Consider the following 262718-nt stretch of genomic DNA (forward strand, 5'->3'; position numbering starts at 1 on the left):
TTCATCCAGACTTCCTGCCAGGAACAGGATCCTCTTTGCAAGCAAGAACTGGCAGCAATCTTCTCCAGTTTATGATTCTTGAATCCTGGAAACATCCTATAAACAATATAGCATTCTCTTTTGTACTGCAGAAACATACTTGAGTGAAAGTTGAGGAAAATTTTAACCACCTCTGCCTGTCTATGCATACAGACTTTAGCAAATACAGTGGTACCTCAGGTTAAGAACTTCATTCGTTCTGAATGTCCGTTCTTAACCTGAAACTGCTCTTAACCTGAGGTACCACTTTAGCCTCCCGCTGCCATCACGCCGCCACCGCACAATTTCTTTTCTCATCCTGAAGCAAAGTTCTTAACCCAAGGTACTATTTCTGGGTTAGTGGAGTCTGTAACCTGAAGCTTCTGTAGGCTAACCCAAGGTACCACTGTATTGGCTGTTGGTCTAGGAAGCGTGATGTTTATGAAATCTGTGCTTAAGTTTGTTCTGACTATCCTTTTTACTTTCTGTAACCATTTTGGTAGCTTGACCCCGCAAAGCCATTTTATTCTCTATCATCATGTTGGTGCTTTGTAATACTAAAACAGAATTCTGTTTCACCCAAATTGGGAATCTGTGATCCTTTGCTAATTCCCCCTGCTATTCAGTGCAACATTACCACAACTGGTGCACCACGACTCTGGGCCTGAGATCTTGAAATATCACACTTTCACAGTGACATGTGGCATGTAGGCTAACATAAAATGTATAATAATAATAATAATAATAATAATAATAATAATAATATATTATTTATACCCCACCCATCTGGCTGGATTTCCCCAGCCACTCTGGGTGGCTTTCAACCGAATATTAAAAACAGTACAGCATCAAACATTAAAAACTTCCCTAAACAGGGCCGCCTTCAGTTGTCTAGGAAGAGGTGTGAGCTTGGAAACATTATGCCACAGTAGCAGTTCTTCCACAATATACAATTTGCGAATTGTTGGTCTACACTTTTAAAAAGAGATACTGACTTCCTCTTTGATCAAACTTCCAAACACATTTGATGTGTGGACAGAAAAACGCAGTTGAATAATGTTAGGGATTAGGCGAGGCAGAGTATGTCGCTGCGAGTACAAGTTCAAGGTTCTATCAAGGCTTGATCTGAAATCTCTTTAAGTCAGATGAATTATTGAGTAAGCCTTTAATAGTAAAGGAAGTTGCTGTTTTATAAGCGACTTAAATAAACTATTTCTTCAAAGCACGCAGTGTTTCTTAAGCAACCGAAGCAAGTGGGGCAGCATGTGTTATTACTTACCTACTCTTTGCACAAACATCACTCTGGTGGTTTATAATGGCTCCAGTAGCTGCCACTGTGTTTATACGTTAATAATGTACTTGGGGCAGGGAGAGGCACAGTCATTCTGTTTCAGCCATTGCACAATGCTGTGGATTGTGGGATCATGTAAAATTTTTTTTTATTAGCTTCTGCTTCAAATGGCAATACAGTATTGTAAGAAGTGGAGTTATTGGGGATCCATGTCATGATAGAGAGGCATGCACAAATTTAGCCAGATTTTATTCCTCACCCCGACGCCCTTGGCAGCATACATACACAGCAACACCCACACAAACAATTCCTGCACACAGTGCTAGTCTAGATGCAGAAGAGGCAGACTATCCTGGATTTGGTATTATGGTCCTTATTTTATTGGTCTTCAACTGGTGGGTCACACCCAAACTAATAACGGGTTGCCATTCCTTTTCTTCAGTGTTTGCTTTCATTCTTGGCTACCACTACTGCTGAGCTATGGGCAGGGAGGGAGGGAGGTTAATCCATGCACATTCAAGCTACTACTACCTAGATCATTAGTGGTGGGTGGGTGGGTGAATGGATGGATGGACAGCAGTTTTGATCCATGTGGTGTTAATTGCAAGGACAAAATAGGTACAGTATATAGAAAAGAGACTTCCTGGATGCCAAGATCCAAGTTTGGTGCAAGTGTTCTTTGGTGAGAGAACCCCAGCAGAGGATTTAATCACAAAAAATATCACAAAATATGCAGCAAAGTAAAACATGGAAATATAGGCTGCTGAACCTTTAAAATATGCCTTTCTAACTTCCTTCTAAAGTTCCCCTCTTCTCCTAGCTTAGAAAAAGACCATAAATTTGGCAAGCTAAAAATTGTTCACTTACAAACTTTCCAAAGGTCAGATTCACATGCTTTTCCATACAGCATTCAGAAAAAGTTGCACAGGCAGCAAAACATCACTCAGCTACAGAAGTGAAAGTTCTTAACTTATTGATATAGGAATTAAAGAGTGGCTTGTGAAAGTCATGTGGCTAATCTGGAACAAGCGTCTTAGGTGGAGTCTAGACACATATTAAAAGTGTTGTGAAAATGCTTTTTTTAAAAAAGGCTTAGTGGTTTTCTCCCTTTGACTGACTCACTAACTATACATACTGTGATTAATCCACCTGCCATGAATGAGACTAGCTGTGAAACTAGTACCATCAGTGCCTACACATTCCCTGAAGGCCTGCGAAATGTCTGCTGGTATACCTTCTCTTGTTTTATGTGAGTGATTTTGCTAGTCAGTACACCTAATCCCTCAGTTCAAATAAAGGTACCCAAATAGATTACTTGTAGATGAGGAAACTGAAATTCCTTCTGAGGGTTTTCTCTTCAGTTGTAAATAACAATATTTATTTCATGGATGCTTTAAATATTTTTACCTTGCCAACATGGTCCAGAAGAGCCTTCAAGGCATCTTAGAATATATAAACACATTTTAAAACAACAGTGTCAATAATAATAATAATAATAATAATAATAATAATAATAATAATAATGTATTATTTATACCCCATCCATCTGGCTGGGTTTCCACAGCCACTCTGGCCAGGCGGCTTCCAACAGAATATTAAAATACAATAATCTATTAAACATTACAAGCTTCCCTAAACAGGGCTGCCTTCAGATGTCTTCTAAAAGTTTGGTAGTTGTTTTTCTCTTTGACATCTAGTGAGAGGGCGTTACACCGGGCGGGTGCCACTACAGAGAAGGCCCTCTGCTTGGTTCCCTATAACTTGGCTTCTCGCAGCGAGGGAACCGCCAGAAGGCCCTCGGCACTGGACCTCAGTGCCAGGGCAGAATGATGAGGGTGGAGATGCTCCTGAGGGCATTTAAGGCATTAAAAGTCAGCACCAACACTTTGAATTGTGCTCAGAAACGTAATGGGAGCCAATGTTCCTTTTTCAAGACCGGTGTTACGTGGTCTCGGCGGCCGCTCCCAATCATCAGTCTAGCTGCCTCATTCTGGATTAGTTGTGGTTTCCGGGTCACCTTCAAAGGTAGCCCCACATAGAGCGCATTGCAGTAGTCCAAGCAGGAGATAACTAGAGCATGCACCACTTTGGCGAGACAGTCTGCGGGCAAGTAGGGTCTCAGCCTGCGTACCAGATGGAGCTGATAAACAGCTGCCCTGGACACAGAATTGATTTGTGCCTCCATGGACAGCTGTGAGTCCAAAACGACTCCCAGGCTGCGCACCTGGTCCTTCAGGGGCACAGTTACCCCATTCAGGACCAGGGAGTCCTACACACCTGCCCGCCTCCTGTCCCCCAAAACAGCAACCTGTTAGCTGCCATCCATCCTCCAACTGCCTCCAGACACTCACACAGGACCTTCACCGCCTTCACTGGTTCTGATTTAAAAGAGAGGTAGAGCTGGGTATCATCCGCATACTGATGAACTCCCAGCTGAAACCCCTGATGATCTCTCTCAGCGGCCGCATGTAGATGTTAAAAAGCATGGGGGGGGGGAGAGGACAGAACCCTGAGGCACCCCACAAGTGAGAGCCCAGGGGTCTGAACACTCATCCCCCACCAACACTTTCTGAACACGGCCCAGGAGGAAGGAGTGGAATCACTGTATAACAGTGCCCCCAGCTCCCAGCCCCTTTAGACGGTCCAGAAGGATGTTATAGATAAAACAGATAAAATTGTATTAGGCCTCAGGTGATAATACAGCATAACAAAAAATAGCTGGAACAGAGAGATCTCACAGTAACATCCATAGCATGATTAAAAACCCACTAACCAAATCCACTTGCTAGCTGAATCAGTACACATCCTGCACACCTGCTTGGGGAAAGAGTTCCTTCTTGCGGTGAAGGGCAGGAAAGAAATCTAATTATAGATTTATTTTATTTATTTAGGAGCATTTATACCCCACCAAGTTCTTAAAGTGGCTTACAGTATATATTCAAATAACAAGCAAAAAAGTTGGCAATATAATAGTCACTACAGCAGACTAACAATGGATGAAAGTCTCCACCCCTCTTCTTTTACAGTTTCCGAACAAATTCCTTTCTGCAGCTGAATCTCCTGGCTGTTGAAGGAGCCAAGCATCAGTCCCACACAGGCCAGGATGTCCTCACTGGGTGGCTGCTACTGATCATACTAATCACTGTATCAGTAATAATGGTGTCACACTGCTAAAGGCCCTGCTCTTTGAACGAACGAATGAACCAACCTAACAGCTGCCCATAGCTGGGAGCCCACACCAGGACTATGAGAGGAAAAGTATTTCAGGGGTTCGTACAAATCTGAAATACAGGAAGCTGTGACTGGGGGAAAGGAAGCATCAAATGTGGAGAACAGTATTGGTAGGAGCTTTTGGAGAATGAGAGCCATGTGTGTTTTTCAAATGTGTTCGTCTTTATTGCCTTCTGCATCGTTAGAATGAATGTGCACAGATTTCCTGACCATGTGCATCACTAGGACTCAAGCAGTAGCATTACTGAATGTACTCCATGTTGTAGTTGCAGAGAAACCAATTTCAGTTCCCTGGCTATTCAAATATGTTGGTGAAAATGCCATGTAAACCTTCATAACTGCATGTGCCTTTATGGAAAGAGGGCAGTTCTGCTTGTGATTGTTTTTTTATTAGCAACCAACAGTTTGTTATGATGCTCTGTGTGTCTCTGGCTAGAAGAGATTTTATTACTCATTATGGAGGGGGCTGAAATATTTACGGCACTCAAGGCTGCTAAATATAATCTTGCTAAATTTAGTGATTTTTATCTTCCTTTATTTGGAATATTTGCCGCAGCTACTTGTGTCCTGTCTCAATCTGAACATGAGCATTATTTGGGACTTTACTAATCTGAGCACCATATTTCAAACATTAGTAATTTGGGGGGGGGGGTGCATTTGTGGAATAATACTGGAATCTGCCCTTTTCATTTCAGACATTTTTTTGTATAAGACATCACCATTATTTCCAGGAAGCTGGTTCATTGCAGTTCCTTATTAAATGGTTACCCACACAAAGTTTTATTAAAGTATTGCCACATCTGTAAGTGACCTTGTGGCTGAGATAAAGATAAATGCGTTGCACAGGCATTCAACTCTATCCTCAAAGGGTCATCCACACGAAAAATAAAATAAAATGATATTGTATGAAGGTAAAAAAAAAACCCACACCCAGCATTCAGAGATATGTTGGATTGGCATCACATTGAGTTAGAATTCCTTGGCAAACTATTTGAAATCACCCAGATATCTATCAGCAGCTCTCCAGAGCTACCTTCTGCCCACTCCTTCTCCAAAGTGCTGACTGATGGAGTTGGCCCTTAAAGCTGAAGCAACCTACATTAAGCTCTCTGAATATTTTCCTCCTTCCTGCATTCTCTCTCTCTCTGTACCCCTCCATGCCTGGCTTTGAGCCTGCACGCTGAACAAAAAGGTGCATTGTTGAATGGTTTAATTACAATGTGATTAGCTCACATACCTACCCAAATCCTTATTTTCTAACACAGTTAAAAAAAGCTAACGTTTGTATAGCTCTTTCAATTATTCCACCTTGTTTATTATTAGGGCTTTTAACAAAGAAGTAAAAGGCGAACCTCCCTACTTTTTGTTTCCAGAGTGAGACCCGGGGCACTTACACTTTGGCATTTACCCAAATCCAATAAAAGAGAACATTTAAAGTAAAAAAAAATGCCTTGTGCTACTTGGTTTATGGTCACTGTTTGTCCAATATCTGCGTGATAATGTTATTGGAGTGTTTGCGATTGCAAAAGATTTCTCCTTCCACAGAAGACTCACAAAGGGACAGTTATAAGACTTCGTTTTTGCAAGAGGACTCCGGGGTGGAATGGCACCTGCAATGCAGTCTTTTTTCTTTCTTGGAGGAGAGCCTATCCCAATGGCATTTGCTATGCATACACTGAAGGCCAGGAAGAAATTACTCTTCTCTACTGTGCTGTTCACTGCCTCTCAACATCCCCCTGTGTACATGAATAGAATCAGTGGCATGCAGGCAGTATTTGAGCCAGATTCCATTGACTATATGAGGATGACCCAAATGCAAAAGAGGTGAGAGCTCCTAAGCCTCTGATGGCTGTGTAGGAAGCAGTAGTGCTTGGAAAGTGTGTTTTGTAATGAAGAGATGATGAAATCTCCAGACCTGCTGAAATGTTCTCTTCTGTGCAATTATTAAAGATGCAGGAGCTCAAGACTTCCATTGCATCTAGCCACCCTACTGACTATGTGAATATAAGATCTGCAGTCTGAAGAGGAACGAGAACATGATCACTTCACGTGGTCAATGCATAAATAATGCCAAGCTCCTGTTTGGTGCTATGGGAAGGAATCTTCTGCTCACACCCACCTTCTGATGTAATACCTTTAGCATCAAGCAATCCTTTGCGATTGCATCTGGCGCAGCAGACTATGCACACCAGGATCAAACACTGATTTGCAATTTTGGCTTGCAAAATGTATTATTTACATTATTTATTAAATTTATATATCCCACCCTTACTTACAAGGGAGCTGAGGACACAAACTGTAACTTGTTGGTTCAGATGTAACAGCAAACCATGGTTTTCTACAACTATGGAAGTAACTGATTAAGTGTGAGCAAGTGCAGATTTACATAGTGGAAACTTGGTGGTTTAATATGAAGCTAAGCTAGATTTGACCTAGCTGATAATATTTATGATTTCTCTTTCTTCATATTATTGTTGGTATTTGTTTTACATTATGGTTTGTAATTTGACAAATTATAATGAGACTGCCATGGCCTTTGGATAGTACAATAAAGTTACTGATTGATAGTGTCAAATCATGGTTTGCCATTAAATCTGAACAAGTGATCCCACAGTCAAGGCAGTATTGCTCTTTTTATTGAGTCTGTGGCCATATAATAAAAGTTGTTGTTGTTGTATTTCTGTTTCTTTCATTGCACACCTATGAGTATAGTAGGATTCTGAAAAGTGTTAGCGAAGCAGAAAGTTGTCATGGGTGGTATGAAGAAAAAGGCAATCGAAGGGGTTGTTGCCGCACCAGAGTGGGAGTCATTGCTCCTTAATAATATCTTGCTGCCTTGAAGCTGTTAAAGTAACAAGCGTTGTCTCCTTGAGTCAGGGGCTGGCAAGCTTAGTGATACAGTCATAAGTCGTAGGCAGTGTTTAATTTTAAAAATGACAGGTCCCTGTCTGGGAGCCATTCCTTCCAACATGGAAATTCTTCCCCTTTGTACTAAATGTGTGTGTGGCGGAGTGGGGTGGGAGGCAACTTGTGGTTACTCAGTGGTCAGAAAAAATGTAGTCTGCTCATGCTTGTCCTACATTTATTACTTCATATTTTGCACAGCTGATACTGAAAGTAGAGCTGTGTTCACACTCCCGTTTGCTGCGTTTCCAGTGCTAGGTTCTTAATCCATGTTCACAGAGCATTATCCAGAACAAGCAATGGGGAAACAGAGGCAGATGTGAGAAAATCAGTGTGCACTTAAGTACAGCTTACACATACTTAAAACTTGGTTTCAGTGGAGACTGAGGGGATTAAAACAAAGGCTACGCGGAAGAAGGTAGGTTCTGAGGAGTGAGTGATTGAGAGCTGCTATTGTGGGTAAAAGGTCAGTCCATTTATGCTCCAGGGTGCACGTTTATCAGTCTGTCAGCACCATCTAGACAATACTGACTGCAATTTGGAATCCACTTAGCTGTTGTTGGCTAATAAGTGACTTCAGGAGGAATGTGGTCACTTTGATCTATCAAACAGTTTTTGGCTTAGAGAACAGGATTTTGTAGTTCTCGTGAATTTGTCCCATTCTTCAGCAGCCTGCCTGATCGCCTGCCTCTTGGCCCTCCTTCTCTTCAGCCTCCTCTTCTGCCTCTGATTCTGGACTGCTCTCTGCCACAGACACTTCCTGCTCAGTAAACCCTGTTACCTCTTCAGCTTCTGATACATATACCTCCCAGTCTGGCACCTGGGAAGGCTGCAGAATGCAGATCATCAGAAAGATTATTTGTACAGTGGTACCTCGGGTTACAGAGGCTTCAGGTTACAGACTCCGCTAACCCAGAAATAGTACCTCGGGTTAAGAACTTTGCTTCAGGATGAGAACAGAAATCGTGCAGTGACGGCGCAGCGGCAGTGGGAGACCCCATTAGCTAAAGTGGTACCTCAGGTTAAGAACAGTTTCAGGTTAAGAACGGACCTCCAGAATGAATTAAGTTCTTAACCCGGGGTACCACTGTATAATGGAAGAAAGGACAGGCACAAATGCCTCTCCCCCCCCCCCCTTGAAAGTAATGTAAGCTAAAAAGAAAAACCCCTAAGATCTCACCAAAAACCCATCTCTGCTTTGATAACTTTTAAATGCAACCTCTTTTCGGCAATAGGGGCAGAGAGCATATAAACTTAAGGCATTTGGCGATGATGTGGTGATATCGGTAGAGGAACCCATGGTCAGAGTACCAAGGGTTTTAGAACAAATTTCTGAATTTGTAGAGGTAGCAGGTTTTAAACTTTTTTTTTTTAAAAAAGACAAAAATTATGGTGGAAAATATGAATGACCAGATAAAAATGATCTACAATTATCAACAGGGTTAATGATTGAAAATAAAATTAAATATTGAGGAGTATGGTTAACTCCAAGGAATATAAACATTTAAAAAGACAATTATATGAAAGCTTGGAGAGGGCTTAAGAAGATCCTAGAAATTTGGGGAAGGATGAACTTGTCACTTATGGGGAGGATATATGTGATAAAAACGAATGTGCTAGCAAAAAATGTTATTTCTGTTTCAAACAATACCAGCGATCAGCAATACAATATGCTTTAAAGAATGGCAGAAAGATATCCCTAGAGTTATTTGGCAGAGAAAGAAACTAATAATAAAGTATAAGTTATTGAAATATCCCAAAGAAAGAGGTGGATTTTCCTCACCAGATTTGACATTATATTTTGAGGCGTCTTGTCTTTGCTGGTTAAAGGAATGGATATCGTTGGAAAATAGTTCCATATTAGATCTTGAAGGACATGATAACAGATTTGGTCAGCACGCCTATTTGTAGTATGGCAAGGTTGAAGTTCATAAAGTTTATTTAAATCATGTTATAAGAAAATCGGTGTATGAAGAATGGGGGAAGTTCATAATCTATTTGAAAAACTATTGTAAACAATTACACACATCGGTAGGATTGGCAGAAAACTTGTAGTAAAAATTTGAACTATGGAATGATAAAGGATTTATGAGTTATGAAAGAGACACAGAGGGGAAAATCATTATATTAAGATCCACAATGGGGTGGACTGGGGAAGTCAAAGGGGTTTAAATGTTTATGTTTTTATTTCGCTTGTATATATATAAAATAGAAAATGCAAAAAAAGAAAAAGGACAAAAAAAATCACAGATTTTTTTCCCAGTACAGTACTGCATTATATCCTGCCTTTCTGCCATGTTGTGATTCAAGGCAGTATACTAAGGATTGCCAAGCAGTCTCCCAGGCATTGCTCAAACTCAGACCTGCACGGCTTCACTGTATCATGAGCCTTCAGACCATGCCCTGAGGCTAAACAAATGTAGCTGATTGCTTCCCATCTAGTTTAGCTTTAGGCTTTATAATTCCAGTGCTAAACCCAAGCCTATGCCTCCAGCAACCATATTCTAGATTACAGCCTCCCCCCCCAATTAATCTGGTTACAATCTGGTTACAGGCTTTTTATATGTTGGTTTATTTATACAGTATGTCTATATGTTTATTCAATAGATTTTTCTTTTGGAAAATCTGCTCCCAGACCCTAGAACTGCCTCCGTTGAGAAACTAGACTAGTCCCACTCCTCGTTGTCCTTCTGCTGCCAGATGAAAACCTTGTTGCAACAGGCTTTGGGGAATTGACTGCTTTTAATGAAAGGGCTGGTGTCATGCTGTTTTATTGCAGTTATTTGTATGTTTTAAACAGATTTTATAAGTGCATAAAGTTTTGTTTCTGTTAATGCTTAATTGTTTTTTAATTATTGTTTCTTCTGTGTCTTTAGCTACTTTTGCTTTTATCTGTAAGCAACGTTGAGTCCCATCAGGGGAAACTGCGGGGTACTAATACTGTATAATGATGATACTGATAATAATAATTTGTGCTTAGAATTTTCTTTAGTAAGCTGTCCAGTAGTGAGACCTTGCCCCAAAAGAGCTAGGTAAGGAAAGGATAAACTTCCTTCATGGTGGACTGACACTGGGGGATCCTGAGGCTAAAATGAAGTGGGGGGGAAAGAAGACTTAGCTGTACATCACACATTGGGTGTAATGCCTTATTTGACCCTTAGAGGGCACACCAGTCAGGAAATGAGTTCGGAAAAGACCAGTAACTGGAAATGCCTGACTCCAATCAAATCCATCTAAGTCCAGTGCCACCTAATGGCTAAACCGCTTAGTGACACTACAGAGTGTCTGAGCTGAAGGGTGGAGGTTATGTCCCAAATTGAAACCCATTTGCTCCATGTTTATTTATTGTTTATGCTAAAGTGTGATGAAGCATTGAGCACCGTCTTACTGAACTAAAAAGCCTCAGAATATTCATGCTAAGGAGGCTGTCGTGATATGGCTGTTACCTTGGTATGCATGATGCCAAGGTAAATCTGATCATGAGAGCCAAGTTTAACTTGTAGCATGTGAATTGATTTGAAGGTATGGCTCATAGTTTTGAAGTCAGAGTTCAAGTCTTCCCCCCCCCCCCCTAGCTCAAATGAAAGTCCTCAGTGTATAGTTGAGTGCAACAATCCTTGAGTGTTCTATGAGGGAAATATATTGGAAATATAAATAGATAGAATCTGATCTAAATGCTGCATTACTAAAATACTCTCTGCTGAGCAGGCTCTTAGTCTGCAAACTGCAAACGATTATAGCATTTATGCCCTGCTCCTTCCTGCTTATGGAACAGAAATTGCATACCTGAATAGAAAGCTACAGAAGATAATATTTCGCATAATCCCTTTCACTTCATAATCTGCATCTGATTATGGAGGAAGGTACTTCTGAGGCAAGATGCAGAACTGACAGTCAAATTAGAATTGGACTTCAGAAGGTTTGAAATATATTCATAGTTAAGCCAGAATGAATACTTTTGTGAACCATCTATTTTCTCCTTACTGATTGGATCTGTTTTTTGACTAGTTTCTGCACATGTTTTGGGACTGAAACAGCTCTGCTCGCTGTTGTGGACAGGGGAAGGGCATCTCAGTGGCCTTTAACACAACAGTAATGTGACAGAAAGGCATTCTGAAGTGCCTTTCTGTCACATCCAGTCATGATCTGTGCCTGTGGTGGAATCTTCCCATGATTGTTTGCTGTGAGCAAAGTGCAAACTAGGCCAATAAAAACAAGAACGCCATCACATGCTCACCTCCTGTGTGGAATTCTACAATTCATAACCACAATACATGTTGTTTACACAGAGGAATTAGTTCAAAAAGAAAAAAATTGTGCTTAAAAGTTGGACTGTGTAGATTAATTGCAAAAACCTTTTGATGTTACAAAGGGAACCTATGGAAGCATGAGAGAGAGAGAGAGAGAGAGATGATATTAGTTTAGTTTAGTTTAGATATAGTAGGGAAAAATTAATGGAAACTGGAGTGGGGAACATTTTGGCATCATAGTGGGAGACCCACAGGAGCAGGAAAATGTTGTGGTTTTTGTATTTTTTAAAAGATGGGGTTGGGGGCCTGGGAGGTTTAAAAGATGGGGTGTGGGAGCGGCCGCCGAGACCACATAACACCGGTCTTGAAAGATCTACATTGGCTCCCAGTACGTTTCCGAGCACAGTTCAAAGTTTTGGTGCTGACCTTTAAAGCCCTAAATGGCCTCGGTCCAGTATACCTGAAGGAGCGTCTCCACCCCCATCGTTTTGCCCAGACACTGAGGCCCAGCACCGAGGGCCTTCTGGTGGTTCCCTCGTTGCTAGAAGCCAAGTTGCAGGGAACTAGGCAGAGGGCCTTCTCGGTGGTGGCCTGTGGAACGCCCTCCCAACAGATGTCAAAGAGGAAAACAACTACCAGACCAGGCATCCCCAAACTTCGGCCCTCCAGATGTTTTGGACTACAATTCCCATCTTCCCCAACCACTGGTCCTGTTAGCTATGGATCATGGGAATTGTAGGCCAAAACATCTGGAGGGCCACAGTTTGGGGATGCCTGTACCAGACTTTTAGAAGACATCTGAAGGCAGTCCTGTTTAGGGAGGATTTTAATGTTTAATCCATTATTGTATTTTATTTTTCTGTTGGAAGCCGCCCAGAGTGGCTGGGGAAACCCAGCCAGATGGGCGGGGTATAAATAATAATAATAATAATAATAATAATAATAATAATAATATATTATTATTATTATTATTATTCAGTTTGCAGGTTAGCCAACCTTGAACTAGAACAATCTATGGGAACTTCAACAAACACAAGTAGAAACCAGTCTGAGTTCCACGTTTCCTTGTGGGTCCAGAGGCAAACATGGTTGGGGCAACTGGCGTGACCCCTCCCTTTGTAAAGTAGGCTACCTTCCAATCATGTAAAAGCCAGAGGTTAACACTCTGCATCCTCCATCCAGAAAGGCCAGCAAGAGGTAGGACCAAAGTTGAAGGACACATTCCAGCCAGGCTAAAAGAAGAAGGCACTAAGCAAGTGCAAGTGAGGACTCTAACCTGGGGGTGGGGGCCTTGTTTGAGGAGATCACTGAGGGCAAGATAGAGATGACTTGATGGGGGTGGATACAGTCAGTTCCTTGGCGTGAGATTCCCCAGCCCTGCTGTACTGTGTGTATACTGTTTTAAACTGGTTTCCAGATCTGTAGAAGGAAGCATGTTTTCCTTGTTCTGCTACAGCCCCACCCTTTCAGTTTGAAACTTAACTTCTCTAATTGCCTACTACTACCGTACGCAGAGGCCTGTGGGACAAAGCCATTTATGTGGCCAATCATCTGAGTCCAATTAGCTTGGGATCCTTCTTGTCACAGAGATCAGGAAGTGACTGGTTATACTGCCTGAGACACTTTCTGGTGACTAGTGGTCTGTCTGAACAGGAAACATATTGCAAGAAGCTTAAGGCTTTGGGACTATAAATAGTGCATGTTTTGATAATGGTTTTCTTTCGGGACAACACATTTTACAGCCTATTGGCAAGAACTCTTGCAAAAAAAAAAAATAGGTCATGACTGGGAAAGAGAGACCAGAATTTCTCTGAGAAGAAAATAGAAGGAAGCTTTCCTTTCAGCTCATTAAGATAGCCATATTAACTTCCAGAAACACAGTAATAAATGCTTGATTTAAGAGCAATTTATTTTGGCAGCTATCTCTTCCCCTGCCCCCTGAGCTTCTGTTAAAGAATTCCAGGAAGATATTTTTGAAGCCCATCCTTTTTTGGGTTACCCAAGATCTTCTTGAAGTAATATGCAATGTATTATAAATTGGCTCACAGATGCTAATTTTTGTTTACCATGTACATGGGCAGCATCACTCCTACCAGGACCCTTCAGAATTGTAATATTATCTGGTGCCACTTAATTCAATTATATATTATAAGCAATCCTCCTGCTGACCATTGCTAGGGTGAGACAATTGTACAAAGGAAGACAATTGTACAAAGGAAGACAAGGACAGAAAGAGTTTCAGCACATTCAGAGCAACGAGGAAAGCTGCACTTGTCAAAGTCCTCTCTTCTAGAAAATGATTTAAGGTACATGAGCTCTGTCCTTCATTGCTACTGATCACGCAACCAACTGGTCCAGGTAAGGTAATGGCAACAGGTTGACAGGCATGCCTTGGCCTTTGTAGATTATGAATATCTGCCAATGTCCTTTGTTCCCTGCAAGTGACACAATCCTATGGAGCTGTGAGAAAATGCCTTTTGAACTATTGTTGAGTTGATTGATGTGTCTGGCCACAACTTAATTTAAAAAACAACCATCATACAATGAACTAAAAACAACAAAATAAATAACACAACTGGTAACCAGCAGAAAAGAAAATTCTATTTATATTTCTTCAAAAACAACAGGGGGGAAAAACTAGCCTGTGGCAAACATTTGACTCAACTTCTGTAAATGTGAATCTGTAATAAAATGTAATCAGAAAACTTTGGATGGGACTGGCAATAGACCTAAATAAATAAATAAGACGGGATGAGATTTTTTTTGGTAACTCAATCTGTAACCTTGTTTAAGTATGCCCCCCCCCCATAACAATATTGGAGTAGACAGCATACTCCACCCAAAAAGGTATGCCAAAAAAAAATAATCGTATTTTCCTTCCAAAGCACACAAAGACTTTACAGATTTCCATGGTGATATAACATCACTTTCTGAGTACAGCTTGGATGGCCAGATATCCCATATTTGGAAATATCTTTTGTCTTGTTTCCTCACACCACCTCTGTACAAAATGCAAGTCACAATTGGAAAGGCACCACAATTTCCCAGCCCATGTTGTCCCTAATTTAATCTGGCAGCCTGAGGCATTAATACACATGGATTTAAAAGAGTGCTTCAAATCTAAATGGGTATTTTTGTAACACTTATAAAAACAATTTTTAGCTTTGAAACTCACGATTCTCAAAACTCAAGATTTTTTTTATTCATTGGAGCTTGAAAGGATTAGTTCCTTTGATGATAATTTGTTGAATGTTGGGGAATTTATCTATATACCGTAGATAAATCCAGTACCATCCCGTTTGCAATTCAAGCACAAGGGTTAGATGAGGCTGGCTACTCCATTAGGACTCATGCCAAGCCATAGTCTGTCTCGGTGTTACGTATAAATCAGGCCATTTTGTTTAGATAAATATCGTTGTAAGATGCCAGGTGCTTACCCAGAGTTCAGTTTCCTACAACCTGAGCCTACAATGGAGGGGCTCACAGCATCAACACATCCAACCCTGGCCTTTGTCCTTCTAACTAACAGCTAGTTGAGAGATCAAGGGCCCACCCATTTGCCATCTGACATGGAACCATTTCCTTTGTTACCTTCACTACCCATACTTTAGGGGAGCACTAGCTCACCAAGGAGCTGGCCTAACTATTTCAGCAATTGAATCCTAGCTGGATGCAGCAATTAGAAAAGGATTTAGGCATACAGCCTAATCCCCCTCCCCCCGCACGCGCAAAAAAACCCCTTCACAATATGCTGATTGTTGTGGCTATCAAATAAACAGAAATATCCTTTCCAAATGGCTGGGTTTCTGCATCTACTTAAACATTATCTGTTTAGGTTCACAATGAAACGTACATGTTGGCTCATGTTATTACTATAAACTGGATGAATTCCAACTCTTTTAGTATCTAGTAGCTCTAGAAATCATGAAGCAGACGCTCACCCTTGTTTAAGAATGGATTAAATAAGGAAATTCAAAGGAAAAGGGGAAAAAATTGTAAGATAAAACAACCGTGGTTAGAAATACTGAAAGGGGTTGATTAAAAGTTCTCCCTTGCAATCCTATACATGTCACTCACAAGCAAGTCCCACTGAGTTCACTGTGGGGCTTACTTTTTTGCAGAGACCCTGAGTCCGCCTTCACATGCACACCTTGCAACATGATCAGTGTGCTGTAGGCTTGTAGGGTATATGTTTGATATAGCCATGACCACATGCAAAACAGTTTCTGCCCTAGCTCTCTACCCATAGGGCACTCAGCAAAAGCTTCACAGTATAAGAAACACAATACAAATCAAAAAAGTAAGAGAACACATATCAAACTACCAGAAAAACACTAAGAAGCAGCAATCTAAAATACAAACACTGGCAGCAGTTACACTTAAAACATTAAAAGAAGGGGTTTTCTCTCTCTTTCAGATCTTTGGTAACACTCCATAAACAAATGCCCTGTATATTGAGGTCATTTGCTTAACAGCTCAAAAGCTCACACAACAGCAGAGTTTATCATAAGGAGTTTTTCTCATAGACTCTGTATCCCACTGGAAAGAAGGTTTTGGATCTGATTACCTGGGAAAAGAACACCTAACTGTCCCAGGTATCCTGTTTACTGCTGTGACATGGGATTGGGCTATGCTGAAGTGGCCCCCACCTTGATAAGGCATGAGTGTGGATGAATTTTCATCTTTTTGTGATTCCCAACCCAATCTTTCTGTGACTCACTGGCAGTCTCAGTGATTAATCTAAGATTATCCATGTAGCTCAATCTCAATGATTAATCTAATCTTATTCATGTAGCTGCAAGTTGGGGGGGGGGGAAGTGGCACAGTTGATGCAGGCAGCATACCTAATTTACAACTCGGCTGCTATTTATTAGCCGAGGAAGAAAGTCCATGGAAGGAATTTAGCATACTGCTATGGCAATCGTTATGTCAGCACAAGCATTTTGGCTTGCTAGATGGGACAGTCTCCCCTCTCTCCTCCCCCTGTGGGACTGTTCTGGAGGTTCTCCTGACTCTCCCCAGAGCCAATTCAGGGGGAGGGGGGAGGGGGAGGAGAGGGGTGAAACCCTGTTATGCTAGCAAAGCAGGACTTTCTTTGAGCGGGACTTGTTGGCTGAATCCTGCCTCATCCCTTGATGGCAGGGGCAGGGAAACTCAGGCCCAGCCTGTCAGGCCTCTGTATCTGACCCTCAGAACTGTCCTCAGGCCACACCCCTCACTGTCTGTGCTTCCCACCCTGAGTGTTTTTGCCTGGCTGGAATGTGTCCTTTATGTTATTTTCACTAATATATGCATAATGTGATTGGAAAACTACACTGTAAAATTCAGCAAAGTGCAACTTTTGAAGGACGGTTGTGTTTCAGTTTGTATATTTTATTTTATTTTAGGAACGTGTGAATTAAATGCAAACTGCTTTCAGTTTCTCTCCCATCCCTAGCAGTCAGCATCTGTAATCACTTTGAGGCACGTACCTTTGAATGATACAGAATTGGAGACTGAGGAGGATGGATCCACCTGCTTTCCACATAATGCTGTGCCCTTTTCAACCCCAAAAAAGGCTAACTGCCCAATCCTAATGGTATTTACTTGGATTGATTTCAATGAGACTCACTTCCAAGTTTTCAAGAACTTTCAAGAACGCTTTAAAGAACTTCAGACTGAAAACATGGTTTGAGCAATGTTCTGTCCACGGACAGCTTGCAACTGTTTCAGCTATAATATTGTCATAATAGACTAAAATATTATCCTAAGTATGGGATAAGCTACACATGAGGTAAGGAGTTAAGTTCAGGTCATTAAGAGTATGAAGTTTAACAGGTCAGGCTTCGAGCTAAGTTTGAAATAACCCTGAAGGGCATTTTTAATAGATTCCAGGAGTGTAAATAATACAGTGATAATTCAGCCAACTAATATACTAAGTTCCTACTCTAGGGTTTCATCTGGGAATGCAGCAGTTGCCTGACAGCTTAATTTTCAGCTGTTGCAAAAATAAACCCAAATCCAAACTCACTTGTTGCACTTTTGGGTTTTCCACATAGCCCACTGTTACGGCCATTCTGGCAAGCTCAGAGTACCGGTATATTGGTTCCCCTTTTGCTGGACAACTCTTATGGAATGGGATCCTAGTTCATTGGTTACTGAAATCTGAGACAGTAAGCATAAGAGTTATAGAGAGATGTGAGGCACTTTGTTGACAAATTTTCAGAGTCTTGCAATGCAGCTTGACTCTGCAAAGACCAGTGTTCAGCTATCTTAGCCTATTAACAGCTACATATGATATACTTAACATTCTTTCCGCTGTTCTCACAAAACAATCAGATAATCATGAGCTCAACTATTACAAACTGTGAAAGATCTCAGGCAGAACATAGGGCAGTTTTTAAAATGTTTGTTCCTGCAAGCAACAGCCTGTATTTCAACTTCTTTTATAGCCCTGACAGGTAAGAAAGAGAAGGATTACTTTAGGATGCTAAATTGATGTTACTTACTTGTCATTTCCTCTCAGAGAATATGCAGCCAGGGGAACCTGGTCACATGGAAAGTTTTTACCACTCATCAACAATTGATATCGCCCAGGACTATAAGTCACCTGCTGTTAGCTGATTTTCTGAGCCCATATACTTTGAAATTTTATGTAAATTGTTATATTCACCTTACTTTTGCCAGGCGGGTGAGAAATTCCAGGACTACAGCAGAACCCAAGGCAGCACCCCTGAGGGCACCCTGCCCACCCTACTGCCTGTGCTTCTGGCAGAGAAACAGTCCTGGCATTGGTGCCAGTTTCTGGTGAGATCGAGATACTTTCCCATTTTGCCTCAAGTGGTGAAAAAGAACGTGCTGGCCCTGTCAAGAGCCAAGTCCACTGCCCCCACACCAGAACTCCTTGTAGATGTTCAGTGCCTTAAGATGCTTACAGAACCCACTCTTAGTGCTCTCACTCTCACCTGTCTTTGATGCAAAATGGCAGTTTTCCCCTTTGTTTCTTTCACAGACACCTAGGTAACAGCACCCCTGGTGGTGGGAGGAGGCATACCCTTTAGCCAAAATGGCTCTCACTTTCCAGAAGAATGTCCAGCTATTTCCTGGTTGATGTGGAAAACTATGGTATTAGCTATCACTTCTCTAATAGAGGCTTAACCAGGCCATTAAAGAAGTACTTCAGGCTCCGTAAGCTCTTTCTTGTCTTGCTGCTCCCTCCCCTATTTTGTATCTTTGTGGGTAGGTGTTGGAGGAGGCTCTCAAGAGTCTCGTTGAAAGTCATTGTTTTTAGACAGGCTACTTATCTAGCTGGGACAGTTCACAGTCCAAACTCTTTATGTTCTTTTGGAGCTGGGACAGAAGTTTATAGAGAAGTCAGCAGAAACTTCCCATGGACCCGAATCCTGATAAATAAGACTTGTTCACGAAATTTATTATTTTTGGTTTAAATCTTTATTTCCTTTTCTGTATCTCTTGAAGAAATACCCATCATGTTGTCTACCAGGGCTGAGTTCAAGTTAATAATCTGATATGAAACAGAAGCCTACTGTAACATACGGGGGTCAGAGTTGAAGGACAGAATTGAAGTCAGAACCCAAAAGCAAATCAGGAGGTAGGATAACAGAGCATATCAGAACCAAAAGCTACAGCAGAGGCTACCAACAGAGGCAACCTGGCCAGTATGGACAATGGGAGGGATGGTGGGAGTTGCACTCCAACATCTGGAGAGCAGCACATTGGCTATCCCTAGCTATAGGAACACACACAAACTTGGGAAGACCATGTCTATCAGCCAAAGTGTAACAGCAACTGGAAGGCCTCAATAGCAAGATTGGGTGGGTAGAAGAACTGCACATAGATCCAAATACTACCAGTAAACTGGGACAACAAGATTCTGAAATGTGCTGTTTACTTACATTGCCTTGATTTACCATACTCTTTCCTAACTCCTCTGCTGAGTCCTGACTGCCATCAGTCTGGTGTTCCACTGAAACTGCCCTTACTAAATTGCTTCTTGATCTCACTTCATTCTCATCCACCTTTCTGGTACCTTTCTTACAGTTGCCCTCTCCTCCTTGATCCCATCTATCCCTTAGGCTTCTAGGGCTCTTATCTCAACACACTGTCTTGTTATTTAGCAGCTTAGTCATTCAAATACTGTACAGGAAACCACACACACCAACCTCCCCAGACTTCTCCCTCCCAGTTGGTTCAGTTCAAGTTCTCCTCTGGACCCTGTGCAATTCTCACTGTATATGCTGTCATGGGTGACCTCATCAACTCCTGTGGCTTTCAGATGATATCAAGCTGTTCCATTCCATTCTTTCTGTTCCAGCAGCTCAGTCATACTCAAACATGGCAAAGGCTGAACTGCTACGGTATTCCCTGCAAAGTCATTCTCTTCCCAATCACTCATTCTCTTCCCAATCACTCATATCCACTGACAGGGTCACCATCCACCCAACCCTGTTGACCAGGCACAATGTGTTGGCTCTATGCTTTTATTTAGCCTTATTCTTTGCCCCTCATTTTCATCCTGCTACCAAGTCATTTCACTTTTCCCTGTATAAGATTTCTAAACTGTGCCGCCTTCTCTCCAGTTCCTTGGCTAAAGCAACAGTAGAGTTCTGGATGCCTTGGTTTCTGCAACTATCTTCTGCTTCCCCTTCCCTCAAGCCTCTCACCTCTGTCCCAAACTCTGTTGTTAACAATAATTCATCTATTGCCAATTGGACCATGTGACACAATACCACTTCTCAAATGGCCACATCCCTCTTTTCTGTCCAGCTTATTTCCCCTGCCCAGCTTTGAAGGATTCAATGGCCTTGCCCCACCTTATCTCTCTGCTATTATTTCTCATCATGCTCCTACCTTGGACCTTTGTGTCTCCAGTTCTCTTTCTTGTAGCCATCCCTAAGTCTCTTGCCATCCTTCCTTGCTGCCACCCCCAAAACAACTTCCTTCTTTCCACTCCTTCCTCAGAATGCAACATTTAAAATCAACAGCATGCTAAGAGTGATATAAACTAATAAAGTTATATTGGTTTGATTTTCTAGTTTGCAGGGAAGTTTTTGGAATCAACATTTTAATATTTCAGAAAAAAATGAATATAAGAGACTGTGATTTGTTAAATACAACTTATCTTGCAAAAGTGACCTTGATTCCTGTGCTCACAATGGGTTACAGTATTTCTGTCTGAAAGCGATATTGAATACGAATGCTTCTAATCTATTTCTAGGAAGAGATAATATGAAACATTCCACAAATAGCTGGATAATTTTATCACCTGTTTCTCAGCACTGTCCACAATGAAAGCAAGATATGGATGATCACAGTAAACAACTTTGTTTCAGAGACTAGTTAACATTACTAAGTGGAAACAATGTCCTTAAATTTCATGCAACTTACAAAAAGGAAGAACTCCAAATCAAGAACATAGAGATTGGAGATGTCATTGTAACTAGTGCAGGGTACACCTAATAAATACATTTCACTGCAACACGAGAACAGCACTATTTCTGAACAAAGGTTTGTTGTGACCCTTGTTTTCTCAGTATGATTATATAAGTTGGATTGATTTCTGTCACAAAGTTTTTTGGGCTATTCAAGTTATGCTATTTCAAATTCAAATAGACCCCCCCTTCATTTCAATTCTACTATCCATGTCTCAGCAAAGCTAATGTTGGTGGAAGTTAGTTATGATGGATTGCACTTATGATTGTTTGCCATGTGGCAAGCAAGCTAGCTTCGCCTTAATGTTTTTCAAGTTGCAATTGTAAATACACAAATATTTAAATGAATTTATATATGAGTGATAGACCTTCTACTTCCTAAGTACCCTTTTAGACTTTGATGGAACATCTGTGGAATTAGACTCACACCATAAGTGTGTACATGCCTCCTTAGAATCCCCACAGTTCCTGTTGGGGCTTACTTTGTGAGTTACTTTCTGCGAAAGCCCATCTTCCAGAAGGTCTATTTAATAATGGCATACAGTGGGACATGTATACAATCTTTGATCCAGACCTAAAGTGCTAGTGCCCAGATATGATTACAGATAAATGATTCCCATTTAAGGCTATGGGCTTATGCACACCTCCTTGGGAGCAAACCCACTGCATTCAGTGAGGCTTCCTCCAGAATAAAAATGCATCGAGTTAGGCTGCACAATTGCAGCTCCTAACCACATTTATTAGAGACCAGGGCTCTATACACTCCTTAAATTTAAAGCACATCACTTCCCCACAAGAATCCTGGGTACTGTGGTTTACTCCTCAAAGGGTACACTACAATTCTCAGCATCCTTAACAAAGTCATATGCTTTCAATATGCTTTTAAATGCATGGTGTGGATGCAGCTGAGCCAGTTTATACATTTAGCAGAATCAAGTAACAAAGCTTTTCCTGGACTGAACCACTTCAGGCTACAGGTGGGAGATTATATGTCTAAACCATAAGAGCCAACTCCTAGGGGCTGTGGGGTTTATGGCCCCCCACAATAAAATATTTGAAGGGGCCAGGCCTCCACAAAGTTGATAGGCATTTCTATTCAAATAGTGTTTGTACACTGTGTCATGTGATCAATTATGCAGGGCAAGGCTTATCTGGGCCCCCACAATATTTTATTCAAGATGGCATGCCTGGTCTGAACCTTGAGGTGGGTATGTATAGAAAACTGGCTTGTCAGGAGTTCAACCCCTGATATGTTGATTTACTAGGTTGAAGAAGCTTTTTATGGAGAAGCTGAAAAATTCAATCACTGGCTGAAGTGCTACAATCCATTAAAACTTTTTCTGATGCATAAAGTGGCTCCAGTACACTCAATGCTTAAGAGAGGGACCACATAGTTCAGTGGCACAGCATATACAGTATCTTGCATGCAGAATAACTCAAGTACCATCCATGGCATCTCCAGGTTCTCCTGGGAAAGATCCCTGCCTGGAAGATCCCTGGTTCCCAAAGTGGGCAGTAGCGCCCCCTGGAGGGCAGTAAGAGGCAAGTAAGTAAGTAAGTAAATTTTTATTTATACCCTGCCCTCCCCGGCCAAGACCGGGCTCAGGGCGGCAAACATCAAATATCAAATACAGTCATACCTTGGGTTACAGCTGCTTCATGTTGTGGCTTTTCGGGTTGTGCTCCACGCCAAAGCCGGAAGTACCGGAATGGGTTACTTCTGGGTTTTGGCGCGTGCATGCGCAGAGGCGCTAAATCGCACTTTGCGCATGTGCAGAAGCACCGAATTGTGACCCGCGTGTGTGCAGACGCGGGTTGCAAACGCTGCGGGTTGCGAACATGCCTCCCGCACGGATCATGTTCGCAACCTGAGCATCCACTGTACATTAAAACACAATCAAACAATTGATTAAAATACAGTTTAAAAATTAGAATCAGGATAAAATTAAATGACTGCCCACGAATTACAACCATAGGGGTCGGGAACCTCAAGTATTCATCAGGGCCAGCTATCCATGTTGGTCCCACATGAGCTGATAAAAGGGCCAGAGAGGTAACTTACAGGGTCCCATAGAGGGGGGTCAAACTGGGCCCGGGGTGAAGGCCAGGCGGAACAACTCCATCTTGCAGGTCCTGCTGAAAGATGTTAAGTCCCGCAGTCCCGGGGGAGGCAGCAGGGTGGGTGTAAATGAATACCATACCAGACTTTGAAAGGCTGGTATCACTGGATCATCAGTTGAATTTTTACTACCTGCGCAAGTAAAGGAATTTACTGCGTTGTTATCTTCCTTAGTGGGGTGTGCAAACTGCTGTTCTAAACGATGCTTTGGATCGAGTGCGGCAGAGTACTGGGTTTGAGTTCATGGAACCGAGAGGGCGGCGCTGGCCCGAAAAAGTTACATGGGCCAGATGGACCAATGGCCTAACTCGGTGTAAGGGAGCCTCTTCTATTTTCTGCCTTTCACAGGCTTAGGGTTGCGCTCTTCCACCAGTCCAGCCCCTCCTTCCGGCGAAGCCCTTCTCTCAAGCCCTCCGAGAGAGAGAGAGAGAGAGCGCAATAAAAAAGGAAGCTGCCTCAGCTCTCCCTGCTTTGCTCCCACGTGCGAGCTCGCGCTGACAGGACTCCCTCAGGCCGCCTTCGGATTGGCCGAGAGAGAGAGCTCGCTCGCCTGGAGCCACGCCCAGCCCCAGCGCTCTGGGCTCAGGCGAGCGAGGCAGTCCCGGCAGCCAGTGCCTCGCGCAAAGTCGCGCGCGCGCGCAAGTAGGGCTAGGCATGTGCGTGGCTCCCAGTGGAGCCCCCCGGAAAAGAAGCCGGATTGCCGACGGCTTCTCCTGCCTCTGAGGGAACATGCTGAGCGGGGGCTCTCGGTAAGTCACCGGAGGGCGCGCGCGTTTGGCGCTTCGGTTCTTGCGTAAGGAGGTCCGGGCGCGCTTCCCGACCGGAGGCGTCCCGGTTCCCGCGGCTGCGCCCTGCCCGGAGCCGCCGGCTCAGCCCTGGCTTCCCTGGGCAATTCTATCTCGCCTGCCCTTGGCCGCGGCGGAGCAGGTGGCGTTTGGTTCAGGAGGCGCCCGGGAGCAGCGCTAAATAATTCACCCGGAGTGCGGATCTGATCTCAACCCCGTTGCCTCGAGGAACCCCGGGAAGCCTCCAGCTGGGGAGAAAGGGACCTGTTTGTATTTGTTTCTTTAAAAAGAAAGGGCGGGAGAGAGGGGGAAGACAGAGAACCGCTCGTCAAACAGATAAAAATGTGGCGCGTTGAAAGAAAGGAAGAAACAGGACGTGGTATCGGCAACCCCAAAGCCACATCCCTGGCAGAGGCGGAAATAAACGAAAATCCTGCTTGTGTGGGTGTTCGTTCTTTCTCGCTGTGTTACTCAGATGTGAACTATTTTGCACTCCGGTACTTAGGGTCTCTTTGAATTCAGGTCATCGGGCTGTTCTTAAGAACAGGTGGCTTTCGAGACACACGCGCTGCTATAGCCTGCGCTGCTTGGACTTGCTTTTAAAACTAGGGGGAGATTCCGAGGTTTTTTGATATAAAAACTTATCTTTTTAATATATAAGTTGAACAGAGCATTTAATTGTAGAGTTTTTCTTCCTTTCAGTTACTGATGAGGCTGGTTAGAGTTTAAAGACAGCAGGCAGTGTTGCAAAACAGATGGTTCCTCATATTTGTATTAGAGGTTTGGGTGGGTTGGGAGAGCCTATGTACATTATGTTTTCTCAGAAGTAAACCCTATTGAGCTCAGTAGTACTTACTCCCAGGTAACTGGGTATAGCATTGCAACCCACCAGATCTGTTATGGCATAAGTTTTGGAAGACTGCAGGCCACTGTGTCAGGTGGTGGAAGTGTTTCGGTTGGCGGGTGTGTGTGTGTTTATGTGAAGCATATGTACTGTGTGGAGAAAAAAAATGCTAGGGTCATGTGGCAATTGTGTTATGCAAGTCCCAAATCCTTATGTGACTGAAGACGTCCTGAAGTGTTGGTGGCACATTTCTTAGTGTCCTAAAAGTGACAGGTCATCCGAAGAGAGGTTTTAGAACCTAAAGGGAAAAATGAGGTGCGGTAGATGAGGAATGTAGATAGAAGCCGGCTGGGTGTGGACGGGAAGTCTGAGATTGTTTACAGACAGTTGCAAGCATGCTGTTCCCTGTTATGGGTGAAGAAGGAGAGCTTTAATAGTATACTAAGCCACAGAAGTGGGGCATCCCTATAATAAAAATGTAAGCAAAACATGGCAAGGTGTTATGGGCAGCGTAACTCTTCTGCTGCTCCAAGGAGAATGGCTTGTGTTATACATGCTGCAAAGTCCATATAATCATCATCAATTAATAATACATTGAAGATGGAACAGTGGCTTGCAAGCTTTGAGAAACTGAACTTTAAAGGAATGTGCCAGAATGTGATGGCGCTTGTTGATGCATTTGTGTGTTAGTCTTCCTATCAGCATGCTACTTGACCATGTGTGTGCCCTGCATAGTGTGAAATAGTGTGTCTATTTAAGGAGGTGTGTGCATATGCAGTCGAGGGTAGGGGCGCGTGTAGATTGATTCTTCAAGTCCATCTGAATTCCTCTTGGATTTGACTTCACTGCACTACAAGTGTGGGGATTTGTGAATGTCTTTCTGCCCCTTTAAGAGGTATACATTCTCCAGCCACATATTGTTTTTGTTTTTTGGTAAAGATAGATTAATTACCTTTCATCATAGCTGTCAAGTTTTCCCTTTTTAAGGGAACTTCCCTTATTCCGAATAGGATTCCTCGCTAGAAAAGGGAAAACTTGACAGCTATGCCTGTCATCTGGTCTGTCGCATTCACAACTTACCCACAATTCATTTGTTTCTACATTAATCTTTTTTTAAAAAAAAAACAAAAACCTCAAGTAGTATTTTAAAACATGTATTTAAATTCCTATTTTCCTTAACATTAAGTTGCCAATAAACCACCACAATGTTCGAGTAAGTACAAAAGTTGGTGGACAGTTAAGTTCTGGTCTGCACCTTCCATCTATGCAGTGTGGATCAGGTAATTTCTTACAGGAGCTCACACAGGTTGAGTTGCTTAAGAATTTGCACTTTGGACTCTACTTCTGTTCTCCTGACTTCAGAGTTTGTGTAGATATCTCCATTGCAAATATACATTTGAATGACTCCTTTGGTGGATAGTGGAAGGCTGAGCAGAAATTGTGTTAACAATTACTTTTTACTTTTTGAAATATGGCAACCCTAGATTGTTTCAGTACTGCATCATTTAAAACATAAGTATTTGTGTCATGTTAATACTATCAGACTATACCTACCAATATTATTCATTCCATATACTGTGAAGAAAGCACAGATTAAGGTCCTTAACAAAATCTGCAGCAGGTGGTATTTCCTTGATGCCTGCCAGTTACTTAAATAAGATCTGCTGACAGCCTTTTCCCCTACTGAATAAGGTTAACAACAGCTGCTTGAGTAGGTGACTTTTTAAATAGGCAAACCCACCTCCTATGCACACGAAAGCTCATACCAAAATAAAAACTTAGTTGGTCTTTAAGGTGCTACTGAAGGAATTTTTTTATTTTACTTCGATCCAGACCAACACGGCTACCTACCTGTAACCACCTCCTTCTATCGCTCCTTGAAAGATTCATAGTAAAGTGGAGTTAATTCTAAAGAGAGGCCTTTTTATGTTTGTTTGAATGATGACATTGGATGGTATTTTGTACCAATCTTTCCTCTTGGCAGTGATGGTAGGAAGGTTTGCTCAATAAGCTGCAGCGGTAATAATTCTGTCACAATGCTTGCTCAACATCAGGCTTGTAAATATTTTGCAAGAATGTGATGCTATCACTCAAACTTGTGAAATTCAGTGCGAATGGGTCTCTCTGAATTCATTGGCTCTTCAATTTGTTCTCTCATGTTGGGGTTAATTAGATATGCTACCCCATTGCTATCTACCCTGACTTTGAAGTGCCAGTGTTTGAAGTGTTCTTTCTTATATTGTTATATGTATTGTGCTGCGTGTATTTAAACAGAGATGGTTTTGATGGTAGGATGGAATCTTATCTTTAGATTCCAACTTAAATTTACCATTGGGAATTAAGTCTGATCCACCACTCAGTTAATTTAGGTTACACTTGTACAAGACTACATTTCCCAGGATTCACTCGTGTGTGTGTGAGTGTGTGTGTGTGAGAGAGAGAGAGAGAGAGAGAGAGAGAGAGAAAGAGAGAGAGAGACTGATAAAATGGTTTTAAGTTCTAACTTTAACCCTATTTAGGTGCTTGGTACTAGCAGAAACACGGGCCATAGCCGTCGGTGTGCTCAAGAGCCACATACGGAATACTTGCATTGCATGCTAGTGCAGCAAAGTACGTAAACTATCTTTACAATTGGCATCCAGGCCAATAATCACAGCCAAGAAGCAATTTGAGAGTGGAATTTGAATGACGTTCTCACCATTAGAGATGGCCACTTCAGGTCAGAGTTAAGAGAGAGTCATGGGAGCAGAAAACGTCTTGTTCCAATTATGAGTACTTGTTGGCTATTTATTCCAGGGTTTCATATACAGTATTAAGGAATTGGTGTGGTAAGAAATAACACAGTGGAGGGAAAAGGTGTCTTTCTCTTCTCTCTCCCTGCCCTCCTCCCTCCTTGTTTTCTACCAGCTTACTATGGGCAAGCTTCTTAACCTGTTTGATCTGATTCCTGTATTTTTATATATGAAAATAAGACTTGCAAGGCTTGCTGGCCTGGGATGCTAAGCCCTAATTAACGATGCAAAGTATTGTTCTCTCGATGAGAGAGGCTATGTAAGTGTCCTATTGCCCTTACAGGCTGAGTCACTTGGTAATTGCACTGGAAAAGTGTCTTGTATGAAGAAACAAATTATAAACAATACTTATTCAAATTTATAAAAGCATAGCTATAGGCATTCATTGCAAAGCCCAGACGTACAGGTCTTCTTTCTTGCATTTGTTTTTGAATAGTAACTTTATTGAAGTAATGTTCCAGCCATGGCAAATACTGAGTTAGAAATACTAAGAAATCTTTAACTTATGCAATTGCAGGATGCATATATTTCACCATGAAGGAAGTACATGAGAAGGCATCAATAAATTGGGGCCTATCTTCTTCCTTCCTTGGAGTATGCATGCTGGATGCACTTCCTGGTGCACTCCATGCCTCCCTATCCAGCACTTCCTTTTCAATCCAGGGCTGCAACTGGGAATGCGCTTGAGTTTGAGGAGGGAAAAGAAGGCCCTTTGGGGTTCCACTGCAGTCTCTCTGTGTGCATGCAGCTGGGATCACAACAAGAAACATAGGGTCTACAGTGGGCAGCATCCAACTCAATCATACTCTGCGCAGATCTGCTGAAATCAACATATTGAAGTGCACCGATTTCAGTGGGTCGACTAAGATTGGATTAGTGTTGAAATGTCAACATAGTTTCAGTTACTACAGTGGTACCTCGGTTTATGAACACAATTGGTTCCGGAAGTCTGTTCATAAACTGAAGCGTTCATAAACTGAAGCGAACTTTCCCATTGAAAGTAATGGAAAGTGGATTAATCTGTTCCAGCCGGTCCGCGGAGTACTTAAATTTAAGCGTTCATAAACTGAAGTGAACTTTCCCATTGAAAGTAATGGAAAGTGGATTAATCCGTTCCAGATGGGTCCGCGGAGTACTCAACCTGAAGTGTACTTAACCCGAAGCATGGGTGTAATTGGTTCCGGAAGTCTGTTCATAAACTGAAGCGTTCATAAACTGAAGCGAACTTTCCCATTGAAAGTAATGGAAAGTGAATTAATCCATTCCAGATGGGTCCGCGGTGTTCCTAAACCAAAAATTCATAAACCGAGGTGTTCATAAACCGAGGTTCCACTGTATTTAGAGAACATACCATACTTTTCTGTATATAACACTCCCCCTTGTACAAGATGCCCACAGTTGTTGAGCTTTTTAAATCACTAAACCCACGGTTGCAATAGATTGCGCCGCTCGCATACGATCACTCCTGTCTGGTACAAGCATCTACCCGAGCGCCAACAATGGAAGTACATAGCAACCCCAATTGTCGCCGCCGCAGCCAATCCTCAGCAGCCCTTGCCGCAGCCACCAATCACATTACAAATCGCCAATGACAATCTGCAGCTCGCGGCTGCAACCAATCACCAGTCACCCCTACCCACTACCCATGTATAAGATGGTAAAAAATAAATAAATCCTTGTCTTATACAGTGGTGCCTCGCTAGACGAATTTAATTCGTTCCGACGGTCAATTCGTCCAACGAAAAATTCGTCCTGCGAGGCACCGTTTCCCATAGGAACGCATTAAAAGTGGGGGAGGGAAAAACAGAGGACAGATCCGATCCTCCACTTCTCTCTCCCCCCACCCGACGGAGCCAAATGCCGGATCTGTCGGGCGGGGGGAGGGAGGAACGGAGGACCGATCCGATCCTCCGCTTCTCTCTCCCCCCGCCCGACGGAGCCAAATGCCGGATCTGTCAGGCGGGGGGAGGGAGAAGCGGAGGACCGATCCGATCCTCCGCTTCTCTCTCCCCCCGCCCGACGGAGCCAAATGCCGGATCTGTCCGGCCAGGGGGGAGGGAGGAACGGAGGACGGAGGGACGGAGCCGAAGTGCGGCAGTGTGGGGGCTGCTTTCCCCCAGCCGCCTGGCACACAGCTGCTTGCCTTCGCAGCCCCCGCACCGCCGCACTTCGGCTCTGAACCCTGGAGCCGAAGTGCGGCGGTGTGGGGGTGTTTTGCTGCCTGCCTTCCCCAAGCCAAGGGGAAGGCAGGCGGCAAAAAGCCCTGGCAATTTTTTGCTGCTCGCTGGACTTTGCAGTCGGAGGTTTGTTTTTCTATGGCCACGCTTTGCAAGACGAAGCGGCGGCCATAGAAAACCTCGTTGTCTTGCAAGGCAACCTCCGATCACAAAATCCATTCGTCTAGCGAAAAATTCGTCTTACAGGGCATTTGTTAAGCGAGGCACCACTCTACATGGAAAAGTGTGGTACATTAGCAAAACTTAATTCACTGATAATTGTGTAAATGGTTAGTATCTGGATTCTCACAGAAGCTATGAAACAAATAGAAGTAAAGAAAGCTGTGATGGAGATGGAGTGTGCTGTTGCTTGCTTCTGTATGCTTGCTTCTGTCTGTCATTGCAAGCCTCATGTTGTTAAATAGTTATAACAAACAAACATTCGAGGAGACATATTTGTTGGGATGCCTTGATAAACAATGCAGAAACACTGTTTTCTTTAAACATAGCACATGTTCTTTAAATTATCATTTGCAGATAAAACACCATCCAGGATTGGTGGACACAAGCTGCATGTATCTAAAGTCAGCTTTAACTGATAGTGGTTTTTGAAAATGAATGTTTTTTGTGTGAGTAAAGTTTATGACAAATAAAACATGTGCCGTTCTTGGTGGTGGTGGTGCAGAAACCACCTTTAGGCAGCAACCCTATAGATATAGAACATGGGGTTTGTGCCGGGGGTTGCAGTTTGTGCCAGAGGCCAAAACAGACAGAGCAACAGATATGGCTTTTGCTTTTCTGCAGCAGGTTGCATTTTAGCAATGTAAAAGCCAGGGAAAGGCGGAACGATAAGGAAGGCCACATTACGGCCCCTGCCTCCTATATATAACCAGTAGATTTCATGGAATGTAATGGAAGCAGGTCCGACGTTCTGCTGCAAGTACTGTACTGATTCAGGCTGCAATCAGATAGCTGTGTGTTCTGGCAAATAGGATTACACCCCCTCCAACACCATTTCTAGTGTAATCTTATCAAAGCGAAGTTTCCTGTAAGAAACAAATGAGGGAGTTAAAGCCAGATACATGGGGCATGGCCTTTTCAACTATCGGAGTAAATCTGTTTATAATAAAATTGTTCTCTTAATCTGCAACCACTTTATCTAATGGAGTAAAGCTGAAAGCTTAATTTAAGCAGCCTGTTTGCTTGATCTTCTGCCCCCTGGTTCCTTATCTCTCCACTCGCCTTCGGTGTTGCCATTCTTAAGCAGAGAGAATGGTGTTGCTTCGGGACGGTATCCCTGACTCTAGTCTAGCTGTAGGCATGGGGAGATGAATAACGTAACAGGTTTTACTGCCATAGTGTCCTTCTGATGCACATTAGGACTTCTGTTTGGTGGTCTTTTTTATCTATCCTTTCTATTTGTGAGAACTGAAATTGGTGCATCACCACTCTGAAGAAAGGTGGCAACATTTGGGGATTTTTAACTTAAAGTAATGTGTGAGGGACAGGGGATATCGCGAAGTCCCTCCCCTCCTGAGTTCAAGCCCATCCCCGAGCACAGGGGAAAGCAGAGGGAGCTCCGATTCCAGTGAGGAAGCAGGAAGTCGTGTCCGAGGCTCAGGCAAGGTAGCGGAGCCAGGGTCCCAGGTGGGACAGGAAGGGGCAAATAAGGGGGGGAGACCCATCCCCCCAACTCCGGAATTACGGAGAAAGAGGAGGGGAAAGAGGATGGGTCTGCCAAGGCTTTTGTGTTGGGGAAAGACGCGCCAAAAGCCATTCGGAGGTTCTGCAACGTAATGACCCCATCGTTCCGTGTAAATAGCAATGACTTCAGCACTGTAAATACGCAGCACCAATAAAAGAATAAAATGCAGAGCTGCGTAGCGTCGTTACTCTGAAGTAGCCTGCTCCGGCCACTGTGACATAATGGGTGTGTATAGGATTGTTTATGTTCGGAGAAAGTGGATAGGGAGAATAGATTGTTGGAAGCTGAATGTTGGAAGATTCAGAACAGGCAAAATAAACCACTACTTCATACAGAAGCAGATAATTTGAGGGGGAGGTAGCAGCGGCGGCAGCACTCATCTGACCCCCTGGTTATCAGGAAGTGGGGGGGGGAGTCAACGGTGAGATCAGTGGAAGTGCACCAGTGGGAGTGATGGATTGACTCTGTTGGTGCATTTGTGTGGTGTACCAGCCACGCTGCTATCTCACCCTTCTTCCTCTACTGCCCAGTAAGTAGCAGCAACATGACCAAGCAGAGGTCAAGTGATGCCCCACCCCACCCCCCAACCAGGGCGTTCTTTCAACCAGAACCATATGATTCTGAGTACAAGCTGCTGGGATTGCAAGTGGTGAGAGCTCTATGGCACTCGGGTTCTGCTTGTGGGCTTCCAATAGGCATTTGATTGACCCCTGTAAGAACGAGATTTTGGACTAGGCGGGCCTTTGGGTCTGAACCAGCAGGGCTTGCCTTACCTTATTTTCTGATCATGCTGCATTCTTTCATAAATGGTATGTTCACAAAGGACACTGTTAAAATATAATGTACCGGTTAGGGTTAGACAAAACCTATTTCTACCGACTGAGGCAAAATGCTGATATAAATATCAATGACAAGGCAAAATCACTTGATGATGTTCCTTTCTTTCCATTGTGTACAGGATTAGCAGTAGAATATGCCACATTTATCAGCATGGTTGATAACTGCAGTTTCTGGCTCATGCTCAAGGGATTGCATTGCACCAATCCAACCTTGAATAATAAATCTCTTTGTAGGGGGAAATGCAAAAAAGAGAAGTCTATACCATGTCAATTTTGTCATATGTATATATTTTTCACAAATAATGGCGAACATGGGTTCACTTAAAACAGGGGTGTCAAACTCAAATTCATCGGGGGCCGCATCAGCAGTTTGGTCACCCTCAAAGGGCCGGTAGTATCTGTAGGACTGTGTGTCCACTCTTTATTATCATAAATTATTGTCACTGCATTCAATTATTACTGTTTTTTGTAATAATGTAAGTAATAACTAACATAGTCAGAATAATGGCAAGTAGATATTCAAATGTACAATTATTGTACAATTTATTGAAAAATGATTTTTGGTAACTGCACTGGGTGGTGGAGGCTCGCTAGGGTTTCATGCAGGACCTTTGCAGAGCTACTAGTACCTGGAGATGCTGGGGTCCTTCTGCATGCAGGACAGATGTTCTGCCAGTGAGCCACCACCCTTCACCAAAGGGACTGGCTGAGGTTGACTCACTGGAGCTGTTCTCCTGGTTCCAGGGTTTAAGGGCCAGAAGTATAAAGCAGCATCCTACCGTGTTTTCCCTTTTTTAAGACACCGTCTTATAACTTTTTTTCCTCAAAAAAAAAAAACCCACAGGGTGGCTTATTTTCGGTGGGTGTCTTTTTATTATTATTACTGCAAGTGGTTCCAGCAGCACGCGCAGAGGTTCATCTGGACCTGAGTCTTTTTTTCTTCTTTTTGGTACCAGGTGAAAACGTTGTATTACCCCAGACTTTTTAGATGTGGTTTTATGACCATGTTACTGCTGATATTTTTTTTAAAAAAATGTGTTCTCCTTTAAAGTTGGTTTGAATGAGGCTCGGGGTGATCTGTGTGCGCTGCTGGGTGTCGACCCAAGCCCCTGGGAGCCGGCAGGAGGAGGAGGAGGCTTGCTGGGTCGTCACCCAGCAGCGCGCGCAGAGCACCCCTAGCCTCCGGCAGCCAGCAGCAGCAACGCTCCCAGAGACTTGGGGCGCTCCGCGCGCGCTACTGGATGACGACCCGGCAAGCCTCCTCCTCCTCCTGCCGGCTCCCAGAGGCTTGGGTCGGCACCCAGCAGCGTGCGCAGAGTGCCCCGATTCTCTGGGAGCGTTGCTGCTCCTCCAAGCGGCGCTGCTGGGTGCTTTGTCTGTGCTTCAGCAGCAGCAGCCGTTTCCAGGCGCCGAGCCGTGGCAGGAGGAGGAGGATTCAAAGTGCTACAGAGCACTGCTGCGTCGCTGAGGCTCGGGACTCTCCGTGCGGCGCTGCTGGGCGCTGACCTGGCAAGCTGCCTCCTCCTTCTCCTGCTGTGGCTCGGGGTGCTCCACGCAGCACTGCTCCAGCCGCCTTTCTACCCCCCCCCCCAGCTGTTTGTCGGCGCTTTGTCGGTGCGGCGCTTCAGCAGCAAGGTCCCGCTGCTGGGTCCTGCTGGCTGGGGCACTCGGCGGGCCACATGACGAGGTCTGGCGGGCCGGATTTGGCCCCCGGGCCTTGTGTTTGACACCCGTGACTTAAAACAACAACAATAACACAGAAGTGTTATCTGTGTAGGAACTGCCTTGAGTGAAGTAGTTCAGGCCAGCCCTGATGCTAGTTTTTGCACATACCTGTTGATATGCTGCTTTCTCTTAAATGTTTTTCTTCACAAATAACGCTAATTTTGTGCAGCTTCAGGAACATACATGACTAAGTTACAAAGTATTAAAGAACATGAAGGAAACTTTATAGTTAGCTTGAGAAATAGCTGAATTATGGGACTGAAGTCAACTTGGAAACAAGAGATTGAAATAGCCTGATTCTGCAGAGATATAAGTGTGTATGTGTGTGTGAAACAAGCAAAATCTTTGGATTTGTTAATTGAAGATAAACCCTACTCAGACTTCTTAAACCTGCAGATTATTGCTTGGCTGTGCTGGTATAACATTTAAAGGAGCTTTTCTAGTTGTCTCTCAGCATTCATTTAGCACACTTTCAGTATGTTTGTCTATCTGATAATATTGAAACATGTTGAATTCATTTTGAAATTTAATGTTGGTTCATAACTGTCAATTGATAATTTAAGCTTTCATTTTCTTAACTGATTAAAGCATATCATAAGGCATTTGTGGGTCATTGCATGCATTGTATGCTTTGAAAATTTAACAACTTGTACATATACAGTTTTGTGTCACTAAATCCCTTTAGCAAGCAGATTGAATTTAACATAGCCTTTTGAAATAAGACCTTGTAATTGTTAGTTTGGAATAGTATTGTACAGAATAGTACAGTAAAAGGATCCTGTAAGCTTTTCTTTGTGGGGCAAAGGTAACTTGCAGAAAATGTATCTGGAGGTAAAGGGTTAAATCAGCATCATTCATAGATCCAGTATTCTGCCACCATTGTAATTTAGTGCTTACTAAATTACCTGGTGCCTGGCGTGCTATGTGCCTGGCGTGCTATGGTCCATGGGGTCACGAAGAGTCGGACACGACTAAACGACTAAACAAGCAAAGAAGTGAAAAGCATTTTCTTAAGCTTTTGAAGATGTCCAGGTAGAGTGGTTGAAAATCTTCATTTACATATAACTAGCAGGAAGATTATGATAATCCTGATTAATGACTGGGTGAGTCCATCTGTTAAAGAGAATTATTCCCTCCCTTCCCCGTGCCATGATCTCAGTCTGCACACAAAGAGGATAGGACAACAGATGTGTTAGGAAGAATAGAGATAAAAAGTTGCAGAGTATGCATAAAATACAACAGTGCCAATTGATTAAATAGTTTTGATGGGCTGCTGAGGCTCCCTCGCTCAGCTTTACCCTCACTGTGCTGGGCCACCAGTGACTCTGTCATGGATTTGTTAACCCAACTGCTACGGTACTTGCAAGTACTTTCTGCTGAAGTTCATTACAGAGGAATAAAGCTTGAATGCCACAGGTGTGTCTTCAGTAGCACCTTAAAGACCAACTAAGTTTTTATTTTGGTATGAGCTTTCATGTGCATGCACACTTCATCAGATACAGGTGTGTGTGTGTAAGAGTCATGTAGGGACAAAGTACAGTGAGGACTGGGACCAGTTTTAAAAAAGGAACATTGCTTTGTTTTCTCTGGCCAATAAGAGCTGTATGCAGGGGAACAAGCACATAAACCAGTACAGTGGCTGATATCAGGTATGAGTATAATTAGGTCTCTAAGCTAGGTTTACATGCCTGTTGTCCTTGTCCATCGTCATTGTCTGATTTCTTGCATCTAGAGTTGATAATCCCTATTGTGACTGAGGGTGGAAAGGGGGAGTGGGGAAGGGACTCCAAAATGTTTGATGGCTTGTAAAATACCATTCTTAAACTTAAAACAATCTGTCAAGAGGCCAAAGAGTTTATTCTTTTACAAGTTAGGTGGGAACACACTATCTGCAGTGCAATCCTACACATGTCCACTCAGAAGAAATCCCATTGACTTCAATGGTGCCTGCTACCAAGTAAGTAGGAGCCTGAGCTGAATAAATGCCAGAAATATACTGTTCCTTGCCACCCCAATCTCTGAGCGGTGCAAGATTCCAGGGGTTCCAGGAGTTTACACAGGGTTCATGTTTCCTTTTGGAACGAGGCAGAGCAGAAACATTAACACTCCAAAAGTGTGTTGCCTCTCCCATAGCTGCAGCCTTGGATTCAAACAGAAATCAACCATTGCTCTGAGGCCTCTTCAGCCTGCAGCTTTCCCCTCAGCTTCTGGCTCACGTAACTCAACTCTAAACTCAGGCTTTCCCTCCTCTATCCTTGACCTGAAGCCCACCCATTTGTCATCTGACACAAAGCCCCCTTTCCTTCGTTCTCTTTATGGCCCATCACCCCTGGTGATTACCTCAGCAGGAAGCTAACCTGGCTTGTATTTCAACACTTGCTGGACCCAGGAGTTCGGGAAGCTAGCCTGGCTTGATTAGCTTCTAGTGCTTGTTGGATCCAGTGATTTGAAAGGTCTGGCACCCACAAAGTCATAACAATGCTAAACATTATTTTTGGAACGCTTGAGTAAGTGCCTACAGTCTTCCATCCTGTGTAGGATGCTCAGAAACCTGAATGTGCTATTTTCCTGTATCCACCCAGCCTGTGTGTGCTACAGAGGCTTAAGCACCATTCATATTTCATTGGGTGTGCTTTGAAACAGCATTTTAAGTACCTGACTGTCCATCTAAGAGCGTTCTTTATTAATGGGTGGTTCAAAAGGTACTGAAGGTGTGAATCCTCTCTACTGAAAGTGCATACCCAAAGTAAGTGAGGTTCAATTAATGTTAAAGTTCTGTAATATTAAGGGTGGGTGCTCTGGAAGAAGGGAGGAGGTTTATTTTGTTATTATCAAGTTTAAATATTGTATATGGGTGGAGCGGCTACACAAGGTCCAGGTTTTAGGATAGATAGAAAGGGATAGGATAGGAGATGGGTTTGCAGCTCAGCTTTCTTACAGTGGGGCACATGATGCAGTTGTATGTGTGGAGCAAGAATGAGCTACTACTTCATACTGTAATTTCGAAATTGAATTGGCATCTCTTCATCCCACGGACACCGAGTCCAGTGGAGCCTGGATTTTGTAGCAAGATTTGCCACCCTGCTCTTGCCTTCCATGGCTGCTTTCTGGAATGCTTAAGACTTCAATAATGGATAATGGTTGTAGTAGAAATAAGATGAGAGTGCAAGCGATTTCTATATAATGGGGGAAGTGGCTGTTCTCTTAGATCCTTGAAGCAGGAAAACCCTTATACCATATGGGCACAATGTGGGCTTATGTATGTACCATTCCAACCAAGTGAAAGGTACTTGTCAGCAATACGGTAATCCTACCATGCTGCCCATCCCCCACCCCACCATAATTCTTAAGTGTTGGCATGTGATGTGATAAGGGTTAATTCCAGTCCATGTGCTCTTATTAAACATGTTAATAATTTCAGCTTGATCTCCAATGTCTTTGGTGTCTGAATTTGTATTGTTAATGTGAAACCACCTCCTTAACTTGAACAACAGGAATTGCTTAGCTATTTCATCTGTTTACTCAGAGTGCATTATCATTTCAAAGCTAGGATCAAGGTGTATCTTGAATTGAGCCGACATAACTCACATGGGTCCTGCCCTCAGTTTGACAGGATATTTTTCTAGCACCTCTTTGTAATAGAGTAATTTATATGCACATTTAAAATAAAACTGAAGATTCTGTAAAGCAGTCAATAGGTTGCTGTCTGCTATTTTGCGTTTTTCATGTAGCACTGTATTCAGGTTCCTGCTTAAAAAAAGAAAAATCAATTGGTAGGGCCATGATGGGAATCACCATACAAATGTCTTAATCTTTGCTTGGAAAACAACTTTATTCTTGCTTTCCCAAGACAAACCTCCTATCCAAAGTTGTTCATGTAATCTGTAGAAGACTGACCATAGACAGACTTCAGATTTCTATGCACTGCATAACATATATGAAATTCAAAAACATAAAATTTTCTGGACAGCCAGAAGTAGATAATCAGTTGCTAATGAGTACAGAATGCTAATTCTGGGGTTGCTGAGAAAGCATAGATATCGCCAGGGAGTGTGTTTCCCTGCCTCCCTTTTTGTCTGTCCATCAGACAGTAGCAGAGATGGGAAGCATAGGCATTCCTAAGAGACCAGCTGCCTTGCTCTTACTCAGCTGTCACCAAGCAGCAGCTATTCCATCTGGCTGCTGCTGATAAAACAACCCCTGGTCGACGTGTTGCCTCCTTTTCTCAGCATTCCATCTGGCTGCAGCAGTGGAAAGATGGGAAGCAGGGTCCATGCCATCAGTTCTGCTGAGACGTCAGCTCCTTTTGGCTCCTCCTCGTCTCTGAACTGTATACACCAGGGGTCAGCAAATTTTTCCAGCAGGGGGTCCACTGTCCCTCAGACCTTAGGGGGAGGGACTATATTTTTTTGGGGGGGATGAATGAGTTCCTATGCCCCACAGATAACCCAGAGATGCATTTTAAATAAAAGCACACATTCTACTCATGTAAAAACATGCTGATTCCCGGACCGTCCACGGGCTGGATTGAGAAGGTGATTGGGCCGGAAACGGCCCCTGGGTCTTAGTTTGCCTACCCATGGTTTACACCAGGGGTCTGCAAGGTTTACCTCACCTGGGCTGGTTCACTCCAGCGGAGATCCCTCTGTGGGCCGAATCACGTGTGTGCGTGAGCACATGCAGTCGCGATTTCCAGCGTCTGCGTAGGCACGATTTCCGGCGCCTGAGCATGTGCAGATGCAATTTCCGGCACCGCTTTAGCGCAGTGTGCGGGGACTCCCCGAGCAGGTGGCTGAGTTCAGGGGTGGCTCGTGGGCCGCTTGTGGCCCACGGGCCTTAGGTTGCCTACCCATGGTTTACACCCTTGCAGGTCCTTTTAAGGATGTTGTGTGAGCTTGCTCCCCCTCCATCCCATTTACCTTTTGTGTTCTGAGGGCAGGGAAGATATTTTTTATTCATCTGTAAGCCACTTTGTGTGCCTGAAGAGCAGAATAAAAATGGTTTCTAAAACTGGGTTCAGTGTGTGTCTCCAAGCTCATTTTTAGTCAGTGTGGGTAATGGTTTTATTTTTATCATGAGTTAAATCCTGGTGAAGATAGAAGGGGAGCTTATCCAAGTGGATAGGGAGAACATGCATTCTTGTAGCATTTTCCTTGTGTAAACTCCTGTTGATTGCACTTCCTTATTAGCCCTTGTCTCGAACAGCATTGTTCGTACAGGCCAGATCTAGGTCACTGCTTTCTGAAGTAGAAGAGCTGGATAAAATCATTGAAGTGGGTACTGGTGCTTTCAAGGTCACAGATTTCAGGAAGTGACCTCTGTAGTACTTTATCAGCCACCAGTGCTCAGATGACTGACAGTCTGTAAAGTCCCCTCTCCTCCTGTGGCATAATCTGCATTGCCTTATCTGGCTACTAACTTTATTATCAAATGCAATGAAGGTAAAATCCACAGCTCTGTCCAAGCCACCAAATTTTAATATAGACATTAATTCTGATGTAGTCATACTATAGATAATAGCCTGGATGTTTAGAGATACAGTTAATTGTTGCAGATATATTTATAGAGTCACATAGTACAAGTTTGACGTTGGGTATACATGCTAAGAGGTTGGGAGGGGGGAAGGCAAACTACGTAATACTCTTCCTCACCTGTTAAGACTGATAATAAATGCAAGATATATAGTGTGCCATTATTAAAGTAACTGTGGATACTATTTGATAGTATTGAAATGTCTTTTTTTATACAAAAGTTATTTATATATATTTTTCTCTTTTCTAATCAGGGAGATTATTTCATTCCTTTGGTGTCTTAATCAAATTTCAGGAAAACCTTATGGGATTATGTAGCAATATAGCCTTTTAGTCAGAATATTTCAGCATACTTAATGGAGCTGATTTGTTCAAATAACTTCCAGAAGAGGGAGCCTCCCTTTATTTAGGCATATACCGTAATTGCAGAAGCTCATAAACCTTGCTCCTACTGTAATTTTTTTTAAAAAGAAAGCAGTACTTCAGCAACATAATGTAAATCTACAAATACCTGTTATCTCACAAGAAAATATTCATTTACCCTTTTTATTTAATAAAATTTATATACAAGAAGGTGGTGGAGGCATAACAGGTTGTAGGCTTTTCACCAATTTCTGATAGGCTTAATACTATCTTACTTCAGTTTAGTATACAACATCCCCTTTTAGGCTATTCAATTCATCTTAAAAGCTTTTCTAACTTCAGGGATGCGTGGGGTTTATTTTTTGAGTGATACGAAATGTAAGAACATAGAAAGTTGCCTTATACCAACTTGGACAATTGGTCTATCTAGCTCAGTGTTGTCAACACTGGCTGGCAGCCTCTGTCCAGGATTTTCAGACAACGTTCTCTCCCAGCCCTCCCTGGAGATGCTGTGGATTGAACTTGGGACCACCTGCAAGTTTGGCAGATGCTTTCCTACTGAGCTATGGCCCTTCCCTATGTTGTTAAGATGATTTTGGGCTAAATACATGGAAGTTGGAGAATCAGGAGCCAGGAGCTGCAAGGTGGGCTGGTCGTTGGGAACAAATGAGCAAATCAGGACTGAAGGGGGAAAACTAGAGGCAGGTTCAAGGAATGCATAAGTATTCAGAAATAGACAAGAGCTCAGGAAGGCTTTGTTTTATTTTAATTTAATTTATTGCTTGATAAAGGCCTTTCTACTTTTCCTGCACAGTAAGATCCAGCAGTCTTTCCATGCATAAAAATACGACTTCCCTTCTGTGGTTTTCATATATGCTCTTTCCAGCTGACACAGTCTGTCATGATCCTATTAAGACACTCAAAGCAGTGGATTAGCTTCCGAGAGTGAGAATATCAGCCCTGTGTGATGATGAGCAGCAGTGCTCATGGGCACTATTCAGAGAATTTGGGGTGAGGGGTAACTGGAGTTGGAGAGAGTGTCCTGTGAGAGTGAAACTGCTATCCTGTCGCAAGGCAATGAATGATTAACAATAAGAATTCAAGACTTACATTTGGGAAATGTAAACATGATCTGTCAGTTATGCTTGCTTGGCATTTTGCCCTCTTATGCTTGCTCCATGTGTACAGCAGATCATCAGATTTTGCCCAACAGAACATGTGATCGCACCAATCTGCTCTATTTCCAAGGGCTGAAAATGTTGACACACTGAACTTCTTTGGCTTGTCAAAACAACTCTTGAAAAAAAAAAGAGAGGCTTAACCAAAGTCCTAATTAGATGATGACCTGTTTTGGATACCTGCCTTGCCTTGCAGGCGTGCTCAGATCCAACCTTTTAACCTGCAGATGACTAATATCCAGCATGCAGCAGTGAGACTGTACACATGGACAAAGGTGAACAGCACTGGGAATTCCATAGGAATTAGCCAGTGCACCTCATACTTCTGATAAGATTTATTCATCACATCTACTCTCAAAAGGATCGTGCTCAGTTACTGTGAAGGCATCTTGCAGTTATCCTCTGCTCTCCTGCTGTAAAACAGAAGTAGATATTCTCTACATGACACACTGAAAGAATTTCTCCTGCTTTTGAAACTTTTTGTGGTTTTTAAAGTTCTCTTAAGAGAAAGAAATGCCTTCAGCCATGGTAGCTTCCCTTTCTGCAGATTCACACTGATGCTGTTTTAACTCTGATAGATCATGATGATTCTTTTTTGTGTGTGCATGAAGCTGGTTTGATTTTTTATTTTTTTTGTGCTTGGCTTCCACGTTGCCAGAATGGCCTATCAGTGGCTCTGCTGCCTCATTTGGGTGTGTAGATGAACTTTGCTGGTGTTACCAGCTTTGACATTTTCTTTAGGTTTTGTTTGTTTGTTTGCTTGCTTTTATGATTCCACTCAATGACAATGACTCAATGACATGTCTAAGCAGGTTAAAGGTTTGATATGATGATTTATGTGAATGTGACTAACCTCTGAGAGCACACACACACACACACACACACACACAAACACTCCTCCAAAAATAGGGCCAGTTTTGTAAGCTGGGAGTGAGCAGTATGCTTTAATAAACTGACTAAATGACTGAACTGGCCCTGTGTTGAGAAAACGTTATTGCCCTATTCTACAGCTATGCATAGGGAAATAATGTTTCCCCAGGAGCACAGCAACCCACCTAGGGTTATAAAAGTAATCTGAATTGTCCCATGCATTTGAAACTAAATTTTATTTCGTCTGTTGCTGACTTGTACCTTTTATATTTTATATGCTCATGGCTGCCACAACTGATGGCTTGACACTAATTCTGTACTGGGCAACAAATGAAGTGATTGTGGTAGGGCATCATGTGACTGTGGCTTATGGTCCGATTTCTCTCACCACACTCTTATTCCAAGCTTTATTGCTAATACTTGGCATCTTTTGCTGCAGCAGAAAACAGTGAACTCATTGTAAACTGCAGTTAATTGTAGAAAAGCAGAAACAATTTGATCTGACCGTAGTCTTGGTACTAGTACTTGTACCTGGCAAATGGAACAATGCTCTGCATCATCCTGTTGTGGAAAACCACTTCCGGGGCATTTGTCCTGGCAGCCCCCTTCAAGGCCAGGTGAGGGTACAAGCCAAATAATAGACCAGGATATGTATGTGGGTGAAAATTGGCCACAGATTTATTGACTAACAGAAATAGGTAGCCCTGGCCTGGCATTAGGACAGACTCTGTTGACCAAGGAACGTCTTGATCCCCATAGCACTGCTGGGGTATTTTATGGGGAGTTATTAAGGACCCAGCATGGCACAAAACAGGCTAATAGCTTTAGATAGCTACTGACCAGCTTGGCTGCTAGGACCTGGGTTGTTCACCCTTCAGGCCCCTTAAGGACCTCCCTTTTTACATATTCTCTCTACTCAATGCCGCTTCTGCCCAAATTCTGACAATGAAGACAAGATGCCTAACAAACATGAGCTCTTCACTGGGAGAAAGGCAAATTCTCCCAACCTAGAGCCAGTTGCAGTTGAGAATAAAATTCCTTTCTGACCTTGTAAACCAGTGACCACTGGAAGTCTTAGAGGGAGCCTTTAAACTGAAGGAGGGAGGACTGAGAAAGTTTGCCCTACTTATGGTGAGGAGGAAGAAGGCTGGGCAGAATGGTAGCCAGTCCTTTTAGATGAAGGGCCACCAGTCTACCCTTCCCCGAGATCTCACTGGGCTGTGCAGGGGGCCCAAGATCTCGTTGGAGGATTACTCTTTCCCTCTAGCTATACCGGTAGTAGCTGCTGTGCCACTCCACAAATCAGCTGATGGCTCCAACATTCTTGCCAGGCCACAATATGTAGAGCAAGACATGCAGTTGTTCAGTCTATAACTTAGGCACAGAAAATAGGTATTAACTTTTTCTCTTGAGTAGCGTTCAGGAGCTAAGAGGTGTGCCTCCCCCCAGGACAATATTGTAATATGTTTAAAGAGGGAACAATTTGCATGGTCTGAAGACGCATGACCTGAAGCTAAGCAGGTCTGGATCTGACCAGTGTCTGAATGGGAGACTGCCAGGGAGCCACATGTACACTGCCTTGGAATGAATTGTGGAATAGAAATGTAAAAATGTAAAACAACTCCCTATTTAAAATGAATCTTTGCAGGGTTTTCTTTTTAGACTCTTCTTTTTTTCCTTTAGAAATTTGAGATCCAAGATTGGTGCTAGCACATTGAATAATTGTTGCAAAATAACTTGGCTTGTCTGTAGCAAATTTGTCATTTGCCCTTAACTTCTGATCATTATCGTCATATTAAGCAGGAATGTTCACAGTACCTGCAGGTGCAAGAGCCTCACGTGCTTTAAAGGTGGAATATGGCAGTGGATGTTGAAACAGACAACTTGTGATTTGTAGTAGGTGTTTGAATGCTTGCTGAGATGCTTTAGACATTACAAGAAACAGGAAGTGGGAGTGAGTTGTGCTTCCTCCTTCGCCCATAATGTATTAGGAAGGGGAGAAGGAGAGTCACTGGCTGTTCTCATATCTGGAAGGCGGGTGCATCCTGGGATGGGGTGGGGAATTCATGACCTTGCCCCAATCTTGCATGCTACAGTGGAAACATATCATGGAGAAGCACATGATTCTTTCAGCACCTCTTAACATGCATGAAGTGCCCTGACTTTGTCGCCAGTTTTTGTTATGTTATTTCTTACGTATAAATTCGCTATTACAGGACATATTTGTTGAAACAGCAGAGCAGCATAAGAGTTTGTATGTTGGAAGGAAAAAACCTATATAAATGGAAATGAAGTGGTGTAAAATATTTACAGCAGCAAGAAACAAAGACAAAGTGTGCATAATATATGACAACAACCTAGAAAAATAGAGCACAGACAAGAAAACGGGTATCCATGGAGCCTTCTGAAGTCAAAACTTCATGATGCTTAAGACCTAGTGCCTCCATACACAAGTCTTTGTGAAAGTGATATTATGTACTGAAAGACGTTTTTATGTGTGTGCACGCGCACACATTCAAAAGTAGTATTGCTTTTTAAATGCTCTCCCTGCTCTATCAAAATGCCTCGAGCTAGGTTATGTATCATGTGTGGGAAAATATTACTCACTTTACAAAAACAAAACACAAAATCCACAGTCATTCCTTCAACAGCAATGTGATAGTAGGCTGGGCTGAGACTTTTCTTAGACTAGCATTTGATGCTGTGACTTGATGACCATGGTGGTTTGAGAGTGGGAGGTCCAAATTAAAATCTCCACTCTGCTCAGCTCATTGGGTGGGCCTTTGATAGGATACTATTGCTTTGGTGGTTTGGATTCCTGCTTGTGCACTACCCACGCATCTATGGGATGCAGTATGATAAACGTATGTCCAAGGTTGCCCCCTGATTTTGATACAGCTTTGTTAAATACATGCTTGCACATAATAGTAAGCTATAACCACAAAACAAATTATGCTTTACTGCCGAGTGAGCAGTGTGAAAGTGCACACTGCTCAAATCGTGCCCAATCCCCACTGCCCTTTGCCAGCTGGGGAGAAAGCAGATTACAGTGCTGGCTTAATGTTACATTACAAACCTTGGCTTCCTTTTGTGAGTTGTTTGGAGGGAAACAAACCATGGGTGCTGGTTTGCAGATAATGATTAGTTAGCACTGTGTTTTGTTTTTTTCCTGGTTGGCAAAAGGGAGAGTGGGGGAATGAGAGATTTGAACAAAATGCATTAGCATGATTCGTGTTCAGTGTAAGCCATAGTTTGCATCTAGGACTTACCGCGATGCCCAAACCAGGCCTTAATAGTTCAGCATACAGAGCCAATAAGCAGAATCTTTTGTACTTTATTCAGTCACTATAAAACTTTATTTTAATTGGCTTTCTGACTACTGTTCTTGGCGTTCTTGCATTAAAGACCATATATTTAAAACTGTTGGCTTTCAACCAAGATATGTTTTCCTTTTATTTTTTGTTTTTAAAAAATAAGGTTGAATTTGATGGGAGTTGAAATACAGCTTCCTACATGATAGAATCATAGACTTGTAGAGTTGGAACGGACTAAAAGGGCCATCTAGTCCAACTCCTTGCAATACAGCTATCTCATCATGAGGTCCTCCATCCCATTTGAAATCATACCAGACCTTGATTAGCTTTGCAAACGTGTTAGCAATGTTATTGCAATGAGCCTTTGTTATTCACATATGGTAAGAGCATAACTAGAGCCAAGCTTGTTACTTTTCTTTAATTAAATATCACTATGAAGTATTGGTCAAATTAGAAGCTCTCTTGGAATCTGGAAAGGGGAACAAAACTAGATAAAGTGCCCCTGCATACTGTTGACACTGACTTGGATTTCTGAGTTTAGTTTGTTCTCTGACCTTGTTTTGCTATCATGCATGCCATGTGCTCATTAAGTGACGGAGAATTCTGGGAAAGTCTGAAGAGGAATTTAAGGGTTGTTGTCACCTGCTTCCTAAATTAATCCGACTTTTAACCACAAATTACACACTCCCATCACAGTGTTTACACCTATGGTCATAGCTTACTCTTCAGTCATACAGCATCTATGTGCAGTGGTGTAGACTAAGTTCGTTCAGTTTTTGGCCAACTAGTAAGCAAATGGGGCTCAATGAGATAAGCAGCTTAGAAGGTCCGCAGATTCTTGGGAAACTAAACACCAGACCTCCTGCCATAAACTGGAAATCTTTTGTCCCTCATCCATATTTCTAATTGCTGCTCCTTACTTCCTTGGCTTTGTTCTCACCGGTATTTGCAGAAATATTGGGAAGGGAACTAGATGGGATCTATGGACAGGGTTTGCTCCTTTCATGTTATTTAGAAGCAACATGAATGTAATTGGCTCCTGTTGAACCTTCCTGAATGTTGAGGATTTTTCACCCCAGTTGATCTTCTCTGCCTCTGGGTGGATGTTGGGAAACCTAGAGAAACAAGTTTTGCTTGTAGATGAAACAAATAGCTGGAATGGCTGGCAAGTTTGGGCCTGTCATCCCTGTGCTTAAGCCAAACTTGTTTCTGGCAATTGTTTAGCAATACTACAGCTGATAACATCTTGATAAGGTTGGCTGGCTAACGTTAATGTTGATATTTTCAGTACACATTATAGATTGATGCTATATCAGGAGGTTGCTGCAAGGAGCTGAATTCTTTGTGTCTGTCTACACTGTGAAAGATGCATGGCGGATACCTGTGCATGTACTGATATTTTCAGGAAGGAAGTCAGGGAAGTTATTACAAATTGGTGACAAGAGGAGAAGTTGTAGACTTATTCAATGCAGATACCTTTCCAGGTTCAATTAGTACCCACCCAAGAGTTCAGAAATGTCACATCTTGATTCTATAAAAATACATAATTTGTCCCTAGGATTGGCCTCTTCACCTGATGTTTGGGTTGGTCAAATATTGTTGTTGTTGTTTAGTCGTGTCCGACTCTTCGTGACCCCATGGACCAGAGCACAGCAGGCACTTCTGTCTTGCACTGCCTCCTGCAGTTTGGTCAGACTCATGGTGGTAGCTTCGAGAACACTGTCCAACCATCTCATCCTCTGTCATCCCCTTCTCCTTGTGCCCTCCATCTTTCCCAACATCAGGGTCTTTTCCAGGGAGTCTTCTCTTCTCATGAGGTGGCCAAAGTATTGGAGCCTCAGCTTCAGGATCTGTCCTTCCAGTGAGCACTCAGGGCTGATTTCCTTAAGAATGGAGAGGTTTGATCTTCTTGCAGTCCATGGGACTCTCAAGAGTCTCCTCCAGCACCATCATTCAAAAGCATCAATTCTTTGGCGATCAGCCTTCTTTATGGTCCAGCTCTCATTTCCATACATCACTACTGGGAAAACCGTAGCGTTAACTATACGGACCTTTGTTGGCAAGGTAATATCTCTGCTTTTTAAGATGCTGTCTAGGTTTGTCATTGCTTTTCTCCCAAGAAGCAGGCGTCTTTTAATTTCGTGACTGCTGTCACCATCTGCAGTGATCATGGAACCCAAGAAAGTAAAATTTCTCACTGCCTCCATTTCTTCCCCTTCTATTTGTCAGGAGGTGATGGGATCAGTGGCCATGATCATGACTAAGATCATGGCCAAATATAACACCATTTAAAAAAGAGGGGGACAATTCAGCGGAAATCTGGGGAATTAAATTTAAAATATTGCTTGTGTTGAAAGATTGTACACTGAATATTGCAGACTTTTAAAATTAGAGCAGAACTTTACTTTTTTTTTTAAAAAAAACCCACTCAAAACCACTACAAGCATGCCTAATAATAGTAAACAGTATGTAAAGCGTATCAGTGAGAAGATTCTAATTTTCATCCTCCTCCCCCATTTTTTTTTAATTTACTGGTAGGTGATCAGAATATGCTGTGTACCTTATTAGCAGAAATTGCCAATAACAATGCACTGGAGATAATGAACTTAATCTCGAATATAGTTAATTAAAAATCTGATGAAGTGGGAGGGAGAATAATGTATAACTTGATTAAATTACTCTTGAACCTTCAAGCCATGATATTCCTGACAATGAAGGAAAAGAGTTTTGGGTGTGGACTACTTCTGGATCTTTTCCCTAGTGAACTACCAACTTGTAAGGAGGGTTGTGTCAAATTCTTAGTTTTAATGCCATTTACTGATTTGTTATAAATACATCATTGTTGATTGCTATCGCTTTGCCTTCAAGATTAGAGAGAAAGAAACTACTCCTTTGTCCTCTTCCTCTTTTCAGCAAGATCAAGATGATGATGAAAGGTACGCATCCAGATGGACTTAGTTCCTCTTTAAGGGATGTGGTTACTTGTGGCTTTTATCTCAGACTTCAATCATTGCTACTTAGTGATATGCAAAGCATTCACTTTATTACTTCAGCTTCAAGTTTTAAAGGGCCAACAAAGCTTTGGTGGTTGATTAAAATTGGCTGGCGGGTGACTAAAAGTGATGGGGCTGTTAGTTAATCACATGCATATGGGTATTGAATATTGCTGCAATATTCAATGACAAAATAACAATGAGCGGAATCCGAAATTGAGTAAACAGCTTTCAATATTTCCACTTTCCAGAAGAAGGTGATTATTGCATGGCTCTTTCTTTCCCTGGTCTGTAAAACATACATGTTATGAAAGACACGCACAGACAGACTAACCCTGTCAATGTATTACTCATGTGTAGGGCATAAGTGTATAAAGTCAGGCCGTGCTTTTAGCTCTGCCTGGGACATTGCTTCCTTCTCATTTTTTGAGAAGAGTGTGCTGTTCAGCATGTGAATACCTGCCTTTGAGTAGGGGCTCTGGAGGACCAGGGCACTTGACCATGTGGTATCCCAATTGTGTGGAGCCCCTACTTGCAAGCAGGTGCTTGTGTGCCAGGCTTGCTTCTCTCACAGCCACGCACAGTGAAAGGTTCCTTTCACTGTGTTCCTTACTCTACACACTTATGGCCTACATGTGAGTAACATGTGAGTAAGTTCGAGTGCTTAGGCATTTGAGCTTTTTCTTACTGAGCACCAGAGCAAATACTGGCAAACCTTTTTTTTAAAAAAAAAGAAAATGGTTAAAAAACAACAACCAGCACATACTCTCCTCTTCAATGCTCCAACACTGTTTGACTGCAGCAATTTACAACTATAGCTAGAAGGTTTTCAGAGTGAACTTTGCAATCAATTAACATGAATTTGCTTCACATCTTGGAAAGTGCTACCCATGAGGATCATAATATTAGGCTAATTTAGTTCAATATAAAATGGTTGTGGGTAGCTTTTCTATAAACATGGAGGCTATTTTAAAACTTTTTTTAAATTAAAGGTTGCTAGATAGCTTTAAAGCTAACTTTAGTTAGCCTTACTGTGTGTCTTGGATGAGCTTTAAAGCAAAGGCAGGAAATAAAGGCAGAGAGAATGCTTAGCCTTTGTAATAAAAAGAAATTGGAGCACCACATAGGGACTTGCTTTAGTAGTGCTGACAATATCCCAGGAATATAACATGGAAAAAACATTATGTCCAGGAATTGAGCTAAAAGTTAAGATTACTGTAAATGAAGCAGCACGGTGATAAAAAATATACAGTGACCCATAAATACTGTTTAGGAGAGAATATGTGTTAACCACTGAATTATGATGTATAAATGTCTTAGGGCAGTATTTTCCAGACTTCTTGTCCTGGGATACAGTCCCTCCCTCCACCCCACCCCCCGATTAAAATTGGAGGCTCAATCCACTGTACTCTCATAGAAAAAATGTGTATCTGCTTTCCTAGATCAATAGACAAGCATCTTCCTTAGAAATACTGTACAGGTTAGCATAATGAAGACTCAGGGTTGAGACAGGATTGCTGGGCTAGGTGGGGATTCAGCCTGTTAGTTGCAACATGAGCTGTACTGCTCCCTTAGTCATTGGCCATAGATCATAGGAGCATGCTAGATTAGGTCAGTGGTCCAGCATCCTGTTCTCACAATGGTCAACCAGATGTCTGAAGGAAACCTGGCAAGCAAGACCTGAGCTATCCACCAACCCCTATTGTCTTTCCTAGTACTTCACTGGTTCTTAACTGCAGTCTGGGCAATATACCGTAGTGGTTTAATTTTCTGAGGTACACATCATCCTCTCTTTCAGCACACAGAGTAGGGCTCAATACTTTAGGGCAGGCATCCCCAAACTTCAGCCCTCCAGATGTTTTGGACTACAATTCTCATCTTCCCCGACCACTGGTCCTGTTAGCTAGGGATCATGGGAGTTGTAGACCAAAACATCTGGAGGGCCGCAGTTTGGGGATGCCTGCTTTAGGGGATACTCAAGGTAAGGTTGGTGGATTCTATCCCAGACAAGAAGACTGGTGAAATTACCTCTCTCTGTATGTGGAGAACCATATTTGATTTACCACTGCTGATTTACCAGGTGTCTGGCGGGATTCCTGTTTTGCTCTCACTGCCAACCACTCTTGCATTTCAAAACCTCCTAACCACTGCCACCAGGCATCGAGACTGTGCTGCTTAGCAAATAGCATAACAAATTGTTATTTCTTATGCACAGTAAAGGTAAAATAATGTAAATACTATATTCAGATGGTTGCTGTTTCTTTAAGGCTTATGCAGCTAGGTAACAGCTAACTTTCAGCCGCCAACGGATACTATGAGATCACAAGCCTGACTTTCAACATTCCATAAACATTTGAAACTTGGATTTCTGTGATATTTGTAGCCCTACCTGTATTCTCTGACCTGGCTGAATAGGCAGGGTGCACTAGTAGGGTTTGCACATACAGCCCTTATATATGAAGAGATTAAATTTAATATTTACGTCCTGCTTTTCTGTTAAAATAATACGCAAAGTTGCTTATAATAGAGAACAAAACACAACGTGGCAAAATGAAGCATCAGAACACTAAAGTTGCATATATAATAGAAAAACAGTGTTGGGGATCAGAATTTATCCCGGTTGCTGTTCCTTTTGCTGTTTCCAGCAGAGCAGAGTCTCTGGGGTTCCCTCACTGCGAGAAGCAAAGCTACAGGGAACCAGCCAGAGGGCCTTCTCGGTAGTGGCACCCACCCTGTGGAACACCCTCCCATCAGAGGTCAGAGAGATAAGCAACTACCTGACATTTAGAAAATACCTAAAGGCAGCTCTGTTTAGGGAAGTTTTTAATCTGTGATATTTGATGCATTTTAATGTTTGTTGGAAGCCGCCCAGAGTGGCAGGGGAAGCCCATCCAGATGGGCGGGGTATAAATAATAATATATTATTATTATTATTATTTATTATGGGGTTCTGAAGGATCACTCCAAAGGGTTGCTTTTCCTTTGGCGGTCGCTTTCCAGGCAGCAGTTCCTCCTACTGGTGGTGTCCTACACACTATTTTGGATTCCAGTTTTTGGCTGTGGGTTAAGTCATCTTTTGTGACCTCATAATTTTAAATCATTTTAAAATAAATCATTTTAAGATTGCTGAGAATTAAAATCATTAATAGTTGGTGATTTGTGTTCCAAGAGCTGTTGTCACCATCTTCAAAAGTGCGTGGTGAGCTTCCCTAAATACACAGAAAATTATGGGAGAGCAACGGCCCATGAGACTTCTGCTTCTTTGGTTCTCTTTCAGTCAGACAGCATTGGTGGTGCAGTGGGGATGGAACTTTTCGTGCTGAGAACTAGTGGTGGAATTTAGGAAGACAAAAACATTTAGAAAGGGCCTCATGCGTCTGGTGGCCACCATCCTGAGGCTTGATAGAATGAGACATTTTTCCTTAAAGGATCTGAAGTGGCACCAGCTGAACCTAGGAGATGACTTTCCTTGAAACAGCTGAACCCACGTGACTTTCTAGCTTTAGACATTGTCAGACTGTATAGCATCAGCCTACAACTCCCAGCATCCTTAGCCATTGGCTATGCTGGTTGGGGCTGATGGGAGTTGGAATCCAACAGCATCTGGAGGGTACCATGTAGGCCACCACTGCTCCAGGTGCTCTGTATGGACTAATGAGTTGCGGCACAACTGGAGCTGTGCAGGGGAAATGGCAAATGCTTAAGATCCACTGGGAAACTGCCTTACTATGCCTGGTCAGACCATTGGTCCATCTAGCCCAGTATCTTCTGCTCTCAGGCAGCAACTCTCCAGGGTCTCTCCCCCTCCACTACCTGATCCTGTTAACTGGGAATACTGTGGATTGAACATGAATCTTTTTGCATGCAAATCAGGCACTGTCCCTCCTCAGTGTTTCCCTCCCAAGTATTCCAAGAGTTTGCCTACTAGGTTTTGTTCAACCATAACATAGACAGGTCCCTGCACCCGAAGAGTTGGCCTCAAGAATAAAAGGAAATAGATGGCCTGAAACCTGTGCTGCAATAAATGCAAGGCAAATTAGTATTGCAGAATATAAGCACTAGCTTGCAGCACATGACTCTGCAAAGTGCCGAGCAAGAGAAATGATCTTTTCAGAAGGGTTGCTGACTTGCTTGCAAAGCTTTGCTTACTGTATTATAAACACTGTGTTAAGAAGAAGAATAGCAGCTCATCATTTTGAAAGAACGAGGTGATGGAGAAAGGCCAAAGCAAACAGTTTCTACAGAGGTTCTGTCGTTGCTCCTGATAATACTAACTCAAAGCCTTAGAAAAACAGAAGTTTCAATCCAATCCTTTGGGAAGTGCCTATGCACAGAAGGCTCTCCAGCGGGCATAAACAAATCCCTGTTCCTGTTTCCCTCTTCTCCCACAGTGTGCGCATAAGAGTGGTCAATGCAGCAGGTTACTGTGAGGATAAACCTGTTTGCACCTTCCATAAGCCTCTCCAGCTTTTCTTCCTTTGGGTAGTAAAGGAGTGCTAGGGAAGTGGGCTGCACAGGAGCTCACGAGACATCGTAACGGTGTGACGTGCTGAACGCAGGTGTGTGTACCCCACAGAGCAGAGCTGGGTGGGAAGAGGGACCTGTTACGGCCACTCATAATTTGTCTGTGCAGAAGCACTGTTCTGAAATAGGACAAAATCGAGACTTATCGAAACCATGATGGTTGGATGCACGCTGATGTTCTTGTCACACTGAATGGCTTGATGGAGATGGAAAGCTTCCCATCACGTAATACATCCAGTTTGTTATGTTTTGGTAGTGAATGTGTCGTGCTTATCCCCTTCATTTTTGTAAAATATTGCAATCATATAAGACCATTTGCCTCTCCTCCTCTCAACTTCATATCCAAGCACAATATCAAGCATTTTTTGTGATTTTGAAATTAGAATCCATTATAGTAATGGGGCAGCAATCTTGTGCATTTTCTTTTGCATTGCTGAATAAAGTAAGGTTAATATTATGAGCTGGGAGAGTGACAGATTAGAATTCTCTGGTTAGTACAGATAAAATAATAGGGGGCTGCGCAGACTCTTTCCAGGAGGAGGGGAGGTTGTTTGGTGGAGCTCATGTTCTGTAGTGAATGAAGAACAATCTTGCACAAGTAAGCTGGAGGCACCAAGTTGATGTCCTCCAGGTGTTGCTGGACTTTATCTTCCATCATTCTTGGCCAGTGACCATGCTTGCTGTTGCTGATGGGAGTTGGGGGAGTCCAACAACATTTGGAAGGCGTCACATTGACTGTAGTGAGGTAAGAAATGTCTAGCAATATTACCAATGTAGGGAGAGAGATTTTATACTTTGACTGCTCTGATTCACTGCAATTATTTGGCAGTGCCTTTTATCCACTTCCTCTTACCCGGTAATTCTTTTTTTTATATTCATGAATGTACAACATAAAAAACCTGACCAAGCAGAATAAAGTACCATTCATGAGAATGTCAAGTATAGAATTACCAAATAGCGCCTTATAAACCCCTTCCACTTCATGACTTGACTTGCTAGAAGTTGCAACAGGATCTCATCCTTGTTCAGATAGGATATGATAAGCCCCCAGATAAGCTGAAATGTATCTCTTCTGATTATCACTCTCACAACATGGCTTTGATAAGCAAGTCTCTTCAATAAGGCCATGCTCTAAAAAAAAATGAAGCCAATCTTTGATAGAAAATCCACATTTTCCAATGACCAGCAACTGCAAATGAGTTGCAGTGAGGTAATGTGACCAACTCCCAGTGAATCAACTTTTGCTTCTAAGAAGATTGGATCTTTAGAAGCGCCAAGGATTGATCAGGCAGAATAATTTGTCCTGTGACAGATGAAATACTGTGTTCCAAAATAAAAGTCCTCCTTGGGCAGCATTGCTAAAAAACATTATGGTACTGTTGGACAATGTTGCTAAAAGATGAGATTAGGGGTGTAATTGAAGCAATTACAATGTGAGACATGAGTTTCTCATTGGGATGCTCAGCCACAAAAAGACATATTTTCATTAAAAAGTAATAAATAAATTGAGTAAGAAATATACATGTCACACCAGACCTTTAAAAAAGTTGTGTTAATCGTCTGAGCTTGACAGAAACAATTCCCTAAAAATACTTAAAAATACTGAGGAGCTTCACTTTTGTGATCTTTTCTGGGCAGGAATTTTATTCATGCCTTAGGCTCAGACAACTTTACAGATGTAGGCTATCAATGCAAAGGAGAATCATGTGCTAGAATAAACAGCCTGGTGCAAAGGGAACAGGAATTTATTCTATCATAGTAAAATAAAAAAATTCCTTCAGTAGCACCTTAAAGACTTATTCTATCATAGTGCAGAGTGAGCATCCTTCACAAACACTGTTGTCTAAATAAATTGTGCAAAAAAGGATGCCTCAAGAATGCATTGTGCATAATACATCAGGGTGTGGATGGGTGTTGGACGAATAATCCTATAGTAACCCAAATCCTCTAACAGCTTGGATGTTACAAATGGTTAGTGTTCTTGACCTTTGAAACACTTAACCATGAGTGTTGCGACTAGACTGTACTTTGCCCTATTAAGTTGTAACCTTACATGTACTGTACTTCTAAAACAGCACAGCCGATTCAGTACAGAATGAAATGGTGAGGGAAACCATTGCGATTGCCACCTTGTGAAGAGATCCTATAAAGATTGTTCCTCCTTTTTATGTGATGTTTCCTGAGGATGTGTATTTTGGCAACAGCATAGCTTATTTGGGAACTCAGAAGATTTTGGTTTTGTGTAAATTAATTTGGGGTGGTAATTTTGAAGACAAAAATGTTAGGAAGGGAAATGTCAAGCAGCACCTTCGCTTGTTGCCGTTCCTGCTATCTTACAAGAAACTATACAACTGATCAACAAGTATATTCTGAGCATCAGTTAATTGTTGTTAAATTAAACATATTGCTCGGATACTGCATTTGGGTGCTTGATGAAATCCTGAGAATCTCAATTATCACAGTTTGAAGGGTCAGTATGCTTACAATCCTTAAAGTAAGAAAAATACTGGGAGATCTGATAGTAACAAATGCTAAGGACATTTTGAAAACCACGCTGTAGGAGAGTGGGAAAGAAGCAATAGCTTGTCACTGAAGAAGGTAAATCTGCTGTCCTTTCTATTGCAGTTTTGCAAAAGTAGCTAGTTATAAATAAAACAGAGCAGAAGCATCTTATTTGGGAGTTCTGTTTTATATAGGATACACAATTTGTTAAAAACTACTGTGTTCATTTATTCGGAAGTGTTCGTCCTTCAAGGTCTATAGCTTCTTCCCACAATGTGCTTCGTATCCCGCAGGCTTCTTAACTTGTAGTTTGTAAGGATTTGAATCTTGTCCTAAGGTGGCACTAACTTGACCTATATCTGTCTTTTCCTAGGTGTTACATGCTTGCGAAAACCTGATAGCATATTTCAGCTGAACCCTAGCCTAAGAGCATGCCATTAGGATATTCTTCTTTTACTACTTGGAACATGGGGGAAAAGGACGACGAGAAATATAGCCAAGCTGGCCAAATATTTGAAAACTTTGTCCAAGCCTCAACATGCAAAGGTACAATCCAGGCCTTTAATATCCTCACTCGTCAACTTGAACTAGATCCTTTGGACAACAGGAACTTTTATACAAAACTTAAATCAAAGGTGACCAGTTGGAAGGCCAAAGCCTTGTGGAACAAGCTAGATAAAAGAGCAAGCCATAAGGAATATAAGCATGGAAAATCTTGTGTGAACACCAAGGTAAGATCATAGACTTTAATTCTGATGCTCTGCTTTGAAAGTTGAATCCTTGCTTCTTCTGCATGTCAATGCTGTGCTGTTCAAGTTGCAAATTGTGCCTGGTAGCCACAATTTGGAAGTGTGTAACTGTTACAGCATCTGTTAACTGCTTAATTACTTCCCCCCTGTGATGACCAGCATATAGTTCATGCTTTTTATGGTCTGTTTTTGGATCACCTCCCTCATCTTCATATGTTTTTGCAACTTTCATTGGCTTATCTCCCCTTGCACAGGTAGTCTATCAGAGGTCCCCTTGGTTCACTCCACTGCCATTCATATGCATAGTTTGCCATAACCCACAGGTTGTGTGCATTTGTCTTCCATCATCGGATATATATATTTTTATATGTATGTTTCCAATTACTTTAATCTTTACAGTGGTGAAGCAAAATGCAACCACAAGAAAGTGATGATTTAACACTTACGTTTGTGATGAATTTAAATCTAATGTGCCTGTCTATGGTTGCCTCATCTATTCCTCTTTCGAAGAGGCTTATCTGCATGTGTTACTTCATTCAAATCAAAACCAGGAGAGGAAGGAGTGTGGGAAACACATCTGGCTGATAACCCACAGCATCCCTGCAGTTTCTGCTAGTTGGCCTAACAGGAAGTTGTCAGTGAGTTTATATCACAGCCTAAAGGAAGCATCTTTCCAAAAGGCTGAGCCTCTGGGGGATTGGGTAGGCCTTTCAGTCTATTAAGCTTTGATATTTCATTCAGCATCCTTCTGTAATTTGCAGGACTTTGTTTATTATTGTATTTGTATAATATATGTCCTCGAGCTCTGAGCAGTGAATATGGGGTTGTCCCATTTCCCCCCTGAGGAATGGCTCTTCATGATACTAGGGGCCAGGGGTGGAGAATGAAAGCAGTGGACAGAATATGAATAAATGAAACAAGCACAACATTGGCTAATATATTAGCTGTATCTGTCACTTAAACTAGCCCATAAATGAGCCAGATTTGTTTTTACTGCTTATCGGTGTAAGCAGCCTGAATATATGAAAATGCTTAATCTGGGGAATGCAAATGAAAACACTGGCTATGGACTGCAGACTTACTGTTGCTATCTAGCAAGCATTCCTTGCTTATGATTCATAGTCTGCTGTGAAAATATATCTATGGCACATGAATGATAGGAAGCGCATCCAGACAAGAGCAACTCCCCAGTGATTACTTTGACGTCATGCTGTTTTCGGGAGGTTAAACGTACCAGCCTGTGAACTAGCACCTTAATAGATCCATCATGGTAAAATGACTTGCCAGCATAGCAGTAATTGCAGGGGAGTTGGTGGGCTTTGAGAAATTGGGTGGAATATATTTGCATATTGAACAGTGAATGAGTCTCACTGTGGGTTCAAGAGTCAGGGAACTGAACCCAGGCCAGTGACTCTGGTCCAGTGTGGGAAAGCCCAGTTCAAATCTTTGCAGTGCCATGAAGATCAGTGTGGTCTTGTGCAAAGTCAAGTCTCAGTCTAACCTACCTTTTGATACTTTATTATGATGCTAACCAACGTATGTTAAACATCTTCCAAGTATTAACATTAGGGCAATAAAATTATACTATAAAAATTACGCTTCAGGCTTTGTGCTAGAGAGAAGTTCCAAGGTGCATGTTTGTATCAATACAGAGGAAAAAGTAGAAATGGAAACAGAGTGCTCACTTGGATTAACTACTGAGGCTTTTTTCCTGGCATTGCAAGCCGAAGCAGCAATGATAGCTTTAAGCCTCACATCTGAAAAGTCTCTTGAAAACTGATAACTTGTGAGTCGAGGACCCGACACCCGCATAGAGATAAATAAGACACAAGGACACATGTATTTCAGGTTAATGGGCTAAATAAGGCCACAACTTTATTGGTTACAGCAAGTGAGTGGTATTGACTTAGGCTTTGAATCAAACAATCTATACATGACGCCACCCCGCTCAGCGGGGGGGGGGTCATTCGAGGGTTAACAACCAGTGGGAGGAGCTTGTTGATGCACATACAACTGGAAGCCTCCCCTGACGTTACGGGGGGTCGTGCCATGGCCCTAGCCACCAGCAGGGCATTGGACAGGATCTACAACTGCCGGATCCCTCTAACGGAATACCCAAACAAGGGGAGGGGTAGGTGATGGCCACAACCTGCCCTCCAACACACCACACATATTCCAATGCCTAACTGCCAATACCAGAAAAGTTGTGACGATTTGCTATGACGTAGGCAAAAAACCAAGAGGCTGATGCCAATTTGCCAAATGGATAAAATTCCTACCAGGCCCCCTGGGCAACCAAGGCAACCGACCAAAGTCCATAGCAAGGTCAAAAGCATAGAAATGACCTAAAGGGAGGATGGACGGGTGATCCGACGAAAACAGGAAGCAGAATGGAGCCCCAGCGCTGCTGCGGCCACTTAAATGCGGCTAAACCCCGCCCCCAAGCCAGCCCTATTGGCTAGCTGAAGGGTTTGGCACAACAGCTGGGGAAAGCTGACGCAGGGGGCCAAATATGCCCCCCTGCTGATGCGGGAACCAGCTCCCGCTCACAACTCCTCCCCTCTGGAAGGAGGAGAGGTCTTGTCAGACAAAATGTGAAGTTTTTAGCAGACTGTCTGTTCAAGCCATGTCAAAACCAGGAGGAGTTCTTAGGAACATAGAAACTTGCCTTAAACTGAGTAAAACCCCTTGGTCCTTCTTGCTCATAGAATCATGGACTTGTAGAATTAAGAGTTGGAAGGTACCCCAAGGGTCATCTAGTCCAACCCCCTGCAATGCAGAAATATGCAGGTGGCCCATTTGGTGATCAGACTTGTGACATTGTCATTATCAGCACCACACTCTAACCATCTAAGCTAACTGCTAGTATTGTCTACACTGACTTCCAGTGGTTTTCCAGGGTTTCAGACGGGGAACATTCCCAGCCCTACTTAGAATTGAAGCTGGGCTTTCTGCATTGAAGGCAAATGTTCTTTTCACTTAGCCTTACAGTTTGTGGATGGTTTAGTTGCTAGCTTCCTGAAGGCTTCATGGTTTACTAACTTGACTACAGGTCATCACATTTGTGCAGTAGACTTCCATTTGCCTAAAGAGACTTGCCCTTCCTCTCCTTTTCATGCAGCCTGCATGAGGCTGCTTAGCTTCAGCAAGCTGATGGCCTCATGTGTCTTCATATCAGACTCAAGCCCATTACATTTCTTGATTCAGGGAGACTATGTTGGGTACAGGGGAGGTAGGTACTATGTGGATGGTCCCACAGAGCACTTAAATTTTATCATGGCTTTTATGAGATGATGCTTCATTCATATCCTGGACAGCAGGAACTGAGAATTAATAATGTCCTTTCTTTCACACTGCTCTGAGGTTGTCTTCCATCTGGTAAAAAATAAGAGTGCACTGTAGGAAGAGTACAGTATGTAGATTACTTTCCAAACCAAACTAGGTGGCAGGCAGAGCTTACTCATGTCTGTCTGCTAGTACAATTAATTCTATGCTGATCTTGTAACATTTCTTCCATCCACCTGATTATTACTCAGGCCGTTTTGTCATGCTGAACAATTAGAACTGCTGTGCTAGGGGGAAAGTAAGCTGTCCTCAGTTATTTCATTGTGTTAATTTTTCTTTAACATTAATTACTTTTCAAGAAGGTTAGCTGAGGTGTATATAAAAGAAGAAGACTTTTTTTGATTATATGATTCTGGTTGGAGCTGATATTTGCTGACAAAGTCTAGGCAGGCTGTTGTCGATCCTGCCAGATGAAGAGTGGAAAGAAGTGAGGGCACTTCTTATAGTAGTGTTGTCAATTTCATTCCTTCTCCCTTTCAATAGTGGTGGGGTGAGACAAGTAACAAGCATGCTGTGCTACTGAGGTAATTCCAGATGTCTGGAGTTGGTATGCTAGTTTTAACTTCTGCTGTGCTGTCTCAGGCCATTGTGATCTGTGACTGTCTAGAGGTGACCCTTCAGTTCTGTGAAAATGACTAGGGCAAAGCTCTGGCTTAACTTCACAGGAAATGTGAAGGCGGGTGACTTTAAAAATAACAACAACATTGACGAACATGCTTTGCAGTGGAGTGGAAAAAGTCAAGTCTGTTTGTCCAGGCCGAACATCATCCAGAATGATAAAGCAAAGTAAGATGTTCTGAGAATAACAGTGACATTAGCTTGTTGCTTATATGAAAATCTGGTGCCGTTGAACTAGTCCCAGAACACAGCTGTTAGATTATTTCTTGTTCCTTTTGGCTTTCTTGCTTTGATTTGCAACTTTTAAGAATCTTTGGTTATCAATGTATAATTGGGAATTCATATAGGCATGCCTTTTTGGTATTTTTCTACCCAGGTAATATAAAAGTGTTGTCACATTTAAAATACTGGTGTGACAGCACAGCCTGTAATCTGCCTTGTGAGAGGGAAGAGAGCCAAGCGAACTAGATAAGCAAACCATTCCTACTTAACTTCACTCCTGCCACCAAGTGGATACCTTAATTTTTCCTTTGGCTGCCACCACTAAATATTCCTTTTATACTTTAGGTGCCATAACCTACTCCCTATATTGGCTAGAGTAGCATGGTGCTGTAGTGTGACGGGACTAACAAGGCTTCAATCCATATCTTCTTGATGCTTTTATTAAAGGTTTTAGTAAAGCAACAAACAGTTTTTGATAAAATTATTTTAGGAAGAAACCTATTTCATTCAGCAGAAAATCAAAGGGGGTTGGTATCTCAAGGGTGAAGTTGAAACCATCCACACTATATATATTGCTGGCAGCAAGCTATGAAGTGCTTAAAGGTAAAGGGACCCCAGACCATTAGGTCCAGTCGTGACCGACTCTGGGGTTGCGGCGCTCAAGTCGCGTTATTGAAGTGCTTAGTAAAGGAGTAAAGCAAGATGTTTAGTGAAGCAGCTCAAGCAACAGGAAGCATTGTTCAAGGGTTAATTTCAGGCAGGAGATGCCATGATGCTCAATAGGGGAGCAGAATGTAATGGCCAATAAGTAGGCTGGAAAACAGCCTATTTTAGATGGATGTGATGTGTTAGGACCCAGAGGTTTTCAACCTGTTTGAGTCCACGGCTCCCTTGACCAACTACATTCTTTCTGCAGCACCCCTGTGGGGCTCGGGAGCCCAGTTATGTCACCCCTTGCCCGCAGAGCTGACAGCCTCTCACTGTTTTTTGAACACCTTCCCTTGTGGTGTGTTCCCTTAGCATCCTCTCATTTCCCCTCTGCTTGGGAGTCCTCCAGGCATTTGCTGTTTCTGTCCTTGCCCCCCCCCGCCCCCGCCCAAAGAGAGGTGCCTCCCAGAGGCACAATTCACCTGTGGAGATTATAGCCAGGGCTGCTGCAAGAAACAGCTTTGCAAGCCGTTGGGAGGCAGAAATGTGGGAGGGCATCAGAGGAGGGAGGGAAGCAAAGAGGCACAGAGGCCAGTATTGCCTATGGCAGTGTTTCTCAACCTTTTTGGGGGCACGGCACACTTGTTCCATGAAAAAAATCACGAGGCACACCACCATTAAAAAAGTTAAAAAATTTAACTCTGTGCCGCCCTATATTATAATTATGACTGTAAGAAACACTTGCCAAATATTGCTTTCCGGCGGGTCAGTGTTGTGTATTGGCGGCCACCAGGCTCGTTTGCACTGAGCTTTGGGAAAGAGGAGGAGAAATATTGCTTTCCGGCAGGTCAGCGCTGTATATTGGCGGCCGCCAGGCACGTGACAATGCAAATCGCCCTTCTCGTCGCCGCATGTCGCGGCACACCAGCCAGCGTCTCGCGGCACACTAGTGTGCCGCGGAACAGCGGTTGAGAAACGCTGGCCTATGGCACCCCTCACCATCATTCAAGGCACCCCAGGGTGTTGCGACACACTGGTGCCACAAACCACCGTCATAGCCAACTAGAGAATGACCTGTCTCAGCAATGCTTTGAATCAAGTTTGAGACTGATTCTTACAAGGAAATGAAAATATAAATTGAAGCATTTCTGGCCTTGGTAGGATAATGTCTTGGTAACTTTTTAGGTCATGATTCAAATCTAGCAGCACACTGTTAAAAAGAGACTTGTTTGAGAGATGTTGGTATGATTGGACTTTACAGTTGGTTTATAACTGAGATCTTGGTATGACTGGTCTTTATAACTGAGATTATCTAAGCACACCTTTTGCTCTGTATCTTTATATATTTTCTTTTGTGGCGGTTGGTAGATAGAAAGGCTGTTAAGTCATTTGAACAAAAATGTTTGCAGAAAGACAAAATCACACCACGTTCATTTTTTTGTGTTTAGATTGGCTTGTGGCTTAGTTTTCATGCATTAGGGTGTTTGTTTTTTAAGGGGCTAGTTTTGAGAAGTATCAGTGATGAAAGGATACATAGGAAACTCAATTTTCTGAAAATGGAGTGATGTATTAGACTCTTGGTACATATTGTTTTAAAGCATTAAATTATGTTAAATTACATCAGGAAGAGCAGTTTTTTCTGGCATTTGATTATTGCATAATGAAACCACTGCAGATCATGCATAGTACAGATGCTTTGTAAGTACCGGTATATAATTTATATCCTTCCAACTCTGATTCTGTGAGACAGTTTAGCTAACTTTTTTTCAGGGTTTTGTTTTTTTAAGAAAATAAATGGAATAAGTGGGATTGATTTTAGAACATCAAAACACCTTCTATCAGGTGTTACATAGAAAACACATTCTTTCTAGAAGGGAGACACAGCAAGGTCAGGTGATGAATGAGAACTCAATAGTGGAGATGGGACAGCAATGAATCATGTGGGGGGAAACTTTGAGACTGGGGAGGGGGGTAAATGCAGTTTGTCTTGATTGTAATGAGTAAATGATGAGGGAAGTTTCTTGCTGGACCAATAGTTAAAACAAGGTTTAAAATTGTGGTTAGAACAAACTATAGTTCCTTGAGTCCACTGAAAATAAGTAACTGTGGTTTGTACCAATGTAAAAGCAGAAACTTTCTCTCCTAGTGCATAGAGTAGAACTCAGGCTCACTCATGATCATATATAAACCATGATTTAGATCTGAGTTGTGTTTCTTCCTATGGCAACATGTCGAAACCTCTTGTATGGTAAGTGTTTCCCTTCCAAAGAATGGGCCACATTATATTTATGGCAGAAAGTGATTTTTTTAAATAAATAAATATGCTTAGGAATCAGGTGGAGTTGTTTTGGATAGAAATAGAAAGTTAGAGAAGGGTTTCAATGAAGCAGAGCTGTTACTTCTGTAAAACGTCTACTTCTTTTTCATGTTCAAAGTATGTTCTCCATCAGTAGCATCCATGTCAAGTACTGTATGAGAATTCACAGCACTTGACCTTAGCTCAAAGGCTGAAAAGCGATTCACTAGTGAAACTATTATTGCTCTGTTTTCCTTAACCCTTTTGACAGGCTTTCCCTCTCTGTGTCCAGTCATTTTCTTGAAGGCAAAGGATGTTGTAATAACTAGTGCCAGTCTTTGATTTAAACTTTTCCGACCTGCCTCAGCATTTCTTATGCCACTTTAAGTAGTCTTGTCACAAAAAATGACTTTGCTTCTGCACACCTATGTGATGTAAGAGTTTCAGTGCTACTACATATGTTGTGTACAATGAGTTAAGCTATCTGATGACTTGGAAGCAGGAAGTGTAGAGCTTGCACAGCAGGAAGCTGAAAGTTAAGAAGCTGTGTGTGCTTGTTGGAGATGTAGTAGCTGCAGCAGCAGTGGTTGCTCAAAGGTTCTGAAGAAGGTTGGGGTCTCTCTCAGGGACCAGAGAGAGGAAAGTTTACTGAACTGCATAGAGGACTGAACCACATTGCTTGTTTGCAATGTGTTGCTTTGTTATTTTGTAACGTTTAACTTATTCTAACTAGTATTTTGGACGGTCTTGCAGTAGAGCTTTGAAAACCCATTCTTGTGGTGGAGAGAATTCACACAAGGTCCAGATCACAGATTCTGTTGAACAACTGTGACAGAAACCTATCCGTGCTAGTGTTCTTGTTACATAGATGCTGCTTCTTGCTCAGCCAAAGCTTTCCCTTAATGTTACTTTAGTTCTCTGAATTAGCCATGCTACTCTTCTATACTTCCCATTTTGAAATGCATATACTGTACAGTAGTTGCAATACTAATTCTACTGGTTGTATACTGTGTGAACACCTTTATAGCCTGGACATGTTGTTAGAGTAAATTAAAGGTAGTATTGTGGAATTCTGATCCACCCCCCCTTGGTGGCTCAGTTTATCACATTTGTTTCCTTGTGTGAGAGGATAATGTTTAAAATTCTGTGGGTGGGATTCACCTAATGAACCCTGTCAGCAGAAGCCCTTGTGGGGATTCACCCCTCTCTTTCTCCCATTCACTTGCACCTCCTTAAATTGGCTGGGGGGTGGGGTTGTCCAGGAGAACTTCCCCAGAACAGCATGCAAGGGGTGTTGCTGTTGGGCCTGGAAAACTGATACACTTGTGCAGATAGAACATTTGCGGTAGTGTGATGTTGGATTCCACCCAATGCCCATGACATACCTGTACCTGTAAATGAGAGTCATAAAGAGGTATGCTGCTAGTGATTTTGGCCTATGTCAGGGGTCTCCAAACTAAGGCCCGGAGGCTGGATGTGGCCTGCGCGAGCCAATTGTGCAGCCCCTGATGACCCCAGCCACCGCCCGCTCTTACCGGTGCACCACAGTGTGGTTGCCCATCTCCGGGTCGGCGCAGCGCCATAAATAGCTTGTGCGCACACGCACAAGCTATTTTCAGTGCTGCACCAACCCAGAAGTGCACCAGAAATGACGTCTACGCATGCTCAGAAGCCATTTCCGACGGCACCCCGCACCAGAAAAAGCAAGTCCATGCACGTATGGGAGCGCATTCCCCCGCCCTCCGGCCCACCGCGTGATTGGCGCCAGAGGAACCGGCCCGAAGCCTGTTAAGTTTGGGGGCCCCTGGCGTATGTACGGTAGTAGTTGCTTGCATTTATCTCCAAGCAACAAGGTTGCTTCCTGTCCAGGCAGGAAAGGTCTTATAAAGTATCAAACAAGTTGCAAATGTGTGAAACAGATTCATTGATTTCTTTCTTTCAATAGGGTTATGAACGTAAATGATTGTTGTCTGATACCCTAACTAGTATTCAAACACTGTTATGTGTTTATGAATCTGGTTAGGTTTGTTTTTGTTTGATTGTGTTTCAAAGAAAAATTGATGTACAGCTGGTATTAGGAATATTTAAAAGTTTTAAAAAAATAGATTCTTGAATTATCTCTCTCATTATATTAAGTAATTATATTGGATTTTAGTTCACTCATGATAATTCAGTCTGCCACCGATTGGCTTAGGTTCTAAAATAGAAGCACCAGCTGAAGGAACAGTAAGTCTTATTAATCTTTTGGAAGAGACTTTTGCCAAAAATTCTTCAATTTCTACATATAGGGTTAAAGTATGAAAAAGCTCTCTGGTAGGGCAGAGGTTAGAGACTTCTCACTGAAGCATTGCTCAACTGCCTCCTTTTTAGTTGCTGTAGCAGCTGCTGTTCATTGGAAACAAATTGGATTAATTCCATGGAAGTCTCAATTTATCCTGTGAAGTAATTGCCTTTTATTGTGATGGTGCTGTGTACTTATGCTGGAAGCCTCTCCAGAAAGCGTTTGCCCAAATTTCTGTATTCTACCATCATGCAATAAAAGTTGTATCAAATGATACAACTTTTGAGAATACAATGCCTTTGAGAATGCAATGCTTTTGCTTCCATTCTCTGAAAACTCCACTAGAGCAAAAAGCCTGCTGTGGGTGAAGGGACACAATTGTGTGGAAGCTTACAATAGGCTTGATTGTGCATGCATGCTTCATTCTGGGTAGTGGTTTCTAAATTAACAGCAAAATGCAAGGTTTTCCCCAAGGGAAATAAGGAGGTTCAGCAATGCAAATGTTAATTATAAAAATATTAATCAACATAGTTTCAAACTTACCTTTGCAGTCTATGAGGATTGGGAACCTGCATTCCAAAATAAAATATTAGATTTTCAGGATGCTTAGCTTTGTACTGTATATCAAATTATGGATTTATATGAAACTGGAATATTCAAATACCTGCAGGGGAGTAGGAGACTATCATGTCTAGACCACTATGGATAGCCATTGGGTAACAGTTTTCATTCAGACCCAGCTCTTGTTCTCTTGAGGCACAGCCTCTGACATGCTTGACATCTGTAGTTCTCTCCTATAAAGAGGGCGATTGTAGAGAAACAATGCCACCTTTCCTCTCCTCTCCTCCTCTGTACCCTCTAAATCAGCTCTGGAAGGTTGAGCAATTTATATATTTTTAAACCCCAGCAAGATGGGGAAACCTCTTTAGTTCTCTGGCACATGCAGGAGGACTTGAGGGAGGAGGATGCATGGTGATGACAGCTTTTGCAGAGCATCTCTCATCTCCCAGTGTCCCTTGGGAATCATATAATGGGTTTTGAACACCATATATGCAAAAAGCTCTATAGGAGCTAATTTGTTTGCTTATTTGGGGGGGGGGAAGCTCAACGACTTTTCACTTTGGCAACCCTAGTATCATAGGAAATTGGCAATTTGACAATTTGGGGTTTTTCATAGAGTAAGTATGGGGGCGATTATCTGAGCGATTATCCAATGAAGATTATAAGTCGGTAGAAATAGTTAGGGCTTGTGAGTACTAAGTTCAGCTGAAATCAGTGAATTCTGTTTCTTTTTGTTTTCCCTGACTTCAAATCAAAAATTAGATCCTCTGTTTTTGCCTCCCTTTTACTAACCTGCGTTAAGAAATACATTGAATTGAAATGAATTACTTATTTTATTTTGGATTATTTCTAATCTTACTCAAATAATATCTAAGTGTTGAACAATATACACTTAAAATACACAAGGAAATCATCAGTATACCATTTATAACCACATCAGAGAAAGAAACTACCAGTAAATAGCTGAATACATAGCAGTCACTACAAATGAGTAACAAATTGGATTCCGTATTGCCTCTTCAGTATTGGTGTATTACCTTTGTTGTGCTCGGCAAACATGTAGGTTGGGGAAGCAATGGGGATGAGTATGCTAACTCTTCCCTGCAATGTTATATTTTCTGTCACCTCATGGGCCAACTTGTGAAAGGTGACCTTCTGAAGCAGGAAGCCTTCTGTGCGTGTCAGATCTAAGCATTTTAGAACACTGCTTTTCCAGAATCCTGAAATGGGGGTCGGGAGTCTTCTCAAGTCTTCCCATGCCACACGGTTGTCCTCAGTGAGTTGACAGATGATGGAAACAATGATGAACATGGAGTGGAGGAGTGCAGAGCTCGGTTGTTTGCACCAACTGCCCCGTTCATGCAGTTACTGAGCCACACATGGCAACACTTGAACTGGACTTGTGTCTAGTTGTGACTAACATGTGGCTGGGCTTTGTCGACCAGAGATGGAAACCTAGCGCCCTCCAGCTGGCTTGGGTATGCCAATAGCATAAATATAACCATAATTTAAAAGCCAGCAGGTAGTTTTCAAAGCCATTCTTAAAATGCCTTTCTCTTCTCTGAATTCCAACCCAGCAAGCAGAAGTGAGTGAACTGGTGGGAGGCAAACTCTTCAGCCAGAAGCAAGCGCTGAAGCCAAAATTCATTCCCACCCCAAGCTGTTGGTCGAAGCCACTAGGAACCAGAAGGCTGCATGCACAGATCCTAGGAATGGTGCTGGAGGGGATCCTTTGTCTAGCAGCTGTTCTGCTTTTTGCGGGTTGCGTTGGCATTTTATCTCTACCCTACCACTACTTGTGAGTGGACCCAGCTGGGATTAAAAGAGGAAGTCTGGTTTTTTTAGCGTAGTCCAGAAGTTTCTAAAAAGCACAGTTCAGTGGTTACATTTATTTCCTTATGTAACCTGAGTTCTAAGTGGCTTGGCTTCTTTCCTCCTTTCCCCATTCTTGTTCTGTCCTTTTCATAATTTAATATAGGTAAAAGTCTAAACACTACTGAATTCAGTGTTGTCAAGAGCCCTGCTGCTTTGTCTCTAGAATATTTAAATATCAGTGCTACATTGCCATGTGTAAACTGTGCTTCAATAGGAGATCTTCACAAATAAATCAAAGAGCAAATACATTTGAAGCAAAGATAAATACGTTGCTAGATGGTAACCCCAGATTATGGCTTTAAAAGGTTTTCTGCCTGAAGTGCTTTGGAGCAAATAGGTGGGGCTTTTCCTCTTGTCTGGAGGGATGAAGACTTTATTCACTGGCAGGCCTATGTTTGAATGAGTCGCTTTTGGTAACTGCCATTGTTTATATACATAGATCTTTGTTTGCTTGGGGACTCAAAGTGGATGAAACCATTTATGGTATGCATTTGTTGAGTTCAACGAAATACTGTGTACCACTGTTAAGCTGCAAATGCATTAACTTGGAGTTCTCATGTTAATCAGAAAGAGTTTACTGCAACAACTTCCTAAACTCCTGCCAGCTGTCCTGCTTTTCCCAGTCTTGATGGCATCCTGGACTCAGCCTTGTTCATCCATATAACTGAGTCATTTGCTACCATCTTATAATAGAAGCTGATACCCTTGCTCTGAAAAGGAGAGCCTAGAAAGATTTCTAGAATTAAGCCAAGCCTAAGAACTGCTTTGCATTTTGGGACATTTATATCCCACATTTATTTCATCATGGAACTCAGTGGAAAGGCTGAGTCCAAGAACACAACTCGGAATTGATGGACCAATTTCTGGTTCAGTTTGTTTTGGACTGAATGTATGAGAAGATTTCTCAAAGTCATCTCCTGATTGTGGAACATCATGAAATAAAATCGTATCAAAACATGTATAAAATATTTTCACATATCTTAATATATTCAACTTCTCTGTTTCCTCCTCCAGTGTTTGATTGTTGGTGGTGGACCCTGTGGTTTGCGGACTGCCATAGAACTTGCCTTTCTAGGAGCCAAAGTTGTCGTTGTGGAGAAACGAGACACTTTCTCAAGAAACAATGTTCTTCACCTCTGGCCTTTTACTATTAATGATCTTCGAAGCCTAGGAGCAAAGAAATTCTATGGAAAGTTCTGTGGAGGATCCATTGATCACATTAGTAAGTATCATCCACTAAGAATGGACATTGCACGAAAGTTCAGTGTGAATACTTCTCCAGCTACACGGCAGGAATATTGGCTGTAGCTCATTACACAGCTGTGTGCAGACACGTTCTGTTGAATTCATTTGAGCTTGTGCAGGGTTGTAGCTCTTCTCCTGATATGGTATACCAGTATATCAAAACAGATTTAACCGATGAAGCCAGTATCCACTGTAGGAAACAGCTCATGCTGGGTATTTTTGGAAGAAGATGAAAGAAATGTTTCAGTATATAGATAATGGAACATGGCAACCCACTCCTTCTAGCAGGTGTTCCCTACCCGTATTTTTTTTTTTTAGCAAGTTTTGTATAAATTGAACGGCAACATATTTCTTCAAATTTTCAAGAAGGTTAAGTTGACAGCCCTCATCTTTCAAATTTACATTTTATTATTTATTTATTTATATTCCATCTTTCCTCTACAGCCTCAGCTCAAGGCAGCTCACAAAAACTAAAACAATGGATAAATCAGATAGCTGTGTGTGAGAGAGAGTTGGTGTGGAGTGTCCATGCTCACTTTTGCCGTGGCCACTGCTGGTTTGTGGCTGTTGGACTGAAAGAAGTTAGCTACCTTTTTTTCTGTTTCTTAAGCACACACACAGAGAGAGACAGACACCGAAATAAGCCGAGAGAGCTAGTGAGTTGTAATCAGCATGGATTAAATTTTTTTTTTAAAAAAAAAGATATAATGATTCTAGTTAAATTTCTCTTTCTCTGTGTGAGAGAGATGAAATCCGAATGTATTGCAGTTGCTTAGATTTGTATACAGTCGTGGATTCCTTGTATCCTTTTATGCTGCTGGTAAAAAGTTATCCAGGATACTTAAAAATAAATAAATGAGTTTGTAGTATGGCGTTTGCATAGATACGCAAGTTAGTTGGCCATCCGAAACCATTCCTAATTCTTGATAAAAAGAAAACCATGAATTAGCAGATCAGTTAGCTAAACTGAAAATAGCAACATTGGAGTGCTTTTGTTTCTGAAGGCCTTCATTGTATTAGGAAACAAGTATATCTGCCACTGCGATGAATCCATGTTCAAATGTTGACTAATGCATATCCTAAAATAACCATTTCGTTTCTCTTTTGCAGGCATTAGGCAGCTTCAGCTCATCCTCTTCAAGGTTGCACTTATGTTGGGAGTTGAAATCCATGTGAATTTAGAATTCGTGAAAGTTTTGGAACCGCCTGAAGATCAAGAAAATCAAAGTACGGCATGACTTTCGTTAAGAAAAGTATTGCACAGAAATAAGGCGATCAGTTTAAACCTTAAGGAATTGGGTATTCTGCTTGGTGTGAGTGAGCGCCTTTAATTTAAATATATTTGGTCTCTTTCTATTGGCATTTTGGCTATACTGTACCTTATGCCAAATAAACTTCAGTTCAGTTTCCTTGGGTGGAGTTTGAGTGTTTTCTCCAACAAGTTCAAGGATGCCTGGAGCAAAGCTTTCTGGGCAATAGGGTTGCTTGCACTGCCTTGGTTTTGCTTCCACGGTTAGAAATTCTCTTTCAAAATTAGTTGAAAGATTAATTTTATTTTAGCAACTTTTAACTTTCTTTAAAAAATGTTTAGCTTCCATGGACCACCTAACCTAGTATGCCTCACTCTGTGGAAGGGCCCCTTTCCTCAGAGCAACAGGCAGTGACAATAGGAATGTGAGCTGGGGTTTAAATATGCTGCCCTCTTGCTACCTGAGGTAATTGCCTCAGTTTACCTCATGATAGGGCTGGCCCTGCTGTACAGTCTTTACATGGACTTCTCTCAAGTGTTGCTTGGAGCTGATACATGGAGCCCAAAGGTGTTGACAATGCAGTTTGAATTACCCCACTGTTTGACCACTTGTGTGGCTGACTGACCTACTCCTTTCAGAAATAGGTTGGCGTGCTGAATTTCTCCCAATGGATCATCCTTTGTCAGAATATGAATTTGATGTCGTTATTGGTGCCGACGGCCGCAGAAACAGCTTGGAAGGTATGTTGTAAAAGTTGTAGCAAAATGCCTGCTTGTTTTCTTATTACAGGAATGGCAGTAGAATGGGATAATGACTGGTTTTAAATTACAGTGGTACCTCTATTTATGCACACCTCTGGTTACGTATCCTTTGGGATACGCATGCGGCAAACCCAGAAGTATTTTTCCAGGTTTCGCCGCGCGCGCATGTGCAGAAGCGCTCTACCGTGCCACGCACATGCACAGAACAGGCACCTCCAGTTTGAAAAACCTCAGGATCCGACTGGAGCTCCGGAACGGATCTCATCTGCAACCGGAGGTACCACTGTACTGCTTTGTTTGCTTTTTTACAGAAAGGTTACATTCTTGCTTTTAAAAGTCATTTTACTGTCATATATATTGCTTTTATTCCACTTGCCCCAAACAGAACCAGAGCAGCTAACAATGTTTATAAAATGTGGCATTAAAAACCAAGTTAAAACACAAATATAAAATACAATAACAGTAGTGTATCACATTGTGCTTGTGGATTTTTTTTTTTTTTTACATTGTGGAATAATACCTAACAAAAAGGTTTCATGCTTTTATCAGGAATGGCACCTGCACAGAAAAGTCAACAATGGCCTACATTTTGTGTTATAGGCCACGTGTATTCAAAATAATCATCACCTTCAGTGCCTGCTAGGGATCCGATGAAGATGTCTGAAGGAATAATTAGGAAGATATGATTTTAAGAACAGTCACTTAGGGCAAGGATTTGAGGAAGAAGAAACAGCCAAAGGAAAGGAATATTCTGTTGCAATAGCTGCAAAATAATAATTAGGGAAAATTCCAGCCCTCTGAGTCGGCTTCTCTCAATGAGACATTAGTTGAGCAGTTCTTGCTAGCCATATCACATGAACCAACCTAGTTAAGTATGTACTCCCATTGGACTTAATTAGGTGATTTTTTAAAATTTCGCTTTTCAAGTAATATTAGACTGCATGTTAGCAGTTAACCGAATGATTCTTCTGCTGGGAGATGGTATGCACTCAGGCACAATACAGCTACATGTGCAGCTCAACTAAGGAGGAACATTGATACTTCTACTGAGGAATAGGGTTGAGAACTGAGTGGGTCAAAAGACAAGAATCAGGAGGAACAACTTTCTGTGGCAAATACCAGTGAAACACCAAAGGCAATGGGAATAGATGCCATGGGGGGGATTATGGGACCCTGGTGCATGCCTGTTTCATTTTGAGAACGTGTGTCTCCTCTCTGCCCTTTTATACACTTTGGAAACATTGGTGCACTGAACCTGTTGAATAGTTCTAAGGGGTTCTTAAGCCCAAGTGACTCATGAGGCTTTGTTGTATGGTGTGGTCCATGTAACTTCCCTCCCCACTGATGAGAAACCAGATGGGGGGTGCATTTTGTGTGGGCAACCAGTAAGGGAGCCAGGCAACTCTGTTGAGGCGTTGTTATTCATTCCAAAAACCAAAAACACTTGGGACAGGGGTAAGAACTATGCAGGTGAACACCATGAGAAGTTTGGGTCCCCGTGTCATGGGAAACATGACTCCTTTTATTGGGGCTGATGCACATTACATTGCATATCTGGTCCACAGCATCAGTGGTTTTTAAAATTAAAGCTGAATGTGGACATTAGGACTGCAACATGGAGAAGAGATTTATTCCCTGTCTTCCCGCCTGAAAATCACTCTCCATGTGGCTCTTACTTTTAAGGGAAAAAACTCCCATCAGCACCCATGTTATATGGGGTTATGCGGAAGCAAAGGAAGATAGACAGGGCTGGTTTCAAGGCGGAGGATGGAAGAAAGAAAGAAAATGGACAGAAATGGATGCATAAAAAGTTAAGCAGGAAAGGGGAAGCTGTCGACCTGCAGATGTTGTCAGGCTCCAGTTCCCATCACTCCCAGCCACTATGACCAATGACCAGGAATGATGGGAATTGTAGTCAAGCAATGTCTTGAGGGCCACAGGATCCCCATCCTGGCTGTTAAGTGGGTTGTAAGTACAACGTTTACAAAGGCTTTGAAAGATGAAAATGTGCCTGTGGTGGAAAAGGAGAGGAATTGAGGTTTGGCAAGATGACTAACATGAGGAATCTGCCTTGGGTGATAAGGCAACTACTTTGCAGCAGGTGTGGTTTCAACTAATAAACAGGTAACAGGGAAGCAGAAAGGAGGAACTTGAAATAGTTGAAGCAGGATATTATTATACAATGAATCAGAATTTGGCTGGGATAATTGAATGAGGAAAGTGTGCACAGTAGCAACACTGTAGGAGTTGATGTTAATTTATGATCCTCAAAAACAATATTTGGGGTGGGGGGTGAGCTTTTTTCCAGACAGGTACCAGAAAGACATAATCTTGGACTGAGAACTATCAACCAATACTGCCAAAAGTTTGTATTTTTACAATTATTAGCTAACAGTTGAACAAATGGCTAATTTAAAAATTGTACTGTGAGATGCTTTACATCTTAAACTTATGAAAATACTTTGGTTAGAGCTGAGCAGCAGACGAATGATGGTTTCGTTGCTTTTCTGTACAAGGCTTTAGGAGGAAAGAATTTCGTGGAAAGCTGGCGATTGCAATCACTGCCAACTTTATAAACAGAAATACAACAGCAGAAGCTAAGGTGGAGGAGATCAGTGGTGTTGCTTTCATCTTCAATCAAAAATTCTTCCAAGATCTGAAAGAAGACACAGGTGGGTTATCTGGTCTTTTTTTCCCCTCCATGGCAAAGGAAAATAAAGAATAATAAGTGAACCAGCTCACTAGCAGCTCTGTACCAGTTACTAAACTGAGTGATGGCGATTACTTGATTTCAGACTACTGAAAGCAGATATATTTAACCTTTTCCTTCCCCAGTTGGATCTCTTACATGAAGTTTTGTAATGTTTTTTTTTCTTAAAGTGTATACAAATATTTTCAATAGCACAGATTTTTTTCCTGAGTACCTAAGGCCTGTGGTGCGCATGAAATTTAGCCAGTGTTTTATGGCTTCTTCTTGTTGTTTTTCTTGTTATATGATTAGCTATATGCTGCTGGACTTCCATGTTAACTCTGAGAGTTCAAGAAAAATGATCCACGACTGACCGGTTTTGAACTGGGTCTGGCCATCTTTCAGCCCAATGTACTTTCGCAATATCAACTTCCTGTGAAAACGAGTTTAGGAACCAAGAGGAAGTCTCTTGTTGTTGCTGTGGCTGCTGTTGTAAATATATCTCAGTTACACATACTCATTTTTGGCATCACTGTAGACATTTATCAAATGTACAATTAGGAGCATAGTAGATGTGAGCAAATTCAAACCAGTTAGAGCTAAGTAGAAGTGTAGACCATTTTTTTGATGACCTTTATAAAAGCTATTAAAATACACAACTGGAAAACCATGCTGATTAGCTGCACAGGAGCTAATTCACAGTATACAGTACTTTGAAATAAACATGAGATGGATACAATTTGGGTGTGATCCAGCTGCATTGGAGTTTTGAGGTAAACAAATCATTACAACTGTTCTGTGCTCCTAAAATAAGGGAACAGGTTTGTGCCAAATGTTGAGTAGATAAAGGAGAAATTTGCACAGCTATAAGCCTGGCTGAAATTCAGAACCTGAGAACCTGTTGTTTGGTATGCAAGTAAGATCTGTTGGATCAACAGGTGCCAGGGGCAGAACCTTTTTGGTGGTGTCCCCACATGTTTAGAACTCCCTTCCCAGGGAGGTATCTATGGCTTTGTAATTAATATTTTCTAAGAGAATGTATAAGGTGGGAGTCACCTACAAATATTGTGAGCAGAAGCAATGTGCAAGGGCTTGCACCGTGGGGCTTTTCCTCATATCTTTCTGTGCTCCTGCAAAATTTGGCTCCAAAGGGTTCAAGAGAACACCCCCCCCCCACACACACACACAGCAGAGCATGAGGAGAGGGAAGAGAATTGTTTCCTCTGGCAAACTGATATGCTTGTGCAGATTGTACATTTGTAATAGCATGACATTTGTTTGCAAGCTCTTAACCACTGCTGATTTTAATTATGGTTTTAAACAGTCATTTGTTGAATGTATTGCGTTTCTGGTACTTTGTGTGTGAAATATCTTTCTTCCCTAGGAATTGACCTGGAGAATATTGTTTACTATAAAGATAGCACCCACTATTTTGTGATGACTGCAAAAAAGCAGAGCCTTCTGGAGAAGGGCGTCATAATCGATGTAGGTATTCAAATGTGGGTTAAGGCCTTTCTATCATATGCTAGTTTGGAGGGAGCCTATAAACCACAGTTTCCTTCTTCAGATGTCACAGGCAGCTGTGGTTTAAGAAAGGTAGCTACACTTACCCCAGGGGCACAAGAGGAGAGGTGGGGAAGGAGCATGCACTTGGCTTGTATCCAACCCAATAAACCATGTAATAATCCCAATCCAATAAACCTTTAAATATATAAGTATCACTCACACTTTGTATTACCCCAGGAGTGTTGAACTTACATCCTGCAGACCAAATGTGTTCCACCAGGCTATTTTCAGGAAGCCCCACCCACCTGCCCTATACCTGCCACTATACGTGAGTGTGTAGGACTTTAAAGGAACAAGCTCAAAGCTCCCAGTTGTTCCTTGGATCCAGCATAGTGAGCTCCCACCAGTCCATCAGCTGATGGGTGGATTGCAGCACACTATCAAGTACCCTGAATTTTCTCCTTCGAATCATGGTGGTTTGAAGGAGAAGCATAGAGTAGAGATCATTCAAAAGCACACTTCCATTCTCTCATCAGCTGATGGGTGAATCGGATCTTACCTTCAATCCCTTCACCTGGATTTGGTGTGAATAAACATACATGCAGGTTTCCAGGGGGGTGATTATGACCACAGCACTCCTCCCCCAGTTCTGCTACTGCTGCTGAGCTCCACAGGGCTAAGCCATGGTTTGGCCTAGCATTACATCCAATCCAAGCCTTGTATTCTGCTTTCCCCAGACAAATCATGAGTGGTAAGCTGAGATCAAACTTTGGCTCCAAGCTCATGGTTTATTTGGCATGAGACACACAATGGGGTCAGGTTCAGACATAACTAAGCCCAACCATGTTTTATCCCCAGGTAGCATGACAGCAATTTCTGCTTAAGCAATTGTTTAATCTAGTATTGCATGAAAGCCAGATCATGACTTAAACTTGACTTAAATATACTGAGTAACATAAGATAAATACATAAGATAAATACATTGCTAAAAGAAAGAAGTCAGAATATAACCTGAATCTCATCAAAACTTCAGTTTTTCCCATGTAGAATATCATAATCTTTTTTGTGTAGCACTCGTGCGAACATCCAAAGATCTCTAATGATAAAGTTTTGTCTTTCAATGTAGGATTATATTGATACTGAAATGCTACTCTGTGGGGAAAATGTAGACCAAGACAATCTGCTGTCCTACGCAAGAGAAGCTGCTGATTTCGCAACTGATTACCAATTGCCTGCCTTGGATTTTGCAATTAATCACTACGGTCAACCAGATGTAGCCATGTTTGATTTTACTTCCATGTATGCCTCTGAAAATGCTGCATTAATACGAGAGAGACACAGACACCAGCTGTTGGTTGCTCTTGTTGGAGACAGTTTACTAGAGGTAGTGTGTCGTTGTCACCCCTTCTTTAAAAAAAAGTTTAGGCAGGTGGCTTCTTTGATACCATGGAACACCTTGGAGATTTTAGCAGTTACATGTTCAAAGCTGTGCAGCCATGAGAGCTCGAAATTTATTTTTTATTTAAAAGCTGGAGTTCCAGGATCTTATGTAAATACCATGGCTTGCACCAAATCATAGTGAGTTTGTTAATTTTAAATAATATGGAACACAAGATCTTTAACTTCATTGGGTTATATCCAATGCTTCACACACATATAGTTCTGCTGACCCAATGCGGCTTCAGTTTCCTCTCCTTATCTCCATGTGCCCCCAAATCTGCTCTGGAAGTTCCCCCAACTCTCCAGAGCTGATTGGGGGAGTGGGGAAAAGAGAGGAGAAGGAGGCTCCATCATGCACATGGAAGTTTGTTTCGCCAGCAGAGCTGCAACATTGGAGAGGCTCCATTGTTCCGAAGAGAACAGAAGTAGGATTTGAATTTTGCCTGTTCAGGCTACAACGAAAAACAATAGGTTTGATTTAGACATGTTAGCTCACATCGGTGGAATCCCTTACATTCTCCCAGCAAATGGATATAGGCCCTGTGGATTTAGAACTTTTTACTAACTCCACTGCATTCTGTGGGAATTTGTCTTTTCCACTTGGCAGGATGACATCATATGTGTCTTGTAAATGGATACTTTAACCCATGCTTGACCCCCGCCCTCCAGATGTTTTTGGCCTACAACTCCCATGATCCCTAGCTAGCAGGACCCAGTGGTCAGGGATGATGGGAATTGTAGTCTCAAAACATCTGGAGGGCCGAGGTTGAGGAAGCCTGCTTTAACCAGTCACCACATATGGGGACATATTGATTAAATGTTTTATGCCACTATGGTGGAGTTGCTGATTTGAAATATCTTAAGAACAGTTTTCTACTATTCTGAAGAACACAGTAATAGCTGTGTAGTCATTTCAGAACAATCATGATGTTAGATGTCATCTAATATGTTGATGTTATTTCACAGCCGTTCTGGCCCATGGGAACTGGTTGTGCAAGAGGGTTCCTGGCTGCGTTTGACACAGCGTGGATGGTGAAAAGTTGGGCCCAAGGAAACCATCCACTCGATATCCTTGCAGAAAGGTTGGCATCTCTTGTTTGTTCTTCCCATGTATTACAGTGAAACCAGGCAAACTTTGATTTTCCTGGGGCCTGGGTTGATCCATTTTATTTATTTATTAAAATTTATGTACTGCTTCATTGTAGAAAGACTTCAGAGTGGTTTACAAAAAAGATGAAACAGTAAAACCATCATTTAAAAAAATTGCAACCACAATTTAAAACACACAGAAAGTCAAAACCAAAATAGACCGAACTAAGGCAAATAAAAACTCTCACAAGCATCATGAACATCTGGGTAGGCATGTCTAAATAAGAATGTCTTCACCAGGCTTTGTGTTTTTCTGTTGTGAAGAGCCCTGAGGTCTTTGGATACTAAAGGGCAGAATACTAAATAAGTCAGTAAGAATCAAAGAGCCGCTGAGGATTTATTAGAGGATGGCATTTTGTGTGTTGTGTAATGAAGGCAAGAATATGGACTTAGGGAAAGGGCATATAAGGGCTGAGAAAGCATGTTTGTGGATGACAAAAAGATAGTACAATTGTACTTGGAATCTTCACTGGCTAATAATGATTGGGTGAATCTATACCCGATGCTGTTTTGTGGTTGAAGGAGTTGCTTCTTTGTGTGAAGGGGAAAATTCAAAGCCATATGATCTTGGGTGATGTAATTTATTTTTTCCTAGCTATTTTCCTGCTTGAGGAAGACATACTTAACGTCTGTCTCAGTTGTTCCCACCCCAGTCATATTTAGACAATGTGTTCAAGTATTTTGTTCGACATTCTAAATATAGGCAGGGAGCACATAAGGTAAAGAAAACACTGTAAGATAGAAAGCACACACACACACTTGCAACCTTTTGTTTTTACCTTCCAGAGAAAGCATTTATAGGCTCTTGCCTCAGACAACACCTGAAAATATCACTAAGAACTTTGACCAGTACACCATTGATCCTGCAACACGTTATCCAAATTTGAACTCAAGTTGTGTTCGGCCTCATCAGGTAAGCTGGGGTACATGAGAAATGCCTGTCTCCAGCTAAGTTCTACTCAAGAGCAGGCCAAATAAAATTAATGAACCTTTGTTACGTCTGCTAATTTCAGAGGGTTTACTCTGAATATGACTAACATTGAATACAACCCACAAGCTCTATAAAGTAGTGTGAATGCTTAGCTATGCTCTGTGAATGAATGACTTTTGTAGAAAGGTAAAGTCACTCACCTTCCAATTCCCTAGATAAAGCAATGTTTGTATAAGCGAAACATTTGAGAGATTTGGAGATATCCAATTAGGATGATCATATCAGGCTTTCTACATCATGGTGCTCCTGGTTTATATTCCGGGTTTGAGTCAGGCATTTTGATAACCTTTCATGTTACTTGATGGGAAAACATTGGTATAACAGGCCTATTTTGAGTCTGAATAATTAGCAGATTGAGACTTCAGGGTTGTTATAGCAAAGATTGTATTTTATGGGGTGTGTCTTCCCTTAGGTGAAGCATCTGTACATTACAAATGAGCTTCAGCCATTCCCTCTAGAAAGAGCAGACTCCATTAGAAGATCAATTGGGCTTTCAAGACATGGTATGAAATGCATGTTTTGTTATTGTGCTTTTTACATCCTATAAATGGTGAGGGGAGGGGAGATTTGTAGCTTTGGACAAGTGACTATACATTTTTTAAATAAAAAAATCTGCTGTTTCAGAATCTGATATAAGGCCAAACAAGCTTTTAACCTGGTGTCAGAAACAAACAGAAGGATACAGGAATGTTAGTGTCATGGACCTTACTACATCATGGAGGAGTGGCCTTGCCTTATGTGCAATTATGCATCGCTTCAGACCTGACCTCATGTAAGTTCTTATGTCTTTTATATGTGTAATGCTTGCTAATTGCAGGTTCTGCCACCTACAAAAGTATAGACTTGGGTAAAGCCAATCAAAACAGTGAGGAGAGTTTGTTTCCCTTTTTAACATCTTTTTTTGGCAACTAAGCATGTATTTGCTCGTTTTTTCCTTCATGAATGTCCTTGGCTCAGTACTAAAAAAAAATAAAAATGCAAGGTATACAGTTTCCAAGAACTACTACTTGAGATTTTAACTGTGTCATTTTTCCTTACTTTTGTCCGAGTCAGAATTGCTTTTTTTTAAAATAAAAAAAAGCAAGAAACCGCTATAATGCTTTGCAAATATACACAGGAAGATGATATTTGTGGAAAAAAGAATCCTATAGCTTAACTAGGTCTGTGCCAAAAGGGCTCACTGCAACACAAAACATTCATAATATATACACTACCAATTCTTGAATTGGTATTGGATGACCAATTTGATATGACTTGTTATGATATTGAGTATCCGAACTCTGAGGAGACACCCGACATTTGGTTCTATGGGTGTTTCTTTGCCTATTATGCACAGAGTAGTGGGCTGCACCTTTACCTTCACCAGGCCCTTCAAGAATGAGTGTTCATTCTTCTACTGATGATTTGGCCAGTTTGATTTGCCAGGGACTTGGAAGCATTGTTACAAATGTAGAACTTTGGGTTTTAAAACCCCTTTCTGGAAACTTGTCTTTATATTCCTGCCGTGACTGCATCAGCTCCAAGTGGTGCAGAAACCACGCAGTGAGTGCCATATGGGGATTTTTTTGGATAGCCTGAATAAAGGACGTTTTAGAATGTGTGTGTTAAGCCTCAAGCTCTGTTTTGTATTGTTACCCAAGCCAAAGAATGTGATCTGCCTAAGTAACCTTCTGCCCAGATTATTTAGGGGGCAGCGGAAAAGAAGACAGGGTGGCCCTACACCTTAAAGCAGTTCCTCCCCATGGAGTTGTTTTGATGTGCAGACAGTGTCACAAATATCTGGTCATGGCACTACTAGAGAAATAGTCCTTACTAGCAGATTTAAACACTGTACATTAGGCATGGCCAAACTTGGCCCTCCAGCTGTTTTGGGACTACAACTCCCATCATCCTTAGCTAACAGGACCAGTGGTCAGGGATGATGGGAATTGTAGTCCCCAAACAGCTGGAGGGCCAAGTTTGGCCATGCCTGCTGTACATGATTGGATGGAGGTGGTTTTGTTTTTGTTCCCCCCCCCCTTACTCCTATGAAAGTGCACCTTAGAGTTAAAATTGCTGTTTCAGTAAGTAGCCACAAACACCTGAGAACTAACTGGAGGAGGGCTTGTGCTCCACTGTTGTCCCCCCTCCCCCTCTTGTCTTTATTGTTGCTGTTGCAAATTGGGGCAGGAGCAGCCAGGGGCTTTTTAAATAGCTATGCTCTTGGACTTGATGGCAACACTCCTTAACTCTGAGGGCCTTCTGACAGTTCATTGAATCTCTTTCAGTTCTTGCTTTCTGATAGTGCTTAGAGAGGTCTGGCTTACCATTTCCCATGGCTTTTATCAGTGTGAGAGGGAATAGTTGGAACCAGCAAATGGTAAATGCATCTCTTTAGCAGATAAGGTATGGTGCTGCTAGTTGCCTTGAAGGGGGCAGTAGCGAAGTGGAAATGATGAAGGGGGAAGCCTCCTTTGACACTAATTGACCTGTCTGGCTGCAACCTGTTTGGGTTAAGGTGCTCAAGCATGTACCGGTAATTATTCCTGTATGGCAGAGATTACCTAGACCAGGCATCCCCAAACTGCAGCCCTCCAGATGTTTTGGCCTACAACTCCCATGATCCCTAGCTAACAGGACCAGTGGTCGGGGAAGATGGGAATTGTAGTCCAAACCATCTGGAGGGCCGAAGTTTAGGGATGCCTGACCTAGACCCATTTCAGTCATTATTTGGCATGGCTTGCGAACTGAAACTGCCTTTGTTGAGAGAGGGTGCAGTCTAGCTCTTGCTAATTGATCTGGACTTCTCATTGCCTATCCCATGGACCATGGTATACTTTTTGGGTGGTCTGTCCTGTTGAAAGTGGGAGATGCTGTGCTCAAGGACTTCCATTTCTCTTTGAGGGGTTGATTCCAGAAAGTGGGATGGGGTTTTCTTCTTCATAAATCAATTGCATTTGTTATGGTGCTCTGCAAAGGTCTGTTCTGCCCATCATACTATTTAACATCAACATTAATCTGCTAGGAGAGGTCTTCTAGAAGTTGGGGTTTAGGTAGCATGAGTAGGCTACTGTAGTCTCATTCTGCCTTTTTCATCTAATGTGGTTAAGGGTTAGATGAGGATGCCTGGCTCTGAATTATCCATAGTGAGATGGATGTGGCTTGGTATACTCAAGTTGAATCCAGATAAGAGAGGGGCACTGTTGGTTGGTGGTTTAACTAACCAGGGATGTGGAACTCATCTGCTTTTGAATAGCATTGCATCCTCTCTCAAAGATCAGGTTCACTGCTTAGGGATCTTCTTCAGTCTGGCATGGTTTATTGATTTATCAAGTTACATGTTGAATATGCTGCGCCCTGTTCCCACCTTGGTTCACCAGCTGTGTCTCCTTCCTGAAGTGAAATCATAAGTACAATGACTAAACCCTTGAAAGGTGAGAGGAATTCATCCATGTGTAATACAGCTCAGCCAATGGCATTTCCTTGTTTTCAGAGCTTAATTCTCTGGCTGTAAAAGTGGAGAAATACTTGCTGCAGTTTTTGGAGGTGAGCTGGAGAAATTGTTAAAAATCTTTAGGGGCAGAAGATTTACACTTTGATTTGACAGTAGTGGATGCCCCACCTCCGGCCGCCTTTTAAAGACTTTGCATCACTGTGGCAAACATGCACTCCTAGTGTGCTTCAGGACCATTTCTTCCATACCTGCGTGGAAAGATTTTGATAGCACCTTTCCAGGGCCTGTGCTGGTGGGAACAGGGATTTGGCATTCTTTTGAAAGGAAGAATATAGCCTTTTCCTTCCTGCCCCCCCCAAATATGACTGAAAAAGTTCACCAGATGTTTTTGGGGGGGCAGGGCATTGTGTCCAGACATGCTGTTGCCACGTTGCAAGCATCCCCTTCCCTTCAAGCATTTGCCATGTTTGCACCAGGGACAGAAATACTTGCAGGTATCCCCCACCTCAATTCCTGTGATAGGAGTTTCAACATATTATAGTTTGGCGCATGCTGTTTCATATAGGCTTTTTGAATTGTGAATTGGTTGTCGTTGTCAGCAGAGAGGTGACCCCTGTTCCGCTCACAGAGCTACAGTTTTCAGTGTTGGTTTAACAGCCAATCCCTCTTCCCAGGAGACTCTGGAAATTGTAGCGCTGTGAGGATAATCAGTTTCTCTTAGCAACTCTCAGCACCCTTTACAAGCTGTAGTTCCCAGGATTCTTTGGGAGAAGCCATGGTTGTTCAAAGTGGTATGATCCTGATTTGAATGCCTATTGTGGATGGGTAAAGGTAAAGGGACCCCTGACCATTAGGTCCAGTCGTGACCGACTCTGGGGTTGCGCGCTCATCTCGCATTATTGGCCGAGGGAGCCGGCGTATAGCTTCCAGGTCATGTGGCCAGCATGACAAAGCCACTTCTGGCGAACCAGAGCAGCACACGGAAACGCCGCTTACCTTCCCGCTGTAGCGGTTCCTATTTATCTACTTGCATTTTCACGTGCTTTCGAACTGATGGGACTAAGCCACAATTCGAGGTTGTTTCTTTTGCATATGTGGGGATTGAAGATGAGATGGCAAGCTTTCAAGGCCACCCAGTGAGTTGAAGGCTGAAGTGTGATTTGCACCAAGGGTAGCACTTGGCTGATTCCTAGACCACACATGTTCAGTTTTGCTCAAGGAGGCAACTTTTTTCAACCCAATAGAAGTATTTAGATTTGACTAAAATCGAAGTGCTTGGTCACTTTCATGTGTTGTTTGTTTGGTGGGGGTGCCAGTTTTCCTCAACAGAATTTCTCCATGGAGGATTGAGCAGACTTCTCAAATGGTTACTTATAAAATGTTTCCAAAAGAGAAGATGTTATTGAAGGGCAGGGCAGGGGAACTAAAATATCAACACTTCTGCAGACTGATGTGCCCCTCTTTTTGAATCCCCAAGTGACTTTGACTCCCTGAATGAAGAAGATGCCGTTGGAAACAACCAGCTGGCGTTCGACATTGCTGAGCGCGAGTTTGGAATTCCGCCCGTCACTACGGGGAAAGAGATGGTGTCTTCTGGAGAGCCTGATAAACTCAGTATGGTCATGTACCTCTCAAAATTCTATGAGCTATTTAGGGGAACACCTCTGAGAGCTGTGGGTAAGTCAATCTAGGTTGCTCTTAAGTCTTAAGAGAAGCCAGCCTTTCACTGTTTTACAGCTTGCCTGATTGACCCTGAAGCCGAGCCAAAGTTTGCCTTGCAGCTCCAATATAACTTGCTCTGGAATGTCCAACTGTAATAGCTGTGTTCTGTAGTTATCGCAGGCTTTAAAAGGAAATGGGGTGTGTGTGTGTGTGTAATGTCTAATGTTGTGAATGGCTTATGTTGCCTTACATATTTTATCCAGAGCTGGATGACATGGTCATCTTTACTTAGTGTGTTGCTGTAATGTTTCACACAAAGTTGTTGGCTTTGCACTCATTCACTTCATCTTAACAAGTAAAAAAATCTGACTTACCGTATGTACCAGGCACCAGGAGTGCTGGGACATGAGGTTTCTCAGTACAGTGATATCTGTCAGTACCATACCAATAAGAGAGAGACATATTCCAGTGAACCTTCCACATGGTCCACAGCCACCAGGATTAGAAAGATCTTCCTCCATTCCACCAGTTAAAGGAAGGGAAGTGGTGATGGGAGTGGCAAGGCTGGAAGACATCTTCCATGTTGATTAAAATCTGAACTAGAGAAGAACTAGGGCAACAGTATTTGATCTCTTAGATTACAAGCTGCTGAAACTTCTATTTACAGGCCAGGTACAGTAATACAAATTTCAATGATGCTTGCTAGTAAAGAAGACACAATGGGGAAAACTTAGATTGGCTTATAGGCAAATGAGTGCAATCTCAGGCACACTTGGCTTGAATAAGACCCATTGAATATAGTAATATTAAAAATTTGATAAATAGGAATAAGATTGTGCTATTTGGCTCAGAAAGTGATGTTATTTTAAAATACAATTGAGTAAAATAGAGCTTTTTGCATTTCGGGGATAAATTTCAAAACATGCTTTATTAAGAGGAGTATTTTCTTAGTCCAGTTGCTGGACAGCATACTTTATATTTATTTTATTTATTTATCCATGTTTGAACAGGTGCTACGGACAAGCGAAATGGAGAAAGAAAGGATCTTTCTTCAGCAAAATCATCCAACTTCATCTTTAATAACTACATGAATTTAACTTTTCCAAGGAAGAGAATACCTAAAGTAAGCATCCTATAGCTTCAGTAGCTCTGTCCTTTAAAAAAAAAGCAATTATAAACCAAATTAATAGAGGCTTGTGTTCATCAAAGAGCTTTTAGTTATGACAGCCAAAACAGAATTTTGTATTTGGAGACATTATGTACAGTACAGTACTTAGCTGGCCTTTGGTTTGATCCAGCAAAGCAGTTCCCAGGCTTATTTGCAGAATACTTTCCTCTAGAAATTCACTGCAGCATTGTGGATGGTGAATTGGGGGAGGGATTATGGTCAATTGGCAGGAGATTTATTTGAAATTTTAGAGATCTTACTTATTAGGGGCAGTCGTTACTGGCTATGTCTTGCTAAAAGCTTCTGTAGCAGCAGAGTTTCTCTCTGGTTTTCTGTTGGTACTTAAGCCCCACACATTGCCCCATTGGAGGCCACAGAGAGCTTCCTTATATTGAGCCAGATCATTTATTCATCTAGTTAGGTGAGATTATCTTGGTTATTTCCTGGGTCAAGTAAGATAAACTTCAGTTTGGTTTATATTCCAAATGTGAAGTTTCTTCAGCATGCAACAAAATGTTCTGATTCAGTAAATTTGTTTTCATCTTTGTGTGAGGGTATTATTTTTTATTGTATCAAATCAAATGCACACTTTCCTTTGCTTTAATTTCCACTTTTTTGGGTTAGAATTTTATTATTTTCTGTTTTCGTGGCAATCTCAGAATGCAAAACTGAGACTTAACCTTAATGCTGGAAGAGAAATGGGTAAAATGTCTCTGTTGTTTTAAGAGGGTCATGGATGAAGCAGGAAAGGGTTAGGAAATATTATTTTGCCAATCTATAAAATCCTTGTCTGCATTTAAAATTACCTCAGCTGGGTCTTCTGAAAAAAACACTAAATTGTTCTAGGAAGAATTTACTCAGAACTAAGTATAAGATCATTCTTATGTTGCCCATTCTATAAATAACATCCTCAAATCATATGAACACTTAGCTACTAAGCAGTTACCTCATGCCCTTTTTAGGAAACAGCATTTCTTCGCTCAGCCATGCAAACAGAGCTGGCACATTTACTCAACAGAAGCCTAACTGACAAAAACCAAATTTTCCAGGAGAGAAAGAATACCACACCCTCTCAAAGCAAACTTCCAGCAGATTGTTTTGCTAAAAACTTGATATGGTATTTTTCAAGGTGTCACTTAACAACTTTTTTGTTCATGGACAATTCAGTCGTTACAACACTGCACACTTGTGCCCTGTTTATATTAGTGTTGGACATTAATATTAACCTGAATTAAAAATCCATATTGAACCCATCTTCATTACCCCCCCCCACAGTTTTCTTGTTCTTAACTGGACAATAAAAATGTAAATAATATTGTATTTAATAATTCAGAGGGCCTAACAGAACTAAGTACATGCAAAAGAATAGAATTAAGCAAAATCCTTCTTAGAGCCTTACAATTTAAATTGAACTTTATCAACTAAGGGTTGTTAGATCCAGAAATCCCTTACACTTACGGTACTCGCAAAACTATCTCATTAATGGAAAGTTTGGAGGTGGGTTTTGTCAGTTTATTTTCACTCTACAGCCACTTGCACCCCCTGAAAAAATTATCTGGTGGGCTGTGTGTTGGAAATGGATGGAGCTTGTAGGGGGAAATGAGAATTGGTGAAAATCTCCCCATTCCTTCCAACAACAAGCGCTTTTGCTGGATCAGAGAGCACTTTGTATGTATCTATCAGTAATCATTTTGATCCCAACTAAATCTAATATGGTTCTAGGAAAATGAGAACCTTCACTTTTAAGGAAATCCTTTTTGGACCTCTGCAGATCTTAGGGGCATTAAGTAGAAAGACAAAACAATGGCATGGGCTGGTATCTAACTAAGACCACCTTTTGTACAATGCCTTTAAAGCACTCTGATACTGCTTTAAACAGCCATGGTTTCCCCCAAAGAATTTTGGTAGCTGTAGTTTAGGGATGCAAAGAGTTGTTAGGAGATCCCGCATCAACCTCACAGAACTACAATTCTTATAGTTACCTAGGAAGAGAGATTTATTGTTAAACCACTCCAGGAATTATAGGCCTGGGCAGGTACTAGGGGTCTCCTAACAACTCTCACAACCTTAACAAACTATAACTCCTAGAATTCGGGGGGGGGGGGAAGCCATGACTGCTAAAAGTGGTATTGTCGTGCTTTGAATGTATGGTATTAAGGGTGCCTAAGTCGTACTTAGAGTAGCAGCTTAAATCCATGGACTTGGTGCTGTAGTCTAAACCACTGAGCATCTGGGGCTTGCCGATCAGAAGGTCGGCTGTTTGCATCCCCACAACGGGATGAGCTCCCGTTGTTCTGTCCCAGCTTCTGCCAGCCTAGCAGTTTTCTATTGCATTTAGTCATGCTGGCCACGTGACCCGGAAAGCTGTCTGCAGACAAATGCTGGCTCCCTTGGCCTGAAGCAAGATGAGTGCCGCACCCCATAGTCGCCTTTGACTGGACTTAACTGTCCAGGGGTCCTTTACCTTGACTTTATTCTGAGGATGACATAGTCAAATAGCACCCATAGTCAGTAAGCTGATAAAAAGCATGACTGTAGAATACAGTGGTGCCTCGCTAGACGAATTTAATTTGTTCTGTGAGTCAATTCGTTTTGCAAAAAATTTGTCTAGCGAATCCCATAGGAATGCATTGAATTATTTTGTATTATTTTTTTGCCCATAGGAATGCATTAATTGAATTTCAATGCATTCCTAAGGGGAAACCGCAATTCGCTAGACGAATTTTTCACAAAACGAATTCATCTTGTGAGGCAACCTCCGCTTGAAAAAGTCTTACAGGGCATTCGTCTAGCGAGGCACCACTGTAGTTCGAACGAAGCATATGGTCTGGAATACTACCTAGTAGTTGTTTAATTTTGTCAATATCACCAATTTTTAATTAACCACTGTTATTGAAATGGCTATCACAAGCACCACTTGTTAAAAATAGAGACTGGCATCTGTGGGGAGAAGTTATTCAACTATAATGGTACAATGTTAACAGCATTTGTTATACATAGGGGGGAAATGTTTCTACCTGCAGCTTTTCTCTTTGTTTTTATTCATTTGTTAGCAGCAAATCTTTTCGTACTGTATAAAGATTTGAATTTTCTAATTCCTATGTCAGTCATATTCAGCAGTAAGGAGAGACAGAAATCCCTTCACCAAAGACTCCTGTTCAAGACTCCAGATAAGAAGTGTTCTATTGTCCCGTGAGAGGGAACGTACGAACTCCAGCAGAACAAATTGTGCCACCGCAGTGTTTAGTCTTGTTAGGCTGACTAATGCTTACACCGAACACGATGCTTTGTTAGTGAGAGCCGGTACTTGGAAGACGTAGTACTTAACATACTGTCATCCGTTTCTCTTTCTTTGGGATCAGCCCAAAAGTTAGGGTTGAGATCATTCTTGATTCCTTACACCATGATTTATTATAAGCAGTGGAAATGTAAAAAGGAAGCCCTTGTTTCTTTGATCTTGCTCTCTCCCTCCGCCCCTGCTAAGTGCCAACAGTGCAGATTACAAGGCTGCAGGCTGTGGTTGATCTTGACATTTGCAGGAACACAGACAGGTTACATATTTTTTCCAGCAAAAATGTTTGGTGTGTTTTAAGAAAAGAAAATTGAAACGTAATACCAGTCAAGCCAGAGCCTACAGCATGTTTGCTGGGTGTTGGTAGCATTTTGCTCACCAGTTCATATAGCAGATAATTTCTCATGTCTGTGAATTAAATCTGTAGATCCATGCAGGCCCTGAATCAGGCAGCACTGGAGTTCTGATCTTCTGAGCTCAGTTACCACAACTGAATGATGTGCTTAAAAGTTATGTGTGCTTCACTGCTACAGTACATTTTGCCACCAAAGTCCTGCCTAAAGCAACACACTCAGATGCTTTGTAGCATGAGGAGTCTAGACTTCTATAAGCGTTGGTTATTATGAAAGCATTTGTTATGTAATTCTGACTCGTTTGAAAGAACTCTTGGCTTTGGTCTGAACTAATGTGTCTGAGGCCTCTGGCATAGCCTTTAATCCACTGACGAGCCTCGAACAAAGTATTTCTCCCAGCTTTTATTTCCTCCATCTGTAAAATGGGAATTGTTATGAGAGTTATGGGAGTTTTATGGAGTCACATAATGACTGCAAACCACTGCACATTTGAGCTGCATACCTCCATTTATTTCAGTGTTATAGAAGCGCATTCAGGATTGCTATGATATCATAAGCTTCTTGAAGGCGTATCTAGCCATTGTCAGCAAACTGAATGCCATGTTCTTAGCTCATCAGTCTGGTATAGTGGCTAGTGCTGGCCTTGGGTTTTGAGAATCCATATTGAAATATTGACTTAGGTAGGAAGTTCAGTTGGTGACCTTGTCTATCCAACAAAACCATCCCTTCCAGGTGTTTGCAAGACTAAAATCTACTGAAGAATATAATGCAAATGGTTTAGTTTATGAATAAGAGATATCTTGGCATTAATTCATAATGAGGCACCAAGTATATAGGATCAGCCTATGTTAAAGTAACATGGAGGAATTGAAGGACCAGTCCAATGAATTTGTTGCAAACATGCCTAATGCTACTTGAGAAATTTCAGATTCCAGCTGTCCCTGGTGGAATGTGCTGTTGCTCAAATTTGACTTTCATGATACCCGAAAATGATAATCTAACTTTTATTGATAAAAAAAATTATGGTTGCTGTACAGGCCCTAGGTAGCCATTCTGGAAGTTGATAGCCTAAAGCTATTAATGAGGCTATTAATTAAGGAGCAAATATGTTTGGGCAAAATTGATTGTGACTGGGCATCCATGTTTATTTTAATGTCTGGCCATTCGTGTATACTAAAAGGGGCACATGGATGAAAGCATTTGCAATATCTGGCCTTCCCATGGCTTCAGGCAACTGTTCTCAGTTCAGTTTACTTTTGGTATTTAAGCCGGCTGGGGAAGAAAAGTGCCTGTGCTGACAGAATAGTTAGGCAAGGGGCGGGGAGGATTGGGATCTGACCCCATCCACCCCACTTTTTATGTGAATGGAGAGACAGGAATAAGCAACGTATAATAAGCATCGCTGCCTCATCAAGTCTAGCTTGGTCTCTCCTAGATAACATTTTGCTGAGGATAGGGAGATGCTTATGGAAATGGCAGAACAAGCCTCAGCTAATTTTTATGATGACTGAAATGGCCTGGAATGGCCTGGAATGAGTTCTGTAGACATATGTCAGTGGAAACATTTACAGGCTTATTTAGTAATTAAATTAAAGCTAGTGCCTAACCTCAATTCCTCGGTCTGATCAACCCATTCATTTTCTCACTGACCAGTGAATTTAGTTTTGTGGGATGTCTTCATTTTAGATGCCATTCTCTATTAAGTTGATAGATTCTGAGTGTGTATGCCGTTGTGAATGATATGTTTTTGCTTCCTCCAATTGTTTTTAGGCAGAAGAAAATGAAACCAGTAAAAGGCGACGTAAAAGTCTCATTAATTTTGAAGAGGTTAGTACTAATTGCCATGGTTAAATTTGTTATTGGTACTGTATATGTTTTTATACAGTTTTAGGCAAATCAAGTGCCCTTAAGTCTTTAATGTATAACAATTGTAAAAAACAAAAAGAAGGTCTTCCTTTCATATTTGTGGGCATCCATATTAATTTGACTTCTGTTTGTTTAAATGATTTTGGTAGAAGAAGCTGCAGCTGGTTTTGCAGCCTGGCTTCTGTTGAAGATGTTGACCCACAGACACAATGTATGACAGGCATTGCTTTAATTTCTCTCCACTATTCTCTAAAAATAGAATCTACATTATAGATTATAAACATGCCCAAAAAGTTCTGATCCATACACAGAAAAGGGTGTGTGTGTGAAGTTACCTTCTTCATCAAAAGTAAAAGCCAACCAACCAACCATGCTAGGCCCCACAGTTTAAAGTGGGAGATGGGACCAGATGCCATGGCCACCACCTTATTATTCCCAGTCTACCTTCTTTTGAAGCCGGACTTATGAATGTAGATAGATAGATAGATAGATAGATAGATAGATAGATAGATAGTTTATGAATAAGGCTTTATAGGCTGAACATGGGGAAAGTAAAGTAACCTTCCATTTTTCACAAGCTTTCTGCTTTCTTCCATTACTTGCATGTGTGTCTCAATGCACACCATTGATTAATTGATTGATTGAGTGAGTGATTGATTAATGGCGTTTCTATCCCACCCTTTTCTCCAAAGAGCTCAAGGTGGCATACATGGGTCTCCCTCTTCTCATTTAATCCCTACAGCAACCCTGTGAAGGTAGGTTAGGCTGAGAGGCAGCGACTGGCCCTTGGACACCCAGTGAGGGTCATGACTGAGTGAGGATTCGAACACAGCCATAGGCCCAGATTCATTTTATCTGAATTTAAAATCTATTGGGTCACCCCATTTCAAATATAATATTGAAGATCCTATTTAAATTTGGTTTAAAGTTGGTTTTACTTTTCATGCATTCAGTGACACTTCTGTGGCCTGTGTACTGGTCAAGATGCCATATTAGACTCTCCCTAACCTTCTCTCTGAAGTGGAGTATATACATTATCCTTCAATTGCTTCATTGCAGTCTTCAAGTTCTTTGAATCGAGGTACAAATTCTGGTAACCAGCTAGGGGACTTGAAAGAAGGAATGAATCAAAACAAAGTGAAGTCTATGGCAACTCAACTCCTAGCCAAGTTCGAAGAAAATGCTCCCAGTGTTTCACTACGGAGGCAGGTGAGTAAATAATAATTGTAAAATTCTTCTGAGAAAATGGGGGTGAGTTCTTTCTCATGACTAATCAGCTGTTATGAGCAACATGCCTAGAGCCCAAAGCCTGAATTACTTAAAATGAAAACTGGTAGTTGGAGCTCTTTGGATACTTCACACATGTCATATCTACACAGTTGTTAAAGAGATAATTCCTCAACATTCACAACCATTTCTAGTCAATAGTTTTGAGGAAGCTTTACCTGGGTTTGCACAAGAACAGTTCTTCAGGGCAATGGAGTTCCATTTAAGCTTCAGGGTGTCCACATGCATAGGAAATGGCTAGAATGATCATAGGCAGGGCAGACAGGGAAGACTGCCTACAGGTAGTTATGGGAATTGCAAGATGTGGGAGGGAAAGAAACATCAATTTTGCATTTCCTGTATTTGGGTGGAATGACCAAAGGGCCAAAACGAGTAGCTCTGTTGGGGTGAAATGCACATGGAATCACTTTAGACACTAGAAAGTCTGATATTATTGGTAATGTCCAAGTCACTGTCTGATAACTGGATGTTAGAGTAAATTTATTTAATAATACTGGGATATTGTAACAGATTGTTGCTTTCATGCTACCTTGAGTAGTTAACAACTTCTGTTCATTATAAGTCAATAAAAGTTCAATTGTAGGTAGTATCCAACTAACATAGAGTAAACCCTCTGAATTACATGTGGAAATGGCTTTTAAAGGTTTTTTATGTATTGCTTTCAAAGGTTTCTTACATTGCTGCACAGCGTCCTGATGTTTTGCAAGAAGGCAGTATATAAACAAAGTAAATAGATACTATGCCAACATTGCAAACAAACATAGCTTTTTATGGCAAGTTCTATAAGCAGGGGCTAGCAATTATGTAGCTTTATTTTTATTTCTGCTTAAATATATGATATAAATTAATAGGGCCCTTTTTTTGTTCATATGTATACCCAACCCTATTAAGATTTATGTATACCTCCACAGTGATGTGAAGGCCACAATCCAGATAACTGGGTATTCCACAGACCTAGATGGCTTTGATATATATTTCACTGAACTACCCATGCACTGGTTAGCAAACTGCTTTGGGACTCAAGACTTTCAAAGAGCACTGCTGGTTAAACAAAATTAGTAGCCCTAGTGAGCACTCTGAAATTTTACACCGCACCAAAATGAGCTAGCTTGAAAAACGTTTAAAATTCGACAGAAACCTATGTACACGTGTCAGGCTATTTGCTGGGGCATACCATATTTTTCCGTGTACAGTGGTACCTCTAGTTACGAACCTAATTCGTTCTGGAGGTCCGGTCTTAACCTGAAACTGTTCTTAAATAGAGGTGTGTTTCGCTAATGGGGCCTCTTGCTGCTGCTGCTGCACTGCCGGCACACAATTTCCATTCTCATCCTGGAGCAAAGTTATCAGCTTGAGGTAACTCTTTCAGGTTAGCGGAGTTTGTAACCTGAGGTGTTTGTAACTCGAGGTATCCCTGTATAACATGCCCCTGTGTATAAGACTACCCCTCCCCTATTTTGGGGGACTCAAATTAAGAAAGTGGAGATTGCCCCCGTGTATAACACTATCCCCCCTTTTAACATTATTTTTAGTAAAAACAACAACAACCTAGTCTTATACACAGAAAAGTATGGTAAATAGTTATGCTAACTTAAAAGCTGCCTCCCTTATTCTGAGCTAGAGTTGTTCTCTGTACATAGGACTTGTGGATGTTATGCTTAGGGGAAATGTTATGCTTCTAGCCTAGCAATGGGAATGGTGCTGGCTATTCCTCCACATAGACTTAGGATGGTGCTTATGGATAAAGCATTCAGGAGCTGTAACTCATTTGTAAGCTGCTTAACACTTAGATCATCTTGATCACATGGTGAGTTATGGTAGCACAATTACACTTCTTGGTCATTGACATGAAAAAAATGACAAAACCAAGTAAATTCACATGGTAGACAGTTAGCAAACTTTAAAGAACCCTCTTGTATTGGTCTCCCACTGCTCAGACTCAAGGTGATTATGCAACAGATCAGATCCTGAATCTATTTAGACCTTTGCTGGATTTCAGTGTGATAGATACAAAAGCTAGACGGAACCTTGTGGGGTATTTATTTATTTATTTATTTATTGTTCAGGTAATGTTCACACTTCAGATCTGCCTTCCTAGTAAGTCCACAGAGCATACAAGCGAAAGAACATATTTAGAAACCACCACCCACCCATATAACATAAGTAATTTGTGACACAAAGATGACTTGAAAATAATGAGATCATCTCCTATTTGCACTCATGTGTGCAACATCTACTTTGCCTGTAGCTTGCTCTTTAAATAGTCACATTAAACGGTGCATTTCACATACTGTTCCATCTGTGGGTGTCAAAAGTACAAACTGCGGTATGGTAATAAATTCCGAATGTGTCTTGCAGGAACCCTAACAAAGCACCTTTATTAGCCTTCAAATGTGCTTTCTCATTTCTTCTGCCTCATACTGTCTTTCAATCCTGTTCCCAGTCTTCATAAGATATTCCTTTATCTCCTTGAACTGTTCTGCTTTTTACATTTAAGGATCTAGTAGATAAGCCAGCTTTGCACCTTTCTTCCGACCCTCCTGTAAATCCTCGCTTTGCTAAACCCAAGGAGCCAACCTGTAACCTGCCACCTCCACCAAAAAGTCAGGTAGGAATTCACTAGGGAGTGACTGTCAGTTCTTTCTAACATGGCTGCAAAGCATGGTGGGTAACATCAGTGAGAAACATCAGGAGCATAGAGATGCTTAGCTGCCTTTTTAAGACTGCTGTGTGATAGGAGAATGTGAAGAATGAAAGGAGTTGAGATTGCATGGGGCTTTGCTGCCATCTTTAGACTTTAATGAAAGGCCTGGTTCACACAACTTCCTTAGCATGTTGGTGTATGGGTTGATACGGTTTCCACTGTTGCTGTGCTGCACTGCACTTCACACTGGATCATAGTTTACCTTGCCTTTTTAAAGTAGAAGACTTGTGGCAGTTTTGCCATTGGACAAAGGCAGGAGACGATATGCTCCGGTTGTAGCAATAGCAACAAATAATATAATAGCAAAACCCCATAGCTCCTAACAAGGCAGAGCCCAACACACGGGTAATTGTAAATGATAGCATGTGTTGGTTTCTAAAGCCTGGGCAAAGCAAAGTTTGGTGTGGCATATTTCGAAGCATGCTGTCTGTTATAATACTTAGGCAATTAAAGGTTTTGTTCCAAGGGTTGTCTTTGGTATGGTTAGTTGACTCAGAAGGCAATAAAAGATCTAGAGCACACCTTTGGGAAATGTTTAGAAATAAACACAGTTATCCTAGTTTCCCAAATCCCCTGAAAGAGAGTCTTGCGGTTACAGCTGTCTGAAGAGTTTCCCATGCATTTTGGCTTGCCTCTGAGCCTCCTGCTTTTGAATTGCATTCTGGCTTGGCATATGCCACAAACCAATATGGCCTGCTAGAGAATGCGAGCTTGATTCCCAAATTCTCCACTTCTGAGGAACACAGACAAATTCAGCTAAGACAACATGGGCATTTTGAGCTGATAATCAGTTGTGAATTTTAGATTCCTTCCACTCCCCCACCTATGGACATGTGCACTCTCTAGAGGCAGCCTTATAAACTTAAGCATGGGCAGCTGTGTTGTGAGTTACTGTTGCTGAAAGTTTTATGTTCTTATCTCTTCTCTGGTATATTCACTAAACAGAGGAGACTCTATGGCAATACTAGTATAGAAATGACCTGTTAGCAACTATCATTTTATTCTCTGTACTGGAAATTTTTGCAAGTCTTAGAACTGGAAGACAACCCCTAGCCCCCTGTCACTTCCCTCTCCCCAAATACAGAATACATTGTGGCATATAAGAGTACTTTTTCTTGTAACTCTCCAGCTGGAGATGGACTTCTGCATTTAAATAATTGGTAGTTTGCTGTCTTTTGGTTGCAGTAGAAATTAGTTGATTATACAGAGGTTTGTCTTTTCTAAAATAATATATTGAGATATCCTCCCTTGTTCACCTAGTGAACTCAAGACAGCTTTCTGACACACTCATAATAGGATAAAAATCAAAATATAATATTCAGATCGCCGTGAGACTTCACTGAGGCTTCCAATAATACTTGGTATTTATTGAGTACTGGGGATGCTTAAAGCATTTCATAAACATTTTCTCAGTGATCCTTGCAACAACTCTATGTGGATGCCAATATTATTTCCCTGATGTGGCTGAGAGAGGGGGGCCTGCTTAGGGCCACCCATTAAGTTAATGGTTGAAATGAGGTTTTAATCAGGGACTTAGGGACTCCTGGCTTATTATCTGTAATAAAAATAATAATAATGTGTAGAACTCAAAGGGCCGCTGAACTTCCAAGCTGATAAGACCTGAGTCTACTCTGCCCACTATATAAGCTACAGTCCACTGATAACTGCATGAGTTTTATGTACCACTGCTTCTTAAAAAAAGAATATTCCTATGCATGGGATGCCTGTTTGTATTGCTGCACTTTGACTATGGCACATGCATTACTGAGGCAGTTTTAATTGCATAATGTGCTTTGATGGAAGAAATATCCCTTTTTTCATTTTAAGTATTTCCTAGTTTCAGGCAGTAGCTAGGTCTGAACACATGGCCAGGGAGCCCGTACAATCTTTGCCTGGTCCTCATCCAATGGCCAGGCATTTGAGACACATAGAACGGGCAGAGCTGGAGTCCAGGCTTTCTGAATCCCTTGCGTCTTCCTGTCCTGCTGCATTTGCCCTGTCTGGGGTGCTTCAACGCCTTCAGCATGTGGAGGAAAAATATAAACAGGTGATGGCACATTCTTCCTCTCTTTTCCCTTTTCCACCCTCTCTCCCTTCCCTGTTTCCGTCCTTCTCTTTTCGCAGAACTGCTGATCATCTCCAGGACAACTTTGAGCAGTGAAAATGTGGGCAATCTTGTTTTGGTTCCTACCATATAAATCTTTCAAGCATGCCACCTACCTAGCACATTTATTTTGCCGGGTTGAAAGCCTCTTTACAGTGTTCAGTACAAAAATGCCCTTCTCATTCTAGAGTTGAGCTCTGGGGTAAGGGGAGTTTTGCGAGTGTCCAGCTAAAACTGTTGATGAAAGTCATTGGCAATTCTGTAAGTGCCGCAGTTATATTTATTTGCTCATTTTATGCATTGAATTATTTTTATATTCCACATTTTCGTCAGATGGCACTCAAGGCATCTTACAACACAAGTCCATAGAAAGTGGGAGTAGACACATAATATCACCAAGACAACTCCCTATAATCCCCAGAACAGTTTTGCAACTAAAAAACAAAAAACGTTTCCCCTGTCTTAAAATAAAAGGGGCTGGGTGGGGAAAATGGACATATAAATGAATAGGTGTGATTGCGCCACTTTGCATATTACAGATGTGTGGGCAGCCTGCCCAAGCAACTGGGGTGGAGGGGAGGGCAAAGCTTGTAGCTGACCTGGTTTTCAACCTGATGGAATGTGCAACATGTCACCAAACCAATGCATGTGGCAGGCCACACTCTGTAATTTGTTTTTTCAACTGAGTAGGAAGAAGGTGATCTGAAAGTGGGGGATATTGACATCAGTCCCTTGTCGAGGTCAGATCACTTCCTGTTGAGATTTAGGCTTTCAGCACCTTTGCCTATAGAGGTGGGGGGACCTATTATGATGGTCTACCCTGGGAGGCTGATGGGTTTTCTGGCTGATATGACTGGCACTCCTGTCAAAGCCCTGGCTGACCTCTGGAACATCTAAATTGCTCAGGCTGTTGACATGATTGCCCCTGAGTGCCCTCTCCCACTTTGTGAAACCTAAAAAAAAATCCTTCCAGTAGCACCTTAGAGACCAACTAAGTTTGTTATTGGTATGAGCTTTTGTATGCATGCACACTTCCTGCTTGTCTCCCTGGTATATCCCAGAGCTTAGGACAAGGAAACAAGTTGGGGAACACTGCTTCTGAAGATGGTTCAGCTGGTGAATTCAGTGACCTGGTTGCTCACTGGGGCAAGACAGTTTGAGAATATTTTACCAACCCTGGCCCCACTGCACTGGCTGCCAGTTAGCTTCCAGGCCCAATTTAGGTTTTGACCTAGAAAGCTTTAAATGCCCCAGGACAACAATGCCTTGAGGACCACCTCTTGCCATATGAACTGACTCAGACCTTGCAGTCATCAGCTGAGGCCCTTCTACACCTGCCTTCTCACAAAAAGTCTGGAGGCTGGCAACATGAGAACGGGCCTTTTCTGAGGTGGCTTCCCGTTTGTGAAATGCTCTCCCCAGGGAGGCTCGCCTGGCACCTTCCTTCCACATCTTTAGTCACCAGGCAAAACTGTTTCTGTATAACCAAGCCTTTGGCTGATTAACATTCTATGATATTTTTAATGTGTTTGTGGGAGGTGGGTTATTGGTTTGTTTGTTTTTGTTTTCTTACATATTTTTGTTCTCATTTGTATTTTTATATTGCGAACTTCCCTGTGTTTGTCAGATGAAGGGTAGTATACAAATTTATTTAAATCATGATAATCTTAATAATTATATACACAGTATATATAGAAACTCTGTCCCCCTTTTTTCTTCTCACTGCTAGCATTCTGTTTTCTATCCTGCCTGCCTGCCTGTTCATAAATTAGCTACTCCCCCCCCCCTGCAACTAACAATTTTTCTGATTAGCACTATTTCTTCCTTTTCTTTGTAACCAAATTCTTTCTTCTGTTTCCTTTCTCTCCCTTATGGCTGCAGAAGAGAGCTCAGTCCATAGCAAATAGAGAATTTCATAAAAAGAGCATTAAAGAAAAAGCCTCTCATCTTGCCTCAATGTTTGGCTATGTCGACATCCCAAAGGTGAATCCTTGTGTTTACTGTTGCAGGTGCAGAAAAATAGATTGTGTGTGTGTGTGTGTGTGTGTGAGAGAGAGAGAGAGAGAGAGAGAGAGAGAGAGAGAGAGAACATGTTGGTTTTCGTCCTATTTAAGGGGAAAAAGGCCCGTTCATGGCCTTATAACCATTTTGTTTTATTTCACCAAACAGAAATAGAAAACTGAGGAGCAAATGAGACATTAGTCCACATTTTAATATTGTTAGTTCTCTTTAAATCTAACTGTAGTCTCAGACTGTAGTTTTTTCTTCGGTAATTTTAGTGCATGGTGGTGGCACTGCCTTATTTTTGGCACTCATTAATTTGAAAACCATCTGGGATAACTTTCCTCTTTCTGCTCTGTACAGAATAAACTTCCTCCTACTAAAGGTCTCTCCCATTCTCAACTCCCATCTCCCTCTTGCCTTTCATCTCATGATTCAGCTGCTTCTTCTCCATCATCCACTGACTCCGCTTCCCCTGCTGTTCATTCTAAAAAGGTATTCCTTAACAGGTTTCCATGTCGGGTTCATGTTGGCACTAAAAACTACGCAAGGTTGGCTTTGACTCATGAGACCTAGCTTTGCTCAGAGGCTGTAATTCTGTCTCTCTGTGTTCATGCTGCATTTCACTTGAATATGGTCTGAGCTTTTTAATTTGCATGGTAGCAAAAATAAGTAAGTGAAAGTAATTCATGGCCTACGGGGAATTACGCCAATTCCAGTTTCACTCTTTCTTTTGAAATATCAGAACTAAGGCTGCTTCTCTTGTTCAATATGATTTTTAATTTTTAAAAAATTAAAATGGAATCTTTAAAAATGTGGAACTAGGTCCTGAACTTTAAAAAGTCCTGCATCTTAAAAAGCAGAGACATCACCTTGCCGACAAAGGTCCGTATAGTTAAAGCTATGGTTTTCCCAGTAGTGATGTGTGGAAGTGAGAGCTGGACCATAAAGAAGGCTGATCGCCGAAGAATTGATGCTTTTGAATTATGGTGCTGGAGGAGACTCTTGAGAGTCCCATGGGCTGCAAGAAGATCAAACCTATCCATTCTGAAGGAAATCAGCCCTGAGTGCTCACTGGAAGGACAGATCCTGAAGCTGAGGCTCCAGTACTTTGGCCACCTCATGAGAAGAGAAGACTCCCTGGAAAATACCCTGATGTTGGGAAAGATGGAGGGCACAAGGAGAAGGGGACAACAGAGGATGAGATGGTTGGACAGTGTTCTCGAAGCTACCAACATGAGTTTGACCAAACTGCAGGAGGCAGTGGAAGACAGGAGTGCCTGGTGTGCTCTGGTCCATGGGGTCATGAAGAGTCGGGCACGACTAAATGACTAAACAACAACAACAACAAGGGTCCTGAACTATAGGGCTGACAAGTAGTATTTGCTTCCAGCCCCTACATTCAAACAGGATCTGCTATTGGTGGCTTAATGACATGTTTTTCAAAGCCCTGCATCCTGAGTTCACATGTTTTGGCTATTACCAAGACTCCCACACAGTTTTATTTTAATTTTCTAAGCAAACCTCCAATACCGCTTCATGAAACGGGCAAGAATGGCTTAAGAACCAAGTAAGAAATTGAAGGAGCTGCTTTGTACTTTGCAGAGTGTGAGGTACTGTAGCAGTTGGTTTATCAAATGTTTGTGGGAACTAAGCTAGCTTGGAATGCCTACTTCTTACTCCAAGGTGTTTGAAGTAACTAAACTTTGCACATGCTCAGAGGTGCTGTCTCCAACTTGTCCCAGAGCCTTGCCTTTAAATCCTAGTTTAAATTGCTTATTGTGGCAAAGTACCCGAATCCTTTTGTGTATTTGCTGGTTCCTTTGGAACCGTCCTGTAAAAACCACGTATTAGTGCTAAACCAAGACTTCTCGCTTATGAGATCTTTCACTTAAACTTGGAATTTTCTGAGGTTTTATCCGAAGTAAAGCTGCAATATCCTTAGGCTTGTAGACTGAATCATTACTATGGTCTTGCCACTCTTAAGAAGGGGCCCTATTTTTTATTTTTGGTCTGTTGCTTCTGTCAAATGCAACATTTTCGTTTGCATTCAAAAGTAGGCAGGCAGAAAGAACCCATGCAATTTAGGTTTGAAATGCTGCTCATGTTGTCCTAAAACCCAAAGCATCCACAAATGAACAGAAGGATAAATTGTTCACTTTTAAAGTAATCCATCTGTCACCTTGATTAAAATGGCTTGTAGTTGCTATTACTGGAAAGGCAAGGATCTGTGTAGAGAACCTCCTCTGAGCACAAGACCTTCCACTGATAATTATAAATCCTACTCGATGTCAATCTCTGAGCAGTGAGAGGTGTCAGTTTTCCCAGCATATATATTGGGTTAAGTTTCCTTGGAATGAGGGTGACTGGAGACTTAGTGTTTCTGTGACATAACGTTTTATTTACACGTTTGTATTGGCTGAGATGGAAAGATGGAAAGTTGACAAAATTGCCCACCCAACAGAGCAAGCTCCGCATAGCTTTGGATTCTTCTAGAGAGCAAGTCAGATTTCTGTCTCCCTCTGCCTCTTTCAGAAACTGTTCCACAACTTCCAGTGTGTTATCTCTTAGACACAAGCAACCTTGATGACATTTCCTCCAGACATTCATCCTTGTAGAAGGAGCTCTAGCTATTTTGTGTCTGTGGCAACATATCACCTGTGCTTGGCCATCTTTTTACTTATGCAAAGGCTTATTCTCTCAACAAATAGAATATGTCAGTCAGTGCTTGTCCACCCTGTTTGCCCTCTTTAACAGTCTCGTTTTAAAACCAGAGTCGCAGGGATGCCCCCCAAACCCCATTTAATCTAACCCTAAACCTTTTGCCTTATTATACAAGATTAATTCTTAGCAGTTTTATGAGTAAGCAAAGTATTTCCATGCTGTTTTGGCCAGTCAAGTTTCCCTTTGGGTGGTACCTGATGTGAGAACTTTGGAGAGCCGGATGAAAAACCTTACATGATAACCAATTGCCTTTCCCTTTACTCGTGTTTGCTTACTAGTTCTATTTTGCTCGTTTCCTGGAAACGTAACAACCAGCTTCCTTGGCTTCATTTTTCCCATTGCCTTCCCCATCTTATCTTGCCCAGTCCAATCTTCACACTTGACATAATCTCACGGGAATTTTGCCTGTTTTAAACAGACCAGAAACACAGTATCTTGTACCTAATTTGTATTGGGTTGAATCCAGAGAAAAGAGAAGCATGAGGAATGAGACTCCTAGGAGTTGGCTTCTCTGCCTCCTCTTCCCTCTGGCAGCCTCTACCACAGGGATCACCATGTTCTTTTCTTTTCTTTTCTTTTAAAAAATGCATACATACAGAGTATTTGTTAACTAGGGAAGTCAACATGTTATTTTTGTGGAAAGCTAGTTTGCCGATTTGTTTCTTGCCATTTCTCTTGGCTTATCCGTTCAGCTTTATCTAGCCTTTGTAAAGACTGCTTCTACGCAGACTAAAAACCAAGTTTTAGTTTTCACAGGCAGCAAATGAGGTCATGTTGCTCTACCAGCTGCCATCATGATAGATGACATTTCATGGGTGGGGCAGCTAATTGACATCAAAGGGTAGAAATCGACCTGTGTTGCCCATCCTTGTTTAATCGTGCATGTCTTTTAAATACTTGCTTAAGCATATTCAGAAAGATCTTGCCTTATATGACTTTCCTTGCAGATTTCATTCAGGATAATACTTTACAAGCTTCTTTTTTAAAGTATGGAAACATCTAGCAAATTTAAAAATATATAAGACATTTTTGAGAACACTAACTGCAATCGGAGATGGACATTATGACTACATTATTGGTTTTTATGACTTAATGTGCAGAAGGTAAAATAAGGCATGCAGAACATAATTGTGCCTAAACAACAATATCAAGCAAATTGGCTGGTATTTACATGTACCAATGGCAGTACTGGTCTTGCTATCTGTGGCAGGAAATGTGTGTATGTGTGCACATGCATGCATTTGGGTGAAATACATAATTATGTAATATTACTTCATACACATATATCCTGGTTTAGTCAGTCCAAATATGGGCTCTTGCAGCAGCTTACACAAAAGTAATATCCATGCAAATATTTGTGCTATGGATTAGATTCATATCCTGTGGTCTACAAATCACTAGGAATAGGAATAGGAATAATTTTATTGGCCAAGTACCAACATACTTGGAATTTTGCTTCGACTACATTGCGCAATGTAAATGTACCTTATACAAGTACTGTTCCATTCACAATACAATAGCACAATAAAAGAACCTTACCCATAACTCGCCTCCCCTTCTGCTCACAACTACAAATTTAACAATTTGATGGCACAAGGGGAAAAACTGTTCCTATGCCTAGCCGTTTTTGTGTATAGAGTCCTGTAGTAACATTCAGATGAAAGTAAGTCAAACAGATGATGTAAAAGATGTAAAAGATCTGCGACAATTCGCTCTGCTCTCTTTCTAGCTTGGATAGCATAAAGTGACTCTATTGAAGGCAAACTAGCACCAATTACCATTTCTGCAATTGTATAAGTGGTCTGTGAAGTCCATCCATGTGGTCCACACAACAGTGAGGAATTCATCTCTACTTGGCCTTACACCTAAATAAAATTTTATATCTATGGAGTTTGAGGTCAGATTATTGAACAAGCTAACAAGGTTCTGGCCATGATTTTCATATCATGGCCCTGGTTCTGACAAGGATGTCACTGTGAAAGAAAAGTTTGCTTCTTTTTGTTTATAGAAAGAATTAGGCAAGTCTGAAGTAGTCTACAGATACTGTACCTCCAGCATAATTACAACATTGGTTTGGTACTGAGAAAATCCCATTTTGTACATGGGCACGTGGCATTCAGAAGTCAGGTGCAATTAGAAGCTTTACTTATATCTTATTCACAAGAGAAATTAACAAAAGGGCAGATACAATAAAAATCCAAACTCAACAGTAATTGGCATACTATTGTCTGTTCTCTGTTCTCAAAAACCTTCTTTTGTTAATATTTATTTCTGTCAACAACATAGTATGTTTTGCGCCGTAATTATTACAAAGGAAAATGATCATCTGTGTATGATAAAGTAATCAAACAAGATTTTGCTGTTCCCTGGGCCATCCCTGCTGATTCATACAAGCCTGGATCTGTTTCTACAAGCTTTGATCGATTTCCATCAGTATTTGTGGAGAACTAATTGAAGACATTATCACATGCTAACAATTTTAGAACAGAATTTTTGCATTGCTAAACGAAAAGCATAGGCGGTGGGGCAGAAGTGGGGAGAATTGTGCTTTATAGTGCATGAATTTGCTCACAGCTCTTCTAGCTGCCTGTGTGCCTTTAAAAACTTCAAGCTCGCTTATCACTGCTTTGTTATGTGTCTTGACTGTCGTCTTGTTTCCTTTTTTGCTTAAACGGTATTCTCAAATTCTTTCTGTGCCTCCCATCTTTTCTCTCCCCTTTCTCCCTCCGCCTCTTTGCTGGATGGTAGATGACTGTAGGGAAAGTGTCACGTGGAATAGGGGCCGTGGCGGAAGTTCTTGTCAATCTGTACATGAATGATCACAGGCCCAGTCCATTGTCCAACACTTTGCAACCGGTAAGGTTAAACCCACAAATGCTTGAATTTGTGCCAAGTTTATTTCTTACATAACCCGCAGTGCATTTTAAGAGCGACATTTCCGGGCATGTCCTTATACCTTTTCACTTTGCCACATTGAGGATGTGTTATGGCGAAGATGCTCACGTTCATGCATTTATTGCTTGTAGCTTAAGCATAGCACAGGCTTTGATTAAGTGTAATAATAGCTATGCAGTTTATAAGGGGCCATGATTAATCTGGAGTGGCTTTTCAAGGAAAGTCTGGGACCTGAAGTGTGGGTGTGTGTTTAAACATGAGTTTTCTATGTCTGGGGAGGGAGACTGCTGCTCAGAACAAAAAAAGAACCAGTCCCACTGGTTGTGTTTAAGCCCATATGCACACATCCAGGGACTCACTCACTAGATGCCAGCTAGTATTCATAAATGCTACTATTGAAGCTTATGCATTTTTTCCCCTTCTTAAATTGTTGCATCAAACTTATTAGAACATTTTGTTGCATTCAGAGCGAATCTTTGGATGGAGGTGCAGCTGCTGCTTTCCCTTCTTCTCCTACCTCTCAAGCTTTGTCTTCTGCTCAAACCTGTCAGGTATCACAGAAAAGTACTGGTGCACATGGTGTGTCCTCAGCATAACAAGAAAAGCTATTGTGGGGTGGGTGGGTGAGTGAAATCCCATGTTGTACTGGGTGAGTGAGATCCCATGTTGTACTGGGATTCCACCTTCCTCTCCTCTCCACATCCTTGCACCCACATCAGTTCTGGATAATTCCCAACCTTCTGTTACAGATTTAGGAGGCATGGGGGTTGCAAGGGGAGGAGAGAAAGGGGAACCCCCCATTTGTGCAAACAGAGGTCAACTGCACAAGTAGGATTTCCTCTGTGTGTTGGCCTCGAAATCTATTCTGTTCATAGTCCATTTGTTTTCAAAGACCTTTTAAGCTATCAATCAGATGGATTCTGAGTTTATTTATTGTTAAAATTTCTCTTGTACGTTGCTGGTATTTAACCTGCTTCAACATACACAACAAACAAAATTCAGATAGAGATAAACAGTGTTCCAAAACAAGTAATTTGTGCAGTAAACCTCAATATTTATAAAAAGGCAACATTATTTTCACTGCTTAATCATAGGACAAAGAGCTACTTGGAAATTCAGTGACTTCGATCTGTCTATATTTTGCTGTGCCTTTTTTTCTCCCTTTCCCCCTTCTTTCTGTTTTCTTAAGTGTTCCCATAATAGATCACAGGTGCTATTTTATTAGGGGGCGGAAGCCATTGTGTATTCTAAAACATGTATGTGTTTATTCACTTAAATATATATGAATGGGTGGATCCAGATGTTGTGCATACATTTACAGAGAACCTAAGTGTGTGGTTGGGTGTGGATAACAATGTTCACATTTAGCATGGGTTATAATAAAATTGTGAAAACCGGCGTAAAACAGGGATGGAGAACTTGTGGCCCTCCCAGTGTTGATGAACTCAGTCCCAGCCAGCAAGGCCAATAGTCAGGGGTGATGGGAATTGAAGTCCAGCTGCATCTGGGTACATGTTCCCTATCCCTTCTATAAGACCAGCTCCTCACATTGGCTGCAGTCCAGCCCCACTAAGATCAATGGAGGTTTTGCTGGTGGAGAACACTCATTCTGTGTTGAAGTCATTAGAAAATTCCTGTGAGTCACGCCCATACTTACAAAGAAGTTTCAAAAGATTAGGAATGAATACATTAGATTGGCTTTCCCATGCTCTATATAGTGCAGCACCCCAAAAGCATTCCCCATGGATCCTGGAATGTGTCTGCCATGTTAGCACTATTTCCTTTAGGTGTTTGTTCCACACGGCGTTTGGAGTTTTCCTTGCATGTTAAGGGAGGCATGCACAACTTGTTGGCTGTCAAGTGAAACAAAGACCATCCAGCCGTGTATTGAGACCTGTTAGGTGCTTTCTACCCCTACTGTTTTTGCAATAAGGTTGCAATAAAAACTTAACCATGCTTGCACGGTGTGGTATTGCATATCCACAAAAGACCTGTTATCCAACTGTCTTTGGGCTGGTGCAAGTGCATCTGCCCTGCTCTCTTTTATAATCTATTGGGGTATTTAATCAAGCTGTTGCATGTATGCTGTACTGTACAAATCTTACAAATACTTGTTAATATTATTTGCAGGGTTCTTTGAAGAAAGTATTTCCGCAGTCAGTAGGTGGGAGCGACATTTGCTGTTTCTGTCAAAAAAGGGTGTATGTCATGGAGCGCCTGAGTGCAGAAGGCCGCTTTTTCCACCGAGAATGCTTCAGATGTGCCATATGTGCTACAACTCTCCGCCTAGCAACGTATGCCTTTGATGCAGAAGAAGGTAATTAAGAAGTGGAATACAATAGGATTTCTGCTGTATAATATGCAACTGGCATATGTCAGCCCTCTTCTTGCTCACGAATGCTAGAATCAACTGGATGGTGAAGGCAGTTCTCATCTGGAATTGAGAGGTGTCAAAAATCCGATGTTTTCCCAATTGGGTTTTTTTTTTTTTTTGCTGCCTTATTCTTACAGATCAGGGACCCAGGTGGCGCTGTGGTTAAACCACTGAGCCTAGGGCTTGCTGATCAGAAGGTCGGCGGTTCGAATCCCTGTGGCGGGGTGAGCTCCCGTTGCTTGGTCCCAGCTCCTGCCAACCTAGCAGTTTGAAAGCACGTCAAAATGCAAGTAGATAAATAGGAACCGCTACAGCAGGAAGGTAAACGGCGTTTCCGTGTGCTGCTCTGGTTTGCCAGAACCGGCTTTGTCATGCTGGCCACATGACCTGGAAGCTATACGCCGGCTCCCTCGGCCAATAATGCAAGATGAGCGCGCAACCCCAGAGTCGGTCACGACTGGACCTAATGGTCAGGGGTCCCTTTACCTTTACCTTTACCTATTCTTACAGATGACATCTAGTGTAAATGACATCCTTGATAGCCAGAAGCACAGAGATCTGGTTCACATGATTTCTTTCCCGACCCCCCTTCTGCCACCCTAGAAATAGGTAAGGAGCAATCCCATAAACCACGATGCTTCACTGTGAAAACTTTGCTACAGTGCAGAAAGAAAGCACTAAGGCTTAAATTTCAATTGAAGCAAAAATTCAGCCTGAATGCCTTATATAGCCGTGTTTTACAGATAACCAGGTTAAGTTGCAGAGCCTTCCTTGGTCATCCTCTGTTTATTGTGCGAGATAAAACTGACAGGGGAGTTAAGGAAATACGTTAATAGAAATTAAGCAGGTACAAGATGGAAAGCGCACTTTTCTTCAGAGCATATAAAGACATTCTCCCTGAAGCCCAAATCGAGAAAGATGCAGTAGGCTGTGTCGCCTTAAAGTGTATGCACAGCACCTGTGGGTTCTGTCGCTGTTCATTTCCAAATGGAATTAAGTGATTAGTAGAGAGAGAAAGCAAACAATGTCATTCCTCCTGTCCTTGTGTTTTCCAGGTAAATTTTACTGCAAGCTTCATTTTGCACAGTGTAAAACAAATAACAAGCACAGAAAAAGAAGAGTTATGGTAAAGAATCATGAAAAGGTATGTGTGGGGGTCCAGAGTTTGTGTAGTTCCACTGATCTGCCAAAGCCTGGCAGTGAGTGGACAAGGCAAGCTAAGAATTATAAATTCCATCTCTATGAAAGTGATAAGCATAAGTCATGCAGTTCAAGTGTATTGTGGAACCCAAGTGATCTGATACTTTTATGTACCAGACAGTCGCTTTGTAGAGGACACTATCCTGGAGGTGTGGGTGTATGATTTGTGGTAGCCCAAAGCTTGTTGCTTCATTTTTAAATTTATTTGCTTCTAGATATTCTGTCTAGTGCTGAAATTGTTATACAGTTATGGTACATTAAAGCATGCCCAAATTTACAGTTTGGCACACATTTTATGGGGGTAGATGCCATGGTTCATGTGGGAGGTGCTGCAGGAGGATGGCCAGTGGTCATTTTGGAAACTGGCTTCTGCAGACTTGTGTCAACCTGCGCACGATGTCTGCTCAACTCCCCCCCCTCCCATTCCAAACCATGTCTTCCATATAATCCAAGTGGAAATTGCTGTTATCAACTTCCATTGGAAAGCCATTTCTACTATGGGAACAATGTCCTCCTTAGTTTGCAGCAATGATATAATGTTAGCTACCTGCTAGGTTTCCATTTGTTTTCTAGCTGTTCCTTGAAAAAAAACTTCCTTACGTTTGGGGAGATGATGATGATGATGATGGTACAGTGTTAAGCTGAGTGTCTCTTTAAAGGAGGAAGCAAAACCGTGGCGGCAAGAAGAGCCCATGTCTGCAGATACCACCCCAGAAAATGCTTTCACTGCAGGTGGCAGCTCGGAAGACCGGTCCCCAGGTATCCTGCCTTCATTCTTTAGGAAAACGCTAAGCTGGCCTCTTAAGGTGACAAGGGATCTGCTTGACCTTCCAAGACGCCTCTCTAACTGGATGCATGGTTTCCTGCACGCTGCCAGACTTCATTTCAGGGACAATGCATACAACTATACCTACTTGTATGAACTCCTAAGTATCAGTATGCCTTTCTTTTTTGCGCTTCAGGAGTTACTTGGCCATATTTACCGGGAAGCGGAGCTGTCCTATGAGAACATGCTTGAACTGGTGAAAAAATTCTTCAGGGGTTAAAGTTCTTCTGAATCTTTTTTTTGGGGTCGTGCCTTTCAGATTTCCAAAACTAACAGCCTTCTCTGATTATATGTGTACGCACAAGCAAAGATATTTCAATTTAGTATGTGCTTTAAATGAGCCCAAAGCTCTACTTGATAACCATGGTGCAATTCTTTAGATCATTTCAAACTTCTTTTGGATCATGAAGGTCGGTGTCCAGAAACATTTCTAAACCATGGAAAATATATGAAGGATGGTTTTTATAGGTTAAAAAAAAATTGGTTCTATTTCCAGTTATGACCAGATATTCCTCTGGGTTTACATTTTATTATCCTTATTTTAAAGACTGTGAAAGACGGTCCTTTCAGACATTTCTAGGCCAACAGCAAAAGCTGTCTGTCTTTTTGAAAACTGAATATGGCACATACTTCATTTCCTCCCTTGCCCCTCTTGCTTTAACTCTGCTATGGGGCTGCGAGTTTGTTCACATGTGTAGATTTTTTTTAAGTGAAAAAAATATGTATTACTAGCCCATATATTTTCATTGACTTCTCTTTGTAAACACTGGGCATTTCCTGTTATTTTTATGAATAAATTCAAAGAGCAAATGTTAGACATTAGTTAATTACAATCAGTTTAGAGAAAAGTATAACACTTGCCTATATTTATTTCTCCAAATTGTGAGTACGTCATAGTATATACCATGCGATATGAATTATAGCTAATATTGATGAGGCATATCTTTTGTGTTAATAACCCCTCCCCCCCCAAATGCCCCTGACAATTTTAGATATGTTAGAATTATCAATATGTGAAATTAATACACATTTGAGAGATTCTGGTATCCACTTCATGATACACTTACAAAATGTTTTCAAGTGTTAGCAAGACCCAAAGAATTTAGGATGCAACTCTGGGAGATTTGAATGAGTACTGGGTGCCAATATGCACTCATAGTTATTCCCGTCAGTTCAAATAGTCAAATACTTTAAAGCCATACTTGACTAAAACAAGATTTGAATCTGTTTTGCCATTATGAAGTTTTACAGAAGATATATGTGGTATACACTTAAGCACATAACTACCTGGTACTTATGATCCAAGAACAATATATTTTTGCCAGGGTTTATTACAACTTGCCACTCTCAGGTCATTGTAGCACCATCGTAGACTGCATGTTTTGCATACAGAATGTCCTAGTTCAATCCTCTGGCATCTACAGCTAGGCTAAGAGAGACTTCTTCCTGAAACACTAGAGGGACATTATGTAGGCAATACTGAACCAGATAGGTCAATGATCTAACTTGGCAATAAACAACTTCCTATTGTTGACCTTTCTCTGTGTAACCCGCTGTGTTGTGATCTTACATCTTTGCTACTTCAGAGACAGGGTATGCTAAGAAATTAGTATTATTAACACTTTGCAACATTTATTTCTAAGTAGAGTTTAGCATGGCAAGTGTATACAATGAGGTTTCTGACACTCCTGTTTACCACTTGACAATATTTTGATGAGTTCGTTACTTCCTAGTGCAGTTTGATGCAGTGTGGGAAACTGCTGTAAAAAAAGAAACAAAGCTCCACTGCATGATTGCAAGGCCTTGTAGGTGGCTTGGCATCCTGCAGATAACAGCTGCTAGTTTTTTTATAATAAAAACAAACAACCAGCAACCATTTTGGTTTTCATTGACAGAAAGATAGATTGTCTTTCTGTAGATTATCAATTGCCTGAGTTTTATTCGCATTGGGGAATGACAAAAATGGATGAATACCTACTTGCCATTAAATATATACATTTGCCTTCATGAAAAGCCCCGGTTTTATACTTGCATAGAACCATGCATCACTTTAAATTTCATGCTTTCTTAAAAGAGCCACTTGGTACATTGTATTTGATGGGTTTGTTTGTTTTTTCTTCCTAATCTGCCATTCCATTTTACACCTCAATCCTAATCAGACTAACATGGAAGAAGGTCCCATTTGTGGAGTGAAACTTTTAAGGTTTAATACTAAGCACACTTAACTTGAAAGTACGTAAGCTCAGTTTAAAACGAATTGGGAAGTAAAGAAGTGCCGGGCTGCAGTCGTTCTTATTTATAGTGCAGTCCTTTACATGTCTATTTTGAAGTAAGCCTCGCTGAATTCAATGGGGCTTTTCTCCCAGGTAAGTGGTTATAGGATTGCACACTTAGCCTTTCATCCTTACTGCACTGCCATTAAGGATTTGTTTACAGGCAGGAATTTGTGTAGGCCTGATGGGTTAGGAAGGAAATGGTTGTATTTAATTATGTAACTTTAAAAGTGAGCTATTTGGCACACAGAGTAGCCACAGAAAGTCTCTCTAAAACTCACGTACATGCTGTTTTCCTGCTTGCGGCCACCCATTCCAATTCATTCACTGCTGTGTGCAGCACTTGGCATTTTGTGTCACCACAAACACTCAGGGAGAGAAAATGTCAAGATTTTCAGTTGTTTCCTATGCACCCAAGCATTTGTCAATCACCTTTACAGCAACATAAAGATGCAGAAGTAATTGGAAGCCCAAGTGCCTAGCACTTTCTGGTTTCATTACTTCTCAAGTGTCTGAGCAGTCTCTGAGCTAAAAGAAAATAGGGGGGGGGATTGCTTCAATCTGCAAATCGTAATACTTTTTGAAAAAGACAACTCTACCTGTTCTCTACCTGTTCAGTTGTGAGGTCACTAATATTCCTTAATGTTGATTAAAGTCTAGGTCAACCTTTAAGACCCCTTGACATCTATTCATGTAAGGCAGAATTCTTACTCTTACTCTTGAATTTATTACCCACCCTTCACCTACAGGTCCCAGAGTGGGTTACAACAATGTTAAAATTCAGAAGTAAAAACCTTTAAAATATTACATTCATGAGACTAGGGTGAGTTCTGAAAACACAGATCTCTGGTGTCCAAGGCCAGTGCAAAGAGGTGTGTGTTCAGTATATGGTGCCCTCCAGATGCTGTAGATTACATTGGCCATGTCCAACCATTGGCCATGCTGGGTTGGGGGGGTGTATGGGAGTTATAGTTCACAACAGGAACAGGAAAGTTACAGAGTACCAGGAAGAGGGCCTTCTCGGTAGTGGCGCTCACCCTGGGGAATGCCCTCCCATGAGATGTCAAGGAGATAAATAACTATAAAACATCTTAAGTTTTTAATGTTTGATGTTTTATTATGCTTTTATATTTGTTGGAAGCCTCCCAGAGTGGCTGGGGCAATCCAGGCAGGTGCACAGGGTAGAAATAATAAAATTATTATCTGGAGGGCACCACATAATCTACCCAAATGTAACTGTGCAGTTAATGAAAATTAATGGGTTAAAAAAATGCCTTATACACCCTGAGAATACAGTGGAACCTCAGTTTACGCACGCCTCCATTTACAAACACCGCAGACCCGGAAGTGTTTACATCCGGGTTCCGCAGTGCTAGGATGCACAGAAGCGATCTGCACAGCTCGCGCATGCGCAGAAGCGCTCTATCGGCACTTCGCACAAGCGCAGAAGCGTGCCTTCGGCGAGCAAACGCCTCTGCAGAACGGATTGCGTTCGCAAACCGTGGTACCACTGTGGTGTTGTAGTAGGAACTGTAACATATGGTGTTTCTTGATTTTCAGTGTAATGGGTTGCTGTAAAGAGCAGAAAGGGTTGAGAGTTAAACCTAAGATTAGCAACATCTCAAGCAAATCAGATTTTGACAAGAGTGTACCATATTAACTGCTTAGTTATGCACACAGTAACTTGTACTAGTGTTTTAAAACTATCAATGAACTTGGAAGGGGTCTCACATTGGTGGCAGACAATTCTGCCTTATTTATCCATTCACTTTTGATCATAAAAAAACTTGATCAAAATTTCTGTGTCATGCACTTCACCACTTCAGGAGGCCACAGTTTTCTTGATGCAGTGTTTGGCATCGTGATGATCACATGTCCATCCAAACCCATGTGGTGTTTGATCACTTTAGTGCTTCTGAGTCAGCTGCATATTAATCTAGAAGCAATGCAGCTTTGAAGATGGGTTTGGAAAACAAAGGGGGGCTCCATATGTGGTCAATGTGTGTCCAAAGTCTTGCTCAGATAAATTGAGTCATGTTTACTTTATGTCAATGTGATGGTTCAGAGTCACACTCATTTTCAAATAGAGATTTGAAATAACAATGGGTCTTCTGTAACTGCTATATATCTGATACTTGAAATGTAGCTGATAATGGTTGTTAAATATTCTTCTTTTTATCAATGAAGGCAGGCAATTTCATTTCGCCATACTTTTCTCTACTTTGCAGTGTCAGATTGTGTCTAGCTATCTTTTCTTTCAAAGGCTTTATTGTTAGCTAGTTTTGACTATCTTCTTTCCCAATCTCTTACCTTGTCTAGTTCATTTCAACATTCCAGTGCTACATCCTCTCATTGGCTGAACCATTTCTGCTGTAAGATGATTGTACTGTTTTGCTATCATTTTTCGAGTGTTGTGACTAATCCCTAATATTTTCTGCCAATGTTACGAAGGCCATTTGAAGTAGTTTGTGTGCTAACTAAAAGAGAAGGTTCTGCATTATCATTTAACCTGCCTTGTAGTTGACAATTTGAAAAAAACCCATATGGTTTACTTTTATCCCTTTCCCCATAATTTCTATCATCTATCTGCATGTATGTTGGGTGGTTGTTGTTGTTTTTTTTAAAAAAAATCATAAATGGACTCATGAATAGGTTTTATTAAAGCTATTTTCTATTTGCAGTAGAAAAAGAGTGTGCAAGGAAGGGTTTGTGTCTGCTTGGATCTCACTAAACTAGGACCTCCCTACAGGGAGCCTCCCCCCATCATCCTGACCAGCACTTCGCCCAGCAAGAGTGGCAGCAGTGGGTCAGGGGAAGGAAATGAGGATGGGAGCGGAGTGGAGGAGGCACAGCTCAGCGATGTATCAGAGCCCCTGCACCACTCCAGCCAACAAGTAGGAGAGGGAGCACAGCCGCGCCCGAATTGAGGCGCGCGCCCATACGCAAGGTTAGAGGGCGGCGTTTCAGGGTGCCCAAGCTATTATGCTGGCCCCGGAGCAGAAGGGCGCCATTGCCGGATTTTGCGAGTGACAAGGAAGTCATGTTTTCCGCTATCTCTGCACTGTAAATACTATCCACAATAAAACCGTTAAAGACAGAACGGACTTTGGCGTGTTTACTCATGAGTAGCCGCAACAATCCCCGGACACTATAGTTCTAACTATAGTAAATACTAGAAGAGAATAGTAAATTATATTCTAGCTTTACAGACTACTTTTAAAGGCTCAGAACCAAAAGTAATTTAGATGTGCGTAGGTATTAAATGTATTCATTTGATAAGCAAGTAAGACATTTCAGAGTCCGAAGTGTTTCAATACAAAACCTTAAAGTGTGAATCCTTAATTGTTTCTAACATCAAACTGCAAATGCAAGGTTACCTGTAATATCTGTAAGCCACCTTGAGTCCCATCATGGAAGAAGGCAGGGTATAAATAAATCTAATACAGTAGTATCTCGCAAGATGAATTTAATTCATTCCACGAGTCAATTCGTTTTGCGAAAAATTCATTTTGCAAATCGCAGTTTCCCATAGGAATGCATTGAAATTTCTTTTTTGCCCATAGGAACGCATTAATTAAATTTCAATGCATTCCTATGGGAAACCGCGATTTGCAAGACAAATTTTTCGCAAAACGAATTCGTCTTGCGAGTCACCATCAGATCACAAGACATATTCATCTTGCGAAAAATTCGTCTTGCAGGGCATTCGTCTTGCGAGGTACCACTGTAGTAAGAAGAATGTTGCTGTATTACCAGGATAATATGTGTTATGCTGGTGCATCTGTTGAAATATACCATTCAAACCACTTGCATGCTAATGTAGTACCAGGCGGTGACCATTTTGTGTGGGGGTTCAATTCCTGGCCCCCACACATGTAAGCAGAGCCCCCATAATGTCATGCCCCCATAATGCCTCCCCATTTTGCCCCCATTCTTCCCTCTTCCAGGTCCAAAAGGACCTGTGTGTTGGCAATTGGGCATCATTTGGACGTGCCTGAAATGGCGGCCACATGTATGTATTTTTCTTAGGTTGCACCCATGCCATTGACTCTGCTGCCTGGTTAAACTTCTGTGATTAACCAAGAGTAGCACATGATTAGCCAAGAGTAGCTTTGCAAATTGCAAGAACTTAACCAGTCATGTCTTAGACATGCTAAGAATTTGGCCAAGCAAGATAATGCAGGATTGTACTGGCTGCTAAAACTCCTCTGTTAAGAAAGGAGATGGAGGAAAACTTTCACTCTTCATTGACCTCACTGACTTGCTTATAGCAAAGGCAGTGCCCAGCCATCAGTTGTCTTGAGGTGAGATAGTTCTGCCAGAGAAGCTCCACCCAATTCCAGATCTACACATGATAAATTTGTTGTTGTGTTGTCATTAGCACCTATGGGACAATGCCTGTGACATCATTCTCAGAGCACCAACACCCTGTGAGAAAGGGTGACTATTTAGACACTTGAGCATGTAGCCATTTTAAAAGAATGAAAAAAAAGCAGGGTTAGCCATTTCTGACAATAATTTGCTGATACTCCAATATTTTCTCAAAATACTACGTTCTTCCTCTCTCCTATGCTGAACCATACAATTCTTTTGAGTTTTTCTAAGAAAGGGCATTTTTTCCCTTATGGGAAAGCTTTCTCTTGCATAATCATATTACTATTGCAGGAAAGCAACTAGTACAGCAGGACTAAGGGAGATGCTTCTCCTGTTCAGAAAAAAAAATGATATATCTAGTACTTAAGTAATAGATTTTGTATTTAAACTATCCAAAGCACTGGAAAAATATTCACTTAGAGAACTGATGGATCTTGTTTTCTAAATTTCACTTCTCACCACCACCCAAATGAAAGGTTGTGAAAGAGTATCTACATTTCTTAACAGCATGATTCTTGTTTGCTGTGACTAACTTAAACTCCCTGCATGTTTCATCAGTGGGATTTCTGATGGCAAAGTCTCCATCTCTGTTTCTTGCTATACTTTATTCTTTTTTTCTGTTGCAGAGCCTTCATTTCTTAAACAATGCCAATGAGGATTCTGTCCCTCTTCTACTCATTTCAAACTTTTGATTTATTTTTTTTGCCTCTGAAACTTAACTGAACATTTTTATTAGGGTGTTTTCTTTTTTTCTAAAATAAATAAATAAAACTATCACATGGAAATTTGTATTTTGCACATGGTGAATGTTTAACTTTTTAGACTGGTTGTAAACAAATAAATGTAGTTCTCTCTAAACATGATTGTTTCCTTTCTTCCTTTGAAAACAAACTCTGCTCTGACGAGGCACCGTTTCAAACTCTGCCGCTGTTTGGGTTCTCATATGATGGAAATCATGCTCTACTTTGTATTTTCCTACTTTATGGTTCAGGGGTTTGAGACACCTGGCACCCTCTAGATGTTTTTGGACTCAAATCTCTCCATCTCACCCAGCCAGCAAGACCAGCGGTTGTGGTTGATGGGAGTTGGGAGTTCAACATCCATGCAGTAGCTCAAGGCATTTAAAATGTTGCTGAATGATAACATTTTAGAATGTGGCTCACAAACCTAGAAGCTGCAAACATTCATTAAGGAAGAAACATGCTCACTTGCCTTTTGCAGCTAATCCTCTGGGTCTTGAGAACATCTTTATCGCTGCATTTTCATTTTGTTCTGTGGAAGCACATCTCTCTCTCTCTCTCTCTCTCTCTCTCTCTCTCTCTCTCTCTCTCTCTCTCTCTCTGGGGTGAAATAATATTTCAAATGATGCCATTTTAATCTGTTTGGAAACAAACCTACAGTGCTCATTGTGAACCCAAGATAGAGAGAACTTGATTAGTCTTAGCCGTGGTTACGGTGAGTACTGATGTAATGCTAAACTGTGGTTACGGACAGTGGGAGAAAATATGTGTAATGGAGTGAAATATGGGCTCCAGAAGGGAGCACTTGAACAAAGTACCCTGTAGACATAGTCCAGTCTCTACCGTTGGTAGATCACTTGAACACCAGGGAGTGTTTGTACTCTGCCAAGAAGAAACAATCCCACCTCTGACCACAAAAGCTGCTCCACCCTAGCAGACCAATGCCTAGCACCTGGACATAGCTCTGTGCTGCTGGGAATATCCCCTGGAGATGTGCCTACCTTTACAGTGCAATGAAGGTGTCAACATTGGTGCTTCGGAGGGAATATCTTTGGCCGCAGATGGTGGATGCGAAGGTACTATTTATTGGTCTGAATGGTGCTGGAAATCTTGCTCCAAGTTTGCTTCCTCTTCGCCTAACCCAAGTCCCAATTCAGAGGCTCAGAGAAACGACACCATGGTGGTTTCTGTGGGCCAGTTTCTCCACAACTAAACCAGTTACCAATGCAGGGGGGAGGGTGGAACTGAGCAGCCTCAGCTGCCCTTTTGAGATCAGGCAACACCTTAACTTTACTGCTAAAATATTCCTGTTTAGACAAGCCTAACAACGCGGGTGGCACTGTGGGTTAAACCACAGAGCCTAGGGCTTGCCGATCAGAAGGTCGGTGGTTCGAATCCCCGTGACGGGGTGAGCTCCCGTTGCTCGGTCCCTGCTCCTGCCAACCTAGCAGTTCGAAAGCATGTCAAAGTGCAAGTAGATAAATAGCGGGGAGGTAAACGGCGGGAAGGTAAACGGCGTTTCCGTGTGCTGCTCTGGTTTGCCAGAAGCGGCTTTGTCATGCTGGTCACATGACCTGGAAGCTGTACGCCGGCTCCCTCGGCCAATAATGCGAAATGAGCGCTGCAACCCCAGAGTTGGTCACGACTGGATCTTAATGGTCAGGGGTCCCTTTACCTTTTTACCCAGATGTTTAGAAAGTTGAGGTTATTTTAAACTGCTTTAGTATTTTAACTTTTGTATGTTTTAGAGCAGGGCTGTAAACTTTTCTAGATTTTACTGCTTTATCTTTTATGAGAACTGCTTTGAGGATTTTTACAAACAAGCGGTGTATAAATTTTTATGAAATGAATGAATAAATCTCTGAAGTGATACTTGGGAGGGGCAGGGAAATCATGCTGGAAGGAGCTGCACTTTTCTCTGAGGCTGTTCCCCTCTCAAGCAGTTGGTTAATTTCAGCAGGGGGAAGGGGAGCAAATTCCTTTTGGGTTCTCCCTTTTGGATTAGAACAGTTTTGCCAAGTATTTCTGCTCTAAGGCAGTGGCAGACAAGCCATGACTCCAGAAGCTGCTGAACTCCAGTTCCCAATAAACCCAGGCAACATGGTCAATGGTCAGATATAAAGGGAGTTTTGTTATTTTGTTTCTTATTTAAGGAAGTTAGATCCTGGTCTTCAGTCAAACAGGCTCCCAGGATGGCTTATGGATCACTTTAAAAAAGAAAAGACAGTTGTACTCTAGCAGCATCTAGATCAGGCACAGGCAAACTTGGCCCTCCAGATGTTTTGGCCTACAACTCCCATGATCCCTAGCTAACAGGACCAGTGGTCAGGGATGATGGGAATTGTGGTCCAAAACATCTGGAGGGCCGAAGTTTGGGGATGCCTGGTCTGCTCACTCCCAAAGCACTTATTGAAATCAGCTGTGCTAGAGCAAGAAGTAATTCAACATCTGGATGACTTTATCAAAGTTATAATTCATAAGCCCTGACTAGACCACACTGTAGATAACTCTTGTATACATTGGATTTCTTTCCATAACTATTTTCTCCCACTTTCCCTTGTCTGTGAAACACTCCACCCTAAACCTTTGCTTACATAAACATAGAAGCTCTTGAACAGTTGGAAGTGAACTTGGAGAATTTGGGAGGTATATTCATTTTGCCTTTATAAATAACCACAAGCACTTTCAGCAGGAACCAGCCTTATTACTGTTCTGCCATCAAATGCCTCAATGTCTTCTTTATTATTACATTCCTTTTCCTGTCTTTTGATCCCAAGGAGCCCCCAAGGTGACTTTAAGAGTTCACAAGTAACAATAAAGTTGTATCGAGAATTAATACACCACCACTTCTCGGCACACAATAATAAACTATAGCTACGTGTGCCTCGGTATTGAAGTTAAGTATCTTATTCTTTCACACAGGCTATCTGCTCAGTATTACTTGGAAAAACTTGCCATCTCCCTCTTGTCTCTTAAATTGCTTTCCAAACAGAACTTTTGAGTACCCAAGTGTTTTATGCTTGGTTCTCATATTTCATGTGTTTTTAATACAAGATTTCCCAGAGTTTCTTTTAATTTAATCACAAATCGTATGGAGCAGCTTTTAAGGGCCTTTATTTCAGTTCTCCATAAATTTCTGGTGCTCTTCCTGTTGATATCTTTGGTGCCCTCTGAGGTCTGGGTGGCCACTTTAGTCCACTTTTCCCCCTTTTTTTTACTGATCCATTTCCTTCCCGCCAAAGGGTCACATGAAATATGTATAAAGTTTGCATATGCTGATATATGTATATGCATGGATTCAAATTTTAAAACAATCACCATAAGTTATTACTATAATTAAGCAGAAATACAATAGACCTCCCCATAGAGGGGGATACTGTTGTCATGCCCCACTGCTTTTGAGATTCCTAAGGCATTTGGCTGATCACAACTACACACTGAGTGTACTGGACTAGACAGCTGCTGCCTAAGACCACAAGCGGAGTGCAAGGCAGAAGTTGAATCTGATGGCCCAACAGTGAACCACCAATTTGGCCCCAGATTTGCTATTGCAACAAAACAGCAATATCTCAGTTTCTTGGGCAGGTAGCTTACTTGTCTCACCAGCTTGCCTTCTGAGTATGGCAGAGGTGGAGGTTCTGAGCCTCAAAACACTAAAACACTCATTTAATTCCACCTGTTTAACAGAAGGCGAGCCAGTTCGTTTCCCATCCAAATTAATCCTCTAATCCTCTAATAAATATACTTTGATTCATCCATGAATGGGTATCAAATTAAATTACAAATTAATATCTCTCCCAGATCAGTTCATCTTCAATTAATTCACCCACAACTAATTTTCTACTCAAGTTCTGCTCCAAATCTATTCCCCTTCACTTAATTTTGCTATTTGTTATTCATTTATTTCCCTAAAGTAAAAACCCTCCCAGATCACCAAAAAGCAATTTGAGAAAATAAAAGTGTCTGCATTAATGTTTACAGGTCTTCTTCTTCTTTGGCAATCACTTGTAGCCGAGTAAGATTATCTTCCATAAACACGGTTTTAACAATGAGTCCGTAAGTGACTGTGGAGGCCGATTCTGGATCCACACGTTCTTCCACAGTGGGGACATTGGTTTCCGGGTGGGAGTTGATAACGGTGTGGATTTGCCAAGCGTGCCTTCCTCTTTGCACATTTCTCCCTCGTGTCCTGAGTTCGAGTGTCTTCAAAGCCCACGACACCTTTGGTAAAGGCTGTTCTCCAATTGGAGCTCTCGCAGGCAAGTGTTTCCCAATTGTTGGTGTTTATACTACATTTTTTTAGATTTACCTATAGGTGTGTGGACAAGACTGGGGCTTCTAAATGAGCGATTCCGTGTACAAAAGCATGCACTTTACATGGCCAATCCTGTCTCCTCCTACTATGCAGAGCTCAGTGTCATTCCCAACTAATAATGAATTGACAAAGCCGGAAGTATAGTCTATGTCAAGAGAGAGGCAATTTCTATAGGAGTTACTTGTGTTACATTCTCTCACTTTTCACATGCACATTTCTTTAATAAGGAAAGCATTGAGAAATATCTCTACTCTGAGAGATATCCAGACTTACTTTTGTGCCATGTATTCCACACATAGGTCTTCATTTTCCAGATCCATGTCCAAGTAGGGTTTTGTCCCGCTACTTTCCCTGAGAAAACACACCCTTTGCTGCTCAATCAGAACAAACAGCAATCAGCAATTAGGTAAATGGTGTGGATGCAACCTTAATGTGGTTCATGCGTGGAAGAACCATTGTTCCTGCATCTGCCACAGGAGATGTGATTCGGCCCAATATCAGCAAAACAATGGTGGGTTTTTAAAAAATATATATTCTGTGTTAGAGAATAAAAAGATCTAAGCTCTTACAGCAGCTTTGTGCAGAGAACAAGAATAGTGGCTTAAACAAAAGTTGCCTCAATGATGCTTTGAGACAGAAGCCATGTTCAGTTAATTCTCTACAAAGTAGTATTGTTACAAGTTCAACACATCTGTTGGTTCTTGCATGTGTGCCTACCACCTATGTGGTCCTCTAAAACTTGCCTTCTATAGAGGTGCTTGCTATACTAAATAATAATAATAATAATAATAATAATAATAATAATAATAATAATAGATATTTTTATTCCCCAGCCACTCTGGGCGGCTCCCGACAGAATATTATAAACACAATAAAAGATCAAACATTAAGAACTTCCCAAAACAGGGCTGTCTTCAGGTGTCTTCTAAAAGTCAGATAGTTGTTTATTTCCTTGACATCTGATGTGAGGGCGGGCGCCACTACCGAGAAGGCCCTCTGCCACATGAAAAAATCACTTCCACCAGGGGCCCACAAGCCAGAGCAAGACCCTTGGATCGTGCTGCAGAGTCCCAAGTTAGAGACCCCTTGCATGTTACATTGTCAATGAGTTTTGGTGTTCCTATAGTGTTGAGTGATGTGGCTAAACTGACATCTCTCGGTCCAGTAATGATTGATGGCTCTTCATTGGCTTCTTATCATGCACTGTCTGTAACAGCCTTGGATGCCTGCAGTTCTATGCTTGTTAGGCTGTGACAGTAGCTATTAACGTCCCAGACTAGCACAGATTGCTCTGATGATTCTGTGTAATGGTTGTGCCTGAATGAAAGCAGCACATTAAGTGTGTGATTATTTATCCTCCTTCACTCCGGCTTCTAATAACACTTTGACAAATGGCTGCTGTTTAGGAAATGTTTAAATTTTCTGCAGTGAACGCTTCTTCTGTTTTAGAGTTAGTAGAATGGCTGGTGCCAACTATGTATTCAAGAAGAAAGGACCCTCATCTACCGTAAGGGAATTCCTTATGCCATCTTTCCCCACTCCAGCCTCTTGTGCCCCCTAAAGCTGCACCTAAGAGTTGGGGACAGCACCCCCAAAAAAGAAAGAAATGTGAGGGGGAGAGTCAATAGTTCGCAGGTCAGGTCTGCCAATTTTTATGGCTTAGACTTTGAGTGAACTAATTGCACAGCGGTGAAGGTTTGTAGAGTATATTTTTGCCCCTGGTTCTTCTGCGTTCTCACCTGCATAAACATATCTAGAGTTACAAACCACAAGTGTTCCTTCAAATTGCAATAAGGTAAGTAGATGCTTCCCTCCCATTGTAAATAAGCTGGGCGAAGTTTTACATCCAAATCGAGGTACCCCTGGGCAGTGGGCCAGCAGGGGCTAGCCAAGGATGGAAGCATTCCTAAAATGGGGTAAGGGGGAACTCAGCCAACCCACAGTCATTCTTTCCCAACCATTCTTCTAGCAGAGCTGCTTCAAATATTTGAAGGGGGGAGGGGACGCGACTTCAATGGTGCCCACCTCTGCTAGGCTTGACCTTTCTCCTTGTCCTGTCACTTGATAGGGATCTGGGCAGCTGGCCTGATTCTGCACACAGATCTGCTGCCATCACATGCAGTTTAGCCCTAAAAGAAGGGTGGTTTGGTCCTCCACCCAACTGTGGGCTTCTCTCAAGGTTGGGCAGTGGCCAACTACTTGATGTCAAGAAACTGCTTTGAAAAAATCTATGGAAAGCCAGTGCTTTGAAATGGGGAGGATAATGGCAGCCTCGTTAGATGTGTACACTTGGGGCCAGCATAACACTTCTCGAGTTTCCAATCCCCCCAACTCTTCTTTTTTGTAAACAGAATCAGCCAAATAGGAAGTAAAATTCGGCAGGTCTCTGTGGAGTCTTGATTCCCGACCCTTGTCTGGCGTTAAATATACAACTAAAAAGCTACTTTTCCCTCATTGTGGCATGCTATGAAATTAACTTTTATGGCAATATGCTAGTTCAGAGACCGCCAAGCCGTTTGGGCCCAAGGGCTCATTTGGAAATTGGATAAAATTACATGAGCAACACACACACACACACACACACACACACACACACACACACACACACACACAGCAACCAAGCACATACTACAACTGTGTTGGGTACCAAAAACTGTTGCTTTCAAGCCTCTTTTCATCAAGCCAAGTGGGGACATTCCCCCGTGGGCACCAGAGAATGTCTCTGTGGGTGCTGTGGGTGTAGCCAAGGGGGAGAAAGGAGGGGCAGCTGCCCCCACTAAATCAATAAAAATAGCTAACTGAGGTTTTGCCCCCCCCTAACAAATCCATTAACAACCCCTGGACTTGGTGTTGCTCATTGTTGTGTAATGTACTCGGTTCGCTTCTGTGAGAGTCCGGGGCAATGCTGTACAGCTGTTTTTTGACTTATCACTTAATTACCATTACAAGGTTTCCAGAAAGATCAGAACCTGGGGGGGGAGAGAATGTGACAAATGAATTAGGAAGGTAAACATTGGCCATCTGTTGAACATCTCCTAGAAGAAGAAGAAGAAATTATACTTCTACAACCAAACCTGTAAATAAGAATCCAGAGATCTGGTGAGAAATGGTGCTGCCGTGGGGATATTTTTCTCCCTATATCAATAGAAAAATAGGGTGCCTTGATTTTATGCCCAGCCTTTCCTGTCTTCGAGTGCTAGTTGAAACATTAGATTACAAGAAAGGAATATTAAAGAGTTATTTAGGGGTTGTTGTTTTTTTCTTCTCAGTGCTAAATTACTGTGGAGTAACACAAGCTAAGGAGGTGGTAAGTGGGCTTGTATGTTTGGCTTTTCTAGTTCCAGTTGGCTGGCACTCTAGGAGCAGATATTCTTGGAATATGCCATCTGGCAAACTGGCAAACACCCTGACCACGATAAACGACCGGTTTGGCTTGCAAAGTTCCACTCAAGGATTAACGCCTTCCATCTTCGCAGCATGCCTGCAGCCTCCAGGGTACAGTAAGCAGCATTTCTGGCAAGAGATGAATATGAACTGCTATTCATCCTGCTGCCTATCCTACAGATCTTTAGCTGAGAGACCTAGAAAATGAAAGGCAATTCCTAATTTTTACTTACGTGTGTGTGAACAGGTGTCCCATTGGACACAAAAGTGGCTCAATATTTTGGATACGGTGGAGCAAATGCCTCCTTTTCTTTTGGCCTCTTATTGTCAATTTATACCGGTAGATAAATCCACAGTTTTAAGTCCTCTTATCTGTAAGCAGCTGGCAATTTGAATGAAGATTTTATTCCAGCCAAAACAATAATAAAATTTGCTTTGAGCCCCCTCTCTCCATTTCCCTGAAAAGTTGCAGAAAGTCTTTTCACTGACAGGAAAGGGAGTTTCTCCCCCTAGTGCTAATTTCTGCATGGGAGGGGAATAGACAAATTGCACACAAATTGTGGCAGGGGAGGGAAGTGTTAAACCTCCCCCCTCCCATCTGCTATGATATTGATAGAAATTGTGCCTGACATTTAATTTACCAATCACAGTGCATGTGATTTAATCACATTGTTAACATGTAGTGTAGTTAGGCCCTTAGGAAGGCTTTCACCCTTGCATTGATCTTAAGCAACCATCTTGGCAAGTTTTGCAATTTTAGTGCAAAGCAGAAAATTCCACAAATAGTGGCAAAAGTCTCTCTGGAGCACTGTGGGTAGTGTAATCTTCTGGGCTGGCCTTTTTGTGGGATTTGGTGCACAGCCACACAATAGGAAGGGACTGGCTGTGAGATGTTGTGTTGAAGTCTCCAGTAGGGATGGGCAAATGTCAGTGTTGGTTTCTCTCAATTTCTGTAATTTCTAATCTCAATTTCAATTTGCCACTTTCAACACCAGTTTTGCATTTCTCTTCCCTTCTCCAAGACCCCATGAAAATTGTTCAGTATTTTAGTGCACTTTTCTCCTACCTGTACATATTTTTGCAAGCAAATTCCTCTTATGCAATGCATTTTTGTAGATTCAACTGGGCCAGATTCAACAGATTCACAATAAGCTGTACTCATGCAATGGGGCTCCCTGCTTCTCCTCTCCCCACATGCCGCTGTGCCCTCCCCAAATTGGCTTAAAAGGATTAGGAGACACCCCCCCCCCGCAGAACAGCATGAGGAGAGAGGAGAGGAGAAATTGTTTCATCAGGCAAGCAGAAATGATCTCCTTTGCGTGGTGTTGAATTCCACCCTTTAGTTATTTGGAGAACTCCATCGCAAAATTTAGACAAGTGTGAATTTTGAAGTATATCTGTTTTTTCAGTTGGCATATTAGTTCATGAAGTACCAATTAGGTAGGTTTAGATTAAAATGTGAATAGAACTGAATTGATCCCCCCCATCCCTAGTTTCTAGGAACTGAATTAATATATTTCTGAGACTACTTGTATAGAAGAGAAGAACATTCCTGAGTTTATTTTGATTTTGTCTTTACCTTAATATATGTATTTTTTATTTTAAATATTCCTTTTCCTTTCAACAGCTGGACCTAAGGGCAAATGGCTGTCATCCAGCTTAATAGCCAATTTGATTTATTGTTGTTGCCGTGTTGCGTGTAGATAAGGATTTCAGATCTTTGCAGGATCCAACCTTTTGTTTAAGTTGGCTAAGTTGAAATGTTTACTTACAGGAACCCGGCATCTGTTCCATGAGAACTGCAGGTTTCCCTTGCTTGGTGATACTCCACAAGTGTTTAGCTTGAATCTCCTGGCTCCCCCAGAGCAGTGCCTTGAGGGTGAAATTCTTAATGGAATAAGGTTGGACTAAAGATTTGAAAAAGTAGGTTGTGTTCTTAGCATGAAAGGGACATAAATCATAGAATCATAGAGTTGGAAGAGACCACAAGGGCCATCCAGTCCAACCCCCTGCCAAGCAGGAAACACCATCAAAGCATTCTTGACATATGGCTGTCAAGCCTCTGCTTAAAGACCTCCAAAGAAGGAGACTCCACCACACTCCTTGGCAGCAAATTCCACTGCCGAACAGCTCTTACTGTCAGGAAGTTCTTCCTAATGTTTAGGTGGAATCTTCTTTCTTGTAGCTTGAATCCATTGCTCCGTGTCCGCTTCTCTGGAGCAGCAGAAAACAATCTTTCTCCCTCCTCCATATGACATCCTTTCATATATTTGAACATGGCTATCATATCACCCCTTAACCTTCTCTTCTCCAGGCTAAATATACCCAGCTCCCTAAGCCGTTCCTCATAAGGCATCGTTTCCAGGCCTTTGACCATTTTGGTTGCCCTCCTCTGGACACGTTCCAGCTTGTCAGTATCCTTCTTGAACTGTGGTGCCCACAACTGGACACAGTACTCCAGGTGGGGTCTGACCAGAGCAGAATACAGTGGTACTATTACTTCCCTAGATCTAGATGCTATACTCCTATTGATGCAGCCCAGAATTGCATTGGCTGGGACCTCTTCAGATGTTCTTGGGACTTAGGTTGCAATCCTTACCCCCACATACCCAACTGAATTTGAAATGACTCCTCAGAATTGTGCTGGTATTTCTATAGGCCTATCTGCCTCCAATGAAACTTACTCATGAAGGAAAACATGAAAAAAATGTAATTATTAGTTCACTCCATTCTTTTCCTGCGCCTGTGTTTCCACTGTCAGCTATATTGTCCATCTTTGATCGGGTCTGCATAGAAATATCGAGGCTCCGTTTTTCCTAAAAGGAGGAGGTTGTGCCGTGATCTCTTGACACAGCTAACAGAGCTTTGCTTTGGTTCTAATACCTGGGTAGCAAAACATACCTTCCTCTCTTTGAACAAAAGCTCCTATATTGTGGCCTGACGGTGTGACAATGGTGCAAGGGAATCACCAAACAAAACCTCTTGGTTGAGTAGACCCCCCCCCTTGAAGCCCCTTCCTAATAATGCTCTGTTATGGTGTAGCATCATTCCAGGAGGGTTTTAGGTGCAAAGAAAAGTTCTGTTAGCTGTGTCAAGAGATATTCTTATGTTCTGTTAGCTGTGTTCAGGATATTCTTATGTTCCTTATGAGTTGTGCTGTAACAACAACAACAACAACATTTTTTCCAAGAGCAGCAAGGTTGTCAACAACAAGAGGCATCTCCCCCACTCCTGAAATAGTGTCAAAATATCCTCTTCCATCCTTGCCTTCATAGTGAGATAGCAAATGACTGGGGCGGGGGGGGGGGGAGCAATGACAGTGTTTTATCCCTGTCCTATTGCAGCCTCTTCACTCAGTGTTCTGGAGGTTCTGCTTCCATATTTCATGCTGCCAGAGAAGCATAGCTGTCAACTTTTCCCTTTTCTCGCGAGGAATCCTATTCGGAATAAGGGAATTTCCCTTTAAAAAGGGGGAACGTTGGCAGCTATGCACAAACTGTCACAAACTGCATTTTTTCCAGTGCAGTAAAACAATGCTTTGCAATTTTCCTTTTGATGGGAACAAAATATGGTGCCTCTTTCAGTCCCTATCCTGCTCCAGCTTGTTCTGTACAAGGGAACATTTTGCGCTGTGATTCGTTGTTATTGGGTGTGCTTGGCTTCTTTTCAGCCTTTTCAGTGTAAAGTAAGCAAAGCTTGTGTGTTAGCAACAGGAAAACAATGGGGACCTCAACCCAGGGGATGAACAAGTGCCTTAGAAACCAGTTGAGTTGATGTTCAAAGCAGACAGAATGTACTTTTCAGTTTCAAACTGAATCACATGTGCAAAGAAGAATAAAAATCCTATGAATACTGAGAGCATTTATGCCATTCTTCCACAGCCTGGCACCTTCTAGCTGCTTTGAACTACAACTCCCATCAGCCCCAGCCAGCACACCTGTAACATAGGAATCCATACTGATTATGGTTGAGGGGAGTTGTTGTCTAGAAAAGCTGGAGGGCACCAGGTTGAGGAAGCCTGGTTGTACAGATACATCCTGACTGACTTATACAAGTCTCTGTTGCAAGTCTCCTGAGAGAGAGTTGTGCTCATTCACTTTAGGTTACGTGTATGGGGATTCCTTCCTTTCCTGCTCTCCGATGTTAATGGAGGAGTGACATTAGCAGTCAATATAATGCATACAAGGAGCACAACGGAAATGTTTCTTCTCCACAAACCTAGAAAGAAGAAAGCTGAAAGTCCAGCAGGAAAGACAAATCCATGTGCAGCACAGATGTCTGTGCATCACTCTTGCGCCATATTGCTTCCTTTCCCATCTAGATTTTCCTGCCTTCAGTAGGGCTTCCTCCATTCAGCTGCTTGATTTATTTCCTCTTCCCTTCCCGACACTCCATTCCCAGCTGCATCCTTACACAGAACTGTTTCCCCCATGTGGGTGTAGAATTAAGAATGAAGCTGCCTGTGTGGGTGAGAGAGAGAGAGAGAGAAAGAAAGAGAGTGAACACCTTTCCTGAATCCAAAAGGTTCCAGGTTCAGTCCTTGGCATCTCCAAGTGGAACTGGAAATATCCTCTATCTGAAGTCCTGGAGCATCACTGCAAGTCAGTGTAGACAATTCACAGTGCAAAGTAGATGGGCTGTGGTCTCCTTTTGAACGAGAATCCTTAAAAAATCTCAGGCTGCCCTGAAGACCAACATATTTATTTTGGAATAAACTTTTGAGGACTACAGTTCACTTCATCCATGTTATTTTGAGTTGCAGGTGAGGGGCAGTGTAGACAGCAAGCAAAAGGAGAATGAATGAATGATAAATTTTAATTTATATCCCGCCCATCTGGCTGGGTTTTTCCAGCCACTCTGGGTGGCTTACAACATATATAAAAACACAACAAAACATCAAACATTAAAGAACAAAATATCCTATACAAGCAACAAACAAACCAATAAATCAATAGAAATCAATAATAACAACAATAATAAACAGTTTACAGTTATACCCAAATTAAAATAAACACTGACTCCAACTAAACATTTAACCAGCACCAACCCGACAAAAACAAAACAGAGGAGCTAAAATTAGAACCATTTAAAACATTTTAGTCAGTTGCCACAAACCAAGAGTTGTTGCAGCAATGCCCCAGTGGCCTCCCATGAGCCCCTTTTGGCTGTTCAGGGTGAGTCTGGGCCGCGTCCCCCAGGCCAGGTAGAAATGGGCCTTGCAGAGAGCACCAAGACAGTGACAGTGACAAAATTAACAGTGGGAATTCACAAAACTCTGACGGGTGACCCAGACACCCTGGCAACACTTCCACACTGCCATGCCTAGAAAGCATGGGTCTGAGCGGTTTTCCTCTCTTGACCTACACTTTCTAGGCATGGGCCTAGTATTCTGCTTTCCAAAAGAAAACCCACTCTTTAGCAATAGTTCGGAACAAATGGCAATCTGGGGAAAACTTGATTTGCCATTTGCTGGCAATTGCCAACTGATCTCTAGAGAGTGGTTTTCTCCAGAGGGAAATGGCAAGACAAGAGGAAGCATGGACAAACTCTTACAAAAACCCATTGCCCCAATTCAACTTGCAAATGATTGCACTGCGTGTTGCAGGTGGATGAAAGTTACTGGAGGCTTATTACCACTTTGTGGTATTTGTATTTATTTGCCAGTAAAGAAATTGAGCATAGATGTCCACAGCTTTACTATTGAGAAATCTCTGGATACCCCCCGCCTCCCAAATCTTCAAGGAATTCTACTTTGTTCTCTGAACTTCAGTTTGAATGCTGGACTCTATAAACACATTTACATATGAGGAAAGGAGAGGAGTTGGGAGCAGAAAGACATACCCTCTGGTCACTGTAGAAGCCAACTCATGTTCTTAACATAGTATGGTACTGAGCAGGAATGCTTTGCCAAGACTATTTACAGGTCCCAGGTATGCTTCAGGCAACCTGCCTTGATAGAAAGTGAGAATGAGGAATCACTGCCCAGTGAGTGCATTCAGACCAATCCCATTTTTGCTGTAACTAGAATGTTGGTTTGGGGACCCAGGTGGCGCTGTGGGTTAAACCACAGAGTCTACCGTGTTTCTCATATTATAAGACACGTCTTATATTTATTTTTTCCTCAAAAAAACACACTATGGCTTATTTTCAAGGGATGTCTTATTTTTTTCCTCCTCCTCCTGCCGCGGCTGGCATTGCTGCTGCTCCTATCACTATGTCTTATTTTTGGGGTATGGCTTATATTCCTTGAATGCTTAAAAATCCTGCTATGGCTTATTTTATGGGGATGCCTTAAAATATGAGAAACAGGGTAGGGCTTGCTGATCAGAAGGTCAGCGGTTCGAATCCCTGCAACGGGGTGAGTTCCCATTGCTCGGTCACAGTTCCTGCCCACCTAGCAGTTTGAAAGCACATCAAAGTGCAAGTAGATAAATAGGAACCGCTCCAGCGGGAAGGTAAACGGTATTTCCGTGCGCTGCTCTCGTTCCCCAGAAGCAGCTTTGTCATGCTGGCCACATGACCCGGAAGCTCTCTGTGGACAAACGCCGGCTCCCTCGGCCTATAGAGCGAGATGAGCGCCGCAACCCCAGAGTCGGATACAACTGGACCTGATGGTCAGGGGCCCCTTTACCTTTACCTAGAATGTTGGTTTAAGACATCAAACATGCCGTGGACTTTGAAGACACTCGAACTCATGACGCAAGGGAGAAACATGCTAAGAGGAAGGCACGCTTGGCAAATTCACACCGTGATCAACTCCTGCCCGGAAACCAATGTCCCCACTGTGGAAGGACGTGTGGGTTCAGAATTGGCCTCCACAGTCACTTACAGACTCATTGTTAAAACCATGTTTATGGAAGACAATCTTACTCGGCTACGAGTGATTGCCAAAGAAGAAGAAAAAGTCTATGCATTTTCCATTGGCCAATCTCTGCATACAATTAGTATACTCTGCACTCTTCCATATCTGTTCTGCGTATGAATGTAATGCAAAAATTCACAGTCAGTCTGTGATTTAATGCAACCTTCGCCCAAGGAATGTTATGTGCAATTTGCACAGCTCTCTTGGTAATCACCCTGTCTTTGTAAAGTAATTAACAATATCTCCTTAGCACCCCAGCTTCTGTCTGTCCTGCTGGGACCAAGATATTTACAGCTTTGTGGATTCCCTCCCTGCAGAGAGATGTCATCTCTCATTTATTCACCATGTTTACCATGGTCCTGGAAGGCTTTATGGCAGGAGGCAATAAAGATCTCATTTCAAATTTCTAGTGTAGCTTTTAGTGGTCAGAAACAGCAGTACTGTAGCTAGTAATTTTATGGACAGACAGGCTTCTGATTCTTTGTCTCTTGTGCTCTCAAAAACTACAAAAATTCAGCAAAATCAGTATGTGCACACATGTGCATGGGTGTGCAAGTTTGCCTAATTTTGTAGAATTGCAGCACAGTTTGAAATTCCTACTTCTTAAATACTTGGTTCTCACTCTGACTACTGTTCTCTAATCTCATATAACTTTAATTTCCTTATTTACTAACACAAAAGCTCATGGACTTTCCTGGTCGGGAATGTGCTCCAGGCCTCTGATTATTTTGGCTGTCTGTATCTTTTGCAGCACTACAATATTCTTTTCAACCGAACCTGTACAGTGTTCTACTACAACACAGATTTATATGAGTATTATGATATGGCCATAAAATGAATGCGTGCAATTTGAATAACTGAATTTCCTATCCTTGAAGTTCTACCCTATAGGTAAAAGGTATAGAGTTTCATCAATTAAAGAGATAATTGGGTTCTTTAAGGAGTACTTGGCCATGTGTTTCCTAATCTGGATCTCTGTACTCAAAATGCTCTGCTAGCAGCAGACTCACTGAATTCAACGAGGTTTATACTACCAGGACATAGATAGTGATGTGTCCATGGTGTGAAGTGAGACCACATGAGGCCACCCACCTTGCTGAAGCTAAGCAGGTCTGTGTCTGCTATTTTATGAAATCACTTACACACTCATTCACTCTATCCACAAAACAATACTAGTCTGTTTCTGAATGGTTGACCTCCTGGGAATCACATGCGAGGGGACCACCTTGGGTTCTATGATGGAAGAAAGGCAGAATATAAATATAGGAATGACTATTGTGGTTCTGTAGAGGTTTAGTGTTCCATCCATGCAATCTAGGCAAAGTGTAGGACACATTGAGCACATTGAACTCAATGGAGCTGAAGTGTGCAGGTAAATTTAGTTTCTTGGCTATGTTTTTATTCCACCTTCTGACAATGAGTGTCTCTCAAAGACCCTCCTAAACTCTTTCCAGCCTGAATCAAGTTCATGCTCAACACTGGTGAGTGAGGCTCCTTAATTGTGTTGGAACAGTAGGTTATACTTTTCTTGAAAATCACATCTGCCACTGAGAATTGATTTCCCCCCTTTTCTTCCTCTCTTTTCACCTGTTTTTATAAACTGAGCCCTTTTATGTCTCTCTTTTGGAGGGAGAGGCCAGCAGGAAGGCATCAAAATAACCAGCGATGGGGAGGGGGTTTGTCTGTGACCTGCTGAGATTTTCTGTACTTGTAACAAGGAGTCTGGCTGCATGAGGTCAGTGAACAGAAGGACCAGAGTAGCCATACTACAGCCTGTTGCGATCATGACCTTTATTTCAATAGAAACTGGTAGCGAGAGGAAGGATGAACGATCTGAAGGGCAAGTCAGTGTCACAGTTGCAGTTCAGTCCCAGATGATGGCTCTGCTTATAGATAGGCAGCTTTGCAATATGTTTCCATTCAGTGGCAGAGCTTTTCAAGAGCCTGTCTTTTGTGTACGGGCCAAAAGATATGTAGGGTGGCAGTTTGAGAATGCAAGGCGAGTGCTGTGATAATTATAGGCATGGAACAGCTGCTCAAAACAGTCCCACAGGCAAACATTTGAGCTTGCGTCATAATCCCTTGTGCACAACCCTCCTCCCTGCCTGTTACACTTCTGTTTTCTACTATTTGGCTTTAGCCTGTCTTCTGTGTGCAAATGTGTACTGTAATTAGTTCACAGTGCATGTTCTAATATGAACTTGCACTGTTTCTGACGACTTGTTCTCCAAGTCACCTTTTGAGCATCTTAACATTACCAAAGAGTTCTGACCTCCTCTGTTGGTCTTTGAGAAACCATCAACACGGGGACAGAGGCATTGGCTTCTTCAGACGATGCAACTTCAGGCAATGTCCTCTGAACATTGAGGGGGACTTGCCCCCTCAAAAAGAAAATATTTGGGGGCCAAAACTGCCTCAGCCCCTAGGAGTCAGAGTCTATACATGGGAAGTTTCCAGACAACCTGTTTATTGAGCATTTGTTCTGTGCACAGAGAGGTTATAGGATGTTGTGTCAAGCAACTGTTTCCCCTCATTTTCTAGTTCATTCCCCATCGCTTGCCTTTTCTCCAGAAGTCTGGTGTAGGGGCAAGGATTGGGTTTTGTCGCACGAGAGTGCTAGATGAATTGAAACTATGAAACCTGAATTTGCCTGTAGGCAACGGCAAACGGAATCCCCACCCCAAAATAGTGACAGTCTGGAGGCCCCCATGTTAAGAGGAGACATGACAGGAGTGTATAAAATTATACATGGCATGGAGAAAGCGGGCATAGAGAAGTTTTTCTCCAGAATACTAAAGTCATGGACATGTGATGGTGCTGAATGTCAGAGGGTTTGGGCCAAAAATTAGGAAGTACTTCACAAAGGTGCATTGTTGAACTACAGAGTTCGCTCTCACAAAAGGCAGTGAGGCCACCCATTTAGATGGCTCTAAAGGCAGATTAGACAAATTCACAGAGGTGAAAGCTAGCAGTGGCTGCTAACCCTGGTGCATAGGAGCCAACTCCTAGGGGCTGAGGGGGCTTCATCCCCCCAATAAAATATTAGAGGGGGCCAGGTCCCTCCAAAGTTGATGGGCATTGCCATTCAAATGGTGCTCATGCACTGTGTCATGTGCAGGGCAGGGCTTACCTGCCCACCCCCAATATTTTATTCAAGTTCGCACCCCTGTCCTGATGGGTATGTTCCACCTCCACTCTCAAAGACAGCATGCTTCTGAATACCCATCTGAACCAAAGTCATTTTCTTACATGGCTTTGTTGTTGTAAGTCAGTCTGAGTTGCTTTTGCAAGAGAGAGAGAGAGAGAGAGAGAGAGAGAGAGAGAGAGAGAGAGAGAGAGAGAGAGAGAGAAGTGACTAAGAGAAAGAAAGAAAGAAAGAAAGAAAGAAAGAAAGAAAGAAAGAAAGAAAGACAGTTCTGGTGGGGCTAAATTTATCTGATTTAACAACCTTTGCCTCTCCATTTTTCTGTAAAGAAGCCCAATAAAATAATATTGGGCTATCAGTTATTTCAGTAGACCATATACCAGCTTTCTGCACAAGCAACATATTCTAGGCTATTGGCAGCCACATAAATAGCACCGTTCACATCTATTGTGGGCCAATTCCATCACTCAATGAGATTTTCCATGCACTGACTGTCCCTAGGACTCTCTTTGAACTGAGAACGGTTGGTATTCTGCAAAACTGCCTGCCTTCCCAGAGTTGATTTCTTCCCAAATGGAAGCCTTTGAAACATTGCACAGTCTTACTGTAGCAATACCATATCTGAAGAAATGACTCAATGTCGCTAAATACAACGTGGCATATTTTCATTTCTTTTATCTTTCCTGTAGATTGCTTTAACTATCCAATAGATGGACCTGCAACTCCAAAGAAGTTCAAGAATGTCCCTGAGCTTGACATCAGAGGCAGGTGCTCCTCTGTGTCCTCTGAGTGGGCCTTGGTAAGAGTTATCCCGGAGGAAGAGATGACGGAAAACAACCTTCTGGCTGTCCGGGTTATGGTGACCAGTGATGGAAGCAGGTATTTTGAGATGCTTGGATTTGGGAACTGAAACCAGCCTATTTCCCAGCAGGAAGGAGAAAACATGGATTAGGAAAAACCCAGGCATTGTAAAGTCTGTTTGTTAAAATAAACACAGGAGGTGGTATGGGGGAAGGAAGGATGATGCACCAGGAACATTATTTTTTACAGCTGCCTTGAACCTCTTGTGGGCATATGATTAACTTGCAGGAAATATTTACATCCTACACAAAGTTCTGAGTCAGTGCTTTGGGGGAGGGGGAGGGATTTAATTGAATCAAGACTGGTTCTGCCTCTTATAAAAATTACAGTATTTGAGGACTATTAGAGTTTTCAGGGAAGTAGCACTTTCTAGGCCACGATTTTCATCGCCTAAATATGAAGAAGTCCTGCCCTGTTTTGCACTTTAATTGCTTTAGCTCAATGGTAGCTGACATGGACTAAAACTCACATCATCCATCACCATTGGCCATTGCTGGCTGGGACTGATGGGACACAGAGTCCAACAACATCTGGAGGGGAGCACACTAGGTCCATTTATTGCAGCTCTCCTGGTTTGAACTTTGAAGAACCATCCAAAACCCAAAGATAGCAAAGTTTTAAGAAAAGAGGGGTTGGGCATTAGTTAAAATGCAGAGAATATGACTAGGGGCAAAAAATGGGGGAAATAAGTTTTTTTTGTTTTTTTTAAGGAGAGAGACACTTAATAAATAGCCCCTGAGAACAAGCACTCTGGGCAGCTCCCAACAGAATTAAAAGCACAATAAAACTTCAAACCTGAAAAAGTTCTACACACCTTATACATAAGCAAATAGAGAATGCTAGTGGTACAGCGATTAAGAGTATGTCTTTGCTTCTATTCCAAATTCTTGCATTCTGAATTAATTTTCGAAATGAAACAAATGCATGTTTGTTTATTCATTCATAATTGATTTCTTGGGGGGAGGGTGATGAAAATATAGAAGCAAATGGGAGGAGCAATTATTGGAACTGATGAGGCATGGCATTGCTTTGCTTTGCAAATGGACCCTTCTGTAGGCAGGGGGATCTTGGAGTGCTCTGAAAGTGTCAAGACATGACTGAACTGTCAAACCTGAAGCATAGAAACATTGACTTTAAAGATTTGCAAAAGCTTCCTGAGGCACTGCAAATTGATACAACAAGGGAACATTTTGTAGGGAGGAGGGGAATCTCAGAGTGCTCTGATGGTGACATGACATGAAAACTGTCCAGCTTGTTGAAGTGGACAGCAACTGGGAAGGATAGGAGAGAGATTCAATTCAGTTTTCATTTAAAAGTGAACCTACCTGATGTCAGGGCGGGTGTTGGGAACAGGTCAGCAGTAACTCACAAGGTGTCAGTGAAGTTAACGCTTTACTCAAAGAAACAGCTCAGGCCTAATGAGCACAGCAACTCTTCCCAGTAAGCCTTGCCCCAAAGAGGCAGTTGTGAGACTGATGGTCCCCACCTTCCCATAGCTCCCTAAGTCACTTCCTTCGGTTCCTTCCCAAGCAATCTGAGGCTCCATCGTCTTGCCTGTTTTTGCTCTGCCCTCTCCATGCCTCTTCAGTTTCTGGGAGACCAGGGGGATGAGAGCTGGTCAAAGCAGGATGGGGACACCCCCTAGCATCTTTAGCAGCCTGTCTCATATCTGTCTTGCTGCCCCTCACCCCTGCTCTCCAGCCTCTGCTTCTGCCTCTGAGTTTGGACTGCTGTCTGCCACAGCCTCTTCCTGCTCACTAAGCCCTGTTACCTCTTCCATTTCCAACACCTCCTCCTCCCAGTCTGCTCCCTCTTCTTCCTCTGACCACGCATCATCATCCCACCACCAATTCCCAGGCTCTGAACCATCTTCCCTTAAGGGTTCTCCAGCTGGTGTCTCCCACCATGACACCTGATTTGCACTTTCTGAAACAACAGTGAATTAAAACACAGCCATCCTTCAAAATTCACATTTCTCCAGCGAAGTAATGTGTAGAAAAATGCATGTATTTGAGTAAAGTTGCATATACTTACTAAAATAGCATAGAAAATAACATACAAAATACATTATATTAAGGGAAACTGACTTGCAAAAATGTGTGTATTAGGCAAAATTGCACACAAAAGCGTGTAAATTAGGAGACGTTCACACTAAAACACTGATTAATTTTCTTGAGTTCTTTCAACAACACCCCCCCCCCAAAAAAAAAAAATTGGGGAAAAGAGAAGCTGAGAGAAACAGAGGCTGACAGATCCACGAATCTCTAAGAGAATGTATCCTGTGGCATAAGAAAAGCCCACCAGTTCCGATGAAGAAACCCATGGGTTCCCATCAAGCTTAGTAAAAATATCTATGACATGAAACAGATTTCTGCATTAAATTCAGACTGCCTCAAAATCCTGGAAAGTGCTAAGTGTAATTGAAGAAGCTAGTGCCTTTGCAATCAGTGTTAAGCTACTGTGAATAATATTTGAGTTGCAACTGCTCAGCACTTTCCATTGACCCATGCTTATGAAGACAGAAGGGCAGCTGTGAAACATTTGATGGGCAGTTTTGTTCCACTTGCTGGCCATGTGTTATTATCGTGACAGGTCTTTCTCTTTTTTGCTTCTTAGCTCAGATCTAGAGCCTGGTTTTGATGGGGACGCATCTCTCTCTGAAAGTGATGCTCTATCTCTGTTCCCACTGCCTGAGCCAAGGACCGGTGACCCATCCCTACGAAAGCCTCTGTTGCGGAACACAAGCTTGGGGAAGAAGGAAGAAGGCCATGAAAAGTCCCAGGCTGCAAAGGGCAAGTTCTGTAACTATTCAATCTATTCACACCATCAAGGGGTCATTCAAAAGCTGTTGTTGTCTAGAGCATGATTGGATTTAACTGTGCAACTTGTGAATGTTGGGATTCCAAGTTTCCCAAAGCTTTTTAGCTTTCAGGAGATTGGCCTTAGCTTGCCCACACCTACAGTAGCCAGGAGAAGAGGGTGGAGCTCCTGCACCTTTAATAGTTAGATCTGCTGAAGATAGAGCAGGTTGTTGTTGTTTAGTCGTTTAGTCGTGTCCGACTCTTTGTGACCGCATGGACCAGAGCACGCCAGGAACTCCTGTCTTCCACTGCCTCCCACAGTTTGGTCAGACTCATGTTCGTAGCTTCGAGAACACTGTCCAACCATCTCGTCCTCTGTCGTCCCCTTCTCCTTGTGCCCTTCATCTTTCTCAACATCAGGGTCTTTCCCAGAGAGTCTTCTCTTCTCATGAGGTGGCCAAATTATTGTAGCCTCAGCTTCAGGATCTGTCCTGAAGCAGGTTAGATCTTCTGAAATGCCTCTAGCTCCAGAACTATTAACAGCACATGAGCTCTGCCATCTTTGGTAACTGACCACTCTAACCAGATTCCACTGTGACACAGCCAATGGCGGCCAGAGGGACTGTGACTCTAAAGCACTGGTGGGGAACCCTTGGCCCTCCAGGTACTTCTGAACTACAGCTCCCATCAGTTCCAGCCAATATGGCCAAAAGTCAGGTATAATGGGAATTGTAGTCCAGTAACATCTTGGTGATCATAGGATGCCCACCACTATTCAAGAGCAGAGGTTGGGAACCTGTGGCCCTTCAGATGTTGATGAACTGCAACTCACATCATCACTGGCCATTGGCTGTGCTTGCTGGTGGATGGGAGGTGTAGTTCAGCAATGTCTGGAGAGCCAATGGTTCCCCACACCTGCTCTAGAGAATGGGGAGGGGATCGTGGAATTAAAAAGAAAAACATCGCAGAATACATCCAAATAACTGAACACAACACCGCAAAAATGCATAGACCTGAATTTGCGTGCTTGCAAGGTACAGTAAGTGTCATTAAACACAATAATACTGATAGAATCCAGAATAGGTTTCATTCTTTTATTTTTCCATTTCCCCATTATTTCATTTTTATCCTTGTTTCGTTTCAAAAGACCAAGGTTTTTCATCATGACCTGTAACGGCTCTGCAACCACAGGCTTCTCCAGTTGCCTTTGATGTGAAATTGTTCAGAGAAATATCAAGTAGAGGTTAATTTGGTTTTTTGCTCTGACAGCACATTGCAAACATAAATTTGCAGAACAATAACTTGATAAAAAGAGGCAATATTTTAATCCAAGCACCCCAGGCAAAGAGCCTTGTATGAATTAAGTTGCTGTTTGAATAACGATTATCTTTTGAAATGCAACAGGGAGCTGAAGAGGTGTCCAGCTGAAGAGGACCATGTGTAATAACAGCAAAAGCCTTTCTCTTCCCCTTGCTTTGTTTTGGCCAAATAAAGCTCAACTTTCTTTCTCAAGATCAATCTATGTTACAAATGTTCCCCTTAGCTTGCTGTTATCTTACCTCCAAACCCTTCATTGTCACATGGTACACTATGTATTGTCTCCCTTTTTTCCTCCTTAGTTGCCTTTTATATCTCTGTTCCACCCCCGCAGCTCTGTTGCATATGCTCTCTTACTTGCATTGTTTGTTTGCCTGCGCAGTGCAACTAGCTTTTTCCTGAAGCATATTGGAAGAGTTCTGTTTATTGTGCTCTGCATATTCCCGTGGGAATGGTCATGGTGATAAATAACTTCTGCAGAGAAAGACGAATGTTACATTTTCTCCCTCAGTTGTTGTTGTTGTTGTTGTTTTTTAATATGAAAGACCACATGGAAGAGGAACAATAAGAGCCATAGAATCTGCAGCGCACAAAACAAGCTCTTGTGACGCAGGATTCTGCGAAAGTTAATCATTTAAAAGTTGAACAGCAATTCCAAGGATTTGAGAAGTGGCACTTTCTGAGGAAACACTGGTTGGTGAACGTTGCCCTCTAGTGGTTAATAGGCACTTTCATGTTGATCTGCATGCTTGCTTGGTCTTTCCAGTTGCCGACTGTAAACCTATGCTTGAAAAACAGAAATCTTAACTGTATTCTCTGCTGGCAGGGGTGAGGAGCAGAAGCCGTGCCTCTCTGGATGGTGTTGGACTCCAGCTTCCACCAGCATCACCCAATGGTCAGGGGATGAAGGGAGCTAGTAGTACAAACAATATCCAGAGGCAAGAAGGTTCCCTGCCTCTGCTCTACTGCTTAAAATGAAGGCCTTTTCAGATGACACTAAAGATGCAACCAGTGCTGTTTTGCAGGGGAAAGATGTGCCAGAACTCACTCTCACTCTCTTAGAATGACAATGATGCCCAACTGAGTTCCGGCTGAAAAAAAGCTCTGGATGCAGCTCTATACAGTGGTACCTTGGTTCTCAAACTTAATCTGTTCTGGGAGTCCATTCGACTCCTGAAACCGTTCGAAAACCAAGACACTCAAGCAGAAGCTGCATCGGATGTTCGGCTTCCGAAAAATGTTTGCAAACTGGAACACTTACTTCCGGGTTTGCAGCATTCAGGAGCCGATTTGTTCGGCAGCTAAGCCATTCGGGAACCAAGGTTCCACTGTATATATTTACTCAGAAATAAATCCTGTTACGTGCTGGAAGACTTACTCCCAGAGTATATACAGGATTGCAACTGAAAAGTCCTTTAACCCTGCTGTTAGTTGTGTGTGTGTGTGTGTGTGTGTGTAAGTTACTAATGGAAAATGTCTGATCTAGATAGTGCAGATCTAGCGATTGTTTGGTGTTTGATTTGGAATTGCCAATGTGTTACAGTAGCTCTGGGGTGGTGGTGGTATGCTATTCTTGGGACCATGAAATTTCACTTCCAGGGCAGGGAATTGAGGCACAAAAGGAAATACAGTTGCTTGACCCCTTAGTGAGACCTCTATTCAGTCAATATATTGTTTTAAATCTTTTCCAAATGGACCATTTTAAAGTGTCCTTTTCCATCTCTTTAGCTCTTCAACGAGCCCACAGTCTTCGAGAACCTTCTGCATCGAAAAAGTACCAAAACTGGAAGAAGAAAATTCAGTCAAGTAAGATTTAGAATGGGTGTTAACTGTTTTCCTTTCCACTAGTTCCCTGCTCCAAATCCCTTCCCTGCTGGGGTTTTAAATGCATGAGAGTCACATGATTAGTTTTCCCTTCTGGCCCATCCTGCATCTGCAAAACATATGCGTTAGAAGTTGGAGTCCAACAGTATCGGTGGAGAAGAATCTGCCTTGCTTGCAGAAGGTTATCCATGGCCCCCTAACCCTAATGCCTATGTCCTGCTTCCACTAGCTTCTTTCTGAATGCCAGGTGCTGGAGGAGAGAGTTTTGTTGCGCTTGGGTACTACTTGTGGGCTTCCCAGAGGCATCTGGTTGGTGTCTGTGACAACTGTATCCTGGCCTGATCCTGCAAGACTCTTCTTGTACTCTTACAACAGAAGGTCCCAGTTTCAATCCCTGATGTCTGCAAGTCAGGGTGGGAATGTCTTCAGTCTGAAACGCCAGAGAGCTGCTGCCCTAGATGGGCCAATGATCTGATTTGGTGCAATGCAGCTTCCTGTGTTCCTGTGATACTGCTCAGGATTCTCTTGCCTGTGGTCTGTCTTCTGCTATGTACACGTGGGCCTCTCAGCATCAGGGGACACACTTGGGTCTTTGAGCAAGTTGCTGTCACAGTGGCATGCCCATTTGGTTGGCACAGCTACATACAATCTCTGAAGCTGTTATTTGGCTTCTGCAATGCATTCTACGTGGAGCTACCGTGTTTCTCCTAAAATAAGACGGTCCTCAAAAATAAGCCATGTCAGGCTTTTAATTACTAGAATAAATATAAGACATCCCCCGAAAATAAGCCGGGGGTGGGAGCCGCTTCGGGGAGCACAGTGCAGCGCGAAGAGCCTGGTGAGAGGCAGCTGCGGCTGCAGGTGAAGCCCGGGATCTGCGTGGGCGACTGGGGACGAGCGCCCTGAGCGCTGCGGCGGTAGCGAAGAGGCGCCCGATCAGCTGAGAAGCGGGCTGATTGGGCGCCTCTTCGCCACCGCCGCAGCACTCAGGGTGTTCGCCCCCAGTCGCCCACGCAGATCCCGGGCTTCACCTGCAGCCGCAGCTGCCTCTCACTACGGTAGGTTCTTCGCGCTGCGCTGTGCTCCCCGAAGCGGCTCCCGTGCAGCCGCCTCTTGCTCCGAGAGCTCTACGGGGCGCGCACTAGCAGAGGTGGGGAAAGGAGGTCTAGAGGCTTGCTGACCTCCTAAAAAGTTTCGGGGGGGGGGTTCCCCAAACTCTGAGGGAAAGAGCTGTGGCGTCGGACGGTTCCCGGGAAACCGACGTTTGAAGTTGGAGGAGCGGTACCACGGACGCCGAGAGCAGCTCTCCCTCCACCCGGCAAGGAAGCCTGAAATCCGGGCATTGCCAGCGGTTTGAGCTCCAGAGGGAATTTACGAAGAGCAAAGGGGGTGGGGGGGGGAAAAGAGAGAGAAGAAAACGGATGGAGAGCGCAAGAAGGACTGAGGAACTGAGGAAAGTATAACCGGATGATTCTTTGTTACCACTTTCTTATAACTTTATAACTCTGCACATTCGGGATCGTAAGAAAGTATCGAGGCTTGGCGCTTGGATTGCCTTTCGGACTGTCTTTTTTCTTGAGGATTAATTTTTGACTCTGCATATTCCGAACTATAAGAAATTATAAGTGCTTGGCTCTTTCTGATAGCCCTTTTTTTCTTCGACTCTGCACATTGTGATTCAAAATAGAAATGCCTGGCCTCCTGAGTGCCTTATTGACTATGCATACGCTAGCTAACTAATTAAGGCAGCAAACTCCTTGCGATATCTCTACCGTTGCTTAGCAAAACTGTACACCCCGCTCCCGCTCGAAAAAAATAAGACATCCACCGAAAATAAGCCATGGTGTGTTTTTTTGGAGGAAAAATAAATATAAGACGTGTCTTATTTTAGGAGAAGCACGGTACCTTTGAAGGTGACCCAGAAACTACAACTAATCCAAAATGCGGCAGCTAGACTGGTGACTGGAAGCAGCCTCCAGGACCTGAAAGACCTAATTCAAAGTGTTGGTGCTGAATGCTGACCTTTAAAGACCCAAACGGTCTCGGTCCAGTATACCTGAAGGAGCGTCTCCTCCACCCCCATCGTTCAACCCCAGACACTGAGGTCCAGTGGCGAAGGCCTTCTGGCGGTTCCCTCACTGCAAAAAGTGAGGTTATAGGGAAGCAGGCCTTCTCGGTAGTGGCGCCTCCCCTGTGGAACCGCCTCCCATCAGATGTCAAGGAAATAAACAACTATCTGACTTTTAGAATATATCTGAAGGCATTTATTATTATTATTATTATTATTATTATTATTATTATTATTAGGCACAGTAATTGTGAGAACTTGCCAGAGCCCACTTCCCATAATAATGGTGTTGTTAATAATAATAATAATAATAATAATAATAATAATAATAATTAATAATAGCATTAAGAGTAATAATCCTGGCTGCAGCTTCCACAATTAGTTTCTATTTTCTTCTCCTTTTCTGTAGTTTCTTCCTCTTCTACCAAAGTTTGTAAGACCTGTTTTTGTATAGCTGTGCCTACTGGTTAAAAACCAACAAGAGGCAAAACTTTAACAATCTTTTAAGGGTAGGTGGGGAGCAAGCCTAATGTCAGCTCCTTTTGCAGCTTGCTCATTTACACATTTGTTTAAAGCTTTGCCTGTCTATGTGTGTAAACCTCCCATGTGGGTCTGGTGATGAATCTCCAGAGGGAGCTAACAGCCCACCAGAAGGAGATGACGAGTGAATTTTAAGAACATAGCAAAACCCATCTACTGACAGAAGCCAGTTCCTGCCCCAACCACAGTATTTTGATTCACCACCTCCACACACACACACACACACACACACACACCCGTTGTCTGAAAAGCTATGTTTCTAATATCTTTGTAAAATTCACTGTGTCTAGAAACCAGAATCTTCAACACAGACTTGCCACCCAGGCCAGTGTGTGTGCGTGTGTGTGCGTGTGCGTGTTCAGTTCACTCCCCCCCCCTAAGTGAGCATATTTCATGATGTCAATGTAAAAATAAGGGGAGTTGTAATCTCTTCCATAATCTGGTTAGAAGTGCAGTCATATAATATTCAAATAAGCCGTTAAACTGGATCAGTCAATCAAACAAATGAACAGGAACAGTTTTTCTGTTGGCTTGCAGTGAAGCCGAGTTCCTAAGGTTTGGCTGTTTGTGTCATCTGAATTCATTTGCACCTGTTCATGCAAAATTCATCTTTCTCTCCGCTAAACAATTCCAGGGCTTCCCCACCTCCACAAGCAGCCAATTGCAAAAGCTAATCTGATGCAGGTGTGCTTCAGTGCTTTTGTCTGGGTTTCCTGCTTTTGGCACTAATTTGGGTGCCATGATCTAATGAAGGGAGAGGAGGGGTGTAGCTGAAGAAAATCACATGTTGCTGCTAGAATAGCAAGGTGGTGCAAGGGTTGAAGTTTGGCATATCTATTGCAGCAGATTGCAGAAATAGTCGGTTAAGACTGCTGGTTGAAAGAATAAAGAAATTTAAGGTTGGCTACACCTGACAAGCCAATCCATTCAGAGTACATACAAGCTTGTACAGGAGCAGATGGGGCTCATTAACCTGTAAGGCAGCTCATCTAAGAGAAGGAAAAACCCTAATCCTAAACCTCCACTGCGTTGCCTTTATACTCATTCATGAGAAAGGCTTCAGGAACAATCTTGCCTTGTGGAACATCTTTGGGAGGAGCAAAGACTAAGGAGTAAACTCTACACAAATTGAGAGTGGAGTCCCTAAGATGGTCGGATGGCATCTTGTATGCCTCCTTCTGGCAACTCCTGCAGCCAAACTGGTGCCAAACGTGTTGCTCTGCTTTCTTTTGGACCACATCAGTGAGGCTGATATTGATGTCTGCGCAGCCCAAGACCTCCACACACTGCCCAGGCTTGTGCTCAAAGGAGGTCACTTCAGTGCTGCTAACATAGCAAAACAAGCTTATGCATGGCTTTCGTGGAGTCATGAAGTTAACAAAAGGAAGGTCTAACACTGGAGGAGGAGGAGGAGGAGGAGGAGGAGGAGGAGGAGGAGGAGGAATGTCAGATATGAGAGACGAACATTTGCAGGTAGATACTCAAGAAGGAACCAGCAAGGGAAGAATAGATAGCTTTTCTGTCTACTGCCCCACACTGGTTCAGGTTATGTATTACAAGCATTGTTGCTTTACTCTCAGTCATGAGCTGATCACCCCATGAAAGGAAGAAAAGAAGAAAGAAAAGGGTGACAAATTGTTAAGGAGATGGGGCTTTAAATGTTTGGGATGTTTTATGCTTAGAAGAAAGAGGGAAGCGGGTGCCGGTGTGGTCTAAGCCACAGAGCCTAGGGCTTGCCGATCAGAAGGTCGGCGGTTCAAATCTCCGCGACGGGGTGAGCTCCCGTTGTTTGGTCCCTGCTCCTGCCAACCTAGCAGTTCAAAAGCATGTTAAAGTGCAAGTAGATAAATAGGTACCACTCCGGTGGGAAGGTAGATGGCGTTTCCGTGCGCTGCTCTGGGTCTCCAGAAGTGGCTTAGTCATGCTGGCCACATGACCCAGAAGCTTCCTGCGGACAAACACCAGCTCCCTCAGCCTATAGAGCAAGGTGAGTGTCGCAACCCCAGAGTCGTCCGTGACTGGACCTAATGGTCAGGGGTACCTTTACCTTATGCTTAGAAGAAAGGATGGTTGGGGAAGAAGGATGATGGGATGCAGAGAGCATGGGAGGGATTTCTCCTCCCCCACATTATGCTAGAACCTGTGAAATTGGTGGGAGATTCAGGACAAACCAAATCCTGTTTTCACACAGTACACAATATAATAATAATAATAATAATAATAATAATAATAATAATAATAATTTATTATTTATACCCCGCCCATCTGGTTGGGTTTCCCCAGCCGCTCTGGGCGGCTTCCAACCGAATATTAAAAACAGTACAGCATCAAACATTAAAAAGTTCCCTAAACAGGGCCGCCTTCAGTTGCCTTCTAAAAGTAAAATAATTGCTCATTGCCTTGACATCTGCTGGGAGGGCGTTCCACAGGGCGGGTGCCACTACCGAGAATGAGTTTTTGCAACAAGATGTGGTGGTAGCCACTGGCTTAGATCAGATGTGTAGAATCAGGATTTACTGGCAGATTGATAAGACAATGGCCAATAGTTCTCCTAATTGTCACAGCAACAACAAAAGGCTTTTCCTTTCTAAATAAGGCTGCTCTAATGAAGAAAGCATTGGGGGGGGGGAAATCCAGGGGTGGATTTTTATATGGAATGACTGCTAACTCCATTCACTACTACCGGTATGAACAAACTATTGTGTTCTCAAATACATCCTGTTTCTTGATTCTAAGGTTGCTTCCCAAGCTGCTATTGTGCACCTGGCTCTGACTGGTGGATTTTGGGGTTCTGGAAAACCGAAGCCTGCCCACATCTGGCTTCACAGCTTAGACATAGTTATGAAGGACCACTCTTACTTAACTAACTAATCCTCAAGGTTCAGAGGTGCTATTCTTAATAGCAGCTGCTATGGAGCAAGCAAAGGTAGAGGATGTTGCCTTCATGCAACCTTGTAGCTTGCAAAGTAAAAATAAATATAAGGTATGGTGATGCTGGCAAGGGAACCTGTGGCTACATGGCTCCTTTCAAGCCCAGCTAGTTGGCTTTCCAAGAATCATCTAGTTGACCACTGTTGGAAGCAGGACGTTGGACTACGGTGGCCTTTGGTCTGAATCAACAGAGCTGCTCTTACTTCCATTCCTTGAATCCTACGTAGGATCTGAAGGTGAAACTAAGAAGGGTGGGGAAGAAGCACATTACAAGGAAACTGCTAGCCATCACTGGGATAGCTATCCCAGTCCAGAAATGGCCATAGACTGCAAACCTGCTGGAGCTGGGACAGCTTTGCTAGGCACTTTGGGGGCAAAGGTTGCTCATATTTGCTCTGGCGTGGGTGTCACTGGGGTTAGAGTATGCATGAAAGGGTCGAGAGCACTATCTGTTCCAATGGTATTGGTTTAGTTTCAGTTGCTTAAGCCGAGGTGAACGAAACACTAGGAGAGTCCTGTTCTCTGGATATCCTTGCCTATGAAAGTTAGCTGAAGGGAATTGGTCAAGCAGATAGAAGGGGTAGCTAATGCTTCTTGACTCTGAAGGAGGTGTTGGTGTGCCTTATCCTCAAGAAGCTCTTCCTAGCCCTGACCTGCTGAACAACTACAGTTCAGTGGAGAAAACTGTCTGCCACCTTGCTCTCCTAAACATTGTTATTTAGGCAAGCCTACCCAGAATGTTTAGCAAGTTGATGCAGCTTCAATCTGTTATTACTCTATTGTTATTTCAACTTTTTCAAAGTATCAAATCATTGTTGGTCATTTTTCTTATTGATCATTTTATTGTTTTATCTTTTTTGCAAACTGCTTGGAGGTTTGTTTGGTTTTTTTAAAAAATCAAGCGACTTACACATTTTATTAAATAAAATAATAAATAAACTATAGCATATCAGTCAATAAAATCCAGAGATAAAGAATTACACAACTTTTAGAAAACACCTGAAAGCTGTTCTGTATTGGGAAGTTTTTAATGTTTGACATTTTGCTATGTTTCTCTATGCACTGTAAGTCTTCCAGAGTGGCTGGGGAAACCCAGCCAGATGGGCGGGGTATAAATATTAAAATTATTCTTAACCAGGACATACCTTGCTTGTTTTAAATATGCAGGCATCAGCTCGAGTTATTTTGCTTGCCTTCCAGGACAATGAACTGTGATAACAGTTATATTAATAAATGTGTTGATTTATCCAGAACTGTGCAAATATTTCCTGCATTTACTATTTTGTTGAGAGAGAGAGAGAGAGAGAGAGAGAGAGAGAAATACACATTCAATATTAAGTTATGTGATCCAACAATCCATATTGGAATAAACATTGTCTCCTACGTTGCAGAGAACAAAAACATTTCCTCCATTACGTCTGAAATAAAAGATCTTTGACAGCTGCTGCTCTTGTCTCTTGCTGAGCTTAATTGGCACCACCAGGAGCAGAGCTCAGCCATTCAGTCAATTGGGGGGGGGGGGCAGCCTTGAATTCCATTGTGGAAAAGTTGCCATTTGGTGGGGAAATGATGGAACAGGAGAAACTCTGCCACACAATTCTTAAGGTGCGGCTAGGAAATCACTCAATGGCAAGCTGGCGATGCTTTACCTGGCAATATTGTCAGCCAGTGAGACTTTCTGTTGCAGGGGTGAGAGGAGAATTTGACAGGACCAGAAGACTGCAGTCAGGGAATCCGAATGTGGCAGCCAATTTGCAAAGCCATGGTAGAACTCGATAGTATTGAGCATCCAATTTGGTGTTGTTGTTTTTAAAGCCCTAAAGCAGTTACATAGAAACAGCATCCTACAAGCTTCTCTGAGTGTGGGTAGTTTTCTATAATATTAATTGCACCAGAATAATTAGATTTCTTTTTTTCACTCAGTGGCACAGGCTGAATTGCTGATTTTAACTATTTCATGTTCAGTTTTTATGGCTCCTTTACACTTTGGCAACTGATGAAAACTGAAAAGGGGATTTATTGCACACCTCTAAATAAAATAGGGATGCCAATATATGACTGGAGCAATGTGTAGCCGCCTCCTCCCATACCCGCCAACCTGCATGCATGCTGAGGTCATCAAGCCGATGCCTTTCTCTAGAAACCACCTCCTGCAGCATTGAGGATTGTTGCAACAAGTAGTGGCAATGCAGCTATGGGAAGCCCCTTTCCCTGCTGGCGTAAAACGAGGCTTTCTTTCCCCTGGGTCAAAGACCCAGTTTGGCACACATGTCTGGGAGCCTCAATGGTGCCCCTCTGGAGGCTTCAGCAGGGGCAAAAAACCCCGTCTAGTTCCCCCATATCTATGGCACTGTTCCCTGGGTCACCTTTCCTATTTTTTCGGGCCAGTGGAATTTTTTTTTAATTAACTGGGCATTTAAAAACATGTTTACTATTGGGCATAGCTCTCCAAACATAAGAACATCAAAAGAGCCTGCTTGGTCAGGCCAATGGCCCACCTAGTCCAGCATCCTGTTCTCACAGGGGCCAACCAGATGCCTGTAGGAAACCAGTAAGCGGAAGATGAGCACAAGAGCCTCTCCATCCCCATGGTTTCCAGCAACTGGTATTCAGGTGCATTACTGCCTCCAGCTGTGGAGGCAGAGCATAGCCATCACGGCTTGCAGCCTGGCTGGGGAGCAGATCAGAATGGTGGATACAGGAGAATATAATCATCATCGTTTTGCTATGTTGTTGTTGTTGTTGTTGCTGCTGCTGCTGCTGCTGCTTTACTGTGCCACCTAATTGATTAAAATGATTTTTTAAAAACAAAACAAAACACAATGCTATACTGTGGCAGGGAGTTGGATTGCGACCTTCAAGATCCCACATGGTCTATACGGACGGCATTGGTTGCCAGTTGGGTACCTACAGTGCTTCTTTTCTGGGGGGGGATGCAGGGGTAGGCATAGCCCTGAACTTTTTGTGAATCTAGGTTTGGCCTCATTGAGGGGCAGTATTTCAATAAGAGTAGGAAAATGAGAGTACCCCTAAACATTTTAGGGGGGGGGAAGAGCACTGGGTACCTGTAATGTGGAAGGGTAGTTTCAGTAGCATGACTGCATGGATCGATTCCAATGAACTACTTTTATGAGTCCACTTTTCCCTTTGTAGATTTTCCTCTATTGTACAACAAGAAAAATGGATCATCTTCAAAGGATACCTCTGCCTGTGTTCAAAGTGACTTTAAGGATGAGGTATGAAGCAACACATTTTTAACAGCATGCTTTGTTGAAGAAGTGCAATATAATACTACAGTATAAATATTACAAGGTATTGCTGTAAATATGTATAGTTTACATATGTAGAGTGTTTTGTGTTTTTTTATTGTATTTTTACAATGAGATCTATGGATGAAGGGTGGTTTGCAAACAAATAAACAAGATGTTTAGATTATCAATGCTTTCTTCAGTGGGTTAGTGCAACTATGGATGGAAGGGCCACTGTCTGGATCAGAGTGAACTTGCCTCCTAGTGGTGAACAGTAGTTACACAAGCATAATGCAATACAGCCATACCTTGGTTTTCGAACAGCTTAGTTCTTGAACATTTTGGCTCTCAAACGCTGCGAACCCGGAAGTGAGTGTTCTGGTTTGTGAACTATTTTTGGAAGCCAAAAGTCCAACGAGGCTTCCAATTGGCTGCAGGAGCTTCCTGTAACCAATTGGAAGCCGTGCTTCGGTTTCCGAACATTTTGGAAGTCGAACGGACTTCTGGAACGAATTCCGTTCAACTTCCAAGACGACTGTACAACATCACCATCTTGTTGTTGTTTAAAAATGGAAAACTTTTTTTAACCAACTCTAGCTGATTGTCTGCGCTGTGTGTGTGTGTGTGTGTGTGTGTGTGTGTGTGTGTATTGCAGTGAACTCCTACAGACATCTGAATATCTAAATATCTTGACTGTCTCCCAGGGATATTTGGATAAAAGCAAGACCCTGCAGTTACAGTGTATTCCTTTTCCATTTTATTACAATGTTTTTGTGAGGCTTTTTGGCATTTTTATGGGGGAGTGTATTTTCTCATGTAATTGTTTGAAAACACTCTCTGAATAGAAGCAAGGGTGACCTGGCTGCATTTCCCTCTAAAAATAATCGTTTTATGCATTCCATACAGCTGACATCTCCTGACAAGAGTCCAGAAATTACAAGAGGACATTTCAAGCTACACAGCCCAGCATTTCAAAGGAAAGGAAAAGCCAGAGATAAAGCTAGTGAAATTGCATCCTATGTTCCTCACTATTCACTCCACAACTGCCCTGATAGCTTTCCATTGGCACATTGCAAATCCACATGTCATGTTGATCAGACTTCAGCTCTCAGTTGCCCTCGGCTTGAAGGCAAGGATTACGGAACTGAAGATGCACATTTAGGAAACTGGGTGATGAATAGTGAGCCACTGATCTCTCAGTTGTATGCAAAGAATTCAGGGGTGTCCTCTGCAGACCCTGATGATGGAGATAAGAATGCCAAAGAACAGCATGACAGACATTTGAACAAAGCTAAAAACAAGATAATGAGGAGGTTGTCACTTTCAATGGAGCAGAAGCCCAGGAGACTTGCTCTGGATGATGCGGAGCTAGATATTACAAGAACGGAACATGACTGCCAAGGAATTCCAGACCAGAAGAATGCTTATTTTAACAGATATGAGAACATACCAAAACAATCCAGTTGTGGTCAATCTCAGAAGTTCTCAGATAACCACCCTTCAGTTTTGTCTCCTGGACAGACGCTTTCAAAGAATGTTGGGGATTGTCCCAAAGAACACACTGCCACCCAGCCGAAATCGCCAATGAGGTTAATTGCCAAAGCTATAAAGAAATCCATCATAGAACCTCTGACTTCTCCTCCAGCAGGTTTGAAAAAGGCCCAGGACACACATGCCAAATTTCCTTTGGAAAGCACATTTTTCAATTTCCCACAGGCCCTGGTTCGCTCTGCTAGTCTCAGATGCAGCAAGAATTATGGAAACTATAATGTACAAACACAGGAGCTCAGTGTGTTGGATGATGCAGACAAAAGACTTGGAACAAGGAGTTCAGATGGGTCTCATTTTTCCAGCAGTCCGAGAGAGGAATATTCATGTGTTGACAAAGGCACGTCTTTTCCTGTTTACAGTGCACATAGCAGCCCTTCCCAGAGTCTTCATAAACCCGAACATTCCTCTTCTACCAATGCTGATGATGTGCCAACACTTCTAGAAAGGTTTACCCTTAAAGAGAACCTCTGGAAGTCTGCCAGGGATGAGTGGTGTGCTCACAATCAAAAGAACACCCGCTATTCATCTCTAAGACACAGGAACAAACACGCTGATGCTGTTTTGGATGGTCCTGAACAGAGGAACAATGTGTGGAACCTATTCAGCAGCTTTAGGAATAAAGTAGACGTCAAAGCTAAAAGCCCTGTGTCACCTTGTACCATCTTTGATGTTGATGAAGTACTAAATAGTTCTTCCAAAGGAGAATACTTGGGTAAGCAAACTCCCTCCTTCAAGATTTTTATTTCCAGGTGTGTGTTTTTTTAAAAAAAACAAAATATGTATAGTGCTTTAATGCAAGATTAAACCTTTAAACAGTTTGCATAAAAATAGTGTAAAATCCCATCTTGAGATTTTCTGTGAGCTAATGCCAATAGGTCCCCCTGCCCACCAGGACCTTGGGCAGGTGGAATTGGGAGGTTTGTGGCAGAGAAGTGACAGCAGCATTGCTCTGTAGGCAGAGCCTGGCTGAGTGGTTGTGGGCTTGGGGAAATGAAACCTCTGCCCCCTCCACTCCCCTCCAACATGGCAGATCAAGAGTGGTGGGTTTTAGCCTTCTTATGCTTAGCTTTTCCCTTACTACCTTGTTGTATACCATCCTGGAAATGTTTCACATTGTAGGATGGGAAGTGTTTTGTTTTTAAAATGTAACCTATAAGAGCAATATGGTCCAGAAGAAAACAAATCCCAGTTGCCATGGCAATGCCTTTGACAATGATTTTCCAGCTGTTTGCGATATATAGAACAAATGCATGCATTTCTGCTATCTCCATGCCCCCGCTCCTTGTTGCTGGTGGAAAGGTGAAGACTCTTGACACATGGCAGGGGCCCATGCAGTTAAGTAGTTCATATATATTACGGCTCAGAGTCAATGACATCCCCATGGCAACTGTAGTGTGATCTGGTCTTCTGCTATAGCATGTGTGCTTCTACCAAATACATTCAATGCCACTTTTTTAGGAGGAGGAGGAGTGGAGGAGGAGTGGAGGAGTGGAGGGGCAGGGAGCAGGTGGCCTTTTCATATCATATAGTTTTATTTTGAAATGAAATAAATAAAATGAAATCCCATCAATAAACACGCACACTCTTAACAACTTAACAGTACAAAACAATCACTAGATGAATAAATAAAGTTGCTAATTACAGCCCTTCGTATATCTGTAGTTTGCAGACAACTACAGTAAAACTAGCAGATGATCACTATATGTAATAAAAATAATAATTGATAGGAATATTAGGATGCTACTCTCTACTGCTTTGTCTTTTCTCTCATGGCAATTGTACAGTCTTTACCAGGGCTCCCCCCCCCCTCCCAAGTCAGGACTTGTCTAAACTAAGTTCTGGCACCTTTCAGGTGGGGCACCATTGTTATTCTAAGAGAACAAGGAAAGTGTGTATTGTGAGTTCCAGCACCTCTTTTTCTAGAAAAATAGCACTGGTGTTTGCCAATCTGGTGCCCTCCACAAGTCCAATCAGCGCCAACCAGCACTGGCTGGGGTGGGTAAGTGCTGTCCAAAACATCTTGGAGGACACAAAGTATAATGGAATACAATGCTGCAGTTGACTGTTTTACTCTTCATGCTTAAGCGTGGTCTCTAGAATATGAATCCTGGTACATCAGGAGGTGCTATGGTACTACAAAACACTTCCTATCATGGGCATAGCAAGGATTTTTGTGGGCGGGGGGCAGAACCTCAGTTAGCTATGTATTTTTCTTGGTTTTTCTTCTGTCCCTCCCTGCCCCCCTGGCTATGCCCATGCTTCGTATCCTGGTAAAGCATTTTAATTATTGGATATATGAAAGGGAAGGGAGGGAGGGATAAGGTTCTGGAGATATCCACTTCTAGAGAGGGAAAAGGGGGTCTTGGTTCTGTTCCAAAGGCATATCAAGGTATCTTGAGGATTATAGCTTATTTCTTTAAATATGCTTCAGCAGCTTTGAGCACAAGGATGTTTGGACAAATGCCCATGTAGGCCCATCAAATCCAGCGCTTTCCAGAGTAAAAGAAGCTGATAATTAAGCAGGGTAATGATACGTGAATGCAACCCCTTTTTTTATATAACACACACTTTCTCCATTTGTCAAGCCTATTTTGCTGCAGTTGTTAACAAGAGGATGCTCCCATTAGCAACATATCTTTGCCCTCATTGTTCACTTGCTCATAATTCCAGTAGTGCAATGCTGGCTGAATAGAGCCAGCTGGCCTCCAAAGCCATCCAATGGGAATTGAGTCACTGCCTTCAGCTGCGCACTTGGCTTTCCATCATCCGGTCTAGATCCACCATCCTGGGGACACGTGGAATTTCTAGCCGTCCTGGATCAGCAGAGCATCTTCAAGGGGTTGTTTCAGTTCGTTGTTTTCCCTTGATTCCAAAGATGGCAAAGGAATGGAATACCCTTGGACATTCAGCCCATAACTCAAATTCACTAGCGCTATGAGTGCATCTTGGCACACTTAACTTCATATGCCTAACCATCCCATAATGTAATCTAATAGGCTCACTGAGCTGGGAGTGTGCTGGGTTCTTTGAGCCCACATCTGTGAGGGAGGGAGGCGGAAAGAGATCCCTCTGATCCTCAAGGTATAGTTGGAATATTGAAGAGATCCTGCCAATGTTCCTTTGAGGATGTGGGTACCACTGCAGCACATAACAGTGCTGTGGCTACATCATGGACCCAAGTTATGAAGAGTCCTGAATAGGCTCCAACACCTTAAAGGTTACATCATGTTTTATTGAGGCACAATAAGACTCTTGGTGCCATCCTCCTTTTGCCCAACTGCCCACCATTTGCCTGAGGCTGCTTATGGACAATGGTGGGCTTGGGTACGATTCACAAAGGTCAAAATTTGGCCGCCCCACCCCCCGTGCTGCCCTCCCAAAGGTGGGTAAGGAGGCGCCTGGCTTTGGGAAGGAGGCACAAGGCTCTGGCAGGGTCCCAGAACCCTCACATCTCCTTCCCAAGCCTTGCTTACTGGGTTTTGAGTCAGTGCCCGGTGTGGGTATACCACTCACACAATTTGCCCATCATGGACTGGGTGTTACAGCGTGTCTTCCTTCCAAACAGGAGTGCCCCAGGTCCTTTAACAAAAGAGCCTCCCCCCCTCTTTACATCTTTTCTGATCGGTGAGCAACAGGGCTTCTCGGTTAATGTTTTCTTCCTGCAGCTCCTTGCTTACTCCAGCACTTAGTTGTTAAACTCCTTTTGGTGTAAAATGCAGCCAGGAAGGTGAAAAGACACAGTGAGCCATGGGTGTGTGCCCACTCTTGCTTGTACATACACAAGTAACCTTGCAACCATCATCTAGTACAGTGTTTCCCAACCTTGTGCCTCCAGATGTTTTGAGACTACAATTCCCATCATCCCTAGCTAGCAAGACCAGTGGTCAGGAATGATGGGAATTGTAGTCCGAAAACAGCTGGAGGCACAAGGTTGGGAAACACTGATCTAGTAAGTAACCTGTGTGTGTCAAAGGACACTTGAAAAGAAATGTTTTGGCACTCGGGGCAGCAGGGGATAGACTCTTATTTTAGTTCAAGTTATCCCCAAAATCTATGACCTTCTCTATCAACCACACTGTCCTTCCTAACAAATGTTGCATTCATGCAATGGATTATAGTAAATAGGAACATACATAGCCATATTGGGTCAGATCACTTGTCCATGCAACTCAGTATTCCCTACACTGACTGACAGTGGCTTTCCAGGGTTACAGGCAGGAGTCTCTCCCAGCCCTACCTGGAGATGTCAGGAATCGAACCCAAGACCTTCTGCCATGCAATGCAGCCTCACACTTCCTTAGTTACATCCTACAGTTACCCTGTTTGTGCCAAGAAGCCCTCAGTCGTTTTAGGATGCATATGCTTGCCACTCACTGTCTGACCAGAGTCTAATCCAGGTGTTAATCATTAATCCTGCAGCAAGTTAAGTGTATCACCAGATGTTCCCTGTACCTTTTCTGTTTTCTTAGAGTGGAGGAAGAGATGAATTAGCCATTTTTTAAAAAAAAAATCATGTGGAAATTTACAGGCCTATTAAAACACTACGCTGATGAAAAGCGAAAAAATATAATTCTGGGGCCCAAAATTGAAAGCAATTTGAATCTCTGAACACAGGTCTCGTCCTGAACTTTCTGTTTGAGTGAAATCTGTGGAAGAATGTACAGCATTTACTGTTCAACACACAGTGGGATAATCTTGAGCTAGGGAGAGAAAATATATATGTGACATTTGTTTAGGCCTAATTAATGAAATATTTATGTTGCATGAGGCCGTGTGATAAAACCTCCTCCGTGAAGTCCATTTGCTTCTGATTATATTTGTGACTTTTTTTATATGACCAGACATTCTGACGCCAGCTCTTTTACACTGAGCAGATGTCACAGAGTAAAAATGGGTGCCAGATGCTACAACCCACACAAGGGTAATTTGTTTAAGAGCTGGCTCAGCCTTGGTGCATTCAATTAGCCCGCATGGTGAGCCTTAGACAATCATTTAGATAACACGGCTAACTTCAGATATGCATTTTAATAACAGATCTGATTTTTTGAATGGAAGCCTGAGCCGCCGTACAATGGAAGTAGGAGTTAACTGATTCGTACATAAAACTTGATATGTTCGCAAGGGTAGCTGTGGCCATGGGCTTGCCAAGCAATGAAGGCCTTGAACAGTTGCCAAAAACTTAATTAATGTAATTAGCCAGTGTTCCAAATTGCTGCTAGGTATAGCCTTGCAAAGCCCGCAGGCAGGTGCAGTCTCAGAAGCTATGGGGGGAAATCCACTTAAAGCCCAGGTTAAGAGTACTGCCTGCGCCACTGAGCTTTCTATTCCTCTTTTAGGTTCTGAACATTTACCTGCCAGAAAACAAGTCATTGACTATTGCTCTTCATCCTCTGACAGCGAATTAGAATGCAGGTCTTCATTGCCACACAAGGTAACGTTTTCAACGCTTCCCTCCCTATATTGGAAATAGTAAAGGTTCAGTATAAAATGAACTCTGTGATTTATTACTGAGTGTCTAGAACCAAAGGGCATTACAATGGTTCCTCTCGTCCACAGAACTGGCAAAAGAGGTCAGGTATTTGCCTGGAGCCCCACTTCAGACAATGGGGTCCCCAGTGTGAATAATCACAGCTAGCCAAAACGACAGAGCAAGGGAGAGAGAGTCTCAAAGGACAATGTAATAAATGAACAAGTGCTGGCAGCCACAGTGAAGAAATCACAGCAACAATTGTTGTTGTTCTTATTATTTCTTAATTTACAAAGCACTTAATGCCAAAATAAGAATTCCAGCCTCCGCCAATGACACTGCTGGGTTGCCAACTTCTTTGTGGTGCTGATTTTTTCAGATGTTTTTAGTGGTTCTTGTTTTTATTGGTAGGCTGCCTCATGTGCCATCAGGGGGAAAGGTGGGGCATAAATAAATATATTATTGCAGATATTAATACTGCAGAGTTTGAAGTGACTGGCTGCATAAAAACTGACTCCTTTTGGAATGAAGCATTGTCCAGACCCATTAGATATTATTCAAAACTTTACCTGCAGAACTTTTTTCCAAAACAGAACAAAAAAATCAAAGATACATCCAAATAATTCTATACAAGATCTTGTGCTGTCCAGCACAGGCTCAGCATCTTAAAAATAACTTTACCCATTACAGTCTCCATTATAGCCTGAGGCCGTGTGCTCCTGGAGAACTTCATTTACATGCCCCTAATTCCACAGAGCCTGGGAACAAAGACCAAAAAGCAACTTCCTTTCAAGATGTGATTTGCAATTCAGTACCTTAATCATCTGATCAGAGGTTAAACACTCACGTTAGCTAGCAGAAAACAACAATAGTTAATTATCAACTCAGTTAAAGCTCAGCATTGCTTAGAATATTGCAGTGGAATTTCCCCAGTTAGCAATACACATTTAGGCATTTTCCATTTCTGTGCCAATTAAACAATTATACTTAACATATATAACATCATCATCATCATCACCATCATCACCAGAACATAATAAAATGCACTTCTGGATCAGGCCAAAGGCCTATGTAGTCTAGGGATGTGTTTCCCACAATGGCCAGCCAAATGCCTCTGAGCCCACAAGTGGAATATGAGAGCAACAGTGCTTTCTCCAATTCTGGTTCCCTGCAAACTGGCACTCAGAGGCATGCTGCCTCAAGTGTGTGTGTGTGTGTGTGTGTGTGTGTATACAGTGGTACCTCAACTTACGAATGCCTCGACTTCCGAAGGTTTCGACTTACGAAGTCGGCAAACCCAGAAGTATTTTCGCTGCACGCGTGTTCTGCGCCTGCCCAAAGCGCAAAAACGCACTTCGCGCATGCGCAAAATGAACGCTTTGACAACCAAAGGTTTCGACTTACGAAGAGCACCGCGGAACGGATCGCCTTCGTAAGTCAAGGTACCACTGTATGTATGTATGTATGTATGTATGTATGTATGTATGTATATGTATGCGTATGTGTTTGCGTGTGTGTGATTTACATAACATACTGTAAATAAATGTAAAATACTTACTTAAATATACAGATAAAATTAGAAGCCAATTATGCACAGTGGGTGGATTTCACTGTTGCCCTCTTTCAACGCTTTTGTCTGCGCAAACATTTCAACCTGGCAGATGGAACAATTCTCTCCTCTTCCCTTCTTGCACTGTTCTGGGGGTACTCCTGACCTCCCACCCCCACCTGAGCTGATTTTAGGAGCACACGGGGGAGGGATGAGAGAAACCCCCATTATCCAAGTGGGAAGTATTTGCGCAAGGCTTCTGCTGAAAGAGCTCTTCAGTTGAATCCCGCCAAACAACATTACTTGCCTGGGTAGGCTTGCCAAAACGAAGTATGGTAAGTTTTTAGTGGGCATCTAAAACAGTACAGTGAGGGTGCCTGTCTGGTGATAATATAGCCAGGAGTTCAGAGCATGGTTGCTGCCACACTAAAAAAACTAGTTTCTTATAAATGAGAAATGAACATTACATGGCACTTGCAAACGCGAATATTCTGCAGATTGTCGTGATTGAGGAGGTACGTATGAGGCTAGGCAATCCTTCAAGTAAACTGGTCCCAAGCTTAATATACTAATAGTTTCAGTAATGTGGCTTTAACGTGTATATTGGTCCATGTGGCAAGGACATGTTTATTGGAGTAACAAGCAGGAGAATAAAATTAACCAAACATAGATTGGAAGAGTTAAAGCCAGTAATCTTCCTTATTGCTCTAGGCTGGAAAATAATTACCGTAAGCCAGATAAAACTGCATGGTCCCCCAGCTGGTATTGATGCTCTAATCAAGTCAAAAAGTAGTATAAATCAAGTGATGTAAAGAGGATTGCTTCTGTGTGATTTCGTAGATACTGTTGCATTTTTTTCTTTTTTTGGATATCTTTTACTAGAAAATAAATGAAAATGATGCCAAAGTGATGAGTATGCTACACATACTGTAACTGATACTAGTACAAGAAGTATAAGAAGATGCATTTCTGCAAAGATAGGCCCTGGCAGCACAGTGTTTCAACTGTGCCACTGGAGAACAGCGCCTTTGAGAACAAGTTCTTTGCTGGTGATGCTAACTGGGCTGAGTTTGGAGCCAGGCGTGTCATGTCATTCTGCACTTCTTGTTCTTGCTGATATTTGCAGTGGTGTTCTATCTATGGCAATCTTCTACCAGCTGGTTTGTCTCCCACCTTTTCCACTCCATTTCCAAGCAACTCCTACACAAATATGTGTATAATTGCTGTGTTCTACCTCCACTGTCAGTGGCATATGCTGGGAGCTGCAGGTGGGCAGTGTGCACTCATGTCCAGCTTGCAGTCTTCCCACGGGCAACAGTGGGAACAGGATGCTGAACTAGATAGGCCATTGGCCTGATCCAGCAGGCTTGCCTTATGTTTAAAAATGCCAAGAGACAATTTTGGAACCCTGAAGGGGAAAAGAAGCCAGGAGAGAGAACTTTGTTTTATATATTCTTATGGGCTTGTGGGAGGCCAGATTCCCCTAAATTCCTGAGGGCCAGATTCTCCCCATAATTCCTAGATTTAGTAAAAGTTATATTTAATCAAGCTTTGATTAAACATTGCCAAGTTTAGATATGCTAATGAGCCAAGCCAACTCACAGCTAGCTGGATAGATTATTAGCAGGGGACAAAGGCCAGTCATGGCCTATGAAGGAAACCACCAGAGGGCAAGACTTCCAGGCAAAGGGGAGTAGGCTGCGTGCTTCTTTGCTGGGTGCTAATGGGCAGATACAAAGGCTAGGTCAGGCATAGGCAAACTCGGCCCTCCAGATGTTTTGGGACTACAACTCCCATGATCCCTAGCTAACAGGACCAGTGGTCAGAGATGATGGGAATTGTAGTCTCAAAACATCTGGAGGGCCAAGTTTGCCTATGCCTGGTCTAGGTTTATGGTTTCAGCTTTGAATGATGTAGGCTTTGGAGAGGTCCTTGGAGTCAATTAGCAGCAAGAAGGAGAAAGAGAGGCAGAACTCTATATGAACTGGGGATAACGGGCTAGAACTAAGAGACACAGAAGATGGCTTGTTGCTGTCCTTTGAATCCAATGCTGTCCTTAAGGCGGAAGCCAGACCCTCACAGGATGTGAATGTTCTGCAATCCCTCCATCTAGATGCAGGTTGTATATAACACCATATATCATAAAGACACCACAGTCTCTGCTGTGCCTAATTCATGAAGGACACACAAACCCTGGGTAAGTGCCTGGATCCGTGGAATCTCACAACACTCAGATATAGAGATAGTGTGCAACAATATGTAAAGGGATAGATACATGAAAAGAAACATGTTTGGCACAATCATGCCTCTGTTGGCCCTCTGTGTGGTTTGGAAAACTCTATAAAGTTATAAGCAGTCTAGTTATTAAATTGCAAATAGTCTTTGACCTTCAGTTTTTAAAGCTCTTCATGCTCTTATCTACTGTTTCACATGTTTCTACATCTCGTTGCTCTATCTACATCTCGTTCTTGGTGAGAGTCTCCATGCTGTCATCTCATAAACCCAGTAGGCCAAACTGTCATCTGAATCCTGACTGCTTTTCTCATCAGAATATATGCTTCTCTTCTTCCACAATGGACTGAATTATTAGCATTTTTTGCAGATATAGCAAGTAGGTCAAGATTTGAGTGGCAACTTTGCACTCCCTAGAGTTACTTTTTAGTCACCAAGATAATTTGTCTTGGCCTTATAGATGTGCAGTTTCATCTTCATTGATGGATCATTATTGACAGAAAATGCTAATGCCTAGCTAAGATTGCAGCAAGGTCCCTATTGACGAGGACAAATGGCTCAGAATGTGCCTGGCCAACACAGTCAAAAACTACTTAACATCCACATTAAAAGAAAAGTCTATGAAAAGCTGTGGCTAAGTACAAAGTATTGATTACCTCTCTCTCCTTTTTGTAGACAAAAAGAACTCTGAGAAGAAACAGAAAGTTGGAAAAGGAAACAAAGCAACTGGTTAAACAAGAGGAACTAAAAAGGCTCCATAAAGCACAGGTCATTAGGAGTTCCTTTCACTAGAACCATTTTTTGTGAAGGTACTCACTGGTGTAGTGTATTTACTGCTCATTGCAGTCATTTTGTTTTGGCACCTGTGGCATTTTTATCAACATATGAGTACTGGCACCTCATTTTTATTTTATTTTTTACAAATAAGAAGCACTGCATAAAACTGGCAGCCAAACCAAATGCATTTTGTGGTGGCTGGTTGGTAATTTAAGACCTTGTAGGAGAAACCAAAATACCATTGCCTGAAGCTGATACACAGTCCACAGTCCTCTCTGACTCCCATTTCCCTTCGTGTGCCTGCAGACAGTCATCTATGGTCTTTGTATAACTCATGGTGGTTACAGCCACATATTCTTTTAAGTATTGGAAACTGTGATTTTCTAATATGCAGCCCCTGTCTCTCTTGAGCTGATGTGGCGGATGAGCATGTTGTATTTCCCAGACTGAGTAGAAGTTTACCAACTATCATAGCTACATATATAGTACCCCAAAAACACTTGTGCAGGGTGGAATCTGATAATGCTGCCAGTGTGGGACAATGCAGGTGTATTTATAAGATCCCAAATCCTTTCCTGCCATTCCTTTTTCTCCCTGGCATTATGTTCATATGCCAGAGCCATTCAGATAAATCCGCTTGCCTGTATTTAAAAGGAATATTTGTTAGGTGATTAAGAAAATGTAGGGCAGGCATCCCCAAACTTCAGCCCTCCAGATGTTTTGGACTACAATTCCCATCTTCCCCGACCACTGGTCCTGTTAGCTAGGGATCATGGGAGTTGTAGGCCAAAACATCTGGAGGGGCCACAGTTTGGGGATGCCTGATGTAGGGGAAATGGCAGTGATTCCTAGAGCTCAGTGACCGAGTACGTTTTGGATACAGTATGTTGTGAACTGCCCTGGTATCACCAGATGAAGAGCAGCATACAAATTTAATAAATAATGATAATAATGCTGAAGCTTCGAAACAAAGGTCCCAATATTTCCAGTTCTTGGATGGGACAGACAGTCCCTGCCTGTGACTTTCATATGCCCAATCAGAGTAGAAAACACTGACTCAGACCAACCAATATGGTAGCTTCTTATATTCCTAAGTACTCCTTTGGCAAATTTGTTGCTTGAAACGTATGTGTGAATCTGTCCAGGCTATCCAGCGACTGCTGGAAGAAGTGGAGGAGAAGCAGCGAGCTCTGGAGGTGTATGGTGTTCAGCTGGAGAGGGAACTACGAGGAGAATCAGGTAAGCAGAGGATATCTGAAGAATATGCTAGCTTTCCTGGTGATTGTACACCTGGTTTTGAAAATTTCATGGAATTTAGCTTTCTATTCAGTTTGCGACTGTTTGTACAGTTTGTATAGATCTGATGGGCAACATATGGAGCTGGGATTGAGGAAACTGTTCTTAAAACTTTTCCCTGGAAGCTATAGTCTGATGCATGTGACTGCAAACTGACCCTGATCGCGGAGTTGAATTTTCAGCCTGCAGTGAGGTTAAATGTTTAACATTCAAGAGCAGCCTGGCCACAAGAGGGAGATCCTCAGACAATTTCTTTGATTTCAGTTTACTGTGTGCTCAGCTCAGATTTTCTTTTGTGAGTTAGCCCTTCGTATAAGACTCATGCATTATCTATGATAACAAATGTATAAGAGCACAGATTTTGGTTACAGTGTTTTATTTAATCCTGGAAACAGAATCTTCATTTCTTCTTCTTCTTCTTCTTCTACTCCTTCTGCTTGCTTGTTGTCTCGTTGTTGTTCAGGCAGACCCTCTTTGTTCCATTGCTAACATTTGTGTTGTGCTGGTGGTTTCTCATTTGAATGAAGCCTTCAAAATAACACCTGAGGGAGCAATTGCCCCCCCCCGCCACATTCTCTACCGCCTTGCTCTCCCCACCTGAATTATCTGCATTTGCCTGAGAACCGAGGGCAACAATTACTCCTTGCACGTAATGGCAACAGAAAAACAGAGCACTGGGCCATTGGCACCTGACATAGGAGCCAACTCCTAGAGGCTGAGGTCCCTTTGGAAACTCCCCAATAAAATGTTTGACAGGGCTGAGACACCCCCCCCCCAAGTTGGTGTGCATGCACCACATCATGTGATCAGTTATGCACAGCAGGACTTACCTGCCCCCTCCCCAATATTTTATTCAAGTTGGCACCCCTGGCACCTGAAGGCTCCTGGTCCACCAAATGTCATTGCCATGTGCTTTGTGTGTGTGTTCATTGGGGCAAATGGAGCCACTATCCCACTACCCTCAGCCTGGGTCCACTTGCCTGGATTTTACAGCCAGTTGAGTCACACTGGCTGCCATCCTCATCCTCCTGTATTTCAGTATTGCCCTTGTAGTACTCAGCAGAGAAGAGGATGAACTCTGCCCTTCATTGGATCTTGCTCCCCTACTGCTGAGCTTCCTGCCTTCTGCCCTACCAGCCCCAATGGACACCAGCCATGACTGGTGTGTGTGGACAGGGGGGAAAGAAACTGCTTGCTACAAAGAGGGGCCACATGGCGAGGGATGGAGTAACTGCATGCAGATAGCATCACATTCAGATCAACATTAAATATCTCAATGTCCACTAGGGCTCAATAGTAAACAATCAATTACTTTGCTTCAGAAATATCATGCTCGCACCTACTTGGTGTGTGTGGAGAAACTGAAGCTCCCATTTCCTTTCCTGATCCGGAATAATTTAATTCCTTTTATTAAGGTTGGGCCCCCTCCTATTTATACTGATTGGTAGGCAACTACAGAGGGAGCTGTTTTGGGGCAGAGTTTGTGATTATTCCTCATCTGTAAGTCTCCCGTGCACAATTTTTTCATAGGTTCTGCAAACCACTCAGGAACCCTATTAATTTTGTGGGGTTGTTTATTTATATTTATGTTGTCAAATGGGCAGTTCCAGCTGTTACATTGCCATTCACTCACTCTTTTAAAAATAATGTGCATTATTGCTTAATGAATGACCAGCCCTTATTAGGTTAAGCTGTATTTAAGCAGGGCTGTGCTTATGGAGTTCAAGCGATTTAATAGGCATTATTACGGTAATTAGAAAATCATCACAGTTAAGCAATACTATCGAGCTGCAAAAGGTTCTGAATAACTGAATTTAGAGACAGGCCTGCAAACACTAGTCTTCCGTGACATTAATGCATCTCCCCTCTAATAATTGCGAGAGTGTGGAATGAAAGGCTCTTTTGTTGGTGGGAGTTTATTCATTAGCTACTGGACTGAATAAGAAGAGAACATGTGTCAGGGCAAAACAAAGTGCTCCAAAGGCTGATGAGCAAAATGAAGCTTTGAGGATCTCACAATTAGGGCAGCAACAATTCATGCATTAGAAGAATCAGAAGTAATCTCAGTCCTATGACTAATGGGGACTCTTACTGGAAAACAGACTAGGTTGAGGATGAGGATGATCTGTCCCTAAGCTTGTTTCATTTTTCTTTTATTTATCATTATTATGTTTGCCTTCCAAACATCTGGGCAGTGGTTTAGGTCCATGCCCACCGAGCTTCAGAAGTACTATCGTATCAACTGCTCCAAGACTGCTCCTGACATTTTGTGGTATTTCCCAGTCTGTGGGTCTACTCCCTACTGCATTAACCATTTTTTGGTTACATATTTTAGCTGATAGTTCAGCAATTTTTCATTGTAGTGTTTGGTGCTTGTGTAATCCATCTGATATTTTCTTTAATCGGTCTCTGCAGAATGTGATTTTTGGGGGACATGGCAGTGCTACCATGGGGAGGAAAACCAGATATTGCAAATTTATTTTTTTAATATCTTAAACAGATTCAAGCACACAAGATGAAACTCAGCTGTTACATGAATGGTTTGAGCTGGTATTGGAGAAGAATAAATTAATGCGCTATGAATCTGAACTGCTGATCATGTAAGTAAGAAACTCACTGTTTGCCATTAGTGGCGAAAATATCAGAGATGGGGAGAGAATATTCGCTTGTTCGAGGCAGAGGATTTTCTTCCTGATGCATGCAGATGCCCATTATTGAACTAAATTGCTGCATTATGCCTTGCATAGCATATCACCATTAAAGTACAGAGATAGAGCACTGCTCCTTCTTACATTATTGGCATTTGCAGGTGGAAGTGTTTTACAATAAATGAGCACAAAAGCTACGATTGGTTTTAAACATATATTTACTGTTAAGCTAAAGAACTGTTACCAATGGAGAATATGTTTTCCTGTGATGAATCCTTATGGGCTTTTAGGCACTTCATCTTCTGGAAATTGGTAAAAGTGCCAGATTACCACCTTGGAGGGGGGGAAAAGACTCCCATCTGCGCACACACACCATTCACAATTTGTCACAGATGTATCATTTTGAGCATGGGGAAAACAGTTTCACTGCTCAGTAACTGTTTCTTTATATCCCACGCTTCACAGAATACTCAGGGCACGTAACAACAATATTAAAACCCAAAATAAAATAAAATTAAGTAAAAGAAAGAAACAACTAATAAAACAGCCAACAGCATTAATAGATAATTAGCAGCAAATTCAATTATAACTGTTAAAAATTAACTATATTTAACTAGTCATATATGCATGGACGTAGCCAGGATTTATGTTGGGAGGGGACAGGACACCCACCTGCCATTATCCTCTGTCTGGCTCTGTCTAGCAGAATTGGAAGAATGAAATGTGTCAACAACAGTTGTTTTAAATTACCATATATTCCGGCATATAAGACGACTGGGCGTATAAGACGACCCCCAACTTTTCCAGTTAAAATATAGAGTTTGGGATATACTCGCCGTATTAATAAAACGACCCGGCGTATAAGACGACTCCCGACTTTTGAAAAGATTTTCCTGGGTTAAAGTCTTATACGCAGGAATATACTGTACCTTATTTTGACCCCCCCCCCAAGTGCTCAGAAACCTCTGTCAAAAATCTTTCTACAATTTCTACTTTTACTTAAGTTTTCTTATTTATTTACTTGATTTAAGAGGGGGCAGCTGACCCCCTGGCTATGCCCATACATACATGCCTGAGCAAAATAGGTGGCTCCTATACTAGAGCTGCAATTCTAATAAGTTTTGGTGCCATGCACGCCTCTTGGAAAAAGGGATTTGAATTCAGGGCATGCCACCACAGAGAAGGTCCTAGCTTGCGTCAGCACCCAATGTCCTCTCCCTGGTGGTGGGACAATGACACGAACCTCTCCCTTGGCAGTGGACAATACATTTGTACATATTTATTTTACATTTTTATCCCACCCTTCCTCCAGGATATATATAGGACCATCTCATTTTCTCTTCACAACAATCCCGCAATTAGGCTGAGAGGTGGAGACTGGCCCAAGGTTAATCAGTAAGCTTCTGAGCTGATTAACTACTTTCAAACACTGCACTGACCCTAGGGAAGGGCCTTAGCTCAGCACTGAGAGCAGCTGCTTTGCGTGCGAATGGTCACTGATTCAATCTTTGGCATTTCCAAGTAGGGCTGGGAATGTCTCCTGCCTAAAACCCTGGAAAGCCACTGCCGGTCAGTGCAGACAATACCGTACTGAGCTGGATAGATCAATTGGCCTGACTCAAGAGTAGGGTGATTTCCTATGCTCCCCTACATAGTGTGTGGAGCAGCCTTTTACTTTCAGTCGTAGATTGTTACCTTTCCTGCCATTGGTCTGATATTTATATTTCGGTGGTGGTAGTGATTCAGAAGAGAATGGAAAGGCACTTGACCACATGGACCTAGTTTGCCCAGCTCTTAATCTTGCTGAAAAGGGCAAATGCTTTGATACCTGCTGTTCGATAATATTAATGTTAAAGACTGATTGGTTCTCATAGCTGAGCCTCTGTTATTCTTGTGCCCAGAGCCAAAGAGCTGGAATCTGAGGACCATCAGAATTAACTGGAGAAGAGAGAAGGGGGAAATGACCTTGATGGTAAGCAAAGTACTGAAGCTAACTGCACTGCAAGAGAAAGTTGCAAGATATATTTGCCTACTGAGTCAATTGGGTTTTAGATGCACAGGTCCCTTAAGAATGTTTGTGCATGTTAGACAGACATGCCATGTACAATCCCTATGATAGACAGAGTTATTTGATTCATTTCTAACTATTGAAGTTCAGGAAGGGGATTTCTTTTTCTAAATTCCCCTAAATTTAGAAAGCAGTTTGAAAGTTGTATTCGGGTCCTGCTGAAAAATAAACAAACCACAAGAGTGCAACTACTGGACTGTATTTTTTAAAATAATAATAATAAGCGGATGGATTTAAGAGTATCTGATGGAGCAGAGAAGGACAAGGGAACAGCAGAAAGGAGGGGCTCTTCTGCCACCAAATAATTACAATAGAGGTTTGGAGGATACAGTCACCTCTGGTTTACAGGCACAATCTTATATGAATGCTGCAGAGTCAAACTCTAAGGCTGCGCACACCGCATACATTTAAAACACATCCACACACAACCTAAGAACTCTCATAGAGGAGATGATGATGATGATGAATTTTATTACAGTGGTACCTCAGGTTACAAACACTTTGGGTTACAGACTCCACTAACCCAGAAGTAGTACCTCAGGTTAAGAACTTTTCGTCAGGATGAGAACACAGGATCTGTGCACTGGAGGAAAGGGAATAATAAACAGGCCCTATTTGGTCATTCTCACATTACATTATGTGCAAGGTTGGGGGGGATTTGAATGCTAATTTGCATATACAATATGAAGCTGGAGTAATAAATGAATATAAGATTCATTCTCTTTAGTTCAAATTTTATTTATTCTTAACAGACTGACATATGTTCTTGCCAGCTTCAAAGAACTGTAAAAGTAGCGGAACACATTCCACCACCCCATACAAAGAAAATTTCTTTTGAGACCAAAGCAACTTCTAAAGCAGTTTGTGATATATCATTGGAGACTCTGAATAGAAAAGATTAACATAAACAAACAAACAAACAAACACATCTCCTTACCAAGGCAGGCCTTGAGTATGTTGAATGCTGCTACAGTGGTACCTCTGTTTTGGAGTGCCGTTTGCACCCCAAAAAGTCTGCAACCCGAGCTGTGCTTTTGCGCATGCGTGAAAGCGCAATAGAGCGCTTCTGTGCATGCACGAAGCGCGCATAATACTTCTGTGCATGCAGCGAAACCCAGAAGTAAACACTTCCAGGTCCGCCGCGTTCGTAACTTGGAAAAAGCAACCTGCAGCGGATGCAACATGAGGTATGACTGTATTTGAATCCCAGCAGGGCCACCTCTATCATTTAGCAAAATGAGGCAATTGCCTCAGGTGATTTTTCTTTATTTACCTACTGATTTATTACATATTCTTCACCCTAAGGTTCCAGGACAGAATGCTGGGAGTGGCCAAATTCATCGCCCACCTTGCCAGCCCATGCAACCATCCAGCTGCAGCCACACCCCACCTGACAGAAGTGGATTTGGGAGAGTTGTGACCAGTGGTGGAAAACGATGAAAAGCAGCACTTGGGGAGTTTTAGACAGGGAATACAAGTTCTGAATGTTGTATACACTGGCAAATCTTTTCCTTCCCAGTATAGTGACCACCAGCACTGCAAGATCAAGTTTAAAGTGTTATTGAAGAGGAAAGCCCTGCATGCTATGACCGCCATGAGAAGAACGTTCTCCCTACATGTTCTAAACATAGCTCTTCATTCACATCAACATATGCAAAATGAGTAAATGAGTTCTATGCCTGTCTTATCTGACATGCATCCATTGTGGAAACTGATGCTCAAAGGGTTTATTGTTTTTCACTTCCTGGAATTTAAATTCTGAGTGTTCTTGAAAATCACAGTATTGATTTAGCTGAAAGCAAAACCAAAATACTGTATCATTTTCCATTCACCTGTCTGTATTTGTGATTGTTCCTTCTGCATGCTTTACTTCACAATACGTCACAAAGATGTTACAATTTTTAAAACAAGCATCACCCGCAGAGCAACACATTAACCTCAAACACCATTTCTTGTAGTGGAAGAAGATATTCTTTAAATTACAGATTATATGTGTACATTGTAAGCAGCAGAAAAAGTGTTAGTGCATTTTTTAAAGCAATATAATTCACAAGATGTGTGTACGGAATAAAAGGGACTGTGTCTACTAAATAAGAGTTAATACTGCACAGTGGTAAATATTTGCAATTTGTGCTGCTGAGTTATCAAAGGGATCATCCCAAAGAAAATGTAGAGGGATCAAGTGAAACTTCTACAGCTTGTAACCAAAGATGGTGATGGAATACACTGGCAGTAATATATACAGAATTGCAGTGAATTTTACACAGTGCTTTCACACCATGAATTGTACCACTTTGTGATCTTTAGTTTTGTGTAAAAGTAAAAAAAAGATGCCTCGCATTACGTTTATCGCTTTATTTGAATACTGTTTGTCATAGCTGATTTTTAAAACTTGTAGGAAAATTCAGTATGGGCCTCAACACAAAAATGTGTCCAGAACTCAGGGATTATTTCTGTTTTTTTTTTTTAATTCTAACTGGAAAGACTAAACTATGACTTAGCTATGTAAGTGGTGCTTAAATGCTATTTCTGTTGGCTGGACAATAGCCTACACACAGCGTGCACATAAAAGTGTGAAGAGAGTGAAACTCTAGAACCTGATTGAAAGACTAAGAGTAAAGTGGATTCTGTTACAATGCATAACTTAATTTTATAAAATGTAGCTTATTTAAGGCCCTGCCATTAAACACTCTCCCTTCGGTGCAAAAGGGCAAGAATTAACATTTATTTTACTTTAGAACAAACTGTGGTTTCCCATTACATATGAACTCGGGGAACTGTGGTTTGTCATAACCAAATATAGTTAACAAACCAGGGTATCAAACCATGGTTTGAGCCAGATTTATTTTTCACTAGAACCTAGGACAGTCTGCTGAGTTCATATGTAATGTTAGAACTGCCTTTTCTTTTAAAGTGAAAGCTTTTATTCTTCTCACAGCTGCAAGAGGAGATGATAGAAAGAGGAAAACTATTTAAAAAATACAGAATATAGAAATGTCTTGGAAGGTGGTAGGAAAAAAAGGATAGGGTCTCTTCAGTATTTATGTATTTATTGCATTGTGTGGTGTTTACATAAAATTATAATTTGTAAACATATTATTGTTGGGGGTTTACTCTTCTGCTTTGGTCAGTAACTGAAATTCAAATCATGAATAATGTTTTGTCAAAGCCGCTTTTACTCTATAAGGCGGAATGATACCAGTTCCTTTTTTAAAAAGAGATGTACAGTATCTGAATTTATCATTTGCACTTGATAGATAATGTGTGTGTACTGTGAGTTGCTCATCATTATTGTAATATAAGCTATTCTCCATTTAGTGTTCAAATGTACTTAAATGTCTTATTTGGATTATTTAAAAACTTACTGCTGACATGGCACAATGCTTTAAGTACAACCCAGATTCATTTTTAACCAAAGCTGCTTAAAGCTTCTGAACCATAAACTTTTCTGTCACAAAATGTTGAATTATTGGAAATATTTAATGGAATTACAGGTGACTATTCAGTTGCAGAAAGGCCTGGCACCTAAATTAAAAAACAAAAAAACCCTGCACATGAACACCAGAATTACCGAGTTTTTGCTCAAAACCCTTTTTTACTGGAGGAGTCAAATCTGAAACAGAGCCCTTAAAAATGGGGTAGGAGAATTGGAGTAGATTCAATGACACATTCATCATTTCCCTGCCTACTGCTTCTCAAATTCAATTTCATAATTCCACTTCACTTTTGCCCCTAAAAGAGCAAACATTGGGAACCAACCCTGGGGAAAGCTGACATTAGAAAGTAATTTAGAGAGAAGCAGCGTGAAACTTCTCTACTCCACATTGTTTTCCAACAGTTTTTCTTTTAAATGTCAGGGCCCACAAACATTTCTATAATTTAGTTAGTCCCTGAGTTAATGAATTCAGAATATTCTGTAATGCAGCTCCCAAATGGAAATACTCTCCTCAGCCTGGATTTTGGGTTTATTATACCTGTGCAAAAAGTACAAAGCCCTCCAGGCAAGATTTGTATGCTCAACCTGTGTAGATGCTGTTTGTCTAATAGCGACATCCAGACCAATTACTGTGTTAAAAATTTTCAAGACTCATCATAGAGAGAAAGCATTTTGAGTAATTATCTGGTGAACATTTTAATGAGAACCATGAGGTTGTAAGTAAAAGGAATTTTTGTCTCACCCAGTGTGCCTATTTAGCCATTCTGATGTTAAGATACGATGCATAATTATGTTTTAAACACACTGTCCATGTCCCAGTCCTGTAAATGGACTTTCTATATCCATCAGGGATCTGTTGTTCTACTTTGTACTTTTATTGAGGCATGAAGCACTACAATCTGAAATGCAATTTTTGTTTACTGTAAAACAAAGTGTATGGAACTTTTTTTTTGAAGAATTAAAGCTAATTAGTTCAAGTCCCATTCAAAGTTTTCTATATATGCTCCTGTCAACTATCACATGTGATAACACTATTCTGACACCATTCTAAACCTTACTGGTCTGCATATATATATATATATATTCTGGAAACTCCCAGAATATTTATGGGAGGGTAGAGGGGGATTATTATGGTGCTGGAGGAGACTCTTGAGAGTCCCATGGACTGCAAGAAGATCAAACCTATCCATTCTGAAGGAAATCAGCCCTGAGTGCTCACTGGAAGGACAGATTGTGAAGCTGAGGCTCCAATACTTTGGCCACCTCATGAGAAGAGAAGAATCCTTGGAAAAGACCCTGATGTTGGGAAAGATTGAGGGCACTAGGAGAAGGAGACGACAGAGGACGAGATGGTTGGACAGTGTTCTCGAAGCTACGAACATGAGTTTGACCAAACTGTGGGAGGCAGTGGAAGACCGGAGTGCCTGGCGTGCTATGGTCCATGGGGTCACGAAGAGTCGGACACGACTAAACAACAAAGAGGGGGATAGCTCTGCTGTGCAAGCAGAAATCCTTGTCCTGATGGAACCAGTTAGTTCAGGCATCCCCAAACTGCGGCCCTCCAGATGTTTTGGCCTACAACTCCCATGATCCCTAGCTAACAGGACCAGTGGTTAGAGATGATGGGAATTGTAGTCCAAAACATCTGGAGGGCCGAAGTTTGGGGATGCCTGAGTTAGTTGGATATCACCCTATATATTTAAACCAGGTCACTGAGACTTTTTTTCAAGGTATCCTGGGAATATGTTTCTACAAGGACTTCTAATTCAGAATTTTCACCTTCACAAAACCACAGTTTACAGCATGGTTTAAGGGAAGTTATGGAAAAGTTATTAATTACCAAGCCCAGTGACCAATATCAAAAAGCTTCTTTAACTCAACCAAGGCCTACCCATTTCCCCTTTTGGACCCATACCGTACCAAAAAACACTTTTTGAAACTGCCTTGGATTCCAAAGATGTCTGTCTTGGATATTTCAGATTCAAAAGAGAGGGGAGGGGAAAACACGCTAAAATTGCCTCCCATCCTGTTCCACTGATGGAGCTCTTACCATCAGGTGAGCAACACAATTTATTGGATACAAACCACTGCAACCAATGGACATTATTTCAAAGGCTCTACTCTGAGCATGATTTAATCGGGAGCAATTCAACTTTTTTTGAGTAAAACTTTGAAAAGGTTGTCCTTGTACAAAGTTGAAAACATAAAGGTAAAACAGGAAGAAGAAGAGGAGTTTGGATTTGATATCCCGCTTTATCACTACCCGAAGGAGTCTCAAAGCGGCTAACAATCTCTCTTCCCTTCCTCCCCCACAACAAACACTTTGTGAGGTGAGTGGGGCTGAGAGACTTCAGAGAAGTGTGACTAGCCCAAGGTCACCCAGCAGCTGCATGTGGAGGAGCGGAGACGCGAACCCAGTTCCCCAGAAGACGAGTCTACCACTCTTAACCACTACACCACACTGAACAAAAAAGAACGTATAAAAAATTTAGCAGGTTCATCTGCTGCATGTCTAAACTACTTCCTGAGAGGGAGGGGAGGGGGAATCTCCAACTGTGATGAAATTGCAGAATTGGTATTGCTCATGTGCAAAAGTATTTTTTTACAACATCCACATGACATTATCATCAAAATACCAGCCCATACTTTGTTTACATTTAATCTGAATTTCCCCTTGTTGCAGAGAAAGCTGCTGCTATACATCTACACTCACTCCTGGTGAAGTTCATTAGGGCATATATTACTATTTTTACTTCTGGTGGGTGGCCTTTAATGTCCCATACTTCCACATCTGAGTACATGTTGTTTCTAACAGAGGAAACCAAGTGAACATGTGTATTTCCACCAATTGCTGCGCATTTGAAATACAACAACACCGGAGGAGCTGTTCTTTCACTCTCTCCACACAGTACATGTAGGGGATTAACTTGGAGACCATAACAGCAGTACATAGATTGAGAGGTTTTGTAATATAACTTTTTAATGTAGAGGTCTTGTGCAAGAACTCTTTATCACTTGCGAAAGCTTCCCTGTTTAGGGTAGCTTTTAATGTTTGAAGTTTTATTGTGTTTTTAGTGTTCTGTTGGGAGCCACCCAGAGTGGCTGGGGAAACCCAGCCAAATGGTGGTATAAATAATAAAATTATTATTACTTCAGTCAGGTAAATATTACTATTATTATTATTTTTACTATTTATACCCTGCCCATCTGGCTGGGCCTCCCCAGCCACTCTGGGCAGCTCCCAACAGAATTAAAAGCACAATAAAACATTAAAAACTTCCCTAAACAGGGCTGCCTTAAGATGTCCTCTAAAAGTCAGATAGTTGTTTATTTCCTTGACATCTGATGGGATGGTGTTCCACAGGGCAGGCACCACTACCAAGGAGGCCCTCTGCCTGGTTCCCTTGCACAAGATACCATATTAAAAAAAAAACTGAAATGGATTTGCCCTCCATCAATACATAAGCCTCTATTATGTCAACCTCGGTCCAGTATACCTGAAGGAGCGTCTCCACCTCCATCATTCTGCCCGGACACTGAGGTCCAGCACTGAGGGCCTTCTGGCGGTTCCCTCGTTGCGAGAAGCCAAGTTGCAGGGAACCAGGCAGAGGGCCTTCTCGGTGGTGGCACCTGCCCTGTGGAACGCCCTCCCAACAGATGTCAAAGAGGAAAACAACTACCAGACTTTTAGAAGACATCTGAAGGCAGCCCTGTTCAGGGAGGCTTTTAATGTTTAATAGATTACTGTGTTTTATTTCTCAGTTGGAAGCCTCCCAGAGTGGCTGGGGAAACCCAGCCAGATGGGCGGGGTATAAATAATAAATAAATTATTATTATTATTATTATTATTATTATTATTATTATTATTATTATTATTATCAACTGTGAAGCATAAGCACTAAGGCTGGAAACATTTGTTATTGCACTTTTTTCTGGGTTTTTTTTAAGTGAGCACACACTGGTACCTGCACCTGTGTCCAAAACACAGACAGTGGAGGACAGGGAATACAATTTCCAGATACATTATATCAACTTCGTCCCATTGGTGTGGACACAAGTGGAATAACAATGATTAGCCACTGGGGCAGGAGGAATGGGAATGCCTGGCATCTAATATGCCAAATGCGCGCACAGAAAAATCTGATCTGTTTGACGTTTTGGCGATATAAGGCCCGGTCTGGAAGCACCCGCATAGCTGCCAAGTTCTCCCTTTTTTTAAGGGAAATTCCCTTATGCTGAATAGGCTTCCTCGTGAGAAAAGGGAAAACTTGGCAGCTATGGCACCCAGCTGCAGGGACAACTGCAGAAAAGCAGCTCAAGTAGAGCAAAAGAGAGCAAGGATTTTGCTATGCACATTAAAATCACATAAATAACGTGACTGAAAGCTGGGGGAATACTGTGGTAGAAGAGATACTGTCTCTGATGAGAGTGAAGGACTTTTTGCATTAGAATCCCTTTAATTCTATATATTTAAAGTACAAGCCTCTCTTGCTTATAGTAGGATCCTATGCCTGTTTACTAAAAAGTCCCTTCCATACCCTCCAACATTTCTCCGATGAAAATTAGGGACGTCCCATTCCATACAGGGGCGTACCCAGGATCAAAACTAGGGGGGGGGAGCCATGGTCATTCAGGGGCGGGGCCAAGGCACGGGAGGAGAGGGGCCACAAAGTGGGAAGGTGGGCGGGGCTACAGGGCCAGCGGGCCCGATGATTCTGAGGCGGCAGCGGCAGCCGCTAAATGAACCCCCTGGAAACGGGGCGGGGTGGGGCGCCAGAGGGATCCATCACACCAGGGTGCCAGGTATGCTTAACACGGCCCTGCTCTGAAAACACCGCTCCCATCCATTTACGGCTAGCCACCCCCCCTGAAAAACCCCTTTGGGCCCCGCTTTCCCTCCTCCAGGTCCCCCCGAAGCCTTGCCAGTTCCCACCCTATATATCTGGGATGGGGAAGGAGCTCAGAGGTCTGCTAGTCCTGGGGGGCCATCCCCCCGTGGCCTGGGAGGATACTGGGGACCCCCCGCCAAGCTGAGACCCTCAAAGAAGAAGAAGCTGCCACCGCCGCCTCCCCATCGCAAGGGAGCAAAAGATGGGGAAAGGTGGGGTGGCGCAGTGCAGGCGAGTGAGCCCCCCCCCAGCTGTGACCCCGCCCTCAACGCCCCTCTCTCAGCAGGGGCAGCAAGGGAGAGCGGCTGGGGGGGGGTGCATTGCAAAGAAGGAAACAACAGCCAATGCCCGGAGAGGGCAATGCATGCAGGGGGAGCGGAGAGCTGTGCCGCCCCCCCCCCCAAGGCAGCTCCTTTCCTATTGCCGGGGGTGGGGGGCGGCGAGGAAGGGTCACTGCCACTGGGCTACTTCTGCCACCGGCAATCCGGCGCAAACGCCCCCATGCAGCTTCCTTGCAGCAGCCACGACCACCGCCTTCGGGCGCCGCCCCCCACTCCTCCTTTGTGGGCTTCTGCCCACCAAGACTGAACTGGCTCCTGTCGGTGCACTTGCTCTCCTGGCCCAGGAGGAGTCTCAGTAGCAACTCCTAACTCAGGGGGGTAGGGGGTGCGGAGGGGGAAAGGGGGGCGATTCCCAGCCCGCGGCGCCGACGATCGCAGTGCAGCCTACCGGGAGGTAGAGCGCGGCAGCGGCTGCAACCAGTGCAGGGAGCCAGGGAGCCGCGTCTCCTTCGCTTGCCAGCCCAGCAGAACTCTTAGGTAGGAGAGGTTGCTGCCCGGCAGGGCTTTCCATTGGGAGGCGCGAAGGCTTTAGTGGGCAGGAATTGATGCAAATGTAGGCAGGGCGGGCTGAGAGGAGCTGGCTGCCGAGGAGCCGCGGCACCAGCAGCGTTTCCTCCCCCCTCCCCTCCCGTGACAACAAGCGGGGCGCCTGCACAGGGTATTTGCATCCCTAGTCGGGCCTGCAGTTTGGCCTTCTAGGGGGGGCAGCTGCACCCCCCTGCCCCATGCTGGGTACACCCATGATTCCATAATGATAATTTTACCATTTCTACCCCACACATCTTACTGGGTAACCCCAGCACTCTGGGCAGCTTCCAATATAATATAAAAACATAATAAAACATTTAACTTTTTTTAAAAAAAACCTTCCCTATACAGGAGTACCTTCAGACGGCTTGAGGGTCGGATAATTTCATACCCTCCAACATTTCTCCGATGAAAATAGGAGCACCCTAAGGAAAAGTGGGAAATTCCGGGATCAAATCAGAAACCGATATGGCTTCTCTAAATCAGGGACGTCCCTGGAAAATAGGGGCACTTGGAGGGTCTGCCCTTTACTCCCTAGAAACATTAGGGCTGCAATCCCAGAATGCAAGACCCTTCCATTAATCGAGAAGCCCCTGTTATAAGAACGCGAGGGGAGGCGGGGGGGGGCTGTTTCCCAGTGTAAACCTGCTTAGGATGCCAAAGGCGGACGGCTCCTATTTCCACGTTTTGCCTGCGAGACTAATGGAGGGAGCAACTTGTGTCCCAGTGGGGTTGTTATTGTAGGGCTGAGGTGGGGCGGCGTTGGCCTGGTGAATTCTATCTGCCGAGTCGCTGCTCTGAGCCCATGTGGGTAGGAGCGAGAGAGCGAGGCAGAGAAAACCCTTCTCTGGGTGCGCGCGGGAGGGAGAGAGGGAGGGAAGAAGGAAGGAAGGAGGGAGGGAGAAAGAGAGAGCAAGAACAGCCTCAAATGTTTGGAATAATTCCGCTTCCGTTGGGAATAGGGACCAGCCGTTTGTGAGCGACTCCAGCGGGGACTCTCCTCCTCTTCGTCCTAGTCGAGGCTCGGGCGCGCTTTCGTGGGACCCCCAGCTGCACCTCCGCCATGGCCACCTCTCCTCAGAAATCGCCCTCGTCCCCCAAGTCGCCCACTCCCAAGTCGCCCCCATCCCGGAAGAAAGACGACTCCTTTTTGGGCAAGCTCGGAGGCACTTTGGCCAGGAGGAAAAAAAGCGAAGGAAGGTGAGGCGAGGGGTGGAAATGGAGAGAAAAGTGTGTGCGCTGGTGTGCCAAAGGTTTCCCACTTTTTCTGCGCGGCGCCTTTAATGAGGCAGAGGGAGGGGCATGGAGGAGAGAGGGAGGGCGAGACGGGGGTGGGGGGGGGGAGAATGAAAAAAGTCTAAGGCTCTCCGCGCTGCCCTCAGCCAGAAGCGCCCGAGCCGGGCTCAGGAGGGGCGGGGGTGGCCGAGCTGGGTGTGCCGCCTCCGGGAAAGTGTCATGCTTGAAAAAATGTAGCCTGGAGCAGCCGCTGCCGGGCTGGGCTCCTTCAGCTGTTTATCTAGCCTTGTTTCTGTCAGGAAGTTGTCCTTCCAGAGTTGAGAAATCCCCCCTCCCCTCCCCAGCCAGTTTTCGGCCTCTCCGCCTCCCTCGACGGGCTCCTAGCTGGGGCTTCGCAGACCCCGCAGGGTCAGCAGCGCGGGCTGGCGAGGTTCCCAGTCAGAGCCTTGTTTTCGCACGCCTCGGAGCTCTGAGGCCTTATTGTGAGCGCTCTGTGCGCTGCGCTGCCTGCTGGGAAGGAGTTTCTTTTCTAGAGGGGGAATCAAGGCTTCAAGTATCTTTACAAGTTGCCTAAAGTGAAGAGGGGAGGGGGGCGCTCCTGGCAACAGCGGGGCACACACCGCGCTCGCTTGGGAGCGCAGGGAAGCTGCTGTGTCTGTATAAGCTAGAGCTGGAGGAAGCGTAGTATGAATTAGGCACACTTTCTGGTACACACATGCAGTGCTTTGTTGTCAAGCTCTGCGATACAAGTAGTTCTTTGGACAGGTGCTCACACCTGAAGGAGACACATCTTAAGCTGGTTCATTTATTTATAGACAAGGTTCACCTAAGAGGAGCAGAAAGCCCTCTTAATACCCCCCCCCCCAAAAAAAAATACACACAGAGGCAGCACATAACTCCATACAGCATGCAGGGCATGCTTCTGAAGGGAAGAATGGGCAAGCTTCAGTTTCAGGACCCACTGTCTTGGGACTGGAGGCAGTGTGTCCCTGCTGATGCAATTTCTGCTCTCCTATGGCTGTGTGGGATACTATATTTTTGGTTCCTGCATCTACCCCTGCACTACTTCCTGCTGCACAAGTTCCAGGTGTAAGCTCTGCAGTAGTATTAATTGAATGCTGCCACATGAAAAACCTGACCTGTGCATAATTAGGCACACCCAAGCACCTTGAAAACAATGAGATGGGCAGGAGAACATTTCCACTAGGAACACAAAATTTTTTTGGGGGGGGGTCTTCTTCTTGTTGCTCCTATTAATTATTACATTTGTACGCCACCCTTCACCATAGCTGTCAAGTTTTCCCTTTCCTTGCGAGGAAGCCTATTCAGCATAAGGGAAATTTCCCTTTAAAAAAGGGAGAACTTGACAGCTATGCCCTTCACCTTCAGGGCACTTCACAGCATAAAAATACAAGATAAAAACACAAAATACATAACAAGAACAAGAACAAAACCACCCCAAACACATTTAAAAGGATATAGGATGTTAGCAAAAAGCCAGGTTGAAGAGAAACATTTCTGCCTGGTGCCTAAAGGTGCATAATGAAGGAGCCAGCAGAATCTCCCTGGGGAGAGCATTCCACAAAAGGAGAGCCACCACAGAAAAGTCCTGTTCTTGTGTTGCCACCCACCGGAACTCTTGTGGAGGAGGCACATGAAGGAGGGCCTCAGGTGATGAACTCAGGTTCCAGGTAGGTTCGTATGGAGAGAGGTGGACCTTCAGGTATTCTGGTCCTGAGCTGCTTAAAGTTTTATAAGTCAAAACCAGCACTTTGAATTTGGCCCAGAAACTAATTGGCAAGCAGTGCAATTTGAGCCAGGATTGGTTTAATATGCTTAAACCATCTTGCCTCGGTGAGCAATTGGCCACCAAATTCTTTACCATCTGATGTTTCCAAACAGTCCTCAGAGGAAGCCCTATATATAACATGTTGCGATAATCTAACCCAGAAGTTACCAGAGCATAGAAAACAGTAGTTAGCCTATCCCTGTCCAGAGAGGGGTACAGCTAGGCCAGCAGGTGAAGCTGATGGAACTTCTCATCACTGAGGCCACCTGAGTCTCAGGCGACAGCAAAGGACCCAATAGTGCCCCCAAGCTACATACCTGCTCCTTCAGAGAGAGTGTAACCCAGGCTTCCTCAACCTCGGCCCTCCAGATGTTTTGAGACTACAATCCCCATCATCCTTGACCACTGGTCCTGCGAGCTAGGGATCATGGAAGTTATAGGCGAAAAACATCTGGAGGGCCTAGGTTGAGGAATCCTGGTGTAACCCCATCAAGAGCAGGCAACGTTCAATCCACCCAGTTTAGAATTCAGTCATCAAATTCTCTGGTTTGAGAAAAATACAAAACTTGATTGTAACATACTTTGTTTGACTTAAATCAGTTGTGATGTAATTATAGGAGGCATCATCAAGTTTATAGTAGTCTACCAGCAAATACACTTCTTAACAGGTTTGGTATTTAGATGCTTTTTAGATAATCAGGATAGTGTTTATACTTTGTAAATACTTGAGTGTGTATAATTGAATTGTGCTTGTTATTTGTTTCTTTTATTTCAAACTGTTTTAAGAAAGCTGTGGGTTCCTTAGAAACTTTTCAGAAACCCGTTAATGGGAAGATTAGTATTAGCACAAGGTTCCCTGAAAAAATAGGTTGCTCACCACAAGCAATCTGTCTCTACAATATGCAGCTGCAGGAGAGTGTTTTGTATGTACTAGGGTTCAGTCCTGGTTCATATGTGGCAAAATGAACTGATTGTATTTTAAACGTGTATTTTGGAGTCAGTATTGTTAAATAGTTGATACATGAATGGTGTGGGGTTTTATAATTGTTGCGTGAATTATTGTAAACTGTTGTAATGTTGCTAGAGGTAACTGACTGGGGGTTGGCCCTACACTAAGCAAGTGAAGTAACCCTTTTTGGAATATTTAGGGGAAATGAGGTGTTATTAAGAGCCAGACTGAACAATTGGAGTTAAACAATTAAAGAGGGTTATGAAGGAAAGCAAGGGAAAGAGATATTGGTGACAAGAGGTTTAGAATGGAATATTGAAGTTTTAAGGAAATGTCCTAGCTAAAACAGGTAACTATGGCTTAACACACCTGGCTAGTGCTTTGAATAAACTTGTGTAGACCCCCCTAGAACATGTCCCAGAAATCTGTGCAATTGAATTAATTAAAAATTAATCACATGCATCACATCAATCGATACAGATCTTACCTGTAATTAGTTTCCATTGTTATTGAATAAGTGTTTTCCTGTTTAACACATATATTGGGGCTTCATGCAGAAATGTATCCAACACAAATAATAATACGGTACTTTTCAGCTCTCGAAAATGGCTCAGCTCGAATGTTGTAAGTTGTACTAATGCACTAGCTTTGTCTGCCATGTTGTGTGACACATTTTCTCTCCTCCCAATCCAACTGCTTCTGTACAGGCCTTGCTTGCACTGCGTGGCAATGAGACACAGTGTACAATGGGCAGGGTTTCACATAAAAGGTGGTTTCAGTGGCTGCGAAGACATTCAGGTTCAATATTTAGCACCCAAGGGCATTTGTCAGCAAAATAGTTTATTTGTTTTTCCAAAAGTGCTGTCTGTATTGTATTGCCTCAAAGTTGCCCTGTGCTATCAATCAGTCATCTGTCAAAAAACAATGGCAGCAGACTAAGCACAGTATCAGTGCTGTGTATGTATGTATAATATGCATGTAAATATAGGCCAAACTCCACTGGTCATCTCTGGGTAATTTTGGTATCAGTGAACTTTGGTAATGGAGTTACTATTTGAGTAGACTAATGCGTATGAAAAGGCATAGTAACTCATTCATGACATTAGATTAACACAGGTTCCATTCATGCAACAAGAGGGCATGAAATTATAAAGCCCATGATATTAGCAGTGATGGTTTCTGGCAGCTAGAAATACAGTAGTCTAAAAACCTCTTTTTGGTGCTAGAACCATTAGCAGAGAAGTCTTTGAGGTAATGGTAAGAGAGAATAAACACCCTCCTTTCCCCCTTTTCTTGGAGTATTTCATTATCTTATATTATGGGTTTCCAGGGTGAGTAAAGCTGCATTGATTGTGCTCCTTCAGTTTTCCTGGGCTTGACTGACGGACATCAAAAATCCGCACCTTGTAATAACCTGCCTTAGAGAATCTTAACAATTGGACCCTGACATTCTAATAAATCTGTGATACATTCACCAAGGGAGAGCAAAGTTCAAAATTGCTTAAATTGGTGTAGGAGCAGATGGAAAACAGACAGTTTGGGCCCATGAATTTGATGGAGGGCAATTATGGTACAGTGTATGGTCTGAGTCAGCTTCCCAATTGATATGACTTCAATTGAAGTAATTTGCCCACTCTTCTCTTTGGCTTATTTGGTTTTGATGGTGCAAGAAAAACTAATCTTGCTCCAGCTTTGTAACATTCTTTTTCTCTATCTTTGGCCTTGTTGTTGTCTTGCTGCTGCAGTTGAAAAAGCTTGCATTTTGACCTATCCAGGATGTAAGCCTGGCGTTGCTTGATAGGATCTGGTCTGTAGGTTATGAAAAATATCAAATATTCAGAAGGCAGAATAACTTTGATCTCTTATTTTCTTAACATTGCAACAATGGGTGGCTTTTTTTTGGAAGGGGAGGGTGGAATTAGGAGCTTATGCTTGTTTACTGTTTGCTCTGGCAACTTATCTAAGGGTAATAGAACTTTAAGCACTTGCAGAAACCAGACCATTTCAGGTAATGGACCCTTGAATTATTTAAACAGTATTCAATATAAATGACAGTAGTAGAATTTGAGTTGCATTGTGTATTTGGCAGAAATGAGGCTTACATTTTCATATCTGCTACTTTTTTTTCTCATTTGGAGGCAGTCATGAGGAATGTTTTCTCTTCCCCCCCCCCCTCATATACCTCTCTCTCTATCTTTAAATAGCCTGAATTTTTTCTTTTTAATACTGGGTTGTATCCAAGGTAGCACTAAATTAAAGTCACATAGCGGTATACTTGTTGCAACGGTGCAAGGAAGAACCCAACTACATTAGCAAAGATTGTTGTGCAACATATCAGCTGTTGTGGGAAAATATCCACTAGGGCAACTGTTGCATTGGATTCCTTTTGTTGCACAACCTTTAGATTCTGGCATCCACTTGCGTGTGGGCTCTTGCCCTAGCAGACAGAGAACATTGGATGCAGCCCATAGTATCTGATGATGGGGAGTGTTGCTGCCTTAGCAACCCTAACTGGCCCTAGTGAGGGAGAGGGTAGTGTTAAATCTGTGTTCCTATCACTAGACACTATAAATTTCTAATTTTCCATTTCAAGGAAGTGTCAAACCCTTTTGTTCTGAATGTGATGTCTGGAGAGTGTGGACTAAAGGTGGATTCCCACAGTCTCCTTTCAGTCTGGTCATTGTGAAATGATATTCTATGAATATCTATACCTATGGTGCTCACTGCAATCTGTCAGAAGGTCTGATTCCATAGGACTGTCCACTGAATATTAAACACAGTTGTCTAATGGTTGTAGGAAAATGCCCGTGAAATCCCACCTTCCTTCCAAGTGCCCTAAATAGCATCCTAAGAAACTTCTCTCTTTGTCCTTGCCTTTCCTGCCAACACTGGTGATTGAATTCTAGTTGCAAGACACAGGTATAGGTTTCATTTGAAAGGTGGACAAATTGAATTTGACAGATGCTGATAGAGCTGTCTCATGATTAAGATGCTGGTGAGACGCATGAGCTGCCTTTTCAGACAGAATGTGATTTTTAAAAATAGCTGTATGTGTAATTCTGCTGGCTTTTGATTTTCATTCTTTGGCATTGGCTGATCCATTTTTGAATGAGGACCTGTTTAATCCCTCTTGAGGTTTCACTGAGTCTTATTTGTGGGAGACAGTTGCTTGAGCCATTCTGTTCATATTTTCCATAAATCTGCATAAGAGGCTTTAGGATTAGCGTAAGTAAATTCCTTGGAATTGAGCTTACTAAATTAGTCATGAATTAAATGGGCAAGCTGCCTCGTGTGAAAAAGTATGGGTTCTTTTTTTTTGTAAATGTAGAAATTATTTTGTCTTCTTTCACGGTCATTGATTTAAAACCAGAATATAATGGCACAGAATATACTCAAGAAGAAGTTGGAAATATCTTATGCAGAAAGAGTAAGATGCTGAGTATGCAAATGGATAGAAATTGCTTCATTATAAATTAAATGTTTTAAAAATGTCATTCTAAAGCTCATTACAGTATAGGAATGGCTGAGAAAATTAGGGTGCAAACTTGTGATCATTGGGAGGGCCATATAATATTGCAGATCTCCCTCTCTGAGGTTTGCTGCTGACTTCCTTGATGATGGTGGACATTCTGATACCTCCACATCTCAGTACCCTGGAGATAAGACAAGGAAAGGGCTCAAGGACAGATCTTGGAAGACCTTGGGATCAGCACAACCCAGAGTTCTCCTGTATTCCCCCTATGCAGGGTCCTCTTTTTTATAGATCTGACCAAAGATTAACAGGACATGGGGGGATTAAAATCCCTGTCACTCTACCTTTCACCCACCCTACCTGGCATTGAAATAAATGCATCTGATTGGTTGGGGAGGTTCTTCATAGTCCTGACCTAATGCTGTGGAAGTTGCGAAGCATTTCTGAGGTACTCCTCAGAGTTGGTAGAGCTTATTTAAAGGGAAATAAAATCAAAATTTGTGTCTTGAGGAGTCCCCTCCCCTTCCTAAGCCTCTTCTACTGAAATTTATTATTTTAAAACTTTTTTTTAAAAAAAACCTCTGGAGAAAGGGGTGGGACCATAGGAATGAATATGATTGGCTGTGTTGTCCAGAGATGCTTGGGCATCACAGGAGATGGACAGAAACAAGCGCAGAGTGTCTCTACATATGCAATGCTGTATTGAATATGAATGTAAGGAACAGAGAAGGGACTGGGCTCTATCTTTGGGGGGTTTGGACCAGCCTCTACTGCTTAGGGGTTCTCCCCTATTCAAAGCAGGAATAGTCTGATACCAGTCTGGTTACAAGGAGTACTGTGTGTAAATAGCTATAACTATGGTGTGGTTGAGGGGATATGTATAATGATTCCAAGTAGGTCTACTCATAAGTAATACCCACTTAGTTCAATGGGACTTGTTCCCATATAAGCATAGCTGCCAAGTTTTCCCTTTTCTCGCGAGGAAGCCTATTCAGCATAAGGGAAAATCCCTTTTTAAAAAAGGGATAACTTGGCAGCTATGCAGATAAGTGTGCATAGGATTGAAGCCTTAGAGAAGAAGTAAGGGAAAAATAGATGAAGACCAGAATTGTTGCAGGAAGGCTTTTAAAAGTGTTTGCTATCTGGGCTTTGCATCAGTCAGAAAATATCTTTAGCCAGCACTGGAGAAGGCCCTCTCTCCCATTGCCACCTGATTTGCCTTAGAAGGTATGGGTGATTTGTCAAAGTAAGGCTATACAATGTGCATGGCAGAGCTGGATTTTAAGTCTCCCCTATCTTATTCAGACATTCTGTCTGCTACATTGGGTCTCTGTTGGCACATGGGATAGAAATAAAATGTGTTTTTTTGGGGGGGGGGTTATTAACTTTTGTGGACTTATTTTTTAAGGTCAAATCAAAGCCTCTTAGCCTAATCAAGAAATAATTATTGTATAGCATTAGTTAGACTAATTAGCCCCTTTTGTTAATTCATCGCTGTTAGATATATTCAGGTCAACAAATTAAAATAGCATTCTCCTAAGTATTTGTTTTATAGGCTATCTGGAGGTCTGGGGGTAACCTCCTTGATTATGAAAGGGAAATTATATTGCTCCTTAAATATGTGAAAATGATATATTGGCTTACAGATACTCCCCGTACGGGCCAGTTAATTGTTGGGACCCAGGTGGCGCTGTGGGCTAAACCACTGAGCCTAGGGCTTGCTGATCAGAAGGTCGGCGGTTCGAATCCCTGTGACGGGGTGAGCTCCTGTTGCTTGGTCCCAGCTCCTGCCAACCTAGCAGTTCGAAAGCACGTCAAAATGCAAGTAGATAAATAGGAACCGCTACAGCGGGAAGGTAAACGGCGTTTCCATGTGCTGCTCTGGTTTGCCAGAAGTGGCTTTGTCATGCTGGCCACATGACCTGGAAGCTATACGCCGGCTCCCTCGGCCAATAATGCGAGATGAGCGCGCAACCCCAGAGTTGGTCACGACTGGACCTAATGGTCAGGGGTCCCTTTACCTTACCTTTAAGTATTTGTTTTATAGGCTATCTGGAGGTCTGGTGGTAACCTCCTTGATTATGAAAGGGAAATTATATTGCTCCTTAAATATGTGAAAATGATATATTGGCTTACAGATACATTCTGTTATGTTCCTGAAGTACCAGAAAGTAAAAATAATTGGAAGAAGATAATCCACTAAGAGACCAGTCCTTGCATACTGCTGGACCATTTGGAGCGGCTGTGTTGAAGAGCTCTTTGCTGTAGCCCTTCAACAGGTGCAACAGGTGCTCTCTGTTAAGTCTGATTAAATATCTGATTCAGTGTCCGAGGATAGGCCATTGTGATGGTCCCTCCATCTTAACTTCCTCCCAACCTGTATTAGAAATTATCAGAAGAGCTTTCAACTACAGTATTATAATTATTTTATGCTGTATACTGCCTTGGGTTTTTTTTATGAAAGCGTGGTCCATAAATATTTTAATTATTAAATAAAACAAAAACAAATTTACTTAAAAAATTACACCCAGAAATAATTAAGCTATTGTAAGAATAATATACACTTTTGGTAAATAATATTTGTAGTGTAGTGGGTCTTCAGTGATTTCAGCTCAGTGCAAATGAGAAACAGGAGGCGAGGATCTGGTGCAACATCTCTTTACTTCAAAGAACAGGTAAGAGCCAGAACACAGGGAATGGGGAAAACTGGGGCTTATATAGTAACAGAGAACTAGCAGGGGAAAGATACATTTTGGCGGGAACCAATGGCAAGGATTCCCTCCAGCGGAAACCAATCCGGCAATGGATCCAAATCCTGCACTCTGAACCAGCAAATGATAGACGTTCCCGCTGGAACTTGTACATTCAAATAAACTCTGTAATACACTACAATAAACTCTGTAATACAGTACATACTTGGCTGTGCTATTACTTTAATACACAACAATATTGTTCTGTTCCTTTTGACGTTTGTTTTGAATTCTTTTATGTGTATTTTTATTGTAAGTTGCTTGTAGAAATTTAATTAGCAAGCAAACTAATATGTAATAAATAAAAAGAAAAGAACATGGAAAGCAGCAACGAGATCCTGATGGGGTTTTTTTTACTATTCATCTTTTAAGATTTTGTCAAACAGTATGCATGTGAATGTTTACTCAGAAGTAGATTCCCATTATGGATTATAGCCATAGATTCTTCAGTATAAATTTAGGTAAAACTAATCACTTATGAAAAACATTAAAACCTAAAGACAATGCTGTTTAAGTTAACCCTTAAATTCTACAAATAAATAAAACTGCCAGGCTCTTTGTGTGCTGAAGAAAAGGGGACTTTGCTTCAGAGATTGTGGTCAAGACCACCTCAGCACCATAACCAGGCCTGAAGCCAGACTGAATTGAATCCAGATAATAGGTAGCTTCCAGAAATTCCTGAGCTGAGTCACCACCACACACTTGAGCGCCATGCTTAAAGAATGTTGCTGGGACAGGTTGCCCACACTGTTCTCTCAGACTGCTGAATCAATGGCTGTGATTGCTACTTGACTGAATGTGAGGAAATTACTAGACAAATTGAGATTTAATCCAGATAAGACGGGTGTTCCTGATAGGTAGAGCTGCCAGTGGATATACCGTAATGATTCTGCCCATCTCGAATAGCATTGTGCTGCAGTCTGGGCTCTGCTTTGTTGTTGGCTGTACCTATTGCGGCTGTGACAGGAGCCCTTCTGCCCAGGTTAAGTGCATATATCAGATGTGCTCATTTCTAGATAGTGTGAATTTGGCTACTAGTGATACATGCCTTACATACCTTACTTGCATCAGGATTGAATTCCTGAACAATGTGGTACATAGGATTGCTTTCGAAAAATGTTTAGAAACTTCAGTTGGTTTGGAATGCAGCAGCTAACCATCTGACTGGAGCTGGTTTTCTAGAGCATTTGACTACTCTTTTTCAGCAGCTTTACTGATTTCTGGTCTATTTGGGGGCATGTTTTAAAGCGCAGTTACTTTTAAAGTTCTAACTTAAAAGGAGGACACGACACCTTAAGGGCCTTATCTTCCACCAGAGGGTTTGGCTGTCCATTAATATCAATAGGGGAGGCTTTCTTGCATATCCAAATTGCAGTTGGTTGAGACCAATGAGATGACTATTTCTGGAGTTGCCCTATGGCTCCTGAACTGCCTGCTTTAGATGCTTACTCCATGATGGGTTTTTTTTTAAAACGTTTTGTTTCAACTTGGCACCTCAAAGTGGTTGTTTGTAACTGACTCCCTGAATATGACCTTTTTGGATTGAAGCTTGGATCTGCTTTTTAGTAATAATAGTTGTTTTAAATTTTGTTTTAAACCACCTTGCAGTTCATTAGACAGAAAGGTGAGGAGATGTATTGTCATAAATAAATAAATAAATAAAAAGGGAAGGGAAGGGAAGGGAAGGGAGGGAGGGAGGGAGGAAGGAAGGAAGGAAGGAAGGAAGGAAGGAAGGAAGGAAGGAAGGAAGGAAGGAAGATGGCTGTGGCCTCTTGCTAGCAGATACAAAACTAACAGAGTTTGATCTAGCTCAGCTGAATTGTTTTGCAGCTGTGACATGCATTCCCTAGCATGCATCTAGCTCACTTGAAATTCACAAGCTTTATAAGCACCCACACCAGGTCTAATTTCTAGCACCCAAACAGGCTTGGGAGAGACTCCTGTCTGAAACCCTGATGAGTCATCGCCAGTTGGAGCAGACAGTACTGTGATGGATGGACTAATGCAGGGGTCAGCAAACTTTTTCAGCAGGGGGCCGGTCTATACTTTGAAAGAAAATATGAATGAATTCCTATGCCCCACAAATAGCCCAGAGATGCATTTTAAATATAAGGAGACATTCTACTCATGTAAAAACACCAGGCAGGCCCCACAAATAACCCAGAGATGCATTTTAAATAAAAGGACACATTCGACTCATGTAAAAACATGCTGATTCCCGGACCATCTGCGGGCCAGATTGAGAAGGTGATTGGGCCGCATCCGGCCCCCGGGCCTTAGTTTGGGGACCCCTGGACTAATGGGTCTGACCTGGTATGAGGCAGGTTTCTATGTTCCTTTGTAATAGAGGTAGCAACAATGTTGTCGAACTCCAGCTCCCCTTATTATCCCTGTACATTAGGCATGGTCGCTGGCGCTGATGAGAGTTGTAGTCCATGATTCAACTGAAGAGCACCACTTTGGCTACCCATCTTCTGTATGCAGGTTCCTTTCCCCCACTCCCACCCCTTTACACATTTTAATAATTTATTTCAGCACATTTACATTATCTTAGAGTTTTCACTGAGATCTTGGTTTGTTATTTCAGTGATTATCAGTACTAAAAAAAATGATTGTGCTAATACAGATAAGCAAAATATAGGCTGCTCACTGCATTTCCTGGGGGACAGAGAGAAGTGGGCACTTCTTGTTTTCCATGCCATGGTCCATGTAGTTCCTTAAGTTGTTCCAAACAGTCTTTCATCATGTTCCAAACTGGCAAGAGAACCACACTTTGGATAGACATGGTATATATAATAATGTGGATTCTATTTTGTCTGAATCAACTCACTTTAGACATTTGAATTCCTAAAACCTTTAAACTATTTCTTGTGCCATTAGGCTACTATTCTGTACCTGGTTCAGTTGAAATTGGTGGGGATCAAAAATGTGCTCAGGTTTCATTATTACTGTGCATTTAAAAATGGCAAATATGTCTAATTATGTCCAGTAATTTAAAAAAACAACAGATACTTAGTGGATAAAAAGGTAAAGGGACCCCTGACCATTAGGTCCAGTCATGACCGACTCTGGGGTTGCGCGCTCATCTCGCATTATTGGCTGAGGGAGCCGGCGTATAGCTTCCAGGTCATGTGGCCAGCATGACAAAGCCGCTTCTGGCAAACCAGAGCAGCACATGGAAACGCCGTTTACCTTCCCGCTGTAGCGGTTCCTATTTATCTACTTGCATTTTGACGTGCTTTCGAACTGCTAGGTTGGCAGGAGCTGGGACCGAGCAATGGGAGCTCACCCCGTCACAGGGATTAGAACCGCCGACCTTCTGATCAGCAAGCCCTAGGCTCAGTGGTTTGGATACTTGACATTAAAAAACACTAAGTGCTTTTCTGTAGTTTGTTTAGAATATATGCCTTTAGGAAGTACTGCTATTGCAAGACAGACAAGCCTAACACTAGGAAAACGAATGAGCACCTAAAAGACGATTCATGTTTGTCAAGTGTTAAAAGAGTTAATGTCAAGCTATCTTGGATAGTAATGTATATATATCTGCGTTGTTGCTAATTCGGCTGTAGGCTTGGTTAGTAGTAGATGAAATTAAGGCAATATTGAAAATGGGTTGATTCAACTGGGCAGGAAACTGATGAGTGTTGAAAAGGTACACTGAGATTTCAAAGGTAGAGACCGTTTTAATTCTCTCATTTGTATTGGGTGCCCAAAAGCTGAGGAAATTTTTTATTGAGCTTAATATAGATTTAATTGGTGATTAAATTAAAAAAAAACCTGGATGCTTTTAAATTATTAGTTATTTAACAATTTGTATTTTCATAAATATTTTATTCTTATTAACCTTTTGTATATTAGTAGTAATTTGGTATATTTTAACGCAAATACATATTTTGGTTGAGACAATACACAACATTGTATTAGTGTATATATTATTATTACAGTGTTTCTTTTTTCTGTGGTTGTTATGACTAGGATGGTCAATACAACAACTATAAATAAACATTTAATTCCACCCCCGCCATCCCCTCTTGTTAGCTACTTTGGAAGAAACTAAACCAAGCATCTGAACAAAGGATTTAAAAGCCTGTTGTAGACCTAAACCATTCATTTATATCTAGGAAGTATTAAAATACAGAGAGTATCTTTGATTTTAATATTTTTCTCTAGTCAGTTCAAGATTTTCATAAAGCATAATGCCTGATCTAAACCCAAGATGGTTCTGAAGCAGCCAGTAGGATTAGTGAAATATTGGCATAAAAAGCTCTAATGCTGGAAATGGATAAATGCTAAATAATTCAGATTATTCATAATGAGAATAATATTACAAGAATTGTAATAGCTGCTAGGCAAAAGTATAATTTGAGCTGCAGTATAATTGGAAATATTTTTTAAATCGTCAAATTCAAAAGGTAAATATCTTTTTTATGCAAATATATGGGTATGAAGGCTAGGAAGAGATCAGAGGACTGTCTTGCATCCTGTTCTACAGTGTATATTGCCCAGCAGCCTTTGAGGCCTTAGCAAAGACAGCCAATAATAGAGAGCATTTGTTCTCATATCTCTTGGGCCAAACTGGAGACCAAGAAGAAGAAGAAGAAGGAGGAGGAGTTTGGATTTGATATCCCGCTTTATCACTACTCTAAGGAGTCTCAAAGTGGCTAACGTTCTCCTTTCCCTTCCTCCCCCACAACAAACACTCTGTGACGTGAGTGAGGCTGAGAAACTTCAAAGAAATGTGACTAACCCAAGGTCACCCAGCAGCTGCATGTGGAGGAGCAGAGGCGAACCTGGTTCACCAGATTACGAGTCTACCGCTCTTAACCACTACACCACCAATGGCTAAAACCCATAAGACATTGGTCAAATCTCTCCTGGCAGCTGGATTGTAACATAAACAGTAACCTAGGCAGGGTGATGGATCCAGGAATCCTCCTAGTCTCCAATGAGTCATTTCCTGAGCGTTCTTCTCCTTGCATATCTGCAATCTTTATTGAAGTTTTACCTGAAACCTACTTCTGTTGTGTGCCTGTGTTCAGATGCCTTCCACCTTATCACTCCATGACCAGAAAATAAATAAGCATTAAAGCTGCACCACATTCTATTGCCCCCCCCCAAAAAAAAGAGAGAGAGAGAGGATTTTTCCTGAATTTCTACACCATCTCCCCCAGTCATCTTGTACACTGGACCAGCGGCAGAGCTTCATGCTCTGCCACCGGGGGTGGAGAGCAGGCGTGCTGCCCCCAGGGACATGGCGCGCATTCTGGGGGCAGGGCGCGCCGTGCGCAGTGGCAAGATGCGCGTTCTGGGGCGGGGCAAAATGGAAACTAGAGAAATCCCACAGGGAGCTCTGAGAAATAATGTAGGATTGTCACTGTATTTTTTAAAAAATTCTTCTAGGAATAAGTGGACCCCAATTTCAAGAAGGTTCTTCTAGTAAAATCTAGTGTACAGAAGGGTTGCCAGACTGACTTTCTCTTCTGGGTCATCAACATTAGAGTGTGATTGGAATATATTGAATGAGTTAGGCACTGATAGATCTTAATGCCTATTCCCCATTTCTATATGGATGCTCTACCAATTACACAGCCGAAGGCATTAAAATAATCACTGGTCAAAATACTCAACCAGTTAAGGTTCAGTAACAGTAACATATAACCAACGTTAGAGATCATATCCAGAATTATTATGATTTAAAAAACAACAACATCAATTGACTCCAGCATAAGATTACGGTAGGAGCCTGGTGGTATGGCAGACAATAAAAAGACCATGACAAAGGAGAGCAGTGCAGTTGGGCAAGCTTGCACACATAGTTCATATTCTAAAAGCCTTACGATAATTTTCACAATAATTCACTTCCAAGGAGCAGTGTTGCCATAAAGGGGCTTTGTTGTTGTTTAAAAATGATGGCTGCTTCCCAACCACAGTTAGACAATGTTCTTGACGAGCATGCTACCAGATTTAAGTTCTTATAGATCAGGCATAGGCAAACTCAGCCCTCCAAATGTTTTGGGACTACAACTTCCATCATCCCTAGCTAACAGGACAAGTGGCCAGGGATGATGGGAATTGTAGTCTCAAAACATCTGGAGGGCTGTGTTTGCCTATGCCTATTATGGATCCATTCTGGTGCTACAAGGTCATATTTTATTTTAATCTGCCTCCAAGAGTGTTTGCAAATTTTGAAAAGTTTTATTGCACAGAGCATTTCATGCCATTGGTGCAATCTTATGGATGTTTACTCAGAAGTAAGCCCCACTGAGTTCATACAAACGGGTGCACTGTGTGTCTTCATTTTTGAAATTTTTTTAAAAAAATTATTACCACTGATTTATTGCTTTAATACTGTTGTAAATCAAATGTGTTATTGAATGGAACCAGTTTTCATATAATCATTTCCCACCTTTAACCATTTTTTTAAGTCTTTGTAAATACATAAATTACCTTTTAAACCGCCAGTCTTGAAACTACTGTTCAGTTTTTTAAGTGCCAGTAACAATTTGTTTAAACTTGTTTGCTGACAAATCCTGTTCTGAGATGGATTTTCTAGTTCAAGATTTATAAGCTGCAGGTGCTCTGCAGAGCACAAGGTGGCTCCAGTAACCAGAGCACAAGGAGCGTCTTGGTGGATTGGAGTAGTAGGGGGAACAGATTTCATAGGAAATGATTAGGTTGTTGTTGTTGTTGTTGCAATGTTCATTTGGTTTCTTTGGAAATGTAATACATATGATGACTTAAATGGGAACAAGATTATTTTCCTTTCAGTTTTACATGTTTCTGTAGTTTGCTATATAGTTGCTTATCTCCACTTTGCGCTTGAGTTTTTAGGCTGCATTGTTTTTAGATGGTTGGTATTTTAAATTTAATTATTATCATCTTTGACAATCCAGTGTGTTTTGGGGAAGATAGGTTCCTTGCCTCCATTTGTTGTTGTTGTTAAACAACATAAGCCAAAAATAAAGAACATGAAGTAGTTCTGTTACAGCAGGTTGAAAGCAGCACTAAGGCTGGACATTATTGTGGAAATTGTTGTTTCAAAACATTATTTTAAAAAACACCCATTTCCCCATAAACCTGTTAGGGTGGTTTGTGTTACTATGGTCCAGATTTTCTCCATCCATTCAGATATAGTAGGAGAAACGCTCCTCACCCCTAATTTTTAGCTATTATAATAGCAGCAGTTATCAAATTGAACATTATTTCTTGATCTTTTTCTGAACTAACATCTTTTAGATAACCAAGCAGAAATACTTTTAAGTCCCAAGGGTGTATGATATCCTAATATAGGCATCCCCAAACTGCGGCCCTCCAGATGTTTTAGCCTACAACTCCCATGATCCCTAGCTAACAGGACCAGTGGTCAGGGAATATGGGAATTGTAGTCCAAAACATCTGGAGGGCCAAAGTTTGGAGATGCCTGTCCTAATATATGAGAGATATTAGCCTGAACAGATTTCCAGAATATTTAAATGACTTCATTTGAGGCTTGTAAGTTTCTTACCACCTCCATTCTTACTCACATGTAGCCCATGCAACTCCACATGAGTTAAAGGTTCTTATAAGTAACTTGGTAGGGAGACGTAGGTTAAATAAGGATGCAAAGGCCTATGGATGCTTAGTCAGAATCCCCACTATGTTTACTAGAACTTCTCTCAGATAAGTGTTTATATTCTAAGGCTCAGTACTAAGTCAAGCGTTCCTGGGAGTAAATCCCACAGAATTCAGTGGGGCTTATAGTGAATATACATTGATATAGTTACGCTGTCAATATGAATTTACAATAAGCATCTGTTTTACAATTGAGACATATTCAAGAATTAGTTCAAGGCAAGAGTTGGGGCTGTTACAAATCCAACTCATGCTCTAAAAAGAACAGATGTTGTAAACTAAGACTGCTGTTATATGACAGGCAAATGAAGGGAGGAAAGATTCTTCCGTCTAACTTACTATGTGCTTTTCGAGCCTCAAGGTGTAACCTTGAGCAAAGTATCCACCAAAAAGCAAAGTATGGGCATATGGAGCCTAAGACCATATAACACTGGTCCTGAAAGACCTACACTGGCTCCCAGTATGTTTCCGAGCACAATTCAAAGTGTTGGTGCTGACCTTTAAAACCCTAAAAGGCCTCAGCCCTGTATACCTGAAGGAGCGTCTCCACCCCCATCGAGGACCTTCTCCAAGAGTCTTCTGCTGGTTCCATCACTGTGAGAAGCAAAGCTACAGGGAACCAGGCAGAGGGCCTTCTCGGTTATGGCGCCCGCCCTGTAGAAGGCCCTCCCATCAGATGTCAAAGAAATAAACAACTATCTGACTTTTAAAAGACATCTGAAGGCAGCCCTGTTTAAAGTTTTTAATGTTTGATGTTTTATCATATTTTTAATATTCTGTTGGGAGCCGCCCAGAGTGGTTGGGGAAACCCAGCCAGATGGGTGGGGTATAAATAAATAAATAAATAAATAAATACTAAATTGTAAGTATGACCAGAAAGCAGTCAGTAGAACCTCTTTACTGCTTATACGGTACATAGGTGAAGGCAGAAGTCTTAATTTACCGTGTCATGCTGGAAAGGGCCTTAAATCCTTTATCTAATCAGGTGGCTAATTCACGGTGGCACCCAGAATCACTCCAGGCACCTTATTTATAGGCTTCATGTGCCACATGAAGATATTTTTATTTTCCCAGGTTTTAAAAATCTGTGTTAATATAAAAACTGAATGTCATCCCACCGATAATATACTGCACATTTTTGTTATGTGTGAATTTGTTTTTAAGTCTCCGCTTGTAATGTTTATACTGCAATTGTTTTTAATGACCTTTTCAGTATTATATTTTACTATTTTATCTTTATCAGCTGCCCAGAAAACTGGGCAGCCACCATAAATCCTGTAAATAAATAAGTAAAGCTAAAGGTAATTTGATCCTAGAAAAGGAAATGTAAGTCAGATCATTGTATTAGCTTAATTAAGCATGTGCTTGCCTGAACTCGAACAGTACCAGACTCTTCTCTGCTTTGGCTTCTGGGGTGCTAAAAAACTCTTGCCTCAGGAGGAAGGTGTTGAGAACACACAATTCTAGACATAGCAATTGCATCACATTTCATGGCTGGCAATATCACCCACACCAGCCTTCTCCAATGTGGTGTCCTCCAGATGTTTTGGATTACAACTCCCTTTGGACCAAAGACAGTACTGTATATTAATGGATATCAATGTGATTTTAAAAATTGTATTTCTGTTTTAATTAAATAACAAGTTTAACCATTTCTCCCTTTACTAACTGCTAATACACCTGTGTTAATCAATATATTTTCAAAAGTTCTTTCTTTACAAACACATTAATACAACTAAAGCACAACCACAATTGAATTAAAAATAAGAGAATATATTTTATATACTGGGTAATAGGCATTTATTTTCTCCAAAATCAGTTAATGAGGATGTCAGAGGTTGTTACAGCTACTCTTGAGTAACGACTTTCCACATACTTGTCTTTAAGAGAGTCTTTATTGGTGCACGTTATTTACAGTGTGGTGAGCTGTCGGTTTCATGTCCGCTTACTCCACGGGTGTCAAACACAAGGCCCGGGGGCCAAATCCGGCCCGCCAGACCTCGTCATGTGGCCCGCCGAGCACCCCAGCCAGCAGGACCCAGCAGTGGGACCTTGCTGCTCAAGCGCCGCGCCGAAAAAGCGCCGACAAACAGCTGGGGCGGGGGGGGGGTGGAAAGGCGGCCGGAGCAGCGCTGCGTGGAGCGCCCCGAGCCACAGCAGGAGAAGGAGGAGGCAGCTTTGAATCCTCCTCCTGCTGCCACGGCTCGGCGCCTGGAAACGGCTGTTGCTGTTGCTGCTGCTGCAGCACAGACAAAGCACCCAGTAGCGCCGCGTGGAGGAGGAGGAGCATCTCCAGGTACTAGTAGCTCTGCAAAGGTCCTGCATGAAACCCTAGCGAGCCTCCACCACCCAGTGCAGTTACCAAAAATCATTTTTCAATGAATTGTACAATAATTGTACATTTGAATATCTACTTGCCATTATTCTGACTATGTTTCTGCTTTCAGAGCTAGGTAGTTATTACTTACATTATTACAAAAAACAGTAATAATTGAATGCAGTGACAATAATTTATGATAATAAAGAGTGGACACATAGTCCTACAGATACAACCGGCCCTTTGAGGGTGACCAAACTGCTGATGCGGCCCCCAATGAATTTGAGTTTGACACCCCTGGCTTACTCCTTCTCAGAATCCGGCACTGCCCCTTTTCGCGACTTGGACCAACATAGCAGTCTCGGGACAGCGAATCTCCTCCCCTTTCTCCTCCTCCTTAATTCCGGTGCTGGGGGAAAGGGTCTGTGCTCCGTCTTTTCCGTCTCCCCCCTTTCCGTCTCTCTCCTTTCCCGCCTGTGGAGCAGGGGCTCTCCCATGCTGCCGGAGACCTGGCTCTCTCTCTCTCTCCACTTCCTGACTAGCCCCTTCAGACCCTGCGCTTTCATGGCTGCTTGGGGACGAACTGCTCCTGATGAGAGGGGGAGGTCTCTCCCCCTTACAGAGGAGATACAACAAATATGAAGGAAACTTGCTTTCAGAATCTTCCCTCAAGTATGAACTGACTGATTGTCTATTTGAAAATCAGGGATCCACCACTTTGTTCTTGCAGTTTTAAACATGTGTTTGACAATTTTGTTTCCTAACAATTGTCCTTTCTAACAACTGTCCTAACCCTGAGGAGAACCTCAGCAAATCTGCTTTCTGTCTTTCAATTGTTCAGTATTGAACACAGGACGCTACATAGATCTGGATTGAAACACTAAATAAATGGGAAGATGATCTTCAAAAAAAGAGGAAAAAAGAACAGTAGAGAGTCTTTATAGATATTGTTAACTCAATTAGTTTTAAATTTGCAAAAATGAAAACAAACATAACAAGCTGGTTAACTCAGTTCTTTGAACTGCCGTTTAGAGGAAATTTCCTTCTAAAATTGTTTAAGAGGAAATTTACTGGTTTTCTCACACTTTTTCCTGTAGACAAGGCATCCCCAAACTGCGGCCCTCCAGATGTTTTGGCCTACAACTCCCATGATCCCTAGCTAACAGGACCAGTGGTCAGGGATGATGGGAATTGTAGTCTAAAACATCTGGAGAGCCGAAGTCTGGGGATGCCTGCTGTAGACTGTCAAGACAGTACTTCTTATGGGCCTTTGTTTATCAGAATCTCAAACCTCTCAAGAATGCCATCTTAGTACTGTTGTTTCCATTTTAAAATGGAAGAATGTGTAGGAGCTTCCTGCAGCCAATCAGAAGCTGCGTTTTGGTTTCCGAACGTTTTGGAAGTCGAATGGACTTCCGGAACAGATTCCATTCGACTTCCAAAGTACGACTGTACCTTCAAGTAATGTGTGTCTAATGGCCCATTGCACCCAGTGCATAGCTGAGGCAGAATGCAGTTTCCCCAGCTCTTTAGAACACAAGGGAAACCTGATCCCACAGAAGTCAACCAGATGCCTGTGCACGCAAGCAAGACCTCTTGCAGTTTCCAGCAACTGGGATCCAGAAGCATGCTGCCTCTGACAGTGTATGTGGTACCCATTGACAGCCTATCCTCTCTGAATTTGTCATGTCTCTTAAGCAGAGCAGCTAGAAGGGAATCATATAACTCCAGGCCTTACAACACTGGCTGCCTGTGAGCTACTGGGCCCAGTTCAAGGTACCCAAGTTTCAGGACCCAAGTACTTAAAAGAGCAGCTGTCCCAATACCCACAAACCTGTGCTTTGAGAACAGGGATGTCCTGTGCATGATTCTACTAATGGGCATGTGCAGTGACTTGAGACAGGGCCACCCTGGTAGTAGCACCAGGACCGTGGTATTTCTTCTCTGGGGAGATGTGATTGTCACCTATGCTATTTAGTTTCATATATCAATTGGTGGGTATCTGTTTTGTTTCTCAGGGGGTTTGTGTCATGATTGTTGCCCTGGGTCTTGTTACTGTGCTCCTGGATACTGTTATTATGTTGCTGCTTTTATAAAATGTTTTAATTATTGTGTACATTTGCTGTATTTGTTCATCATCCTGAGTTCTGTCACGAGGAAGGGTGGCAAATTAAAAAAAAAGATAAGTGATTTGGATTACCATAGAGCAAAATTGCATTGCCATATTTATAACTTATTATTCCTTTGTAAGATTCTTGCATTTCATTATAAATATAAAAGCCTAGTAATGTCTACTGTATGGTATTAAATGTTTAATAATGTGACTATATTGGGTAGTTATTATAGTTATTATAGGAAGATAGAAACAGAGGCAAAGAGAGAGAGAGCACTTTACATGATATGTAATGTTGTGAGATTTGAAAAGGTTCTGGCAAGTTCTTACATCTTTCTTCTCAGTATTTGTGGTTGAGAAATGAAAACATGAAAATATGTCTTCAAAAACATTTTTATGTTTTCATGAATAATGAAGAAAATACAATTAATCAAATATGGGCTGGTATTTTTCTAAATCTGGAAGTACAGCAGGAGGAATCTGGGTTGAAGAGGGTTCTTAATATTAACTTTATTTTAATTAGCTAGCTTCCATCTGGACTGTGTGAGCTTTGAATGAAGCCTTATGGAGGATAATACATAATCTGCCATTTTGTCAAAGGAATTAATACTGCAGATTAAAGATCAATGTTCTTTTCAGAATTTAAAGAGTAGGTGCATAACATCTGAAGGCAAGGCACAGCAAGGGCACTGGCAAATTGACTAACCCCTAGATGACTGGAATGCAGGCTAGACTTCAGCTTTCCTCTCAGTCTCTTGCTTAAATAATAAATCCAAAGCATGTAAATTAATCTGATGGTGTAGATGAATGTTGTGTTACTGAGACTGGGAAAAACACAAGGAGGTGTCCTCCCTTCACAGTTCATTTTTAAGGTTCCAGGCTTAGACAGGCATGCAAGCAAGCTTCATTGAACACGGTAGATCTTACTTCTGAACAAACATGCATAGGATTGCAATGTTAGTGTGACAAATTCTGATTTTTACTGGTCACATTAGGCGGAATAATTACTTAATTTAGGAAAGGCCAGTGAGGAGGGGCAGCATTGTGGTCACAGCATCCTGGCTGTGATGAAACTATTGTAGTAGTAGTAGTAGTAGTAGTAGTACTTTTTGTGAACCAGGATGGTATGAGGTTGGGGCTATAAGGTAAAGGACCCTTGGACGGTTAAGTCCAGTCAAAGGTGACTATGGGGTTGCAGCGCCAAAATCTAGAGTCATTTACCTTCCCGCCGGAGCAGTACCTATTTATCTACTTGCACTTCGTGCTTTCAAACTGCTAGGTTGGCAGGAGCAGGGACCGAGGAGCGGGGGCTCACCCCATGGAGGGGATTCAAACCGTTGACCTTGCGATCGGCAAGTTCAAGAGGCTCAGTGGTTTAGACCACAGCGCCACCCGCACTGGTTGGGACAATGCAGGTGCACTGGCAGGTACACTCTCTTTAGTGTGTCCACACCACCTTAAACTTGCTGCTGCCCCCCCATCCCCCCCATGAGCTCATTCTCAGTGAAGATGAGAAGAATCCTGTTGCATCAGACCAAAGGCCCACCTATTCCAGTATCTATGGTGACCAATATATGTCTGGAAATCCCACAAGTAGGAAATGAATGCAGTAGCCCTGCCCCCCTATTGCAGTCTAGCAACCAATATTAAGTGGCATATCACCAATGAATCTTGACATTCGAAATAGTCACAAGTTCTAGTAGCCAATAATAGGTCCACTTCACTAAGACAAATCTTGGCTTACCAGAAATTAGCAAAATGTGCAGGTTCTTGGAGCTAGGCTTGTGGCTGCACTTCCTGAAGATGCTTTGGTTTAGCATCTCTTTAAACCTGGGATTGTAGTTTGTCTCAGTCTAGACACGATGACCCTATAACCAAAGATGAAGGCAAACGGGGCAATCGACTAATTCTCCATGAATTTGGCTAATGGAATTGAACACATCTTCTGGGCAGGCAGCCCTATAAATTAATTATGAATTGCCTGATGAAATGTTTCCTTTCATCTTACTTGAGTTTCCTTTCGATTGTGTATTGGATGATCTTAAGTTCTAGTATTCTCAGAGAAGGAGGAAAAATGTGTCTGTATCCATGTTCCACACACCACCTAAATCTAACATGTCACCCATCAATTGTCCTTTTTCCAGTCTGAAAAGCCCAATACATGCTTCATTTTACAAGAAAAAAACTTCTCTGTGGACCTTCTCTGTACATTTTTTTAGCATTTGAGATGGGTGACCAGAACTTTGCACACTGTAAAAGTGGGGTTTGTATGTAGAATGTTGTTACAGCCCTAGCAGTTTTGTTTTTGACATTTTCCCTATATATTTGAAAACATCAATATTATTAATAATAAACTTTTATTTGTATCCCGCCCTCCCCGGCTGAAACCAGGCTCAGGGTGGCTAACATCAAATATATAACATTTGTATGAAATCAAACAATAATTAAATTATCTCCTAAAAACAAGTCTCCTAAAAAATGTGCTTCCATGAATAATATTGTGAGAGAACTGCAAACTGTAGCCCTACTGGGTGATTTCTATATAATATGTAATGACCCTGTACTTTTGTAATGGGTTTCTAAGTACATTTGTTCAGATACTGACCTAATTAGTCCAGAACTAGTGCTAGTCCTGCTTGTCTAGAATCAAAGATCCTCAAAACTGCCATGTGCAAATTGGTTATCTTGGTATGAGCGGCTACAGAACTGTAGAGCGGTCACAGTAGCTTGATGCTGTAAAAAAGAAAAAGAATGGGCACACAATCTGGCAGCTAGTTTTGGCAGAACAGTTTACGCTTCGGAACAGATTTGCAAGAGGGATATAGTTACACACGACAATATATTTGAAACTTGGCTTCTGTTCTTAACTTGTATCAGTAAGGGAAGTTTGCAAACTCTACCTTCAGCAGCATACGCCTCTTTCTGAAGTGGCATCCTTCAGACGCATCGCTTAGAACATAACATTAAATAACATGGCTAATTCTTCTTTACATATCCAACAAACTGCAGGCCACTAGGCAGTGCTCTAGCGTCGTGGCAAAACATATGCCTTGGTTTATTAGATTTGATTTAGGCAAATCTTTAAAAATGTAGCATAAACACTGACAACTGGGAAACACTGGGCTGCGAGTGCTCCAGTTGGAGAACAGCCTTTACCAAAGGTGTCATGGGCTTTGCAGACACTCAAACTCAGGACGCAAGGGAAAAACGTGCTAAGAGGAAGGCACGCTTGGCAAATCCATGATCAACTCCCGCGCAGAAACCAATGTCCCCACTTGGAAGGACGTATGGATCCAGAATTGGCCTCCAGAGTCACTTACGGACTCATTGTTAAAACCTTGCTTATGGAAGACAATCTTACTTGGCTATGAGTTATCGCCAAAGAAGAGGAAGAGGAAGAGGAAGAGGAAGAGGAAGAGGAAGAAGAAGAAGAAGAAGAAGAAGAAGAAGAAGAAGAAGAAGAAGAAGAAGAAGCCGCCTTAGTACCAAATTCAATTCTTTGCATCTCGAATGGACCCAGTTTGAAACCCTGGAAACTGGCAGTTAGTTTTTATAGTATTGAGCTAGATGAAGTGACTTACTCAGTATAAGGCAGTTTCTTATGTTCCTATTGTTTGTGTTTTTATTGTTTGTCTTTGCAGCCTAAAATTTACACACACACACACACACACAATGTAGTCTTGTTCTGAGCTACCTTTGCAACTGCTGCTGAATGGTTAAGCTATTTTTATGGCTTCATCTTTCTTGACATATTGTAAAGAGCAAAACATTCACTAGAAAGAGGATAGTGTTTTTTGAGTGGTACAGCTGATATTAAAAAAAGAGATACATCTGCTGTTGAGGTCTCAACAGCACTTTGGAAAACTAATATAAGACATACTTGAACGTGCACATGTAAAAACCTCTCATGCTTATGAGTGCTGAGTCGAATGCAACTTTTTTTTTTTTGTATGTGTGTTCTGTGGAAGAATATCCATCAAAAACCTTTGCTTTGGTATGAAACGTGGACTGGGGTTTAGATTCCTGTTAACTTTATCTATGTTGCAAAATTCATGTGGCTTTTGTTTTTCGATACAACATTTTTACAGACATTCTTGTCAAAGCATTGCAGTGAAATCTGTCCTAGGCTGCATTTTTTATAACTTGATCTTTCAGATAAGGGGAATTACTGCAGTCATCCTCACAAAGCCAATACTTTCCCATATATGGCTCAGAGTTCCCTTTGAGACATAGAAGCCAATCCTGACTGGCTAATAGGTGACAGTTCCAAAAATAAAGTAAAACTGTAGAGAAAGTTAATAGTTCTACTTTTAAGAAGCACCCAGTATTCCCTGTTATACTTGTGCAGTTTTAGTGGATTTGCATATATTGCCCCACCCTCCTTTTCAAACTGTACAGTGAAAGTAATATTCCAAGAACCAAGAGACTGGAGTCTCCTTCAGGCATTATTCTCCATGCAACCAGAACGGGGCGCAACACCTCCGCCTTGCCATACATGTGTTGGGTATGAATTCTGAAGAGGGAAACCCGCTCTGCATTTGCATACACCTTGGAAATCAGAAACGTGCAGGATCAGGGTTCTAAATCACCAAGGGAGTGTATGCACTAGAGCAAGCTTTCCTCTTCAGGCATTTCCAGTATGGATGTGGGCAGTGATACAAGGGCAGAGCCTGGGGATGGGGTCCTGTTCTCCCTCTACATGTGATTATGATCCTGTAAAGGATAATGCTAGAAAGGGGCTAATTTCTCTGCCTATGGGGCATTAGACAATTTGTGTACAAGTAGCTAAGAGAACAAACTTGGTGTGCAATCCTGCACTCAGTTAGCTGGTGGTAAGCCCCATTGAACTTGGCACGGTTACTTATGAGGAGCATGCATAGCATTGTAATGCAAATGCCTGTATCTACAAATACAGCTCTGATTAAAGTTGTAGCACAGACGAAATTACAAAAATCACGTTTAAGTATTGCCCTTTTGATGCAGTACTGTGTAGCTTGAGTTGTGCCAAAAACTAATGGATCCTTTTACCGGAAACTGAAAATTAAAGAGGATGAGTAAGCAGTGCACTTCAAGGTTTCATAATATGCATTTAACTTAAATAATGAATGCCAAAATCTAGAGTCAGCCAGTAAGTTGCAACGTTTTCTTTGCAATATGTTTTTTCCAATCACCCTCTAATTAAGGGTCTCTTTCTTCCTCTTTACTACACTGGATAATAGCGTATTTCAACACAGATTAGTGTGTGCTTTCAAAAGTAGGGTAGAATAATCCAGTGTATTATTTCAGTACCAGTTATCACGAAGAGCATGCTAAAATTTATAACTTCCACTTTGGGGAATTTAATCCCCCTACCTTTTAAATACATGTCTCCACAAAAGAACAGGATTAATTAAGTAATCTGATGACTATTAATAAAAGATTCACATTTTATTCTTCACCACTTATTTATTTAATAGGTGCATTTAGACACAAACCTTTTTGTTCAAGGTTTCTAGCTTTGCTTCTTAGCATGTTTTGACAATGTATCCCACCGCCAGGATTTTCCACTGCAATGTCCTGCAAAAATAATGTTTCAAGGCAATCATACCAGTGGGCGTGGCTTGACAATTATGTATCTGAGTTCAGTTGTATATGGGATCCTGAACGCCTTGTGAGTCAAACGTTTCGGTTCCCAAACGCTGCAAAATAAGTGTTCCGGTTTGCAACCGTTCTTTGGAACCCGAATGTCCGATGTGACTTCCGCAGCTTCCAATTGGCTGCAGGAGCTTTCTGCAGCCAATCGGAAGCTGTGCCTTGGTTTCCGAACATTTTGGAAGTCAAACGGACTTCTGGAATGGATTCTGTTCAACTTCCGATGTACCATTGTACTGCTTTCGCCTCCACCTTGTCCACACTCCCTGTCCCCTCCCTGCTGCTGCCCATCCTGCACATGCTTGTAGATTTCCACGATTGAGTAAAGGGTACTTGTAGTGTAGTCCTAATTATGTCCACTCTGAAGCGAGCCTTTCGGAATCCAGTAGAATGTACTCACAGGCATGTGAAGTTAGGATTGCAGCCTTCAGCTGTGGCCTTTCCCATCCCCTCTTCGCAACGCCCCCCCCCCAAAAAAATACATTTTTATAAACTGGGTGGTGGTCGTGAAATCTTCCTTTTGCCTTACTGCAAAAGTGGAGAAGATCCAACAGGAGGTGGATAAGCCACTTGCTTGTCCGGTGTCCTGCCAATCCTGGAATAATAACCTAAGACTTTCTTTCCAGCCATGAAATAAAAACTTGAAGGACAGGGGTACTGCCTGACACTCGGATCTCACTCACTTTTGTCTTTCCCACTTTTGAATAACTTTCCACCCACCTCTCCCTTCTCTTCTTGCAATGACAGCTCCCCAGTCTCCCCAATAATAACATGAGTTTTTATGAAGCCAGGGGGACAATCTTAGAATAGAGACTGAGGAAGAATCTGGGTAGTCTGGAACTCCTGAATGCTGGCAGTCGCAGACCACACCCACCGCAAATGTCACAGAGGCGGTAAGCGGAGGGCGGAACTGCAAGGATAATAAGTGCTGAATTAGTGATGCGAAAAATCAAAACAGATTTTACCCTTGAGATACAAAACTGGCGAAAAGAATTCCAGAAAGCGCTACAATGTCATCTGAAAGCACCTGGAGAACAAGAAGGAAAGCTCATTTCACTTAGTCAAGTGTAAATAAAATCCATGTATAATAACCTTTTTTCAAGTAGAGGAGAGGGAAAGATGTTAGCTCTGCAGATATCAGGAAGTAGATGTAAAAAAAACAACATGGTGGAGTGAACAAGGGCTTAGCAATGTGTGCATTCTACCTAGAAATCAGATATGGCAATGTTTCTGTTTAATGTGGCAACAGGGAACTAGAGCCAGAAGCCTAATGAATATGAAAATCCTCCTTCTTTTGTTCTTGTTTACATTCAGGAAAAAAGTGCAAGCTCTTAATTTAACCCTTTTTGTTTCCACCAAAATGAAAGTCACTTTTTGATAGATAATGGAAAAGCTATAGAAGTGTCAAACAAAGTATGCTTTGTAATTTTATTTAACAAAGTAATTCAAAATGGGGAGGAGACTCTTTGAAGCCAAGTTCTGCTGTTTTGTTAACCTAGGCAGCCAAAGTTTGCACAGCTGCAAAGGGGAAGATAACTTTAACCCTTTTCTTGCAATATTAGCCTTAAGTATATTGCTTAAATATAGTTTGTCTGTTTTCAGAAGCAACCTGTTTCCTACTCAAAGGCCAGCAGCTGCTGTATAAAATAGTTCCTCTCCTTCTCCAGGACAATTCTCTCCTTCCTTTTTCTAGCTGGGTGGCCACTTACATCTCATCAAAAAAGAGGAAATGAATCACCAAAAAAAGGACACACTTTTACATAAAGTATTTTACAACCTATGTACACAGATAGACATTAGAAACGATTTAAAAACAAATGCTATGGGCTATATCCAATGCTGCTGTTCTGCTGGCACAAGGATCTTTGTGTGTGCAATTGAAATTTCTCTCCTACCCCTTCCAGCCACATGGATCTCCCGCCCCAAGAAAATCAGCTCCCGGGGGGTTGGGTCACCACTTGAATCAGATTTTGAGGTGGATGTGGTAGGGGGAGAGGAAGTCCCATTTCACCAGTGAAACCTTGCTGGTGCAGCATGGGATACAACTCATCCTGGTGAGAAGGACTGTGGCTGAGGGCTTGGGACATCACTGGATACAACTCAGAATTTCTTTTCTTTGCCCCTCATTTTTATATACTGTAGCTGTTAAATCTTACAACTCTACAATTAACAATTTAAAATGATAAACCATAAATAATAAAACGACCCAAAGTGTCTAAAGTGTTTTTGTTTGATTGGCAACTCATTGTTTGGATGGAAGAGAGATGTATCCCCCACCTTAACTTTAGCTGGATTGTGCTTGTTATGAGAACAAAACTGCTCCTTTTCCCTTACGGGGTATCCAAGAGCCCGTATAGAGTCCTTAAGTAGGTCCCCTATCGGAAGGAGAAAATAACAGAGGCCAACCAGAGAATATTGAGAAGCAAGGCAGCTAGTAAGCCTGATCTTTATTAACTGTTGCAACAGGGTGCTCACAACCACATGCAGGAAGCAGAAGGGACCCAGAACAATGGTGTGCAAGCCCTTATATAGACTTTTGAAATTGTCCACCCTGTAGCCAGAGATGCCCCCCCCCCCGTAGCCAGAGATGCCCCCCTCTTTGTCAAGATACCTGGTAATGGCCAGTGATTGCTCTGCCTGGGCATTCTTTTGTGATGGTACAGTAAATGCTTTAATTCCTGAATCCAGGTCACAGGCTCACCCTATTCATACACACATGCCCTTAAGATCGGTAAGCAAAAGACAAACAGAGAGGTTTTCCCATTTCCTTCCTCCTTGCAGAGAAATATTTGAGGTCACTGGGAGAGTCAAAATGGTTTCAGGATTGTTCTCCACTATTTCAGACACATGGTTTATATACTTATGTATGTGCTTGCCTTTTACATTTATGAAAGCTTATTTTATATTTGGGACTTTAGAATTATTATAACATGCTTGTCAAGATAGAGTCAGACAACAGTTCTACTTAGGCAGGGGTGTCCAAACTTTTTTCAAAGAGGGCCAGATTTGATGAAGTGATTAGGATTGAAGTTGTTGAGCTTTTTTTAGGATTTTAACCCAGGAAATGAACTACCACAGGGGTCAGATTAAACTGGATTACACCCCCCAATACGGACTTTGGACATGCCTCTCCTAAGGACATTTACAGGGAAGGAAGAATCATTTGAATTCAGTTGGACTTGCTTCTGAGTAAACATTTTAAGGCTCATAAATACCCCCATAATGACAAACCTAGATAGCATCTTAAAAAGCAGAGACATCAACTTGCCGACAAAGCTCCGTATAGTTAAAGCTATGGTTTTCCCAGTACTGATGTATGGAAGTGAGAGCTGGACCATAAAGAAGGCTGATCGCTGAATAATTGATGCTTTTGAATTATGGTGCTGGAGGAGACTCCTGAGAGTCCCATGGACTGCAAGAAGATCAAACCTATCCATTCTGAAGGAAATCAGCCCTGAGTGCTCACTGGAAGGACAGATCGTGAAGCTGAGGCTCCAATACTTTGGCCACCTCATGAGAAGAGAAGACTCCCTGGAAAAGACCCTGATGTTGTGAAAGATGGAGGGCACTAGGAGAAGGGGACGACAGAGGATGAGATGGTTGGACAGTGTTCTCGAAGCCACCAACATGAGTTTGACCAAACTGCGGGAGGCAGTGGAAGACAGGAGTGTCTGGTGTGCTCTGGTCCATGGGGTCACGAAGAGTCGGACACGACTAAACGACTAAACAACAACAACAACAACAAATGATCTAATTGTAGGAAACCACAATGGTAGAGGCTTCTTATAAAATACCTTAGAGACCATTTACAGAAAATTCTATATGACAATTTCCACCAGCCCTGGTTTGCAGAAAGCTCAGAATGCAAACCGTATCAAAATGGGAGAAGAATTCTAAAAGTCCCTGATGTCCCGTGAACTCTTTAAAGTAGATTTCAGGTAGCTAAAAGCCAACTGCCTGATTTTCATGATTTACTTCAAGGAGTTAAAAATCCAGAGCTGTGCTGGATGAGCCAGATGGTCTTTAACAGTAACATTGTTCATATTGTTTAGATTATCCTGTTGCAAGTACAGTGCCTCGTTTACCTTTTATGGAAGAAAGTGTGGAAAATTGACCACAGATGTACGCAGCTTGGAATGATGGCTAAGGCAAGGCTTTCCAGGCCTCCCTCTCTAATGCGCTTGATCCCACAGATAAAAAATAAATACAGAAATGTGAGGAGGCAGCATGAGAATTCTCTAGCATTACCTATTTAAGTGTTTACTTTAGATCTCTGAGCTGCTAAAGCTCTCATTTCCTTAAAAACCAAATGTCATTTGTTTCCCTTGTATACTATTACATTTAAGCAGCTTTGGCACAGATATTTAACCAAGTACTAAGCAGCACAAGATTTATACACATCTTCTATAAATTACCCCCCCCCCGAACGCGCGCGCGCACACACACACACAAGCATTTATAAGCAGGTAGGGAAGAAGCCTTGACGTATATAGACTTCAAACACAGTTCCTAATTAAAAAGAAAGGAGATGTCGGTTGTTTTTGTCCTGTATAACAGAGAGCATACATGCACTATTAATATAGCTTTGATTACTATCGGAAGCCAAGCTTGTGCCAAATTAATTAGCTAAACCTTCGCTTACTTTCAGCCATGTGTTGAATTTGCACTGTAACTTCAAAGGCATATCTGAATAGAAATGCACTTCTTCTCGGGTTGAGTCAGATCTAGATTTTGAATATAAAATGGCGTAAATGAGAATTGCAAATGAAAAGCTACGTACTCTGCTCTGTAAAGTCCTTTTGTTTCTTATCACTTTCCTTTCTGCCCCTCATTTCCTTCCTCTTACTGATGGCTGATGTCAAACTGCATTTACTTCTGGCAAGTGGGTTCCTAATTGGAGTTTCAGTGCTGACATGACAGCATTTGCATGCAGGTGCTCCTGCCACAGACCCCAGCTGCTCCAGCTTGCATAACCCCTGGGAGAAGGGCGAGCCAAATTCATAAACCCGCTCGGTGTCTGAAGCTACCAAAGACGAAAATCCCAAGTTAGTTTTGATAAATGGAATGCCTTGGCTCACGCGCCTTTTGGCTAATAAGGAGACAGCCTGATGGACTGTCTGCACACCTGGAACATACTTGTTTACATGATGGATAAGTTGGTAATACATTAAACCACGGGCCGCAAGCCCAGTTTCAGACTTTCTATTATGGATGTAGAGTTTTAAAAGAAACATAGGAAGATGCCTTATACTGAGTTCGACCATTGGTTTGTCTACTCTGCACAGTTTATTTTCTATACTGTACTGACTGGCACTAACTCTCTGTGATTTTAAGCAGTCTTTTCCAACCCTACCAGCAGATGCCTGGGACCTTTTATACACAAAGCATGTCTCCTAATCCCTGCCTGCTTTGCCAGATTTCTGATAAAGTAACCTATAGAAGTGGAACCGAGTCAGTCTTTTCTGCCACATCCAGACTGGCATTCTGTTACGAGACCCTGGATGGCTACTTGGAGCATAGATGGTGGTCTGCATCTAGTCTGCTTACTCTGGCATTTGTAGATAAACTAATGTTTTGCTTTTTGCCATTTTGGGAGGGAAAACTAGACAGAATGTGTTATGAGTCTAACTGGAAAAAGATGCTTAAAAAAGAGTATATATTTTTCCATTAGTAATTTTGGTAAAATATGCCACCTTTATATTTGGAAAGTATGTGATAAAGTTTGTATTGTGTTGATGTCACTCTTGGGCAGCTGCTGTGGTCCCAGCACTCTGCCAGGACCCTACTTCTATCCCTCCCCTCAACAGCAGCCAGCAATCAAGGCCAGGCATCAGGTGGCACAGTTTAATTTCCCACAATGCTTTGCAGATCTACAACCTAACAATGAACCAATCTATGCAAGAAATACATTTTTTGGACACTACTATAAAAATACAGGATGGACGTATAGACACCACCTTATACTGAAAACCAACTGACCGACAAACATATCTACATGCTTCTAGCTACCATCCCAAACATACCAAACAATCCATTGTATATAGCCAGGCCCTACGTTACCACCGCATCTGTTCCAACTCTACAGACAGAGAATCTCACCTAAGAGATCTACAGCAAACCTTTTTAGAACTAGAATATCCACCTGATGAAGTTAAACAACAGATCAACAGAGCCAGACTGATACCTAGAGAGAACCTGCTGCAAGACAGACCCAAAAAAGAAAATAACAGAACACTAGTTATCACATACAGCTCCCAAGTTAAAACAGTACAACGCATCATCAGAGATCTACAACCTCTCCGAGACAATGACAGCTCTCTTTCTCAAGCTCTGGGAGGAAGACCTTTCATTGCCTACAGACTGCCACCCAATCTTAGACTTAACATGGACACTGGTACCAGAGCCTGCAATAAACCCAGATGCCAACTTTGCTGCCACATACACCCGGACATTACTGGCCCCAACAACATCCAACATACCATCTCAGGACTATTTAATTGCTCATCCTCTAACATTGTGTATGCCATCAAATGCCAACAGTGCCCTTCAGCTCTACCTGCCTGCAGACTGTCTAGCCAGAGTGGTGCATGCTCTAGTTATCTCCCGCTTGGACTACTGCAATGTGCTCTACGTGGGGCTACCTTTGAAGGTGACTTGGAAACTACAACTAATCCAGAATGCAGCAGCTAGACTGGTGACTGGGAGTGGCCGCCGAGACCACATAACACCGGTCTTGAAAGATCTACATTGGCTCCCAGTACGTTTCCGAGCACAATTCAAAGTGTTGGTGCTGACCTTTAAAGCCCTAAATGGCCTCGGTCCAGTATACCTGAAGGAGCATCTCCACCTCCATCATTCTGCCCGGACACTGAGGTCCAGCACTGAGGGCCTTCTGGCAGTTCCCTCGTTGCGAGAAGCCAAGTTGCAGGGAACTAGGCAGAGGGCCTTCTTGGTGGTGGCGCCTGCCCTGTGGAACACCCTCCCAACAGATGTCAAAAAGGAAAACAACTACCAGACTTTTAGGAGACATCTGAAGGCAGCCCTGTTCAGGGAGGCTTTTAATGTTTAATAGATTATTGTGTTTTATTTTTCTGTTGGAAGCCGCCCAGAGTGGCTGGGGAGACTCGGCCAGATGGGTGGGGTATAAATAATAAATTATTATTATTATTATTATTTTGGACAAACAGGCCAAACCCTACGCCGAAGGATAAATGGACATAAATCTGACATCAGGAATTACAAGACAGAGAAACCAGTAGGAGAACACTTCGATCTCCCAGGACATTCTATACAAGATCTCAAAGTAGCTGTCTTACTACAAAAGAATTTCAGAAATAGACTGGAAAGAGAAGTTGCTGAATTGCAACTTATCACCAAGCTCAAAACCATGGAGGGACCTGGTTTGAACAGAGACATTGGATTCTTATCTCATTATACATGATAAAGCGATATTCAGCCATCTCAACCCTTGCTTTTTCATGCAAGACCATTTGCAGTCGTTTACAGTCGTCAACAGCTATCCGTCAGTCAATCACCCATTTCCACCACCCTTCTGAGTGATACCCCCTCCCCACCCTTTCCCTACGTAAGTGTCTGGGGACTTCTATTTCAGTGTATCTGAAGAAGGGTGCATGCACACGAAAGCTCATACCAAAATAAAAACTTAGTTGGTCTTTAAGGTGCTGCTGGAAGGATTTTTTTTATTTTGTTTCAACTACATCAGACCAACACGGCCACCTACCTGTAACCAGATCTACAGTGTTTAAGACACTATTGGAGGTGTAAATGGCATCACTTGGCACTGCTTCCGCTTGTTGCTACTTACCACTTCTACCGCTACCAGGGCCAGATATGCTTAAGATGGCCCTGGTTGTAGGCCAAAACATCTGGAGGGCCGCAGTTTGGGGATGCCTGATGTAGATGTTAAACAGCATGGGGATGAGCATATAACATCGAACCTGGCCCAACTGCACTGGCTGCCAGTTTCTTTCTGGGCCCAATACAATGTGCTGGTTTTGCCCTATAAAGCCTTAAATGCCTCAGGACTGCAATACCTCAAGAACTGCCTTTCCTCCTATGAACTGACCTGGACCCTGCAATCATCTGAGGCAGGTGGTCTGGAGGGCAGCAACACAGCAATGGTCCTTTTCTGTGGTGGCTCCTCATTTGTGGAATGCTCTCTCCAGGGAGGCTTGCCTGGTGCTTTTGTTACATGCTAGGCAAAAACATTCCTCTTCCCCCAGGCCTTTGGCTAATTAAATCTATGGTCTTTTAAATTGTTGGGGGGGGTATTGTTTTTGTTTGTTACTATGTTGTGCATTGTTGTGTTTTATATTGTAAACTGCCCTGTGTTCCTTGGGTGAAGGGTGGTACAGAATTTTAAAAAATAAATAAAATTTATAATATTTTCACTCTTTTAAACACTTAGCTAATGTTTATCTATTATTTTGCAAAACACAACAGCACTTTTAGTAGAAAAGTGGCCAACTAGAGCAGCAACCATAAATATATCATTTGGAACTGCCAACTACACTGTACAGTTGAAAGGGTGCGATAAAACAAGGCAGTTATAGCCCCCGCTCATAACAACAGCAGTAATAACTATAGCCAAATAACCATGGACAGATAGTTTTACCAACTTCCAATTTTCTCCCCCCCCCCCCCCAGAAAGTGCCATTTTGTCATTTTTGTAGTGAGCAATTGGTTTCATTATTGGACTTTGTATCTCTTTTCTTAAAAATAAATATGCCCCACCTTTCTTTATGACATGAATTCAAAGTAGCTTTAGAAAGTCACAAGATACATAAGACACAATAAAACCAGTTCAGATCACTAAAATCATTCCTTTTTTTTGCTGGGGGTATGCAGGGTTACGCATACCCCTAAACATTGTGTGAATCTTTGTACCTTGGTCCATTTGCTGTATTTATTTTTCCCAATTTAACTATAAAATGGTGATTTTCTTGAGTCAAAATGAGAGTATCCCTAGACATTTTTTTAATAGAAAAAGAAGCACTTACTAAAATCAATTTCATACAGTATATCGAAAACTAAGAGGAGGGTAAAACAATTCAGCTTGAAAACAGGGAAACCTAACTCTTCCCCGCACTAAAAGCATGAAGAATGACTTAGAGCTGCTTCATACAGTCATTACTTGAAATTGGAAGGTTGCATGTTTTATATAAATTCCGCTCTGGCTCTCCACACACACACACACACACACACACACCCCAAGAAAATCCCCACACACTATGGAATTTTCAAACCACACACTTGGTGATAGTCTGCTTATATGGCAGGAACTATGATGACAACATCTCCCAGCTAGTATTTCAGGAATAACCCACACATTGACTGTAATCAGCCATAGATTGTTACAAAGATGAAAGGTTTGGGCTAATGTACAGAGCAGAAATAAAAAACATATATAGATAAATATATTCATTATTGAGATAATGACCATATCATGTATGTGTGTGGAGGGTGTGTGTGAAGTATTTGATTATAGATTATAAAAAAAGAAAGACTGAACGAAAATTATTAATATAAGTCGTATAAACGGGTCTGTTCTATTTACTGATAGGTGTAGAAAAAAACCCAATAAAACCCACTGTGCAGTTACAATTTTTATTTCCTCCACAGTTTTATCAGCTGCAGCTGCTGTAACATGCAAACTGTCTAATTCACAAAACTGCATCAAAACAGTGGCATGTCCATAAATAACTGACTGTGCGTCAGGGGTTGACTCTCAATGAAACCATTGAGGTAAATAATCTTGATCAGTATGAGAGGAGGATCAGTTGGGAGGCAGTCTAGGTAAGTGGGAGGTATCTTCTGGTCTTTCTTCTCCCCCTCCCTCTTCTCTCTCTCTTTCTCCCCCCCTTCCATGCATTCATGAAATGTGCAGGGATCTTCAGCAGGGGTGCTGGCCAGAGTGTCGGATGGAGATGTTTTTGTTTTTAAAATTTGTATTTTACACTGTTGACATTTTCTTAGAACTATCCCCTGAATTTAGGGTTCAGACGACGTGGGTGCATAATTGTAGACATGCTGACAATAAAAATGTGTGTCTTGGTATATATGCACACCAAAATCCCCTGTGTGAGTTAAGCCACCAGCTGCAAAAAGAGTGGCAGCAAAACTCTTAATGTGGAATCATATAAAAAAAATATGTACTGAGGATTGGTGTCTAAGATGGATATATCAAAGGTGAATAAATAGGAGGAACACTACCAGATAATAGAGTGGCTTAACTGATCATTGGAAAAAGCTCAGGATGTCCATAAAGCCAATGCTGTTCCAAGAAAGGTTTTGTGGAAGAGCTGAAGCAAAGCAGGGAAGATGGTCTGATGAATCAAAAGTTGCTGTTGTAAGTCCAGGGAACAGCCTATCAGTCATGAGATCTACAGTCATACCTCGGTTTAAGTACGCCTCGGTTTGAGTATTTTCAGTTTAAGTACTCCGCAGACCTGTCTGGAACGGATTAATCCACTTTCCATTACTTTCAATGGGAAAATTCACTTCAGGTTAAGTACAGACTTCTGGAACCAATTGTGTTTGTAAACCTAGGTTGTTGTTGTTTAGTCGTTTAGTCGTGTCCGACTCTTCGTGACCCCATGGACCAGAGCACGCGAGGCACTCCTGTCTTCCACTGCCTCCCGCAGTTTGGTCAAACTCACGTTTGTAGCTTCGAGAACACTGTCCAACCATCTCGTCCTCTGTCGTCCCCTTCTCCTAGTGCCCTCCATCTTTCACAACATCAGGGTCTTTTCCAGGGAGTCTTCTCTTCTCACGAGGTGGCCAAAGTATTGGAGCCTCAGCTTCACGATCTGTCCTTCCAGTGAGCACTCAGGGCTGATTTCCTTCAGAATGGATAGGTTTGATGGATAGGTTTATACAGGTACCACTGTATAAATAAAATTGATTTATTTGTTAAATTTGTTTTCCACTCTTCCTTCCACTGTACACACACACACACACACACACACATTGGAGGCATGCTACTTTTCAAGTAATCAGCACTTTGAAGATCTATTAGTAATTAAATTGGACAACATATAATGTTAGTTAAAAATGTATTTTCTTCCCATTGCTATCTGGATTTTCTCATGGCCTAGATAATTTTATCCTATTAACATCAAACATACAGGTAACTTTAGAATCCTGCATCTGCATTATTTCTAGGAAAGCATAATATAATTAGAAATGACAGTAATTGGCATTACATGGTTTAATTAAATTTCCTCCTCTGTGCACAAAACCTTTTAACCAGCCATTCCAGTGCTATTTCTGTATTTATTTGTTATGTGGCTAAATGTGTTATGTTGCAGATATGGTATTTATCCATTTTCACAAATTAAGCTATTAGTATTATGTTGCCTCTGAATTGCTTCTTGAACTGATGGGCAAAACCACCTGAGAGAGAGTTCCCACCTCTCTTCAGTAAACTTCCTGTCTTCACTAAGCTGAAAATTGTGGCATTGAGAAAGCACTGTTTTGTGAAAGACAGAAAGATCAGACTTCCAGTAATGTTGTGGACATTTTATGCTTGGGAGAAGAGAAGCACAAGAGCTTATTATCCTAAATGAAGGCAACACCAGACAGTAAAAATTTATTCTAATTATCAGGAAGCAATGTTACTTTGAATTCCAATAAAGTTTTTTTAAAAAAAAAAAAAGAAGGAAAAAAGGAAGCAATGTTACTTCTGAAGCAGCCAGATTAAACAGTATTCACAGAATTTACCTGCCATCCTATACAGGTTAAGATTGTGGATTCTGAATATCCCAATGAAATGGTTCTCCTTGAAGAGCTCGGAAATGCTTAGCTTTTCAGTACTATCCCAACGCTTATATGCTGGATTTAGTGTGTTTGCTAAACAGCCCCTCAAAAATGGCCTGAGAGATAAAATACCTGGAAAAGATTATGTGTCGCCTTCAAAAAGAGATTGGTTGTGTTGTTGGGGTGGTATTCCTTTTACTGACCTTGAGACGCCAACAGTGGAGCTATGGTAGGTGAAAACAACAGAAGGACCACTGAGTGATCTGAGGCTAACAACAGCCCCCTCCCCCTTTTAAGTCTTTGAATGAAGGAAAGGCTTGTTACCCCTGTTAATATTATTGGCGAGCTCAGAGAGTCTGCTACAGGTGGAAGGATCTGTCAGTGGGGGTTCTCAGAGTTTCTTGGGGTTTTTTCCCAATCTTAAATTCAGTTCTCTAGATTTCTTTTTATTTTTTTAATCCTCATTAAAATTCACCAGCATTTTTGTACAAATTTATTTCTACTAAACACATTTTTGTATGCAATTTTTCTAGCTGCTATCCTTGATTTAACGTAGTCTTGTATGCTATTGTCACTAACATATTAATTTTATGCACACATTTTTGTAAACATTGGTGGGAGAACTTCACCGCAAAATTCAGACAGCATTGCAAATGTTGAAAGAGGGCCATAGTTCTGTTCTCATGTTGTTTTGGAAAAGCAAATTTGATAGATTCGCCTTTAAATGCAAACTGCTCTCTGCTCCTTTACAAATGAATAGTGACTGCCCTGGTTCCAGATTGAGAGAAATGAATAAGGGAAATAAATCCCTTGAGGTAGAGACCAGTAGAGGGGAGTAAACAGACCACCATGTCACCTGAGTGGGCGCCAGGTGATAGTCCTGGGGTGGGGGTTTTGAGTATAAGCTGGCCATTTGAAGGAAGTGAATCCAGTGGTTTAGAGAGAATGTCTGGCAATCGGTTTAACTGCACTTGAACACTTTAATAATTAATGGGCGTTCTGGAGCGATGCTGAATCTGACCATTTTTATGCAGACTGGTTCCCCTTCCTTAAGTATATTAACCAGTGATATTCATGCATTGGTAGCCTCACAATTTGACGATTGTAATGCACTTTGTATGAGACCTCCTTTGGGATTGGCCTGGAATCAACAGCTGGTGTGGAATGCTGCACTGGGTTGTTGAATGGAGCACCTGGGTGCATACAGTTTTCACCTGTTTTGAGGCAACTTGCACTGGCCGCCAACCAGCTACATGGCCATGCCCTACTCTGAACTGCTTAACCCACCCATCCTTCATGATGGCCCCTTTTGAAATGTGGAGACAGGACCATGGCACAACAGGACTTCGGGTAGCTCTTGGGTTCCTCTGAGCTGCACAAGTATTCCATAACTTCACTTACACGGAAGATCTGAGAACTGGCCCAAAGGCCAACAGAGCAACAAGGAGAGGAAGGAACATAAACCAGGGATGTGAATTCCCAGTTCACAATTTCTTTTCTTTTCTTTTCTTTTCTTTGGCTCTGGAATCAGGAAGGCTCTTTTGAGGACCACCAGGAGATTAGGGTAGGATCTCTTCCCCATTTTGGGGCAGCTGAGTCTCTTCACTGCCACCCAGAGTTAATCAGAAAGTGGTGAAGGGGGATAAAAACATGATAAAACGCCTCAGGTGTGGTGGACGTTATTTGAACACACACCTGCTGCTTTCCAAGGCATCTTGGAGCACAGCAAATATATGTTCAAATGTATGTTTGCATTGGCAGAGTAAAGGAGTGCAAGGGTGAATGAAGAGGTGGGGAGCAAGGGTGAGGAGAGAACAGGAGAGGAGGCGATGAAGAAATGGATAATTCTTGACAGCTGTGATGTGGGGTTCAGAGCTGTTGCAGAGTAAGGCAATGTTGATAAGGCAGTGAAGAGAGGGAGGGAAGTGAAGGAAATGTTTCGCCACTGCCCATCATGGCCTTCTTAATATCTGCCTTACACAGATTCCCTATCGCTTTAATTATGTTGGGCTTTGTAAAATGTAATAGCCCAAGAATTCTGTAAGTCATTTGGATAAATGAGGTTGCCTGTTTGTCAAAACATTTAGCTTTCTAGATGAAATTTGCCGAGATGGGAATGGCAAATGTAGTTTGTTTTGCAGATGGTCTATGAGTCTCCTGTGGCATCATATTAAATTATATAGGCAGTCAGTCAGTTGTTCTATGATGCATTGAGCTTCGAGTTGCAATGTGCATTGAGTATTCTGTAGAGATACAGACTCAAAATACAGCTACACAGGGCAGCAGCAGAAGGGAGTGATTTAAAAGTAGGGGACTTTTTAGTTGTCCTCGTGTTTGAGAAAATGAGGGCTTGGATAGTGTACAATGGGATGTGGAGCATTTTGTCCCAAAGGTAAGGGATTCTACAGCCCTTGCTATTTTCTTTTTCATGTTTGATTCCTGTGGCTCTGAATGATTATCTGTGCTAAGCATTTAGGGTGTTTTCAGAATTGATCTTTGTGATGTTAGCTTTGCTTTGCTATATTTTAATTTTTTTTGGCAGAGTAATATTTTTATGTTGCATTAGTGAAGGCATCACTTTGTGTTTTAGCACAGAGGTCAATAGTTTTCTAAATGATATAATCTTCTAATAGATGTGCTAAATAACTGGTTCTTTTGCACTGAAGGGTGTGTTGTTAATTTTAGTAAACACAGATTAGCAATATCTGAACTGCATAATAATACAAAACAAAAAAATTTAAATCTGTATATTCAAAACCTACTTAGACCTGCTTAGCAAAAATTGTTTTGTGTTTTATTGTAACAAAACTTTTTGGGAACCAAATATCTTTTAATTTCAGGTCTCCTTAATTCTGCTGGTTGCTAATAACCTCTCACAGTTGTATTGCTATGTGCTTTATATTTGGCTGTGTTCTGAACAAGTTTGATCAAATTTCCCAACATGAGTATCTGAGAGACTACTTGATTGTATTCAAAAGCGTTTATTGTGAACAGCTGCATGAGTTATTCACACTTTAACACCAGAAACATGGGGGAATTATATTGGATAAGCTGGCATTTGTAAATTCATATTTATGGCATTCAGAACTGATTATCTTAACACTCAGCTGCCTGGTTGGAACGGATTTATTTGAAGTTTTCTGCAATCATGCTACTCTGGTACAAAGATATGGGTGGAAATTGAATCAGAATTATTTATTCATCACAGTATTGAAAAGTAACGTGCAAGTTGGTTGAAGCACTTTTAAAGAATTCTGGCTTTAATTTGGCATCCAGTTATATAGGTTTAAAACTAGTTGGACTGCACATGTGTACAGGATTGCAATCTAGTTTATGTTCTGTGTATCTGAAAGCAATCCAGTGCATAGCTGCCAAGTTTTCCCTTTTCTCACGAGGAAGCCTATTCAGCATAATGGAATTTCCCTTTAAAAAAGGGATAACTTGGCAGCTATGATCCAGTGTCTCCTACTCCCTTTCTCTAGCTGGTGGCAAGGCACCAATTCTCTCTCTCTCTCTCTCTCTCTCTCTCTCTCTCTCTCTCTCTCTCTCTCTCTCTCTCTCTCTCTCTGTGTGTGTGTGTGTGTGTGTGTTCTTTTGAAACAGAATTTTAAAGCTTTTTTTATCCAACACTCCAGGTTGCCTTGACATGCCTTGACAATCTTGAGCTACACCAATGTTGTGGACACTGTTGTAAATCTAATGCCCAAGAATACCAGTACTGCAAAAGGGTAGCTAGGGCTTTAAAATAAATTTATTGTTGATGGGAAAGGGAATGTGTGAATGCATGCTGCATATAGCATGGAGAGCTCTTCCCGTTTGTTGAGTTGCTCAAATCATGAATGTTCTGAGAAAAATTTGACATACCCCAAACCCAGGCAGCCTCATTTACAGCTTCATGTTTGCTAATTAGACAGACCATGCACATTTGTCGTTGTGTTAGCTACCAGTTGCTTTGTGTCTGCTCCTGGCAACTACCTCAGGAGGTTGGGGACAAATCAAATGCAGCATCTTTTTACATGACTATTTGTTTGCTCATGCCTGCTTATCTGAAACCAGTGAAGCTGGTATTGCAGAAGTATAGTCAGCTGCTGTGTCTCTGATTCTCTTGCTCCAGCTGTATATGGCCCTGGATCAGCAACCAGAAGTGTGGATGTGTGGAAGGAGGGGCCGTTGCTTTTCTGCCAAGTCTCAAACCCAGAATATTTCAATACTAAAACCTAGGACTCATTTTTTTCTTAATGTATAGAGTTAAGACTGGGTTAAAGCAGTGTTTCCCAACCTTGTGCCTCCAGATGTTTTGAGACTACAATTCCCATCATCCCTAGCTAGCAAGACCAGTGGTCAGGAATGATGGGAATTGTAGTCCGAAAACAGCTGGAGGCACAAGGTTGGGAAACATTGGGTTAAAGGAAGAGGAAAGTCCACATAGTCAGCTGAAGTATGATTTCACCTGCTGCCCTTTGCAAACCTATCTGGAAGAGCATCCAATACATTTCACCAAGCTTTTATTTGGCATCTGTGAGATGTGTTCTAAATGAAGTGTGGATAAGATTGCAGTTTTACAGCCCAATCCAACTTTTTCAAGAAATAAGCTCTAGACTTCAATGGATTACCAGGTATCCCCAAACTGCGGCCCTCCAGATGTTTTGGCCTACAACTCCCATGATCCCTAGCTAACAGGACCAGTGGTCGGGGAAGATGGGAATTGTAGTCCAAAACATCTGGAGGGCCGAAGTTTGGGGGTGCCTGGATTAGTCCATAAGATGTCACAGAACCTAGTCAGCAGAAGACTATGTTGCCACTATGTTTGCACTGCATACACTAGGTGGGCTTAGACAAACTACTAGCCTCAGCTACAGCTCATCCCACACCTTCAATATGTGGATAGTAATACTGACCTACTTTGTAGGTCACTGTGATAATGCATCGTCCCCTTCCAACTCTGTTTTAAATCAGTACAGTATAGAAGTGCTAAGTGGTGTTATCTGAAATGTCAATATCGGTAGAATGGTAATTCAAGTTGCATTCATTGCTCAACTTCACATTACAAGCAAAAGTTACGCAGAAAATATCTGTTGCAATTTCCTAATTGTGGGTGCTTTGGCATTAGGAATAAAGTTACCTGGAGCAAAGGAGCATCAGTGGTGGCAGAATTAAAATAATATACTTTAGTTTTAAAAGTGCTAACTGTAGATCTGACAGGATTCCCTCAGGGATCACTGCTAAGAAGGCATTGCTCCTAGTGGATACTGATCTATTCTCCCCGAGTTGCGGCACCTATAAGACAGAAGTAGTCAACGTGGTCCCATCGTATGTTGTTGGGCTACAGTTCCCTTGCCCTCCTTGCCCTTTGGCCCCACATTGACTGGGGCTGATGGGGATTGTAATCCAGCATTTGGAGAGCACCAGTTTGACTACCACTGCTTTAACAGGCCCTCGTGGAACATAATTCTTTGGACTAATGGAATCATAAGGTTAAATGTGTTCCCTCAAACTGATGGGTCTTGTTATTTCTTCAATGCGGTTATTGAATAAAGCTGAAGGAATCTATGGAATCCCTAGGATCCTTTTAAAAATAGACTCTCTTTTTTGCTTTCTTCTTCTTTTGCCAACCACAACCGTGTGCTAGGATGATCTTTTCCTAAAAGCTTAAACTGAAAGAATGCAGTTTAAGAAGCGAAACCACACTGCTCTGCTCGTGAAGAAAGTGTGTTAGAAGTAGGTATGACTAAATATAGAGCAGAAACTGTTAGCTTTGAAAGCTCTTGGCACCACAAATCCTTTTTTCATATTTGGCATGTCCCTTGTAGTGCCCCACATTATCTGCAGGCACTGAGTACCCTGTTGACTGAAGCTGCCTCCTTATAGGTTCTCTCTCTCATTGAAGGTTTGATTGGTGGGAACAGCAGCACATTGGCATAGGTCATCTCTACAGTTGGGGTGTGTGTTGTAGGTTGGTGATGTTTCAGAGGTGCCCAGGTTCCCTCTTCCAGTCTCTCAAATCAGCACACTTTGTTGTGACCCCTTGTAAGAGTCTCCTGTACCGTCACTTAAGTTTCAAAGGATATAGTGTTTATCCAGCTGGAAGAGGCGCTAGTGCAAGGTTGCTGTTGCATCATTCCTGTGTAAAGACAAGAATGTGCTTTTTTTAAATAAATAAATAAATCCATCCTTCCTGCTGAATGGGAATCGGAATAGGTGGTAGACATTGTGTAGTCAAAATGGTTCTGAAAAAATACAGTGAAGGCTGAAAAGCTCAGTTACTGTGTGTTGAACAAGTATCATTTGTTTTGGGTGTTCGTTTCCTCTTTGATCAACAGCTTTGTAATATTTGCTGGTTCCATTTAACGGAAAGCTGGAAAAAGATAATGGATTAGACAAAAAAATACTGCTCACTGCACAACATTGGGCAGATGAGAAAAGTCCAAGGCCCTAGGCCTTTAATTTCTATTATACACAAACCAATTAGATTGTGTTGTTTGACTTCCTTCCATTTTTGTTATGTTTTATTTAAGAGAGAAATGAAACGGCCGTAGAAAATAGGCCCTTTCTGGAAAATGTGTACTAATGCATCACCATCAGATTGATGTATGTTGTTTGCACAGTCACCTTTACAAGTGATTGGCTGGGAGTCAGCAGTTAATGGATTAGGGACAGTGTTGTGCTACAGATGGTTTCCTGAAAATGATTTTCGATTGTAAACATGCATGTGTCTATTTCGGGGGGCTTCCCTCATTAATTAAGTCTTTTGAGAACGGATTGCTTAAGAATGTTCCGTTTATGTTCTGGAAACACTTTTTAAAATGATCACCTCATAAAAAGCCATCTGCATAGTTGCAAATTCATGTTTATGTGTTTTGTGATAATTAATTTCCAATCACACATTTAACTGGTCTATCATTTCATCGCTACCCTCAAAGCAGTGGGTTTAATCCAGACCTGCCCTGCTTCTATGCATGCAAAGGGCTTTGGAGAGGCTTTCACTGGAGGCAAGGATGCTGGTTTGCCTTCTCCTTGCCCTCCCCCTCCCCCGCAGGTTTTCACAGGATGCTGCAGAGGTATGGGGAAATTGGCAAAAATCGCCACTGTGGTTTCCGCCAGTGGGAATGTCCTATGAGTGGAATCTTGCTCACAGGAAGCTGGATGCAACCCAGAGGCTTTTGCCTCATTTGCATGCAACACTGTGTACAGTACAAAATGTACAAAACTGTGCATCTAGATGAAGTAATTCATCTGTAGTAAATTAAATGAAACTCAGTATGCACATATGTGGATTTGCACTACAGCTAAAGGTGCAAAATCTCATTTTTCTTGCTGACTTTGATCTACCTTTCATTTTTTTGCATTTCTCAAACTTTAGCCCAAAGATTTATTAGAGTTTTTATTTGATCCTTCTGAAAAGAAACAGAATATATATTTGCTTGCATTTTGTTCCCGAATGTGTCTCTGCTGCATTAAATCTATCCAGGGCTTGGTGTATGTGTTTTTTCTTTTCCTTTTTATATATTTAAGGAACTGGATTTGGCCAGCGGACTGGATCCTTCCTTTCCTCACTCCTCTGGGCCAACTATGATGGGTGGATGGGGTCACCCACCTGTCAAACTTTAACGGGACCAGCCTTCTGCTGATTGGTGTTGAGCATTTGCTTTCTAAGAGGATGGATCTTAGAGCCAATTGCTTGCAAATGGACTTCAAAGGGGCGGCTATCAGTTCTCATCAGCTTATTGATGCCTAGAGCCCCATTGGTTGTTGTTTTTTTAAGCTAACTCACCGCTGGGGAGTCCCTGATGGGGAGCTCCCTAGTTCACCCAGTGTCATTGGTCTCCCTCTGTGTGCTAATCAACTGATGGGCACTGAGAGGGAGCCCCACTTACCACAGCATAATGGAGAGTGCACTTAAAGTGGGAACTTTGTGCGCATTATACCAGGTTTTCTGCCATTGTCAAATTCTGGGTTATCTCACTTCTTTTAACATAAATGATTATATGGGTAAAATTCAAGTAAATGGTCACCTTGTAATTAGAGTGTCTTGTGGCTTTGATAACAATAAATAGCATTAACTTTTTTAAAAAATGAAAATGGATAATATGATGTTAATGAAACAGCCACCAGCAATAGCCTCATGTACAACATTTCTAATGACTCGCATGAGCGTGTTTGCATCTCTAGCACTACAGCATTGCATTGGTTTGGGCAGCGTAAATACTCAATGATACAATCTTAAAATCCCCATATTGTACTTATATCTTACCTTAACCTTTTCATTTATTTAAAATACATGTAGGCAATTTTTAGGGGTTGAAATTCTCCTAATCCAGTTTCAATCAGTTCAATTCAGCAGCCCAATTAAACCTGTATAATACATTTAAGCAGATGGAACAAATAAATCTTTTAGAGCTCTTTTAAAGGTCTGCAACAGTGGACTCTGACTTACCTCAATCGGCCACATGACCCACAAACGTAGGCAATGTTATCTTTTCCAGTTAATTCTTCTCCTAGCACCTGTCCTCACTAAGGTGGTATACTATATACTAGTGACCACAGAAGAAGCTGAAATCCACAGTATTGCATTGATACGGAGCTGTCATAAGGAGATATCAAGTATATTGCAGCCAATGCATCAACAATACAAATCATGTTTACGCAATTAAGGGAATATATCTGGCGTCTTCCCACAGCAGGGAAGATTAGTACTGCCAGAGGGAGGTTGGTGTGAACCTTTCACAGCTGCTCCCCTCCTTTCTCCTCTGCAATGATGTGAAATGAAGTAAGAGAAGCTCTTTATAAATACAAAGTTGGAAAATCACTGACCTAAGGAAATATAAATAGTTATCTAAGTACATGAGGAAGTCTTAATACAATGAAGCGTGGAGCACTAGTCTGCATATGCTAAGGGAATAAAGCTAATTTAAACCTTGTGGGCAGCAGTATTTGTGCTCATCAGTTTCTAGTACAGTAACTTCGAGGGGACTCTTGCATTATTAAAGGACAGAATGTGGCTCATTTGGACAAATGTCATAGTTTAGATTTATGAACTTGTATTCCTGGATCTTATGATTAAGACGTCTGTTCGCCTAAAAATAGATGCTCTGGGGTGTGGGTGTGTATGCATGCACACACAAACACAAATATTTCCATCATTTGTATTAGCTTCATCAAATATAATATATTAGAGATGTTTTGGCGTGACTCAGGTATTTTGATTGCCAAATGCACTGGTATTTTATGCTACCCATTTTGAATTACCGTAACCTTTTTTTCTTTTCTTTTTTGTACATTGCTGAGACAACCAAGTTTTGGGGCAATTAACAAATGCTAATTAAAAAATAAATGTGAAAAGTTCCAGTGAGGTAGCTGAGCTGAAATTTTAGAGACCAACATGACGCAAAACAAAAGAATTTCCACAATGTAAATTTTGTTTTTAATAGGACCAGTGTCTGACATCAGTGTAACAAAATGCTTCACGGTTTTGCAACTTGGCAATGTGACCAGAGTGCCTTTGTGATAAATTACGCAGTTGGATTTGTGGTAGAAGGAAGGGATGTGGTGTTTTTTTTTTGTTTTTTTTGCACGTTGACTACGGCCTTGTTTGAATTTGTAGAATTTTGTTTCAAGGATGAAAAAATAAGAGCCAAACTAGAACCGCTTCATTTTAGCTGGCTTGAACAAATCATGAAACTGAGAGAGAATGGGGAAGATCTGGGTTTATGTGTGCCCCTGCATGTGCATGCCGGTTTTCTCAAAATCTTTGAAAAGCATACAGGTCCAAGTGCTTGGCTCCCCACAAAGTTGCTTATTGTCAGTTACACATGAGAGCTGCAATTTGGATTGGCTAAATATTTTTCACTGTTGGATCCATTACTTTTCTGCTAAATACATGTGGAGATTAGGCTTTGAGTTCACGTCCTTACTGCTGCTGGAAAGCTTTAAGATGTAAATGCTAAGAAAAAAAACAAGTTTCTCTGAACTGTTTTATTTCTTCTTCTCCTCCTCAGTGTCTGAACTACAAGAAGAAGGAATAAATGCCATTAACCTACCACTCAGCCCAATCCCTTTTGAACTAGATCCTGAAGATACTATGCTAGGTAAGTTGAAATACATTTTTGCTTAACCTAAATAATGGATGGAAACAAAATGCCACAAGCCTACTTTATTTGTAATGGATATCTCCTATTTCCCCATTTCCACCCCCCCTAAAGAGGAAAATGAAGTCCGAACCATGATTGATCCAAATTCAAGAAGTGACCCAAAACTACAGGAGCTGATGAAGGTAAATATGTAAGCACTTTAAATCTCTTCTAAAAATACAAAGCAAAGAAAACATTTGTATTTATTTGTTGCATTTATATCCCACCCTTTTCTCCAAGGAGCTCAAGGTGTTATACATGGTTTCCCCCCTCCTTGTTTAATCCACAAAACAACCCTGTGAGGTAGGTTAAGTTGAGAAACGATGGCTGGCCCAAGGTCCCCCATAAAGCTTTTAAGTTGCGGTTCATGCTACTCCATCCGTTTTCCTCTTTACTGTACATCTCAAATTTACAGTAGAAGCCAAAAGCCCTGCCAATGACAAAAAAGGGCAAACAATTTTGCATTTTTCAGAGCTTAATGTTGCTCCAAAAGCTTGGAAGATTAAGTTTCTACAGATGCTAGAGACTGAGGTGTGTGTGTGTAGATGTATTTCAGTCCCACTGCCTCTTCTGTGTTTGCATTCCAACATTATTATTATTATTATTATTATTATTATTATTATTATTATTATGCTATAACTCTGCCTGTTTATACATTAACACCTGCCATATCCCAAGGCCTTGGGGTAGCCGGCGGTTATTTAATGTGAAATTAAAAAGTTCCTGTCCATGAGGACAAAATCCCAGCACAGTTGAAATCAGAAGGAATTGTTCTGTCTAATTTTGTACAATTAACATTAAGCCAGACCTACTATCCGGAATAAATAAATATCGGCCAATAAAGCGAGATGAGTGCCACAACCCCAGAGTCGTCCGCGACTGGACCTAATGGTCAGGGGTCACTTTACCTTTACTGTCCAGAAGCACCCTCTGTCATTTCTGAGACCACATTGCGCAAAGTGGAAAATCGGTTTGTGATGTACACACATACGGAGTTTTTCTGAATCTTTGTCTCTTGCACAGGTGCTAATTGACTGGATTAACGATGTTTTAGTAGGAGAACGAATTATTGTAAAAGACCTGGCTGAAGACCTGTATGATGGACAAGTACTGCAGAAACTCTTCGGTGAGAAATAATTTTATGCATATCACATTTTTCAGGTGCTTGTTTGTAGTTAGGATTAACATAGGCACTGGTTTCCATTCCTTTACACTTCATATTGCTGCAGGCATCAGTAACTTATGTAGTCATCAAGATGCGATGGGACAAAGTTGGGTGAGCTCTGGAGCAGTGGTGGCCCCGCAGCAGCATGCACACCTGTAGAGTACTCCCAGTACATTTCCGAGCACAATTCAAAGTGTTGGTGCTGACCTTTAAAGCCCTAAACGGCCTCGGTCCTGTATACCTGAAAGAGTGTCTCCACCCCCATCGCTCTGCCCGGACACTGAGGTCCAGCGCCGAGGGCTTTCTGGCGGTTCCCTCGCTACGAGAAGCCAAGTTACAGGGAACCAGGCAGAGGGCCTTCTCAGCAGTGGTGCCCTTCCTGTGGAATGCCCTCTCTTCACATGTCAAGGAGATAAAGAACTACAAAACTTTTAGAAGACATCTGGAAGACAGCCCTGTATCGGGAAGTTTTTAATGTTTGATGTTTTAGTATATTCTGATATATGCTATGAGCCACCCAGAGTGGCTGGGAAAACACAGTCAGATGGGTGGGGTATTAATAAATGGAAATAAATGGAAAATCGGGTGGAATCCTTAGGAGAACAGAGATGCAACAGAAGGCAAAGTGTGATAGGCTTGAGAAGTTGCCAAATTTTGAAACTTCAGACCAGTTATCTACAGAAAATCCTTTGTTATATGTGGGACAGAATGTCTTTGCATTGCACTTGGTACATGGAGTTGAGGTGTAGACTTGCAGCTTTTTCTTCCATTATCACTTCAGAGAAGCTTGAGAGTGAGAAACTCAACGTGGCTGAAGTCACACAGTCTGAAATAGCTCAGAAACAAAAGCTGCAGACAGTCCTTGAAAAGATCAATGAAACCCTTAAACTTCCTCCAAGGAGCATCAAGTGGAACGTTGACTGTGAGTTACACATTTTACAGTGGAATTCTTGGTTACTGGTGGTATTAAAAGTTATGTTTTTCTACTGCGTTTTGTAAAACGTATTGAATTAGAGAGAGCTAGAAGGCAGATTCAGCAGTGTGCAAGTTTATATCTAGAATTGTGGTGTAAGGTGTGCAAACGTAAGATAAATATATATATGTCCTCATTATTAATATACTTACCACTATTGACAGTTGTACACAAAACATTACGCTTGATTCCACACACATCCCAGAGTTCCTATTGCATGCACATTATGGGCCCTGTACATACATGGCAGGGAATGAATTCTTTTTTATTATTCCTGTTACCAGCTCCTTAGGGAACTTGCATATTTTTTAATTCTTTTTTTTTATTTTCCAGGATTTATAACCCGCTTTTCTATATAAGGAGACTCAAAGCAGTTGGCAGCATAGTTTCTAGAGCTATTTAATATTCAGGCATTGTACAATTTAATCATTTTATTTATTATGTTGGCATTGTAATATATCCAAGACTGACACCCACTCTCCTTCTCTGGACAGCAGTGAGAATTGACCTGCCTGTTGTTGTTGTTGTTGTTGTTGTTGTTGTTGTTGTTGTTGTTAAAGTTTGTATACCGCCTTAAACCTGTTATAGTCAAAGCATACAATTACAATGTAAAAAACACAAAGTACATAATAAGAATAAAAACAAAGACAACCCAATAATCTGCCCTTCCATAACACATTTAATAAAAGGGCATTATATGTCAGTCAAGTCAGCCAAAGGCCTGGCTAAAGAGGAACCAGTAGCTCCCATAGTCCTCATCATTCCCCTGTTCCATGTGCCACCTCCTCCTTCTCTCTGTACAGCTGAGGAGGAGAGGGCAAGGGCGCTCATGGCTCTTCCTTCTCCTTGCCTGTCTGCACTGGTGGCAGCAGGGAGCAGCAGTTGCTTGCCCTCTGTCCCCTCCAGGCAGCAGCTGCTACTTCTTGATGACCCCCCCCCCACCGCCCCAAGGAAGGCAAGTGAATGAGTGATGCCACTTGGAAGGAGCAACTGTTTCCCCTGTTTCCTGGCAAGTGATTACCAGCAAGGAAGTGCAGCATCAGTTGCCTCTGTGCAGTGGAGCAAAAATGGGAACACCCTGCATCTGGGGGCAAGGGAAGCACTGTGACTGGAGCAAATCTTGCCAGCAGCCTCCTAAATCCTGGTGCCGGCCCTGCATTTATTCCATTGGTTTCCCCGAGTTGGTCCAAAGAACTTTGAACCGTGTACATTGGGACATCCCTTATCTTGCCTTTCAGCAGCCCATGGAACTACGTTAGGTGGAAATACCACATTCCCATAAAGCTTCTTAGCTGGGAATGGGCCCACATTTCCCCAGTTCAAGCCCAATACTGAAGGCAATATGCCACACTTGATCTTAAAGAACATTGAGGTGGTATTCAGCTAAAATATATTTGAAGGGAACAGGACTGAAATGTGCTGCCTGTGTATGCATACTTTTTTTCTGGCTAGAACCAATATACAGTGGTACCTTGGTTTAAGTACACAATTGGTTCCGGAGGTCTGTACTTAACCTGAAGCATATTTAACCTGAAGCGAACTTTCCAATTGAAAGTAATGGAAAGTGGATTAATCCGTTCTAGACGGGTCCGCAGAGTACTTAAACTGAAAGTACTCAAACCGAAGTGTACTTAAACCGAGGTATGACTGTATATATACAAATAATTATTTTGACATTGGGTGAGTTGTTTGTTTTACACTAGTATCCTTTTTATCTTTGCCCTGCAAGGAGCCTTCAAAGTTTGTCACTTGGAATACACCGAGTGGTAGTTCTGCAGAGAAACCTCTGCACCAAAACTGTTAAATCCAGGAGAAGATCTCACTGGTTATTTTTCTGCTTTATTTAGAAACCTGTGGCCAACCTAAAAGCTTGTGGTCAATAAGATACCTAGAATCTTATGTTTATAGGACATTGCCTGAGAATTTGGTGATAATGCAGACCCAGGAAAACAATAATATAATACAGTTGTAAATCATTACCTTTGAAGCTTGGGGTTTGTTCACAGATTTAAAGTTTCCTGCAGTAAGCCTTTTGATACCTTTCTGTCTTGTTAGTGCTAACTATGCATACAAATCCTGCTGTGAATAAACTATAATAACAAGAACACTTAACAAGTTCATGAAGAATGTTTGAGTCATCCAGTTTAGTAAGTTATTGCTCAAGGGTACAAGCTAAATGGGCTCATTCATCTTCCTGCAGACATTGTGACACTTAAAAATGAATTAAGTGCATGTTATGAATACAAAAATATTCTTCTGATAGTTCATAAATCGACACAGGAATAGGGAAGATAAAGGCACGGTGCTGGGAGTGCATAGATAGCACTTAATATAGCGGCATAATAAAATCTGTGTTTTGAATCAAGCTTAGATTTCCATCTTCAAGCCAGTGGGATCCAGGCATGCAACAAAATCTTACCTGAGGAGTATTTTTGATTTAGTTGTTTTCATAGAACCAGTTGATTTATGGCAGGAAAGAGAAGGAGTTAGAAGAAAACACTCTTTCAGCAATCTCTGGCGGGCAGCAACACCAAAGGATAAAATAACCCACATAGTTAAGGAAGGGGGCACTGCATGTTAAAATAAATATTTGTTTTAGTTTGTCTTACAGAATTTGACTTCTTAATCTATTTCAGCTGTCCATGCTAAAAGTCTTGTTGCAATACTGCACCTTTTGGTTGCGTTATCACAGTACTTTCGAGCCCCAATCAGACTGCCGGATCATGTGTCTATACAAGTTGTTGTTGTCCAGGTAGGAATGATTGTATCTTTAAAAAGATCTTTGTTTTTACACAGTATTTCAAGAATGCAATAACTATTAGCATGTATGTGTTGGTTTGTATCAGTCTTGGCCAACAAAAGTAGTCAGAAGGACAAGCATTTCCTTAGGCACTGCTAAGCATTTCATTGTCCTTCTTTGAAGTCACATCAGATCACTTGTAATGTCGATATGCGAAGCATGTCAAATATGATTTTAGCTCAAAATGTAAGTGTACAGGTATCATACAATGATCTCTGAAGTGAACGGCTGAGATACACCATAAGATGAGTGGGTTTCCCCTTCTTCTGCCCTTCCAGCCCAATGTGTGCCCCCCCCATCTGCTCAATATATTTCAATTTAATCTAATCTAATGACTTTTCCTATAAGGTTGGTGAATGGCTGTCAGTAATCTTACCTGCGATTTCCAGATAATTTTTCTGTCACATGAGGTGAGGCATTCCTTCCTGTTTGTTTGCACACAGGACAGGTGCCTTTTAGACAACATACAAAGTCTCTTAGATTGTACACAAATAGAAATGATGTAATTTTGGAGGGGAGTTATTTTATATTTAGGTTGTCTATTTACGGTAATGGCATTCATATTTTGTAGTTATTTTACACAGAGTATGTGCATGTGTGTATGTGTGCATATATGTAAGTGTGTGTATGAATATCTCTCTGTGTGTATACACACATACACACACACAAAATCACTAAATATTGGTGTTGAAAATATTAAATTATCAATCATTTTCCCTCACCCCCCCAGAAACGAGAAGGAATCCTCCAGTCCCGTCAGATCCAAGAGGAAATAACTGGTAACACTGAGTATGTCAACATTCCTGTTGTTTGATCTGCTTTGGAAATTCAATAATTTGTTAACATTTAACCTTCATTCCTGGGGATTCTAAGAGAGGACTGCTTCGGACACGGCTTATAACCTAACTGTTAAGAAAGGTTCCACAACAGATACTGTAAACAATGTGGAAAGGTTGGCAACTGAAAATGTACAAATGCTGCCGATATAGCAGTTTGCATACTCAAGTAGTTATTTCTTAACAGAAATGTTCCTGGTTATATGTATTTTAGGGTTGTTGTTTTTCCACATCCCAAGTTTTATTATTTCCACTTCAGAAAAGAAGCATACAAATAGATTGCTTTCCTTCCAAACATTTCAGTGGTAGAGAGAAAAAAAGTTTGAACCATCCATTTCCCTTCTTAAATGGCTTTCACCCAAGGAAGTTTGTGATATTGCTGAAATGCTCAGTTTAATTCGAGTCGGTGGACATAATACAATGTTATTGAAAAGCCTGTGGGGCTATTCCTCAGTTGCTATAAATACAAAGTCTTATATATGACCAGATGCATATTTACTCCATATATACAGTTTTCTCTCTGCACTGAAAGAAATATATTAAATTACTGTAAGTGTGTGTACACATATAATTGCATTATTTCTCTTTCTACAGGGCATTGTCAGGACGGCATGGTAAGTCTCATTTGATTCCTAGCATTTTCGAAAGGTTTCTAAAGTGGACTTCACTTAATTCTGCTGCAGCTGCTTGTTTTGTTCAAAACCAGCTGTACATAGTTCATAGTTGTCATTGTTCATAGTTGTCTTGGTTGGTGTGTAAATCTTAGTGCTGTAAACCAAGAAGTCCGTATTCCAAAGTGGGGCGGGGAGAGATTGAGAATAGTATATATTTCCTAAATCAACATTGGTTTGTGCCCCCCCCCCTGCTCCCAACATATGCTCCACTGTCCCAAACACTCTATGTTGTCTATGTTGCATCCTGAATGCCAATTTCCTTTTCATGTTGGAAAAAGCTCTGGAGAATTATTTCCTCAATATTGACAATAATCAGGCACTGGACACACGTGTGGATCTCCTGGGTGTGACCTGCAGTATCCAGAACAAGCACCATACATTTTGGGAGATCTACTCTTAGTATATGCATAGGCAGTTTTAATTGCCAAAGGACACCAAACTGATGAAATTGGGAATCCTAATTTTTTGTGACGTGTCAATGTTTACTTTGAAAGCAGATAATTTTACCTAGTAGTGTTGTTTCTTTGAGCACACTAACATGACACATTCTTGCATGTCATTATTTTTATAGCACATTATTTGAGTGTCTGAAATCCCTTTCTTAAAGGGTTATTTAAGATTCTGCTAATGGTGTTGTGATCTTCCAGTACAGACTTTCCTTCCTGATAATCTGATAATCCTGATAATCTGCTCCATGTGCACTATACTTAGAAATAAACCCGTGTTACAGTAGGTTAGCTTGAATATGAATTTGGTAAACCAAGATAAAGGATGATTTTAGTATAGCTATCTCAGCACTTGAGGCCTTCTAGCCTTGGAATTATCATCCTACAATGTTGCATTATCTAATAGCTTGTTGTTATTACGTGTGTTTCAGAAAGGGATGCATTTGACACACTGTTTGACCATGCTCCAGACAAACTCAATGTTGTGAAGAAGGTTGGAAATTTTCTTTCCTACTTACCTAGCAAGCTAGCTTAATCTGAGTACCAGTAGTTTGCATCTCATATCTCTATCTTGATGCATAAGAGGAACTTCCCAGTTGTTCACCATAAGACCCAAGGAAGCATTCTTGCCATTTTGGAGGGTTTGGAGCAGTCTCAGATGTGTTTTCCTCTGTAGTTCATGCACTGCCCACATACAACACCTTCCTCAGGAAGTACCATTAGAACACGTTCAGAGAGGAGGAGTTCAGAAGTTCAGATATATAAGCTCCTTGGGTCATAAGCCTGCTTGTCTATTTTAGTATGCAATACAGCCCCAAGTACATCTGATAGAGCTCTATGAATATTAGCAATTGCAAAATGGCGCAAATATAAAACCTTTATTAAGTCCTGGAATGGTGTGCCCATTTTTCTACTTTAATGAAAATCTTTGTCCTTGGCAGTATGAATATCTGAAAGTTTTTCTTGACATTATATATACTTTCTCAACATTTTATAGACTTGGCACTATAAAAGTCAGATAGAGGAATTTCCATTTTATAGAATTTTGCAATATGATCTCCAGCTGATATAGATCAGCGGGGCTTCCTTGAAAAGAACAGTGGCATGCCATTTTATATCAACTTACCTCTTGGCTCCAGTGTTATTTTCTCTACTCCTCCATCATATCACTGCAGCAATAACCCATATAGCTTTTAAAGTGATGAACAGTATGTGTTTATTATTTGTTCAGTGTTTGTGATGGGGCTTGACAAAGTTGGATTTTTGACCAATGAATAAAACCATAAAATATTTAAAACTTAAAGCCTGTCTCTTATAAACTGAAAAGTTAAGGCATTAAATAAACCTTTTATAAAATTATGAACTTTTGGTTAGCATTTCTGCATGTTAACTTAAGCACACTTTTAAACAATTAAATTTTGCTGATCTAAAATCAGCTACGTATGCTCTTAATTTTCAGACTCTCATAACATTTGTGAATAAACACCTGAATAAGCTGAATTTGGAGGTTACAGAACTGGAAACCCAGGTAGGATTATATAGTTGTGTTAGAAGCAGGAAGTAGTTTCCTGTGTTGTTCGTATATTCCCAGTTTATTTTGTTTAGGCTGTGTCAAGCTATTGCCAAGTTGTTTTGAGTTTTAGTTAGTTTTTTTTAAAACAGACTTTGCTTAGCTAACATGTGCAAGTTAACACAGAGAAATGTATTTGCCAGTTGTAACTATGGGTGCTGATAGGCACAAGCTGGGTAACCCAGAATGCAAGTTAATATGCTTGCTGTGAGGAAACAAGAATGCAGCTAACTAGGTTGAGTGGGTCATCTGGAACCATTTGTGTGTATAGGTCCAGTACGCTAGAAAGGAGAAAATACATTGTTTTATCTTGCCCCTCCCCCTCGTTCCATTTGTTTGCAAGTTCACACACTGAGTACATTCACACGTAATGCTAAATCTAAGTTTAGTTGAACAGGGAAACAAACCACAAAGTGGCTGGCTTAGTGCAATATCCAATTCATTTCTCCAAGCCCTGTACATGCCACAGAAGATTACACTTTGTGAATCTGATGAAGTGGAAGCTTGTGCTAGCATTCACCAACGAGGAATGCTACATGTTTTGGACTGCAAGTTGCATCATCGCTAGCTAGCGTGGCCAACAACAGAAGGGTACCAGGTTGGGGAACGCTTGCTTGTGTCACAACACACTTGTTAGTCTTCACGGTTCCATAATATTATTAGTGGGATTCCCCCACCACCACAACAGATAAGTATAGTTACCCCTCTGAAAAACATGTACATTGTGTTACACTCCCTGCTTCCCTGAATAGTTCCGAGGCAACACAACTTGGGTTTCGGTTTCCTTCAAAGGAAGAGTCATTGGAAGCATGTGGCATTTTGTAATATTTTGTTTATTTACAAACATTGGAGTAGAGTGGGGACATAGAAAGCCCCTGATACTGAGCCAGACCAGTGTCCCATCTAGCTCAGTAAGTGGTACCTCTAGTTACAAACTTAATTTGTCCTGGAGGTCCGTTCTTAACCTGTAACTGTTCTTAACTAGAGGTGTGCTTTTGCTAATGGGCAGGGGCATAGCAAGGGGGGCGTAGGGGGCAGTTCGCCCTGGGTGCCACCCTGGATGGGGGTGACACTCGGCTCCCCCCCCACGAGCGAGCAGCCAGCCGCCGCCCAGTAAAAAGCCTTGCTCGGCAGCTGGCCGCTCGCTCACTTGCTCGGCTGGCGCGCATTGCTTCTTCCTGCTGGGGCGGAGGCAAAGGGTAGGCCAGGGAGGGGCACCAGCGGCTGCCACTGACGCTCCTCCCTGGCCCGCCCCTCGCCTCCGCCCCAACAGGAAGAAGCAAAGCACGCGCCGAGCAGGTAAGCTTCAGAGTGAGGCTTTTAAAATAACCTCGTTCCGCAGCTTGCTCACGGTTTGCCAGTGGTGGCGGCGCTCCAGCACCGGAATCCCGGCGCTGGAGTGACGCCGCTGGCAACCCGCTCCGTAGCGCACTTTGCTTTTTCCTGCTGGGGTGGAGGTGAGGGACAGGCCAGGGAGGGGTGTCAGTGGCAGCTGCTCGCCCCCCTCCGTGGCCCACCCTTCGCTTCCGCTTGAGCGCGCCTAGCAGGTGAGCGAGCAAGCTGCAGAGTGAGGCTTTGTTAAAAACCTCGCTCCACAGCTTGCTTGCAGTTTGCCGGTTGCGCTGCTCTAGCATCGGGATCCTCGAGGATCCCAGTGCTGGAGCGCCAACAATCCACTCCGTAGTGCGCATGTGCAGCGTTGCTATGGAGCAACACATGCGTCATTACGAAGTGACATCGCGCGTGCGCGCTCCATAGCGACACTGTGCATGCGCACTACGGAGTGGGTTGCCGCCCCGGGTGACCGAGCGACTCCGTACTAATGGGGCCTCTTGCTGCTGCTGCACCGCCGGCACACGATTTTTGTTCTCATCCTGGGGCAAAGTTAGTTCTCAACTCAAGGTAACTCTTCTAGGTTAGCAGAGTTTGTAACCTGAAGCGTTTGTAACCTGAGGTGTTTGTAACTCGAGGTACCACTGTAATAGCAAAACTGACAGGCAGTGGCTTTCAAAGTTTGAGACAAGGAACATTCCTAGCCCTACCTAGAGCTGCTGGCGATTGCATACAGAGCATGAGCTCCGCCACTAAGCTGTGCTCCTTCCCCATGTACAGGTGGAAGCCAGCAGCATACACTCCTACAAAGCATCAGATCTGCTCCCTCACATCAGCCCCCATAGAGAAGCACCCCTTACCCAAATATGGTTCCTCCCCATGGCTTACTCTCTGCTCTGTCCTTGCTCCTGTCTCTGTGTGTCTAAGAATTGCTGCTCCTTCATATACAGATATTTCATAGGCCTTTGGAGTGGGGGGTGGGGAGTTATGTTGCCTCTCCCAAGCACTCATAGTTTTCACATTCCAGAAATTCCAGAGTAATCTCTCCCATTCAAAGCACTTAAGAAAGTTCTCCAGCTGTTTCCTAATCATTAGCTCCCATTGAGAAAACATCTACCAGTCGCTGGGCATTGAGGAGCAATCTGCCTTTTATTTTCTATTTGCAAGTTCTAAAATTAGATGTTTCACACGGGAATGTAGCTTGCAAAAGAGTGTGGTTTTTCATGGGAGTGGAGGGTGTTGGAGGTGGAGAGCAGCTTGTTTGTACACCACCTTCCATTTTCCACAGCAGCTGTGAAACTACTTATTTTTGCACAAAAGGTACTTACTGGGCAGTTGGTCTGTAAGCCTCCCAATTTTACAGACTACCATGGATGGGGCCACATCAGAGAGCTAATTGCCATAGGTAGCTGGTTCCTCCAAGGTCAGAAAGAGCTGGAATAATAGAATTGTAGAGTTGGAAGGGACTTCAAGCTTTACCTGCTTCACCTTCTGCAATGAAGGAACCACAGCTAAAGAATCCCTGACAGATGGCCACCCAACCATTGTTTGAAAGCCTCAAATGAAGGCATTTATGAAAACACACCGAAAGAAAAAGTAGAACTTATCCTGAATATAACTGGGGAAGTCAATGGAAAGCCCACAAGTTGAATGCCATCCATCACAGTTTTTCCTGTGTTTACTGAGCCTCTTGATGCTGTCACAAAATAATCTGCAGGAGAGCTGGTTGTTGCTGGAGTAGAAGGAAAGCCTTGGCAGGAATTGAGTTCCCTTTTCCTTGAGTATGAAGTCATTTGCATGAATTTGGAAGAAGTGAATAATAAGATATTGAGAAGGATTATGTCACTGGGGCATTAAAGGGTAGTCTTTGTTTTGGTGGTTTATGTATCTCATTGTTTTCTTGATGGAAGAACTCTGGCTCCGAATATGTTGGAAATCCCCCCAAATATGCCATTGAAACTGGCATTCACCATATTGAGAGGTTGATTGCACTGCCAGAGGCTAAGAGAAGGGTCAATAGCAAATAACTGGGGTTTAAAATGAAATGCGATCTGCTGGAGAGGAATGAAATAATCAGGATTTGAGAGAAGGAAGATCTACTGTTGACAGTAGGCATTAGAAAGAGTTATGTGATGCTAAGATTAACATTGCCATTCACACGTTGCCAGGTCAAATCATAGTTAAAATCAAGGGCAGTTTAAGATTCAGACCTAACACTAAACTGTGGTCAATTGCAAAATAGAACTCGGGATGAGCCTGAGGTTTGCTGTGGCTTGCTTCTTTCACAATAAACTATGATTTGTTCCGATGTCCAAACCAGCTCATTCTAAGCAAACAGACACATTTTTTTCTACAGCTATTTCCTTTTAAATCATAGGGAAGACTCTTGTGTCTACTCTTAGATTAGATTCAGGAACAATATCTATTCATCTGTTTATTTAGGATGAAAAAATGAAGGGAATAATTCTGAGCTTTCAAAAAAGAAAACAAAAACCCCTCAGGATTTGCGCAGTATGGGATCTCATTTTTAAAACAAGTGGAAGAAAGAACTTCCTAAGAAAGTTATCCTTGACATTCTTCTAGTCCTTTTAAACATCATACCTGCTTTGTGGGGAGGAGTTCTTAAATAACTAAATACGTATTGTTTAAAAATATGTGTGCTAAAGCACATGAGCTTTATTATCATCATGAAGTTGCTTCTCACTTTCAGAGAAAAGATTTCATTTGAACATATCCATTGTTTAATACACAATACATTGTAGAATATAGAGCTATGGGTTGAGCCTCTCTCTCTCTCTCTCTCTCTCTCACACACACACACACACACAACTCTGAGGGGAGATTGTTTCCCCCAACAATACTGACAGGGCTAACAGTAGCTGCATTCATGTGCCATGTTAAGTCAAGGCTGCCGCTTTTTCATCAATGAACAACATGCTGGTGCCCGTTTCCTGGTCCTTCCTTCTTCAGTTTTACCTTGATGCAAGCAGGAAGCCACAATTAAGGTTGGGCTCCCACAACATCCAAATCTGGGATCCTGCTTTGTTTCTCATTAACAATACAGCAGTTGCGAGTCGTCAATAAGTTATGGTTTAAGGCTGGCTAGTGATCCTGGCTTGTTAAGGAGGCCCGAACTAGGGTTCAGACATTACAGAATACAGGCGTAATTATGGCTCCATGGAAGGAGCAAAGGAGGGATAATGGGGCAGTGCAATCCAGTTTCTTTATGTTAAAAACCACAATAAGACAGGAACTCCTGACTTCATCAGGGATGGCAAGTATATTCTCCTTAGAGAAAGGGCAAGATAAAAATGTAATAAATTCATCTTGCACCTTGCCCAAGGTGCTAAATTTGTCTCCAGGTATTTGATGGGTTTACATCTTTCTCTAGGATTTTTCTATACAGGCTAGTAAATTATGAGTAAGATGTGCAGATGAAACAGAGCCTCCTCTTGGTAAAAATGCAAAGCAGTCATGTAGATCAGATCTTTATCATGCCACTAGGTGTCTTTGTTCTGGCACCTTAATTCTTCTAAACACTTGCTCTGTGCTCAACTTCTGCCATTATTCATAGAGGTTCCTTCTGTGCAACCTCTGGTTGTTTGTTCAAAATTGGACAGTTTCTATCTTGATTACAACCGTGAGATTACTGTTTGTGAAATGTTGCTGAAAACAATTATGCCGCCTTAAAGTTTGCAGATGGTGTGTACCTCGTGCTCCTGATGGGTCTTCTTGAAGGTTACTTTGTGCCTCTTCACAGCTTCTTTTTGACTCCGGATAGTTTTGAACAAAAGGTAATTCTCCTGTTGGAATTTGTATTTACATTTAAAGAAGAACTGAGGTTTCCAATGTTATGGGGTTTTTACACCAGAAAGCGTAACACAGAAGATTAGTTGAACATCACTCCTGGAAGTTCTTTCAGTAATTGTTTTTATATGCAGTTTTTGTCAATTTCCAACTTTTGAAATGATTTATACATATAAATTCCTCTCTGCAAACCATAGTATTAAGTATTATACTGAGCCTTGCTATGTGCTCTGCACAGAAACCTAGAATTATGAATGATTGCTGTCTCTTAATTGAATCACCAGGTACTCAACGTGTCCTTTGCGTTTGAGCTGATGCAAGATGGAGGGCTTGAAAAACCAAAACCAAGGCCAGAAGGTATATTTCTGAACAGCGAGAACAGACTATAAACTTACAGCTTTAAATAAGGATAAATGGCTGAGTACTGTAAGCAAGAGAGACCATGGGAAAGGAATTCCACCTTTTATTTGAGGATTAAATCGATTGACTCTTCCTATTTCACTGTGCTAGATGGAACTGATGGGAGCTGGAACTCAACAACATGGGGAGCTCAACACATTTGCTACTTCTGCATTAGATCTTGAGGAGGGTAGTGCCAACTGTTCTAGAGTCCCTTTACCCACTGTATTCCATAGGCTAGTGGTTCCCAGTTGGTGGTTCATGGACCCCAGGGGACTGCAGTACTATTCACATAAAAACTACCAGAAAGATATCAGAAAAAGAGGTTCCATGGCTTGGTTTTCGAAAAACTGGGGGGTGGGGGTTGAGTGTCTTCAGTGGCTTGCTGATGGGGAACCACTGCTGTAGGTTCTCTAGATGAGTTAATGTGTTGGGTGTTCAGGGCAAATTACAATTTTTGCATTGAACATTTGAGGCATTTGGAATGATCTCTGGGGGTAATTTGGGGATAAAATGACTTCTCATATGCTTCAGGTGTTCAGTGCAAGCTGCAGGGCAGGATTCGGGTAAGTTCTATTTTGAGGAGACCACTGAAAGTAATGGAAATGACTAATTTGATTCCATGAATTTCAATGGGACTATAACCCTCAGGCTAAAAATAGGTGAGACAAATAGCGCTTCAGTTGTGTCTCTGTGTACCTCTTTGCTTAGGCTATGTGGGGCCATATTACCTAGCAGTCTGAAGTTTAGTGTGTGTGTGTTCCCTTGAAGGAGTATTAGCAGGCCTGAAAATCTCATGTTGACTGGATGGAAGGTACCACTATTAGTGGCAACAGGAGATCTGTCTATCGTTAGACAGATGCATACCCAATTTTTTTCCTGTTTCTTTGTCCCTTCTCTCAGCCAAACAACTGTCTTGGCTGCTGCTAGGGTAAATGAAATCAAACGTAACAAATTCATAATGCCTGTGAAACTCATTCAATTTGATTCTTTTTTCTTTTTTAAGTCATAGGAAATGAATGCACACCTCCAATGCATAGTCTCCAAGTCATTTTTATTTTGGTACTTAATAATAATAATAATAATAATAATAATAATAATAATAATAATAATAATATAATTTATTTATTATTATTTGTACCCTGCCCAACCGGCTGGGTTTTCCCAGCCACTCTGGGCAGCTTCCAACAAGATTAAAATTCATTAAAATGTCACACATTAAAAACTTCCCTAAACAGGGCTGCCTTCAGATGTTTTCTAAAGTGTCAGGTACTTGTTTATCTCTTTGACATCTGATGGGAGGGCGTTCTACAGGGTGGGCGCCACTACCAGGAAGGTTCCCTGCTTCCCTGTAACTTTGCTTCTTGCAGTGAAGCTTATTCTTCCACTTCAGTAGCTTAGGATATTGTTGTTTAAACGCATAAATTGAAAACGTGGGTGTAATGATGCAATGTTAGAAACACAGATCATTAACTTCAGAGGCAATTGTTCTAGGCTGTATTGCTTAGGTAGATTAATGGTAACTTTTAACACATGGCCTCAGTTAAAGTGAGGGGAGATAGCATGGGAAATCTAGAGCCAGAATGAAAATGGAGAATTGCTATGATCCCACATCCCTTGTGGACATTTAATGTCATTATAGCACTTCAGTTTCCCAGGTATTTATTGCTCAAAGAGATGGCTGATTCCACCCCCTGCTGTAAATCAAACCACACAAATGTTTCAGCATTCATTTACATGCTTATGTGTGTGTATATATAGGACATTGCATGTGCAATTACTGAAAAGCTTAATATGAAACTTCCTGCTCAATGTGGACGGAAAAACACATCTGTTTTATATGTTGCTACATTGGGCAGAATGCCCATGTTTAAAAATTGCAGTGAGCATAAGAAGACTGAAAAGAATCTTAATCTAACTGTGAATAGAAAATAGCTTTTTAATTTAATTCTTGCTTTGATAAATGGGTTTTAAAAATAATGGCATGATGTTATAAAAGTATTTAAGAATGAAAAATAACTGAAATGAAACAACAGGTTTCCCCCCCTGAAGCAATAACTGGGTTTCACTGAACAGTGAAGTGCTTTTCTTTTTCATACTCGCAAGCCTGAAATGCTCAGAGCAGGGAATTTTCCAATATCTGTTTGGGGCTCTTGGGCACATCACACATTTGGAAAGATACCTGGAACAGAGGCTTTAGAATGGCTGCCCCTGCTCTGTTCCTGCTAAGATACAAAAAGGCACACATTTCCCAAAAACAATGAAGACATGTTCTCCCCCCAACAAGACTTAGGTTTTAAAACAATTCAAAATGGACATCTATTTTCACTTATTTCTTGTAATAATTTTACAATTATTTTAGCTGGTTTTCTGGTATATGCATAATGCATATGCATTTCTTGACACATGCATAAATAGAGAATCATTAATAAACAAATAAAAATACGCCCAAGATGATCCTGCTATGGAATTTTAATATTCAAATCACCAAGGTATTTGTGGGGCTTTATGCTCCATGATAGCCCCTAAACCAACTGAATTGTGTAATAAAAGTGTTATTGTATAATTAGACTTGCCAGCTTACCATATGGTCCCCCAGTCTGGATCCTATAAAAACCTATGTAGCATAATGGGTTTCAGATGCTAATAATTTCATTTATTTATCATTTAGCTATCTCCATCACTCTGATTGTGTAAATGATTTGCAATAGGCCAGCAGTTTTCATAAATATGCGAACGTATGGTACAACCAAATGCTACACCGCGAACATTTACAGTTTGTACAACTAAGGAGCAATGGGGAAATTTCACTTTGCTGTTCAGAATACATAAATCATGTATATTTTAGAGCCTTAGAAAATTCCAAGAAAAAATTAGGATGTTATTTCATGTTCTGCTGAAACTTATTAAAATGAATGGTATGTTCAATCTGGAGAAGTACTTAACAAAAGTAGGCTTTGCGTATTTCACTTGAGATAAAATTACCATTCTCAAATGAAGGCATGAGATGGATATTAATTACTAAGGACAAAGACCTGAACTGTGTTTCTCAATCACAATACTGAAAAAGAGCCCACAATGTTCAGTTACAGCTGAAGGTCTGACTCAGGCCTGCACTGCACAACTTGTGACCCACCAAGCTAAGCACAGTTCACCAACCCTTTCTGGTTACCTGCCAGGTGCTTGACAAGCCCATCTTTTTGGAGGTCCAGGTAGGCTCTAAAAATGACGTTCTGTCAGCTGCTTGTGAGCTATAACTAGATAGTGGGTTGGCTACATTCAGCTTGGTTGGTCAAAAGTTTGGTACAGGCCTATTCTTAAATGAATGCACTTGTGGCTGGTTTTGAGCATACTGTTGCTAAAATCCTATTGAAGTTGACCAAAGCAGCCCAGCTCATATATTACTGCAGTATTTGCCTATAGAGGCAGATGCGTGATGATGTGTCCTCCAAATATGGGCTGTTTTATTTGTTCACCGAGGTCATTTAAAGCTCAGCATTTCTTCCCTTTTTTTTCTAGACATCGTAAACTGTGACTTAAAGTCAACTCTAAGGGTGCTGTACAATCTGTTCACCAAATACAGAAACTTAGAATGAAGAAGTCCCTTGGGATCCCACAGGTGGCTAAGTAAGGAACCAACCAACCCAACAGCCACTCCTTTTTTTTTGCAATCGTTCTTTTACTTTTGTACTACACTTCCTTCACATATTTCATATTCTTGCTATGTTTGTTTTGCACAAAAAATGTTTTAAATTCGGTCTTGTCTGCAATCCAAAATATTATGAAGTGAGTGTCTGCTGGAAGATGCATAGTCCTTTGTTTTAACTAGCTCTTGATTTCTTGGAGAGCAAGCAAGAAAGCCTGATCCCACATCCAGGTTAAGAGAAACAAACTGATCTTGATAGAAATGCCAGCCTCTTCCTGTGAGCTCTGCTGCCACAATAACCAAGAAGATCACATGACACAGGTCTGTGCACTACTACATGGTGAATGTGCCGTCTTCTTCTGCGGGATCCTCTCTAAGCCAAAGAATAGGTATGCCTGCAGTATTTGGTGCTTTGGCAGTTGCTGCTTTCTGTACATTACTCAGCTATGCTACACAAAGGACATAATCAGCCCAGAAAGAGGATAGTCCTTTCTCAATGTGTTTAGCTCTTCATCAAGACAAGCTGGACTAGCAGCAGAAATCTGTGTTGCTCCGACATATCAAGGTAGCCAGGGACTCTCCCCTGTCCTACCACACACACACCCGGGAGTAATTTTAGATTGTGCAAACTGCTGCTTTTAAGAAGTTGATGCTCAGTTGTTCCATAGAATCAATCGGATCGAAATGCTTCAGTTTAATTAAGTTGTGGATTGAGCTGCAGGACGTTTTCTCTGCCTGTGTTTATTGAATATTTATTTCAAAGAAAGGATCCATTGTATTCCTAATGAGATTTATGAGCACTATTACAAAGATCATGGAGAATGTAAGAGAGAGAGACACCATAGGTGGCATGATGCAAACTGAGCTATGAAACTGAGCTTCATAATTTGACTGACGGGCCCTATAAGGGGCCAGGTATGTGTTCCCTGTGCATACATTCCTCATCAATTTTCATTCCTACAAGCTCACACATCATACAGCTTTCCTTTAAATACCGTGCATTTAAAATAACCTGCAATATGTAGTATTTTCTACAATGTGATACTCTTGCCTATTTGCAAACGCTGTGGTACGAAGTATGTAGATAGTTTCAGTTTGGAAACTCTTTTGCAGCAAAGCACATAGAAAGTCAATGCAGTGGGCTCGTGTGCTAGAATCCAGGTGGGATCAGCCCTGCCAGGATATTGAAATAAGCTTTGTTTACATAATTGAAACATAAAATGACGTAATTGGTACAAGTAAGAAGCAGCTTTGGTGACAGAAGCAAAGGTAAAGGTTGTTCAAATAAAGAATTATTTTTGCATACCTTGGCTTTGCATACCTTGGAGATCTAAAATGAATGAGAAATGTTGAACATTTTATTAAAATCAGGTTCTCTTGCATTGATTATTACTAAGCCGAAAATTATTTTTTTTGGATTTTTGAATTTCAACAGGATATATACTGTATACAGAAGAAGTTGTGGGTTTTTTTGGTATGTATTCTTTGCTCAATCCTGTTAAAATACAAACATTTTAATTTTAGGATCAGCACCAATAATTTGTGCTGCAATTTGTCCCATGCATACTTTGTACTGAACGTTTAGGGGAAAATAGCTTACTTTTATTTATTTTTTTATTCGTCTCTACCAAAATGATAATGCCTAAACGTAAAATAACATCCCGTACCTATCTTATACCGTGTGGTTCTGATTTTAAATATTTCTTATGCTTAGTGAAGAGGTGGTATGACTCCTTTAGTTAGTTCACATTTGATTTGTGTCTTTGTTTGTTTTTTGTAATGCAAGCAAAGGGGTTAATATTGTATAAGGATATGCCTGTTGCCTTCCTGATGCTGGTCAGTTGCCTCTAGATATTCAGTAGCCCAGGCCAATCATCACCTTCATGTTAGTCACCTCTTGGCACCTTTACTATCTCATTAGTTTTTTCGGTTGACCATCCCTTCTGCCTTGTGTGGTGAGAATGGGGGGTAGGGAGGGGCATAATGTATCCAGGTAAAACTCATTTGCAATATGCATATGTATATGATAGGTTACATACCATTTTTCACCACATGAGGGTGCATACAAACAGTGTAATCACTGCACAAAAAATAGACACGTCTGAATTATCTGATGGTGGCTTTTAGGGTAACCAGATACAAAGGCTCCTGTGTACCTAAGAGTTCTGTAAAAGAGGGTCAGCAGGTGCAACTTTTCTCCCTTCTGGTTGAGATGCTTCACCACTTGGAGTTAGGTTCACATATAGGATCTTCCCTAAGAACCCTGCCTTCCTTTGCATCTTAATTATCTTTACTTTAATTAAAAAAACCACCACCATGAATATATTAACCCTCTAATTATATTGGCAGACATTATACAAAAGGAGGTGAGATCTAGCTGAAGCTGTTGCCAGAGAAAGGCAAGGTGGCTATTCTTGCTGTAGCTTCCCATGCCACCTGCCATTCTGTTTCTGGGGGTCCTCCAACTCTCCAGAACAGAGAGGAGGGGAAATGGACCAAAATAGCCTTTTCTCCCCACTTCTTCCAGCAACAGCATCCTGTAAGCAGTGTTCTGTTCATGGGAAATCTTGATCCATCCCACAAGCATTAGATGATCACATGGTTGATCACATGGTTGATCATAGTGTCTTTTCCCGCTGCAACATTAATCTGTTGGCTGCAACTCTAAAGGTAGTACTTGAAAGTAAGTTTCACTAAAATCAAGGGGAGGGACCTGCTCCTTTGTGAACAGCACAGTGTTTTCAGGATATGGTGCTTTCTGCAATCACATAATTGCCCTTTCTTTGTAGCTTTTTACTCAAAATAGTAGCTTTTTACTCAAAATAGTAGCTTTTTACTCAAAATAGAGTTGTTCTGGGCTAATTTGGTAATATCCGAAAGCACTTGACTCTGGATAAACACGAAGCAACTCCTCTGTTGCATCACTGGATTAAATATGAGGCAGGGCTGTTGCACACACTGTATTTTCATAGAAGGGATAATTTTAGCAGATTGACCTCCCAGCATAGGGCTGCTGCAGCAAGAGATAATCAGTATCTGCCAAAATTCTACTCTTTATCTGCAGAATTAATTGTCAAAAGGAACAGAATCTCTTTCCTCCATTTAATCTGACAACACAATTCTGTAGTTTCATGTTTATCTGGCTAGCCTGATACTGTCACTTCACGTTGTGAAAGGTTGACTGCCCGGTACTAAAGTTACCAACTTTTATTAACCTGTTTCTTTGCCTTTAACAGCACATTAATTGGAAAAAGGAATTGATTAATAGGAAATATGGCTGCTGACGCTCAATGGAGCCAGATATTTTTAAATGAAAATTCTGTTTAGCAGTATTAGCTTTTTATATGTCCTTGTTTGGGGGGGGGGGACAAGTTGCTATTAGGGGGTCAAAGTGAATTCATGAGACAGGAGAATGGATGGACTAGAACAGCACAGGAGATGGAGAAAAGGTTATTAAATTTAACCCTCTCCTGTTTCTCCTGCTCCTTTCTTCTTCTTCAGTGCCTTCCTAGGAAATGCCTCTCCATGGTTAGTATCCCCCAGCTTTTGGTTAACCAACTACCAGTTACCCCTTTCATTGCCCTTTGAACCAGTTATTAGTTTTCTTTTTAAAAGTTCAGGACAACAAAGAGATTGTAGGTATTGTTCCAGCTTACTGAAATATATTTTTCTAAATGGGTATTTGGATATAGATTCTGGTTCAGTTTGGTTTGGTCCCCTTGAACTGCAGCATGTTTCATCAGGCGCACAGGTTCCAGGCAAAATGCCATGTGCCTAGTGGCTTCTGTTAGAGAATCAAAGTGAAAATCAAAAGGAAAGGACTATTGAAGTCAGTGGCTGCCAAGGAAAACAGAAAATTCCCCATCCCTTGAAGTCATTAAGTGGGCATTGGATGTCTACCTTATAGTTATGCTGAGCAAAAGGAAAAAATTACATCACAGCAAAAATATCTAGATTACCCCTTTCAAAGAAACAAAATGCAAACAAGTCCTAGACTTCTGATATTAATCTTGCTTTGTTGAATTTCTAGATAGTCATTAGCTGCTGCATCATTATATTATCATTTCACATCAGTTAGATTTGTATAAATAGAAACAATGGGTTTCACCCAGTTGTGTGTTTTTCTAATAAATGGAATTGCATAAATAGGGGGTGTAACCAGGGCTTTTTTCAGCCGGAACTCAGTTCCACCACCTCTCAGGTGGGCGCCATTGCCATTCTAAGAGAAGGAGGGAGGTACTCATGATGAGCACCTCTTTTTCTAGAAAAATAGCACTGGGAGTAACTGATGAGTTTAAGCAATGTGAAACATTAGGCATGTCTTGTCATTTTTAGAGGAAGCTTAATAGTTATGTTAAGAAGAAAATGCTGGACTCTATATAATATAAACATTTCCATTGAATGAATGAACAAAATTTCATTCAATGAACCAAGAAGACAGCCCCTCACCTAAATAAAGACTAAACATTTTTGCAAAAAAAGCTACCTAGTCCTTTCTACAGTGATGTAGGGCAATAATGGGTGGATTTATTGTTAACCATGCAGGTACTAATAGTGGTTATATTTACGTATCTTACCAATGTTTTGCAAGCTTTCTTCTTGAAGGTGTAGAAGCTTATGACATACTGAGAAATGGGAAGGTAGTTGCATTCCTGATCCAGCTACACATGTGTAGCAGCAACCAGAGCTATACACATGGAGCCCAGTCAGAAAAACAACAGTCACACCAAATGTTGGTGGAATGTAACCCTCTCAACTCCCCCTTCTAAACACGGTTGCCTCTTTCCAAAAAGCTCTGGCAGCTAGATTGGTGAAGAAACCACATATGCAGCACCCATATGCATGTGAGGTTCCTCTTCAACCTCCTAATTGGATATGGTCCCTATGGTAGTTAGATCAGGTTGTTAGGCTGTGGATGTATAGCTCTACGCACATGGCAAATTGACCTCTATGGTGCACAGGGTTTCCTCTTTTCATAATTTGGAACAGGAGAATCTGCTTGAACACCTAGGGTTCCATTGCCTACTTTTTAAGTGATGATAATGTTGCTGGTAGCACTTTCTTTGTAGAATAAATTCAACCTTTCAGTTGAGATTAATTATTCCTTAGATATGTCTTTTGTTGAAATTCCAAACTGCTTATTTGAGAATGGAACCAGCAAAGTATCTTGCGGGTAAATGACAGCTGATTCCATCTTCAAAAACACAAGTGATTGATACCTGGGGTCATGAAGGCCATTACTTTGATTTTGCAAAAGTAACTAAATTGGTGAGCATGTGTATGTTTCGTAGCAAGTATTTGTTTTAATTGAAGAGCAGTTTCTATAATTATACAGGGACACCTATAAACACGAAATAGTTTAATTATTTTCATACCCAAGCACTACTTGTCCTATAAAAATGGATTCTGTCTTATATTTCTAATAGAGAATTATCACCTATAGATTCTACAGATTATATCTAGTATTTATTGCATCTGAAAAATATAGAGAAATATATATAAACAGGTTTATTTCTGTATAAAATATACTTTTTTAAAAAAAAATGGGCAAAATAGAGGCATTAGTTATTATAAATTCCTAGTCTACATAGGATTTGTTCCCTAGATTATTGTTAAAATAAGGAGAGTTTTAGGGTGAACGGGGCTGTATTTTTAATAATAGGGTCAGAATGCATTTTATAGATCATGATAAAAATGTGAGGGCAGCATTGAAATTACCTCATACCTCTATTGGACCAGTATTCTTAAAAGCATGTAGTCTGATGGGCCAGATAAGGAAGACCAAAGCAAAAACTACTGCCTTGGGGTGCTATAAAACTGCCACGGGCAACAGAATTGTATCTGTTTCCAACTCCTTTTCCCCCTCCTCCTCATTCTGGTCTCATTGAACACTAGCAAACCTAAAGGCAAGTTAGCTTGGGAGCTGCCAAGCATCTGGACTGGACCATTCTCTCCTCCATTAATTCTAGAAGGGTCCCTCTTTTCTATGTTCCTTGACTGTTGTGCTGTTCTTTTTTGCTAATTGTCTTTTAGAGGAAAACCTATACATAAGTGAGCAGTTTGCCACCAGTATAAAATGTGTTGTGGTCTTGCCTCTTTTGACGAATCCTGCAGTCAGTTCATCTAAGAAGTAACATACGTGAAACGTATTGGGGTGAATCCAGTTCTGTCTGGTGTGGTGTTAATTCCATGCACCAAGATACAGCTAGATATTAAGACTGGCTAAAGGCACAATCCAGAGAACCTACTTTTTCAAAGATAGAACAAAAGTTTTTAACTTCTGTGGTTGTTAGAGGAAAATATCCAATTTTGTTGGAAAGCTCTCAAAATGGCACAAAACTGGCCAGGCTACATAGTCAGGAACGAGAGCTCATATGTTCTGCCTTCCACCACATTAATCTCCCAGTCCCCTCCTTATCTTATATGCGTGTAATCTATTTCTTATGAGAAATCTAGGCCTCGAAAGTGCTTCTATTGATTCTACGGGTGGAGGTGCAAGAGATTCTAGGATGTCTTTGATTATGTATGATGATTGCATCTAGAAGAGATTTTTATGGAAGGCTCACAGCAGGAGAAATTTGTTAATCAATACAGCTTGCATGGATATTAAGATAAATGGCACTTCATCAGTGTAATTCACCTACTTTTAATATTGATGTTTTCCAACTAAATCTTCCTTATATTCTTTTCATGAATGTTTTGTTCCATGCCGACACTAGCACAGCTAACTAAATAGTTTATTTTAAAAGTGATGTTTATATTTCAGTAGTCAGAAATCTATATTGGTTTTGAATTCACTACATATTGAGCTTATCTTTTTTAAAAAAATGTTGAGTTTTCTGTCTGAAAATGTCCTTTAAATATACACTACAGAATATAAGACCTCAACATCCTTTATATAAAAAAGGAATTTCCTTACCAGTTAAGTGGCAACATGTTGCCAAAACACACACTCAGTAAACTCAACCTCCATAATTTTGCAAGCCATTTTATAAAATCAAAAGTTTGGGGTCTAATACTTTGAACTTGAATTCCCTCCTGTGTACTGGTTGGGGTATAATCAATTAGCATTAGCCCACTGCACTGAACAAGCAAACACCATGCAGTAACTGTTGTTGTGTGTATGTGTGTTCTTAATTCAATACACATATAAAATCAATTGTAAATCAGCAAAATTCTTCAGATTAGAAAATTGTATTGAAATGCATATTTCAATCTAATGTTATGTCGGAAGATAAGCTGTTCTGTTTTCATCTGGTATTGGAAATACTGTGAGTTAATAATTGCAGAACTGCAGGTATTCCATCATCCAAAGAATGCTGATTATCGTTTAACATTAATTGGTGTTCAGTCCTGTGCATACGTTATTGTCTGTAATCCAGTGTATTAACTGTTACACTTTTAAAAGGTTGCTTTTAATTGTATTTTGTCTAATACCTTCAATTGCAGATTCAGTAGCATTTATGAAAATAAATGTTATGTACGCTGTGAAATTGTATGTGGTATTTTGTTTTTCTTCTGGGATTTATTTATTTTTCTTGGCCCTTAAAGCATATGTCTTCCCTGTTTAATAATCTTTGAGGAAGTTGCTAACATTTGCATAGATCCGAAGAACCACACAACTAAAGAACTTTAATTCCTCTCCTTCAAAAAGCTGCCACCTAGAATTCAAATTCTGACGCAATAAAATACAATATAAGAAATAAAAGAAGCAATAAAAATATAGAAATCCTATGTATATCTAATGTGATGGATGTGTCATCCCCAACATCAAATACCCAGGCACATCATGGACCACATGAATGAAGCTCATGGGCCATTGGTGGGTCATGGGCCACAGTTCCGGAACCTCTGCTCTAGAGGGGTGGGGGAGCCCGAGCAAAAATATAGTAGTTGTTTATTTACTTAATTTAAAATATTTTATACTACCTGTCATGAAAAAAACCTCACAATAAAATGCACTACAAATGCATCAAATGGAAAAGTTCCAAGAACTCAGGCCAGGAAGGAGATTAATTATAATTTCTTCAAACTGTTTAAAGATTCAATTCCGGTTAGAATAATTTTCAAATACAGGACAAGGCCTTGTTTCGTTTATTCTTCATCAGCTATAGTTTCATGGTCAAAGTGTACCAATTGTGTTTCCATTTGATCTCTTGATTTCACCAAGAACTCCAATTTCTACAGTACTACAAATGCACTCAAGCAAGAAATTCAACAGCATTTTCAAAGTCAGGGCAAGAGTTGTTTCAAAACGTACGTCACAACAAACCTACCTTAATGAGCTGGGAAGGCTTCACTGTTGGTGCCTGCCTTGTTTCAGAGAGGAGAATTGCACAAGAGTGCGTCACAAAACCCCTTCCAGTCACTGTGAGAGGAACCTCTACAAGCTGTAGTACCAGCAGGAGAGCCTCAGCAAAAGATCTGCATGACCAGGTGAATAAGGTATATGGGAGGAGGCATTCCCTCAGAAAACCTAGCAGCTGCGCCAGTTCTCTTGTAAAAGGTATTAAATGCTCATGGTGGGACACTTCATTCAGCCATCTAGCTGCCACATTCTGCATTGGCTGAGGCTTCCAGACCAACGTTAAAGTCAGCCCTGCATACTAAACATTCCTGTAATCCAGTCATGAGGTTATCATTGCATATGTCACTGTAGCAAGGCTATCTCTATCCAAGGGAACGCCCATCATTGGTGCACCAGCCAAAGCTGCTAAAAGGTGCTCCAAGCCACTGTGGCCACTAGGATTCCAATGAGAAGAACAGTTCAAGGCAAGGAGCACCCTCCACATTACATAGCTGCAATTTCAAACAGAGTGCAACCCTGTCTAGGACAAGTAATCTGCCCAGTTCCTGGATGCAGGGACCACCCCTGTGTCCAAGCCTCAATCCAGGACTTGCATGCCCACACCTGACTTTGTTCCCCAAAGCACATGATTGTGCAGCCATTAACCACACAACCCGAATAACCTTTCCTCCTTTACGCAGCCACATAACTAACACCACACCTCACATATTTTCATCTTCCGTACAACACCTGTCAGAATCCGGAATCAGGAGCTGGTCGGCGATAAACACCTGGTGTCAGTGAAGTTAACTCTTTAGTCAAGGAACCCCAAACAGCACAGGCCTCGTGATCACACCAACTCTTCCCAGTAGATCTTGCCCCAATGAGGCAATTACAAGTAACGAAGGTCCCTGCCTTCCTACCACTCTCTAAGGGTCTTTCCCAAGCAACCTGAGTCTCCTTCATATTATCTCTCTTTGCTCCACCCTCTTTAGTCATCCTCTGGGAGACCCCAGGAGGGGAACTAGACACAGCAAGAGGGGGAAACACCCTGGCTTCTTCAGCAGCCTGCCTCCACTCCTGACTCTTCTCCTGCCTCTGCTTCTGCCCTCTGCCACAGTCTCTTCCTGCTCACTAAACCCTGTCCCCCCCCCTTCCACTTCCAACACCACCTCCTCCCAGTCTGCTCCCTCTGATCACTTATCATCCCACCACCAGTCCTCTGTTCTGAACCACAGGGTACCTGGTGGCAAGTCCTGTTGAACTGCATGATCCCACAGCAGGTGCTAGTGTGCAGGCCACAAGTTCAAACTCCAAAGTCAGACCAGGTTCCTGCCTCTGCTAGCGTGCCTCACCTGGCCAGCTAGTGAAGTGGATTGTGGGCACTTGCCTGCCTGAGCATTCCTTAAGCATATCTTCCACTGCTCCTTACACCTCAGAGTCTACTGTGTTCGAACTGTGTCTTGGAAGCCATGGAGAAAAGGAGTTGAGGGGGATTAACAGATGATGTGTCTGGTAACAGAGTGTGTTGAACATTCTTTTCTTCTTAACAACTTCTGATTTGTATATAATTATGCCTCCTACATTACATACGGACACAGCAAATCAGTGTCTACCACACCGGCAATAAAGTGTTAATTAACTTGGCCAACACACAAACACTTTTTACAAGCAAGAGATATTAGATCAGTTTTAGCTTACCATAAATTTTTATGAGATCATGTTGGAAAAACACATTCTAAGAAAGAATTTAAAAGGGCCAGGGGGAAAGCCACAATAATTTATCTCACCAGTTGATTCCCTTAACAAGTCAGTAAACTAAGCCACTTGAAACCATTCTCTGTTCACATGTCTGAAGAAGGAAGCAGAAATTGACAAAGTGAAATAAACGAACTTATTTTTCTACATTTTTTACTGTGAGATGAAAACGGGGGGACAAAAAAGACATAGCAGGACAGCCACATGCAATCCTATACTCTCATCTGGAAGTAAATCCCATTGATCCCAATGATATTTACTTTTGAGTACAGTAGTCACTAATCACATATAAGATTGCATCCATTGCTGCATTCACATGCAAAGGGAAGCCCCTTTTAAAAAAGATTTTAAAAAAAGAAATAGCATGTTTGGTTGCAAGGAGACACGATCTCTTCCTCTGCCTTAACTTCTTGTGCTCTGTTCCATCAAACTATTTTTCTCCAGTCATGGCTAGCTGCTGATGTTGGAGCTGGGCAAGAAGAAACACTCTTGCAGAAATAGTGGGGCAATGGGTGGGGGGAGAGGATTTTTGTCAGTCACCAAGCACTTTCATTTTTTGTTGTTAATACCACTTCCCCTCACTTTATCTGTGAATGGTTAATAAATGCATACGGATGCTTCCTATACTACAGAAATTACAGCTGGAACTAGCTGGAACAAATTAACTTTCCTTTGATGCGCCTGGAATTACATTTTCCTCAATAAGTAATTTTGTTTTAGTAATTCTTGTTTTGCCCTTGGTTTGCTCAAAGCTTTTTAATCTGGGGAAACATTGGTCCAAGCCACTTTAGATCAAAATGTTCTGTTCTAACCCCAATTTACTGTCTATATGTGACCAGAAGTCCAGATAATTTTATGAAGCAAGAAACTAGAGCAAGAGTGACATACACTATTACACTATTCTTGAAATGTATCCCAAATTAAATACAGACGGTACTTAAAAAGTGCATACTTCATCTTAGCAAGGGAAGCAAATGCATTCAGAATGCTAGTTGAAAAATGTCAGCTGTGCTGGTAGATTGGATTCCTTTTAGGTTGCTATTGTAAACATTTAAACATTAGAAAACACAAATGTTAAGGTTACCATAACTCATCTCCTTTAAATTTAATAGCCATATTGTGTTGCACACTTTTATAGCCATATTGTCACTGATATTTAAACAGTGTTCCCAATTTAAATCAATGATTAAATGGCACTGTATGACTCACAGAATATCGACTGGCTTTTCTTTAACTCACATCAGATTAAAGATACATTATTTACACCTACCTGAAAACATAAATCTGGCATTTCAAGCTACTCCAATTCACAGAGTCTTGGGGCGGAATTGGTCATGGAAAGAGTAACCTAGTCCAGGGGTGTAGTAAGGGGGGGTGCAGGGGGTGCGATCCGCCCCAGCTGTCATCTCCACCCCCATCGTTCTGCCCGGACACTGAGGTCCAGTACCGAAGGCCTCCTGGCGGTTCCCTCATTGTGAGAAGCCAAGTTGCAGGGAACCAGGCAGAGGGCCTTCTCGGTAGTGGCACCCGCCCTGTAGAACGCCATCCCATCAGATGTCAAAGAGAAAAACAGCTACCAGATTTTTAGAAAACATCTGAAGGCAGCCCCGTTTAGGAAGGCTTTTAATGTTTAATCTATTATTTTATTTTATTTTTCTGTTGGAAGCCGCCCAGAGTGGCTGGGGAAACCCAGCCAGATGGGCGGGGTATAAATATATTATTATTATTATTATTATTATTATTATTATTATTATTATTATTATATCCCTGAGGGGGTGACAAAATGGCACACTGGGCCTGGCCTGGCCTGCAGCACGCCCGAGCCACGTGTCTCTCATGGGAGTGACGTGGTGGCTCGGGGCCCCGCGCTGCCTGAAACAGCAGCGTGGGGCTTGTGTCCACCAGGCAGACTCTGTGGGCTGTCCCCCTGGGTGGCTCACCCCACCCCCAGTGCTCCAGGTGCCCGAGCAGCTAGCTACGCCCCTGACCTAGTCTAGATCTACAGAGTGATAGAAGTCAAGGTATGTTATCAAAAGAAGTTTGACTTTTTTCTCCACACAAAGTGGTGGTGGGTTTGCTTGTACATGTGCACAGTGCTATTTTGTGATGGTACTCGTGATTAGAAAGTACCATCACTCTTTTCTTTCTTTTCTTTTTTGTTGTTGTCCATGGCAGCCATTTTGTGCTGGCATCCATAGCACTTTTATCAAGTGCCAGCGGCTCTTGAGCAACAGCAGCTCATTTATTATTTCTCACTCTGTTCCAAAGGTTCAGTACAGATTTAGTTTCCCCTTCAGCAAAGTAAAGTAATATATAATCTAAGTTTAACAAAGTTGTTTCTCAATCCTTTTCTGACTTTACAGGCATGAGGTGGAGTCAAGGAATAAGAAGAGAAGACCCTTATGGAACAGTAGGTGGTTGAAAAACAGAAAGCAGAGAGTAAGAATAAATGGACAATTCTCTCAGTGTAGAGATGTAGAAAGTGGAATTGTCCATGGAATGGTATTGAGACCTCTGCTTTTTAATGCCTTAAATAATGATCAGGTAGAGGGATGAGCATTGAGGTAGCTATGTTTGCTGGTAATACCAAGGTAGTAGGAAATGGAAAGGGATTTCAGAGAGATCCAAAAGGATCTCTCCAAACTGGGCAGTAAAATGTCAAACACAATTCAGTGTAAGCAAGTGAACTGAAGAGAAAAATATTAATTTCATATTTGGTTTCTGAACTGGCAGTGACTAACCAGGAACAAGATCTTAGGTCACAATGGATAGCTTGATTAAGATGTTACTCCAATGTGTTGTGAAAAAGACAAATTCAATGTTGGGGAAAATAAAACCAGGCAGATCATAAGGCCATGTGGTGATATTATACTTAGAATGCTATGTACAGTTCTGGTCACCACACCTCAAAAAGGATATAATAGACATTGGAGAAAGTTTTTTTAAAAAAGTGTAACTAAAATGAACAGGGAGCTGGAGCAACTCCTCTGTGAGGAAGAGTTACAACATTTGGGACTTTTTCTTTTGGAAAACATACAAGCAAGAGTGGCCATGATAGAGGTATATAATACCTGGTGTGCAGACTTTTCCCCTCTCCCTTTCACCTAATGCTAGAACTCGGGAACATCCAATGAAGCTGCCTGCTGGAAGATTCAGGACAGACAAAACAAAGTGCATTTTCACACAGCACATAGTTAAGCTATGGAATTAACTTCCACAAGAAGCAGTGAAGAAGCAAGAATTGGCAGAGAGTGCCATTCTAAATAAATAAATTCAGTAATCCATTTCTTTTGTTTGTTTAAATGTAAACCAATGGGAAGGCTGGCCTACGGTGAAGAACAAGCTGGCCTGAGACATTTTGCAGCCTGAGGTGAAGAACAAGATGGAATCCTCACCCCAATTCCACATACCGAAGCCAACCTGCCTGACAGGTGACTCTTACTTCTACGTTGGCAATAAGACTGGGTCCTGCATTGCAGAACAGAAGGCTGGCTTTTGGGGTGCAAGGGAGGCTGTGAAGCACACACTGCTCTGCCTTGCAATATCTTGCTGCCATTCACTTCCCCTCAGCCGCCTGAGGGAGTTGCCTCAGTCTGCCTGATGGTAGGTCTGACCCCGACCAAAGGTTCAGTGCTGCTTTGTGTAATGGCAGTTAGGAGAGCATGTATATTGTCTTAAGCTTGAGGGCTGCAAGAAGAAATTGCCAGGAATACGGTAGAAAGGACAGGTCCAACAGAACAGCCCCGCTCTCCTCTCTTGTGTGATGAGGAACCCTGTGTTTGCTGCATATACACCAGGGTTGGTGTGAAGGAAGAACCTGTGTTTGTAAACAGTGTTACGTGAAAGTAGGAGTGGGCAGCGGAACACCAGTTGGCTCTTTAATGGAAGGCCACTTGAAGTTGCAAATATGTTCCTGTTTTTATAGCATTTGCTGCTCAAAGCAGTGGTGTGCCTGTGTCAAAAAGCACTACTACCACATGTGAACTGGCCCTAAGAAATGGCACAGAGCACACTTTATCAAGGAGTCGTTTTTTTCTGCCTGCCGGCCCAGCACACATTTTGAGAAAAGAGAACAACCATTTCAACAGACAAGGTGGGAAATGAGTACAAGTTAATATGAGGGTTTCCGTGGTTTTGGATAGTGTTAAAATGGATGCAATCACTCTTGGTGGTCAGGAACCAACTTCATATCAAAATTAAATAAACACTTGCATTCTTAACTTACCTTTCCACTAGATGGCAATAGCACATATAGCTGCTTTGATTTCAGCATGGCAAGCTGTAAAGAGTGATGTATTATCACAAATTCACACATCTTGCTGCATTTGGACAACACCAGAACTATTGGGAAACTGTCTCCTCACAGTCTTCAACAAGATATCCCATTCTCTTTCTTTCCAGAAGATGAATTGTGTTAATAGAGTGGACTGTAATCCCCTTAAGCAGCAGCCTCACTTAGAAGGCAGCCTGTACTTTTCTATTGCATTTTTTGAGATGCAATAGATAATGCAATAGATGATCCAGCTAAAGTTAAGCATGAAGGTCCCACTGAAATCAGCAAAGCTTTCATGTCCAAATTGGTGTTTTGTTTTGTTTTTGCTTGCTAAAACACAACAGGAACAGGAATTTCAAGGGTAGATACATTATTTACCAGAATAGGTTAAAAACAACAACAACCTGAATGCTAAAATCTGTTCCCATAAGTTTTTGAGCCAACATGTAAAAAGCACACCCAAAAGCAGCATGCTTTGGAATGAGAAGGGGAAAGCAGTAATGTTTCCTTGAGTTGGTGGCAATTTGAAAATGGTTTTCCACACTAAGAGAACCTGCAAAGACAGAGAACAGAAAAAGCCAAGTCAAGAGCATTGTGTATTAAATACAAAGAACTAAATTTCATTATGAACTATGGGTGGGTTTTAAAAGCTAACTAGTCCCACTGGAGTAAACCTGCACAAAGACTTCCACTAGCACCAAGGGGCTTGTCACCCCACACACCCCTGCAATTGGCTTGAGGGGTGAAGGAAATGAGGGGAACCCGCAGAACAGCCTCACAGGGACGAGAGTCTGGCAAGCTCAAAAGCTTCTGCTGATAGAATGATTCCCACAGTGCTACGTTGAATCCTATACACAGAGAATATTTAAATAGTGGTGAGGAGGCCTTAGATGACCAGATTGTTGCCCAATATGATAACTCCCACCCACCCACCCACGTATACAAATGAAGAATGTATGTTTACGAATTTGCAAGCTAACAACACGGTGGTATTACACCCTCAGACCTACAACTTTAGAAAATAAATGGAAGGATTGCAGCAGAAATCCAGGACATTATAGATACAGGTTTGTGTACAAATTAACTGTGGTTTTGTGTGGATCTTTGGAGACGTGCTCATGGCCCCACTTCATATATTCACATTACTGCTCTATTTCCAACATGTAAACTAGCTCTAAATTGTCCTCAGGGTGGTTCAGCCCATAAAGTACAACGCAGTACTCTTCTTCTTGGCCTGCACTATGTACTGACTGGCCTCATTCAAAGGATAATTTGTATCTGTTTGTTGCATTGAGATATTCTGTATAGAGTAGACTCACTCCTCTGAGTAAGCGCTCATCTCAAGGTTAGTTTTATTACTATAAGCACCGCAGCATAGCGCATTCACTAAAGCAGGGTTGTTTTGTAGCAGGATTATCTGAAGACCTTTCAAGTCTCAAGGTTAGCAGAGCAGCCCTCTATCGCTTTGTATATAGATACAAGCAGATAAAGACTGCAATCTTGTGCTGTGCACACATTGCCATCTTACAATGCTGCTAAATGGTTCTTTTCCCCCAATTTGGATCAGGGGTGGGACAGAAGAATCAACAGGATAGATATGGATAGTGGCCAACTCTGTGTGTACATTGCTTCCCCAACTGCTGGTGAGAGCTCACCTGATGAGGCATACATGGGAGAATGTACACAGCCCTGTACAGTACAGCACTCCCTTCCTAGGAAGCTGAGCTCAACAGAATTTACCTCTGATTAGACAAGTAGGGGAATAGACACTGTATGTCACAAGAATGCCTGGGTACCAGAAACTCTTTGCAAAGAGGTGCCCATCTTCTCCTACCCAGGGACAACACTGTGTGCCAGAACACCACCCCCTCCAAACTTGGCAAGGAGAGGGGCGTTGCACAAGGCCTTGGTGCTCATCATTTCTGCTCCAGGGGCAGGGAGGGTGAGTGGCAACACTGTGTGCCGGAATGCCTGTCTCCCCCATAGAAGGGGGAAGCTTAAATTAGTTTTGTGTGCTTTACCCATCATATTTTAAAGTCTATGCTTGAAATATCTTGAGTGTCAATGTCATAGAGGCATCTGGGAAACATCTATTATACTGGCACACTGGTATATTCTACTGGTATCACACAGGTATGCTCACCAGACAGCTGGGACAAGCTGCAGCTTCCCGCTGAGTGCAAACTCAGTTGCAAATCTGGGGGTGCTGCTGTGCAATGTGTGAACTGACTGCATTCCACCATATAGCCTCATATAGGCATATAATCCTAAATTAATCAAGCCTATCCGATCACCCAAATAATGTTTTCTGTCTTCTGGAACGTCTGAATTAATATAATAGTTACTCCCTAGCATACTGGAGAAACACTTGCATGCTGGAAAGTGACCTTTCAGAGGTGCTCTGATTAGATTATAAACAGGGTGTTTGGTTTGCCTAAAACTCTATAGGGATGGCTAGTCTAGACATTACCGCTACCATTTGGGAGCTGCTGTAAATTGCTCCCCCCTGTGACAGTTATCACATGATAAGCACAGCCTGGGCATTTTTCACCATGCCACTGCAAGCGTCTAAAAATAACTGTTTGCCATGTCGGAGGTGAGATGCTCCTGATCCACAGGGCAAGTTACTCTACACAAGCAACTTACTCTGATGAGGCAGCCTCTGAAGGATGAGTGATTTACAGCTGCTTCTATCTGGGGAGAAAATATAACAGCAGCAGCAACAACTGCAACAACAAACAGAATCAGTTTGACCTGGAGAGGGTGGGCAAGAGTTTCTTATCTGGATCAGGTTTTTATATGTGCTTACAGCTATGATGCGACAGGAAATAAAAGATGACAGCAAATTATTATTTTCTGCTCATTCCAGTTCTTCCAATGATATTTAGGCTTGGCGTTTGTGAGGGGGGTGGGGTGGAGTGGGGAGTGCCTGCATGTTGTTAACAACATTTTTCATTTTCCCGTCAGGGAAGATTTGATTCCTTTGCCTACTCCCCGCTTTTGGATAAAATTACATAGCCTGGCATAGTTTTCAAAAAGCCTCCATCCACATGCTGTGCTTCAATTGAATAAGGCTTGCCAGAGCTATTATTTCCTTATTTATTTTTGTAAATGTTTAATCGTCTAGGTAACGTTCTGACAAATAAGCCCTTTTTCTCGATATCACATTCTGTGTTCCTGAAGCTGATTTAGCTGATGCTTTCATTGTCATGGATATTTGACAAGGATAATATTAATGCAGCAGGGTAGGGGGGGCGGGCGGGAATAAATGAAACAGCCTGACACAGATTCTCAATGTTATTCAATGTATATTAGGTCTACTCATGGAGTAATGCCTTCTTTTTAATATGTACATTTGGGGAAAGCAGTCTTTTTAATTCTTTTTCAATTTCTTTCCTGGCATCTAATGGGCAGATTGCATAAATATTGTTTTGAATTAATTTTCAATACAGCAGGAAATGCATAAGAAGAACACTTCTGAATCAGATCTATCCGGTTGAGTATCTGACTTCCTAGGAAGCCTCCCCTGTCCTGTTATGTTCATCAACAGCAACTGGTATTCTGAGCTTCACATGCTCACATACGGTTTATGTGTGTGGTACGGAAGCTGTACTTCCCAGGACAGAGCAGGGCTGTGTAGAATTATTAAAACAGCAGAGAGCATTATTGGCTGCTCACTCACCACCTTAGAACAAATTTACACCACCAGGTGCCATAGAAAAGCACTAGATATATCAAGAGATCCACCGCACCCTGGTCACCATTTCTTTCAGCTCCTGCCATCGGGACAGAGATATAGAACAATGCAGGCAAGAACGAGCCGTCTCAGGAACAGTTTCTTCTCTAGAGCGATTTTGGCCTTAAATGGAAAGCCTGGACTTTGAAGTCATCTTATTTTACTTGTTATTTTGTATTATATTTACTGTTTTAAATTAGGTTTTTGTAATTTTGGATTATGCGGAATGCTTTATCGGAGTGGATGTAGCAACCGAGTAATTTCGTTGTTCCCGCAAGGGGACAATGACAATAAAGATATCTTATCTTATCTTAAGAGTCCATTTGGGTATTATTGCATGAAATCCAGTGCGTATTGCTCCACTGACGGAAGGAATGAATTTTTGTTTATATTTTGCAATTTGTCCTGTCGCTGTAGCTGCCCATGCAGCTGCAAAATTTGCTCCATTGTTGAGCAGGGTGGGACATGGGAGAATTCACGAAGGAGGAGAAATTGCCAAACATTGCTTACGCTGCATACCACTGATAGATGCTTTCCATGAAAAGAGCAACATCAATTGGATTTCACCTATAGCTAATAATCACTGGTGGAGATTAGCTAACGTCCTTTTAAAACCAGCAGCCACCATCACATCTTGCAGCAGCTAAGCCCATAAATCAATTATTATGGCGGTCAGCTGGTTAAAGAACTCTTAGTTGCTAAATTGGATGAATTTTAGCTGATTAATGAATTACTTTCTGCATGTTCGCACTCCTGACTCAGTGACATCTACAATGGCTTGGCCATGTCCACAGAATGAAAGCTGGCACAATCGCCAAGGACATGCTTTATGGCAGGC

At 42.0% G+C, this 262718-nt stretch overlaps 2 protein-coding genes and 2 long non-coding RNA genes across 6 annotated transcripts; 3 read left to right on the forward strand and 1 right to left on the reverse strand.

The window, feature by feature from the left end:
* The first annotated feature begins 23854 nt into the window (after positions 1 to 23854).
* On the forward strand, positions 23855 to 171630 carry MICAL2 (microtubule associated monooxygenase, calponin and LIM domain containing 2). Its single transcript, XM_088667510.1, has 36 exons — positions 23855 to 23993; positions 55799 to 56156; positions 69035 to 69242; positions 70376 to 70492; positions 71154 to 71255; positions 73793 to 73948; positions 75350 to 75450; positions 76598 to 76855; positions 77878 to 77993; positions 78847 to 78973; positions 79464 to 79554; positions 79676 to 79823; positions 83962 to 84161; positions 85157 to 85269; positions 90730 to 90786; positions 91885 to 92034; positions 94610 to 94720; positions 96654 to 96863; positions 98802 to 98903; positions 99285 to 99416; positions 104394 to 104501; positions 105008 to 105091; positions 106671 to 106857; positions 107970 to 108058; positions 108774 to 108873; positions 134723 to 134912; positions 137511 to 137686; positions 140741 to 140818; positions 149529 to 149611; positions 150530 to 151886; positions 156511 to 156605; positions 161098 to 161190; positions 162345 to 162438; positions 164996 to 165095; positions 167045 to 167115; positions 168517 to 171630. Exons 2-35 carry the CDS (start codon positions 55857 to 55859, stop codon positions 167079 to 167081), a joined length of 5670 nt encoding a protein of 1889 aa, XP_088523636.1. The 5' UTR covers positions 23855 to 23993; positions 55799 to 55856; the 3' UTR covers positions 167082 to 167115; positions 168517 to 171630.
* On the forward strand, positions 110290 to 116445 carry LOC148687618 (uncharacterized). Its single transcript, XR_015949450.1, has 2 exons — positions 110290 to 113585; positions 116214 to 116445. It is a non-coding gene; the product is annotated as an uncharacterized LOC148687618 (long non-coding RNA).
* Positions 171631 to 177193: 5563 nt separating the features above from the next.
* PARVA (parvin alpha) lies at positions 177194 to 251319 on the forward strand. 2 transcript variants are annotated; one of them, XM_035118864.3, is made up of 13 exons: positions 177194 to 177605; positions 226047 to 226136; positions 226251 to 226321; positions 227202 to 227304; positions 228125 to 228265; positions 230953 to 231068; positions 231847 to 231905; positions 232547 to 232566; positions 233504 to 233565; positions 234532 to 234600; positions 239667 to 239768; positions 240066 to 240138; positions 243700 to 251319. In XM_035118864.3, the coding sequence occupies exons 2-13, from the start codon at positions 226130 to 226132 to the stop codon at positions 243774 to 243776; spliced, it is 900 nt and encodes a 299-aa protein (XP_034974755.2). In that variant the 5' UTR covers positions 177194 to 177605; positions 226047 to 226129; the 3' UTR covers positions 243777 to 251319. The 2 variants fall into 2 exon arrangements, with proteins under 2 accessions (XP_034974755.2, XP_034974763.1); XM_035118872.3 differs by lacking the exon at positions 177194 to 177605 and adding an exon at positions 218153 to 218443.
* On the reverse strand, positions 201147 to 209304 carry LOC148687619 (uncharacterized). 2 transcript variants are annotated; one of them, XR_015949439.1, is made up of 3 exons: positions 205366 to 205450; positions 204117 to 204198; positions 201147 to 201375 (listed from the first exon to the last, which is right to left on the reverse strand). It is a non-coding gene; the product is annotated as an uncharacterized LOC148687619 (long non-coding RNA). The 2 variants fall into 2 exon arrangements; XR_015949435.1 differs by lacking the exon at positions 205366 to 205450 and adding an exon at positions 209054 to 209304 and having other exon boundaries at positions 201239 to 201375.
* Positions 251320 to 262718: the final 11399 nt, after the last annotated feature.

Source organism: Zootoca vivipara, chromosome 1, assembly GCF_965207765.1.
Source record: "Zootoca vivipara chromosome 1, rZooViv2.hap1.1, whole genome shotgun sequence".
Classification (NCBI taxonomy): domain Eukaryota; kingdom Metazoa; phylum Chordata; class Lepidosauria; order Squamata; family Lacertidae; genus Zootoca; species Zootoca vivipara.

Bases quoted from the DNA above. Each gene is read 5' to 3' on its own strand.
- PARVA (XM_035118872.3), top strand. From the start codon at position 218,416: ATGGGATGTGGAGCATTTTGTCCCAAAG. The intron at 226,137-226,250 runs GTAAGTTGAAAT...CCCCCCCTAAAG, and splicing joins TCCTGAAGATACTATGCTAG to AGGAAAATGAAGTCCGAACC. The intron at 231,906-232,546 runs GTATGTCAACAT...CTCTTTCTACAG, and splicing joins GAAATAACTGGTAACACTGA to GGCATTGTCAGGACGGCATG.
- MICAL2 (XM_088667510.1), top strand. From the start codon at position 55,857: ATGCCATTAGGATATTCTTCTTTTACTACTTGGAACATGGGGGAAAAG. The intron at 79,555-79,675 runs GTATGAAATGCA...CTGCTGTTTCAG, and splicing joins AATTGGGCTTTCAAGACATG to AATCTGATATAAGGCCAAAC. The intron at 92,035-94,609 runs GTGAGTAAATAA...TTTACATTTAAG, and splicing joins GTGTTTCACTACGGAGGCAG to GATCTAGTAGATAAGCCAGC.